The sequence below is a fragment of the Pararge aegeria genome, chromosome 4 (genome assembly GCF_905163445.1).
Source record: "Pararge aegeria chromosome 4, ilParAegt1.1, whole genome shotgun sequence".
NCBI classification, from domain to species: domain Eukaryota; kingdom Metazoa; phylum Arthropoda; class Insecta; order Lepidoptera; family Nymphalidae; genus Pararge; species Pararge aegeria.
This window is the reverse complement of record NC_053183.1, coordinates 19088090-19376447: the sequence shown is the minus strand read 5'-3', so window position 1 is coordinate 19376447 and position 288358 is coordinate 19088090. Positions and strand designations below refer to the sequence as shown.

The 288358-nt window shown below is 35.2% G+C and overlaps 1 protein-coding gene across 2 annotated transcripts; it reads right to left on the bottom strand.

Moving 5' to 3' along the window:
• Positions 1 to 75781: 75781 nt before the first annotated feature.
• On the bottom strand, positions 75782 to 237706 carry LOC120623449 (neuroligin-4, Y-linked-like). Of its 2 annotated transcripts, XM_039889482.1 has the most exons (11): positions 237493 to 237706; positions 109140 to 109832; positions 105927 to 106144; positions 104693 to 104842; positions 97298 to 97498; positions 94774 to 95266; positions 93006 to 93096; positions 87290 to 87484; positions 85288 to 85439; positions 83172 to 83290; positions 75782 to 76760 (listed from the first exon to the last, which is right to left on the bottom strand). In XM_039889482.1, the coding sequence occupies exons 2-11, from the start codon at positions 109751 to 109753 to the stop codon at positions 75805 to 75807; spliced, it is 3189 nt and encodes a 1062-aa protein (XP_039745416.1). In that variant the 5' UTR covers positions 109754 to 109832; positions 237493 to 237706; the 3' UTR covers positions 75782 to 75804. The 2 variants fall into 2 exon arrangements, with proteins under 2 accessions (XP_039745416.1, XP_039745417.1); XM_039889483.1 differs by lacking the exon at positions 237493 to 237706 and having other exon boundaries at positions 93012 to 93096; positions 109140 to 109672.
• Between the last annotated feature and the right edge of the window lie 50652 nt (positions 237707 to 288358).

Below are 288358 nucleotides of genomic sequence, written 5' to 3'. Positions count from 1 at the left end.
AGCGACCGGTTCACGCTGCAGTTTACCGATTCCGTTGCTCAATTTTTTTTATGTTAACCCACATAGTGTAAAATCATAATTTGTTCTTACTTAAAAAACTATGTAAACGCATAAGTATATGTGTGATTGTCGATATTACAAGTTATAAGTATACGAGTAGTATAATTTATTCGAATAAGTGTGAATAATGTGCTTGCGTTCGGAAGCAGCACGTTTATATAAGGTAAAAAATATGTCACGTTTATATTTGCGTAGGTTACAAGGTTAAGTCATAAGTTTAAGTTAATCTTTATTGACTCATTGTATATGTTTAAAAAGGTGTGTTAGCCTGAACAAAAAAAAATATTAGTTTACGTTAGCAATAAGAACTTATAATATCTATTGTTTAGCATTGGTTACATTTTATTGACAAAATAAAGAAATTTTCAAACAAACTATCTACTTATTAATTTGGATCAAAACGTAACCAGTGTAATCTGTTGTCTATAACTAGGCCATACCTTCCTGATAGTAATTATCCTCTTCAGTATTAATATACGTACCAATGTCAAGAGGGGATCAAAAGGTAAAGCCACCGGCGAAGTATGAAACATCGTCAGTATATTAATGAAGGAGCTAATGCCTCGTTCAAAAATTCATCGCCCTATTAACTATGAATAATGGAAATTTTACGCTTTTGATGGCGGAATCATGTGAATTTTGTAACTTTAACCCAAAACGTTATAATTATTAAGTTTGGGGCCTCTTTTTTTTTTTTTTTTTATTAACGATAGGCCAGCGTTTGACGACAATCATGCCCGTTAGAAAGCAATGATGAGGTCTAGGTTGGAAAACGCTTGCCTAGAAAAAGCCTATTCACTCTAGCCTTGAAGGTACTTAAATTATATGTGGCAGGAAACACAGTTACCGGGAGGGCGTTCCACATTTTAGCGGCACGTATCAGAAACGTGGATAAAAAACGTTTCGTGCGTGTTGATGGGATATCAACCACATAAGGATGCCACCGCTCTCGGTGTCTCGCTGTTCTGTGGTAGAACGGGGAAGGGGGAACAAGATTGTGAAGTTCCTGAGCACACTCACCGAAGTATATCCGGTAAAAAACCGATAAACAGGCAACATTGCGTCGGTGCTGGAGACTATCTGCGTTTCTTGCCCGTTTCTCCTCGGTAGAATCTGTCCCTGGACATCGCGTTGAGTCAGTGATTTTTTTTTTCATTTTTAGGAGTAGCGAGTTATTTGTGAAGTATAATATTATACATCCCCGGACAAGCTCTGTGCTATATTTACTTTTTCGGCCAAGCAGCATTGCTTTGTTTCGGTCTGATACGCGTGGTGGAGTAATTAAAGGCAAATGTAGCTTAAAACCTATACCTCAGGTTAATTGAAACTTGATATTTTATATATAGGATATGTTCCTTGCGTGGTCTGCGAAGTGTTGTAAATAATACTTTATTTTTTTGCTTAAATGATTAAGTACTTTAATCAGCCTAACGTTTAAAAATGCTTAAGTAGGCCTACTTTAATCATTCCATCAAAATAATTTAGATTTTCTTTTTTGATTTATCTGTCATTTAACAATTTACTTCCAAGTCTTAGAACCTGCCTCGGGCGAAAAAATGTGAAATGAGAACGAGTACAACTCTACAACAAATTGCAAAAAAAGTGAAAAATGCGAAGTCGTTTACAATTTTCAAACGCATACTATCTCAGTTGTAATACCGATTATAACTACACTATGGCAACTACTTCGCATTTCGCAACATACGGATATTGAAGTTTCTGAGGGTAGATTTTTAATACTTTATATATATACCTAATAATAGGTTTAATATGATTGCTAATCCAATAATATTAGATCAATATGATTTCTCTGTAAGTGAATAAGTAAAATTATTCTTTAAGAGAAATAAATGATTCTTTAACCTGAATTAATTGTCTCTAACCAGGCCACACCAGCCCGGTAAATATAAATAATAAATATGCTACGACAATACACACATCACCATCTAGCCCCGAAGTAAGCGTTAACTTGTGTTATGGGTACTAAGATGATTGATGAATATTTTTATGAATAATATACATAAATATTTAGAATATACAAATAAACACCCAGACACTGAAAAAATTCATGCTCATCACACAAACATTTTCCAGTTTAAGGAATCGAACCCACGGCCTTGTACTCAGAAAGCAGGGTCGCTGCCCACTGCGCCAGTCGGCCGACAAATATATAACCTAAAAATATATCCCGTTCAATATTAATTTACGTGCCTATTAGTATCAAGATAGGATCAAAGGGTGTATGAAACAGCGACGGTATAGCTAATGTGTGTTCAAAATTCAACGTCTTGTTAACTATGAATAATGGAATTTTCCGCTTTTGATGGCGAAATTATCTGCTGAAATCTAGAGTATTTAACCGAACACGTTATTATAATACAACGTGTAACCAAATTACGAAATACTGTTGAAGGATGCATAAGTGTATTTCATAAGGAATCATACTGTAGAAATATTAAATGAATAGAAGCGTATTTATATTTCCATACAAAACATTCTACGTATGTACTTTTAACAACCCTATTGAAGATAAAATACCGACTCGCGCGTAGTACCTACGCGACGCGACACATTCCTAATAAAGTGACAGGAGCCACATGATTTTAGTTTTGCATGTGATTTAGGGCTGTATCTGTTTTGTTTCAGTGAAAACTATGGCATTACTCAAAAACTATTAGCGTTTCGGTTTCACAGATATGTCTCAAAGGCGTTAAATAGTGTACCCCTAAAGCCTGTGATATTAATTCGGTTTTTATTCACACGTTGTATGAAATTCCATGACTTAATTATTGCCAACTCCCTAACGAGGCATAAAAAAGAATAGCAAGTACTTCCCAGGATGAACTCTGACACAAAAAGCCTCAGTACTAATAAAAACATTCTTCTTAACTTAATAGTGTGCAAATTCGACAGAGAACAAGAGAATGTACCAGAAATAATAAAATGCATAATTAAGGACGTAAATATATTGGCATCTTTAGATAGTATAAAATAAAGCCGCCCACGGTTTTAACGCTTAGATCTCTACGTAAAGTACGCAACCAATTTAAATGCAACAAATTGAGTAATTTAAGAGAACGGTGATTTGTGTGTAGTTAGCATGGATATTATAGAAAAATATGACAAGGAACAAACATATTTGTGTGCGCCAATTCAATCTAAACCTTACAACATTGATAATATTGATGTACTGTGGAACTGTATTATTAATTATTCTAAATTGCTCAACATTATTATGTACATTCCATCCGTGCAAAGCTAAGGCGGTTTGCTACTTTACATATAAAATAGTAAGTTAATTATTCATTATTTATTTATACTATTTATTTAGGCACCACTACAAGTAACAGAAAAGTTAACGACAGCAGCAGAATACAAATGGCAGCCTTATCGCTTAGTACCGATCTTTGCCAGGCAACCTCAAGATTAAGAAAACATGAGAAAAACAGAATGGCGCCTCCATTCTGTGTCTGTCTTCATTCAGTGCATAACTAAGAAAAAAAATACTAATAAATAATATAGATAATATAATAAAAATATAAAAAAAAATAGTAATAATATATATTATATCATAATAATATGAAGCGGTGATAGCGCAGTGGGTAGTGACTCGACTTCACTTTCGGGGGGCCGAGTTCGAATCCCAGCACGCACCTCTAACTTTTCTAAGTTATGTGAGTTTGAAGCAATTAAAATATCACTTGCTTCAATGGTGAAGGAAAACATCGTGAGGAAATCTGTATACCTGAGAGTTCTTCATAATGTTCTCAAAGGTGTGTGAGGTCCACCAATCCGCACTGGGCCAGCCTGGTGGACTACGGCCTTGACTCCTCCTCATTGTGGGAGGAGACCCGTGCGCTGTAGTGGGCTGGTAATGGGTTGATATGATGATTTTATATCATAAAAGAAATGCACACATCATAAAAAACATAAATAACAGTAAAAACTATTAAAAGGCGTCTTTATTGTGGTACACGTCATAGCGCCGAGTGGCGCAGTGGGCAGCGACCCTGCTTTCTGAGTCCAAGTCTGAGAGTGTTTTTGTGATGAACATGAATATTTTCAGTGTCTAGGTGTTTATATGTATATTATAAGTATGTATTTATGTATATCTATATATATATAAAAGAGAAAGTGTGTGGGTATGTTCCGTATAGGCTTCGAAACGGCTGGACTGATTTCAATGAAACTTTCAGGGAATCTCCGGAACGACCTGGCGAGTAATCCTATAAAGTTTGGTGATGATCGCAGCACTCCTATTTTTTAACTGTCAAATACAGCTTTTATTTACTATGATGATATTCTGTTGTTGGGTATACATGGGTGTAGATAATGATCTTCACCCGCTCGAGAAGAGAATAGAAGAGAATAAATACGGAGAGAAATGAATGATTTAATATATTATGAGACTTAAATTAAAAATTTAACGATTAAGTTTACTGTTTAAATAAAATAAAGCAAAATCTAGCCCGGCGTAGCGGGCTGGGTACGCTAGTTATTCATAAAATTATTTATCAGTTATCTTAGTACCCATAACACAAGCGACGCTTACTTTGGGGACTAGATGGCGATATGTGCATATTTTTTTATTTACTTATTACTATAGTGATTTTTAACAGCTTGTTAAGTTAGATTAAACAAAATTTAAATCAGTTGGTATCTAAGTTGTTGCTTGTCTATTTGTTTCAGAGAGCCGCAAACTGAGTTAGCACTGCCGCTCATGTTGCAAAGAGTGTACCCTCGGCTGCGATAACTTGGTTATTCGCCCGACGAATAATAAATGCAGCTCCGGAATGATAACGAAAATATGAAGTGCTAAGGACATTCAATAGAAGCGTAGACGAAAGTAAAAATAAGTAATTCCAATGAAATGTACAATTTTTCGTGTTAAAATATGTATTAATTTATAAATTATATACATTTTTTTTATTAGGATAAACTACAATGGTTTCAATAACATATGAAAACGATGATCATGCTTAAGTATATTTGTTGCAACAATCATCGCCCACAAAAAAATAAAAACTTTGTTTCAGAATCCAAGCAAAATAGAGGAATTATTATGTTACAAACAAGAAACAACACTTAACAAAACTAGGTCATAAAAGAAAGAAACATAGACTAAAGAAAACTACTATTATGCTATGAAAATATGTAATATATATTTAAATTGTGCCAGTAGGCTACTTTTATAACGCATTAAAACAATATTTTTTTTAAAACATCTAAAAGGGGTTGAAAGTTTGTATGAAAGTCAAAAGAAGTGTAATTTTTCGAGTTATATTCTTGCAACTTGATACTTTCGCTCTTGATTTAAAAAAAAAGAAAAACGTATTTCACAGGAAAAAAAAATTATTCCTAAAAGTTTTAAATCTATTTTTAAGAAATTCAAAGTTTTGAACAGATGTCTAACTGAAAAATTAACGCACCTAAATATATATCAACACGCCAAAATATATATCAATATTGGAGGGTATATTCTTTATGTTTATCTTTTTTACTTTCTTGTAACGCTGATTTTCATAAATAAATAGTTCTTCTAATTCCTACAATCTGTTAACGACAAGACACTCCAAGCAGGGACTTGAACCATAGAGCTGAAAATTTAATTTACGAACCGATACCAAAGTTCAGTTGATCGGAAACATCTAATTGTTCGAGCGTTCAGACTGAACTGAAAGCATACAAGGAACCTCAACTAATACAATCACGCTTATCGGGCGCCTCGCGGTCACGAACAAAGAACTTTGTTGCTCTCAATGTAAACTGCATCGCTAATGAAATTGAGCACAGCTGAATTAAGCTCGATAAGGATTATTTCTTTGTGAAAATTCCTCTTCTTGCATTTCTCTCTTTGACTTCTGAGTTTCGATACTGATATCGTTATCTATGACGGCCGAGTGGCGCAGTGGGCAGCGACCCTGCTTTCTGAGCCCAAGGCCGTGGGTTCGATTCCCACAACTGGAAAATGTTGGTGTGATGAACATGAATGTTTTTCAGTGTCTGGGTGTTTATCTGTATATTATAAGTATTTATGTGTATTATATTCATAAAAAAATATTCATCAGCTATCTCAGTACCCATAACACAAGCTACGCTTACTTTGGGGCTAGATGGCGATGTGTGTGTATTGTCGTTGTTTATTTATTATTTATGTCAATCTCCGTATGACGACCTTCGTGGTGCAGCGTTGAGCGTGATTTCAAGTTGGAGGTCCCGAGTTTGATTCCCCGTAGGGGCAATTTGGGAATTTATAATTTCTGAATTTTCTCTGGTCTGGTCTGGTAGAAGGCTACAGCCATAGCTAGTTACCATCCTACTTACAAAGCCGTGCCACTGAGCGATTTAGCGTTTCGGTACGATGTCGTGTTAGACCACTACCATCTAACACTTCATCATCACTTAACATCAGGTGATTTTGCAGTCAAGGGCTAACTTGTGGTGGAAAAAAAAATCTTATAATACAAAGATGAAAGAACAGAAACCGTGCATCGTGCCGGAACGCAAAATATCTTAGCGGAACGTGTTTGTCTGTAGGGTGGTAACTAGCCACAGCCGGAGCCTTCCACCAGATAAACTAAATTCTAATCAGTATATTTTGTGCAATGCTGAAGCACACACACAGACATAGACAAACGGATACAACTCCTTATTGCTTCAAGGTTTTGAAATGAAACAACAATGTAAAATGACTTCAGCTAGTTTTGCCAAAGTAATGGAGAGAAAAGTACTGCACGTGTATGTGACTAAACGAAATGAAAAGTCGTACAGTCTCTACAACTAGGTACAATGATTTTCACTTCCCTAACGTTATAACTTAGTGATATCCTTACATATTGCACAAGAGAAACTTTTAATGGCTTCCCATTATTTTCCCTTTAAGCAGTGGCGAAGTTTATAGAAGTTTTTTAATTTTAAACTCTACCGTACAGATAATAAAGCTGTAATTAAATTGCCAGGTTTGGCCCTGCAGCAATTAAATGTGAAAAGAGAAAACAGTTTGTAAGTAATTAAATCCGTTTTATGACATTACGTTATGTGGTTGCCGGAGTGGTAAAGAAAACTTTGTATAAAACAAAGTCTAAACATTATCATTAAAAAAAAACTGATTAAAATATCATACACTACACTACTAAAACTAAGTCGGAACAAACTAAGGACGGTAGTAAGCATTATAACAGGGCATTGTCAATTAAAAAAACTCCTTTTCATTTTAGGTGTAACCAACAGTCCTCTGTGCAGAGCATGCATGGAGGCAGATGAAATAGCGACACACGTAATGCTCCGATGTATAGGAGTAGCAGAGAACGCGAAGCATACTTTGGTGACCTGAGTGGCCTGCTAAGCTTCTTGAGTGAGCTCGGCTGGCTGGAGTTACCCAGCGCGGAGCCGTAACAGTGGCACTACGTACAACATAAGGTTCCGGCTCACCAAGTACGGAGACAAGTCAGGCAAAGAAGAAGAAGATCATTCACTATAACTATTGAAAGCGTATTTTCAAGTCATAATGACTAAGCTTAAGCTTCGTGAAAGCACAAATGGTTCCTCTTTAGTCCCACAACGATCATCATCATTTCGGGCAATTAATGTGCTACTAGTGGGACTTGTCCCATCTCTTACAGGAAAGAGTAAGACTTCTTCTTCTTACAGTGCCATCTCCTTTTGGAGACAACCATTAAGGATAGATATCCTTAATGGTTGACTTTGGATGCAACGGGCGGGTACTTTTCCCGAACCATTGGCGAGAAAATCCCATTCCATTCCAGCCACGATATTTTTCTTCAGCCAGCTTTCCCCTGAATAATGAGGTGAAGGAGATCATATTTATTGTTTCTCATAATATGACCAAAATAGTTTCACTTCAGCTTTTAAAAAGTTATAAGTATTTCTAGATCGTTGCCTAGCCTCTGCTATACTGTGGTGCTCCTTTCACGCTGTACCCATTAAATTCTCAGTATTCATCTATATACCCACATTTCGAGAGCTTCTATTGTGTTGCATAGGGCTTCTGTAAGTGCAGCTAAGGACTCCTTTACTCAATAGGATACTGAGATTGCGGTCGCAAAGTATCTTTTCCATTTTTCGGTAGGCTGCTCGGGCTTGTTCAATTCTGTAATTGATTTTAATGCTGTGATCCATTTTGTTAATGACCATTGTACCCAAATATTTTTTATTTTTATTCCATTACAAGGCAGCCAAGACTGCATCTCACCTGGTGGTAAGTCATGCTGCAGTATAAGATGGTAGCGGACTAACCTTTTACGGAGTATGGTAGTCATATCTCTAATCGGTGTCAACGCGACATTTGTATTGATTTACCCTGCCTAGACTAATGTTATTAATGATAATGGAAGATGCAGGTTCTGGTGATCTACTAGTGATCATTAAAGAGGGTGAACATCATGGAAACTTCCGGTCGATTCTACGAATTTTCAATCTTAACTAACCTAACAATTTCTGACCTTATACTTACCATGTTCATATAGCAAACTGATAAAGCTTTTTTCCTGTCGTGGGGAGGTGCAATGGTTATGTCAGACTCTTATCGAAACCCCGCGGTTTTTTAACTCGTCGCCTAGTGGCTGGGTCATGGGAAGATTTCGCATACCACCGTAACCCAGCTAACGGCGCCCACCGAGGCAGAACCTCCTCTGAGACTCGTCACTATCCCTAAACACCATCGAAGGCATGCAGGATTTGCCTTTCACTGACAGTGTATAGTTAATACATACTCGCATATAAAATTGAATGAATTGTTCATAAAATTATTATTATTCTAGCTGTTGCCCGCAACTTCGTCTGCGTTTGATTTTGTTTTTTGATGTGGCATTAAATTTAGTTGTAGATCTAATAAAAATTAAAGTTTTCAATATCGCTAAGCCTAAAATGAGGGGTTTGCTGCTGTCCGCTGAAGAGTTCTATCCTCTATCTCCAACTACAGTTTGGGCAAAATTAAACACATATTTTAACCTCTTTAGTACAAAAATAATTATTTAAATCGGTTATAATTTGTCGGAGTTATGGTGTAAAATCGTCAAATATTCATCCCCTCTCCCCAATTCTGGAACTTACCCAATAAAATCGTGGAGAGACTCTTAAAAACTCAAAGTTTAAACGTAAGCTTACAGAATAATTCTATTTTAGCATAAAGGACTACATAATCAATAAAAATGCTTGATTGTGAACCAGTTTTCTCTTGTAATATGTATCTAATAATTTTAAATGACAGTGTGAGGTGGTCATAACAAAAAAGAACAGCCGGCTAAGTTTTTTGTGGGATTCTTCTTAGACCAGGGCGCGTTTGTAACCCTCGTAGCTTTTGTTTTAAGTTTACGAATATGATTATCGCCATCATCTGACTACCATGTACACACTTCTCAAGTTACGTACGCAACATAAGTGCAATCTATGGGCTTGGTTAAAGATATTTTTGACTTTGACTTTAACTTTGACTTTAAACGGACTTATCTCCGACGGAAGAACTTGATAAAAAATCAACTTACAGCTGACCACTTAAAGTTGTATCGTATAATAAAGTGCTCTTGAGTATTCCTAACAAACATGTTGCAATAAACAAGACTCACTATCCATTAACTCTTTTTTAAAAGTAACTACAGATAAATATAAATGTTTTATAACCCTCGGTTACCTCTATATACACATTATAATATTTAAAGTCTGCACCTACTTGAATTCGACTAGAGATCCGTATAGAAATTAAAAATACATGTATGTTACCCAAGTTATATATCTTCCCTGTTACATTTTTAGTTCGATATTTAAACACCACCTACCTCTCGTCTTGAGCAGTGGTTTACGCTATTAGTTGCCTGGAAGAGATCGCTATGTAGCGATAAGGCCGCCTAATTGTGTAAACTAGTTTCTTTTTTTTATTTCTTTTTCCTGTATGTTTATGTGGTGTACAATATAAAGTATATTCATTTGTTCTTTTTTGCCTGTGTTTTTATGTGGTGTAAATATAAAGTGTATTCGTTCATTCATTCATTCGTTGCCCTAAATTACCCTTAGTTTAGCTAGCAAAGGCTTCAGGCTAGAAAATCTTCTTTTTCCAATAAACAGCCTCGTCTCATGGTATCATGTTCATGAAGCCGTTGGTTTGATTCCCGTGTAGGGCCAGAGAGAAAAGATGAAATTTATAGATAATATTTATAAAATTAAAATGCTATTTCCCCTTTTATCTAGATTTTTTTATAGTCAATTATTAATGGACCAAGCAGATAGCCCATCTGATGGTAAGTGGAAAACCGTCACTTGTAAACAGAGCAACAAAGGGTATGCAAGGAACACATTCCGCAAAGTGTTGCCCTGTGTACGTTAATTTGAGTCGTAGGTGTTTTTTTTTTTTTGATAAATATACTACGACAATACACACATCGCCATCTAGTCCCAAAGTAAGCTTAGCTTATGTTATGGGTACTAAGATAGCTGATGAATATTTTTACGAATATTATACACAAAAATACTTATATACTATACAGATAAACACCCAGACACTGAAAAACAATCATGTTCGACCGATTGGATTGGATGTGATTGGATGTGTGGTGAACTTGAATGTTTTTCAGTGTTCAGTGTTTATATGTATATTATAAGTATTTATGTATATTATTCATAAAAATATTCATCAGTCATCTTAGTACCCATAACACAAGCTACACTTACTTTGGGACTAGATAGCGATGTGTGTACTGTCGTAGTATATTTATTTTATTTATTTATGTTCATCACACAAACATTGTGGGAATCGAACCCACGGCCTAGGACTCAGAAAGCAGGGTCACTGCCCACTGCGCCTAGTCGGCCGTCAAAGCCGTGTTAAGCCTAATAGGTCTGTAATTATACCGGCACCCACGTCTCACAGACCGGAATACAGCATTGCGATGCTGCTTAGCGGCGGAAATAAACAGGGTGGTAGTACTCCCCCGGACGAGCTCTATCACAAACGCTACTACTAAATGTTGAAGGTGTTCTTTCTAATAGTGTAACAAAAAATGCAAGATGTTACTAGACGCTTGAGAAACGGTTGGCTTTGTGAAATCTATCGGTAAAGAATCGGTGAAAGCTCTTCACCTAATGCCTATTCACTCTTGATGTGAATAATCGGGGATAAACTTAATTATATCCCCTGACAGGGGTCATAAACTGTCTGAAAATGGTCGATTAATTTTGTTCACAAAAAAACCATACACGGAACCCATTCTTAAAGTTCGCTGTTCAACTTAACAGTTTTCATTCAATAACATCTGGTTTCGGACTTGCGTCCATTTGCAGATCGTTTTATGGTCCATTAAGTGAAAATATTATTCCAATATCTTCGGAGGAAAATGTTTTATTGCAGTCCCACAGCTGGGACTTGATGCAATTCGCTCTATATTTAAAAGAAAAATACCATTGGCTTATAATGAAACCTAAAATTAATGTATATAAATTGATTTTTTGATTACATAATAAGTTCAACAGATTTTAATTCTTTCTCTACAAGTTAGCTGTTATCTCACCTGGTGGTAAGTGATGAGTCAGTCTAAGATGGTAACAAGATTAATGGATTCGTACCGGAACGCCACGCACGTCTGTAGCGGTAGGGTAGCAACTAGGCACGGCGGAAGCCTAGTCAGATTCAGCGAGAACAAACAAAAAAAAATGCATATCAGTTATCTATGATGATAAATCAGATGCCTTCAATTTTAACTTCAAGAGATCGCCAAGTTGCCTTCATTCCGCAACGTTTTCAATGCTCTGGCATTCAATCGTTTCTTGTAGAACATCGGAAGTGTAACATAAAACATGGCCTATCCTGTACCATTTTCTGACCGAATTTAATCAAAGACAAATTTTCAAAACTCTTTAAAAAAAACGAATATTTTGGAAGCTTTCCATATAGTAATAAAATATAAACTGCTTCGCATTCCTCAAAAGAAAAAGGCGAACAAACATAAAAAAGTAAAACATTTCATAATACGAAACCAAGCTCAATAGAATTATTATGCACGAATTAATCCGAACAAATGGACTGTAATGTATTGAAAAATTTAATCTGTACGTGACAAAGGAACATTTTTATAAAAACTATCGGAGCGATTCAAAGTGTTATTTTCATGGGGTGGGATTTTTTTAGCGATTGAATTTTTTAACTTGCCGCACATTGGCACGTAAAAAATTGGTTCGAATGAGGGTTTTTTGTCAGGAGGGTCATGCGTGTAGAGATAATATTATTCTAGAGCAAAATTGGGTGCCGCAATCTGAAATGTTCCATTTTCGAAATAAATTGTGAAAAAATATGAAACTTTTTACAATGGAATGCGTGATTTTAATTCGGTGCGTGTCAAAATTTTTAAATTTGTTCTTGTGTGTAGCAGCCTAAATGACCTTTCTAGAAGCTTTTTTTTTTTCATTATGGCCTTAACATATTAACGGTTAGCTAGGCTCTCTGGTAGATTTTGGTATTTTAATACCTATAAATATTGACATTTCTCTCTTGACGACAGATATATCTAGTATAATATTGATCAAAAAACAAATTCGATTGATATACGGTCGTAAGAATCGAAAACATCCTATTGAAAATTTCTCTGAACTAATACCACACGAATCTGTTCAATTTACGACTACTATAGATCCCGCAGGGTAGAAGGAAAATTTATTCAGCCATAAAATTCCGGCTGAATTAAATGTCTCAGAGTGCTGATCATAAATTCAAGATATTTTCCGGGTGCCATATTGCAGTTCTAAAATCTTTAAAACTCTAGCTTTCCAAGTGTTTACAACCAATAATCTTTGTTAAAATTTTAGTTAAACTAGATTATTAGAAATCACCCGTAGGGATTCTTGCCGGCTTCGTCTCGGTTACAACAAACAGACATACTTGATACTTCAAACCTGCAAAGTAAGTCAACTTGAAATAAATAATGAACTTGAAATATGAATTTGAGCGAAATAACTAAAATCAGAAATATATTCTTTGAAATAAGTACATATAACATACACGTACATATAAGTACATGCATATAAGTATAAGTATAATATAAGTACATGCTTGAACCGTTTATAATTATCGCTCTTAAAAGTATGTCTTTAATGATATAAGGTCCATTTTTAGAGTAAAAAAAATAAACTGATAATAGAGCTTTTGTTCTCTTCCGATGATTCTTGAAACCCTCTGCATGGTAACCCCGCACCGCCCCGTTATCTTACAAAAAGGTGAACAGATGTCATAAAACCAGTCGCTGGCAGCCGCAGGAAACAAGCCGCCCAGGACCGTGGATTCTGGAACTCGCTAAAAAAGGGGCGAAGAAGTGAGTCGACATTCATCAAAACGATGGGCTGAATTAAAGGAGAATGCCGGATGTAGTATGGGATTTGGTTTCACATAGTACTTATAAGGTGCCTTCTTGGAATTTATCTCATTTTGAAGGGTTTAATAATTACATTTCATTACAAAAACATTAAAACTTCTAGTTCGCCGGATTTCAGAGTTACATGCAAATGAAGTTCGTGAATTAAGGTTATTTTTGACACATGCGATTATTGTACCTACCTATTGATGGAACTGTTCACAATATATTAGAACCACTAATCTATTTTATAAAAAAAAAAATTAACCGTAGAAGTTAAGGCTTGGGATTTGAGAGGTTTCTTTTTTAAAATAAAAATTTAATATTTGATACCAATTTAAATGAGGCACCAAACGAAACCGTGTTCAGGCATTTTCCTTTTATACATTGCCTGTTTACTTTTGTCTACTTTGTGTAGTTTTAAGCCAGTTTAAACATTATTTATTAGCATGCGGTTTAAGTAACTGAGCATTTTGTCTTCATAACGTATAAGCTATATAGTATAGGTTAAATAATTTTTTCTAAATGTAAAGCTGTTGGTGAACCAAATAAATGAAAAAAAAAATAACTAAACACCAGCTGAAATTGCAGTCCGGGGCTAACTTGTAGTAACCCCATGAAAACTCGAGCTATGCTACTAATATCCGTCAAACGATTGCAGTGACGTATCTTTATAGTCTGTGATGTCTCTGAAACTTTGTGAGCAATAGGTAAGTTTTAGAACTAGCACTTGAATTAACTCGTTTCACAAAGTACTCTAGTGACCCTTGACCCCTACTCGGTTTGCGGTTTTACAATCTTCGTGGAACTGTGCAACTTAACACGTTTTGATATAATTAAATTAAGAGGTCCATTATACGAGCATGATCTGAGAACGTGATTTTTAACATAGAATTCATGGAAAATTGCAATATCATTCATTCATTCATTCACCAAATGTACCTCGCAGATATTCTCTTAACCATATTATTTCATATTCATTTATATTTCAATAATGGACATTGTGAAGACATTTCAAACCCTTTCTTAGCTTATTATACTGTACTTGTACCCAGTGGCGTGCATAGAGGTATGCGGATGATATAAAATGAAGAAAATCTCCACTACGAGTTATAAACAACTTAAGGATAGGCATTGTAAGAGTTATGAAAAGCCTATGCTTTTAACCCTACTAATATTATAAATGTCAATGTAAGTTTGTTTGTTACGCTTTCACGCAAAAACTACTTAACCAATCCTCATGAAACTTTGTACACATAGTCTTGGAAGTGTTAGAGTATATAGGATACTTTTTATCCCGACATTAAGCTCGGTTCCTTTGGGAGAGGGGATGAAAGTGTCTGACGATTTTACACCATAACTCCGACAAATTATAACCGATTTAAATAATTATTTTTGCGGCGGACAGCAGCAAACCCCTCATTTAAGGCTTAGCGATACTGAATACTTTAATTTTTTTAGAACTAATACTAAATTGAATGCCACATCAAAAAACAAAATCAAACGCAGATTAAGTCGCGGGCAACAGCTAGTACTTAATTTATAAGTCGTACTGGAGATTTTCTTCATTTTGTATCACATGCACGCCTATACTAGTACCCGTAGTAGTAGTAGTTAGCCAGTTATTGGAAAGTATTAATAGAAGAGCTTCGAGAATATTAAATTTAGGAGTTATGGAGTTATGATCCTAAGCCAACATGGGTACCCGGCTCTTCCGGGTTGAGTTATTTAATATCGAAATATCCCAAGTAAATAATGGTTTCTCACCGAAATGCTCCTGAATATTTCGTCATTACCATAGTCATATGGATTTACTACCGTTATAACTAATTTATTGTTATAGTAAAGCGGTGATAGCCTGCTGGTTTCGGCATTGGCTTTACTTTCGTTAGGCCGAGTTCGAATCCAAGCACCTCTAACTTTTCTAACTAACTTGACTAACCCCTTCTCATTGTAGGAGGAGACCCGTGCTCTGTAGTGGGCTGGTAATGTTTTGATAAGATGATTTTTTTTTTATATAGGTACCAAACAGGTAATTAATATATATACAGGAATAACAAGTTTTGATCTGAGCCAATACCCAAAGTATGTGAACACAATTTGGAATTTTAAATCAATACTGTGATAAAAGTATGAATTAATAGTTAAAAAAATTAAAAACCGTAAAAGCACTTACATTATGAAGTGGTAAAGATAACAAGCTAGCTATGAAGCTAATTATATAAATCAAAATCAATGTCAAATACATATATTTTTTAAACAGACCTATAGACACTCATGACGTGTTTATTATGTGTGTATGTGTGCATAAAAAATGTGTGTTCTACCCTAGTGGGATAATGGGGCTAAATACATTCGTAAACTTAAAACTACAGCTACGAGGGTTTGAAACGTGTCTTAGTCTAAGAAGAAGCCCACAACAAACTTAGTCGGGTGTTGTTGGTTTGTTATAAGAGTAGGTTTCACGGCCTTTTTTAAGATCGACTAAAGGCCAATATTTCGTAGCAGGCATAATGAATGAATGAATACACTTTTATTGTACACCACAGAGAAAAATTACAGAGATACAAATAAAACAGCACAATAAGGTAGAACGTACAATTTGGCGGCCTTATCGCTAATAAGCGATCTCTTCCAGGCTACCAAAGGCTTACAAAAAAATGCTATACGAAATTAGTAGGTGGTACAACAAACATTAGTGAATTATTAGGATTTTGAACTAAATTAACATAAAATAAAAATATAACATAGTACATATTAAACATAACATATTAAAGATATGTACAAAAATATAAACAGGTACTTAGTGAGCGGTGATAGCGCATTGGGTAGGAGCTCGACTTCACTTTCGGGGGGCCGAGTTCGAATCCCAGCACGCACCTCTACTTTTTCTAAATTATGTGCGTTTTAAGTAAATAAAATATCGATTGCATCAACGTTGAAGGAAAACATCGTGAGGAAAAATCCATGCCTGAAAGTTCTACATAATGTTCTTAAAGGTGCGTGGAGTTCACCAATCCGCACTGGGCCGGCGTGGTGGACTACGGTCTGAATCCTTTCTCATTGTTGGAGGAGGCCACTGCTCTGTAGTGGACCGGCAATGGGTTGTTGCTGACGATGATGATGATGACTTATTAGTCAGAGCACGTGTATACAGAATCTTCGTAGCTATTTTTATTTTGACTTGCTTTAAAAATGTATATTTTAGGGCTAAAATTGTATGCATAAAATAATAAATAAATAAATAAATAAATATACTAGGACAGTACACACATCGCCATCTAGCCCCAAAGTAAGCGTAGCTTGTGTTATGGGTACTAAGACAACTGATGAATATTTTTATGAATAACATACATAAATACTTAAAATATACATATAAACACCCAGACACTGAAAATATACATGCTCATCACACAGACATTTTCCAGTAGTGGGAATCGAACCCACGGCCTGGGGCTCAGAAAGCAGGATCGCTGCAAACTGCGCCAATCGGCCGTGAAAAATATAACCCATGTTGTATTTTCTAAATAATTGAATTTTTTTTTTAAATCGTTTCTGCAGTTTCAGAGGATATCGATTACAAACAAAAAAACCTGTTTTAATACCAACGTTCATTAAATACATTAGATTTTCTGCCTTTAAGCACTCAGTTCTTGAGTTATGTGTCTTACTATAATAATATGTCAATTGTTCAAATATTTGGCTCGCTGCCAGTGTTTGCTCGTAAAACGATCTATCATCTTCCCGATGGAGCTAAAACCGGAAGACATTAGGTACTTGCATGACTTTGAAAAATATAATGCAATTTGCTAAAGTTCCTAAGTTTTTTTCCTGAAGTCTTTTGGAAATATTTAACCGGGGAATTTAACCCGTGTTTTCTATGTAACTTTTTATTGGAACGCCAAATAGCTAGGCGTTTTTATTAAATTATGTAGTAGTATTTTATGGATATTTTCTTTTGTAGTAGTAGTACAAATTTACCTCGTTTTTTTCGTTATGTGCGTTTTAAGCAATTAATTTATCACTTGGTTCAACGGTGAAGGAAAAGTGCGTGCCTGAGAGTTCAGAATAATGATCTCAAAGGGTGCGGTGTCCACTAGTCCGCGCTGGATCAGCGTGGTGGACTACGGCCTTAACCCCTTTTAATTGTAACCAGTAATAAATTCAAATTCAAATTCAAAATTCAAAATTTCTTTATTCATGTAGGCCTATCACAGGCACTTATGAAGCGTTCATACATAATTGTTTACATAATTGTAACGGGATGGTGATAACTTCGTTTGCCAACTTAAATCTAAAGCTACGAGGGTTCCAAACGCGCCCTGGTCTAAGAAGAGCTCACAACAAACTTAGCCTGGTAAATTTATTTTTTTGTTATCACCATCTTCCAGTAAATTTAAATTAAGCTATGAAGCTAGAGCAATTCACACCCAAGCTTTTTTATCGTTAATAAATAGGTTGATATTATGATGATGATGATACATACATCGTGTGCTAGCCTTACCACCTTGGTGGTGGCTAATCATAACCCAGAACACTCCTGATTGTCTTTCATGTACCTATAAGAGCCAACTGAAGCCGTAGATAACAGGAATGTGTAATAGCTTTAGCTATGTTCTCGCGGGTTTTTAAAACCAATTATTGACGGCCGGCGCAGTGGGCAGCGACCTTGCTTTCTGAGTCCAAGGTCGTGGGTTCGATTCCAACAACAAGAAAATGTTTGTGTGATGAACATGAATGTTTTTCAGTGTCTGGGTGTTTATCTGTATGTAAGTATTTATGTATATTATTCATAAAAATATTCGTCAGGTATCTTAGTACCCAAAACACAAGCTACGCTTACTTTGAGGCTAGTTTATTTATTTTTCTATCATTTTGTATCTTTTTTAATGCATTGTAGTCTTTGTTTATTTTACATTGAATTTGCATTAACTTTTCATTGCTTCAGCATCTCGTTTGTTAATCACAATCTTCTATTGCAGTACGTGAAAGTAAACACCGATAAAAGTTTGCTTTTGTAAACAAAATATTCAATATTCAGTCTTAGTTTTCAACATCGGAGTGAAGTGAATAAAAACAAACAAAAGGTAACATTTCTTTCCCCCTGAAAGACTCTGTTCTTGTTTAACAGGAATGCAAATGAAAATGAAATGAAATGTTGCATTTCTGCTACAATTTTTAACAATAGAAGGTTTTTACTGTTGACTGCGTTATTGCTTATTCAATGATATTTAATTTTATTTGTATTCTTTTGTAACTTACTATGTATTAGGCATTTTATTATTTGCACCTAAATGACCACAGTGAATACAACGGAGAACGGGCAGGAGCATTCTCTGTGCCACTGCTACCATTTAGTGCTGTCACCAACTGCTTTGAAGACATAACTCCTATATTCTCTCTTCTTGAGCTATGTTTTACTTCTTTGGTAGCCTGGAAGAGATCGCTATTTAAATTTTTTATTTATAATTTTTCTTCTTTCTGTATTCATTCATTCATTCATTCATTCATCCTTTATGCATGTTATATTATTGTATGCATGACATTATTTAATTGAATACATCCTTCATTATAGGTGGTATCACATGTAAAATAGCTGTAACTAGTCAACATAATACAATCAACTGTCAGGTTAATTTAATCATCAGAACAGAAAAGTCGGGCTGTTACATTACCACTGACATACCATCATAATAAAAATATAAACTGTTTTTTTATATAAATGTAGACAGTTAATATAGGCATTGTAAAACAAGTAGTCTAATCTGAACACAAGATTTAAGGATGTGTAAAACTAATCTTTGTGGCACTGTGGATATTGTCTTTAGCTGTACAGATCGCAACATTGTTATTCAGGTGGGAGTACTTATTTATGTATTATAATAAATTACATGTTTGTCAGGATCACCATCAGACCTCTCCGAGTCACTGCCCTGAGAGTCGTAATCATGCTGGCCTCCTTCCCGTAAATGTTTAGTAACCTTTAACAATTGCATCTTCTTAAATTTCTTTATCATCATAAACAACCAATAAGCAAGCCACTGCATAAAACGGGTCTGCTACCAAAACGAGAAGGGTTTTGTCCGTATTCTACCACACTGGCTAAGTGAAAATTGGTGGACTTCATACGTCTTTGAGAATATGGAGGGAGAACTATATGCCCTATAGGGCATGCATATTTCGTCACGATGTTTTTCATCATCGTTAAAGCAAATTATATATTACTGTACGTACCAGGTTAATAATGTTTTTGTCAGTTATATTTATTTTTATCTGAGTAAGCAATTGCAATATCCAAGTTGGCAAGTAAACAATTTATTTATTTCCTTCTTCGTTCTACTTTTCTCTCTCATCTTTCTTCTTTCTTCTTCATTTCACTTTCTTCTATCTTAGTTCTTATATCTTCTTTTTTTTCTTTCTTCTTTCTTCTGTTTCAATTCCTTTTTCTTCTTTCTTACTGATTGCTTAAGATTTGGACTGTATTGGACTGTTATAAGCACCACATATCTCGATCATCTTCTTCTTCTTACTATGCTTCTCCGATCCTAGACTAGTTTATTCTCTAGACTATTAAAGAGGTTTTCTTGAATAGTCCAGGCCTCGCATCCGTACAAACAATATAAGAAAGCAATATTTAATCTAGCAGCAGTCTTATCTTACTAATTCATGCACATATTTTCTTTCTAGATGCATGTTGATCCTGTAAGTATTTCAGTTAAGTACAAAATTTGTTTTATTTAAAACTGTTTTGTACGATATTCATTATTCATGCATGAGTATTCACCTTCAAATTCACTTTAAAAGTAAAAAGTTTCCCTGGTCCTTGCGTCCATTGCTTTTATAACAACCATGCTATCAAACTATTCTAAATCTGTATATTATGGTTACCTGTTTATTCTCTTTTAATAATATGGAAATTACCATTTTTGATGTACTACGTGAGTTCACAATACACACGTGAAGAAAAACATTACAAATATTTGGTTACAGAAATACGCATTTGTCTAGACTGACAAATGACTCTCTTGAGATTTGAATAAATAAACCATTTCTCTGGAGTCGAGACAAAATAAACAGAGAGTAAAAAATAAATATGAAGAGGGAAAACAAATTGTTTCACTTGTGACTTGTTTGTGAGAATGTTTTTTTTTTTTTATAACTTCGCGCGCTTCCATCGATTTCCTAAAGATTATTAAATGAAAAATTGGAGAATAGACTGACTAGTTTTTCTTTTTTTAAATATTAATAACTGATCGGCCCAAATTGATCAGGTTACCCATCAGCTTGATGGGTAACCTGATCAACTTGAAAATTTGCATTTAAATAAATCAACAACTTTGCAGGGTATACAAGGAACACTTCCTGCAACGTGCCGCCCGTATCCATCATCCTGAGGCGTGTTAAGCCTCATGAGCCTATAATTACACAACATTGTAACAATGGAATAAAAGCGTCGCGGTAGTACTTCGCCGGACGAGTACTGTCACTAAAATCTCAACTATTTCTAATGATCTCTATGGTGGATCATCAAACACGATACAACTATTTTACATATTTATCGGGCTTCTGGCGCAGTGGGCAGTGACCCTGCTTTCTGAGTCCAATGCCGTGGGTTCGATTCCCACAACTAGAAAAGGTGTGTGTGATGAGCATGAATGTTTTTCAGTGGGTGTTTATTTGTATATTATAAGTATGTGTATTATATTCATAAAAATATTCATTAGTTATCTTAGTAGGTACCCATAAAACAAGCTAAACTAACTTTGTGGCTAGATGGCGATGTGTGTATTGTCGTAGTATATTTATCTATTTATTATTTTTTATATTTTTTATTACACTACTAATAGTTCTACATATTTGATACATTGTGCTGTATTTATCGTGCTGTATCTTGTAAGAAATGATCACCCCCTAACCTTAGTTTCAACTTTGATTCATAGCTGTTTTACCGTAAGTTGACTGGGTACACATTATCTTACACTGACTACATTATTAAGTGGTAAACTGAGGTAATAGGAAGTCGTCAGTTGGCCAGTAACAAGATACTAAAGAGAAGTTAATCATTAGCAAAACTGCATTACGCTCTTGTTACATAAAATTTCATACTTGTATCTATCATATTAGAAGTTTAAATTAACTTACTATCATTTTTTATTGCAATTATAGGCAAGTTATTGAATAGTCGAGCGTTCCTAATTCAAATTATTATATTCATTTTAACTTCCGAACTTTAATAGATACATTTACATTAAAAGATCCAACATAAGTAAAAGTACTAACGTTAAAATTAGACAGCCATACAATAAAAGACTTTATTACTATAAGATATATAGGTATATATTAATTATTATCACTATCTATATATTTTATTGTAAGTTTGTTATATGTACATATTATATTTGTATATATAGGTTTATGCATGTTTATTTGCAACACAGTACAGTTAAATGCACCACCTACCTCTTCTTGAGCTGTTTTTAACGCCTTTGGTTGCCTGGAAGAGATCGCTATGTAGCGATAAGGCCGCCAAATTGTATACTTTTTGTTAAATTTTTACTTTTAATTTGTTATGTTTATGTGGTGTACAATAAAAGTGTATTCATTCATTCATTCATTCATATTATTTTTATTCTCTATCTTTTCTAAGTTATTAGTAGTAGTAGTTTCTAGTAGTAGTTTAGTAGTTAAAATTTCACTTGCTTCAACGGCGAAGGAAAATATCGGAATCCTGCATTCCTGAGAATTCTACTAATGTTCTCAAAGGTGTGTGGAGTCCACAAATCCGCACTGGTGGCCTTTAACCCCTTTTCATTGTGGGAGGAGACCCGTGCCCTGTAGTGGGCCAGTAATGAGTTGATGTGTTGATGATGCTGATGACGATGATATATCAACTAATATTAGCATATTCCGGTTAACGCATAACACAGTTACCCATACAATCCATTCCTATTGGTTTTGAACCGCTTATATTTACACAGGACACCCAACTCCATATCAAATCTGAAGATTCGCGCAAGTGGTTGTTGACTTAGGATCTGCGGCTGTGTTTGCAACTGAAATAATTAGGTACCTACTCGGGATTTCATATGTCCGTATTAATACCGACATCAAGCTGAGAACTGGTTTTCAATTCGGGTTTTAAGGTCCGTTAATAACCTGATATCGACTTTACAAAAGGTTCTCAAGTGTCTTTCAATTTATCACATAGTAGTCGTCATAAGTAGCAGAGGTGATAGCGTATTGGGTAAGAGCTCGGCTGCACTTTTGGGGGGCCGAGTTCGAATTCCAGCACGAACCTCTAACTTTTTTTTAAAGCGTTTCAAATAATTAAAAGTATCACTTGTTAAACGCGCTTATAGAAGTTTCAACTTCAAATAAATGACTTATCAGCAGTTGTATGCGGAGTAAGTCGCGAGCAACTGTTTATTTAAATATTAAAATAAAAAAATTACTCAATGGTAAAACTACAATAACCCCGATAAAACATAGCGTAAAATTATGAGGTCTGGCTGGCTAGCCGCCAGACAAAGCGCGATAGGCTGAGGGTACAATGGTTTCATTAGATTTTATGTTATACTTGTAATTAGTCCGATAAAGCGTTGATTTATGTTGAATTTAATTATAAAATAGTTAAATTTATTTCAAATATTATAATAATAATTACGTATTAATGGTAATTTGGTCGGAGTAATTGCAGAGCTTAATGTGACATAACTCGTTTGAGGAAGTCCAGCCATGTTTTTTCGCCGCCACCATTTCTCCGCAGAACAACGAGACGCCGTGAACAGTGGCATCCTTATGTGGTTGACATACATACAAGACGCACGAAGTGCTTTAAATCTACGTTTCTGATACGTACCGCTAAAGTTTGGAATGCTCTTACGGCTTCAGTGTTTCCCGATTCCTAAAACTTGAATGCCTTAAAGACAAGAGTGAATAGGCATTTTCTAGGCGCGTCCCAACTGTAACTGCAGTCCGCATCATTGCTTTACATAAGGCATGATAGTTGTGAAGCACAAGTCTATGTAGTATAAAAAAATATAAAAAGTATGTGTCAGCTCCGACGCACGACTGGAGTTTACTCCTTAAGTACGATTGTCTAAACATACGCAAAAAGAGTTTATTTAATTGAATAAAGATTAATACCATATGAAAGGGTAAATTAAACATCCTGTGCAATTTATTCACACACGGCGGAAGTGTAACTTCTCAAAAGTAGCCTACGAGAGATTGAGGTGGATGTAGAGTATCTGAACTATTAGGATAAATGTAATGTTTATTATTTAGTTTCCATGATAATTAGAATAGGTAAAAAAATTTATTATATTTTTTATCTCACTCTGTCCTATACATTTATGTGTTTGTTTCTTTATCTAGATATTATTCAGTTTCCTTGGTAACTTAAATAGGAAAAAAAAGTTAATTAAACGAAAGCGACGTTGCATGTTTGCGCACCACGGTTGCCGGGCATGCAACGTCGCAAAGCGAAAACGTAACGAGGTCATTCATTAGTAGATTTTACTCCTCACATTTTTCTAATACCGGGCGCCTTATATATGAAAATCGATTCTTAAGGAGTAAACTCCAATAAACTCAAAAAAAAAAATGTTTCTTTCTAAGTTATGTCCGTTTTAATTGAAATATCACTTGCTTCAATGGTGAAGGAAAACATCGTGATGTTCTCAAAGGTGTGTGGAGTCCACCTTGGTAGACTTCGGCCTTAACTCCTTCTCAGTGCCAGTACCTGGGCCATTGCTGTATGGTACATGTGCTTTCCACTCTGGCCTGCCAGAATCGTTTTATATAAAATACTAGCTTCTGCTCACGACTTCGTCAGCGTGGACATCAGAAATGGGTCTAAAGCTTCGCTTGTTTGACAATTTTTAATCCTACATTTGAAAGATCGGTATAGAAAGTACAGGCCCTTTTCCACAGCATAGGTGACTTGCATACCAAATTTCATAGCTGCTTGCCCGCGGCTTAGGTCATAAATAATTTTTAATTTTCCCCTCGGGAACCACGTAAGAAATCTGAATAAAAGGTAGCCTATGTTCTTTTTCATGTCAAAGGCTACAAGCATGCCAAATTCATCGAAATCCGTTCGGCCATTTTTGCGTGATTGAGTAACAAGCATCCACACTTTCACATTTATAATATAAATTTTCGTATATTATTATTTTGTATCGAAAATACCTTTACTACCTTGGTTTTTTACTAAGAACTTATGATCCCAGTCGGATAAAATAAATAATGTTTATTTCTATTTTATATAATTTTTAACACCTTAGCCTTAGATTAATGAGCTTGGGGCGGCACTTTGTAGGAGGTGTTTCTACGAAGTGTTGCTACGACGTGTTGCACTGTTTGTAGGCAATGCTTTTCACTTATCAGGTGTAACGGTTTGGGCAAAAGGTACAATCTCACTAAACTAGATTGACATATTTTTTTACTTTAAAGAGCAGCTTCAGCTTAAGTAGTATGTGTGTGTGTTTTTCCGCATATTATGTTTCACTTTAGACCTAGCTACGAGTATATGTGTTAACCTATAACTGACAGCATTTATTCAGCGCCAGCTAAATATTGGGTCACTATCAGCAGTGGCGTGCATAGAGGGTATGCACAGGGTATGCAGATGATAAAATGGAGAAAATTGAAAATTGAATAGATTTGTATACGTAAAAATTTATCACGCCTTTATGGCAAAACATGTTTGGATCATTTTTATTTTGACCTATTTACCATATATTATGTAACCCATGTTTAATGCAAATAAATGAAATTATTATTATTAATATTAATAATAATAATTAAATAATAATATTAATAATAATAAATAATCTTCAGTCCGAGTTATAATAAATTTAAGGATAAGAGTTATTAAAAGCCTACCATTAAGTATTTATAACTCGTACTGGAGATTTTCTTCATTTAATATCATCTGCTTACCCTATGCATATCCTCTATGCTCGCCACTGAGTATCAGTAGCATTTACGTTATTTGTATAATAAAGTATAAAGTAAAACTTTTAACTGACCTATTTTTTTATAATATGTCCTAAATCTTGCGAAGTTTCATTTGAATTCATTCAGTTGTTTCAGCGTGATACACGATTATGGTAGCCTCATCTGTCAAGCGATTTAGTGTTCCGGTGTGAGATCGTGTAGAAACCGACTAGGGGTATGACTACAGTACTCCCTAATAGGTTAGCCTGCACCATCTTAGGCTCATCACTTACCACCAGGTGAGAATCCAGTCCAGGGCTAACCTGTAGTGATAGACAAAACTGAAACATTTACAGTTTTCTTTTCACTTTTATTATAAGGTATAGATGAGAATAAATAGACATTTCAAAATTTTACATTTTTGTGTTGACCAAGAAGTTGACATTTACCTAATTTTACTATTAAAACTGAAACTAAATGGATTAATCTTAAATACAAATAAATTGCCTAATTGAATAGATTTGTATACTTAAAAATTTTGCACGCCTTTATGGCAAAACATGTTTGGATCAATTTTATTTTGTACCTATTTACCATATATTATGTAACCCATGTTTAATGCAAATAAATGAAATTATTATTATTAATATTGTTTTGAATTTTGAAAAAATAATGGTAGTGTACGGTGTGCCCTTAACTTAGTCACAACAAACCGGTCCGAGGCACCAGAGCGCCTTGCTTTCTCACGGCATTTAGAGATTTCTTCCGGCTCCAGATGCTGCAAACATATTGGAGGATAATTCAAATCACTGGCTATTGTCTTTGTTTGAATTGCTAAAACGAGAAAATCGGAAAATAATTCTTAAATTCTGAACGTAAAAGGGTAACTGAAAATTTTATGGGGAATAAAAAAAACCTAATAATAAAAAGAAGCGGTGATAGCGCAGTGGGTAGGAGCTCAGCTTTACTTTCAAGGGCCCGGGTTCGAATCCTAGCACTCACCTCTAACTTTTCTAAGTAATGTGCGTTTTAAGCTATTAAAATATCACTTGCTTCAACAGTGAAGGAAAACTTCGTGAGGAAACCTGTATAGCTGAGAGTTCTCCATAATGTTCTATAAGGTATGAGGAGTTTACCAATCCACAGGGCCAGCATGGTGGTGGGAACTACGGCCTTGACCCTTTCTCATTGTGGGAGAAGACCCGTGCCCTATAGTGGGCCAGTAATTAATTCATATGATGATAATGAAAAAAAACGAAGATTTTTAAGGTATTTGTTACAGGCGACTGAATAAAGAAAGTTTCCACAATTTCAAGTTTGGACAGCCAATGTTGAGTGTAGCAATTTACGTTACGTTCATTACTTTACAACTTTTTCTTATTTAGCTTACATCCCAAAATTATGTACAAAGGTATGCTTCTGTGAACAAATAAAATAGACAATTACTTAGGCTTTGAATATTTCTAAACTGTAAGACTTAGCTATTTAGCAAAATAGTTATTTTGTGCTTCAAACTAGCAGTTATAATTGAAGAAGAAGAATTTATCCGTATTATGTCAATTAATCCCGCTTTTTGCGGAGTACTTTTAAGCTTATTTAATTTAAATTATCTATGTATTTGTATCTTTACATTTTGGTATTTATGTATATTTATGAACACTCTTGGCACTATCCCGTTCTCTTGCTGTAAGTCCTATCTACAAAGGTTGCCTGTAAGAGATTGCTTGCAGCAATAAGGCCACCTTTGCGTGTCTACATTTTGTACTGTATACTCCTTACTGTTTCTTTTCCTGTATGTTTTACGTGCAATAAAGTGTTTCTTTTTATTCTTCTTCTTAATTTTCTTAATATATCATGGAACTCCGCAAAGTAACGCCTGCTTTTATCCGACTTTGTCCATAAAAAATTTATATTTTCACTTGACCATTTGTGTAGAAGTTGTATAAATATGAACAAAAATTCAACTTCCTACTTTAATAAAAAAGTTCAGTTGAATTCGATTCAGTCTTTCCTGCAGTATAAAGGTGGATAGATTGCTCTTTGGAAACTAACTATTCAGTTAGTAGTTACTAGTACCGACTACCGACGGGCGTAATATATTAAAACCGTTGTTTGGTTTATGCTTACATTAATAATTGAGGCTGAGGCAGTTAAATCCAAATCTGCATTGTGACACTTTATTTATAGTTTGTATAGAGTACTAGCGTGCGAGTAGCTGGCGATTTTGCTTTATTTTATTTAAACAATAAACTTTAAATTTAAGTCTCATAATATATTAAATCATTTATTTCTCTCCGTATTCATTCTCTTCTATTCTCTTCTCGAGTGGGTGAAGATCATTATCTACACCCATGTACACCAAACAATAGGATATCATCATAGAAAATAAAAGCTGTATTTGACAGTTTGACAGTTAAAAAATAGGAGTGCTCCGATCGTCACCTAACTTTACAGGATTACTCGCCAGGTAAATCCGGAGATTCCCTGAAAGTTTCATTGAAATCGGTCCAGCCGTTTCGGAGCCTATACGGAACAAACCCACACACTTTCTCTTTTATATATATAGATAGATGTAGGTTTTGATAGGGAATCGCCTAAGGCGAGTGAACCGCGTTAAGCTGTAATGGATTGAATTGACCTAATAATATTGAGGGCGTATCATTACTGGAGCCTTGACAAGCTTAAGACTCACTTAAGACGCTTACGTGCTACATTATTTTGAAACTGGTTCTACGTAAACATATTACTATCATCTGCAATCGTACTTGATGGTATTGGTAAGCGATGATCTTGTCATAACAATAATGTTATTGCCCGTCGCAGAGTTAATCAGCGGGCGTTGGAGATATCTACGCTAGGAGTATCTCTATGTGATCAAATCAGAAAGGAGGAGATCCGTAGTAGAACTAGAGTTACCGACCTAGCTCGGCGAGTCACGTGGCTGAAGTGGCATGGGCGGGGTACATAGCTCGTAGAACCGAAGGGCGTTGTAGCCCTAAGGTGCTGGAATGGTGATCGGTGGACAGACGACATCAAGCGAGTCGCGGGGAGCCGCTGCAAAATACTCATATCCGGCAGTAACCGGTACGGTTTGGTTGAAATGATAATGTTGATGATAAATTGACAGTTGTTCAGAATAAAAAAACTTCTATAATTTGCTCTACTTTCAGATAGAATTTTCTCCCGTTTACAAAGTGACCGTCCAACAATACAATGCTTGTACTTTAGCATTGTTGACAACAAAGCTGAGGAATAAAGTTTTAAGATATTCGTTTCCAGATTTTTTTAAGCTAGTTACCGAATAGTTAGGTAATATATTTTGTAATGCAATCAATATTTAGATTGGAATTATAATGAATGAAATAAATTATTGTAAGCAAATCCTTACTTTATAAAAGTACCTAATTCGATATCAATGAAACTTGTAATGACCTCACAACTGTAAGCGTACATGCGTTAGTAAAATTAACTTTGATAATATATTAAGTAATCATACTAATTATTAACATCATACATTTTCTTTTCTTTGCAATTTTACGTCGACTTCCTATTCTACCTATGTTTATTTTCTTCATTCAAAAAATTATCATCTTTTTTTTATTACACACATCGCTATCTAGCCCCAAAATAAGCGTAGCTTGTAATGGGTACTTAGATGACTGATGAATAATTTTATGAATAATACACATAAATGCTTATAATATACACATAAACACCCCGACACTGAAAAATTCATGTTCATTACACACACATTTTCCAGTTGTGGTTGCTCCCCCTGGCTGATACCTACGCTACGCCATAAACATGTTGCGACGTCACTACAAGATTCATTAATATAGAATTGCTTTAATAGTTCTATTTTGCTTTATATAATTCGTAATAAAACTTGTGTAAATAATTAATGTTTTCCAAATAGAGTAATAACAATATATTTTGTGAAATAACTTACCGGAAATAATATCGTAAAATATTATTATTGGTTCGTTTTGTTGTTGACATTTTAAACGGTACCTGAGCCGTATAAAAGTATAAGCATTACCTTCTCAAACATTCATTCTGTATCAAGTAGTTGTAGGGGGAAACTCTGCTCGATTATATGTCAAATGTAAAAAGTGAAAAATAGTATTATTCCAAGTCCTATTTCCACGTTCTTCAACACAAGAGATTTATGACTATGTAATATAAAGGGAGCTAAAAACCAAGCTCGGAGTAGTGCTTATCCTAAAAGCATCTATTAAGAGCGAGCGCTCCAAAGCGAGTAAAGGGTACATAGACTGGATTTAAGAGGTCGCTCTGAATGCTTAATGAAGAGGACATGAGGTCGAGTGATTTTAATTTCTACCTATAATATAAATAAATAAATAAATATACTACGACAATACACACACCGCCACCTAGCCCCAAAGTAAGTGTAGCTTATGTTATGGGTGCTACGATGACTGATGAATATTTTTTTTATTATAATGTAGATAAATACTTATAAAATACATATAAACAGCCAGACACTGAAAAACATTCCTGTTCATCACACAAACATTTTCCAGTACTGGGAATCGAACCCACGGCGTTTGACCCAAATTCAAATTCAAAATTCATTTATTTCAAGTAGGCCTAATATAAGCACTTTTGAAACGTCAAGTCTGTCTGTTTGTAGTGATTCTACCACCGGTTCGGAAGGCAGATTCTACCGAGAAGAAGCCGGCAAGAAACTCAGCAGTTGCTCTTTTCCAACATCAACAATTTACATTTTGTATTTTAACATTCATTTTTCTATCTTGTGAGAGCTGAAAGCGGAGCCGGATGCTTCCAAGCAACCTTGTCATTAAAAAATTCATCAATTGTATAGTAACCTCGCTCTAATAAATGTGTTTTAACAAATTCTTTAAACTTGTGCATTGGCAGGTCCAAAATCACCTTAGGAATCATATTATAAAAGCGTATACTCAATCCCACAAATGATCCCTGTACCTTACGCAGACGATATGCAGATGACACTAATTTATGACCATTTCTTGTAAGTCGACTGTTTATGTCCACTTTTTGTGTATAAAGACTAATATGTTGTCTTACAAATACTATATTGTTATAAATATATTGTGAAGCTACAGTAAGTATGCCTATTTCTTTAAACTTCTCACGGAGGGATTCGCGTGATTTAAGTTTATATATTGACCGTACAGCTCTTTTCTGCTATATAAATATAGTTTCGATATCAGCTGCTTTACCCCATAACAAGATTCCATAGGACATAACACTATGAAAGTACGCAAAATAAACTAGCCTAGCTATTTCAACGTCAGTAATCTGTCTAATTTTTCTGACTGCGTAGGCAGCCGAGCTTAGTTTACCCGCTAGTGAATCTATATGGGCACCCCACTGTAGCTTATTATCCAAGGTCACGCCCAGAAAAACTGTGGAAGTCTCTATCTTTAGTGATTCACCATTTATCATTATATTTTTATCAATTTTCTTTACATTTGGTAAGATAAATTCGACACACTTTGTTTTTTTTGCATTTAAAAGTAAGTTGTTAACTGTAAACCAGTGCGACACATGCGACATAACACGGTTTACTTCGTCAGAGTTATCTTTACTCCTATCAGTCTTAAAAATTAGAGATGTATCATCTGCAAACAATACAATGTCGCATGTTCCACTGACATGGTACGGTAGATCATTTATATACACTAAAAATAGAAAAGGACCCAAAATCGAGCCTTGTGGGACACCCATTGAGGTATTTGAACCCTGAGACTTTGCATCATTTATGCAAACTCTTTGGGTTCTATTGCTGAGATAAGAGGCAACCAAATTTAGTGCAACGTTTTGGATACCATAGTGGCTTAGCTTAAGAAGCAAGGTTTTATGATCAACACAATCGAAAGCTTTAGATAGATCACAAAAAACACCCATGGCGTTCTGTGAACATTCCCAGGCATCATAAACATGTTTTATAAGTTTAGCGCCTGCGTCCGTTGTGCTACGACCTTTAGTGAAGCCATACTGCTCAGGGTGTAGTAAGTTATTTACATTAAAATGATATAAGAGTTGATTTAATATAATTTTTTCAAATATCTTACTAAGAGCTGGTAAGATTGAGATAGGTCTGTAATTGTTTATATCATTTTTATTACCAGATTTAAATAGAGGAATGAGTTTACTATGTTTCATTAGGTTCGGGAAAGTACCTAAATCAACACATTCATTGAAAATTATGGCTAAAAGAGGAGCAATGACGTCAATAATTTGAGATATTACCTTTACCGACATTCCCCATATATCACCTGTTTTCTTTAATTTTAACAACTTGAAGTTTTTACTGATATCCGATGCATCTATATGTTTGAAATGAAATAAAACTTTGCACTCATTAATGTTGCCTCTTAATAAATTCTGAGCTGCAGTAGGTGAGGAATTTAGTGAATCTGTTAACAAAATAGGAACATTCTGAAAAAAGTTTTCAAAAGTACTAGCAACTTCTGTATCAGTAGTTACCATATTATTATTAATAATTAATTCAAAATTTCCGTCTCGAGATTTAGTTTTCCCAGATTCATTATTAACAATTTTCCAGGTTGTTTGTATTTTGTTTTCAGATTTTACTATCCGATCTTTAATGTATAGCGACTTAGCTTGTCTACAAACATTTTTAAATGTTTTGGAGTAACTTTTTACATATTCAAGGAAGGTTGGAGTCTGATTGTATTGTTTTTCATCATATAGCTCATACAACTTATCCCTGCTTTTGTAAATGCCTATTGTCGCCCAATCACTAAACCTCATTTTTTTATTAGAATCTATGTATTTAAAAGTAAATACTTTATTAAATGCACTTTCTATTTCATTGAAAAGCGTACGATAAAGATTGTCGGGATGACAGTTTTCAAAAAAGAGAGCAGGAATTTTGGCTGATATTTCACCTTCAAATCGCGTCAGTTTACTCTGAGTTATCGGCCTGTACTTAACAATATGTTTATTTCTATTTGTACCAACAACAGTAATTTGTTGGCCACAATGATCTGACCTTAAATTGTTTAATATCGATTTACCTAAGATATCACAGTTAAAAAAAATATTATCTAAACAAGATGCTGAAGTTGCTGTGATTCTAGTAGGTTCATCGAAAGCATTATTCAAATTAAAGCATTTAAATAAGTTTAACAACCTAGTCGTAGTAGTATTATGTAATAAGATATCAACATTGAAATCCCCGCATACTATTACATTTTTAGTAGACATACACAATCGCTTAAGGACATCTTCCATTACATCCTCGAATTGGTTGAAATCACCTGAGGGGGGATGGTACACACACACTATTATAAAACGCTCCAGCTCCACACAAGACAGTTCAATTATGCGCTCCACAGAAAGACTAACTATATCTTTTCGCTCTTTACATGTTATATTATTGCGTACAAAAATTAAGGATCCACCATGAATAGCAGTCTTTCTAAAGAACACACTTGACATTTTGAAGTTATTGATGTTAACTGCTATTTGTGCTCCAGTGAGCCAATGCTCAGTTATACACAATATGTGTATATTGAATTTTTCAACAAACAGTTCTATTTCTAATTCTTTGCCGGTGAAGCTCTGTATGTTTTGATGTACAATGTTCATATTACAGAGCTTCCCCGTTGTCTCACTGTCTAGTTTAAATAACTATTTGAATTAATTATAGTACTAGAACAAGTACTAGGGTCAATATTAGAAATATTGGTGGTACTTGAAGTACAATATGTAGAGGTGTCAATAGACTTAGTTACAATACTTGTAACAGTATCATTTAAGTTGTAAGCTAGTAAAGATGCCAAGTGATGCTTACTTTTCTTAGATAAAATTAAACTATCTCTAGACAATAGGGATGACATGGATTTATTGATGTCAAAATAAAAAACTGCGTCACTATGACGGCATGTCAGGTTATAAATTAATAAATTTAAATTATAAATATGTTCATTCTGCTTTGAACTAAATGTGCCACAGTAAGGAAAGGCACACATAACGAATTTACATTGAGTTTTACTATGTAAAGCTAGTAATTTATCAATGCATCTTATAATTTGATGCTTTTTGACATTCAAACTGTCTCCTATTAAGAGAACAACATTTTTATTTACATCTAAATAGTCACTATTCAAACTATTAATAAGATAATCGAAACTAGCCCCCGGTGAACATCTATTAGTTACTGAGTGATCAAGGTAATGGTTCATAATAGGTCCAAAACCTTTACCTAACATGTCGGAAAATATAATTGTCTGTTTTTCAGGCATACTTTTTAATAAAGGTGAAGGGTCTGGTATGACAGTTGAGCACTGCTCCAGGCATGTTTCTAATTGGTTGGAAGATACTGTATCACATAATTTTAGGTTAGTCATAGGTATCTCATGAGTACAGTTACATTTATTTGCTAAAGACTCAAAGCGAGCCATGTTGTAGGTACCTAGGGCTAACAACTCATCAGCTGCCAGAATTTGTTCATCAATCTGCCTTTGTGATAGCTCATATTTAATGGTTACAGTTTTAAGTGAGTCCTCCAATTGTTTAATTACATCATTGAGGCTTTGAATTTCACTTTCATAGTTTTCTCTACTTCTCTGAGAGGATAATGAAAGGGTGTTTAATTTATTTACTAAAACTGAGCGTTCCTTTCTTAATGCCAGGTTTTTTGTGCCAGCCCTTTGTTTTTTTATTAAAGTTTGAGTTTTTTTAATTATTTTACTTATTTTGATGTATTTTTTTATTTTGTTATGGCTATTTAAATAGGAACAGGAATGTTGCTGAGGCTTGGGGTTTTTAATACAAGGACTATCACAAGTCAGATCGATACACATTGGCATTGTTGAGGATGAAGCAACAAGTTCATCGTACAGATTATTTGTTGATAGTATTTCAGCACTGTGTAATTGTGATTGAAGGTCATTGATTGTTGAACATGCCCTACTTAATTCTCCCTCCAACATAGAAATTTTCCCTAGAGCTTCTTCATAGGTTGATATGCATTGTTCAAATGAGCTGACTGCCTTCTGGAGTTGGTCGCGTTCCTCTATGACCAGATTGTGTGCACTGTTTAACTCTGCTAGTTCACCTTTCAGTTGGGAGTTCTTGGCTATAATTGCTCTCAGTTCAACTTCACTGTCATCTTGTTCCCTCACCAAGTCAGCATTTACTTGTTTGAGTGACTTGAGTTCACGGAGGGCATTCTTTAGTTTCAATTGCTCTTCCAATGCAGCCGCTCTTCTGGTTAACATTGGAGGAGCCATTTTATAGAACTTGTCTCTATATCATAAGGTGTGCATGAGTAGATGCTGCAAATGTTGTCTGAGACAGTTTCAATAATTCTTTTTCTTCACTTCCACAAATCCGTCAAGTAAAGCAAGAATGATTTTGTCAGAGTGTATATAGGGACGTGTCTCGTGATCAACGAGAATGTACTGTGTAGGGAGTAATGTATTTAATAGCTAGCGGGATAATATAACGTGATAACAGAGAACGATAAAGAAAATAAAAGCAATACTCCCCAGTAAAATCCTTTGAACGTAAATCATACGTCGTTACAGACGTTGGATTTTGAATTCTCGCCGAACGAACCTCCTGTCACATGGATAGTTCGCTTTTTGTGCTCGCTGAGTTGATTACACTTTTTATGACTACTTATCTAATGAACAAACACTTATTTACAAATAATTTACACAGTTTTACGAATATTAAGACTAAAATTAAAACTTAAATTATAAATAAAATACGAGCAGCTGATTATACCCAGAAAGCAGGGTCGTTGCCCACTCCTTTTAATTAAAGTGATGAATGTGAATTAAAGAATAACTGATTTTTGTTGTACACCAAAGAAAAAAGAAGTTACAGAGATATACACATAAAGGAAGAGAATACGATTAGGTGGCCTTATCGCTACATAGCGAATTCTTCCAAAGACGCGAAAGCCGAAAACATAGAAAGGAGGTGGGAAAAAAAACAATACACAAATATATAAATATATATATTTATGTTATATATGTTTGTTGGCTGCGGATTGCGTTTTCTCTTATAAGGCAATCGTAGTAGACGTAATACGAAATTATCTTTGTCTATCCCCCACAGAGAATATGCTAAACAGTCATCATCATATCGATCCATTACCGGCCCACTATATTATGGCCTCCCACAATGAGAAAGAGTTAAGGTCGTAGTCCACCACGCTGGCACAGTGCGGATTGGTGGACTCCACATACCTTTACTCCACATACATTATATTGTAGAACTCTCATGTATGCAGGTTTCCTCACGATGTTTTCCTTCACTGTCAAAGCAAGTGACATTTTTAATTACTTAAAATGCACATAACTTAGGAAATTGCGTGCGTGCTGGGTTTCGAACTCAGACCCCCAAAAGTGAAGTCGAGTTCTTACAGTCACTAAACAGTCGTTCGCTGTTATTTATCTATCTACTCTAACTCATATTTAAGTATTAATGGTATGTTAAAGTATGCATTAGTATATTTATTTTTTATATTTATCAATAGTATTGTTGTATGTGTGTAGTCAGGTTTCTGTATTAGTATATAGTTATTCGTTTGTATGTTTTAAAAAATGTATGCCACCTTTTCATTTTGCTTCTTAGTTTTCCTAATCCTAATGTTGCCTGGCAGAGACAGCTACTTAGCGATAAGACCGCCTTTTGTATCCTACTTCATTATTGAACTGTTTGTTCTTTCTTTTTGGTTTTTCTGAATGATATGGTGAATGAATGAATGAATACACTTTTATTGTAAAAAATTTAACAGAAAGTATACAATTTGGCGGCCTTATCGCTACATAGCGATCTCTTCCAGGCAACCTAAGGCGTAAAACACAGCTCAAAAAGGGAGGTAGGTGGTGCATATAAATAAATATATATATTTGAATATATACAAATATAAATAAATAAATAAATATTATTACTAAAATGTAAAACTCAACAGAATTAGTGTCGGGGGATGGTACTTGTATCCCTTTCCTATCTCTTCTTCTTTAATATCTCTCCTCCTTCTCTGTAATAAATGTGTTGTTATAAGAGAGGAGAACTGTAACCAGCAGAAGTATGAGAACTTGTTAAGATACATTAATTATATTACGCCTGTCGTTATGACATCACTTTCACTAATTGAATAACCCGACAAAGGAATCCAAATACTAACAGAACAACAATCAATAGACGAGAATCCATCACAAAATATACGAACTGATTACCTTTGAGTCGAAAAACCTCAGGATCACGAGATCCAGCGACTTCTTTTTGGCGCAATATATTTTTTTACTCCACTTTTATCCGAGAATTGAGAGAGGTTTTCCGAAGTTTTCCAAGAATTAGACGAGGATTTTCAGCAACAATAGCCATAGACACTCTATTGTTATTTCGTCGGGTTTGGTGTAATTTAATCCTGTTTTGTGTTTTATTTTTGTTTTTCTTTTTATTTGTCTGTAAAGTTTAATAAATAAGAGCTAAGGGTTCTGAAATTTTAATTACTGTTAAATTCATTCACTTAATAAAATGTTAAATCATGACATTTCAATGGTATAACAGTACGTTATCACCTTCATTATCAACCTATTACCATCCCAATACATTGTACGGAACTCTCGGAATCTGAAGGGATCCAGTGTGGATTGGCAGTCTTCATACGCACAATGATTATGAACAATTCAACGAATCATTTGATTTCCACGAATAAAAAATAACCTCTGTTACTCTCCTTTCAACATACTGTATGCCAAAAAACAACTTGCTTAAAATGATTGCTTGCTTAGAGCGCGTAAGGACAAACAAAAAAACTTTCCCATTTATGATATTAGTCCTTACTATTTTAATATATATAAATTACGTCGCCTTGTTTGTCCTCGATAGACTCCTAAACTACTTAACCGATTTCAATCAAATAGGATAGCTTACATCCGCAATATTATTTTATTGTAAACTTTTTGTTAGTACATAATACAATGACGCTGTAACGGTTTAAATTGTATACATAGAAGATATATATTTTTTATATTGATGTAAAACTTCTAGGCGCGACTAAGGAGTAACTCTGATTTCTTTCTTATGGAAGTAACGCTTACGTCAGCGGTCTGTGTAGTTTTCGCTATTTAAAAATAATAATTTGGATTGGTCGTAAGTATATGTCATATACTCCTCGTGTCTTGACTTATACGCCAGCTACTGGCAAATATCATATGCAATTAGGATTATTTATTGTAAATAGCAAAGTGAATAAAAACTCATGAAAATTTCTTAATTTCTGCTTTACTTGTTTATTTATTACTTTTGTAATAAATAAATTATTATTAAATTTTCTGACGATTGCGACATGTTTGACATGTGCTGATCTAACCTTCAATTTTCTACTCTCAATAATCCTATTTAACAAAAGAAAATATTAATAAAATGTGAAAGTGATATTAATGAATTTTAGTCCCAGGAACATAAAATCTTTCATCAATATACAATGTAAAGGTTACACGCACACACTTTTTTCTTTATATTATTTTACATTCATAAAGATTTTTTGCTCCCACACTGTCATATCAAGAACCCTGATATTTTATTAGGATAGGAACTTGAACATTGTAATGTTTACTGAACGTCAGAGCAGTCATGAGCAGGTAAATGGTAAATGCTTCATTATAAAGCTATTGGATATTTGGTCAGTGCTTCGAGTTTATTACCGAAAGTTTATACACCGAAATTCGGATCTAGCTGAATATAATATTTCAATTGCACGATGATCCATCGTGTGTTCATTACAAATTCAGGGGAATCGCAAAACAACGCCAGCAAATATTTAATATTCTATTCATGCATCAACACAAAATGTTCACGGCGTACGTACTGACGTAAAATTAATTTGAATTCCACGTTATTAATGGGATTAAATACAAATGTAACTATGTTGTAAGTTATTTAACAACTCAATTATATTGCTGTTAGGAAACAATTATGTAATTTTGTTTGTACTTTGATTGAATAAGTACAACACTAATAACTGTATTATTACTCTTTATCTATACACAACATCAAGTTATTGATATAATCAAGAATAACAGAAACATGAAGACAGGAGTAAAATTTTAAAGGCGGCTTTATCGCTTGCTAGGCTACAAATTCTCGTTTTCACTAATGACAAACAAGGCATTACCTAAATAAGTGTCGCCTAATCCTCTTCCATCCATAAGTGATGATGCAGTCTAACATGATAACGGGCTAACCTGTTAGGGTAACCTGATACTTATACTCAAACTTATATTAAACTCAAACGACTAATCGGTTTCTACGCAACATCTTTGTCGGTAAAATACTAACAAGCGACAGCCAACGCCTCCCACCAGCCCAGAAGAGAGAACATTTACAAATTATAAATTCCTAAATAACCCCTGCCTGGGTTCGAGTCCAGGACCCCCCACTTAAAATTACAGTACTCACTGATACGCTAGAAAATAAAAGTATTTTTTAAATCGAGAAAAAAGCTTATCGAATTAATTTTTCAAATAAATAATGCGACACTTTTTAAAATTTCGAACATCTCAAAATTGTGTTGAGAGTTTCCTATAAAATACGTATTAATTTGTAAAATTTCCCGAAATATATCCGCTCAACTTAATTCGTAATTTATCAAGCGTTTCATAAATTTCTATAAAATCTGAGAAACCCATCTGATCAAGTGCCTCCTACTGCTAAACACTTTGTTATCTTGATTGAAACTTATTGTTATCCTGACTTTCCGTGGAAATTTCCGGGTATTAATTTCGAATCGAATCTTCGCACCATCGCTGTCATTGATTGATCGATGGCGCTGCAAAACACTTTCCAACGGAATACCGTAAATCCTCCGGGAAACATCCATTTAATATCAAACAATTGTACAACAAAGGTGTATTAAATGTTTAAGGGTCTTAAAATATAGTAGGTATTTCTATCGAATACTCTTTCTAGAACTTTGAATTAAATTTCAACAAAGTCGGAGATTTGCAAACTAGGATTTCTTTTTTTTTATTAAAGCGATTTTAATTTAGTAATTGAATGTAAAGCATCTCTGAAATTTACGTTATCGATCTTTTTTTTACCCGTGCATGCATTGAGGGTATGAACTAAGTAAGCAGATGATATACAATGAAGAAAATCTCCAGCACGAGTTATAAAAAACTTAAAGATCTTACCCTGAGAAAATGCCTTCCCTTAAGTTTTTATAACTCGTACTGGAGATTTCCTTGATTTTATATTATCAGCATACCCTGTGCATACCCTATATTCACGCCACTGGTAAGCAGTAATATTAAATCTATACCACTAATCGGTTTTTACCGGAACGCTCTTTGTCGGTAAGGTGCTAGAGTTTACGTTTTAGTTGGGTTCAGGTAAACAGTCATACTAGAGAATCGAATCCGTTTAAAACCCTTTACCTGTGGCCGCGTAGTGCGCGAGGTCCCTAAAGGTTGATGACCACGAAAGGGTTGAAAGCGTCAAACTGAAATAATCCTACCGGGAATAGAAACGGCACTCTTTGATCTGAAAGGGTTTCGTAATTCAAAGCGATAAAGTCGTATGGTTATGGCACGTTTAGAGGAGAGAAATTGAAAATTTTGGGTTGAAGTGACGCTTGATCCAAAGTATCATATTATCGTAAACTATAAGTACGGTGTAGTCTAACTGCTACGAAGTCGATCAATCATCGGCGTTTGTTAAGCCATAATGAGCTTCGTTAGGAAGATTTTTGTTTTACTACAACAAATTAGCAGATAAGTGACAATGCTGATTTTAGTAGAGATTTTTGTGACAGCTAGTCCGGGAAAGTAGTACTTCCTCGGACTAGCTGTCACAAAATCTCTACTGTGTACGTACTGCAAATGTAGGTAAAAGAAGTCGGGAAATTGTATCCGTAACTTCGGAATAAAGATTGGCTCTGAGGATCGGGGCGTGACGGGTTTGGATGTGAAGCGGATGTGGCCAGTGCCGGACCTGGTCGATGCTGGCGGCTGGCTGAATCTGTGACAGCACCATGCTTATTTTTTTTTAATTTCACTCAAAGTTAGCCTTCAAATATAAATTCAAAATTCATTTATTTCATGTAAGCCTAATTAATAAGCACTGAAAACGTCAAGTCAGTCTGTTTGTAGTGACTACCACCGGTTCGGAAGGCAGATTCCACTGAGAAGAGCCGGCAAGAAACTCAACAGATTGATCTTCTCCAACATCATTTTAAAGTTTAACAATCTTTAGAATTGTTCTGTTTTGTGAGAGATGAGAGCGGAGTGGCCTGCTTCCAAGCAGCCTTTTCGTTAAGGAATTCATCAATCGTGTAGTAACCATGATTTGTTAAATGTGTTTTAATATATTGTTTAAACTTAGGTAAAGGTAGATCTAATATTACCTTCGGTATCATGTTTTTAAAGCATATACCCATCCCCACAAAGGACTCTGTACTTTTCTCAGACGATATGCAGATATCACTAATTTATGTCCGTTTCTAGTTAGTCGACTGTTTATATAGACTTTTTGTTTATAATTACATATGTTTAGTTTAATAAAGATAATATTATTATATATATATTGCGATGCTACTGTAAGTATACCTATTTCTATAAATTTGGTAGGGATTCGCGTGATCTAAGTTTATATATCGGCTTCGCCTGCAATATCACCTACTGGTAAGAAATGTTGCAGTATGAGATGGTATCGGGCTAATTTATTAGGGGTATGGCATTTATACTTAGCGCATACTCCTTTTCAACAGTCGATTGGCGCAGTTTGCAGCGACCCTGCTTTCTGAATCCAAGGTCGTGGGTTCGATACCCACTACTGGAAAATGTTTATGTGATGAGCATGAATGTGATTCAGTTTCTGGGTGTTTATATGTATATTTTAAGTATTTATGTATTATATTAATAAAATATTCATCAGTCATCTTAGTACCCATAACAGAAGCTACGCTTACTTTGGGGCTAGATGGCGATGTGTGTATTGTCGTTGTAATCTTGCTACCGCAAATAACTTTATTGATCTATTTCGTCAAAGGCCGAAAGTTTTTAAAAGTGCTATTATTTCAGCTTGTAGGTGAATATAAAAAAAGAAAGTCGTTTTCGGATAGTGGAAGTCGATGAAGAAATACAATATCATTACAAATCGTATTTTTCTTAAAATGTTTAAAGCGAGATTGTATAGACAATTTTTAAGTCAAATCACGTATTTTGAGCTCTAATATCAGTGATGAAAGGCGGATCTGAGAACTGGCGATAAGCCAATGATACCGTGAACTTTAAAATAGTTGTAAGAGGTTTGGTCTTCACAGCTGTTAGACTGTTACGTCAGTTATGTTTTCAACTGCCTGGTTTGTCTAGTCGTTATCCACCTTATCATTGTTGATGGCACGACTCAAAAGAGCATTCTTAAAATCACTTAGGGCTTACATTTATTTAGCACAAGCGTACCCAGACCGCTTCGCCGGGCTAGATTTTGCTTTATTTAATTTAAACAATAAACTTACATCATTAAATTTTTAATTTAAGTCTCATAATATATTAAATCATTTATTTCTCTCCGTATTCATTCTGTTCTATTCTCTTCTCGAGCGAGTGAGGATCATTATCTACACCCATGTACACCCAACAAAAGAATATCATCATAGAAAATAAAAGCTGTATTTGAAAGTTTGACAGTTCAAAAATAGGAGTGCTCCGATCGTCACCAAACTTTACAGGATTACTCGCCAGGTCAATCCGGAGATTCCCTAAAAGTTTCATTGAAATCGGTCCAGCCGTTTCGGAGCCTATACGGAACATACCCACACACTTTCTCTTTTATATATATAGAAGATAGAAGATTTCAAAATGAATAAATCATATTGATTTATTCATTTTAGAGCAAGGTAACAAAAACTTAAACCACAGCTGTGAAAATAAAGTAATCTTAATGGAGTTTGTCTTATAGAAAGGCAGCCCTCACATAGTTGTGAGTGGTTTCTTCTAGATCTATTAATTTTGGTGAATGTAGAACAAGATAAGAAAGTTTTGAAAATTCGGAAAACTTACAAAAGTTATGCTCCAGGAAAATACCATTAGGAAACCAAACGAGAAACTTTGGGAACGTTCAGTGAATTTCAAGGTATTAAATTAATGGAAACATATTTAGTGGTGAAGCGGTGATAGCGCTATGGATTGAGTTTGACTTCACTTTCGGAGAGCCGAGTTTGAATCCCAGTACCTCTAACTTTTCTAAATTATGTGCGTTTTAAGTAATTAAAATATCACTTTCTTCAACGGTAAAGGAAAAAATCGTGAGGAAACCTGCCTGCTTGAGAGTTCAACACAATGTTTTCACAGGTGTCTGGAGTCCACCTATCCGCACTGGGCCAGCGTGGTGGACTACGGCCTTAACTTGGGTTAACATGATTATGAAAACCAACAACGCAGCTAGAGTTTAGTGGAAAAAGAAGCAAAAAGGCCATCAATTATATTGCCCTCCTTCCTGTAGTCGATTAAAATAAGCTATTTATACAGTATTTTAACGACCTGTCTGGCGCAACGGTGAGCACTATGAATTTAAGTAGACGGTCCGGGTTAGATTTCCAGCTGGGGGCAATGTGGGAATTTATAATTTCTGAATTTTCTCTGGTCTGGTCTGGTGGGAGCGGGGCCGCGGCTAGTTACCACGCTACTAACGTGTATGTGAACGTGCCGCTTAGCGTTTTAGTGTTCCGGTGCGTTCCGGCCTGAACTCCTTCTCCCTGTGGGAGGAGACCGTCTGTAGTGGGCCGGTTAATGTAATGGTGACGATGACGATATTTAGTGTCAATCACCGAGTTGTTTTACGTGCATGAAATCAGGTCAAAACAGTCATTATGAAAGTCTTTGACTAATTGTGAGATTTTACCCATACCAACTTTCATCTGTTATTCTACAAAATATACTCCGACCCAACATATCTTCATCGTCCTCGGCGCAGTGGGCAGCGATTCTGCTGTCGGAGTGCCGTGGGTCCGATTCCCACAACTGGAACATGTTTGTGTTATGAACACGAATGGTTTTCAGTGTCCCAGACACTGAAAAACTGTTTATCTACTGTGTGCTTATCTGTATATTTTAAGTATTTATGTAAACAAGCTACGCTTACTTTGGGGCTAGATGGCGATTTGTGTATTAACGTAGTATATTTATTTATTTATTATTACTGTGTCTGTGTCACGTCACTCACAGTGACTGAGTAAAGCTGACAATTTTTATCATTCTCTTAGTTAGCGACTTGGTTCCGGAGCAACTAAAAATTGTTGAACGAGTTGGAAGTTGGATAAAAAGAATAAAACTCTCATCCCAACAACAAAACATACTTTAAAAACGGCCCCGTTTCGTGAACCTATTTTCACGTCTTTTTCAGTTCACTCCGGAAAATTGGTAGATCCATACTATTTTGGCGGGAAAATATTGTAATGGCATCTGGAACGGTCGTTTCGAATTTACAGGCAAAGAAACAGGCAGCCTCGATAAATTAAGACCACTTTGTGCTATTATGAAAACTCGCAGTTGTTGCAATTTATATAGCTCTCATACTTTAATTTATAACCGTTATATCACTCGTGGTGGTGGAAGTCCGACCATTGTGTCTGTGAAGTACAGAGAGCTCTTACTTAGTTGGTTACAGCATTTTGTATGGACAAAAAATATGCGTACGTTCACTTTATTTTCAGTGCACCCACCGGTTTTATTGACCGTTGGACGAAAACAATTATTGACAGTTGGGTGAAAATATCTTGAAATTTTATTTCCAGCCTTAATGATGTAAGTGCACGGATAAACAGATATATTCCTGCATCCACCTGCTATGCCTTTAAAATTAAATAAATTACATTCGCTTTACCATCATCAACCCGTTCCCGGCCCAGGTTCCGTGTTTTCTCTCAGAATAAGAAGGGCTTAGGTCGTTATAGCCCGTATATTACGCTGGTCAAATGCGAGTTAGTAGACTTAATACGCCTTGAAGAATATTATTGTTAGAGGGTCAATAGATAGTCCGGAATTACTTACTAAGTTAGATTTATTTGTACCCTCGCGATTACCTAGGCATAAAAAGATTCTGCACGTACCCTTAACTAAATCTAAGAATAGATTTAATTACTTTATAATCCGTGTCTCTCGCCTTCTTAATTCTGTTTACAATGACCCCGAAATTGACTTATTTTATGGTAATATAAACAGTGTACGTCGCAACTTAGTAGATGCATGCATAGCTGTTGCATGCTAGGTAAACTTAACACTTTGTTATAGTTTGCTGCGTTATTGCTGGGTTCTATCAGGTACCCTTGTTTATATAAGACTTATCTGTGGAAACCTGTTATTAGTTTTAAGTCAACCAATTTATTAACTATTTAGTATCTACAACTGTTGGTTTTCCAATTAAAGAAAAAATTAAATAAAAAATAAAATTATGTTCAGTTCTTAGGCATGCAGGTTTCTACACGATGTTTTAAATAAAAGAGAATGAAGAAAAGAGGATAAACTTAAGAGAATAAAGTGGCTATCCCCTAGGCGGTCGCTTTAGAAAAAATCGGTCTAACTTTATTAGTTAAGTCATTTTATTGTATGTTCACTTTATTATAACACCAACATCGGATCGGAACGCTGAATTACTTGGCCATCTTTATAAATAATGTTGAAATTTATTCAGTGGAATATTAAAAATTTGGCCATGGCCAAAGGAATGGACATTATAAACGTTATAATTAAATTTGGAATACTAATAGAGTCATTATCGGACAACCAAGTTTTAGTCAACGTTACAATTTGGAATGAGCCCGCAGACTAGAAAGTGTACATTGTCAAATTTTATAGCTAACTTCAAGGTGTCAGTTTTTTGTGACGGTGCGCATTGTAAAAAAATACTCTTATAATGTTTCCCTAACGCGCCAAAAGAAGTATAACTTCAAAAAGCTACGTCTTGCTGTCGTAACTAGATCCGGTAAGTATGTATAATTTATGAAAATAATAAAATATAAAATAGGGTTTTACATTTCGCGCTGTTCCTGGAAGTGAAGTAGCCACATTTGCCACCAAACGACTTAACGAGCTCAGTATCTCAGCGTCGACAGCTCAAAGTGCTTGCCAAGGAAGCATTATTCTAATGCATGTACCATTACATGCGAGTACAGTGCAATCGTAGAAAATATTTTGATGCATAGCATAAAGGCCGTTTGGCTAATGTTTTTACTCTACGAGTACATATTGTCAAGTCTAATTCAAAACATTCTTTGTTTTTGTTAAATCGTAAAATGTTTATGTAAGAAAACATTTTTTCGAAGTTATACTTTGGCGCGTTAGAAAATAATGATGAGAGTAAATTTTAACACCGTCAAAAAAACCGACACCCTGAATTCAGCTATAGTGAAGTAAGGACATCTTTCTATGATTGCGTGAGAACTGACAACTGTATTCACGATGTGTACTTTTTTTAATTTAAATAAACTTTATTTAACTAGATAATGCGTTATTATAAAACTTTCAATACCTTCTTTTTATTGTTAGTTGAGTTTTTCTACAAACGTAGAATAAGGCGAGAGACTACATTTTTTATCTATTTACGCGAAAGAAGTATAACTTCTAACGCGTGTACATAAGTATACACACGTTTTTTATTTCCCTACATAAACGCTCTTGACCGTAATTTCACCTCAATTTCAATAAGCTCTTGACTGTTAAGTGCAGTCTAAGATAGGATCGGGCTAACGTGTTAGGCAGTTATATTAAACCTATACCCCAAATTGGTCTCTTCGATTCATAAAACCTAGCCAAGTAGGGTGGTAACAAGCCACAGCCGAATCCTCCCGCCTAAGCAGACCAGAGAAAATTCAGAAATTATAAATTCCCAAATTGACCCTGCTGCGGATCGAATCCGGGACCTCCTGATTAACAGCGCTCACCGCTGCGCCAAGGAGGTCGTCGTAAACTGCTGAATTACTTGCCTGTTTTCAGTTATTATCAAATATTCATTGTCCCTAAGTAATCAATATCCTCATATTGTAACTGAAATCCAAAATTTCAAAACATCCGTTCAAGATGTTAATATCAGACAATTCATTAAGAATTTTTTTACAGCACTTACTTTAATGTAAGAAAAAAAAGTACGTTATATTTTGATAGAAACCAAAGGTTGTCTGGAGGAGATCGCTTCAAGCGATAAGGCCGCCTTTGTGCGTGTTTTGAATTTCTTTCTATTTGTATGTGCAATAAAGACTTCCTTTTTCTTGATAGACAATACTGAACATATCTCTTACCAGTCCGACTCACACTTTACCTTATTTAGGATAAAGTAAGGTACCTACTTAATATAATAATTATTTATTTATCTGAATTTGTTTAACTTAATCTGAATTTAGACTAATCTTTAATTTCTTAAACAATTTATTTTTATGTAAAGTAACGTTTTGACGCGATGATTGAGTGTATGATTGCGTCGTGTGAGTTCGCGTCGCTTAGGTATATGTTTGCCTATGTATATTATATTAAAAATAATTAGATAGATTGAAGATTAATTGAATAAATTAGAATTAAATAGATTAAAATTAGATTAATTGAAGGCCCAAAATACAAGTTTTATAAATAGTTTCTGTCTGTTTTTGAGTCAGGTTATTTACCTCGTTCTTTCAAAGTCAATGTTATACCTAGTCGTATATTAAAACACACGTACCTTGATAGGCACTTTATATACATTTTTCTATAGCAGTAAGATGGTGGTGATAATTTACACAACAGTGCATGCACCCACAGCATTGCTATAAGTGTGTGTGTGTCTGTCTGTAAAACCATATTTCCGGAAACGATGAACCGATTTTGATTTCGTTTCTTTCGTTTGGAATTTGAATTGTTAGGGGTTTTTAACTATGTTTGATGAAAATCGGTTCAAGATGGCCGCCGCCACAAAATGGCGGGTTACGTATTTTTTGACAACTCCATCGATTTGGGTATCAAATGAAAGGACTTGACTAGTAGAATAATGAACCCATACTGAAAGTCGGTTATTTTTAATTTTTTTTTTTAAATTATTATTTTCTTTAGCCTTTATTTAATTCCACATTATACTTGTTTTCATCGTAGTAGTCGCATAAACGCTTCTTACTCTCTCGCTAATAAAATTGTTTGACGGCCAATTGGCGCAGTGGGCAGCGACCTTATTTTTCTGAGACCAAGGCCGCGAGTTCGATTCCCACAACTGGAAAATGTTTCTGTGATGAACATGAATGTTTTTCAGTGTCTTGATGTTTATCTCTATTTTATAAGTATTTATGCATAATATTCATAAAATTATTCATCAGTCATCTTAGTACCCATAACACAAGCTACGCTTACTTTGGGGCTAGATGGCGATGTGAGTGTTGTCCTAGTATATTTATTAATTTATTTATTTATAACTAGCTGTCCCGGCGAACTTCGTACCGCGCATCATATTTTTTTGATGAATGTTATTATTTTAATATTTATTATCCTATTCCGGTCTAAGAGGAATCAAAAAAATCAAATATCATAAAAATTGGTCCAGCCGTTCTTGAGTTATAAATGGTGTAACTGACTTTTTATGTCAACTCAGACGGGAACGCTGTCGAACGGGATAAACAGTATCCTATGTCCGTCTCCTGGCTCTAAGCTACCCACCTACAAATTTTCAGCCATATCGGTACAGCCGTTCTTGAGTTATAAGTAGTGTAACTAACACGACTTTCTTTTATATATATAGATGAGTACCGTTTGATTGAAGTGTCAGAATACGGTTTATATTTTACCAGAGAGATAAGTTTGATCTCCGAGAGTTATACAGCATTATCGTTATTATCATTTCAACGTCCACATAGAACAAAATTTCGACGGCCGACTGCTTTCTGATTCCAAGGCCGTGGGTTCGTTTGCCACAACTGGACAATGTTTGTGTGATCTACATGAATGTTTTTTAGTGTCTGGGTGTTTTTATGGATATTATTCATAAAAATATGTCTGTCATCTACTGGGTAGTGGGTACTACCCATAACACAAGCTACGCTTACTTTGTGGCTAGATGGCGAAGTGTGCATTGTCGTAATGTATTTATTTACTTAAAAACTTTCTTCATTGACCTCTGAGCATTTCTATTGGGCCCATAGTTAGCGATTATGTTTTAGAGCCCTAAGCCATTACTGGCAACACCCACTGTCTTCAGGCACTAAGAGTTTTTGGACAAAATATGTATAGGATAAGCGTGAAAGATTGATAACTAGATAACTCTGACAACTGTAATGTAATCTTCATCAATAGCTTGTAACAGTCCACTGCTGAAGTAAAGGCCTGTCTCAATGGGAGGGTTAGCCCATTATCACCTCGCTGGGCAGACGAGTTGGTGTAAGTAGGTACATAGTAGAAGTAAGCTGCTGTCCATTCTGCGTTATATTCCTTTTCCTTTATCTTACTACACCTGCGGGAATAGGAGAGGAATATAATCTGTATCATCAGCCTCATAACAATCCCATTAATAGCTTACTACAGGGCACGGGTATCCTCTCACAATGAGAAGGGGTTAAGGCTGTAGCCCACCACGCGGTCCCGGTGCGGATTGGTGGAAATTAAAAATTTCTTTATTCATGTAGGCCTATCACAGGTACTTATGAAGCGTTCATACATATATGTTTACATAATTGTAAGGGGATGGTGATAACTTCGTACGCCAACTTAAACCTAAAGCTACGAGGGTTCCAAACGCGCCCTGGTCTAAGAACAGCCCTCAACAAACTTAGCCGGGTAATTTTTTTTTTTTTGTTATCACCATCTCACAGTTTATTTATATTAAGCTATGAAGCTAGAGCATTTAACAACCGAGCTTTTTTATCGTTCAAGTAATCCTTAATATTATAATAGGATTTTTCTGTAAGCTTACGTTTTATATAAACTTTGAACTTATTGAGAGACATCTCGAAGATTTCATTTTGTAATTTGTTATGAAATAATATTATACAATTGCCCTTGAATGAATTAGCAATTTTGTGTAGCCTAGTAAACTGCACAACGATTTTATTTTTGCTCCTTATATTAATATTGTTACAGTCCATTTTCTTTTTAAATTTTGTTATATTTTTATGGACATAAATAAAATTTTCAAATATGTACTGACTATGCACGGTCATTATTTTAACTTCTTTAAATTTATCCCTTAATGACTATCTTGGGCCCATTTTTTTACACGCTTCATTTTGACTCCGCCCGCCTTTGAGAACATAATGGCGAACTCTTAGGTACACAGGTTTGATGTTATTTTAATTGTTTGAAACGCACATAAACTAAAAAAGTTAGAGGTGCGTGCTGGGATTCAAACTCGGTCCCCCGATTCCTACCCACTGGGCTATAACCGCATAATATATAATAATATATATTCTTAATAAATTATAACCGCATAATATATAATAATATATTATCCAACCATCCATCGTTAGACATACTTTTTTGTTTGCTATGAAAGAGGCCTCTTCATACAGGTATTTTTATACTTACATATATTATTTATTGTATAAGATACGATTGGAACTTTTTTTTCTATCGTCCCATTAGGTGTGTTGTCCGAGAGTGCAGTATAGAGTAGCCACATTAGATTCTCGTGAATTGTTTAACGAGAACCATACTTCCACGTCGACAGAGATCGACAGCTTAAAGTGCTCTCGAAAGGCCATTATTCTAATGTGAGTACATATACTACTACTGAAAGTTTAGTATTTTACCATTCTAGTACTTTGAAACGGTACGGTTACTATACTACAGTTTAGTAAGGTCTATAGCACTGTTTTGTTCGTTTACTTAATTGGTGTATAAGTTAGAAATATCGAAATTCTCGGATCTATCCCGCGTATGTACAAAAATGTATTGGTATATTTTGATTTTTGAAGATTATTAAAGTAAAAATATTTATTTATATTTGAGAAATGTATGACACATTTCTCAAATATAAATAAATATTTTTACTTAGGATATCCTCTTATGACATTGTATCGTTCTTTCTAAAAATATAACAAAGGATCCCAAATAATAATTTATTCTTAAAACAGTATTCCTTCGAACGATACTCCTGATTCAATATTGATAACATATATCCCTATTCTAATATTGTAAATTCTAAACTAAATTTTTTTAAATAAATATTCGTTTTATTCATATTTTCGCTTAATCCAAAATGATCCGTATTAGTAATGGACAAACAATGATAGTAAATATTAGAGGGTTTAGATTAAATTCAAGTGCATTCACTTGACGGCCAATTGGCGCAGTGAGCAGCGACCCTGCTTTCTGAGTCCAAGGCCGTGGGTTCGATTCCCACAACTGTATAATATTTGTGTGATGAACATATGAATGTTTTTCAGTGTCTGGGTGTTTATCTATATATTATAAGTATTTATGTATATTATTCATAAAAATTATTCATCAGTTATCTTAGTACCCATAACACAAGCTACGCTTACTTTGGGACTAGATGGCGATGTGTGTATTGTCGTAGTATATTTATTTATTTTTATTCGTTTATCAGAGTTCATCATATTATTATGCATGCCTTTGGATTGTTTAATTAACTGCTAAAATTATCACACCCAACCAAATCAAATTAAGTAATTTTAAATACCTAATCACTAGACAATTAAACCTGATAACTCCTAGTAATCAGGTCATAAAACTTTATTTCTTCCTTCCTTTCGTTAGCTCTTCCACTTTTAAGACTTTTGTGCTTTAAATAATTTGCCTGCTGACATTCGCAAAGGTCAATCCTTTCCCATATTTAAGAAGAAGAAGAAGAAGAAAAAGTCTTTATTGCACATACAAATATAAAATCATGTTAACAAAAAAAATAAAAAATAAAAACTATACATATGCACAAAGGCGGTCTTATCGCTTGAAGCGATCTCCTCCAGACAACCTTTGGTTGAAGAAACATATTAGAGAAAACGGGATAGTGCAATAATTAAATTGTGCTAATTATAAACATTACATACTAATACTACATATATATTGTAAAACATATATATTTATATATTTGTATATAAATATCAATATATAAATATCAATATATATATATATATATATCAAAATATAAACTTAAATACATATTACTATTTAAACATACACATAAAATACATAGATATTTTGCTACATACACAGGAAATAGTCTTTTAACCGTGATTTAAAGATGTTTAATGATTTGGACTGTCTTATATCCCTTGGCAGCTCATTCCATAAATTAACCACCTTTACCGTAAAAGAATTGCCATACGCCAATGAACGACTAGCAGGAACGTGTAACAAGCTGTCGTTATTAGCTCGCAGATTTAAGTGAACATTGCTACCAAGAAAGGTGGATCGCTCTTTCAAATATGGTGGAGTTTGCGGATAATATAAAATGGAGTAAAGGAGAGAAAGAGCGTGTAAGTTAGAAAGAGCGTGTAACTGTTGTCTGAAAGACGATCTGTCTTTGAGTGAAGTAATTTGAAAAAATATCGTTATTAATGTTTATTATTTATATTTTTCTTCTTTCATTATATAATTTAATATATAAGTCAAAGTCAAAGTCAAAGTCAAAAATATATTTATTCAAGTAGGCCCATACATAGGTGGCAATTTTGATGCGTACATAAGAATTACACGGTAGTGAGATGATGGCGATAACCACATTCGTAAAATTAAAACTAAAGTTACTAGGGTTCCAAACGCGTCCTAGTCTAAGAAGAAGCCCACAACAAACTTAGCCGGGTGTTTTTTTTTGTTATCACCATCTCACAATGTCATTTAAAATTATTAGAAGAGCAACCTGGTTAGAGCAATAATTTACACCCAAGCTTATTTATCGATTACGTAGTCCTTTATACTCTAATACTACTTTTCTATAAGCTTACGTTTAATACAAACTTTGAACGTTTTAAGAGACATCTCCAAATATATTTATATATATGTGTATTTTTTGTTTATTTATGTCTATTTATTTTCGAATATATATGTATATATAATTGCACTATATACTAGTACTTAGTACTAAATACAATAGCCTAGGACTGAAATGTAAAGTACGTCAATACATCCTATAGGATTTATGATTTGAATAAGACACATCGCGCACGGCGTATCTAAATAAAATCTGTTCATTTTATATTGCTATCTCTCTCTAATGTATGATTTTATCCCTACCAATCACGTGAGCCTATGAAACACGAACCATAGAGTATAGATTGTATAAGAAACCCATTGATTGATTTTATTGTTCGCGAGGAGTAAAAAGCGGAGTATTCAACGTTTTGGGCGCCCCTATAACCCTCGCCACAGTTAGAATTCTAGGTGTAAAACCCTCGCTACGTTCAGGAGTTACTCTTAAGTCCCTCATTTGCTTGGGATTTATCCCGGCGCCCGTAAATCTTTTCTCCCTTGTGTAACAATCTACTATTATTAAAAAGTTATTATAAAATGCATACAACTATTCCTCTATAACATTCAATGGTGCAATAGAAGCACTATGGAGGGGACCGAAAGTTTGAAACCGGATCCGAGCTGGAAGAACACTCATCCTCAAAGCAACAATTACTCGCAAGCGTTTCGGTTTTAGCAAAGGCAAATGCGACAGGATGTCACAGCTTTGTGCGGCATAGCCTCCATGTGTCCCTGTGAAGGAGCCATTACCTTGTCTGAGTTTCGAATAAGATTGAAGCGGGTAAACTAGAAATTTATTGAATTCATATACCTTTAATCGATTCTCTCTACTCATTAACTATGGAGTCAATAAGGCTTAGTGTCTCGGTGTGATAAACTCAGAGACACACCACCAAGCGTATAAACACTTATTTTTATTGTACTACGAGTTAGCCCTTGTTGACTTTACAATTAATAGTTGCCAAGCAATTATTATACGCATCAAAAGTGCCTATCTATGTGCCTATTTGAATAAAGAAATATTTGACTTTGACTTTAATTAGTGTTACTATAAAGACAAACGGATATAATTTCGTCAGCCCCACTGAAGTGTTTTGTCCCACTCAAAACTAAAGCTTGTAAAGTGTTTCATATCGAACACTGACTTTCGCCCATTATCATAATTCACAAGTTGCAACCAACAGTCTATAATGGTTTACCGAAAAGCAATCGACGGTAAAATTGCCGGAAAATCCGATAGAAAAAAGCTTTCAATGGCCTCCCCACAAATGCCGTCCGTTGCAATGAATGTTTTATTTTTAACTCTGGAAGATATCAGAACTTGTTTTGAATTTTATATAAACTTTGAAATTTTAGTCGTCAGATGTCAAATTTTATTCGTGATGATCATAAAAGACTTGTAGGATTGACTCTGGTTCACTGAAAATTGAATGAGACGCAACATACATATAAATATAAATAAATATATATAACGACAATACAATTTTAAAATTTTTATTCACAATTGATCCAAAATTCAAAATTCAAAAAAATTCAAAATTCAAATTCAAAATTCATTTATTTCAAGTAGGCTAATACAAGCACTTTTGAAACGTCAAGTTTGAAAATATTGGTAATAACTAATCCTAATTGATTATGATATTTTCCACTAGTTGGCGTATAAGTTAAGAAGTGTAAAGTATATGACATATACTTACGAGCATTCCAAATTATTAATTTTAAATAGCGGAAACTACACAGACATCTGACATAAGCGTTAAAGTTAAGTTAAAGAAGTTTTACTTCAAAAATAACTAAATTCCAGATCTAAAAAAGTGCTATCCGTTTTAACAAAGGGCATCGTGAAAACTATAATTAACAACAAAAACATTAACACACACACGCTGTAAAACAAACTGAAACTTTACCACAAACTATACCTATAACTCTTCGCGCAAACAAAAACTATACTCAACATAACACATACTTCACATGTTAGTTTATATTTTGTTTTCATTGTAAAGCAGTGATAGCTTAGTGGTCTTCTTTCCTTTTTAAAAGACCGAGTTCGACTCCCGGCACGCTTCCACCAATCCGCACATGGTCTGCGTACTAATAATTTATCTAAACTTCCTCAAATTTTAACAATCAATTTCATTTCCTATCTCAGTTCAATTCATTTCATGTTAAATCATATCAGTTTTAACGACCGATTGGCGCAGTAGGCAGCGACCCTGCTTTCTGAGTCCATGGCTGTGGGTTCGATTCCCACAACTGGAAAATGTTGATGGACACAGGGCAGCATGCTGGACGTGTTCCCTGCATAGCCTGCGAAGTTTTGCTCTGATTTATATGCGATGGTTTTCCTGTTACTATCTGATGAGCTACCTGCTTGGTTGTTCAATTATTAACATAAAAAAAACATTTCATCTCATTTAATTCGTGGCCTCTTACAACGTGACCTCTTACAACGCGGCCTCTTACTAACTTGTTGTTTCATGTTAAACAAATCCTATAAATCGGCCAGCCTTTTCCCTGCGAATAGATGTATATTAGCATTGCCATTACGTAATGTTTTCCAGATAGTGCCCTGGCTCAAGGCCAACGTCCGAGCAGACCTTTCTAAATTGGCACGATTTCTCGCTAAGCGAAGGGCGCAATAAAGTCTTCATAAAACAGCGTGGGAATTTTAGGCGGTCCATCACCAAAATGTGCCAGTATGAGCTTTATTAAGGGAACCTAAGTTATTTTTGCCTTTATTAGTAAAACTTGATTTGCAAAATTGCCATATGTACCTACTTATTTTATAAGTATTATCTAAAAACAAGATGGCGGTCGGATATTCGACCATCATCGTCATATCAACCGACAGACGTCCACTACTGGACATAGGTATTTTGTAGGGAGTTCCGAATGCCACGGCTTTGAGCCGCATAGATCCATAGGCTACCTGTGTCGCGTTTAATGTCGTCCGTCCACTTCGTTGGGGGTCGACCAGCTCGGCGCTTACCAGTACGGGGCTGCAATTCCAGCACCTTCCAACATCCATCCTTTCTTCTTCGAACTATAAATTCCCCGCCCATTGCAACTTCAGTTTCGCGACTGTCTGAGCAATGTCGGTAACTCTGGTTCTTCTAAGGATTTCCACATTTCTGATTTGATCACGATGAGATACTGCGAGCATAGCTCTCGCCATCACCCGCTGTGTTACTCTGGGCCCTCTTATGAGGCCCATAGTTAGCGACCACGTGTCTGAACCATAGGTCATCACTGAAAAAATAAAATGTAGACAGTGTAGCCCAGGCGAACCAAGGGTAAACTGTCATTTCGCCTTTTTATTCAAATTCAAATTCAAATTTATTTATTTCAAGTAGGCCTACTTTATAATCACTTTTGAAACGTCAAGTATGAATGTTTGTAGTGACTCAACCACCAGTTCGGAAAGCAGATTCTACCAAGAGCCGGCAAGAAACTCAGTAGTTGCTCTTTTCCAACATCAACATTTACAATCATTTTTCTATCTTGCGGGAGATGAGAGCGAGGCTGGCTGCTTCCAATCTACCTTGTCATTGAGAAATTCATCAAATGTATTGTAACCTCGCTGTACTAGATGCGTTTTTACACATTTTTTAAATGTATGCATTGGTAGGTCAAGAATTTCCTTAGGAATCATGTTGTAAAAGCGTATACTCAACCCCACAAAGGAGTTCTGCACCTTTCGCAGACGATATGCAGATATCACTAATTTATGTCCGTTTCTGGTAAGTCGATTGTTAATTTCAGCTTTTTGTTTATAAAGAGTAATATTTTGTCTCACAAAGACTATATTATTCTAGATATATTGCGAAGCTACTGTAAGAATACCTATTTGTTTAAATTTTTCACGAAGCGATTCGCGTGATCCAAGTTTATAAATTGATCGTACGGCTCTTTTCTGTAGTATAAATATACTTTCAATATCTGCAGTTTTTCCCCACAGCAAGATCCCATAGGACATAATACTGTGAAAGTATGCGAAATAAACAAGCCTAGCTGTTTCAACATCGGTAAGCTGTCTAATTTTCCTGATTGCATATGCAGCTGAGCTGAGTTTACTCGCTAGGCTTTCTATATGGGTACCCCACTGTAGCTTACAATCTAAGGTCACTCCTAGAAAAACAGTGGAGTTTTCTATTTTAAGTGTTTCTCCATTTATTATGATGTTTTTATCAATTTTTTTTACGTTAGGCAAAACAAACTCCAAACACTTGGTTTTTTTTGCATTTAAAAGTAAGTAATTAACAGTAAACCAGTCTGACACATGTGACAAAGCACATCACCAAAATTGAGCCTTGTGGGACACCCATTAAGGTAGATGATCCCTTAGACTTTATGTCTATTCAATTCGCATTTTAATCCGTTGCGTAGCTTCAAACATGCGTGTGGGTCATCTCCAAGCGGCCAATAGGCCGGTCGGGGGTACGAGCCTCGAGGCAACGCCTCCTTACCCGGGTCATATTCGCAGGGCAGCTATGCTGCCCTGGTAATTGTTGTTTTAGCCCCTGTCTAGGGGCTAGGGCCCGCCATCATTGGCTTTGGGCCTGTTGGTTTGTCTTGTCCGTGAAATGTCGGCGTCACTGTCAGCGTAGTCGTCGTCGGCGCGCGCGGGGATGTTATTAATTCCGATGGGCCTTGAGTCATCGATGTCACCATTTGTGCCTCCGCGTTGTCGCGCTGGCGGGGGTGATTGGAGGAGCTCTCGAGGTAGTGGACGCCCTGTTATAGGTCTGTCCAGCGCTGGGGCTATTCAAACATCGATGCATATTGTAGCGGTATCACATTACAGAACTAGATGGCGCAACAAAAATCCTGCATCGCGCTAGCGAAGTGTTCACAAAGAATGCCTATGTATACAACTTCCAAAATTGAATGTTAGGACCTCGGTCCCCGAGCATGATCACCCGCTCGGAGGAAGATCCTCCCATTGCTACGGTCGAGCGTATCACCATAGCTCCCGTACACATATAAACCGGGCGAGCGACTTTTATATTATGTAAAGAAAATACAAAGCGGTAATAGCCTAGTGGAAACGGTGATAGCCCAGTAGGTAGGAGTTCGACTTCACTTTCAAATCCCAGCACGCATCTCTCTCTTTTCTAAGTTATGTGCGTTTTAAGTAATTAAAATATCACTTGCTTCAACGGCGAAGGAAAACATCGTGAGGAAACCTGCATGCTTTAGAGATTCTCCATATTAATACTTTTCAAAGGTGTGTGGAGTCCACCAATCCGCACTTCCTCTTTTGTTGCATAATCTTTAAAAACACAAGTAAGACTAAATATTTTATATGCATTTAAAAACTTCAACTCGGCAGTTTCGGTGGTATAAGGAAACACTCGTTCTCCATTTGTTTCCTTTGATATCTTTAAAAATTCGCATTTTAATGTCATAAAGAATATCCGTACCGTTGATAGTACTCAACTGGCACGTGCGCTTGGTAGTTATGCCGAATTAAAATTGTATTTCGAATTTCTCTATACGTACAAGATTTTTTTTTGATAAGGCAGGTAAATGGATTTCTGAACGTATATGCCTTTGCATACCAAACTGAACCTAATTAATCAAAGTTTAAATATATCGCTTAATGCATATTTATGGTTAGAGCGTGTGGTGACGGCATATCAGAATATAGTTGGCACCGCCTCGTCTCGAGGCCGTACGAGGCGACTAATGGAATACAACGGAGAACGGGTAGCAGAGTACTCTGTGTACTACTATTTACTGCGATCACTAACCCATCTGCCCAGCACTGTGGTTATTACGGGTAAACCCTCCCATTTGGTGGACTGTTATAGGCTGAAGATGTTAGAAGAAGTTATACTTCTTTTGGCGCGTTAGGGAAAAATAATGAGATAAAATTTTTACGATGCGCGCGCGCAGACCGTCACAAAAAACCGACACCCTGAAGTTAGCTATAAGGTTTGACAGTGTACACTTTTAATTTTCAAAGTCTGCGGGCGCATTCGGGTGATTGAATTGATTCAATTGTACATAAATCTCGAATTTTAATGTTGGATGTCCGATAATAAATCTAATAGTATTCAAAATTAATTTTATTTAAATAAACTTTATTTAACTAACTGATATTGCGTTATAATAAAACTTATTATATACATTATTATACGGCAATAGATAAAATTTTTGAAAAGATTTTTATCCTGTTACGCCAAAGAAGTATAACTTCTTACACGTACACATAAGTACACACACGTTTTTTTTAACTAACATAAGTCATAAATAAACATACTATACATACATCGCCATCTAGCACCGAAGTAGCTGCTGAGTTAGCTAGTTGTTGAATTTTTTTATGAATATAATACCTAAAATACTTATAAAATACAGATAAACACCAAGACACTGAAAAACATCCGTGTTCATCACACAAACATTTTGCAGTTGTGGAAATCGAACCCACGGCCTTGGACACAGAAAGCAGCCAGCACTGCGCCAGCTGGCTGTCAAACTTCTAAGATGGTAGGGGGCTAACCTTTTATAGGTAAGGAAGTTAATGCTATATTGCAATTTGCGCGGAATGTGTTAGTCGGTGGGGTAGTAACTATCCCTTTCCGAATCCCACCAGACTAGACCATAGAAAATCCAAAAATTAAAAATAGTTACGTTATTGTAGTCTCACTTTACATTTGTTGCAAGGAACCCAAAAATAAATAAATATACTAAGACAATACACACATTGCCGTCTAGCCCTAAAGTAGCTGATGAATATTTTCATGAATATAATACACAAAGCTACTTATAATAAACAAACACCCAGACACTGAAAAACATTCATGTTCATCACACAAACATTTTGGAAATCGAACCCACGTTCTTGGACTCAGAAAGCAGGGTCACTCGCCAATCGGCTGTCAAACTCCTAAGATGGTAGTGGTCTTTTTGTAATATAGGTATGGAAGTTAGTGCTATATTTAGCGGAATGTCTTAGTCGTTAGGGTAGTAACTCGCCCTGGCCGAATCCTACCAGACTGGACCAGAGAAAATTCAGAAATGAAAAATAGTTTCGTTATGCAGCACTATTTATAAAAAACTTAAAGGTAGGTATTTTTAGAGATATAAATACATATTTTCTTTAATAATCGTGCTGTAGGATTTCTTCTTTTTTTATCATCTGCGTACCCTGTACATACCATGTATGCACGCCACTGTACGTTATTTTGGTCTCACTTTACATTTATTGCAAGGAACCCAAAAAATAAGGCAGAAAGCAAATCCGAGGCAGTTGTACATTTTCCACGAAACACCCTTATTGGATTATTCGCAACAGGATAATTTTTTAAACTGTAAGGAAGATTGGATTATTTCCTTCTCATCTTGCAGATTATGAAATTTTGCGTCGTTCTTTTTATTATCCCGTCTCCAAGACATCTGAAATGAATATCTCTTTCATGTCGTAGCCAGTTTATCCGTACATCTGTCTTTTGTCGCCCAATGCTCAAAATTCGACCATAATTAATATAAATATAAGTTTCCACATTATGAAAACGGCCACGGAGAATAAGATTAAAGTAATTTTAAAGTACACCATACAGACTCTCTTGCTTTTCGCGAAGTACAGCAAATTAAGCTTAATTTTTATTATAACATTACATCTAATATAGTATATAGAAAAATTTCGAACTACAAACATTGACTCATTTGTAACTTGGAAATTAAGCTAAATTGGCACGCGATTACATACGCACATAATAATATGTAGTAAAAATATAAGTCAGTTTAGAGATTCCGATGCGTGCGATTTGAGAACGGTAAAAGTTACGCCAAACAAAACATACGACTATTTTTTAAGGTTGACTCGAACGCGAACGAAATCGCGAGGGTCCGCTTGTTTATGTATATTAGTGTTTGCATTTACTTTTGAACTACATACATAAAAAAATTCTCGTAAGGTTCCTTTCATCATATTACCGGCCCACGGGCATGGCGTCACGATAGGCATGCGGCAAGCTTAAATCTTGCAATCCTAGCTGTCAAACGTCACTTTCGTATTTTTTTTACATGCAAGCCTGTTGTGAGATACGTAATCACCCTGCGGGTCTCCTCCCTCAATGAGAAGGGATTAGGCCGTAGTACACCACGCTGGCCTAGTGTGGATTGGTGGACTTTCCACGCTTTTGAGAACATTATGGAGAACTCTCAGGCGTGCGTCCTTACGAAGTTTTCTTTCACCGTTAAAACCATTGATATTTTAATTGCTTTATACGCACATAAGTTAGCAAAGTTAGCGGTGCGTGCAGAGGTTTGAACTCGGTTCCCCGAAAATGAAGCCAAAGTCCTTCCTAGCCTATCACCGCTTCAGAGTTCCTTTAAAACATTTAAAAATCTTAATCTTAGTTATCACACATTTTATATCTATATGATTTTAACAAATGGGTGGCCCAGTAGAGGATTGCAGGTGACATCCTTATGCGTTGTGGTGGGTTTGTATCTGGTGGTGGTGTCGCAAGTTTAAATTAAACGAAGTTAAAATTAGCACCACTGAGAACTTTTCCCACAAGATCCGTGAAAATGCTCAGTTGTCTTAGCTTTCTAACAAATTTAAACGCTATTTACAAACATAGAAGGCCTAGAATAGTCTGCATTCACCAATCACTGTCTTGCAAACTGGCTACTGGCATGTTGCATACATTAAGTTGATATATAATGTAGTGAAATATGGATTTGATTAACAGAGCAGTAAAGTTTAAATTCGCTTGGACGGAAGTAATTTCACGTTCTAGAAAACAAGTATGTCCGTTCTACGAGCCATGGTGCGGTTAGTGGACATACAGACATTTGCCATAAATTAGTCATTTTCATTAACAAAATACACCTTTATTTATTAAAGGCGTTTGAGTACTATCAATTTATTTCATATGTGACGATTTTTTTTTACGATTATTACTTAGGCATGCTACTTATGTGGCGTATAATATAAGACATGATAAACTTTATCCACCATACTCCCTAACCGGTTAGCCCGTTAGCTAAATAAATAAATATACTACTACAATACACACATCGCCATCTAGCCCCAAAGTAAGCCTAGCTTGTGTCATGGGTACTATGATGACTGAAGAATACTTCTATGAATAATATACATAAATAATTATAATTTACATATAAACACCCAGCCATTGAAAAACATTCATGTACATGACACAAACATTTTCTAGCTGTGGGAATCGAACCCACGGCGTTGGAAAATGTTTGTGTGATGAGCATGAATGTTTGTCAGTGTCTGGGTGTTTATATGTATATTGCTATTATTTATGTATATTATTCATAAAAATATTCATCAGTCATCTTAGTACCCATAACACAAGCTACGCTTACTTTGGGGCTAGATGGCGATGTGGGTATTGTCGCAGTATATTTATTTATTTATTATTTATTTTATTATTTGAAAATCACTACGATTATGGTCAACACGCGAATTATGATTGGAAATTTCAATTGATAATTGCTGGGATAAAGAAGTTTCTATGCGCTGTTTGGCGAAATTAAAAAAATAAATAGCAGCACTCAAATGTTTATGTGAATTCTGGTGTCTTTTTATAGCAACTTTTCGGCTTTTCGGCTTGTATGGTAGTACCGCCACTGTTGGTGCTATGTTACTATCAGTCTTAGCGTGATAATATATATAACTTATAGCCTTCCAAGATATTTAAGCTATCAAAAATTGAAAGAATTTTTTAAAATCGGACCAGTAGTTCCTGTGATCATCGCGTTCAAATAAACAAACAGCTCTTCAGCTTTAAGACAACATATTTAAAATATATTACAATATTTTTTTTGGTTTCGCAGCTTTATTCAGTGCGAGATGCGTGAACCCTCAAACACTTACAGCAGATAAGAATCTGCACCGCTACGTGGTTGAAATACCATCAACACGTACGAAGCGTTTTGCTTCTTCCTTTCTAATCCGCACCGCAAAGGCCTGGAATGCCCATCTTCCGTCTTCCCTGATAATCTGGGTACCTTCAAATCAAGAGTGAATAGGCATCTTCTAGGCAAGCGCGCTTCATCTTAGGCTGCATCATCACTTACCATCAGGTGTGATTGCAGTCAAGCACTTGTCTATATATTTAAAAAAAAAAAAAAAAAAAGATCTAGCGTGTAGTGTCCCCATCATAAGAATGAGTTGCTAACAGATGATGATCGAGTTAGACTGTGAGATGGTGAAAACCCGGCTAAGTTTGTTGTAGGCTCTTCTGGGACAGCTTTAGTTTTAAGTTAACGAATACAGTTATCACCATCACTAACATTAGTGTAACATGTTAATTGTATGAAAGCTTCATAAGTAATAAATAAATAATAATAAATAAATATACTACGACAATACACACATCGCCACCTAGCCCCAAAGTAAGCGTAGCTTGTGTTATGGGTACTAAGATGACTGATGAATATTTTTTTTATGAATTATAGATACATAAATACTTAGAAAATACATATAAGTGCCTGTAATAAGGTCTACATGAATAAAATGTTTTTGAATTTGAAACGGATTTGAGTCCTAATCGTGCAAAAAAATCTAGCTCAAGTTATATTTATTAATATTCTGTTTTCAATTCTCTCACCACAACCGGTAACATAGGTTATAGGTATGTGAATAACAATACTTTACTCAGTTCACCGGTTCTTTTAATTTTGAATGAGGATCCAGGCGGGCAAGTTTTGTGAAGCAAACTTTAAATCCTCGGTGAGCATTAGCGAAGAATGAATATTGCAGGAGGATAATAGATTTTTCCTGCATAAAAATGTATCTTTATTAAATAATAGTTCTGCTGCAGCTTCGCCCGCGTATATTGTATCCTTGCCTTCATATTATTAATGTTCTAAATGTGACATTGTATAAAGATGCGGTGCTAGCCCATTGGGTAGGACTTCGACTTCACTTTCCGGTGGCAGTGTTCAAATTCCAGCTCGCACCTCTAACTTTACTAAGTTATATGCGGTTTTAAGCCATTAAAAATATCACTTTCTTCAACGCTGAAGGAAAACATCGTGAGGAAACCTGCTTGCCAAAGAGGTCTCTATAAGGTTCTCAAAGGGGTGTGGAGTCCACCAATCCGCACTGCGCCAGCGTGGTGGACCTTAACCCCTTCTCATTGTAGTGGGCTGGTAATAAATTGAAATGATGATGATTTTGAAACGTGACATTTGCTGCCTCAAAGATGAATAACTGCCTTTCGCATATTCCACAGTTAAGTAAGTATAGTAATTTTATTGGAATAAAAAGCATCACATTTTTAAAATGACCCGATTGGCGCAGTGAGCAGTGACCCTGCTTGCGACCTGTGGGTTCGATTCCCAAAACTGGATAATGTTTGTCTGATGAACATGAATATTTTTTAATGTCTGGGTGTTAATAGTTAATAGTGTTGGGTATGTTATTCATAAAAACATTCGTCAGTCATCTTAGTACTCATAACACCAGCTACTTACTGGGGCTAGATGGCAATGTGGGTATTGTCGTAGCATTTTTATTTATAATTTATTAGCAGTCCCTCGCGAATATGTCCGCGTATAAGTCTACCTTAAAATATAGACATACTATACTAGTTGTTGCCCGCGAAGGCGTCTGCGTTTGATTTTGTTTTTTGATGTGGCATTTAATTTAGTTGTAGATCTAAACAAAATTGGAGTATTCAGCATCGCTAAGCCTTAAAAGGGTATATCCCCTCTACCAAAGGAACAGAGCTTAATTTCGGGATTCTAACACTTCCAAGAATATGTGTACAAAGTTTCATGAGGATCGGTTTAGTAGTTTCTGCGTGAAAGCGTAACAAACAAACTTACATTGGCATTTATAATATTAGTAGGGATAGGGATAGGGATTATGCTTTCGCGAAATTTTTTGATACATAACTTTATCGAAACTTTAACCGTTTACGCAGCGCACGCAGCGGAAACTTTCAAAAGGAAAAAAAGCATTCTCCATTGGTCCTATGCTCCTAGTGGTTTTAATGATATATAACTTATAGTATTTCTTGATAAAGCGGCAATACAACACTGAACACATTTTTCAAATCGGAACAGTAGTTCCTGAGATCATCGCGTTAAAAAAAACAGCTTTTCAGCCTTCAATATTTGTATAAGATTTATTACAATAAAAAAATAACGAGTTATAAATACTTAAGAGTAGGCTTTTAATAACTCTTACAATGTTTATCCTTAAGTTTTTTAATACTCTAACAGGAGATTTTCTTCATTTTATATCATCGGCATACCCTGTGCATACCCTCTATGCACGCCACTGGCATTACACGTGTCAGTGTTTCATCTGTCGGTTTATAATGCCGTGTTATCACGCTTACTACCGTCATTAGTTTGAGCCAATTTAGTTTTAGTAGATTGGTTGTTAGTCGTGTGTTGAATTCTGGCAAGGTCTCCTTTGCTCACATTCATTTGCTTTAGTCCATAGCTCTGAGTGTGTTGATTGCATATAGCTTAATAGAAAATGTAAAATTAAACTAAGCTCTCCATTGCGTGAGCTAACTTTTATGACTGAAGTATCCACGCGGCTCTATTGCTATTGAAAGTAAACTCTGATTAAAACCGCATGGAATACATACTAAAATATTATATAACATATATTTTATTGCACGCAAGGCTGCGTGTAATATATTTTTACCTCTACTTCCCTATTTATGTTATATTGATCATGTGTGAAATCATATTATCGCTTCAGAAATTATTGAATCACTGGGACAATGTTTTTTTATTTCTTCTACACAGATTAGCCAATGTCAGGTGTATATGTTTCATAAAAATATTATATCAGGAGGATGGATGAACTACGGCCTTATCATTCTGAGAGAAACTTTGTCACCTAGTACAAGGTTCTAACTGAAAATCTGTTCTGAATTCTCTGCACTGTAATGTACAGTACATTACAAATTTGCGCATGCACCACAATCATTCCGAGCTGACACCTTTTTCTAAGTTCAACACAAAACGTACGTGGTGTTGTTTGTTTTGAAATGTGTGGCTCAATGATAAATATTTTTTCTTCCAAACAAACAAACGAATAGGCACACACACATTTTTTTATATTAATAAAGATTGAAATTGCTCATTCCAGAAAAATAACAACGATTTGGATAGAATAGAATATTTTTGCGAGTTATAAAACGTTTACTATGAAATTTTATACGATGACTCATCACGTAACGATGCATAGTTAACACAAGTCAACAAGCATTACAAAGTTTAAGATAATTTAACCAAACCACAAAAACTCACAATCGCTACTTTAATCTATTTCTACTTATCTCTATTCCCATACTAAATCTCTCAAAGTTCGCCGAAAACCTTTCGAATGGAGTGAAGAAATAGAACATTCGGGAAGCGGAGATCGATTTTCGCGCTTTAACACTTGGATGTGTTAGCCTTTTTTTCTAACAGTTTTTCTTGTAGTTTTACTTACCTTCTCATCGGATGGTTTTACTAACCTTCTGTATAACGATTAAGGAAAAGTTTATATAATGAATTGCAATAATGAACACAATCACTTTACAGCGTCTTTAGTGTTAAGATTTTTGTGCGTTCTGTTATTACTAAACTTTTATTATATTTATATATAAAAAAAATTTAACCCCCGACTTTCTATAAAGTACATACATCATACAAAATTCCACTAGTAAATTCCTTACATTTTATACGCATATTCAGGAAGTTAAAAAAAAAAATAAACCGCCATTGCGTGGCGCGCGGTGGCTATCTTGGACAGATTTTCATCAAACGCAGTTAAGAACACTCCCAATGATTTCACCGTTGAAACAAAGAAACAAAATCGAAATTGGTTCATCCTTTCGGAAAATACACTGATACAAAGACGTTAAACTTATAACACCCCCTTTAAAAATCCCTTGATGTTTCAAAAGTTCTGTTAATCGATTGCTAGACAAAAGTCTTTGGTAGGAAGTTTCAAATACAACTGTCTTGTGCCGCTTGGGTCCAACGGCTACCTGCGACTTGTTTGATGTGATCTGTCCACTTTGTCGGGGGTCTACCAACACTGCGCTTGGTTCCTACCAACGGTGCGAGGTTTCTATTCCAGCACCTCGAGATCCCGATGCCCATATGTTCACCGAGCTATGTGTCCCACCACTCCACTTGCCGCTACCCGACTCCTTAATTCTGGTTCTTCTATGGATCTCCTGATTCCTCATTTGATCGCTTAAAGATACTTCGAGCATAGCTCTCTCCATCGCAACCAGACCAGCTATTGATATTGAATTAAAAACACACATAAGTGCGAAGATCAAACTCGGTTCTTTTGAACAGAAAGCCTTGCCCACTAAGCTATCACCACTTTATAATGGTACATGTAATATTATATAACCTTACATTATTCAAAAAAAATTCTAAATTCAATATTCATTTATTTCAAGTAGGCCTAATTAATAAGCACTTTTGAAACGTCGAGTCAGTCTGTTTGTAGTGACTCTACCACCGGTTCGGAATGCAGATTCCACTGAGAAGAGCCGGCAAGAAACTCAGAAGATTGCTCTTTTCCAACATCATTTTAAAGTTTAACAATCTTTAGAATTTTTCTGTTTTGTGAGAGATGAAAGCGGAGTGGCAGCTTTGTCGTTAAGGAATTCATCAATCGTGTAGTAACCACGATATGTTAAATGTGTTTTAATATATTGTTTAAACTTAGGTAAAGGTAGATTTAATATTACCTTCGGTATCATGTTATAAAAGCATATACCCATCCCCACAAAGGATTTCTGTACTTTTCTCAAATGATATGCAGATATCACTAATTTATGTCCTATTCTAGTTAGTCGACTGTTTATATCGACTATTTGTTTATAATTACTTATGTTTTGTTTAATAAAGATGATATTATTATAAATATATTGCGAGGCTACTGTAAGTATACCTATTTCTTTAAATTACATTCATCACATCAACCGATAGACGTCCACTGCTGGACATAGGTCTTTTGTAGGGAGTTCCAAGTTCCACGATTCTGAGCCGCTTGGATCCAGCGGCTACCTGCGACGCGCTTAATGTCGTCTGTCCACCTCGTTGGGGGTCGACCAACGCTGCGCTTACCAGAACGGGGCTGCCATTCCAGCATTTGGGCATTCCTTGGGACCCCAACGTCCATCCTTTCTCCGAACTATGTGCCCGGCCCATTGCCACTTAAGCTTCGCGACTCGTTGAGCTATGTCGGTAACTTTGGTTCTTCTACGAATCTCCACATTTCTGATTCGATCGCGTAGAGATACACGTTAAATTACATTACATTACATATAATACATTAGTATATGTATATGAATACATGAGATTTACTCAGCATTATCAAATAGACTCGCTAATTGGGAGGGTCGCTTCAAACGTTGGCCTTGAGCCAGGAAACTACTCAGTATTACGTAATGCAAAAACTAATATCACATCTACATCAAGACATCAGTATTCATGATCATATTTCAATCGTGGATATTCTGTTATTGACATCAGTCTTGTCACTAATCCCCGTCGTAATAAGTGGGGTCTTCGGTGAATCTGTGTGTCTTTATATGGCATCGTAGCTCCTAAACGAAAAGGTCATTTTTTTTGTATAACCTAAGGAACTATGTTAATCAAAACTATGGGCTTACGTTACTGAAGTTTCCATTTATAAAGACATTTTATTATGAAGTTTTTTTTAAAAATTTAATTCACACCAGTTGTTGTTTTTGTTTGTTCATGAATCCTGCGGGAACCGTAAATTTTCCCGGTATAAAAAGTCCATGTTTTAATCCAGAGCATTCTATCTCCATTTTAAAATTCAGTCAAATTGGCGCAGTAGTTTTTACATGTAACAAAGATCTATCCATCCATCTATCCATATAAACTTTCGTATTTATAATATTAGAAGGATATACAATTAATTATTGTTATTACCAAAAACTTTTGACTAAACTTATTAAGGTAAAAGTAATGCCCGCTTGGTATTAGTACAAAGAATGTTAGCTTTATTTCCCCACTGAACAGCGGGCCTGATTCTTTGCGCAAAAAAGCCAGTCTTCTATAACCAGATCAGGCGAACAACCGCGGTTTAATTTTTTTTACAGACATTATTATGTAAATAAACCTTTACAGCTATATTGGTGCATAGTTTGGTAAATTATGACAGATAAGTTCTATTACATCTGTAGCGCTCAATCGCTATTACAAGTTAGGTATTTGTTAGCTAAGTGAAGAGTTAACTTTTAGATATTTAAATTATACATTACATTGCATATATAAACTTAGGTTACCTTCACACTTATTCGGGTTATCAATCTTTAAACGCAAATTCATTTCATCTCAATCGCTCCGAAAGATCGACTTGATTTAAATAGTAAAAAGAACGGTTCTTACAAATCGTGACTAGAATATTAATGTTTGAAATGAGATAAAATTAATATATCGTTGTATTTTATTTTGCTGTACGATAGTTGGCACTCATCCTCAGCATCCTCAGCATATTGAAGTCCCACTCGTCTTCTTTTATAGAAGCATTAAGAATTTACAGTTTAGATCCACTAAAACGAGGGTTGGTGTGCTGTGTGCTGAGTGCGAGATTTTTCAACTATTCTCTGGTCCCTAAATAGCGCTCTTTCGACGCCATACAAATCATAGTAAACGCGATCGAATAGATGAAAAATCTCGCAATCAGCACACTGTTATACAATAACTGGTAAAGGTTTATAAGTAAGCTGGTATACAGTGGAAAATTTCACGTACAACAAGCGAAGCGCTTACGTGCGGAAACTGCCCAGAGAGAAGAAGAAGAAGAAGTAAGCTGGTCTAGCTGTGCTCAGAAACGTCAATTGGTTTGTTTTAGTTTTGTAAATTTTCCGCAATTAAATGATTTTTTTTAATGAATATATTTTGTTAAGGGTATACGTGATATGTATTATGTGCTTAGCTCATGGAACTTTGATTTTCCGAATTAACGTAATGGCGAGTACGTCTTTTGTATGATTTTTAAGGTAAATTGCCTATTAGCATGATTAATCCAGCGATAAAGTGGTAATAGATTCAATATTTACATGGCAAGTGCCTATACTATTATATATATTGCAATGTAATGGAAAAATAAATATACTAATCTAGAAATAATATATTGAATCGAATGTGCTGAACCGAATATGTGTAGAAGCACCCTCTTACTTCCATTACATTTACACAGATATGACCTCTATTGTAATAGACACAAAAGCTATAGTTACGTGAACAGGATATATCGAGCCAAGTTCCTTGTAAGCAAGGCGGGGCACTTGGGGTAACAATACTTTACCCAGTTCACCGGTTCTTTTAATTTCCAACAAGATACGCTGGGATGGAAAAGTTTCAGTCCCCGGTAAGCAGGTTTTAATGGGGGATGAATCTTTGTCCTTTTACGTTCTTGTAAAGTGGATTGAATAATAGTTTATGCAGAAAATAATATTGAAAGCTGAGTCTTTTACCATTCAGTACTTTGTATATTATTCAATAGCGGTTGGTAATAATTTTGTTGAAGTTTTAAATCTGATATATGAAGTTAGTGTGTGTTTCCATACTAACATTGATTTCTTATTCTCTTTCCTTTAAAGGTTTAATGGTGTTGTTCAAAAAACACTGACAGAGTTATTTTATTTAAAACTATGAATTGCCTGAGAATCTGTTTGCGTGCTTTAGTTTGCGTTGTTAAGTTTATATTCGTGGAAATTTTAATGAAAAAGGATTCAAAACACAGAATTTAGAACATACAGAAGCCGTGTACACAACTAATATTAAGCATCAAAAACCGCTCAGATTCAGAGACCACTCTATGACAACAGCAGTTTCATAGTATTATTATAACTTATTTTTATTCCACTACAAGTTAGCGCTTGACTGCAATCTCACCTGGTGATAAGAGACGATGCAATCTAAGACGGTTCTCCTAATCGGTTTCTACGCGAAATCGCACCGGAACACTAAGTCGCGGCACGTTTTCATCGGTGGTACTAGTCACGGCCAAAGCGATTAATTTTTAAAATTCCCCTGCCGGGAATCGAACCTTGGACCTCCTATTTCGTTTTACGACCGGTGTAGCTGTTGTTCCGATCATAGGTAACACAAATACAATCAAACACGCTTTCACATTTATAATATTGGTATATATTAGTATAGGGGTAAATAAGGATTTCTATTTTATTACAACGACTTATGTTCAGTTCTTCATGCATTTTTAAATTGCATGAAGTACTGAACATTTATATATATCGTTGGCAAAACGTGTATAGTCAGACTTTACACACTTCTAAGTATGTATACATGGTGAAAGACCAGTAAATAAGAATAGTAAAGCTTAACACGAATTTCACAAATCCACAAACAAAATTGTGTACCTACACCGTAATACCCTGTGTTTCCAGTATACCTTCTTAATACAGCACAATTATTTACTCTGTGACAGGCTCTCTATTTTCATAATGCGTGTCACATTACCCCAAAGCCCATATCATTCAAAATGCTGGCAATAACAAGAATACTGGCAAAATAATGTCGCGACCTTTGTGCTAAGGAATCCCACACGTCGCTATGATAAACTAAAGGCTTGCTATGAAGATATTATACAGATAATATACTTTAGTGATGTCAACAATGTTGATATCGATATTGTTTGCTGGTTTGCATAGAGGGGTTTATATGCAGGAGAACACAGTTTGAACATTGCTTCGAGCATAAATAAATCAAGCTACTTCTTAACATCTGTGTTATTTTGCGTTGACAGACGATTGACGCAGTGGGCAGCGACTGACTGCTTTCTGAGTCTAAGCCCGTGGGTTCGATTCCTACAACTGGAAAATGTTTGTGTAATGAACATGAATGTTTTTCAGTGTCTGAGTGTTTATCTGTATATTAAAAGTATTAATGAACATTATTCTTAAAAATATTGAACAGTCATCTTAGTACATATACCAACACAAGCTACGCTTACTTTGGGACTAGTTGGCGATGTGTATTGTCGTAGTATATTTATTTATGACATATCGTTTGCTAAGAGATACTGCGTATATCTGTAGCATTTCAATGTCATTTAATCGTAAAGAGACTATTGGCTATCACTATAATATGATAAGGTATTTAAATACTATATATAAGATTTTATGTGAAATTATTTCGTTAAAAATGTCTTATTACCCAAAATATATTTCCTAACATATCCATCCAGCTTAACATATAAAAAATACTTTCTTTTAATTTTTATATAGAACAGATTTGGAAAACTCGTAGCCTCAGCTTTAGATAATATAAAAAAGTTGCATGAACATTAAATCCGTCTGCAAATATTGTCTGAACCAACCAAAACGCATTTCTTAACATATTAAATAAAAAAGTTTTTTAAAACATTTTATAATCGTTATTTTACCAATGTGAAGACATAAAAAGAAAATACCTTCATGGATGGATAGTTAAATGAAAAGACACACATACAGGACGAAACAATAAAGATTCCGTATCGGAAGCTCAACAAAGCCCAAGTGTAAGTAAAATATAACATACATTGAACTAAAGGCTTCGAAAGCTTCATTTATTCCGAGCGAAAACATTCGCCATTGTGTATATGTAAATATATCGCTACTACAGTGTTTAGGTTATGGCAATAGTACAAGCTCACAAGCCCATAAATAGTTTTATCGCAAACATAAAAGCTGACGTCAATCGCAGTTTACGACTTCTATCGGTATCGATAAACTTGTGCTTACCTCGATGGTTTAGTTTGACATCACTTTGCCATATTGTGTATTCTCGCAACCGAACAAAGGGTATTTACCAGGAGCCCGCGACCTTAGTTATGTCGAGCCTAAAATGTGTGCACTGAGATGTTACAGAAGTAGGATATATTATCTACATTTGAAGACACAGCAGAACTTTTTCTGCTCCTTCGGGGAAGCGCTACTGCCATACTTATTTTTAACAGCAAGCAGAATTTCTTCGTTCCGTAGAGTCGCTACAAACAGACTGACTTGACGTTGATGTGCTTATAAACTAATAAATGAATTTTGAATTATTGTGCTCTGGTGTGAAGGGTTTGATTGTCGTGTAGTTTATTACCCACTTTTATTTCCAACCGATATTTAATACAATTTTAGAACACAAAATCTGCTATTGCGACGTAACTTTGATAGTAAGATAAGCTCCCTCCAAACTTTAATGTAGGTACAATGAGTACTTTAATTATGTAGTACACACTTTATATGTATCATATATTTCAAGTAATGAATTTTGTAGACAGAATTTTGCAATTTTGGGTTACCTTATTGCAACTCTCTTAAGTATTTCCATTCTTTTTAAAATAAAGTATAGCCTATGTTGTTTCGTGATAGCTTAGCTTTTATTTAGCGAAGAAATGGGTAAAATCTGTCTAGTACTTTCGGAGCCTATTGGATACAAAGAAACAAAAACAAATCTTTCCTCTTTATAATATTAGTATGATATAATTTTTTCTGACGAAACTCCTTTAAATGTGTAGTGGTCAACATTTCGTCCCTCTTTTTAGATCCAGTAGTGGGCCGGTAGTGGGCTTATAATATTGTGATGGTTCGAAATGTATTAATACTGCTGGTATATTCATTTTTTTTATTCGAAAAAAAAAACATTCTGACCTGCTTTTTAAATAAACTCTTTACATAGTTTTTGAATACGTGTGTAGAATTCCAAATTATTCACAGTTCTGTAAGTGGATGAAAATTTAATTACACGACTCCATTACATTCATGCGTACATAAACAGGTCAAGCTAATAAAAGCGTGTTAAAAAAGAGTCGATTTATTATGCTCGGGCTCTTGGTCGAGTATTTACGGCCATGTTTATCGTAGCCCGCGAGCATTTCAACCGGAACGTACGTCGCCCTGTCCCCGGTTATATCCTTGCGATCAAGTATGATTTTCACGATAATAATACTATATACTTTCCGTGACCCAAAACATTTTTTTTGGTTTTTAACATCGATCTTTAATAAACCAGGTGTTTATGAGTTATAGTAAGACTTACGCCACTATAGTTAAGACTCCTTCTCGGGGGCTGTTTTTCCCCGTTGTGTCTCGTTGACAGAACTACTAGAATTTAATTATGTCACAAGTTCAATTTATTCAGCACAATACATAATATTTCATTTATAATACAATATTTAAAAGAAATCTAATTATATAATGTAACGTATGAACACCCAGTTTGGGGGCAGCCATTTTTATTCACTTAAATAATTTTATGAATTTCAAAACATAAGTAACACCTCGTATAGTATGAAAACGATTTTATTGGGGATGGTTAAAATAAAATCAAATCATTTACGGAATAAAAGCATTGCTCTATGAGGTATTTTTTTTAATATTTTGTTTAATAAATTTAAATTTTCAGTGTTTATAAAAAATGTTCGGCATGTGTTTCTATTTTGAGTTATGTGCGTTTCGAGCAATGATATTTGACTTGATTTAGCTGTAAAGGTAAACATCGTGAGGAGACCTTCAGGCATATGCCTGAGATGTCTAACCACTGGGATTTAATTATGTCGCAAGTTATTCATGTCTTACTTTTTGAAGCTATGTGAGTTTCGAGCAATTAAATATGACTTGCTTTACCTGTGCAGGTAAACATTGTGAGGATATGCATGCCTGAGAGTACTCCATAATGTTCTCAAAGGCACAAGGCATGCTAACAAGGTGAGAGATCTACCAATTCGCACTTGACCAGCTTTGTGTAAAATGGAATAAACTCTTCGCATTCCAAAAGGAGACTATATTTATTAATATAGCATTTGTTATATGAAATATTTGACTTTGGACTTCGGCCGTGAACGGTTACTATCCTGCCGAGAAAGACGTGACGTCGATCAATTGTGCTTCCAGTGCGCTCATAATCATATCAACTCATTACCGGTCTACTACAGGGTACGGGACTCCTAGACTGCATCATCAATTTCAGGTGTATAACGTGTGGCTAGTAAATATATATATACTAGCTGTTTCCCGCGACTTCGTCTGCGTTTGATTTTGTTTTTTGATGTGGCAATCAATTTAGTTGAAGTTCTAAAATAATTTTAAAATTCAGTATAGCTAAGCCCAAACACATAAGGGGTTTGCTGCTGTCCGCTGAGAAGTTCTGTCCTCTATCGCCAAACACATTCATCAGATCTACACAAAGTTCGGGCAAAATTAAACACATATTATAGTACAAAAATAGTTATTAAAATCGGTTATAATTTGCCGGAGTTATGGTGTTAAATCGTGAAACATTTTCATCCCCTCTCCCAAAGGAACCGACCTTAATGTCGGGATAAAAAGTATCCTTTATTACTTCTAACACTTCCAAGAATATGTGTACAAAGTTTTATGAGGATCGGTTAAGTATTTTTTGCGTGAAAGCGCAACAAACAAACTTACATTGACATTTATAATATTAGTAGGGATAGGCAGGCAGAACAGAAAGTTTTAGAACAAAGAGTTCTTATAGAGGCCTATAAAAATGTGAAACTGCTCAAATATACCCAATAGCGTCCCTTAGATGTTTATATGACATGATGTCTTGTTATGACCTCTTGGACATAGTATTCTACGACCCGTTACTAAATAGGGGCCACATAATTTACTGTTGGGGAAGAAAGTTCTTAACCGTTATAGTTTTGTGCCTAATGTGTTTGTATGTCCAACATATTTTTTCATATTAGTATTAGATAAGTTACTTGTTTTCATCTTCCTCTGCTGCGATAAAAAAATATTTTTGTGAGCTTAACTTCTACGGGCAGTTTCCATTTCTCGGAAACTGACTTCATCGAACAAAGTGGCTTCATTTTTATTTCTTTTATTCTATAGAACTTTAGCTCGAGCTTAAGGCTAAGCGCGTAAGAATAAAACATACGTTTTAAGATTCGCACTTCGTTTATACTTATAAATTCACAAATGCGTGCAATTTTACACAAAAAACCAATACGTTAAAATAATGCTACACAAAAATCATTCGATTTTTTTATTATTTTATTAAACTAAAATATTTTAGCCCTTGACTGCAATCTCACCTAGTGTTAGGTAATGATGCAGTCTACGATGGTAGCGGGCTAACCTGTTATTTAACCTGCTATGGAAGTCACATTTAACTAATTAAATTTTAAGGGAGAAGTTTAAACTTCAAACTATATAAAGGACATTCTTCATTTGACAGTAGGCACCCTGCTTTCTGAGCCCAAGGCCGTAGGTTCGATTCCCATAACTGGAAAACTTAGGTAGAGGGCGGTGTGTCAATTGTCTTAGTATATTTATTATTATTTATTTTTTTATTCTAGTTAACCCTTTTTGAGAGCTTCGTTTTTAAATACTAAGGTGGGAATTAAAAATGCAAAAACGGTATATTTCATAATTTATTTAAAAACAGTATTTACTGCGACTGAGAGAATCAATAACGTCCATCTCTAAAAAAACATTCTCATACATTTATTTACACTTCATTAATTTAATACTTTAGAAAAGTCCTTATTAGTTTAAACGTCACACTCTCATTTCATCGATTGCTGCTTGCGGAAGACTAGAGGAGTGAAGAGATTTTCCCCTTCTCAGAGTTGCGTGAGGAGCTCTAGAAGTATCTTCCCTACCAGGAGAGTTAGCCGAACCATTTGGAGGATACTTCTGTCTCAAGTCCTGCATCGGCGGGGAATTACTAAATTGGTTCAAATTCTTGGGCAACGTTGCGTAACTTCCCACTTGGGGATAGCTAACATTTGGCAACCTGAAACTGCTATTCCGACTGCCCAATTTACTTGGCAACATCATATTATCTATACTCAGCGTGGGGCTCGGGGATTTTGGACCGTCTAACGGGCCCTTAAAGTTCAAATTCGAAATGCTAGCGTCCATCATTTTCTTTCTATTCTGCCGTTCGATGTCCACAACTAAGCTGGGGGCTATGTTCGGGTCGATATGATAATGGGAGTGTTTTCCTGATATTGTTTCAAAGTGTTTCTCGTTGAACCGTTGCTGTTTTCCTCGCGACCTCGACTTGTCTCTTTGGTAATACACCCCGGCGAATATGAGAACGTTTAATATAAGTAACGAGCATCCAATAGCGATCGTTACGCTGAGCGCTGTGGAATACGCCGCATAGCCTGCGGCCTCCAAATTGGCTAAAGTGTTATCGGTTGTATTGAGAGCCTGCAGGTCTCTGGTTGGTATGATAGTAGCGCAAGTCGCTAATATAGAATCGACTGTGGTTAAGGCTGTATCAGAGTAGGCGGTGCCGTTCCGCCTTATCGGATCGTTATCGGCGTTCCGCGCCAACGGATCCGGTCTGACGATACCTTCGTATAGATCTTGCTCGTTGTGATTTCTGAACAGGTTGTGGCGTGCGGCGACGTCTTCCATCCCCGCTCTGTGGAGTTCGGGCACGAGGCGTAACCAAACCGAGAGTTGATGTGCTCGGAAATGGTTCTTCATCCGTGGTTTCATGCCTGTTGAAGGAAAGAAAATCTTAATTATTATAATAAAATAATCTTTGTTAAACAAAACATAAGTAATATGTAAACAAAAAGTCGATATAAACAATCGACATAAATTAGTGATAACTGCATATCGTCTGAGAAATGTACATAAATCTTTTGTGGTTGTGGTATAACATGATACCGAAGGTAATATTAGATCTACCTTTACCTAAGTTTAAGCAATATATTAAAACACATTTATCAAATCGTGGTTACTACACGATTGATGAATTCCTTAACGACAGGCCTTGTCGTTAAGGTTGGAAGCAGGCCACTCTGTCACACTCTAATCTCTCACAAAACAGAAAAAGTCTTAAGATTGTTAAACTATAAAATGATGATGGAAAAGAGCAATCTGCCAAGTTTCTTGCCGGCTCTTCTCAGTGGAATCTGCTTGCCGAACAGGTGGTAGAGTCACTACAAACAGACTGACTCGACGTTTCAAAAGTGCTTATAAACTAGGCCTACTTGAAATAAATAAATAATAATAATAAATAAATATACTACGACAATACACATATCGCCACCTAGCCCCAAAGTAAGCGTAGCTTGTGTTATGGGTACTAAGATGACTGATGAATATTTTTATGAATAATATACATAAATACTTTAAAATATATATATAAACACCCAGACACTGAAAAACATTCATGCTCATCACACAAACATTTTCCAGTGAATGAAAATGAATTTTGAATTTTGTTTTTTTTTTTCAAATTTTATTCTTTACTACAATTAAATGAAGTTTTTTTGAAATGAAGTTTTTTAGCGCACGTTCATTAGAAATGTTTTAATGCTTTCCGAATCGGGAAAGTGAAATAGGTGTATTGTGGGATACTCGTATTTTAATATGAACTCGCTAGTTATGTTATGTTTATTCTAAGTTTATTTTTGGCGTCTCCTTAAGTGTCCTTACTAATATTATAAATGCGCAGTGTGTTTGTTTGTCCAACATTTACGCCCTAACTAAGCCAACAATTTACTTGAATTTTGGCATGGATTTAGTTGAAGGGACGGAGAGTAACATAGGCTCTTTATCCCAGGAAATGAAATGAAATTCCCACGGGATTTGTAAGAAGCCTTAATAAACGAGGACGCGAGCGGCAACTAGTTGGTTTATAAATATAGGGTGTTTGGAATCCTCGTAGCTTTGGTTTTGGTTGCTGGCCAATCTAACGCAGTGGTTAGTTTTGACAACCTCCTTGGCGCAACGGGGAGCGCTGTTGTTATCAGTGGGAGTTCCCGGGTTCGTTCCCTGCGGGGCAATTTAGATTTTTCTCCTGCCTACTCTTATGAGAGGCATCGGCCATGGCAAGTTACCAACCTACCAGCAAAGAAATGCCGCCGAGTGATTTAAGGGTGTCGCGTAGAAACCATAGCGGTATGGGTTAAATATAACTATCGTAGATCTAAAGGGTTAGCCTGCTACCATCTTAAGTGAGTTAATTTGTTTGGGTATGCTTTCACTTTTCGTCATTTTAAGATTTATGTGTTATTATCAAAAATTAAGCTTAATTTGCTATAATCCGCGAATATATTTGATTTAATCAGCAATGTAAGCAGTTAAATGTCATTCCAAATCATATTAATATCAGATCCAAAATCTTAAAAAAAAAACTGTTCGCGGAGTATAGCAAATTAAGCTTAATTTTCATAATATATAATTGATTTCTGCAAAGTAACGCCTGCTTCTATCCAATATTTATGTTTTATATTAATGTAAATGGTAAAAGCTTTGATAGCCCAGTGGGTAGGACTACAGGTTCATTTTCAGTGGCATCTGCTGGATCTGTCAATAACTACTTTAGAAACAATAAATTTGGGTATACTGTTCGAAATAATATGGAAATAAGAAATAATAATCATATAATAATGGTGCCATCTCCTGGTCATCATTTGAAGACTACCTGGCGCTGTGGTCTTATATGTTGGTGGTCAAGCGGGGGTAATTAGGGCATATATAACGTGTAAATGAAAACTTCACACGCTCTAAAGGTACATTATGTGCTGTTTTTGAGACTATCCTAATCAGTGAAACCGAAACGCTAATAGTTTTTGAATAAACCACTGCCATATTTTTTACTGAGAGAAACGAGATACATCCCTAACATCACATGCGAAATTAAAATCAAATAACTCCTGTGACTTTATTAGGTACGCCACGCGTAGTGTAGGTACTATGTACGTGTTGGCTTTTTGTTTTCAATAGGGTTGTCAAAAGTACTTACGATGTTTTGAATTCGTTTTCTGAAAATATAAACATGCTTCTTTTTATTTAATATTTTTACAGGGTGATTCCTTATGTAATATACTTATACACTCTTCAAAAGTATTTCATAATTCAGTTACATGCTGTATAATTATATATTCCAGATATAGAGTTACAGATTTTAGTTACTTATAGGAATTGGCACTCTCTTGGCATAAAGTAAGGCAGATATGGAGTTATTGAGTTTTGTTATAATTATTTTCCGAGGGGGAATTATAATTATTTAATGTAAATGGGATGATATAGGTACATAGATACTGGATACAAATACTTTCGTGTATTCTAAAGTACTTTATCAACCAAAGGGTTTATATATACTGTTTGGCGACTCTTTATCTGGATTTCACCTAACAAAGGAATATATTTAAGGGTGGGGTGTGATATTATAAAAAAGACAGTCAGCGTTTTGCCTCTGAAAATAAATTTACATTTTAATGGCGTGGCCTTACCGAAAAATAACTTTGCATACAAATTACGAGTATTACCGAGTAGCTACTGAGTGTCGGGATACGTTAGATATGCTAAGTAGTATCCAAAATTACACATGAAATTTGAAATATATAGAATACTAGGCGCGTTTGTTTTGATTCCGTGGCAATATCAACAAAACAAGTAACTCTGCATCTTTTTTTTTAGGCTATTAATTTTTAGGTATAAAACATAAAAGTATTGTGTTTTTATATAAAGAATAAGTAAAAACGTTTCCGTCAAATCATTTTAAATTTAATTAAAGATCAAACTTATTAAAAACGTAACAAACATACAGTTTTCATATTGTGTAGAAATAAATTTGGAAAAAGCAGGCGTTACGGAAATCCAAAGTATATTATGAAAATTAAGCTTAATTTGCTATACTCCGCGAACAGCAGAAGAATCTGTATGGTGTAATTTATAATTTCTTCAATCCTTATACTCCACACCAAACAGATCTTCGGCAATATATCCTCTACGCACGTTTCGCTCCAGAACCGGAGCATCCTCAGGAGATGTTGACTTTACAATGAATAATTGATAAGTACAACTTATACTTAACAATTATTCATTGTAAAGTTTTCATAATAGAAATAAATTGACTCCCTATGCTAATGACATAAGAGCAAAAGCTAGTACTATTTTACAAGTACTTCTTCTGAGACTACATCAGTAATTTCAGACCATCAGGTGAGAGGTTGTTATCTATAAAATGTATGTCTGTATCTGCGATAAGCCACGATTCTAAGTGAATTCGAAATTACTACAGCGTAGGATTCAATTATGAAATCAGTGGTTAAAAATTAGTTTTATGACATTCATATCGAAAACAATTTCACGTTAAATTTCTAATTTTGTAATTAATGTATTGTGAAATTAGGATTACATGTGAAATTGTTGAAGTTAATGTCATGAAACTAATTTTATGCCACTAATTTCTAAATGTTAATACGATTTTAAACGAGCCGTATTACCATGTCATTATTTTGATGGCTGATTGTCGCAGTGGGCAGCGACTCTGATTTCTGATTCCAAGGCTGTGGGTTCGATTCCCACAACTGGAGAAATGTTTGTGTGATGAACATAAATGTTTTTCAGTGTATCGGTGTTTATTTGTGTAGTGTTTATGTATATTATTAATAAAAATATTCATCAGTCATCTTAGTACCAACACCACAAGCTACGCTCTCATCTCCCGCAGATATAGAAAATTAAGAGTAACTACTCAGGTTTCTTGCCGGCTCTTCTCGGTAGAATCTGCTTTTAGAACCGATGGTAGAGTCACTACAAATATACATACTTGACGTTTCAAAAGTGCCTACAAAGTAGGCCTACTTGAAATTGATGAATTTTGAATTTTGCTTACTTTGGGGCTGGCGATGTGTATATTGACGTAGTATATTAATTCATTTTAAACGATAGCAAGCCCAATTAATATAAATTTAAAATGTGTGTGTCTCTCGACACATCTATCGACACGTCTCCTTCACTGTTTGTTCCTCAGGTTCCAAATTTTGAAAATACTGTCTTGTTTCTTTTATTCCACTTTCTTGACTCCAGTCTTACTTGGTGGTTAAAAATTATGCTGTGTAAGATGATAGCGGGCTAACCCATACCATTTATCAGTGTCTATGCAGCAGTTCAGAACGTTTGATCGCTTGGTGGCGGCAAGTAGAACGGTAGAGTGGTAACTACCACCTACTATTGGCTAGTTACCACCCTGATAGACAGACCAGAGAAAATTCTGAAATTATAGATTACCAATTGCTCCTAGCCAGGAAAAGAACCTAGGTCTTTGCACACTAGCTGATACCGATAACAACATACTGCGACAAGAATTTCGTCAAAATGTCGACAAAAAATAGGTTTTATTTTATTCCACAGAAAATGGGAAAATAATAAAGTCGCGCAGATAATGTCCACGGTAACTGTATCTAGGAAGGAATGTAAGACTGTGCAAAATAGTATTTCCCTCGCGTATGGCATATTTTTGTATCCTTCCAAGTGTACTGACCTATTTCCAACCCTACCGACAAAGCGGCAGCGTTAAGCGATTTAGCTTGTCAGTAATGGGTGGTACTCAACAGGAGCATTCAAACATTCGTGTTAGAGCATTCGTTATACGAACGTTTGTCACGCACTTTTGGAAACTGTACCTTGGCACAACTAGGTGATATGAACCATATTCATACTTCCTTAGTAATACGAACTCATATTATATTATAAACAGGAAGGTTTTTTTTGTCTATTTCCTTGTACCCGAAAGTTCGACACTTCTGGATCGATTTTAAGTATTTTTACAGTGAAATATATAGAAAACTGGCTGCGCCGCGCGATTTCATCCGCGTTATTTTCGATTCGATAGATAGTCCTAAGTTTGTCTTTGACTTAATTATGATAAAGATGTAATTATTTATCTTTATTTTATTTTTATGTAATAAGAATAGTTTTCTTCGGGTTACATTATTACAATTTTAAAAAACCACATTGAGACGACCAAGACTATATGAGGAAGCGAGTCGTAGTGTATTTATTTATTTATTATTCACTAACCGATTATTTTTAAGTACTTATACTTAAAAATAATGAATGAATGAGAATGAGAAGCACTAAAACGGACGGCTTATTGTGCTCTCCAAAGCATAAGGCTAAAACCCCGCGGATGGCCCAATGATGAAAGCCACCCTTCACAGAGCATGTTAAGAACAAGTCCTACAATTGCCGCCCTAGGTCCAACGACCTAAGGCGTAGGTGTTAAGGCACATGCACCTTCAGACTGGACCGCACAGCTACAGTACTGCTTGGCGGTAGATATAGGCTTGGCGGTTGTACTTACCGCACGAGCTGTCAGAAAAAGCTATATTACTTCTAAAAACTACTCTAAATTGGTCATCTATATAACTTTCGAATGAGGTCAAATTCGTACAACCAACTGAAGACCTAAAAATAACCCTTAAAGATTTTTGTCGAAAGAAAAATATTTCTAAGTTAGTGTGATCTGTCAAAGACCATTAGTAGATAGTCTGTTATCAATAAAATGCAGATCGACTCAGTCGTTGGCGCCGCGAACATTTGCACGATAAGGCACATCTTTTCTACCACGGAATAACCACAGTATAGCAATCTTACAGTGAATCAATATAACTCGCACTAAGATGGCCTTAGTTTTATATTTATTTCATTATCATCATCATTATATCCACCCATTACCGGCCCACCACAGGGTACGGGTCTTCTCCTACAGTAAGAGGGGGTTAAGATATTTATTTGATTAAGCTCAATTTCATCGCCTCTCGTCAAACTATAATAACCAAGAAAGTAAGTATGTATGAATTAAATCATCATTATTTCCTTTCTTTCGTATAAAACGAAGCAATACTAATCTTTTAATAAAAGAAAAAGCAAAAAAAAAAAAAAAACATGCAATTGTAACTCAAATCTCCAAACAAGATTGAAGTGTACATGCCATAGTACCTGTATTTAAGCAAAATGTCCACCTAAAAATCAAAATACAATGCTGAGCTAATAAATAAACAATAGTTAATGTGAACGTTCTACTGTATGATCACTGAACTATGACTCCGCAGAATAGTATTTTTCCAAGGCACGACATCTTTCTGTACCCTTTCAAGTGTACTGACCTATTTCGAGGTACTTCTGGTGCGTCGAGTCGTACTCCTCCCAGTTCACACCGCGGAACTTGTTCCTCTCCCTCGACGCCGGGAGGAAGGCCTCTTGACGCGCGTTATCGTTCGGGTTACTGTAGACAATTGATGGTTAATATTGTAGAATAATAACTAAATACACTACGATAATACACACATCGCCATCTAGCCCCAAAGTAAGCATAACTTTTTTTATGGGTACTAAGATAGCTGATGAATATTTTTATGAATATAATACTTAGAATATAGAGATAACACCCAGACACTTTAAAACGGCCGTGTTCATCACACTAACAATTTCCAGTTGTGGGAATCGAACCCACGACCTCGAGCTCAGAAAGAAGGCTCGCTGCCCACTGTGCCAACCGGCTGTCGAGAATAGGGTGTAATAAACTGCAGCATATCTGTTTGATTGTTAAACCATGCATAGCTTACATCACCAGAAATACATATCATTTCTATCGTATGCTTATAATTTTGTGTGCTAATTTTGTTATTTTACATATGTCTTATATTTATGCTTACGCGAAGCATAAATATAAAACATATCTAAAATAACAAAATTACTCGTACTCGTTTACCGTAAATCCTAATAACGGGTAATTTAAAAAAATATATATTTTATACGTATTTATTGTAAACTGGACAGACTCTTTAATTATTCCAGGTCAATTAGATTGAGATGTGTATGTTTGTAAAAACTTTAACCAAAAAAATTGGGTTAATAATTTGCGTATTTCTATTTCATTTGGTATGGAAATCTTCCGAAAACTTCCCATTAATTTTGCTTTACCCTGGTTGCCGATGATATTTTTTCATACATTTAATATTTAATCTTTGCTTCTTCTGATATTTCGATAGGTGCAGATAATTAATTTTATCATTCGTTGCAAAAACTAATATTCTGGGGTAATGCATACTATTACCCCAATATTAGATATTGGTTATTTTTTTGCCTGCAGAACAGGGCTGCTCGTGCAATATATAAAATATGTCAAAGAGTCTTCAAAAGATAAATTTAAAGAAGTTAAAATTATGACGGTGCACAATCAATACATAAAAATATAACTAAATTTAAATAGACAGTGGACTGTAACAATTTTAATATAATGCCTGCATAAGATTAGCAGTTATTTAAAGGTAATTGTATATCATTTTATAAAAAATTACCAGATGAAATCACTATTACTTCAATGTTTATATAAACCTAAGTTTATAGAAAAAAACGATTATATTACAAGAATGATAAAAAAGCTTGGTTATGATTTTCTCTAACTTCATAGCTAAATATTAATTCGACTGTGAGATGGTGATAGCAAAAAAACCCCGGCTAAGTTTGTTGCGGCCTCTTTTTAGACCAGGGCTTGTTTGGAATCCTCCTAGCTTTAGTTTGAAGTAAAATAATGGAGCTATCACAATCAACATAACAAATGCAAAACATAATAATGGTAACATATTATATTTATGGATAATGTCTACATGTGATAAAGTCTACATGAATAAAACATTTTTTAAAAAGAATGGATAATGTCTACGTGTGATAAAGTCTACATGAATAAAACATTTTTTAATTTGATTTTTTAAAACAAACTTTTGTTTTAAACTTTTTCATCAAATAATTCTCGATAATTATTTTGTACAAATCGGTTTATAAACGAGCGATCATCCTCGTGTTTGTATAATAACTTCAAAATACAGATACAAATATTATAATATTTGTAGCTATTGATTTCTAGTTATTTTTTTTTTGTATAATTTTCTACAGGACATGGACAATTGATATTTTATTTATTTTAATTTTTGTGCTAACAATTATACCAAATTAATCATCTATAATAATCATCAAGACCAAAAAATCCTGTACATATGTGTATATATGTATATTTGTGCTATTTTCACTTTGTAAAAGAATAATTTCTGCACCGAGAAAATATTCTTTTACAAAATGAAAATAGCACAAACACGTCAAATGTCACCAACGATATTTCGCTCTAAGCACAGATACTGAACCCGAGACATAAATTGGTGTCAAATATTGGGGACAAAGTTGGTTCAATAAATAGAAATGTCCTGGTAAAGATTGTTTACTCACCCGGTCTTCGCAAAGTTAGCCACCAAGAGCATTATGGACTCAGATAACGCCGTCTCGAACTTTGTGTAGTTTTCGGGAAAATGACCGAAACCTTCCACTATCGGTGCGCCGAATATGTATGGCAGTTCTTCACCGTGAACTGCTCCCATTCTCTTGAGAAACAGAAAGAACGAATTACAATCTTCATCTATACAATCAATCAAATCAAATCAAATTTGACGGCCGATTGGCGCAGTTTGCAGCGACCCTGCTTTCTGAGTGCAAGGCCGTGGGTTCGATTCCCACGACTGGAAAATGTTTGTGTGCAGGTACTTTGCGGAAATCCATGATAAATTATGAAAACTAAGCTTAATTTGCTATACAGAATCAGTATGGTGTAATTTATAATTCTTTCAATCCTTAGATTCCACACAAAACAGATCTTCGGAAATGTACCCGCTCGGAGCATCCTCAGCAGATGATGACTTTTCAATGAATAATTGTTGAGAACTTAAATTACGCTTAATTTTCGTAATTTAACATTTAAAGTGTAACTCTAACAGATTAACCTGTTACCATGACTGCACCATCATTTAAAACTATCTGAGAAAAACTATTAAATTCAGGATTTGCACTTTAACTCTGTTGTCCTCTTTGTCAGGCCCAAAATGCAAATTTGTGATTCGACCCATTAAACCATCTTGTTGGAGGTATCTCACTATCTCTTATCAATCTCCGGACATTGAGAAGATCTTTGCCATTTTCATTTCAGTTAAGGGCTGATTTACAATAGAAATAATAAAAAATCATAAACCTCAGCGAAATTCTTTACTTGACATATTTTAATTAAATTAAACCAAAAGGTGTAACTCCACGTCCAAACTGAGATTGTTATAACGAACGTGTGTATGGTTTATGTAAAAGTATATTACTTTTAGCAGCGCGTATCCGTTTTGCGACTAATTAGATTTTCAACTCACATGGCGTCACGCCATTCAAAGTTGCCACAATTTTAATGAAGTTTTAAATCAAAAACTTTTAATCCAGCAAAAATGTTGCACGCTATTTTTACGTATTTTTTATGTGATTGTCCGGAACATTTATACCCTCTAATATTATGATACTCATGTTATTATTGTAAATGCGAAAGTGCGTTTTTTTGTTTGTTCGTCCTTACTTAACTTAACTTGATTTTTGGCGTAAGAGAAACATAGGTTACATTTTTGCCAGAAACAAATTCTTCCCACGGGATTTGTAGAAAAACCGTAATAAACGCGGGCAATAACGAGAGCTAAAACGTAATAGTTTGTAATATAACGAAGAATTCATAACATTATGGGATTATATGAGACGAGCTATTAAAAGTTAACAGTCAATTACAGGATTTAACCGCACCTCAGAGCGGCACCGCGCAACTCTTAACGCCGGTTTGAAATCATAATTATCCTATAACTTGAAAATAAGTTCCCATTTTCAGGGTTTCACGTCTCATTATTAGGAAAATTAACTTTTATTAAAGTTTCAAAATTAAAACCTATATTTTGATTGTAATATAAACAAAATGTTATAAATTTTTTGTAATTATTTTGAGAAAAAAAATTATTATATAATTTATGTAAAAATTTATAGCCAAGTTCCAAATGAAGTATAGGAGTGGTTCTCGGCTTCACCGACAAAAGGATTGATATCTCATTGGGTGCCAAGTTCTGTAGATAATCCTTAAATGTACTTATAAGAATACAACACCTTCTAAAACTTTAAATTTAAATTACATGCTACAACGTTTACTATTCAAAAAAAAATAACTTGTTAAATTTGAACAGAAGAATTATTTATTAAAAGCAGATTATTTAGTATGAATTGAAGCTCAATATTTAACTTGGCTGCTTCGCCAGTTCCTTATTCTAGGCTGCTTCTAACTTGGCTGACACACTATCGTGTGTCTTTATCTTAAACCATAACCTATTGACAAACGAGACATTTTTTTATTGAAGCAATGTAAAAGATTATTGAATTCTATTACCTGCGGATAAAACCCATCTCTGGTCTGATAGTCAAACACGTAAAAGTATGTTTGAGTAGGTCTGCCGGGCCCCTCCTCATCATTTGTCGCAGGCCTCGGCCCTCCACTCAGCAAATCCCCGCTTTGCATCAGAGGGGCTACGTATTGAGCGTCGGATAGAGCGGAGACAGTCGCGTCCCTTGTATTTATTGGATTCTGTAATATAAAGACGGCCGTTGGCGCAGTGGGCAGCGACCATGCTTTCTGAGTCCAAAGCTGTGGGTTCGATTCCCACAACTGGAAAGTATTTGTGTGATGAACAAGAATGTTTTACAAACATATTTTAAGTATTTATTCATAAAAATATTCATCAGTCATCTTAGTACACATGACACAAGCTACGCTTACTTTTGGGCTAGATGGCGATTTGTGTACTGTCGTAATATATTTATTATTATTTAAGAATATTTTGAATAACAGACCTTTTTTGTATCGAAAATGTTGCACTTATGAAGCGTTCATACATATATTTTTACATAATTGTAAAGGGATGGTGATTACTTCTTTTGCCAGCTTAAACCTTAAGCTACGAGGATTCCAAACGCGCCCTGGTCTAAGAAGAGCCCACAACAAATTTAGCCGGGTAAGCTACGCTTACTTTTGGGCTAGATGGCGATTTGGGTACGGTCGTAATATATTTATTATAAATAAATTTCAATAAAACAAACTATCACCATCATCATATTAACCGATAGATATCCGCTGGATATATAATGTATTTTAATAGTGAGTTCCAAAATATAACATCAAATCAGACGCTTCATTTAATTCATTTGTAGTATTATTGAATGATAAAGGAAAATTTATTGCCATTGAGAATATAATGCGATGTCATTATGGTATAATATGATTGAAACCTTAAAAATCCCTCGCCAGTCTAGCAAATGGATGGTCTTTATTCACTACGGCTTAAGGACGGACCACGGTTCATTATTGGTTTAATTTCAATGCTGCTTTGATGAAGCACTCAAATTGTAACATCTCAATCATTATTTTGAATTTTATGTGTAACTAGCGGACTCCCGCGACTTTGTCAGCGTATGAGTCAATCGAGAACTAGAATATATCTAATGCTAACATCATAATCATCATGGGTAGCTATATACCTACTATTATTTACGTGGTATTTTCGTTGATACATACATCCATCCTCACAATCTTTCGCATTTATAATATTAGTAGGATGGTACGCATGCATTCGATCACTGTCCCATACGCGTTGCGACTGACAGTTGTTTATGAAGAGTTATGTTCTTTATCTCCGACAATATTTATCAGATCTTTATTAAAATAAGACCATACATGCTTGATAGTATACACTTTCAAATAAAAAAAGAATGATTAAAATCGGTGCAAATTTAACAGAGATATTAAGTAAAATTGATAAAAGTTTTCATCTCATTTCCCGGAGGAAACTTATTGTGTATCGGGATAAAAAATAGCCTATATATTGACCCGGAATATCAACTACTACTATACCAAGTTTTATTTGAATCCGTTCAGTAGTTTTCACGTGATGCCTGGACAGACAGACAGACAGACAGACAGACAGACAAAAATTAAATAAAAATCTGGTTTGGAGTCGGTATCGATTATAAAGCATCCCCCGGTCAAAATTTTCAAAATATATTAAATTTACAGAAATCTTTCAATTACAGTTTTATTATAAGTATAGATAGATTGCGCACTAAAATAAAACATTATTAGAATATAATAAATTCATAGTTTGCGATTCGCTATGTGATCTCAAAGGATTAGATCTGATTTTGAACTAAGATTTTCGTGGTTAATCAACATTTCTTAGATATAGTTCAACGGGTAAATACCACGATAATATTTTGGATTTGTCACGAAAGCGGATAGTCAGATTCTGCCCGTGACTACCAACTTGACATCTCGTACCTACGCAGTCCCGTCGTGACCACGGTCCATGCAGCTGGGTCGATATATCGACAAATCCAAAATATTATCGTGGTATGTATCCGTTGAACTATGTTTAAGAAAGATTAGATCTAAATTTTCTAATTTATTTATCTACAAGTTATCTCTTGGTGGTAAGTTATTACGTGGTATTTAATAGCGGGCTATTTTGTTCGTCGTATGGCGGTTTTATCAAATCCATAACCCTTATCGGTTTATACTCGCCCCTGAGCACGATTTTTTTATAATGTTAAAGATTGGTTAACGATAAAAAAAGCTTGGGTGTGAATTCAAAGCTTTATATTATTTTACTGTGAGATGGCGATAACAAAAAATTACCGGCATGTTTGGAACTCTTGTAGCTTCACCACTCACCACTCTTTACAATTATGTACATATATGTATGAACGCTTCATAAGTGAAAAGAAATTTTGAATTTGAATTTAAATCGCTTTGCGGTATATTTTTGTCAGTATTATGGTAACTATTCGCAGCCAAAGTAACTACAGATCAGACGACGTCAGGTAAAATTCAGAAGTTATAAATTCCAAAATGTTATAAAAGACCTGATTACGATTTCTGGGTCGGGCTGATAATTTTTAGGTGTGGATTATTTATTTTAATCTGTGTCCGACTGGCGGAGTAAATTTGGTGGTTTTCACCTCCGTGCCTTGGAGAGCACGTAAGTAGATAAGCACGTAAGTCACTTATTATTTTAGATAGAGTCTCCTTGGCATATAAATTGATTTACTTAACTGCCAGATCCACAATTACAGGTTAGACTGCTATGATCTTAGACTGAATCATTAAAAGAATATTGAAACGGTAAACAGAATATTGATTCCAGGAAAAAGTTTTGGAACATGAGTGGTTATGCATCATGAATCTGTAATACCTTATAGTCAACATGCATCAATTTTTAACTAATTTTGTATTTATATCGGATGAACTAAGACTGGTGTTTTTATTTATTTATTGGTACACCACATAATTCAGGAAAACAAAAAAAATAACAAAACCTTCAAGAATGTGGGAGGATACAAATGTCGGCCTTATCGCTAAGTCTAGCCTATCGGGTATAGGGTATACTACCCTTATTATCAGAAAAAACCAATTTCGCGTTTCCAATTACTCTTTCAACGCCGCACCGTATCTATTAAACCCATCTAAGCAAAACCGTTCTCGAGTAACTCCACGTCTAATAGCAATGCAGATAAATGTTGATAGCCATAATAAATAACGGCGGTTCAACACCTGACGCTTTGATAAAGATCTACTCCAATATAAACTTAGAAGTGATAACAAATTGGAGCGATTCTGTAGCGTGTCTGTTGAAAAAATTACCCACCGTGATAAATGTACTGCCTCGTAGAGGTATCGACATAGCTAATAACGCTGGAAGATGGAAAACCAATCGGGAAATCGATTATACAATAAATTTCAGTCAGTCGAAAGTGTTAACGTACATTTTCTTCTTTAATATTTATTTTTTACTCCAAATTTACAATTTAATTTGTATTTCTAGGTTTATATTTTGGTTTACTTTACATTATTTAATTTTAAGTTGACATTGTAATTTAATTTCATAATTTTTGACACCTTAATATTCTGACATTTTGTATAAATTGGAAAAATAATTTTATAATTAAGGTGTTATTATAATTTGCATGCCATAGAATGGCAGATTGTAGCACGTAACTTGTTATGTTTTAGTATAAGATCAAATTTGTTAACCTGCAATCACGCAAATAAAGATTTGAATTTGAATTTGAATTTGAAATTTAAAACGGTTTGGATTATATGTATTGTAAGCACGTTTCACTGATATTTCTAAGATGATTTTTATATTTTACTATTTTATCAAATAAATATTAAAATCTAATATATAGGTACCTTCTATCCAAGATTCAACATCATCACTCACGGATGACTTACGGATCCGAAACGAGGTCGCTTACTATGGGCTTATATAAGAAGGCTCAGAATCACTCGGCGAACTATGGAGAGAGCAATGTTGGGAATATCTCTAAGTGATTAAATCAGAAATGAGGAGATCCGTAGAAGAGCCAGAGTTACTGACATAGCTCAGCGAGTCGCAAAGCTGAAGTGGAAATGGGCGTGGCACATAGCTTGAAGAACCGATGGACGTTGGAGTTCCAAGGTGCTGGAATGGCGAACCCGCACGGGTAAACGCAGCGTTGGTCGGCCCGGCGGCCGAGGTGGACAGACATCAAAGGAGTCGCTGGGAGCCGCTGGAATCAAGCGGCCCAGGGCCGCGGATTTTGGAACTCCCTACAAAAGTCCAATACTGATACGGAAAATATAGTCACTTCAAATTAAAGGCACTAACTTTGCAGATCTTGCTTGCAAAATATACACAAAAACACGCAACACTCACAAGTATCAGTCAACATACACGCACGAACATGAGTGTTCGTGCGTGTATGTTGAGTGATACTCATACACAAACCCAAACAAACTGTCGCACACGTACGCATACACGAACACGTACATTATAAAATTGTAAATTGTATTGTTTTAGTTGTAATATTTGAATTTTTCTTTGTTTTAGTCTTTTTGTATTTAAGCAAATCCGGAGGTGGGCGTTAATAGCTGTAACACAGTTTTTAACTAACACAGTTGTTACCGTTCCTTAGATTACAAGAATCCGTTGTAAATGAGACACAATAAAGACAATTATTATTATTATTATTATAAAGAAATATATCCAGCAGTGGACTTCAATCGGTTGAAATGATGATGACGATGATAATCCAAGATTTTTAAAGCTTCATAATTATTTATTGTAAAATGTTTATAAGACGGATTCCAAAACAATCAAAAAATATTGACTTATTTGTACAATTGTTAAAATAGGTCAAATCGAAAAGTGAACATCACCCCTATCGGTCCGTACATAAAACTTTTTTTCGCTACACCAATTCAAAGGAAACTCGAACAATAATAATAAACAAGTTCTCTTCTCTCAAAAAGTTACCTTTAACGCTCGATGAAATGGATAAGTTTTTAGAAAAGTATCTGTAGCAACGTTTACCGCTAAAAAGGGGAAAATATGTTCTTGGAAGGATAGTTAAAGCTTTCAATGGAACAGAAAGATTACTAAACGATAAACGCAAATGTATGTAGTCGTTGATTTCTGAAGCTTTCTATCTTGAAAACAGACTAATAAATATAATTATAGTTTTAGTTGATTTTCAATTATTGAATACCTTTCTGCTATCACCCCCTTATCGCCATCAGTCTAAAAACATGTTTTGACGGCGTGCTACCTCAAACTGACTTCGGCACTTATCATCCAGTCACGCCCAGAATAAGGAATGACAAGGCGATCATAAACTCGGGGCATTTGTCTGTAGCTACTTTTATGGAGAACCCATAATGACGTAGCCAGACAAACTAAAATTTAAAGCAGTGTGATTTCATATACCTTGACGTCAAAAAAATAAGGATAATAATACAAAAACAAAAAATGAACGATATTAAAATAACCTCGTAGGAAGACCTCAGTTTGATTAACCAAGTGCTGATTAATTCGATGTCACTGCTGCCTAAACTATTTATTTCAAACAAGCTTTTTTATTAAATGGTTATCCCGCCATTTGGCAATCGTCGGAACCTCGTTCGTCCATTAATATTGGTACCACCAGTATAGTTGGCTGCAGTGTATATGCAAAATGGGTATACGTCACAATACGAAAGATACTATTTATTTAAAGTTACGTATAATTAAACAAACCTCTACCGTTCTTTCCCAGTCGGTGTACTCGTTGACAATGGTGTAAAATATTTCACTCAGGTGGTAAGCATAGGAATTCCTGACATACGTTCTGAAACAAATGCTCGTATTAATATTTTGTTCTTCTTTGCACACTGTTTTACAAAGTTGTTTTCAGGTGTTATGCATTTTTCACATATCACACCCGAATTTGTATGGTTTACAGGGTACAAACAATGGGTATAAACAATGTTGAGAGGTTTTGATAAATTAGATTATTTTAGATTTGTTGTATGTATCTCCGGGTAGTGCAAATAACTAGAAACTAAATGTGTAAATCGAATAAAAAGTAAAACAATATAATATAGCGTAGCGTAGCAATATAAACCATAACGTAATAACTTCACCAAATTATTTCTCAAGCTTAAAACATAAATACTGCACGTTATTTCGATCAGCAATTTTTATGTCACACGAAAGCACTATTTTCCCGAAATTATCTTACGAGCAATCTTCCCCTATTGTTTTATTATCCTCTAGGTTTACGAGATGCGATAAAATATGAATTATGAGAGTCACACTGCTTTCAACACGTCCCGCAAAAGAAATACAAGGAAAAGAAAAATATTGTCTAGCATCGATTGAGATCGGAGTGTTTGTACTTTATGACGAGCTAGCTTGATTTGAACTCACAGATTGGGTAGGGGTGGGGTATTTGCTAACTGATCTATATTGGATAGAAGCATGCGTTACTTCTCGGAATTACATGATAAATTTTATAAATGCATATAAAAATTTTCGGAACCGACAGGATTTAAACCTGCGACTCTCCGGCAATCGCGGCCTGAGCGTTTTCTCCAATTAAGCTAAGACACACTCATGTCTCATTTTATTATGTACCTTTGAAAAACAAGATCAAAACTGCAACGTTTCCTACTAGATGACGCTACAGTCGCTATAAGACTGATGTGAAAGGCATATACTAATTTCAGCATCGATGGATGATGGAGAGCCGTAGCTTAATTTTGCCAGCGATTGCCAGAGAGTCGCAGGTTCAAATCCTGTCGATTCTGAAAATTTTTATGCATTTTAAATTTATAAAATGTAGAATTCCTCCAAGTTTAGGTAAAAACACTAATAAAAATTATAAAAAAATACATGATATATTATGAAAATTAAGCTTAATTTGCTATACTCTGCGAAAAGCAGGAAAATGAGTGTGGTGTACTTTATAATTTCTTCAATCCTTATACTCCACACCACACAGTTCTTCGGCAATGTACCCTCTACGCACGTTTTGCTCCGAAACCGGAACATCCTCAGGAAATGTTGACTTTTCAATTAATAATTGTTAAGTCAAAACAATTAACAAATATTCAGTGTAAAGTCAACATCTCCTGAAGATGCTCCGGTTTTTTTATTGTATTAGTATGTAGAATTTTGTTATTATTTAGATATATTGAATATCCTTAGTAGTTATTATGAAGTATATTGTACCTTTATCTGACCTATACCACAATTAAATCATCTTACTCACATCCTGGGGTAGCTGGAAGAGATCTCTTATAGAGATAAGCTTTCCTTTGTACACATCATGTATCTTATGTTTACAATCACAATTCATGGTACGTAAATAATAATTAAATAAATACATAAATAGAAATCCTACGGACCGTTTCTTTATTAGTTCCACACACTGATATAATATTACGTGGGTCAACACCATCAAAATTTTCTAAAGATTATCTAAACATTCACTTTTATTAAAATTTTAACCATATCAACTAACCTTAGCATCCGATCTCTTTTCTCCGGTTCAATTCCATTCTGGACATCTTGCGCCGAGAACTTCCAAAGAGCTTCACAAGTAACAACGCCAAACATTAGATCGTATTTATTTTGGAACAACCGTCTCCCGCTATCGCTTCTTTTTATATGGAAGTTATTTTGGTTCATATTATTCAAAGGTCCAAAGCTAGGAAAGTCTGAGCTAGAGTGTATCGTTAGGAAGTCTTTGGCGAAATCTGTTTTTATTACAACACCGTCTACGGATGGTCCGAAGGCGGTTAGAAAGTTTGGTGGGGATATGTCAATTGATAATAGCTCGTCTATGGTCGCGTCCCTCAGACAGTCTACTATGACTTCGTGGTCTTTCGCTAGGTCTTCTGGTATGGAACAGTTCATGTGCTTCGCTAGTTTTAAAGAGTAGTATACTGGGTCATCAACTATAGCCCATGAACTTAGTGCTGATCCTGACAAAAGTATCGCCCGATGAAACAGACCTGCAAGATTGAAATTTAGATAAAAAAATAATAATTGAAGAATATAATTGTAATGTTTATGCTTAATTCAAGGTGAATGCCTGTAATGCATAGAACCAAATCAAAGTCGTTATTATTATTATTAAATTAATTATTGCACACACAAAAACAAAATACAAAAAGAAACACAATATATAAAAAAAACTTGTTTAGGTGTGCAAAGGCAGTCTTATCGCTAAAGCCATCTCTCCCAGACAACCTTTGGCGAAAGTAGTTGTAATAAGAACGGGTTGGTGTGGCAATAAAAAATTATAACGAATTAAAAATATTGCAAACCACATGTTATAAATTCTAATGTTACACATATAATTCTTATATGTAAAAATATTGTTCATTCATATAATAATACTAATAAACTACATACTATAACGTTGTTTTTTTTGGAAAACAGTAAAATGCTAGTCAGTATCAAAATCATAATTTTTGTGTCTCCTTTAGAACTTGAGCCGTTTAGGATTGTTGGAAAATGAGCTGGCGGCTTTGAATAAAAAAATAATTGATTTTAAAGTATTTTTATCGCGAAAGTTGAAAGAAGAAAGTTCTTTAATTTATGCTTGCGGCAGAAATAATTTGATAGCTGGATTCATATCAGATTATTGAAATATAGTTGTGGAATACCAGGCACCCAAATCATGGCGTTGAAATTTGTTTCGGATAGAAGTATTAATGCAATCCACTCATTTATTTATTTCAAGTTGGCCTAGTTTATAAGCACATCTGAAACGTCAAGTCAGTCGGTTTGTCGTGACTCTACCACTGGTTCAGAATGCAGATCTTACCGAGGAGAGCCTGCAAGAAACTCAGCAGATTGCACTTTGTCAACATAACTTCTTTAAATTGGGCAGGAAGGGATTCGCAAAAAAGCTATAATCTTTTCGGCGAATGAACTAAAAATAGGTATATCCTATTAACTCTTACGAAACTACACACGGAAAAACAAACTTATATACATAAAAAACAAAGATTCCATATTCAATGTAATTACGTCACTTAATTACGTAGATGGAGTAGAGCTACTCTTCCACGTTCGGTAAATGTATTATTCTTGTTCAAACGTAATGTATAAGGTTAATTAAGTCGCGTTAATTGCGATGCAGTAATTAGTTTGTAAATAAGATTAGAATCTCATACATGAATATTAATACGTGGATTTGATTGAATTTAGGCGTCAAGACGTCATGTCAACTGAGTTTAATTTATGACAAATGTACTAACGATGAAATTTAATGTAATAATTTTAGGATTAACAACGTCACTGCGTCAACTTTGAGGGTCATAGATAGAATTGTGTAAACAAATTTCTCCTCTAAACTTTCTCATATAAATATGTTTAACACAGTTGCTTGTAATCTATTAATACTTATTTGTTAGGGTCGGTGTTACTCTTTAACTTTTTTGGTCTGGTGGGAGGCTTTGGCCGTGGCTAGTTACCTCCCTGCCGACAAAGATGTGCCGCTAAGCGATTTAGTGTTCTGGTGCGATGTCGGTGCGAAGTCTACCATACTAGGGTAGCCCGCCTCCATCTTAGACTGCATCATCACTTACCACCAGGTGAGATTGCAGTCAAGGGCTTACTTGTAGCGGAATAAAAAATAAGGTTCTATCTGCTATCAAGGTTCTTAACAAGGCACTAGTCTAAGAAAAACCCTGAACAATCTGAATCCAGTATAATTGTTGTAATTACCATTCACTCTACTACACTAACAGAGTCTCATGCAACGAACACTTATCTCATAAGAGCAAACAAAAGTCAAGTTTTTTTTATAAGCTTAAGTTTTTTAAAAACTTAACTTTTTTGTTAATTTGCTATCTAAGATGTTCTTTGTCAGTTTAGTATAATAAAAAAACATTACAGACTCATAAAAATCTGTGATAGGAATGATTGAATAAATACCTTTTGATTCGATTTGAATCCCATATTTGATACATTGTAAGGTACTGGGGAGAGACTGTAGTTTTGGGCGAAGGGACAAATGAGAAGGAGGAGTTTACCTGGCATAACTGTTGGCGATATCATCAGGAAGTTGATACAAGCAGCACCAGACCCATGGCCCATTAGTGTGATGTTGGTGGGGTCACCTCCGAATAAGGCAACGTTTTGTTGCACCCAATGCAGCGCTGCTATCTGGTCCATTAATCCGTAGTTCGCAACCCTGGCTTTTAGGTGTGGCGATGGATTCGCGTTGAGGAAACCTGCAAGTTTTTTAAATTAATATTTTAATGTAGGGTTCTGCATTGCGATCTTATTTGCTACTGTGGTTTTACACGAAATTCTAAGTCCGATGCCCGGAGTTTGGTATGTGGCGGTGGTTAACATTCGTGCCTCGAAAAGTACGTTAAGCTGTCGGTTCTGCGCTTTATCTCTTTCCGGTCGTGTCGGAGCTGCCTTTTCATTGGACGATGAAAGTGAGGGGATAGATAATGAAAAGTCTTTGTGTACACACTTGTGCACTTAACTAATATCTCTCGTGTAGTTGGAGAGTCCCACTGTAGATTATCCCTTGTTGCTGAAATCGATCAGGGAGATTGTTGTATTTTTGTTGGTATGTCTACATAGATTTGCCTTTCAATGTTTGGGGAGTTCCCACACATTATATATTAATGTCGAGATATCAAAAAAGATTTTCGTGGTTAATTTATCAAATAAAACATTTATTAAATAAAGTTCAACGGGTTCATACCACGATTATATTTTCATTTCGCTACCCCCTTTCGTGTTTCGAGAACACTAAAGCGGGTAGTCAGATTCTTCCCGTGACATCAAACTTGACTTCTCGTACCTCCGCAGTCTTGTCGTGACCACGATCCATACAACATGGTCTAAGTATCGACAAATCCTAAAATATTATCGTGGTATGATGTACCCGTCGAACTATATTTAAGAAAAGCAAATAAGATATATAAAAGAATCAATCCACCATCAAGCCCTGAAGAATAACAACAAATAAACTTAGTTTTTCTTCATAATTAAATTATAACACCGATTCTAAATTATTATCTCTGAAAAAATTGCAATTGTTCGAAAAGAAACCTTGTATGAAAATTAAAAAATTAAAAAAAACGTTTTGGAAGGTGGTTAAAAATAAATTGCTGATTCTACTTATTCGATACGCATGGTCCGTCGATATATTATGAAGTTTGGTTTGGGTGGCGTTAGGGTAAATTATGAGGTTAGGGCGCCGAATTTTTCACTTGCCAATACTGGCGTTGAAATTCGATTTGGTATTCGGACCGAGTACGCGTTGAGAGGAAATATTACTTGGGCTACTTTATTATGTATAGGATTCGGATATTAAATAAGATAAAGAAACACCATTGTGCATTATTCTACAAGTAATATACAACATATTATTTAGAATTGGAATTACGAAAAACAGTTCAAGAAGATAGAAAGGAGTATATTTCAGCCTGTAAAAATATTAATATATATTTATTTTTCCAAACAAACTAATTCCAAACATTTTCAGTGTTTACTTATGACAACCCTATTTAAGACAAAATACTGATACGCGCATAGTACCTACGCTACGCGACGCGTACCTAATAAAGTGACTAGGGTCACTTGATTTTACTTTTGTATGTGGTGTTAGGGCTGTCTAATTTCTTTAAGTATAAACTATGGCAATAGTTTACTCAAAAACTATTAGCGTTCTGGTTTCTCAGATAACTCTCAGAGACAGTATTTAATGTACTTCTATAGCCTCTGAACAGTGGCGTGCACTTCATGCATGCACAAAAGCACTGCATACCCTAAAATTGAAAAATTGAAGCCCGTATAAGAGGAGGATGTTTTCCATTTTATGCAATTTTCCTGCTGTATGCATACCCTGCCGAGAAACTCAGTGCACGCCACTGCCTCTGAAGTATTATTTCGGTTTTCATTTACACGTTGTATGTCTGAGCGGGGAAAGAAGACCGAGTTTGATCTCTAGCTCGCACCTGTTTCTTTTCGGAGCTAAGAGCATGTGCGTTTTAATTTAACAAATTAATGTCACTGCGCTATATCAGTGAAAATTTTGGGGTCAAAAGAAATGGTAACCAGTCGACGTGACACCAGGGACCAGTCGTACCTGAGCCGCAAGCAGAAGAAGCCGTTCTTCTTCTGAAGGAAAACATATTAAAGAATCCTGCTTGTCTAAAGAGTTCTCAATAGTGTTATCAAAAGCGTGTGAAGTGAACTCAAGCCTAAACCCTTCTCTTGCGTGATAAATTAACTTTCATATTTCATAAAATAATAATATTGTGACATAATAGTGTTTTTTAATAATAAATATACAACGACAATACACACATCACCATCTAGCCCCAAAGTAAGCGTAGCTTGTGTTATGGGTACTAAGATAGCTGTTGAATATCTTTATGAATATAATACATATAAATACTTATAATATACAGATAAATACCCAGACACTGAAAAACAATCATGTTCATCACACAAACATTTTCCAGTTGTGGGAATCGAACCCATGGCCTTGTACTCAGAAAGCAGGGTCGCTGCCCACTGCGCCAGTCGGCCGTCAAGTGTCGAATTAATGTTTGATTTGTTTTTTTTTAAATTCCGAATTCGATAGTTTGTAGTTCTTCTTTACGCGTGGCATTCACTGAGTGAATGAAGTACGTAATTATTTGCATTATATTTTACCGGAAATGAATATGAAACTTTACGGGCGTGCCAAAATTATCATCTTAAATTAGACAAAGTGTAGTTTACCCGGGGGCTACTTATCCGGGGTGTGCATATCCAGAAAAAACGCGGTATGTAATTTTTTTTTATGACTAGTGGGAGGCTTTGGTCGTAGCTAGATACCACCCTACCGACAAAGAGGTGCCGCTAAGCTATTTAGAGTTCCGGTATGTCGTGTAGAAACCGATTAGGGGTATGGGCTAAATATACAGATGAGCCCGCTACCATCTCAGACTGCATCACCACTTAACACCAGGTGAGAGTGCAGTCAATTATTATGTTTGATTCAAATCAATAGTGTGTGATAGCTTGCGGCCTTCAATTGAAATATTCCTCGCCTCGACAGTAATGTACTATTACACTGTGAGACCGATTCGTTCGATCAATAAAGAAAATCCGTTCTTGAAAGATAAGTTGAGACTAGTATCAAGTTATCTCTCTAGCTTACCAACAAAGCAAAACGTAACAAAAGCTGACGAATCGGTCTCTCGAGCAAGCGAGTTGAAAACCGCCAATCCACCCCAACTCGATTTCTAAATCTCCCCCGATTTATTGATTGAATCACAAGCAACATTGGATTCACTTGCAATACGGCGCAATAGCCATCTCATTTCATGGATAGGAGCCGAGTAAAATACATTTTAGTTGAGCCGTACGCCTATTGATATTAAAAACATAGATATTACAAAAAACATATTTTGAATAACTTATTGGTCAAATTATTTTTGACACACATTTTACTATACCGGCTATACTCTAAGAAACGTCTCGTTAACGTTGAGAATGCTATTTCGCCATAAAACATAATATGTATAATATAGATATAATACTATATATACTATAAATTGATCAACAATATTTGGAACAATATTAAAATAAATTCGTTGAAAATTTAAAAAGAGAAATGTACGAAAAATCTTCTGCAGATTCAAACGCACGCGTCAATTAAGCAAATATAGTATAAATATAGTTTTTCGCAAAACATGACATAATTTCTAGAGAGGCTATGATTTTTTTCTTGTTGAATATAAGCTCCGAGAGGTCGGTGATGTCGTATTTAATTTAAGAAAACCAAACTGATTTCGATGCGGACTTTCCCATACCCCGTTATCTATTTATACATTTATCCCATATATATTTAGGTAAAACATCTTATTCTATTAGGGCTTATTTACTATAAAAGTTTAAACATAAATGAATTGTTTGTAAAAAAATAACCAATTTTTAGGTTCATCCTACTTTCATTTATTGTGATATAAATATAACGATGATAAATAAAAAAGGTACTAGGACTTGGCAAACATTTTGTCTCCCGGCGAAATGAGTTCAGAGCTTCAAATTATGCTGTAAATTTTAATGGCACTTTTATTATGAGCAGCTGTGTATCTTTGGCCGTGTGTATCATTACTTAAATCGTATGCCTTATCAATGTGGATATATTTGCCTTCCAATTTCACCCCTATTTGCATTTATAATGTGCGCTCGGATAACTTGTTCAGATGCTTCAAAGGCTCCTTTTCAAAATTGGAATTCAATATAAAAACGGGAATGAATAATAAATTGTGAAGAGTTCAATGGAAGAAAAAAAAATGCATTCTTGAAGAATGAATAACAGTTTAAATTGCTGAGCACAGAATTCAGAACATACGGAGCCCTCACTCAGCCGATATTGCATTGCATTGTGTCCAAAAACAGTGAAAACGCAACGCGCACGTCTCACACACACGCGGAATTTTACTAGCTCATAAACTTTTCCTATTCTCCCCATTGTATAGTAAACGTTTAGAACTTAAGAGGTAAAAAAAAATACTGTTTATAATAAATTGTTTATATGAAAGAAAGTGACTAACTGCGTATTCGAGAAACACTCCTAAAGTGGAGTGGTTTTTGATGCTACCATATTAGTCGTGTACAAGGTTACTGTATGTTCTTGAATCTGTGTTGCTGAACTATTTAATAATTCTGCATTTTTTTATTAACAATAAAAATGAAATATTGCAGTAGGGTCTTACGTTTCCTGGATAAATTAAAGAGTTTATTTTGAGCTAAAATATTGGAAATAGCCCTGGGATCAAACTGCGTCAAGCGTCATTTTTCTAATTGACTTTTTGATGTACAAAACCTTCAGAAAGTTTTCATGAACTCACCAAAAGCAGGTGTAAAACATTTTTTTTTCATCTTCTAACGTAATTTTTGAGTTTTTTCATAACCTTTAGGGCTTCCTTAAATGATAAGATTAACGATGGATATCCACACAGATGGACAAACTCACAGTCAGAAAGCTTGCCAATCGTTTCTCTGGTTAAAAAAGTTGTTTTCGAAAATACATCACAACCGTGTGTCGGGTTCAAAAGGTTTATTCAAACTTTTAATGCCAGTTTTGGCTTGAGGCCATATTTAAAAAGCTAAACAACTGTTCAGACTCAGATCAGCTACAGATAGACTGTTAGATAAACGGAATGACGAAAAAACTAACAGTGAAGTTTAACCCAGTCTAGAAGGGTTTTAACAATTCAAGACAACCAAGACACCAAGTCAACAACGTTTGCTATCGTACTTTGGGCACATAATGCGGTGGGAAATGATAACCTGAAACAATTATAGTTACGAGCAACACAGAAGGCAAAAGACCTAGAGGCCGGTGCCAAACGAGATGGGTGGACCAGTTAAAAAAATCAAATTCGTGCCGCTTCTATCAAATCGCCAAAATCCAACAAAAGCCTATTAATATTAGTATGTTGCATGTATCCCTTTTGATCATTGTTTTTTGTTATATTATTTTATTTTAATTAAACATTTTTAATTATCCAGTGAACGGTGGTTAATTTTAAGTTTTGGAGGTGGGCGTGACCACTGTTACGCAGTTTCATACTTTTACAGTGATCATCGTTTCATTCAATAGCGGTTAAGTTATGTTATTGTTCACAAATAATTTGTTCACAAGATGGATTGGTATACTGTATACCAAATAATAGTTAAGATCTCGATCGACGATCTTGAGTGATGAAGGAACGACCAGAGAGAGAGAGAGAAGTAACACATCACTTAACTTTACTCAGAGACATCACTTCAGTCATTCAAATACGCCGTTAGAAAATAATACCTAGCCTTTCCCAATAAGTTTAAAACACGTCCCAGTGGGACTAATGAGAATGTACGTTTGCCAGAAAATTATCTTAATTACACCAATTGGGAATACTTTATTCCGGGCTACGACTTTATTTCGCTCTCCGAGACAAATTCAGTCATTTATTTAATGGAGCTTGACACTTGAAATAATTTAATAATACAGTTATTACCGCTCAGAGTAATGAGCGGTGGAAATGCGATTAGCAAAATTAAATGGACTTTTTGGATGAAGAATATTCTCCTCGATAAATTTTGTTTGTACCGATCACACTGACAGCTTTTATCTTTTCCGTGCCTCAATGTTTCAACCTCGTTAACTAAATAGTTCGATATTTAAAAAATTAAACGAGCTATAAAGAAAAGAAGCATTATTTTAATAAACTCACGTTCAAAAATACAAATAATTTTCTTATCATTTCATTATTTTTTTTTTTAAACCCTTTCCGTTTAACTCAATACCTACCCAAACCCTTGTGATGACCTCCCTGGCGTAACGGTGAGCATTGCGAATTTAAGTAGGAGGTCCCAGGTTTGCAGTGGTGTGCAATTATGTGCAAAACTTAAGGATAGGCATTTTAAGAGTTATAAAAAGCCTACCCTTGCGATTTTGTAACTCGTACTGGAGATTTTCTTCAGTTTATATGATTTGCATACCCTGCGCAAACCCTCTATGCACGCCAGTGCGGGTTCGATTCCCAACAGGGGCAATTTGGGAATTAGTTATTTCTGAATTTTCTCTGGTCTGGTGGGAGGCTTTGGCCGTGGTTAGTTAACACCCTACCGACAAAGACGTGCCGCTAAGCGATTGAATGTTTAAATACGATGTCGTGTAGAAATCGTCGGGGGTGTAAGGTGATTAATATAATTGCCCAAACAAGTTGCCATCCTTTACTCCATCCTCAGTCACCCCAACTTTTAGTGGAATAGAAGAAAAACTCACAACTAGGTGCATAATGTTCTTTATTATAGTAATTATTGACAGACCATGCTAATGACCCACTTGATGTTTTGTGGTAAACCATTGCCTACAAACAGGGCAACACTTCACAGGGAAAGCAAGGAGCACGTCTTGCAACATGCCGCTGTGTCCGTCAATTTAAGGCTTAGGTATTAAGTAAGCCTCATGTAACTGTAATTATACCGACAACTACTCCTTACAGAGCGGAATACAGCATTGCAATAAATAAATAAATAAATATACTACGACAATTCACTCATTGTCATCCAGCCCCAAAGTAAGCGTAGCTTGTTATGGGTACTAAGATAGCTGTTGAATATTTTTATGAATATAATACACATAAATACTTATAATATACAGATAAACACCCAGACACTGAAAAACAATCATGTTAATCACTCAAACATTTTCCAGTTGTGGGAATCGAACCCACGGCTTAGATCTCAAAAAGAAGAGTCGCTGCCCACTGCGCCAGTCGGCTGTCCATAATGCAGCTTAGCAGCAGAAATAAACATGGCGATAGTACTTCACCGGACAAACTCTGTCGCAGAAAGCTCTACTAATAAAATTAATTAATAAAATAATAGAGAAGAATTGAATGGAGAATTTTACTAACCCAGAACTCCAAGTCTGTAGTTGAGCGTAACAACAATGAGGTCGGTATAGCTGGCCAACACGGCGCCATCGTACGGGTTTCCTGAACTCAGCGAGTAACTGTCACCATGTATGTACACCAACACTGGCAGTGCTAATTTTGTTTCATCCACTGAAACGAATATAATGTTTAATCACCATCATCATCATATCAACCCATTACCGGCCCATAACAGGGCACGGGTCTCCTCCCACAATGAGAAGGGGTAAAGGCCGTAGTTCACCACGCTGGCCCAGTGCGGATTGGTGGACTACACACACCTTTGAGAACATTATGGAGAACTCAGGTATGCAGGTTTCCTCACGATGTTTCTGTTTATAGTAAACAATTCCAATCCCAGCACGTATCACTAAGTTTTCTAAGTTATGTGCGTTTTAATAAATTAAAATATCATTTGCTTCAACGGTGTAGCAAAACACAGACGACCAAATCCTCCATGTCAACCCGTTTGACGTCATGAATTACATCATCAATATTGCTGACGTGCTCGTGTCATAATCGAGCAGGGTCCGACGAACACAAAGCTCAATATACCTATCTGTCAGTTCACTTCAATGATTTGATATATTATTAATTTTGATGCAATAAGCTCCAAGAAGAATAAATTATAATACGATTAGTTTTGTGGGATTAAAGAAAATTCATTCTTATTATTCAACCGGAAAAGTCGTTTTAAAGTGGTTCTTTATAACTTGGCAATAAGAAATCTTGGTGATAATTAATTTAACTGGGTAATAATTAATTCAATGAGTTGTTTCCCGATTACGAAAGCCTTAATCAATAAGATGATTCCAAATTCTTAGAAATTTGGTTATAAGTTTAACTTGGTATTAAAATCAATTTCGTAGAACTATAATATAGTATTCACGATTCAATTACATATTGTAATAGAATAACGGATGTATTTAACCACGATAATTATCGGAATGTGTTAGCGGTGCAAGACTTTATTAAATTAATCTATACAATAGAACGTGTGTATTAGTAAATAATATAGCGATTTCTATATTAATAAACTCAGACTGGTGATATCTGTTGAAGTGTGACCAAGTAATGCACTACGAAATAGTATGCTTTATGTTACCCTTAGAAAAGTGTTCAAAGCACAATTTTAATTTAGTTTAGTGATGTATACACGTACAACAAAATTGGCACCATTGTTCAACCTTGTTAAATCCATTGTAAAGTAACTTACTTTGCAAAGGCGCAAAAATATTTAAGTAAAGACAATCTTCGCTTTGATTCTTAAGGTAAGGCATCAGTCTTTTTAAGTAATCTAATCTGCCTTTAGGCATTTTTTCTAAGAGAATTTGCTCGTTGTCCAAATCCAATAATTTCTGAGGACAAGACGGCCCCGGCAGATCTGAGACTCGCACACCATCCCAAGGCGAGGGAGTTCGTGTTGGACTGAATCTAAAACAATCACACATTATTATTTTTAATCCAAATGTTAACCTAATTAATGAAGGAATTAATAAATATATGCTTTATTAATATGATTGAGCATTCATTGAATGCTGATAATATATTCACAAAGATGTACATACAATAACACTGTACAATTGTAATAACTCCTACTTAATTTCACCAACAAAACCGGTTAAATTACACAAAGAGAACTGAAAAGTGTTAAGACAATAGCACACATAAATAAAATTGTTTAATAAACGTATGACTACTTTAAACGGCTTTAGTGAAAGAACAATTTATCTCTTTGAATCTAAAACAATCACATTTTTTGATATATTATATCTGATAATATTTTCACAAAAATGTAGATGCAATAACACGGTTTAGTTGTAATTCAGTCGGAGGCATTTCTCCAACAAAACCGGTTAAATTACACGAAAGGAACTGAAAAGTAGTACACATTTATAATGCACAAAGTTAACACTGTAAAATTATTGAATTTAAGTAAGACTACTTTAAACAGCATTTGTGGAAGGACCATAATTAGTCTTTCTCTCTATTGAATGAATAAATGAATGAATAAATATATTGTGATTGATTGACTGAATGCTGATGCTAATATATTCACAAAAATGTAAATACAATAACACGATACAATTAAAGTTGAGCCGTAGGCATTTCAGCAACAGTGTTGCATGAATATTATAGAACCTGTTAAATTACACAAAAATAGCCGAAAAGTGCTAATTCAGAAGACCATAAATAAAACTTAATGAAAAGGTGCATCCACACCCCAGTTACTTTTTGTTGAGCAACGATTCAAAACGTTAGTGGGTAACATCCGATAACAGCTTTTTGTTGCTGTTTAAGTTGGTATATGTTGCCGTATTAAGACCGTGACATACCATGCTCTAAATCGGAGTCAATTTCAGTATGCAAATTTAATTTCTTATTTTATAATTTCATTGATTTCAAGGAAAGAGAGAGAGAGAGTTCTCTTCTCTTTCTGATAAACATTTAGTCAGAAATATGGCCAAGCACAAATATTTTTTTTTTGCTTTTTATAACTACACATACAGAAGTTGCCTTAACGTGGTATTTAAGAAAAAAAATCGCTAGCGGAAGTTTGTTGTTAGTAGTATTTTTTTTTAAATTTATGATATTGATGGTATGAAAACGGTAAACAGCATTAAACAAAAAGCAACAAGTGGTCAAGATGTTACGTGTTGTAATCCTGTTGCATTATTGTGCTCTACAAAAATAACTACGGTGTGTATGCACCATTATTGCGCCAGCAAAAATTGCTCTTTTTAAAACTCAACTTTATGAAATTTAACATAATTTATCAGGATTTTATCTTTCGCGTTATATAATTTAAAAATTGTATGGAACTTAGTTTCTAGTCGATAAATTGGATTTAACGCGTTTAAATTCACGCAATTGCAGAAATCAGAATTAAGAGTACCAACTTCTCTTTTTTTCTTTTGCAACAGCTAAATAGAATATATAATAGAATATATAATAGAATATATAATAGAATATATAATAGTTGCATAATTTAAAAACTTGAGTAAAAAATTGAGCGTTTTTTTTTTTTTATTCTTACATACATACATACATACATACATTCTTATATTAATAAAGTAACGTAATGCATTGCAAATGTAAATATAAACATCATACTAAAGGAAATGTTTTAAAACGGAGTACATATTACATGTACCATGCACTGTATGCCATTTAGAAATGTTCCTATTACTCTTTTTTAATTGCTGTTTATAACAATTTGTTAGCGACGTCAATATATTTCTATTCCCTTCCTTTCTTAGATAAAATTTGGCTGCTTTTTCAATTGTATTCCCTTTTTTCAGCTAACTCATCTGGCTGGTGAATGTAGCCATTAGTTTATTCTGATACTACAAAATTATCAATTTTGCTTAAAATGTCTCAAAAGTCTAAAGACATTATTATTAATATTAAAAGCAAACGATTCGAAGGACTGGGCAGAATTAAAAAAATACCTAACTTATACATATTATATTTTTTTTAATATTAGCTTGATAAAGAATTAATAAATGACCGAAGAGCAAACAAACACATTGCATAATTAAGTTCAATTAGTTTAATAACTGTATATTTAAGATGCATTCTTGTGTTAACTCCACATAACTTATCGGTAAAAAGGCAAGAATGAGAAGTATATGCAGTTATTATCCATTAAAATGCTATAATATCATCAATAATGAGTAATTTAGCAGTTTTATTTTTGTGCCTGGGGGCTCGACCTGAGAGCTCGAGCGCCCCCCAAAGAAAAGCCCCGGTCCCCAAGGTTCACATTTCTACTCCAGAGAGTAGAGTAGACCGTGGACTTCGTTGCGGTGGTTTGGAAGACGTTTTAGATTTTATTTAGTTTTACTTTGGTACATTGGTTATTTTTATTCATGAATAAAACTTTTGATTTTTATATAAAAAAAATCATCTATTTTTAATTTGACATCTCATTAATTTTACTACTTTACATCAAAGGGTATTATAATATATCTAGATACACTCCATTATGTGTAGATTTCTTTCGGCCATTGTTATTTAATTGCTACGCTAGAGGTATCTCTTCAAACCCTCTATTAATATGTGATCTTGAAAAACAAGTATCTAATTTTATTGCAACCATTCCAAACGTATCATATTTATTTTCAAATAAGTAATAGTAATTTCGAGTTTATTGGTTATTCTCTGCCAGTTATAGGTACTCTATAAAACATCTCCTTTGAATTTATAACATTTACGAGTATGTATCTACACTTGTGAACATAAAATGAGGACCTACGCCTTTGTGCGTGCCATCAAAGCTACAAACTCACAGAAATGTTAGCCATTTTTTATGGGAAATAAATTTTTCCCATAAAAATGGCTAACAGTTCTTTTAAATCTTTCGGTTAAGGTTAGTAAAGAGGTTTGTGTACAACAGAAGTGGCACCAATAATATTAATTGTCTCACCTGTTTGATCCAACTGGTGGCGTAGCATACGGAACACCTAAAAAAACCTCGAGTGGACTCAAATATCTGTGCTCGTCCATCGCCAAAACTATCCCCTGTAATTTCCCATATTTAGTCTGTACTATCCTACTACTTATCCTAAACTTAACATTGGACTTGGGGATTGGGTTCGAGGGATTCAAATAATATCTCTTATAGTCACCATAGTCACTGTAACCATTCCTCTCGGGATTGTAAAAGTTTGCACTGTGAGGGAACTCCTCATTGTAATAAGGATTTTTATCAAAATTGACATTTGTATATTTTTCACCGGAATTAATACCATCGTGCTCATCGTAGTCTTCGTGCGGTGAGTCTTTTTGTACACTATTGATATTAATTTTGTTTATTTTACTATTAACACTAGTTTTATCACTGTGATGGTTCATGTTTGTTGTGTTAGAATTAGCTGATTTTAGTGATAGAAAAAATATAAAGATAAACGAATATAAATTAAAACGTGGAAGTTTGTTAGTATATGATTTGTTTATTCCATTTTTATTATTGTGTTCATCATTTTGACGCATCGCCTCTTTTTTAGTACGCGCTTTATGAAACTGTCTGACCGGAAACATATTTCGTCATGTTATCATTTTAGTTTTGGATTTATCACTATACTCGTCCATTCCAGGCTTCAAATGTTGTGTGTTGGATCTGAAACAAAGATAAGCGGTATTAAATTTTGTTATTTTAAGTTTAGAAAATTTTATAAAACTGAATTTATGACCAATGTCTTATCTATATTCTATGTTGATATTATAAGGATTTATTGGTTTGTTTGTGATCGATAAACTCTGGAACTACTAAACCGATTTTAATGATTCCTTCACTGTTACAAAGCTATTTTATCCTTTATCTATATTTCCAAAAATATTAATATTGGTTAACTTGAAGGCTCAGAGTTACTTAGGGGGTGATGGAGAAAGCTATGCTACGAGGTTCTCTACGTGGTCAGAAATGAGGAGATCCGATTTTAGTAAAGTTTATTTTCGGTAAATTCGATTTTGTATACTTTAAAGAGCCGTTAAAAATTAAACATAGTATGTATTAAAACCGTCACTCGCAATCAACAGTCGTCCAAACAAAACTTTTGTTTTAAGTTTATAAATACAAATGTACAAGGTACAAACTCAAGTTATTATCTGTACGCTCCACTCCCGTTTTACACGTAAAGTAAAGCAACGAATTATACAAAATACCATGAGCAAAGAGTCACGTTCTGAGTTCTTGGTTTCTAAATAAACAGTCAGAAAGTCGAAATCGCCTTCAGAACGTGACCTGCGACCCGCGAGTACGAGAAAATTAAGCATGACGAACTGAAAGGTCGCGTAAAGCCCTTCGCACACCTATCGCCTCGACAACAACTACACTCAAATAAGAGAATGGAAAAGTGAGCTTTATGTCGTGGTGCATAAGTACAGAAGCTGTGAAAACATTTAACGAAGAGTTGCCCATTCGTTACACCCTAGCCTGCTTACACACAGTATTAGAATAGCTTTTTGTGACGGTGCTCGTGAGGAGAATTCTTACCGTTATGCTTTTCTATGACGTCAAGCAACATTAATGTGTGCAGGTCAGAAAAGCGCGGTCGCGAGTTGTTACAGTAATTTTATAAAGTGGGGAAATAATTAAACTTTTGATAACGATAACTTGATATGCCCCAGAAAATTGATAAGCATTTAAAAAATATATGTGCTGGTAATTCTCTTTTATTTAATAAATAGTTTTCAAGAAATAATAAAAATTATTTTTATTTCACAGCTTGTTCATGTTCATTACATTTTGCCGGTGGTTATTTTGATATAACGTACTCCATACACTTCAACGATGCAAAGATACCTCCCGGTGTCTTAGTCGTTATCACAGTGTAATAATTACAGGTACATGAGACTCAGCACCTTTACCTCAGGTTGAAGGATATAGCGACACTTTATAAGACTTATCAAAATTAAGCTTAATTTGCTATACTCTGCGAAAAGCAGGAGAATCTGTGTGGTGTAATTTATAATTTCTTCAATCCTTATACTCCACACCAAACAGATCTTCGGCAATATACCCTCTACTAAGCTTAATTTTGATAATATATCATGGATTTCCGCAAAGTAACGCTTGCTTCTATCCAATTTATATGACTTATTCTTTGAATTCTCTGTAGATTGTCGCTCGCTTATAGACAGCGATTAAAGATTTACAATTATTGAAATTCAAGGCAAAATTACGTGACTGGTTAATTGAAAAATGCTATTACTCGGTAAAAGAGTTCTTGAATGATAAAATATAATTTATTTAATTACAAAATTAATTAATATGTTATTTTTAATTGACTTTCCATGTTTTAAATTTATTATTCCATACAGTAAATGACATTTTTATTATATTCGACATATTTTGATGATTGGTTAGTTATTAAATAGTGTTCAATGAAGAATTAGTAGTGAATTTGTGTAAATTAAGATTTGCATGTCATAGATTTTGACTAAACATGTATTCATACAATGTTTTATGCAAATAAAAGAATTGAATTGAATTGATAGCTTTCCACATATCATTTTGTGGGACACCTACTTGGTCCGTTGGTAACGCGTTGTCAACTCGTTAACGACGCGTTACAGCCTCGTCTACGTGTTGTTAAAGTTGGAGTTGGACTAGTTGAAACGGTGTTAAAATACAGCAACTTATTTTATATAATCAAAAACCAGAAAATCATGTTTGCTATAGAAAAGAAGCCGTAATTATAACATTTCTATCGCCAGAAGTAGCTGTCTACTTGAAATGCTTGCCAGTCGCGGAGATTCAAAGAATTAATGAAAAAAATATTTTTATTTACGTAATCAAAACCTTATTTTACAACGGTACAGTACTTAACTTTTTATTACATACTTAATACAGAAATTGTTGCTTAAGAACCCACTAAGGGCGGTTGTAAAGGGATAACGGCGGAGTTGTGCAAACGCGATTTATTAAAGGAGACTTTTTTACATTATCATTTTTTCGTTTATTGGTGGGAGTTAATTATTTATTAATTTGCATAATATGCTACTGATTTTTAAAGTTGTTAGAAGAAAATCAAGACAATACTTATTGCTCTCGAGGTCCTGAATCGATCTCCGAGTCGGGCAAATAAATAGCATTTGGTTTTTTTAAAAGGAATTTTAGCTTCTTAGGACGAAGATCGGAAATTTGGGATTGATTGCCTCGGAGAGCACGTTGAGGGCAGGCGTGCACTTCATACAGTCGTAAAACTACTGATTATCTTAATTTCTTGATGTTATATCTTTTCTTATAGTAGGAGGTTTTTTCAATTTGATGCCATCTTCCTGCTTTATGCCTACCCTGGTCTTTATGACCAGGGTAGGCATACTGGTGGTTAAGGAGTCAGATCTGACCGGATCTTCCTTCCTATCGGATTATAAGAGTGAGGGAATGGAGAGTGCATATGAGTTTGCGCACACACTTTTGGAATATAATATCTCCCGCATAGTTAGAGAAATTCCTCTGGAGAAGGACTAACGTGACCAAAAGCGATCATGGATGCAAAGAATACGAACCGATCTAGCGCTTGTTTGTTCAGTAATGAGCTTAGCTTAGAATAACACTATGAAGAGAGCAATTCTCGGAGTACGTCTACGTGATAAAATTACTGAAGAGAAGATCCGTAGTTAAACCAGAGCTATCTACATAGTTGAGACGAGTTGCGAAGCTATAGTTGTAATGGGAGGGGAACTAATTGCATAGACGTTCGTGGTCGATATCGTTGCGGTTAGTATGGTATGGTCAACAAACATAATGAAAATTTAGCTTCATTTGCTATAGTTTGAGCAAAGCAAGAAAATCTGTATGGTGAATTTATAACTTCTTCAATGCTTATACTTCACACCAAACAGATCTTCGGCAATTTATCCTCTACGCACGTTTCGCTCCGAAACTGTAGCATGCTCAGGAGAGGTTGATCTTACAATTAATAATTTCTTCGTTTTTGTTGACTTAACAACTTTTTTGTTGTCGACTCAACAACTACTAATCCAGAAATTATAAATTACACCATACAGACGCTCCTGCTTATCGCGAAGTATTGCAAATTAAGCTTATTTTCATAATATATCATGGATGTCCGCAAGGTAACGACCGCTTATTCCAATATTTTCAATAAATATAATGTAGGTTGCGAAATAATGATGAAAATAATAAAAACGGTGATAGCCTAGTGGTTAACAGTTCGGCCTCTTTTTGGTGCGACGGAGTTCAATCCCCGGCATGCGAATCTAACTTTTCACAGTTATGTTATTTTTTTCATTCCACTACAAGTTAGCCATTGACTCACCTCGTGAAAATGGCTGATGCAGTCTAAAATGGTAACGGTATACCGTTACCATTATGGTATGGCAGTTATAATAAACCCATACCCCTTATCGTAGGTAAGTCGCGTAGAGGTAGCTCTTTGACTCACCTCGTGAAAATGGCTGATGCAGTCTAAAATGGTAACGGTATACCGTTACCATTATGGTATGGCAGTTATAATAAACCCATACCCCTTATCGTAGGTAAGTCGCGTAGAGGTAGCTCTTTATCGGTAGGATGGTAACAAGCCACCGTTGAAGCCTCCCACCAGACCAGACAGAGAAAATTAAGAAATCAAATAATCAAAATTGCCCCAGCCAGGTATTGAACTCGGGATTTTCACACATAAGACCACAGCGCTTACCACTGTGCCAAAGAGGTCGCCAAGTATGTGCACTTTTAATTTAAGCAATTTAAAATATCACTTGCTTCAACGGTGAAGGAAAACATCGTGAGGAAACCTGCATGCCTGAGATTTCTCCATAATGTTCTCAAGGTTGTGTGGAGTCCGCCAATCTGCACTAGGCACTCACAGTGCACGGGTCTCCTACCCGTGCACTGTAGTAGGCCGGTAATAAGTTAATTAAGTCCAATTTAATTCGAATCATAATATTATGTATACAATACAAAACTAATTTACCTTAGTACTTCAATTATACGCGAAATTCAATTAATATAGTAAATGACAACGAGTAGTGAATTAAAGACTAAAATTATTGCACTCTATGATAACAAGGTTAAACCATTTAAATTATTATAATGTTCTGAAACTCACTCTCATTAAAATTAGATTCTAAATATATCGTATATCTACCAGAGCTAATTAGGCTTTAGATTATCGCATAAATAATTGAAGGTTTTAATTATTCCAATACTCAATATCCAGGCTTATATTGAGATCTCTGTTACATAAACACGATATAAATGTATATGATACTAAACCAGCAAAAAATATATTGGATAGAAGCTAACGCTAAAAGCTAGATATTTTATGAAAATTATACTTAATTTGCTATACTCTGCGACAAGCAGGCAGCATTTCTCAGGAGATGTTGACTTTACAATGAATAATTGTTAAGTCAACGGATGCTACGGTTTCGGAGCGATACGTGCCTAGAGGTTACATTGCCGAAGATCTGTTTGGTTTGGAGTATACAAAGTTTTGCTTTAAAAAATTATATCGCTATTATCTACTGAACTTTCAAAAATCTAATGTGGCACTATCTTACAATAGTATAAGACTAACTACTAAAAACTAAAAATTATTATCTGAGTAACATACTTTTCCATTACTACTTAAACAAAAATGAATTTTCATCTTCTTTCCATAATGAAGTTTACTTTTTTTTATAAAGTTTATATATATTTTTTTTTATTGTTGTATATTGTTTTATATGTGATTTCAGAACTGGACTTCCCTCAACTAAATAGGTACTGACAGAATACCAGCGTTGTGGGTACATTAGTATCCGGAACATTAAGCTGAGTCAGAACCTTTTTATTGCCACGACACATCATAGACTTAAGCTATTAATAATTAAGTACAAAATTTTTTAAGTGACTCCGTATGTAAGTCTGTTTGTGTTGTTCTGGTAAATAAACAAATTCTATTCTATTTTATTCTATTAAAGCGGTGAAAGCATAGTGTGTGAGACTTCAACCTCCCTTTCGGGGGACCAAGTTCGATCTCTGACTTTTAACTTAACGGATTTATGTGCGTCTTAAGCAATTAAATATGACATGTCTTAACGGCGAAGGAACTCATCGTGAGGCAACCTGCATTCCTAAGTATAGCTGTGTAGTCCCAATCCACACAAGGGCAGGGCTTAAACCTTTCTAATTCTAGAAGAGATCCTAGGTAATCTATACTAATATAATAGGAACAGGAAAGATTTGTTTGTTTGTTTATACTGAATAGGCTCCGAAACGATTGGACTAATTTTAACCATTTTACCAAAAGAAAGCTAAATTATTATCAGGAAGTACATAGGCCTCAATCTATTTAAAAACTTTATTTATTAGCTGTTCAAGGGAAAACAACAGTACTATTACACATAAATAGTAATGTCGTATTTTTATATAACATGAACCAATGAAGTTCCCACAACTTAGTTATACCAAACCAACCAAACGATAATATTAACCACAATAGCTTAGGAATTAAGTACCAAGCGAAATTATACAACAAAATGAAAAAACAAAAATAATAAAATGGCCAAAAATAAAAAAATATATATACTACGATAATACACACATCGCCATCTAGCCCCAAAATAAGCGTAGCTTGTGTTATGGGTCCTAAGATGACTGGTGAATAATTTTATGAATAATATATATAAATAATTATAAAATACAGATAAACACCCGGACACTTAAATACATTCATGTTCATCACAGAAACATTTTCCTGCTGTGCGAATCTAACACACTGCCTTGGACTCAGAAAGCAGCGCCAATCGACCGTCAATATAACATTGCTTTATGATATTTAGTTATCGCAGCTAGTGGTTTCTGTGGATAAATCAAAGGTTGTCTAAAAAAATGAATAGATCAAAACTACGTTACGATCTTTAGTTAACGCGAGATACAGCTAGTGGTTGATAAAGAGAAATAAAAGTTTCTATAAAAACAAAATAAGTTACTTTTTATGGAGAAAAACGCATGATTGCACCGTAAAACTCGCATTGGGTGTTAATATAACGCTCGCGTGTATAAGCTCTTAATCTGAACCGGTTTCATGATACACGTGTGCACGTTAATTTGCTATAGCATCGGAATTATCCGTGGAATCCAATTAGTGCCGTAGATGACAAGCGATAGTCAATAATTACACTTGGAATTTATTTGCACCTCGCTATAATAACCGGGAATGCTGACAATTCAGTCTGAGGGTGAAATATACAACACATGTAAGAGGGTCGTTGGATAAACCACTAGGCTTTGGTCACTTAAGTTAAAGTCAAAGTCAAAGCCGGGTGTTTTTTTACGTTATCACCATCTTACATTGACATTTAAAATTATTAGAAGAACAACCTGGTTAGAGCAATAATTCACACCCAAGCTTTTTTATCGATTACGTAGTCCTTTATACAAAAACGGGACTTTTCTATAAGCTTTCGTTTGATACAAAATTTAACTTTTTAAGAAACTTCTCCAAGATGACAATGGGTAGTTTATTGTACAATTAGTTTTAGTATGAATTTGTATGCGCCGTCAACCTAATGAACGTCGTTTGAATTGCATGCATACATTTGTTACGTGTTATCAGAAATTTGGTATCAGTTTTGAATTTTAGGTACGCGCGTATTAGTACGACTTTTTTGCATCCAGGGTGTCAGCACAAGGGCAGCTGTCAATTCAGACTAAAATATACAACATGAAAGAGTTTTTTTACAAGCATACACAATTTTAAAAAGTGCTTTAAAAAGAAAAACAAACGCGGACGAAGTCGCAAGCAACAGCTAGTATTTTACCACACTTGTATTTGCTACGTGTACGTGTATATATTAAATAAACAAAAAAATAATAATTGTATCGTTATCATCATCATCATATCAACCGGCCCGCTACATGGCACGGTTCTCCTCCCACAGTGAGAAGCGGTAAAGGCCGTAGTCCACCACGCTGGCCCAATGAAGATCGGTGGACTCCACACGTTTTTGAGACTATTATGTATAACTCTCAGGCACGCAGGTTTCCTCACGATGTTTTCGTTCACCGTTGAAGCAAGTGATATTTTCATTACTTAAAACGTACATAACTTAGAAAAGTTAGAAGTGCGAGCTTCTACCGACTGGGATAACACCGCTAAAAATATAAATAGAGATTAATGCTCGGGCTATTTTAATAGAAACTGTGCCCATTTTAGTTATTTACTGTTAAGAGTTCATGCCATTTAAATGTCACGTCAGAGAGTTCGTGTACACAATAGGAATGAATCGATAAACGTCGCGCGTCTGTTTAGAGTAGAGACCTGCCTATCTGTACTAATGTATTGGTAAATAGCAAGTCTGTTTTAAGCAATGATTTCCACAGCAGCGCCTGCTGTTATTTTAAATCGGTTCCGGGTTATATCCCCGGCAGGGTTTCGAAATTTATAATTTCAGAATATTCTCTAGTCTGGTTTGTTGGGAGGCTAGTATAATCCAAACAAATTTTTAACTACCAATCCTTGGGATAACCTGAATATTATTTAACAGGCTTTCGGCCTTTTTTTTTATTTACTGCAAGGCCGCTGCCTTGCCTGTAAGGTGCCTATTCACTCTTGATTTAAAGGTACTTATTGTAGGTAAATGATAGGGCATTCCAGATCCTAGCGGTGCGGATCAGAAACGAAGATGCGAAGCGCTTCGTACGCGTCCGCGGTATATCGACCACGTAGGGATACAGATCCTTACGGTGCTTCGCGATTCGATGGTAAAAAGGCGAGGGGGGAACTAGATCAAACAGTTCTTGAGCACGCTCTCCGAAATATATCCTATAGAATACCGAAAGGCAGGCCATCTCACCGTTGCTAGTTACCACTCTACCGACAGAGATGTGCCGCCAATCCAGTAAGCATTCAAATAAGGGCATGGTAGTACGTACCGGATCCAATCGGTTTCTACGCGACATCGTACCGAACGTGCGAGAGAATAGCAAGTCATCTGTGGAGGCATCTAAATTTGCGACCTACTTGTGACCAATCAAAACAGATACAAGGTCAAACTGGCGCGACGTGTCTTTTGTTTAGTCTACGCAAAAGAAAGGTATAATCTCAGCAAAAAAATAACTTACTCCTCGTCGAGCAATAATAACTGAAACACAATTACGAAAAACCAATAAAACATAATTTACTGCTAATAAAACCCTTTTCCAGTTCATCCTATCCTACTATATAATATTATAAATGTGAAAGTGTGGATGTTTGTTACTCAATCACGCAAAAACGGCTCAACAGATTTGGATGAAATTAGACATGCATTTAGCCTTGTACATAGAAAAGAACATAGGCTACAATTTATCACGATTCCTTAAGTTACTTCCTCCCAAGGGAAAATTTAAAAATAGTTTATGAGCTAAGCCGCGGGCAGACAACTTTGTAATTTGGTATGCCTATGCTATGGAAAAGAAAATTCTATACCGATCTCTCAAATAGTTCCCGTGGTAAGATTTAAAATTGTAACGAGCGAAGCTTTAGACCCAATTCTGAAGTCGCTAGCAGAAGCTAGAATGAAATCTTTTATTTTACACGCTGTTTTCATTAATTGGCAAAATTGATTTCCTCGTGTAAAACAAATTTACCTACAACCACTTTTAAATGTCAATTGAATGAAATGCAAAACTAGGTTTTACGTTTTATAATTACTGACACGAAGGTTAGCGATAATAATTTAAATTGACTATACCCGTCGGATTAAACTTCATATTAAACTCATGCTTTATAGAAGCCAATTGAATCGACAATTTTCGTTCTTATTTCCAGTGTGGAAGTAATAAAGCTCGATCGATGCGGGATTAGGTCTCGCGTCGACCATTGGTCACACGGGATTCAAATAATAACAGAAACTCTTGGGGTAAAATTATCGGATAACAAAATTCTTATTTACCCAGTAGGCTCATATAAAATTCATCCTTTATAAACATCAGCCGAATCAGCAATTCCCAATTGACTATCTGGACGAGTCCCGCATCCATGTGGAGTTCGCTTCGAGTATCGGAATGGAATTAAATTTATTTGCGTCGAGTTAATTTATTTAAGTCCACCTTCCTGCATCGCTGTCCGCCAATCCGCATTGGAAACGTTTGACGGGGATATTATGCGCTAAATCGCTCACCCCTGAGTTTTCTCACTGATGAGAGTGATGAGAGGTCTGGGACATTAATCGAGTGAGAATGAAGATGAGTATATTTATATTACTTACACACATATCTATATATTAATATTTATTTCAAATTCATTTTCATTCATTCATTTTGGATCCACGAAACATTATGAGGTAAAAATACTTGCCTTGTCTGTACCGAAATGGTTTTCATATTATGGACTTTGAAGCGGTGATAGCCCAGTGGGTAGGACTTCGACTTCACTTTCGGGAAAGCGAGTTTGAATCCCAGCACGCACCTCTAACGTTTCTAAGTTATGTGCGTTCCATTAAAATATCACTTGTTTGTGTAGGAAAACATCGAGAGGAAACTTACATACCTGAGGGTTCTCCATAATGTTCTCAAAAGTGTGAAGTCCACCAATCTGCACTGCACTGCACTTCTCATTATGGGAGAAAACCCTTACCCTGTAGTGGGCCGAGCAAGGGTCTCCTCCCATAACGAGTTGATATGTTGATGATAATGATGAGTGTAGACTTGTTAACAAATAATTATCAGATATATTTTTCAAAGCGAAAACAAATGCGTCTGTATTACTTTGTATATACAGCCTAACGAAACATACGACAATATTTTAAGTTAAAAAAAAATTGACAAAAAAGAACTGACTTTGTTATACAACTAAAAAACAAGTTATATATTATTTTTAAGTCGTTGTCTAGTGGAAAATATTACTATGTATTGATTATATACTTTGTTTTACTTTTTATGTAGTAGCAAGGAAAGTACCAGTAATTGCTAGTTACCAATTGCTGGTATATAGTAATATTAAACTCGAAGCGCAACTAGTGCAATACTTATTATACTTCGATTCGTCCGAAAGGATTAGCAAATAATACTTGTAGTACCGCCTGTGGATCGCCAGTCACGCACTTTATTTGAGGGTATGAAAAATAAAAAATATTAAAAATGCACCCTCCACTCAGCGAGGTGGGAGATCTATACACTCTCATCATTCGCTTTTTAGTGCTCGCCACGACCGCACGTCGTGTCTTCCCACATTGTTAACGTGCATTAATTTGAAATTAGTATTTAAACATAATGCCTAAACGTAAAAATGAAGACAATTACGAAAAAATATTCAAAAAGATTAAAAAGTAAAGGAAGAAATTGCGCCGGCGCCATCGAAGCCAATCTTCAAGTTCTTCAGAATCACTGGATATACAAGGTTAGCTATTTACATTAAAGATACACGTGTCTGGGTTTGCGTACTTCTCTTTGGAGCTGTACTACCCGATATGTTAGTTTTGCGAACTGTACTTTGGTCTGTTTCTTAACTAATAAATAGACATAATATGCTGATCTATTACACGCTATTATTTCAATGTACGTATGAAGATATACATACAAATCTGGTTTATTTAATGCGTGATAAGTTTTTCAGTTGGGAAACGGTGATATTTACCAAATTGGGTTTGCGTACTTCTCTCTGGAGCTGTACTACCCGATATGTTAGTTTTGCGAACTGTACTTTGGTCTGTTTCTTAACTAATAAATAGAAATAATATGCTGATCTATTACACGCTATTATTTCAATGTACGTATGAAGATATACATACAAATCTGGTTATTTAATGCGTGATAAGTTGGTAGACGGTGATATTTACCAAATTGGGTGTGCGTACTTCTCTTGGGAGTTGTACTACCCTATAAATAGTTTTGCGAACAGTACTTTGGTTCTGTTTCTTAACCAGTAAGCAAAATCTGTGGATTTTAGAACAAGAACATGAGGCTTGTAATGAATCTGCTGAAAAAGATATTACGGATATGCTTTATGGAGCAGCCGTTTCAAGGCAAGGTTGTAAGGTTGCAAATGTAGATTGTACAGAACCCATGGCTTCTACATCCACCACCTTAACGACAGCAGAACAACTTATGTCTGTAGCAAATGCCAATCAGTTATCTGATGTTACTTGTGCGGACTTGACAGTGAGATTCTCGACATATTAGGCGAAGATCCTACCGTGTCTAAAACATACGGGACTGAAATTCACAAAGATTTGGCAGTAAGGCTGGAACATGTCACCACGCACGGGCTGACTCCTTAGTCTACTCCGCAAGGAGTTAAATGCAAACTTGTTAACGCACCGGCGTTGAATGCAAAGATTAAAGTGGCTCTTTCTGATGTGAATATGAAACGCGATAAAAATATCGATGTTAGGCAAAAGCAAATAGCTACGGCTATATCAAGCTTAGGCCAGGTAATAAATAAGTTGATTCTCAGAAAAATACAGATCCCGAATTAACCAAGCCGTTGATGGACACAGGGCGTACTTAATGCGATTTGCAGTATAACGATTCGATACTTACACCAAACCTGATAAATTGTTATTTGGACAAAACTTATCAGAAACAATAAAGACTGCTAAAGCAATTACTAGATCTGATGCTGACTTGAAAGCCACAAACAAATACTGAAACGTCGCCAACTGCTAAAGTGACAACTAAATATTTGAACTGGAAGGGTCCCTTCGGAACTCGGAAACAGGCAACTCATCCGGAGTCGAAGGGGCCACATGCGAACAATCTGCAGTCCAGCTCATCGAAACACTCGCGGCAACAGCAGATGCACAGCCGCTGTTAGATGGGTAATATATACAAGCAGATTGTCTTTATTGTATGCACAGTGGTTATTAATCATTAATGACTCTTCGATTTTATCCTGTATTGGAGGTTATAAAATCTTGTTTATTTGCCCAGTGAATCAGATGTCAGCCTACGGATGGTCAGTTTCTGTCTAGCATTTTTTTGCTACCTAAGCCAAATGGTAAATTTAGTTTCATTTTAAACTTAAAGAATTTAAACAAATTCATTAAAACTGAGCATTTTAAAATAGAAGATTTGTACAGTACTTAAATTAATATCAAAAGATTGTTTCATGACAAAGATAGATTTAAAAGACGCTTATTATTTTATAAATATCCATTAGCTTTTCAGAAAGTATTTGAGATTCCAATTCGAACAACAACCATACGAATTTAATGTACTACCAATTGGTTTAAGTACGCCGCCATACATATTCACTCAGGTGATGAAACCAATCGTTCGCATATTACGAACGGGCGGACTAATATCAACTAATTATTCAGATAACTTTTGGTTGATGGGGCAATCGTACGAAGCATGTTTGTGTAACACAACACAAACTAAGAAATTAATAACTTCTCTGGGATTTATAATAAATAAGGAAAAACGCACCGTTAGAACTTGCTCCCCAAGCAGAACTTGCATATTATTAGGCTTTGTGTAAGATTCAGAAAATTTTCAAAAAAAAAAAATTGTAAAAAATAAATCGTGTAAGAATTGAAATTCAGTAGTTTCTTACACTCAGAAGGTGCAAAATACGGGATATTGCGCAATTCATTGGATTAGATTAGTTAATTGCCCTGTCATAGAATACAGCTGGTTGTATACGGAGCTTTTTTGAACGTATTAAATATTTAAATTTAAAGTCAGATTACAACTACGATAAACTTATGAACTTATACAGTCCGGTTTGAATTGGTGGTATAATGCATTATTAACACCATTCAGTACTATTACATGATCTGGAAATTTTCTCAGACGCCTCAACAGCAGCATGCGGCAAGGAAAGGCAAGTTGGGTTCAGGAACAATTACGGGATATTAATTATTTGGAAATTCAGGCTGCATTTATTGGTTTAAAAGTATTTTGCCCAAAAATTTAAACATTGTCAACTTCTACTTCGTGTCGATATTACGACGGCTATTTATTATATCAACCGAATGGGAGAAATCCAATTTGCTCACCTCACAGATATTACCAAGCAATTGTGGCAATGGTGTGAATTTCGTAATTTTTATGTTATTGCTTGTTATACTAAGTCATCACATAACAAGACGGCAGACGCTGAGTGTGCATCCCGATATAGAATGGGAATTAGCTGATTGGTCTTACCAGGAATTAATTTTAACTTTTGGTAAGCCTCAAGTAGACTTGTTTGCCAGTCGCATAAATACTAAATGTGGTAATTATGGCAATCAATGCTTTTACTTTTTCTTGGGCTAATCACTATTTTTATGCTTTTTCCCCCCATTCTCTATTATCTTAAAAATTTTAAGAAAGATTATTTCTGATAAAGCTAGAGGCATTGTTGTTATATCTCTATGGCCCACGCAACCGTGACACCCTCTTTATAAAAGTCTTTTGTTATCTGACCTTATCACATTCAGTGCCTATAAATACCTAATTCTATGTTCTCATTCTAGCAATCGCAAAATGCATACCAAGTTTACCTTGGTTGCAAGAATCTTATGCGGACCGGCGGATGTTCCACCGTCACCAGTTACTCTTATGATATCTTCCTTATCAGATAATTCTTTGAAGCCGTACGATGTTTACCTAAAGCGCTGGTTTATCTTTTGTAAAGAAAATAATTATGATTTGCACAGTGCATCGATCCCACATATTATGTATTTTTTTAAATATTCTTTATGAGGAAGGATACCAATACGGATCCTTAAATTCATTTAGGTCTGCCATAACCCTTTTAAGGGGCCAAAGTCTTGGAGATCATGATAGAATAAAACGACTTTTTTTAGGGAGTGTTTCGTTTACGAACACTCTTACCAAAGTATTCCATATCATGGGACACCTCTGTAGTCATTAATCACTTAAGTCAATAATACCCTAATGAAACACTAACTCTCGATAAAATTTTTAAAAAACTTGTTACTCTTGTTGCTTTATTAACTGCACACAGAGTACAGACCCTGTCAAAAATTTATTTTAAGAATATTGAAATATTTTCTGCAAAAATAACGATTAAAATTACATCTCGAAATGGTTCCTTACAACCAAACTTAGTCTAACCATTTTTTTTGAGTCACGGCCCGAAATATGTCCGGTTGTCATATTTATAGGGTCTTGCCCTATAAATATGACAAGTCAAATTCGAAAAAATTACTCCCACTTCATTACTTTTAGAAGACCATATAAGCCTGTAGGTTCTCAGACCTTGAGTCAAGGATACAAGAAACCTTACATGATAGTGGGATCGATATTAATGTATTAACAGCTCATAGTACCAGGCAACTGCCACATCTGCGGCAAGTAGCTTAGGTATAAACCTGGATCAGATCAGAAGAACGGCTTGATGTAGTGGTTCTTTCAATACATTCTATCAGTTCTATAAAAGAACCATAAGTAATGTTAGCAATTAAGATGATTCTTTTGCAAGAGCAATTGCTGATGGAAATAACGATCAGAATAATTAAAACGTTAACTTTCAATTAAAATCAATAATGGAATTTGTAATTATAAAGTAAAGCATTATAAATATTATTTCACTTAAATCTCTAAAAGTCTACAAGTATTATTTGCTAATCCTTTCGGACGAATCGAAGTATAATTAATGATTAAACGAACTTACCTGTACGTGAAGTTCTATCATAATTATACGAAGGATTCGTCCGAAAGGATTAGCAACCCTCCCTCCCTGTGCTTTATAGGTGGCCCCGATATGGCGTGAAATATATATATGCTCTAAACTATATGATGAGAGTGTATAGATCTCCCACCTCGCTGAGTGGAGGGTGCATTTTTAATATTTTTTATTTTTCATACCCTCAAATAAAGTGCGTGACTGGCGATCCACAGGCGGTACTACAAGTATTATTTGCTAATCCTTTCGGACGAATCCTTCGTATAATTATGATAGAACTTCACGTACAGGTAAGTTCGTTTAATCATTAATTATAGTGTAGTTCCAGTGGCCATCCGTGGTCTAAATCATAAATTTTCTTGACCAAATGGTGCTTTTAGATAGCAAATTCTCAAGTTACTTTAAACAATACCTAAGTCGCTTTAGGTGTCGCTCTAATATCTGAAAATTTCCCACAATTTCTCCAGGATCCCATCAACAGATCTTGACCTGATAAAAATGAGACAACATTGGAAGTATACCGTCTCAAACAACAAAAAATATTTTTCAAATCGGTTTATAAATGACAGACTTAAAAACCTAAAACAAAATAAAGAACCTCTTCCTTCTATAAAAAAAAAAACGTGTTTATACTTATGTATACGCGTCAGAACTTATACTTCTTTGGCGTAACAAGATAAAAATCTTTTCCAAAATTTTATCTTTCGCGACAATCTACGTTTGTAGAAAAAACGACACTAATAATAGAAACAAGGTATTTAAAACATTTAAAGTAATAGTATAACGCATTGTCTAGTTAAATAAAGTTTATTTAAATATCACAAAAAAGTTGGACATAGAAAACGTAATTAAATTTGGAATACTAATAGAATCAAACCTTACAGGTAACAGGGTGTCGATTTTTGTGACGATGTGCGCGTGCATCGCAAAAATTATCTCATCTTTCTCTCATTATCTCATCATTTTTCCCTAACGCGCCAAAATAAGTATAACTTCGAAATTGACTAAAAAGTAACTAGATAGCCTGTTTATGCTTAGGTTAATAAATGTACTTTAATAATTAATCTAATCCAAGATTTTAAGATTCAATCATAAAGTTAGTAAAGCCAACCTTATCTGTAGAGTAGGAATAAAATCCAGAATCACTTATTACAAAGTCCAGAAGGGTCGTAATATTTTTACTAAAAAAAAAGGTGTACGACCTTCGAACGCACCAAGTAAATCAACGCTAACAAAGGAACCTCTGTACCACAATGTGTAGATTGCCAACAAAGCTCTCTACAAGGTTGAATTTATAGCAATATATCCCACATCAATGGTTATAATATGATGTTACAGAAACCAAATAGTGCGTAATTATAATAGTGATTGAGAATTGCTTTTAACGACTGAGAAGCTAAGATAATAATATCGAATAACGGTCGGTACTAAATACTGAATATTATATCAGATTACGTACAAGTTGTACAGAAAATGAACGAGAGTTTAAGATATTGTTCTAAATAAACACCGATCTTTACCTACTAATATTATTAATGCAAAAGTTTGTCTGTTATTTGCTTGTTTGTTTGCATTTTTTATCCTATTAATATTATAAATGCGAAAATGTGAGGATGGGAGGATGTTTGTTACTCTTTTACGCTTAAACTACTGAACGAATTTTAATTAAATTTGGAATGGAGATAGATTATAACCTGGATTAAGACAAAAGCTGGTTTTTATCCCGGAAAAATTTACAAGCCATGCAGGATTCATGAAAAACAAAAAAATCGCGTACGAAGCTGCGCGCAACAGCTGGTATGGTAATAATTGATGTACAAAGCAGATAGTCAACCTGTTAAGTCGATAAATGGAAATCCAGAGCATACTAATCAGGAAGCAACACTTTGTAAGGCACGGAAGGAATAGGTATATACGTTCTACCAAGTCCCGCACTGTGTCCGTCAACCTAAGGTGCAGATCAATATACTCATCATATAAATCTATTGCCGGCCAAATACAGGGCACGGGTCATGCTAGTCCAATGCAGATAAGTGGATTCCACACGCCTTCGAGAACATTATGTAGAAGTCCCAAGCATGCAGGTTGCCTCACGATGTTTTCTTTCAGTGGTTTCGGCATAAAAATGTAAAGCATGATCATAACTATCAACACATTACTATATTGGGAATCGTTCCCCTCTCAGAATGAGAAGAACTTAGCAGAGGTAGACTTGAGAACGTTATAAAGGTCTCTAAGGCATGTACGAGTAGGTTTACTCGCGATGTTTTTCCTTCACTTCTAAAGCAAGTGACATCTTTAATCTGCTCAAAATAAAAACGCACATAACCCCGAATAAAGTGAAACTTAAAATCAGATCTACTCAAAGAGCAATTGAAAGAAGCATCCTAAAAATTTGAAAAATACACAAAGTACGAAGTGACAGAATAAGACAAAAACAAAAGTAGCTCTAAAGCTTAAGTGGCAATGGGCCGGCCATATATCACGTTACGCAGATAAAAGGTGGACAATACAAACCACACGGTGGAAAGGACCCGATGGTAAAAGGGATGTTGGCAGACTAAGCAAACGGTGGGCTGATGACATCAAACGAGCTGCAGGGAATGATTGGATGACGCAAGGCAAGGAAAGAGAAACATGGAAAAGGTCGGGGGAGGCCTTTACCCGGGAAGGGGCTCATATTTCCTAAGATAAACATAATAAAAATTACTTACTAACCAAACTACCAATGTAGATTTGACGGCCGACTGGCGCAGTGGGCAGCGACCCTGCTTTCTGAGTCCAAGGCCGTGGGTTCGATTCCCACAACTGGAAAATATTTATGTGATGAACATAAATGTTTTTCAGTGTCTGGGTGTTTATTTGTATATTATAAGTATTTATGTATATTATTCATAGAAATATTCATCAGTCATCTTAGTACCCATAACACAAGCTACGCTTACTTTGGGGCTACATGGCGATGTGTGTATTGTCGTATATATTTATTTAATTTATTTAGATTTAAGGATATAATTGTATACTAACTCAATAACAACATTTGTAAGTAATGTAAGAGATGTGAGAATAAAAAGTTTTTTATTTATTTATAACCATGAAAGGATGGCCGAAGCTCTAACTACTAAGCTATCACCGTATCGATACATACAATATCATCACATCATCATCACCTCAACCAATTGACGTCCACTGTTGGCCATAGGTCTTTTGTAGGGAGTTCCACAATATACGGTCCTGGGCCGCTTGCCTCCAGCGGCTCCCAGCTACTCGCCTGATGTGATCTGTCCACCTCGTTCGGGGCCGACCTACGCTGCGTTTACCGGTGCAGGGTCGCCATTCACGCCAAGCACGTTAAGACCCCAACGTTCATCGGTTCTCCGAGCTGTGTGCCCCGCCCATTGCCCCTTCAGCTTCGCGACTCGCAGAACTATGTCGGTAACTCTAGTTCTTCTACGGATCTCCTCATTTCTGATTTGATCGATCACTAAGAGATACTCCTAGCATAGCTATCTCCATCGCCCGCTGTGTGACTGAGCTTTCTTATGAGGCCCAAATACAATATATTCCTACCTAACTGTTTAGCTATCTTAATTTGACCGAGGACTATCTTAACAAACTTGAGCGTCTTCAAAATCTAGCTATTCGGTTCATATTTGGATTACGCAAATATGACCATGTATCTGAATTTCGTCAGAAGCTTAAGTGGCTCCCTATTCGCCGTCGCCGGGATCTTCATGCACTTTCACTTCTGTACTGTGTGTTATTTAATCCGAACACTCCTTCTTATCTTAAGGAGAAGTTTAAATTTCTTGGAGTGCAGTCTGAGCTTAGATCGAGTCGTGCACTGACTTTGAGCATGCCGTTCCACAAAACGAAGTTTTATAAGCATTCGTTCACTGTCAAAGCTACTCAATTGTGGAATGCACTCATAAATGCCCATTGAACATAAGACAGTCGAAGTCATTGGGCATATTTAAAAATGCTGTTAAGGCTCATTATCTCGCTCAGTAAAGACGACTATTATTATTTATTTATCTACTCAAACTCATATTTAAGTATTTATGGTATATTAAGATATGTATTAGTATATTTATTTTTTATATTTATCAATAGTATTTTTTTTTATTTGTGTAGTCTGGTTTATGTATTAGTATGTAGATATTCGTATGTATGTACTAAATAGTGTACCCCACCTATTTGTTTTCTTTTTAGTTTTCCTAATCCTGAGGTTGCCTGGCAGAGATCACTACTTAGCGATAAGGCCGCCTTTTGTATCCTGCTTCATTTTTCATGTGATTGTTCTTTTTTTGTCTCGTTTTTCTGAGTGGTGTATAAATAAAGAGTATAAATAAATAAATAAAATACTTCCCTTGAATAACTAACTCGAAATAGACAGACCACGCCGGATACCGAGTGTAACTCACTTGTCAACGTTTTCACCAAAAAAGTGAAATAAAACAACTGATATTCATAAAACATAGCAAAATTTATGTCCTGTACAAAAAATAGGATTTTTTTGCGGCGGATTCAATCTGCAACGTCAATCATGTCAAATGAGTCGTAAAACTTTACGAGAGGGATGTTTCAGATGAAAACTATTCAGCCGTGATTCCTGATATTGTTATCAGACGTCAAAAAATGGAGGCATTCATCCCTCATATATATTCCATCTCAATACAATTTGAATCAATTCATTACAAGCATTCCATAAATTTGAAACATCGTGAGGAAACCTGCATGCCTGAGAGTTCTACATAATGTTCTCAAAGGTGTGTGGAGTCCACGCACTGTGCCAGCGTGGTGGACTACGGCCTTAGCCCCTTCTTATTGTAGGAGGAGGAGATCCGTGTTCTGTAGTGGGCCGCTAAAAATCTCACTAGGCGTCTCTGATTTATACATTACTAGATGTTGCCCGCGACTTCGACTGCGTTTGTTTTTGTTTTTTAAAGACATGTGGCACTTGTTTTAGGTGTAATTCTACGCACTTTATGATGACCTTAATTTCGGGATAAAAAGCATTCTATATTATTTCTAATATCTTCAGAAATATGTGGGCAAAGTTTCATGATGATCGGTTTAGTAGTTTTTGCGTGAAAGCGTAACAAACAAACTTACATTCACATTTATAATATTAGTAGGGTAGAGATAGGGATAGGGATAGGAATAGCGATCGAAGCGTATAAAATCTAGAATCTTCAGATCAAATACTAAAGTTTGTATAGCCGTCTTTATTCACAGGGAAAAGATATATAAGGATAGCAGTACTAACTTCAATCTGTGTGATCTGAAGATATCGATTAGATTTATTATTAATTGCGGCAGTTATCTTTTTCTCTTAACCCTCGCTTGCTTTATTATATATGATACTACCTAACCTGGTGACGACGTTCTGCCCGTTAGAGCAGAAATTCATCACAAAAGCTTGATGCAGATATTTAGGAGGAGTTGGGAGACCAACACACGACGGCATAGTTATTTTATTCTTGTTATTTAGTTATTGTATTGACATCTGCATATCGTCTGCGATATATATGATTCCTAAGGAAATTTTGGACCTACCAATGTAGGTCCAAAATTATAAAAGTTTAAAGAATATGTTAAAACACATTTATTACAGCGAGGTTATTATACAATTGATGAATTTTTAATGACAAGGTTGCTTGGAAGCATCCGGCTCCGCTTTCATCTCTCACAAGATATAAAAATGAATGTTAAAATGTAAAATGTAAATTTTTTATGACGGAAAAGAGCAACTGCTGAGTTTCTTGCCGGCTTCTTCTCGGTAGAATCTGCCTTCCGAACCGGTGGTAGAGTCACTACAAACAGACAGACTTGACGTTTCAAAAGTGCTTATAGGCCTACTTGAAATAAATGAATTTAGAATTTTATTTATAGATTTCGATCTATGTACTATCTGTGAAATACGATAAAGAGAAAAAGAGATGATTTATGTATATACCACGTGTGAATGAAAACCGAAATAATACTTAACTGGCTTTAGAGGTTCTTCATGTATTGACTCTAAGACTTCTGTGATACCAAAACGCTAATAGAGTAAATCGCTGCCATAGTTTATACTGAAAGAAATTAGATACAGCCCTAACATCACATGCAAAATTACAATCATGTGACTATTGCCACTTTATTAGGTAAGCGTCGCTCAGCGTAGCTACTATGCGCGTATCGGTCTTTTATCTCCAATAGGGTTGTCATAAATAAACACAATATTTTGAATTCGTTTGTATGGAAAAATTAATATGCGCACTTCTTTTGATTTAATATTTTTACAGGGTGATTCCGAAATATGCTTATACTTACTTCAACAATATTTCGTAATTCGGTTATACATTGTATATAGATAGATTTTGTATTTGGTACTTATTTATTGTATTCTGTATTTTTTATACAGACTGCAATCAAAGTAACAAACATACATTATATTACAGGTCATGAAAATATTAAGCATAAATTAACTGCGTGCGTAATATTCAGTTGATTTAATGGCTTTATGGATGAATCCCTGAGAGAGTTCACAAATATTGCGGGAATTAAACTCTAGTATCATCAGATATTAATGTGTTTTATATGTCAATGTTTGCGGTAATCAGCGCCGAGTTTATAGCTCTATGCTTAACTATCTATTGCCTCTGGATTTGTCTCTGCGGTTTCAAACAAAATACTGCCAGCCTAAATATTGTGATTTTTTTTTTACATAGTATTAAACGAAGTGGCTTAATTAACCACGCAACATATTTTAATGCAGTTTCCATCATTTCACATTCACATATCATCATTATCATCATCACATCAACCGATAGACGTCCACTGCTGGACATAGGTCTTTGTAGGGAGTTCCAAATTCCACGGTCCTGTGCCGCTTGGATCCAGCGGCTACCTGCGACGCGCTTAATGTCGTCTGTCCACCTGGTTGGGGGTCGACCAACGCTGCGCCAGCACCAGCACCTTGGGACCCCAACATCCATCCTTTCTCCGAACTATGTGCATTCACATAAAGTTTTTATTAAATAAAAAAAGGCCTAATTAAAGTAAAAAAAAAAAATTTAAACCAGGACAACGGAAAATAAATAGAACTGAACCTATCTGCTAGCGATCCGCCGTCATTTTGTTTTTAAACACCGCGGCGCACTATAATAGTATATGTATGGGTACAGGATATATAGACGAACAAAAAATTACTGTAACATAGTACTCCAAAGTGTCACGTCACCGAGATATTTGGAGTTAAAGATGGAGATATGAGGATTATATATAACAAAAAGCAACTAGTCAAGTCAAGTAACTTCAAGCGTCATATTGTATCTAAACAGCTACTGTTAATTGAAACAGGGTAGGTAGATTACATACTAATACGGGCACCAGAACATTTCTGCTATAATTAATTATTTATCCTAAAGTTACTTAAACTAAAGTGCAAACGAATTCAGTCGAAATGCCGCTGTCACCTCGTGTTGGTCGCATGTTTCTTAGTTTACAAACATTTTTATTACAAAGTACTTGTAACAAATAACAATAACAGTAAAAACAATTTTACTGCATCGCTAGTTCCCATGTTCGAACCCGGCACCTCCCACTTCCACCGCTGCGACAGGGAGGTCGTCAAAATCATACTTTATAAAAAGTTTGTAAGTTGGCCGCTTAAATAAGTGGGTCAAAAATAAATTTTAATAAATTTAAATTAAGAATAGTGTTAAAAATTTCAATAAATATAAATTAATAGTAGTGTGAATAAAAAAAAAAGTATTGTAAAAGCGTGGGGTGCATGGTGTCAATAGTTATAAATATTTTATTGACAGATATGAGTAGAGAGATTATTATTTTGATAATATCTTAAAAAGCACCCCACGCTTTTTTTTTAAATATTTTTTTTTAATTTATTCCCACTATTATTAATTTATATTTATTGAAATTTTTAACACTATTCTTAATTTAAATTTTTAAAAAAATATTTTTTATTTTTTAGTTCGGTTTTCTATAAAAAGCGTGTTTTTTAGTTTTTTTAAAACTATTATTTATTTTCTTTTTGGTTTGTTTTATTTTAAACTGTTATTTGATCTAATCTACTATCAATTCCGTGATAACTTATTTAAAACAGCCCATTAAAAAGCAACAGCTAACGCCCTCTACCATCTAGTAGCTTAATGTTTTCTGTGGAATTTGTTAGGTACGCGAACGCCATCTGTTGGAAACGCCATAGTAATTGTAATTAATAGTTCGAAAAAACTAAAAAATCTTATTTTTTATATTGAAAATTGGAATAATCTTCTCAGATTAGTGTATTGTGATCGGTCCTCGATATGTCTACAAAGTTTGAATCAAATCTGATCGTTCAAAGTGGGTTACAAACATACATACAAGTGAAGCTAATAAAAAGCTAATAATAAAAAGGCATATTATGCCAACTCTACAAAACGTGGGATGAGGACAGAACGATGATCATGATGTTTATAAATACGGGTGATAAAGTCCAGATTCGTGCTTCAATATAACGTCTTAAACAACATACATAAGTAATTTTAGTTCCCGGCAGCAAAACTGTAGTTGGCTAAGTATACAGACGTCTGAGTTACCAACTTGCAAGTAACAAAAGTTACAGAAACAGAACCAATTGTTTCCAGCTTAAACTTTGACATTGTAGTATTTATTCGAGAATGGAACCAGAAATAGATATTCTCTTAGTTTTATTATGAAAACTAGCTGTCCCCGCGAACTTCGTACCGCAGATATTTTTTTTTTATGAATGTTATGTTTTAATACTTATTATTCTATTCCGGTCTTAGAGGAATTCAAAAAATCAAATAGCATAAGAATTGGTCCAGCTGTTCTTGAGTTATAAATGGTGTAACTAACATAAATTTCTTTTATATAGATAGATAATAGTAACTTTGGTTCGGAAAATTCCATATTTTTAAGTAGCATAATATTTTATTATGAGAGTGACAAGACTGGATTTGATTTTAAAATGTTGCACACTAAAACGCGACCTAAAGCGCTACGTAGCTATTCCGTGTAATTTCCATTTTCTGCTTTTCTATCTAGTTTGTAATTGCTTGGACAGAATATTAAATAATCTTAATCATTTGTTATCCATACATATTCATTGGAATTTTACTGTAAAGCAGCCAATCATTTAGTCAGACAAAAGGTCAAGTATAACACAGTTTTTTTTTTACTGTAGGTGTAAGACTCCTTTTTGACGACAGATTTTCGCAGTGGGCAGCGACTGAATCCAAGGCCGTGGTTTCGATTTCCACAACTGGAAAATGTTTGTGTGATGAACATTAATGTTTTTAAGTGTCTGGGTGTTTATCTGTATATTATAAGTATTTATGTATATTATTCATGAAAATATTCATCAGTCATCTTAGTACCCATATAACAAAATACGTTTACTCTGGGGCTAGATGGCGATGTGTGTATTTTCGTAGCATATTTATTTATTATTATTGTTTATTAATTTTATTGTGACTATCCTTACCCCGAAGCGGTGATAGCGCATTGGGTAGGAGCTTGACTTCACTATCTGGGGGCAGAGTTCGAATCCCAGCACGCAGCTCTAACTTTTTTAAGTTATGTGCGTTTTAAGTAATTAAAATATCACTTGCATGTGATCCTTAACAATATTATAAATGTGAATGTGTGTTTGTTTGTTTGTCCTTAACGCCCTAACTAAGCAACCAATTAACTTGATACTTAGCACAGATATCGTTGAAAGGACGGAGAGTAGCATAGGCTATTTTGTATCCCTGGAAAATAAACGGTTTTTGTGAAAAACCTTAATAAAGGCGAATGAAGGACGCGGGCAACAGCTTATAGATTATAATTATTAATGGCTTTATATACTGTCGACTCACTCACTCACTCACTGAACAGCACTCTGCACCTTAAGCAAATCCACCAACAAAGCTGTTATTGTAATTTTAGTTCCCGGCTTCAATACTCGAGTTCGCTAAGTACACAGGCGTATAACTTACCAACTAGCAAGTTACCAAAGCAACAGAGACATAACCGATTGTTCCCAACTGAAACTTTGACACTCCAATGGAAATAAATATGCTTCCTAGTTTCGTATTAAACCCCTTCTTATGCTACAAGTCTATACTATAAAGAGGAAAGATTTGTTTGTTTGTACCCAATAGTCTCCGAAAGTATTGCACCGATTTTAACCATTGCTGCGTTAAAATACATCTTAGCAATCAAAAATATCCAAAGGATATTTAAAATCCAAAAATTTATTTAAAAAAAATTGATAATGATCCTTTAGGAAATTGCAATAATGTAACCTAAAGTAATAAAAAACCTCAATAAATAATAAATAAAACTACGACAATACACACATCGCCATCTAGTTCCAAAGTAAGCGTAGCTTGTGTTATGGATACTAAGATAACTGATTTTTATGTTTTATGAATAATAAACATAAATATTTATAATATATAGATAAACACCCATACACTGAAAACATTTATGTTCATCACACTAACATTACCGTCAAACATTACCTACAAAATATTGTTACCTGCAAAATGTCGCAGGACGTGTTCCTTGCATGCCCTGTGAAGTGTTGTTCTGTTTATAGGCGATGGTCACTAACCATCAGGTGGGCCATCGGCTAGGTTCGACAATTATGATTATAAAAAGGGGGCTACAAGTCTGTATGGGAAAAATATTACATATTACTAATTATACGCAATTGAAGTATCGGGCAACCACTAGTTTGATTCTTTTGGGGGCACTTTGTTGTGGCTGAAGCCAGACCAGCCAGAACGCATGTTCAGAAGTGGGATGCTAAAAGGAGAATCATAAAGTTACTATTAACAAAGTGTACACTTATATAACGGCACGGAAAATATATCGACAACATGACAATAACACCCATTTTATGGTTCTTAAGATTACCCGTCCTTAAGAGCGAATCCCGAGCAAACATTTCCAGCCGACCGCTCCTATTATAATGTAAACCTAGATTAAATCGAAATTAGTTTTGTATTGGATACTCGTAGATAAGTCCTTGAATATAAATGGCGACCTTTGCCCGAGGCTTAGTATCCTTGGGCCTCGGATACCGCAATAGGGATTCGATCGATCAGATTTCATCGACTAATTTACTAAGCTTGTACGAGTGATTATTACCCCCAGCGTATTAGTGTAATAGTGCTTGGTTTACAGCGTTTGCCTCGTTAGTCTTCTGGTTAGCAAGATCGACTGCAGACCACAAAGTACTGGCTTCGACTACAGAGGAACAGCATTGGGTTTTTCCATTAAGATATTCTTAGTAGTCAGGTTCAGGTTAAAGAATCATTTATTTCTCTTAAAGAATAATGTACATATTCACTTACAGAGAAATCATATTGAACTTATATTATTTGATTAGCAATCATATTAAACTTATTATTAAGGTATACATATGAATTATTAATGATCTACCCTCAGAAACTTCGATAACCGTATGTTGCGAAATGCGAAGTCGTTATCATAGTGTAGTCATAAGCGGTATTACGACATTACAACTGAGATAGTAGATTTTTTAGTTTGCGTTTGAAAATTGTAAATGAATACGCATTTTTCACTTCCGTGGGTAATTTATTGTAGAGTTGTACTCCTTCAAATTTAGTAGCAGGAGTTTCAAAATTGGCGGTGTTACACCCCCGTGCCTCGGATAGACTCGTTAACTGTTTCTAATCTTCTTCAGCCTTCCCGTTGGCCTATGACAGTGAAGGAATAAATAATACACCTGTGTTTGTGCACACACTTGTGCACTATATCTTCTTGATTGACTACCGTGGCCGAATTCTGCCAGGGAATCTATTTGTCAACATTGCTTGGCACAGGTCTCCTGTCATGAAGAGAGTTATTCAGAGCTAAGACCACCCTGCTCTAATGGATGGGCTCTAGCGCTTTTTTTAAAGTAATAATAGACAGATGGTAGGTGGAAAATCATCGAGAGTAAACAGAGCTACCCTCCGCAAGGCATCCAAAGAAAACATTCAACAAAATACCGCTCTTTTTCCATCAACCTGAAACGTCGGTGCTAGGACTCATGTGCCTGCAGTGGCGCGCATTGGGTTTCTTACCAGGGTATGCATATACTAGGAAAATCGCATAAAACGGCACAAATTCTCCTCCCATTCGAGTTATATATCAATGTTAGGTTATGCAGTACTTTTGTGCATGTATGGAGTGCACGCCACTGTGTGCCTGTAATTACACCGGTAACCACGCTCCAGACCAGCGAAAATTCAGAAATCATAACTTCTTAAATAATTCTGCTGGAGATCATATCCGGGACTTACCAGTTATAAGACCACAGCGCAACTTCCTCACGTGTTAGATTATTTTCAGTTAGTCCCAAGATTGGTAGTTACAAATCCGTTTATAAATTGGACTATTCTAAGCGTAGTTTCCTGGACTAGCCCTTGAATATAAATTACCTGCGCCCCCGGTCGAGCAGATCTGACCTTTCGACACCGGAATAACTATTCGATCTATCAAATCATTTTCTATTTGTTTGAATTAGTTGTGTCAGTATAATAAACGAAATGGTTGTGGTCTACCTTTTATCCCGATTCCTTAAGTAGTTCCCGAGAGTAAATTAAAAATTAAAGCCGCGGGCAGACAGCTTTGAAATTTGGTATGCATGTAACCTTATGCTATGGAAAAAGGACATGTACTTTCTACTCTTAAACAGTTCCCGGGGCAGGCTTAAAAATAAAGTCCACACAGACGAAGTCGCGGGGGAGCTAGATAAAAATAAAAATGAGAAAGGGTGTTTATTTATTTGTTTGTCCATTCGTTAACATTGCATGATTAAATTCTTTTACCAATCTAGACCTAAGGCACAAAGAAAATTTTCAGGGACTGACAAATGTAACTGACTTTTATTCCATTAATACAGTTTAAGACTGATTAGATTTACCTATCAACTCTTGCCTCGTATTACTTGCCACATAACAAAAGTGCCTTACTCTTGTTATGTGGCAAGAAATACGAACGCCGGAAGGGCGTTCCACACATTAGCGGTTGGTGTCGGAAACGTGGATAAAAAGTGGTTTGAGAGGGTCGATTATATGCCAACCACATAAGGATGCCACTGATTATAGCGTCACGTTATTCTATGATGAACGAGTTATTGATCGCGCTAGAAGTTTATTATTAGAAAGATAGATAGATAAATTCTTTATTGCACACAATTATGGGATAAAAAAAAAAAAAAAGAAAAATAAAAATGCGTAAAGGCGGTCTTATCGCTTTAAGCGATCTCCTCCAGAAAACCCTTAATGAAAGAAGAAAGTGATTATAGAAACGGGATAGTGCAATTATTATTTATAATGCAACTAGCTGTGGCCCGCGACTTCGTCTGCGTTTGATTTTGTTTTTAAAGTATTCAGTATCGCTAAGCCTAAAAATGAGTATAGTAGTATATATATATATATTTATAACATGTGACTGTCAATTAATTATAGACAAATAATTTGCAATAAAATAAAATTGCAACTATAATTAAAGATCTAAGCTATCCTATCTCTTAAGTTGGACAAGACTGCTCACGGTGTGCCGATTTAATTTAAAATCGGTTAAGTAGTTTAGGCGTCCATCGCGGACAAACATCGTGACAGGAGATTTATATATATTAAGATTATAATATGAAATTATATTTTTTATTATTATTTGATTAGAACTAATAAAATGGGGTTATTTGATCATATTTTAGTATCATCATTAGTATAGTTCAACGGGTACATACCACGATAATATTTTGGATTTTTCGAAATTTCGACCCAGTTGCATGGATCGTGTTCACGACGGGACTGCGTAGGCAAGAGATGTCATTTCTTGACATCCCTTGCCTATGCAGTCCACCGTGGTATGTACCCACTGAACTATACTTAAGAAATGTGGATTAACCACGAAAATCTTGGTTTAAAATCTTTAATCATCATCAGTGTATTGGTAAATAAAGCGATGAGCAAGCGACATAATTACAGCCGCAAATATGCCAGTTGAACAAATCGGCTCAATCTTATAATTACTATATGATAAGAAATATTATTGATGTTATAGAAAGATTGTTAGCGAATTTCAATACGATATTATATAAATTGACTACCTACACGTCTTATATATTACGTGTGTTTTAGTACAATGCATACTAATTCAATAAATGCGAAAATGTTGCTGTTTCTTAGTAACCTTTGTTTGACTTTACCTTTGAACCGATCTTGATGATATTAGACATACATGTTACAATGTATGTGCTATAAGATTCCACCCTACCTAGTCGTAGGATAATATTTCTTCCGGAAAAACATCTGGTACATGTAATTCCAGGATTAAAAAATGCATTTGTTTACCGTGCATGGCTTGACCCCTTAACTTATTTAAGTGAACGCTATATGATTAATTGTATTGATGATGATTTAATTTGAAAAATAGGGTTTCAAAGGGCCCACATTTTTGAAAACCCCTAAATAAGCGTGGAATAACTTATTTTGGGGTTTTTAAAAATTCCACAGTAACTCTTCTGTTATTTTATATATCCCATAGTGTTCACTAGAATAAGTTAATAAGTAAGCTATGCCAGGCTCGGCAACTTTTAAGTGGGTATTTACTTAAAATACCGGTGTGATGTAAAACAAACTTTAGTTTACATTCCGAAGAGAGCCGATATAACTGTTTAATACTTATGGCGTTAAGGTAGTGAACTAATGAGAGTTTGCGATAGCGATGCGCCCAATCAATTGAATAATGCTTTTGGATTATCTTAATATGAATAGGGTTCATCAATTATTACTTGGTAATAAAAAAAAAGTCCCGTTTTTGAGCTATTGCATCTTATGAAAGATAACATGTTGCTCACATATTATTTAACACACAGTTTGTATAATACGACTTAACAGTGTCACTACAAAGGAAATTGAATTGGATAACATATAAACTAGTTATAAGTTACTTCATCAGGCTTCGGCAACTTAGTTACTGTTACAAAGGCGTCCGTCCAATTGTTTCCAGTTTCAACTTTGGCATTGGGGCATTCATCCACGATATGAGAGAATGAGATACGTCCCAAACGTTGATGTGAAAATTGAAGATACTCAGTTGATAACAGATATATATTTTAGCTCTTTTATTGCACCCACATCTACTCTGAAACAGATCTTTACCGTCTCACCTATAACCTCGCAGCCAACCGCAAGCAAACGTAAGTCAATTCGCCTACAGCTAGGCTCTGTGACGTTAGGTCAACGGATCTCCTTCCAAGCAGTTTGACGTGAATGTTAAGTTTGACGTGAATGTTAAGGGTTGCTACCCTAGGTTAGGGGTAGAGAATGTCTGTCTGTCATACTGCTGTATGTGTGGGGACGTCGAGAGATAATCGCGATAACTACAGCCAAAAAGTGCGAGGACTGCAAGTTGTCCACGCGCTCTTTCAGTAGCCTTATTACGAGAGTTCGCAAATCTAACTCTGTATTGTCAAAGAAAAACGGACCTAATGTCACGCAATTTAGAGTTGCAAATCATGTACTTCTGATTTTTGTTTTACAAAGCCGCTGTAAAAAACATGAGCAAAAAATATCGTGTGCGATAATATTCTAGCGTCACATTACAAGTTATAAGATTTGAGTTAATTTTGGTATATGGTTTAACAGGTTGACACTATCATAATGTATACGACCATTCTCTATCTATAGTTACTTATTAGAAACTTAATCCTACAGGTTTTTTTATATGCTTTAACGGTGAAACATTCATGCCTAAGAGTTCTCCATGATGTTCCCAAAGGCATGTGAAGTCTAACTATCAAAACTTGGCCAATAATGCGGCGTATCCCGACCATCTCATTCTGAGAGAAAACCTGTGCCCTGCAGTGGGTTTGTAACTGGTTGATTATGATGATAATCAATTATTTTGGTACCCACACAATTGTGTATCTTGGCCTTAATACATCAATGGACCCGACTTATCTTTAGAGCTAGCCTTTGATACCGCATTCTTTTCATTTCTCTGTGAAACTGAATTTGATTTGTAATACTGTACTTCAAAGTCGATATTTCTTTGACGATAGAATTTATTCGCATCACGTACGGCGAAAGATTGCGTACCGTGACGGGAATGTCTGCAATTTGATAAAATTCTCCCATCCGATGAACAGAACTATAGTTTTATATTTTATGTCGCTACGCGTTTATTATTGTACGTTTATAGTAATTAGTTTTAGTACTTTGAACAAAGACAGATAGACTTTTCTACCCTTATATTCGTGAAATATGCAAAGCTTGCTGGTTTCTACTGCACTAGCGACCCGCCCCCTCTTCGCACGCGTATAAATAAGAAAATAAGAATTAAGTTACTGCCTTTGATTATCTTAATATATATAAATCTCCTGTCACGATGTTTGTCCGCGATGGACTCCTAAACTACTTAACCGATTTTAAATTAAATTGGCACACTGTGAGTAGTCTGGTCCAACTTAAGAGATAGGATAACTTAGATCTTTAATTATAGTCGTAATTTTATTTTATTGCAAATTATTTGTCTATAATTAATTGACAGTCACATGTTATATATATATATATATATATGTATACTACTATACTCATTTAAGGCTTAGCGATACTGAATACTTTAAAAACAAAATCAAACGCAGACGAAGTCGCGGGCAACAGCTAGTGCTATATATATATATCTATATCGGCCGACTGGCGCAGTGGGCAGCGACCCTGCTTTCTGAGTCCAATGGGTTCGATTCCCACAACTGGAAAATGTTTGTGTGATGAACATGAATAGTTTTCAGTGTCTGGGTGTTTATCTATATATTATCATAAAAGTATTCATCAGTCATCTTAGTACCCATCACTCAAACTACGCTTACTTTGGGGCTAGATGGCGATGTGTGTATTGTCTGAGTTTATTTATTTATTCATTTATATCAATCATTGTTTGCAGCTGAAATAGGCGATTTAGCGTTTAAGTGCGATGCCGCGTCGAAACTGATTAAGAGTATGGGCTTTATATTAGTAGTACTTATCATATCAACCCATTACCGATCTAATACAGGGCACGGGTCTCCTCACACAATGAGAAGGGTAGATTGGTGAACTTTACACGTTTTTGAGAACATTATTGAGAACTTTCAGGCATGCGGGTTTCCTCACGATGTTTTCCTTCACCGTTGAAGCAAGCTATACATATTTTGACAAAGTTAGAGGTGCGTTCTGGTGCGAGATGTCCTCACCACTGGGCTATCACCTCCCACTGTTAGAATTAGAGCTTTTTGTGACAGAGCTCGTCCGGAGAAGTCCTACCATTTGCTTATTTGTGCCGCTAAGCAGAAATTCTGTATTCAAGTCTAAAAGGCGTGGTTAAAGGGGTTTTTAGAGGTTGTTCCTCGAAGCCCTTTGTTTGTGTTCAATTAGGTTAGGTTAGGTTAGGAAATAAGGATTTGTCTGTCTATTTTTATATTTTACACGCTACCATCCATCTTAAACCTCATTACCAAATTGCGATCAGGAACTCACTTTGCGGTGGAATGGTTCCCGATGTTATTACAGGCATTAGGAGGCTAGGCTAGGCTTAAGGAGTTAAATAAATAAATATACAACGACAATACACACATCGCCATCTAGCCCCAAAGTAAGCGTAGCTTGTGTTATGGGTGCTAAGATGTCAGATGAATAATTTCATGAATAATATACATAAATACTTATAAAATACAGATAAACACCAAGACACTTTAAAGCATTCATATTCATCACAGAAACATTTTCCAGTAGTTGGAATCGAACCCACGGCCATGGACTCAGAAAGCAAGGTCGCTGCCCACTGCGCCAATCTGCGCCACGCGGAATTGACTTGCGGTGGAATGAAAATAAAAATGGAATACCAAAATTTTAATTTAATGTACCCTTCGAAAGTTGGTCTATAAGAAGCTTTATGTCATTACATAATGTTGCTCATCAACCAAAATGGTAAACAAAACAGAACGATTTTCACATCTGGATAAATTCACGACAGTAATGGCATGATATTACAAAGCAATTTGGTCCAGTCCGGTTATTATTGTAGCGGATATTTCTGCTTTATTATCACAACTACATCAGCAAAATTAAGCATTGAATTTACATCGATTGAGTTGCTATTGAATTAAGCTTTTCGTTTTGTACTAGCATATTGCGAGTAATACGTATTTGTTTTTAGGATCCCGTACTTTGAGACTGCCAGTGGGATCCTACTGCCAAACCACCACTGAATATCGGGTTTGTACGTCCAGCATGTGGTTAAAGGCGTTTATTTTTCTCAAAATAAATTACAATTTCACTCAATGAGAATATTTACGACTTATTTTATGTAGGTAATATTAAAACTACAAACAACGGCACGTAGAAAACAATCAGACATTATATAATTAACTTGAGGGTAAAATTATAAATAAATACTTCATACTGTCATACATTTCAGATTTTGACCGCACTCAGATTTTGTCAATTACAAAGGTTAAGTTTTTTCTTAAAAATATTGAAATTTTGTTCTATTTTAATGTCGTTAGGTAATTTATTATACATTAATGCTCCTTCAAAGCTTATGTTTTTCTTACCGTAATTTGTTCGTGGTTTGTTTAAGCAAATGTTAGCTAATGCAACTAAAGCACTACGAAGTTGTGATCCATGCTCCTTTTTAGTTATAAAGTTTAATTGTGAATGAATGTTTCTGGATTTAATTTTTTTTATAAGAATACATGTATATTTGTTATAGTTGTTGTATGTTCATTATTTTAATTTCGGTATAAATTTTTTGTGGTGTCACCTTTTTGTTGGTGTTAGAAATTTATAGTTGTAAAGAATTTTGATAATTTTATTTTTGAATGACTTGTATGTCTACAAGTCATTTTAAGTTAGTTTATGCAGCACTGCCCCATTCTTCTATAAGATAATCAAGGTGAGGTTTAACTAGAGAGTAGTAAATGTTTAATCGAACGTTTCGGGGAAGACATCGGACGATGCCATAGAGAGATCCTAAAAGAGAAGATAGAGTTGATTTTACGTTATTTATATGTGATTTCCAACATGGGCAAGAGCAGCTATGGACAGACAGTCCTGGCTACTCATGGAGGAGGCTTTCACCGCCAAATGCGGTCTTTACAACAAATATTAAATCTAACATAGTTTTAAGAAAAAATACTAATTTAAACATTTGTTGTATTTACAATTTAATAATGTAAATTTAGAATCCATATAAAATAATATGTAAACCGTTGTAAGGAATAATAAAGCTATTATTATTATTATTATTATATGTGATTTCCATGTTAATTGACAGTCTAGTATCAGCCCTAGTTACTTTCCATCGGTGGATTCTTTGAGCTGGATATTATTTATAGTAAGTGGAATATGTATTGGAATAATTTTATTTTTCGCTTTAAAAATTATATAGCTTGTTTTTGATATATTAACAGTGAGCAAATTACTTTGAAACCATCCTCATCCTCAACCACCAATCACCATCATCATTATAATCATCATGTCTCAACAGTAGAAAGTCTGTTGAGAGATGATAACTTTATAGGTAGAAACTTAAAACTTTAACAGCGTCTGTATTTTAATCGCCACTTTATCAACCCTAGTTAGTATAGTAGTATAAAGAAGTAGTGTAATAAAAAACCAACATGGCGAATTTCAAAATGGCCGCCATATAAGTGTAGGTACGAACGGATATAATGAATGAAATTAAATAGTTACTCTACAATTTAGATACATTAAACGCGTCTCCTGTTCTTTATACGGAATAATTTAAAAATACATACTGTTTTATCTTTAACGATGGTCTAATGTACCTGGTTTTTTGCGAGTTTGACTTGCACTTTAACTTTTTTTTATTTAAACACTAAGATTAAGAAGGCGTTTACAGTTAACCTTTAACTTTAATTTTTACTGTCAGATTTTAATTTAGTTTATATACTTTTTTTAATAATTTTTCCTGATTACAATTAGCTAAAAATGTGAAAAATACATAGAAATGGCTTAAAGGATTCTAATTTAGAAAAAAGCTTTAGTATGCCCAAATAGGTAGGTTTTCTACGAAATTACGTGCCACAATAAAAATGTCGTTGAACAAATGTACTCGAAGTTAGTTTTTTTATAACACCACAATTTAGCTCTTGACCAATCAATTTTAGGTTATAAGTGACAACGCAGTCTGAGATGGTATTGGATTAACCTAATGGGGCATAGCAATTATAATGGGTTTCTATGCGGCATCGTACTGGCACGCCATGTAGCTTGGCGGCAGGGTGGTAACCACGTACGGTGAGAGCTCGTAAATTTTGGATAAACAATGCAATCCACTTCCACTGTCATAACAAGGTCTCATCATCCTCAGGATACTAACGGTCATCACTAAATTAGCAAGAAGCACAACTTGGCTATTCTATGTTACTTTTTATTGTTCCCAAGGAACAATAATTCTCCCATTTCTCCATACAAGAGCATTATCATGCTACTTTCGTCATAATTTATAACTGTCTAAATAGCTGGGAAATTCATATAATTACTAATTCTGGCGCGCTGCCATATCCGCGCTGGTACGACGCCAAGTGCTGTATTGCTGACATCAAGTAACATGATTAACATTGTGAACACTTCCTTGGATAGTAGAGATTGTCTACTAAGTATTCTAAGAACCTCGATAGTGTTGCGTAGTAAGTTGTGTCTAACGTAGCGTTATTCTTTGCTGTAACCTGTTATATGTATTACTGATATCAGGTAACATGATTACTGTTCGTGCGATCTAAATAATGGGTACAAGAGAATTATTGAGAGATAAATTTAAACATGTTAAGATAATGATAGTTTTTAGCCAATACATATTTGAAAATTTAATGTATGTTCACAAAAATATAACTTAATTAAAGAGGAAATATGACTGCAGTGCAATATACTTACATAAATTTGACGGGCGACTGGCGCAGTGGGCAGCGACCCTGCTTTCTGAGTCCTAGGCCGTGGGTTCGATTCCCACAACTGGAAAATGTTTGTGTGATGAACATGATTGTTTTTCAGTGTCTGGATATTTATCTGTATATTATAAGTATTTATATGTATTATATTCATAAAAATATTCAACAGCTATCTTAGTACCCATAATACAAGCTACGCTTGCTTTGGTTGATGGTTATGTGTGTATTGTCGTAGTATATTTATTATTATTATTATTAAAATAATTTATTCATTTAAAGGAAATTGTATACAATTTTACAATAACCTACCAGTTGATATCTTGGAGATGTCTCTGAAAAGTTTAATGTTTATGTTAAACGTAAGCTTATAGAAAAATCCTATTATAGTATTAAGAACTTCGAGGTGGCTACTGCTTTTGAAATCTTTTTTACTAACATTCCTATCTCCACCACTAAATCATTGAACTCTTCACCAGATATTGCTCTCTCTCTATTGAAGAATAACGTGCCAGAGTGTAAAAACGCTTTTAAATTCAGCCATGTTAGTAGCTCTGACGTTATTAAAGCCTAAATTTAATAATTTAATTATTAAATAATAAAAAAACAAATGACTTGTGGGGCATTTCCGTTGAAGTTCTCAAATCACTAATTGATATCGTTGCACCCGATTTAGCATTAATATTTAATAACTGTATAGATTGTGGTGTGTTTCCTGACTTAATGAAACATAGTAAAATAGTTCCTTTGTTTAAATCGGGTAGTACTTCTTTACACTTTCAGTAAAATTTTTGAAAAACTTATTTTAAATCAGTTACTTTCCTATTTTCATAAGTATGATTTACTCCACGTTAAACAATTTGGTTTTACACGGGGTCGCTCAACTATCGACGCTGGTGTTGAGCTAATACATAATATATTTGAAGCTTGGGAGGAGTCACATGATGCACTTGGTGTGTTCTGTGATTTGTCTAAGGCGTTCGATTGTGTTGTACATGAAACGTTAGTCAGAAAACTACACCACTATGGAATTCAGGGTGTAGCTCTCGACTTGATTAGTTACTACTTGCGTGATAGGGTGCAAATGGTAGTCGTTACTGGAAAGCGGTCTAATGGGTCATTTGTAAAAATTGGTGTTCCACAGGGTTCTGTATTAGGACCTTTTCTATTCCTTATTTACATTAATGACCTGTCTTACCTTGTTAAGGATAATCACGGGATAGTATTGTTTGCTGATGATACATCACTTATGTTCAAAATTAAGAGACGTGAATTAGCTTTAGACGATGTAAACAACTATCTCGCTAAAGTAGTACAATGGTTTGAAGCTAATAATTTGGTTTTAAATGAAAATAAAACTAAGTGCATAAAATTCACATTACCAAATGTTAAACATGTAAAAACCACTATACTACTTAATAATGAGGAATTGAATCCGGTGGATACAACAGTATTTCTAGGAATAACGTTAGATGCTAAACTTCAATGGGGCCCTCATGTAAATAATTTATCGAACAGGCTTAGTTCTGCTGCCTATGCAGTAAAGAAGATACGCCACCTGACAGACATAGAAACTGCTAGGCAAGTCTATTTTAGTTACTTTCACAGCATTATGTCATATGGAATTTTACTATGGGGTAATGCTGCTGATATTGGCACTATTTTCGTGCTGCAGAAGAAGGCTGTTCGTGCGATCTATAAAATGGGTCCGAGAGAGTCATTAAAAGATAAATTTAAAGATGTTAAAGTAATGACACTCTATAGCCAATACATATTTGAAAATTTAATGTATGTTCACAAAAATATATCAAAATTTAAAAGAAAATGTGACTGCAATAATTTGAACGTTAGAAGCGAAAATAAACTTGCAGTGCAGTACACTAGACTACACCAAATAAGCAATTCATTTAAAGGAAATTGTATACAATTTTTACAATAAATTACCGGTTGATATCTTGGGGATGTCACTAAAGAAGTTCAAAGTTTGTATTAAGCGAAAGCTTATAGATAAGTCCTATTATAGTATAAAGGATTACGTAAACGATAAAAAAGCTTGGGTGTAAACAATTGCTCTAACCAGGTTGCTTCTTAAATATTTTCTAATGACAATGTGAGATGGTGATAACAAAAAGAACACCCGGCTAAGTTTGTTGTGGGCTTCTTCTTAGACCAGGGCGCGATTGGAACCCTCGTAGCTTTAGTTTTAAGTTTACGATTGTAGTTATCGCCATCACTACTCACTGCTATGTACACATTTTGTATATAATAACGCATCAAAAGTGCCATCTATGTGCCTATTTGAATAAAGAAATATTTGACTTTGACTTTGACTTTGGACTACGTCAACGATAAAAATGCTTGGGTGTAAATTATTGCACTAACCAGATTGCTTGTTTAATAGTTTTACATGACAATGTGAGATGGTGATAACAAAAAAATAAAAAACAACCGGCTAAGTTTGTTGTGGGCTTCTTCTTAGACCAGGGCGCGTTTGGAACCCTCGTAGCTTTAGTTTAAGTTGACAAATTTAGTTATAGCCATCAACTCACTATTATGTCATATTTTACATGTGATAATAATTTATTTATTTATTTTTATTTGGTAACTATGATCCATCTACACTATTATATACAATGTAGTGTAATGTACGCGTCAAAAGTGCCATCAATGTGCCTATTTAGTTAACAGAAATATTTGACTTTGACTTTGGCTGTTGATTATTCTGTTCTTTACAGTTCACCTACACTGGACAACTGGCACTCCAGTTACCTTACAAAAATTTAATTCGATTCTCCATTTCTCTTTTGGTTTGAAAATAATTTATTCCATCCTTTTCATTCGGTAAAAAGAAATTATAGGTGGCAAAATTTTGCGTAGTATCAATAATTTAATTTCCATTGATTCAGGCAAAGGCATTTGCATAAAGTTTTCAGCAAAAAATCCCGTCTGATCACGAAATTCCAATTTCTTTTAATGGAATATTACATTTGAGATTAGTTTTAACGGGAAAATGCAGATATTGTGCTTCTTTTGTGAAAAAACTGGCCAAATTCTTAGAAGACTCTCACACTTAGGGTTTTATTCATTAGACACCCACAACACCTTTTTGTTAAATGTATCTACATGTTTTCGGAGCGAAACGTGCGTAGAGGGTACATTGCCTGTTCTGTTTGGTGTAAAGTATAAAGATTGGAGAAATTATAAATATTATGCAGATTCTCCTGCTTTTCGCGGAGTATATTAAATTTAGCTTAATTTTCATAATATATCCTGGATTTCCGCAAAGTAACGCCTGCTATATTCAAAAATTTCCTTGTACAACTCCGAGGGATTGCAAACCTAACCATCAGTAATTTATTCCAACTTAATACCTCCAGAAGTTCCAGAGCAAAAAGGTCAGTTCCTTTTTTTATCTACGTTACCAAGGCTCTTATTTTTTAAAACATCATAACCGTAACACAAATCTTTGGCATAGTTTGTGATGTAAAAGTTTCCATTATAATTATTATGAAAATCAATTGCAATTGGACTTTCTAATATCTATAATTGTTTCTTTTTTCTCACTGGAACCTACTTTCCAAACCGGTGGTAGAAACAGACATACTTGAAGTTTCAAAATTGCCTAAGTAGGTAGGCTTCTTAAAATAAATGAATTTTGATTTTTGAAATAAATAAATAAATAAATATACTACGACAATACACGCATCGCCATCTAGCCCCAAAGTAAGCGAAGCTTGTGCTATGGATACTGAAATGACTGATGAATATTTTTTATGAATAACATACATAAATACTTATATGTTCATCACACAATCATTTTCCAGTTTTGGGAATCGAACATTTTTGGTGCTTTTAGTGTTATGCTTTATCAAGTCTTTACATTTTTGTTGCATGTCGTTAGTGCCGGTCGCGGTAGTGTAGTCGTTCCTTATTTCTTCAAAGCAATTTTTGATATTTTCCTGTTTTATCGGCGTAAGAACTGTTATATTTTGACCAAACGACTTTCTGTTCTTTTTCACGTTCATTATAAAACTGTAACTTGCTCTGAGTAATCTGTGATCCGTAGAGTATGTTATCTCTAAAACTTGCAAATTCGATATAGCTTTCAAATTTTTTGTAAATATAAAGTCTATTTCATTACGTGTTTTTCCGTCTGGAGACGGCCAAGTCCAACGTCTATTAGCTTTCTTCATAAAAAAGGTGTTTGTTATGTAAATCTGATTCTGTAAGCATTATTGTATCAGCATTTTGCCCCTATCATTTCTAGTACCATACCCGTACATTTGAGAAAATTATGTAGAACTCTCAGGCATGCAGGTTTTCTCACGATGATTCCCTTCACCGTCGAAGCAAGTGATGTTTTTAATTACTTAAAACGCACGTTACTTATAAAAGTTCGAGATGTGTGCTGGGATTCAAACTCGGCCCCCCGAAAGTATGAGCTCCTAACCACTTTTAACCGCTTTTAAAAGTATTACAATAGAGAAATATAAATTTTATTTAGGTGAAGATACGAGTTCAGCTAGTTTCCAATATTTCAAAGTCAGACGGAAATAAACTAAACAAGTTTTCGAGAAACGCAGGAATATAGTTCGCTTGTTCTATGACTACGTCAAATGTTTGCGCTGCAATATCGAACATTCTGCTCGCATAAGTTTCCAGTTCACAGGATAGTTTACAGCGCGATTCGATTCTGGTTTGGATCACTGTGATCGATAAAACTTTTATTTATCTTTGACTAACTACTAGAATAGGGTTTTTGATTTGAATTTTATTGTAATTATTTAAATACTCACAGGTTCTGCTGAGTCATGAGCATAGGGAAAATCCTAAGAATACGTGGGCAAAATATACTTCAGAAAATGCACACTGAGGAGTTGGTCGGATTAAGAAATATATTTGTATTACTAATTGCATAATTACCAATAATGCTTGCCTGAAAAATTGACGAAAAGTAATGTAAAGACAAAGTTCTGTATGTACAATTAAGTATTAAAAATGGGTGATATATTTTGAATTATTAAAGAGTAAGTTCAAATTTTTTAACCAAAAATTCAAAGTAGGTCTTTTGGACTGATTAAATACATAATAGGCGACAATAATGCGCTAATGAAGTTTATTTTTAATTTAGCGGTCTCAGTTGTATCTCTACCATCAAAAGCCTATAACTGCCCACTGCTGAAATAAAGGCCTCTGCCAACATGAGGGTTTGCCCCTAATCACCACGTTGGTCAGACAAATTTGTGATAGCAGTAAATGTCATAAAAGCACTGAAAAGGTAAAAAGGTGAATAACATATTCTGATCTGCCATCACGACACAGCTCAACATATTGTGGCAATAATCATCAAAGCCACCTCTCTTTAATGACGGGTGGAAGCCTATGCCTTGCAATTGGATATTAATAGGCTGATGGTATGAAGTGGTGGTATACCAGTGGGTAGGACTTCAGCTTCACTTTCGGGGGCCAGAGTTCGAATTCCAGCTGTAACTTTTCTGAGTTATGTGCGTTTAAATTTATTAAAATATCACTTGCTTCAACGGTGACGGAAAATATCGTGAGGAAACCTGCATACCTGAGAATCCTCCATAATGTTCTTAAAGGCGTGTGAAGTCCACCAATCCGCACTGGGCCAGCGTGGTGGACTGCGACCTGTACTCTTTTCACTGTGGGAAGAGAACCCGTGCCCGGGCATGGCTTTCATGATGATGATAATGATGGTACGAAGCATTGTGATAAAAAATCATCATCAGCATACAATGTCAATCTTGGTGTTCCTATTGCCATACTTGTTATGGCAAACAAGCAGTATATACAAATTTTGCTTGAAAAAGCTGTAACGGATCCCAAAAAGGATGGGAATTAGATTACAGAATAGAAACGTAACAATTCGGGGGCTCAGTAGAAAGTCTTCCAATATTATACGAACGGTATCGCCCGGAATAAAGAAAGTCAGGCGTTTTTAGGGACATGACTGTTCCATTTACATATATTTACGCTTATTTTTAGGGAACCAGGGAAGGGTAAATAAAATGGACGCGTTTACTTGACTGTTTTTATGGATGACAGGTTTTGCGTTTTAGATCTTAGGATTTTTGGACATGGGCATTATTTAACACGGCTGGACTAAACGCCACAAATCACCACGCTTGGCAGACTGTTTGGTGATCGTATTAGATCACACGTTCTCCGTTATATTGTCGTTTATAATATGGTTAGGACTTCGGAACGCACCTCTAACTTTTCAATGTTATGTGCGTTTTAAGCCATTAAATGTCACTTGTTTTAACATGAATACATATAACACGGCTGGAATGAAGGACTGTTCCAACAAGAAGGTTTGAATATAATCACCACGCTTGGCAGACTGTTTGGTGATCGCATTAGATCACCCGTTCTCCGTTATATTGTTGTTTATAATATGGTTAGGACTTCGGAACGCACCTCTAACTTTTCAATTTTATGTGCGTTTTAAGACATTAAATGTCACTTGTTTTAACATCAAAACATATAACACGGCTGGGATAAAGGCCTGTTCCAACAAGAAGGTTTGACTATAATCACCACGCTTGGCAGACTGGTTGGTGATCGCATTAGAGCACCCGTTCCCCGTTATATAGTCGTTTATAATATGGTTAGGACTTCGGAATGCACCTCTAACTTTTCAATGTTATGTGCGTTTTAAGAGACTTTAGGCAGACTGGTTGGCGATCGCAGTAGATGGTGGTACCACTAGCAGACGAGCACCCGCTCTCCGTTACATTTCCGTTTATTATATGAACATTGTAGCGGTGATAGTCTAATGGTTAGGACTTCGGACCGCACCTCTAACTTTTCAATTTTATGTGCGTTTTAAATTAAATGTCACTTGATTTAACGGTGAAGAAAAACATCGTGAGGAAACCCGCATGCCTCAGAGTTCCCCATAATGTTCTCAAAGGCACGTGAAGTCGAAGTCTAGCCTAAGCCCTTATCATTGCAAAAGGGGGCCTGTGCCCAGTGAGCCGCTAATGGGTTAATATGATGAAATTGATATGAACATAACTTTTTATAACTGCAGTTTTTTTTTTTTTTTGCTTTATTGGTTCTGCGTGCTCGGCGATTGAACCATTTTATTTTGTATGAATATACGGCTCCCAGATTTTCCATACACTTCTCGCGGTTTCACGCGATTTCGCCAGCGTCCAACTACTGATAAGTTTCCCTAGCTAACTTTGATCTGCTATTCATCCGCATCCGACGAAATGAAAGACTATCTCGTAGTTTCACCACTAAGCATGTTTGACTTGGGAGCCCGATTCCAAGATTTCTAGAGACTTAGATAGCAGTATTTTGAGTCCTTTAGCAAAGCATAATATACCTCTATATTTTTATGGACGACATTATGAAAATTAAGCTTAATTTGCTATAATCCTCGAAAAGCAGGAGAATCTGTATGGTGTAATTTATATATTTTTTTAATCGCTATTCTCCACAACTAACAGGACTTCGGCAATGTACCCTCTCACACGTTTCGCTCCGAAATCAGAGCATCATCAGGAGTTGTTGCAGTTTACAATGAATATAGTTTATAGTTAATAATGATAGAAAAAATTATAAATTACACCATACTGATTCTCCTACTTTTGACGGAGTATAGTAAATTAAGCTTCGTTTTCATATCATAGCATTCCGCAAGTAACGTCTGCTTCTGTCTGCATATGCCTGATTATGTCACAACGCTAGTAATTTTTTTTATCAATAATAATAGAATGTCTCATCTTAAATTGTTTTTTTCTTTGATTTTAGACCATTTAATACTACATGGGAAAGAAAACATAACTAAAGATTCCAGCTCGCATAAAAGAGTCATCATAAAATAATAACGTACTAAATATCGCTTAAGTGAAGTCATTATGTCGTTAAATTTATATAAAAATTTATAAGATGCTTAGCAGTTGGTTGGTACTTGTAAGGAAAATAGCGACTTTGGTATAAAATGCAAATTTCACGAGTGAATACTCTCGTGTTATTAAAACATTTGCGTGCTTCTTGGTTAGCAAGATCTAAGTTGCGAAAATTTACCACCTATATGAATTTTAAATTACTATTAACTATTTCAAAGCATAAATAAAATGAAATCAAATAAGGAACTATCCAATAGGATTTTAGGTTTTACTTTGAAAGAAGAGCAAATAAAACGTTACGTATTGTTTTAAGAAGATAGAAACATCCAAAGCTTCAAAAGCTTCAATGTTTTTTTTATACATAAAAAATATATTGTAAAGAAATCCTAGTTTGCGGACACAAGATCATTTTCAAAAATCTCGTATTTATTTGCTTTTTCGTTCTAACCAAAGTTAAATATATAAAACTTACTCTTTTTAAATATTTCTCAAGATCTGAGGCAAAATATTTTAAATACAAAAAACAATAATCGTCATCACAATGTAGTCACATTCTATACGTATATGAATAAATGATAGGAAGAGACCTAAAGCAGAGCCAAAAAAAAAATTAAAATTAAAAATTTATTTATATCAAGAAGGTACATAGGCATTTATGAAACGTCAAGTGATTATATCTGTAGTGACTCTACCACTGGTTTGGAAGGTTTCTCATTCGCTCTTCTGGTAGATTCTAACGAGAAGAGCTAATGAGAGACTCCTTTTCAACATCATTTTACGGTTTACAATCTTTACTATCATGTAAGAGATGAAAACGGAGCGGCATGATTCCAAGTACCTTGTCGTTAAGAAATTCATCAATCGTATAGTCACCACGATTCATATGTGTTTTAACACATTGTTTACACTTATGCATTGGTTGGTCATAAATTAGCTTAGGAATCATATTATAAAACCATGTACTCAATCCTTCAAATTCTCTTCTAAACTTGCACTGTACAGTCACTTACATGATAGGCTTTTTTGCTAACAGGTTCAAGTAAAGAATGATTCAATTATATTAAACTATTTTCAACGTACTGTGAAAAACCGAAACAGGAAAATACAAGAATGTACAATACCAGACGGAAATAGCGGGGGAAATTTATTATTTAGTCAAACAGCAGAAAACTCTCAGGCGATATATTTCCCTTGTATTGAATCGGGTTCTACGGAATTGTAAAAAGCAACCGTTGTTTTGAAGCATTGAATACAAAATGGCGGCCTTAGGCATTGGAGGCATGGTCGAGCAAGGAAAAAAGGGTCCTTTTTCTCGTTTATCTTTGCAGTTCTGCTGTCTGCATTACATCATAAAAATGATGTATTGCAGACAGAAAAAAATTCAACTTTCAGTTTCAGCAAACTTTAAAAATCTGCTATATATTTGTTTGGTCGAAATTATATTTTTTCTATTCCAAATATCAATCCGGAAAAATAATTCATAAAAGACAGTCATAGCAAAAAATAACTTAGTACAGAAACTTAGTAAAAAATATATATTGAACCTACTTAAACGTATCTGCACTTTAACATTTCATAAAATAACTTCAATAAGAAAACAACATGAAACAACTTGGTGAAGAAATAAATGTCTATATATACATGAACGGTGAAGTAAAACATCGCAAGGAAATCTGCATATCTCTAAATAAATAAGAGTTCTCGATAATGTTGTCAAAGGTGTGTGAAGTCCACCAATCCCCTACTCATTGTGGTAGGAGACACGTGTCTTGTAGTGGGCCGGTGATGGGTTGATAAAGAAAGATTTATTTATTAAAAGCAGGTAAGCCTACTTTTCAAGTACTTTTGAAACGTCAAGTCTGTTTTTGTAGTGACCTAACCATCGTTCCGGAACGAAAAAACCGCATCGGTGGAAATATAAACACATTTTAATGATTGATGTCAACGTACCGCCCGTACAAATATGTTGGTGCACACGACCACACGTTTTCCGGCAGGGTCGGTTGATAGGATTCCGTACTTAGACACCTTTATAGATTCTTATGGTTCCAACTGAGAGTCGTTCAATTTCCATGCAAATGCAGAATTTGTATCCATAACTATAGAAGCATTGGATTCGTTTTCCTTTTGTCCGCGCTCCTTTTATTGTTCCCCGCACCATCGTGGCATTTTGTTGTTTCCAACTTTAATGGGAATTCTTGTGTGACTTTTAACTTTTGATTATTTGGGAATATAGTTTCATTTTTTTTTCATTATCATGCAATTTTATAGCACTTGCTTTTATTGGTAAGGGAAATCATAGATAGCAAACATGCATGCCTGAGAATTCTCCGTAGTATTCTCAAGGCTTTTTTTTAATTTCTCGTGGGGATTCTTACTGACTAAAACCCCACGGTGTTTCAACTCGTCGCCTAGTGACTGAATCATGGGAACGCTTTCGCACACAGCCGAAACCCAGACAGGGGCGCCTACTGGCTGTCAACTCGAGATTTACAAAGGCCTGTGTCAACAACTAACGCGCACGTGGGTGGTGACTATTGACTATTGTTTCAAAAATAATTCTATGGAGACTGCTATGTTTCAGTTCTAGATATATATCTAGCACTCACCAGTTGCTGCGTGTAAAAGGTATTTATTTATTAATCTTAGGTAGCTACATATACAAGTAAAGTAAAGTAAATATAATTATGATACAACCAAATGTATGTAATGGTGCAATTTAAAATATACTTTCACTGATTCAGGTAAAAACCTGTATTACAACATTAGATTCTTCACGCTACTACAATGTAGGTTTGTCGTCAATCGGGCCATCTTCAAATTGAAGTTCGGAGGTCAGCCGGTGGAAAACCTTACGGAAATGTGACATTTTCCATATCGAATAGTTATGTCCGGTCCACACTCTTATATCATGTAACACTTTCTTCCTCTGTCTCCCAGGTGCTTTTTTCCCAGTAATTTTTTCTTCAAGGATCAACCTTGGGAACTCGTACAGGGAACCTCAGAGAGGTCTCTGTTGGTGACCGAAAAACGCAACCTGCGTTTGTATGACGTTTCTCATCAGTCTTCGTTGGCATTTTTTCTTTTGTAATACTTGAGCGTTAGAGATGAATTGTATTCATAAAATTTTTCGTAATAACCACATCTCAAATGCTTGCAACAATGTGGGCTGGCGGAAATTAACAATTACTATGATGATTCTCCTGTAGGAGACTTGTGTCAAATCAAATTAAAAGCATTTGACTCAAGGTTTTGACACAAGCTGACTTTGTGTAAGGCACTAAACTTTAAATGTTTCGTCACTTCTGAGGTGGCCTCTGAAAAGAAGGTGGCGACACCAACGAACTGTCTGATATTAGAGTCATGCTATGGACGTGTTGTAGACACATAGTACGCAAAGATAGACCTATGTTTGCGAAGCCAACAAATAGTCATATTTAAGGGCTCTTAAAGGTTTATTTTTCAGACTTCTGCCGATTCAATATATCAAAGAATTATTTGACGAACGGAAAAAGCATATTGTCTTTTAAGAAAGACAAAGGAAATAAGGCAGAAAGCGTAACGGGGCGAATGGGATATTTATTCATCGTTAGGTCCCTAAAGTAGCCATCCCTGGCAAATGGGACGGTACGGTCCGGGGATGGGACCATCGATATATGCAGCTCAAGATATTTATGGCGAAGACTCATGTGAAACTGAATATAAAAGTGTTAAATTTAGAGTAAAATATGAATAAAAATTGAATTTTTTGTAAATATACCTATTAGAAATACGTAACGAACCTGTTCTGTGTAAATGAATTTGCTAGTTATTCAGAAGAGCATAATAAATTAACATGGTTTCATGTACCTTTTAGTAACTATTTATGGCATTTCAGATAACCATCTTGATTGACAAGCGACGAGTTGTGGCTATCAGTTTTTGGTAATAAACTCCAGTACAAAACTTATAATCAAGGAACGTAACGTTAGAATTTTAATGTCCTAATTGGCACATACCTCGTCTCCATGGGAAGGATAACACGTTTTTATTTAATATAGTTGTAAACTGCAACAGCGTTTGTTTTTTAAAAAAAACCCAAAAAAACTGTTATTATCCAGGGGCTGAAAAGGTAAGTATGTCTATTTCCAGGAAGACAAAGATCTTCGTGAAAATTTTGTTAAGATCTGTTCAATGGTTGAGTAGAACTAAGTAAGTTTTGCTACCGACAATAAATAAATAAACAGCAACCAACTAATGTTTATTACTTGTTGAATGCATTTGCATTTTTTGTGAGGAACACGAAATTTGCTTGCTCTGTATCTTTAGTTATTTATATCAGTGGATAAAACTGCGAAGTCAGTGATAGAATTGAAAGTGATGCCGGCCTCTGTTATCTATCACAGTCCGGGAAATTTGGAAAAAGACATGTGGAATTTTATTAAATCTAGCCGTCCTGGCATTTTCAGTAACGTTATCGACAAAGATGGTGGCAATTACATATTAACAAAAATGTAGTCGTGTAACATATATTGCAATTTTGAAATTAAATAAGAAGCCCTGTTTTCAAAATGGATTGCTGAAACTCTGGCTCGGAATATAAATAAGGGCTTTTCACTAATTCACAAAGAAGCAAGTATCTACAAAAGCTATACGAATTCATCCCTTCTTTATCAGTGGTTAATATTGTGACAATTCCATTAAAATTAAAAGGTAAAATAGAATACCAACTAATTTTAAAGAGATTTCATCTCTTGTTTCAAAGGTTTCTCAATGAAATATGGACCTTTGGACAGTCAACAATGTTTCCTACTAGATGACGCTACAGTCGCTATAAGACTGATATAAAAAGGCATATACTAATTTCGGTATCGGCGGAAGGCGAGCCGTAGCTCAGAGGCTCAGCGCTAAGGCCGCGATTGTCAATAAAATCCTGTCGGTTATTAAATTTTTAATTTAAGTCTCATAATATATTAAATCATTTATTTCTCTTCTATTCTCTTCTCAAGCGGGTGAAGATCATTATCTACACCCATGTACACCCAACAATAGAATATCATCACAGTAAAAAAAAGCTGTATTTGACAGTTCAGTGCTCCGATCGTCACCAAACTCTACAGGATTACTCGCCAGGTCAATCCGGAGATTCCCTGACAGTTTCATTGAAATCGGTCCAGCCATTTCGGAGCCTATACGGATCCCATACACTTTCTCTTTTATATATATAGATAGATTAAAAAATTCAAATCGATTTATATCTGCAAAAATAAAATATTTTTTGGATATAGTACGAGTAGATCCTTCCGAACATCATATTATACAACTATTGATCCCAGGGAGAAGATGTTTTTAAGTGTCATGAGTGCTGTAATAGCCCATCGTCCTAATAAATCCTTTCCAGTAAGGTTTGTAGATTGCACCAAATGGATAAAGAACAATAATTCTCGTCGGCGTACAATTAAAAAGTTTCAGTAGTTCTAGATACTTCGTCCGTACGAAGAGCGTGCAATTTTCGCAAGGTGAACGTTAAAAATTGAATTAAGCGCAGTCGAAATTTCGTGTTTGCATAACCTAATTGCAATTAACTCGCGAATTGACGTCAAAATGAGAAAGTGCAAGGTATCAGGGGCTTAACCCAATTTTGACGGTACATCGACAGTCTTTAAAAAGGTAATGTATAAATTAAAAATTAAAACAAAACTCCTGAGTCCTGACTTTTAAAATAGTATACATTATTCCTCTAGTCAAGCCTTTATATTTGATACCCATATTAAGGGAGTAATGCTTAACAAGAAAGTTATGGATTCGTGCCTTATTCCATGCCTGACATATGCATGTCAAACATGGAAATTTACAAAAATAAAACAAAAAACAATATAAATATATGGCAAAGAGGATTGGAACGGAGAATGTTAAACAATAAAAAGCTACGTAAGATAAGACACACAAAAATAAGATTAGAGACGAAAGTAATAGATGCACTAAGCTAAGCAAAAAAACTAAAAAGGCAATAGGCGGGTCACGTGGCGCGCATCACAGATCTCAGGTGGACCAAAACAGTAACCACATGGAGAGGCCCACCAGGCAAGCGCTACAGAGGCAGACCGTGCACTCGATGGGATGATGTTAAGAAAATCAAATAGCTCAGGAAAGAGATAGATGGCAAGCCTTGGAAGATGCCTTCACCGGATATATCTTCCTGATAAATAATAATTATACATAAAGTAATCTTAGTTAGAATAATAGACTAAGCAATATAGTTGTAGTTGTATAAGTTGAGATCAGGAAATTTATTGGGCTTAAATAAAATAAGGGTGTTGTGATAAAAAACGTTGTGATAAAAAACGTTGTGATAAAAATTATGTTGCGGCGGCCATCTTGGAACGATTTTAATCAAACAGTGATAAACGAGTAAGACACCCGGGATCTTTGCATCGTTCGAGTCCATGTAGGACTCGGTGCATCGATAATGCAGTCGTATTTATATCAAAATACCCACCAACTCAATGTCATGAATATTGGTTGTTAATCAAATATTATTTTGGTGGTTTCTTGAAAATTATTTATTAACTATTTAATAAAATATCTTACAAATATGAATTTATAGTTATCAAAAGTTTAATTATTTACCCACTTTATAAATTTACTGTAACATTAGCTAAGAACACTCCCGACTAATTCACCTTTCAAACAAAAAAAAACAAATCAAAATTAGTTTATCCGTTTATCAGACCTACACACTCCCACACAGACATGCCAAACTTACAACACCCCGTCGTTTTTGCGTCGTGGGTTAAAATAACAAGATACTTTATAGCGCGAGAAAACCGGAATTCCAAGGCAAAGTCGCCAGCAGAAACTAGCTGTTAGCATTAATGAGAAAATACTTCGAGAATTATTAGCGCAGTTGACTTAATCTTTGGAAGCAAGCTCAGCTGCTGGGAATTAAGCTAGTAAATCAGAAAACTTTGAAAAGCACAATATAACGTTGAAACAGCATTCGCGCTATAATAAATATTTCTTGGGTTAACTGTTTATCTGCAATGTACAATTCAATGATATTATCGCTTGAAATAAAGAGTATAGGTTAGTATTTTAACAATCTGCTGACTTTCTTGCCGGATATTTCTATTTGCCGGAATCTTCTTCCAAACCGGTGGTAAAGTCACTACGAATGGGTTGATGTGACGATGATGGCAGTTATATTAAACCCATACCCTTATCGGTTTCAACGTGACATCGTACCGGAACGCTTAATCGCTTTGCGGCATGTCTTTGTCGGTAGGGTGGTAACTAGCCACGGCTGAAGCCTCAAAACCAATTAGGGGCATGGGTTTAATATGACTCCAATACCCCTAACATGTTAGACCAGTAACATCTTAGACTGCATCATAACTTACAATCAGGTGAGATTGCAGTCAAGGAATAAAAAAAACGATTCAGAACCAAATATAACGACCACATCTTTTTTCATATGCCGCTATCAAATAAAAAAAACATCGTTTGTTGGGCAGTAAACATCGTTCAGTAAAGAAAGAAAAAACATGGGAAATACAATATTTCGCGTTATTTTCCCGTCAAATTTTCTATCGGCAAATATTTTGTCGCTCGGCTGGTATCGCAAGTAAATTGGAGCGCAAAGTTTGAAACGCCACTGAATTTTTCATTTGAGCAAAAATTTCAAAGTGAGATATAGTAGAAAAAAGTTTTCACCATTTTATTTTTAAAGCGAACCCCTTTTTAGTACCTATATCTTTGGAGGAAAGAAATATTTTAGTTAACGAGCGACCACAGAATCTAAATACTGTATTTTATTTCAATAATCATTTTCATTATAAAAATTTCATTGCCAAAGTACAGGGCACAAGACTCCTCCCACAAAAAGAAGGGGTTAAGGCCGTAGTCCACCACGCTGGCCCAGTGCGACCTGATGGACTTCACACACTTTTGAAAACATTATGGAGTACTCTCAGGCATGCATGTTTCCTCACGTAATATTTTAATTTCTTAAAACGCACATAATTTACAAAATTTAGAGGTTCTTGCCGGGATTCGAATTAGCACCCATCAAAGTGAAGTCCAAGTCCTACCTACTGGGTCTATCTAATGTTATTTTTAAAATAACATTAGATAATATAAGAGAAGTAGGTTCAGTTCAAGGAAGGTCATTACGTCGCGCTATCGTTTTGTTCATTTTAAACTTATATACTATATCTTTACCCGTCCGAACTGAAGTGTTGTAATGTCACTTCGTTATAATTTAGCTTTCTTTTGGTAAAGAAATGGTTTAAATCGCTCTAGCACTTTCGGAGCCAATACGGTACACACAAACAAACAACTTTTTTTATCAGGTGCTCAGCTGGCACGCCCTTATTCACCTGGATCCTTGCATGCACTTATTACCTCTTAAGTTATGTGTGGGTTTGCTTACCGATCTAAGACCGAATAAGAAATTTACCAATTAATTTCTGGAATAATTTTCGGAGCCCTACTCAGAAATTAAACATTTATTATTCATAACTACTAAAATACTTTCTCCTAAATTACAACCTTGATTATTCGAAGAAACGGGCAATTTCACTGTAATTAGACCTTGCCTCGAAAAAGGTTGTAACAATCTAAATAGGCTGTGTTTACGAGGGCACGCTAAAACAAGGGTAAAAAGTTTTAGAGATAAATCCAGGTCAACATTAATTCATCGGAACAGAAAAAATTATATCTAAATTTCCAAAAAGTAATTAAATAATTTTGAATTTTATGCAAGGTATAAATTCTGTTTGTGGCTTAAAACAACTGAAAAACACCGCTGGAAATAATACTAAATATTCTTATCTAAAAATCGAACAACCTTTTACTCGTACTACGAGTATTTATCACTTTACTAGTAATAACCGGTCAACATAAACGTATAAAAATAGCATGTTTTGAGCACGAATAACTCTTGGCAATAATATTTAAATATAAGGGAATTTCTACAAATTATAAAACATAGTAAATGCATGGAAGACTATCAAAAAAAATTACCGTTATATATTTCTACTGCTGCTTATGTGTATGTATTTTTTTTAAAGTAATAATTGAGGGACCAATCAGATGGTCTACACTATGGTAAATGGAAAACCATCGTCTTAAAACATAGTAACAGCATGCTAGGAACACTTCCTGCAACTCGCAACCCTGTGTCCATCAACCTTAGGCGTAGTCTCATGTGCAGTAATTACACTGACAACCACGCCTCTTATGCGGATTTGACAACTTTTGAAGCTACTGATATTGTGTCGCTGACAATTTTTTCCAGCATGTACAAGATGTGACCCATCGACTAATCTGAAGCCGACAACAATGATGCTTTGACATGTAGACTCTTTAACCAGTTCTCCTTCCCACCAGAAATTAAACCAGTATATAATTTTTGCATTGAAAGTGATTGCAGTAATATCGAATACGTTTACCTGAGTCTCACTCAGTGGGCGACAGAGAGAGCTTGAATAGTGTCTCTACATGATCAAATCAGAAATGAAGAGATTCGTAGAAGAACTAGAGTTACCGACATAGCTCAGCGAGTCGCGAAGCTAAAGTGCAAAGGGGCGGTGCACATAGCACGAGGAACCGATGGACGTTGGGGTCTTAAGGTGCTTGAACGGTGACCCCGTATAGGTAAACGCAGGTTTTCCTCCAACAATTAGGACATACGACATCAAGTGGGTCGCTCAGAGCCACTGGAAACAAGGGGTCCGTGAACGTGGATTTTGGAACTCCCTACAAAATATCCACAGCAATGATATTCTTTTTCCGTTCAGGTAATTATACTGTCATTGATTTGGAATTGAGTTTTTGGCTGCCAGTGACACTTTTGTTAGTAAATTGTAAAATCCAAATTATTTATGCAACTTGGGAAACGCTCTTGTGAAGTCGGCGCGAGCACACGGGCAATAAATGAAATTCAACCGCAAGTGGCAACCACTCGATAGTGAAAGAATGAAACAGGAATAGTTTCTTCTCTGTTTCCTACACTCTGAATGCGTGTGCGATGGGTTAAAGCGTAGCAAGAATACTAGATGGTCAAATTAAATCTCCTCGACGAAGTCAAGATAACAAGTAAAAACACATTTTAAATTACTTCAAAGGCCCATAATAACGACGATATGGTTTAAACAACGGACGACAGAATTTTTACAAAATCCGGATTTTATTTTTTTCCGTAATATAAATTAAAAATACGCAGAAACTCATACGTTTTTTTTTAAAGTCAATTAAGAAGGGATAGGAAGGCCATGTACTCAATTATTTTTAACGGCGCAGCTCGTCTCCCGACGTTGCATCGCGACGGGAAAATGTATTTACAAATGTTCAAAGCGTCCACGCTTTTTGCGCCGGGCTACATTGCGGAACGAATTGCTGCCCAACTGTGTACATGCTCACTGCGATACTGAGGGTATGTCTAGTCTGTATGTGTTTTCTTCTTTCATGTTAAAATTATATTTATGTTTATGTATGTCTATTTATTTTCGAATATATATATGTATATATAATTGCACGATTCCGCTCTCTTCTTTAGCTTTTTCTTCAGTTTTCTGTAACCACCATTATGTGGACTTCAGTTACCAATGTATTGTGTATAAGTGTTCAAAGTGATCCCACTTTTCACACCACGCTAAACAGTTGGACGATTATTTACTGACTGTAAATCATACAGGTAAAGGCTAGTCAAGGTTCCGTGAGCCCCAAAACGGCGACCCCAAAGTATCGACGATGTTTGCGCCGATGGAATAAAATTTTACCATAATATTATTTGGTACATTCAAAGATATCAGGGGTTTTCGGCTCACGCTAATTGCACATACGATAGTGACTTTGAATATCTTCTGCGAAAAATGCAGAAGTAATTCGTGATATTGAGTATAATATGCTTTTATACTATGAATCCCAGGGTAATTTTTGTTTTAAAACACATTTAATAAATCGTGTTTACTATACGATTGGTGAATTTCCTAACGATAATGCCCTCATTAATTTAATATAATTTGAATTTATAGTTATCAAATGTTAAATTATTTACCCTCTTTATAAAATTACTAAAACAAAATAATAAATGATCATAAGCAATAGTCCGTTAAGAAAACGCAAAATGAACTGAAGACGATATTTTACACGATTATTATTTCGATGGGCTATATTAGGACCTTGATACTGCGATATTGCTGTAATAAAAGTGTTGTAAAATTTTATAGTTCATATAAAAGTCGTATTAGAATAAAGCCATGAAGTTTTTGTTTAATTGGCACATTTGGGGGAGTAATTGACCATTCTTAAGATTCGAACTGCTCTAGGGGGTAATAAAGGGTGGAGATTGGTGCATATTGATCAACTGAAGTAGCAGAGCCAAACGAGATTAATATTATTACAGATTTCAGAAGTGGCTACGTGAGTAGACTATCGTACGCTGATACTCATAAGAGGTATAGATTACCACATTACTCTTAAATTGGTGACTCATTACAGTAAATTAGAACAAGCGATTTGTTTACTCTGCAGGTTACCGATTCGTTGCTCAATTTTTTCTGATGTCCACCCACATATTGCAGAATAAAAAATAGTTTTTACTTAAAAACTATGTAGCTACGTATAAGTTATAAGTATAGTATAATTTATTTGAATAAGTGTGAATAATGTGCTTGCCTTCGAAAGAAGCACGTTTATAAAAGGTAAAAAGTGTTACGTTTAATTTTGCGTAGGTGATAAGGTTAAGTCTTAGTTATTGTATTTTTATTAACTCGTTGTATATGTTAACAAACGTGTGTTAGCCTGAACCATAAAAAAAAAATTTAATTAGAACTTGTTATACGAGTATCTATTGTTTAACATTTGTTACTTTTTATACATAAAATAGAGACATTTTTAAACAACAGTAATGTAACTGTACATTATTGTGCTCCATGTCTCTCTCGCTTATCTAAATTTAGTTTTTGCCCAACTGAGTTTTGTCTAAAAGCCTAACAGGATTCGGTTGTGCGTTAAGAATCGCCGCTTTTAGGTATAATATAGACGTAAATTTATCTTATGTACATTGATTCCATCCTATGAAATCCAAAAAGACAGTTCGCTTTCCAATAGCCTATAGTAGCCGTCTGGTATCGCGGCTAGGGTAGTTTACATACAAATGTTTATTTTACTCGCATCTCTAGTGTGTCCTCTAAATCGGTATACTAAATGCTTATTGGACTATTGGGCGTTGGTATAGTCCAGAAATGGTTGGAGTTGGGAAATAGTCGATATTGGAAACTCGTTTTAATAACAGAATTCATAAGTGGCTACGTGAATTTGAATTATTATTAAATGTCTTGCCTGTAAAGTAATTCTTTTAATAAATTATAGGTAGAGTTTTAATAACAGAATTCATAATTGGCTACGTGACTATGAATTATTATCAAATATCTTGCCTGTAAAGTAATTCTTTTAATAAATTATAGGTAGAGAGTTGATTAAGCAAAGAAAAAAATCATATTTCAGAACTCGTGTTGGAGAAATATATAATCCAACTAATATTATAAATGAATGGGACATGAAAAAGAACATAGACTACCTTTTATTCCAGGAAATAAGAGAGTTCCCGCGGGTATAGAAACCTTAATCCACGCGATTGAAGTCGCGGGTAAGAGCTAGTATTTAAATTATTATAAGGAGATTATAATGTCGATTTCCGTAACACCATTAAAGATTGGTGAAGTGGTGTATTTTATAATACGCGCTAAATTAAGAATCTCTAATGTGAGTCAGTAGCTTTTTGTGACAGAGCTAATCCGGGGAAGTTTTACCGCCAAGCTTGTTTCTGCCGATGCCGATATAATTGCAGGCACATTAGGTTTAACACCTAATCGATGGTTTTTCAGTCACAATTGGCCAAACGGCTTTGACTGTCAATTACTACTTTAAAAAATCTTTATTATTATTTCTTATCTCCCACTACAGGGCACGGGTCTCCTCCCACAATGAGAAGGGGTTAGATACGTAGTCCACCACGTTGGCCCAGTGCGGAGTGGTGGACTCCACACACCTTTGAAAACATAACGTTAAACTCTCAGGCATGCAGGTTTCCTCACGATGCTTTCCATTGCCATTAAAGCAAGTAATGTTTTAATTACTTAAATTACACCTAAAAAGGCTGGAATTCAAACTCCGAAAGTGAAGTCCAGCTCCTGCCCACTGGGCTATCACCGCTCACAACACATGGTTATAAAAATTGTTTGTAACAGATTTGATCGTGAAACGTGTTTATAACAAATTGTTTGTATAATTTTATGGTGGCTAGTCCGAAGCAGAATTATGGTTGCACTAAATTTGAGATAGGATACCTTAATGCACACTTGGAGCCATTTCGCAAGTTGTCCTAAACATTTAAGACCCGACTCAAAATCTAGTTTTGATAGCTTTGGCTGATTATTCCGCGATATATCCCAGCGAGTTTGGCCACTGCTGCACACTAAATTGGGTATTAATGTTTGTATTCACGAATCTTGCATGAAGTATATCAAACCATTAGTGGTTTCCTGCGACTTGCGACTGCAATTTCTGACGGAAAATTTTCTATGAATTTCTAAAAAACTATATTGTTTAATGCTGACTGCAAAGTTCGATGAACTTTACGTTGATAATGGATATATAAAATCCTTTTGTGTGTTTTTCTGTCAAAGTTTTTTTTTTTCAATTTTACTACATGTTAGCCCTTGACTGCATTCAAACCTGGTGGTACGTGATGATGCAGTCTAAGATGGTAGCGGGCAAACCTGTTAGGGCGTATGGCTAATCGGTTTCTACGTGACATCGCACCGGAACGTCTGCCGTGGGAGTGCCGTAGCCTGGTGGGAGACCAGACCAGATAACATTCAGAAATTTTAAATTCCCAAATTGAATCCGGGAATCGAAACCGTGACCTCCAACTTAAAACCACAGCGCCCACGCTGTGCCAGAGAGGTCAGGATTTTAAGAACCGTAAAAAACCCCTACTCGTCGCGAGTAACATATAAAAATAAATAAAAATAAAAAATAAAATTCTACTACCATAATTATCATTTTTTGTTGAGATTAATATTAATGTTAGTATTACATATTGTTACTATACAACATTATTTATTAATTTATTTATTCCTTCATTTTAATTCACAGCTTATTTATAAACATTAAACACAAATACAATACTTAAAAGAATGCACTAACTTATAGCATGTACACTAACAAATTTAAATTACTTAAAAATAATATGTAAATAGTTGTAGTAGTTAGATATCTGTGATTTAAGTTTTTCCGTTAGGTACGGTTACGGTAGAAGTCGCCTCTTTGGCGTAGGCCTCCCCCAGCTCTCTCCATGTCTTTCTTTCCTTTACCTTCCTCAACCATAGTGGGCCATTGACCTGCACGAGTACGTCCGCCCAGCGTCTCTTTGGTCTTCCTCTTTTTCTTTTCCCATTCTGTCACTATATTTGTCCACTTATTATCATTCATTCTGCAGATGTGACCAGCCCATTTGAATTTTTGCAGTCTTATTTGCTGATTAGTACCGAGTAACATATAGTTATCGGTAATTGTGTTCCGGAATCGTACCTAAGCAATTATGATAATTGATGAGGTTATGGCCTTAATGAGACGTAATCAATTTAATCCGTTGCTTAGACAATGTTGATCCACGACTGGATACTCAACGGATCTAAGTAATGACGTGCATTTCATATATATGCAAAAATGCACTGCCTACCCTTAAAATTTCATATAACTCGAATAGAAAGAGAATTTTTCCATTTGATGCCATTTTCCAGCTTTACGCCTACCCTGTTCAATAATCTTGTGCACGCTACTGGATCCAAGACTGGATGCACAAATTAGTACACGACTGGTGGTAAGACTGGGTTCACTGTGAGTTCACGACTGGATGCAAAACTTTTAAGGCTAGAATTTGGCTTTTATCTTATGTAACTACTGTGCATGGGAGACTACGTTAATCTTTCTATGAACATGTGATAAGTCATGAAAATTAAGCTTAATTTGCTATACTCCGAAAAAGCAGGAGAATCTGTGTAGTGTAATTTATAATTTCTTCAATTCTTATACTCTACACCAAACAGATCTTCGGCAATGTCCCTCCAGGCACGTTTCTTTACAATGAATAATTGTTAAGCTTCAGCAAAAATTTTTTTTTTGCTTGCAACAAAAATTCATTGTAATTACGTGTGGTGTAATTCAGATTCCCTAATTTAGATAAGGTTACACAACCCAGATCCTCCTGCTTTTCGCGGAGAATTAAGCTTAATTTTTCATAATATAGCATGGATTTCCGCAAAGTAACTCCTCCTTCTATCCAAAATGTGATAAGTCCACCAATCTGCATAGGAGATGCGAGGAGGGTATACACTCTACATCCATGTAGCAGGTCGACATTGCCCAACAGTAGGACTTTCATAGACCGAGGATGTTGAGGATGGTAAAACATTAGGTAAACTAAATTAAATTCTGTTCAAAATAAAGCACCTCTCACATAGTCTTGGTAATTCGTTTCGCTGTGCAACTAACTGGAAAAGCGAGAGATTTTAAACACTGGTAAACACAATTTCCCACTGCATCGTCTGATAAATCGTGCCAGTTTACTACATCATATATGAGACTAGTACTATTCAGCTACTCTCCAATTTTAATTAAATCTAGACTTCTAGTTATACATTATAATTTATTTATTTAATCTTGTTGGATTACTGCCTAAATCTTATGCATATTTGACGGCCGATTGGCGCAGTTTGCAGCGACTCTGCTTTCTGAGTCCAAGGCGGTGGGTTCGATTCCCACGACTTGAAAATGTTTGTGTGATGAGCATGAATGTTTTTCAGTGTCTGGGTGTTTATATGTATATTCTATGTATTTATAGATATATAGATAGATGCGATGTACGCATCGCCATCTAGCCCCAAAGTAAGCGTAGCTTGTGTTATGGCTACTGAGACGACTGATGAATATTTTTATGAATAATATATATAAATAGAGACAAACAACCACACACTGATAAACATCTTCTATTTGTAGGAATCGAACCTACGACCATGTATATTATATTGTAAGTATTTATGTAAATTATTCATAAAATTATTCTTCAGTTATTTAGGAGCCCTAATACAAGCTGCACTTACTTTGGGGCTAGATGGCGATTTGTGTATTGTAGTAGTTAATATAAAATTTATTTATTTTTATATAGAACAACTACAATAACGGCATACCGTATAGAGGAAAAAAATACTTGAACATAATTGAAAGCGTAATTTGAAATATACAGCTCGTAAAAAAATTCATTTGCAAGCTACACGCTTCTTTTTTAAGACAACGAAACCCGTAAAATAAAATGAATTTCCAAGTAAAAATATTTTATTCCGTGTTATTTTGAGAATTTAATTAATGTTGAGGGTAGGAGAATTTATGATCAGAAATTATTCACATTGTTTCTTCATCGGCTTTTCAGTGTACTGTAAGAGGCTTTGGATAAAGCGCAGGATTTTTTTTTTTATTTTTTTTTACTACAAGTTAGACCTTGTGACGATGCAGCCTAAGATGGTAGCGGGCTAACCAGTTAGGGAGTATGATAGTCATACCCCATAATCGGTTTCTACGCGACATCGTCTAACGTCGTCGCACGTCTTTGTCGGTAGGGTGGTAACTAGCCACGGCCAAAGCCTCCCACTTTGAAATTATAAATCCCCAAATTGCCTCGAACCCGGGACCTCTTTTTTAAATTGACAGGGCTCCGTTGCGCCAGGGCGGGGTGTTATAAAATTTAAGGGAAAAACAGTAAAGGAAAGATTGGTCCTCAATTATTAAATGTTTTGTATAGATATAATTGACGGACCAAATGGCCAACTGGATTGTAAAAACAGATGACTATAAAGAGGCCAAAGAACACGTTATTTGACATACCCTGCCCTGTGACTGTCATTCTGAGGCGTCGGTTTCAAGTCTCATGTACCTGTAACTACACTGGCCCTTACTTATTATTATTTAAATTCAAATTCAAAATTAATTTATTTCAAGTAGGCCTAATTGATAAGCACTTATGAAACGTCAAATCTGTTTGTAGTGACTCTACCACCGGTTCGGAAGGCAGATTCCACTGAGAAGAGCCGGCAAGAAACTCAGCAGATTGCTCTTTTCCAACATCATTTTAAAGTTTAACAATCTTTGAAATTTTTCTGTTTTGTTATTTATGTAGCATAAATTGTGAATGTGAACATTTATGAAGTGTACATAGGAACGCTTATCTCTATAAGACATCTCCTCCAGCTACCCCAGGATGTGAGTAACATGATTTTGTTGTGGTATAGGTCAAATAAAGGTACAATATACAAAATTATAACTACTAAAAATATGCAATATATCTAAATTTTAACAAGATTCTTCATACAAATACAGAATAATATTTGAAGACATTATATTACATACAAAATACATATCCCTCCACGCCGGAACACAGCAATGAAATGAAAAAAACTTTATTGTACACCTAAAATAATGAAATTATTGGGCGGCCTTATCGCTAAAAACTGATCTCTACCCGGCAACCAGCAAAGCTGCTTAGTGGCAGTAATAAACGTGGATGAGCTCTGTCACAAAAAGCTGTACTTACAACTAAGAAATTAACTCGTACTAAACAAGGATTCAACATGGATGGAACATGGATTTTGATAAAGAGGTAAACTGCCGAATCCAACTTGGATAAGCAGCGTTCGGGCAACTTCGAAACATATTTTCTTCCAAAATCCCTCAGTGCCTGAAGACCAAAGTCTTCGACCAGTGCGTGTTGCCAGTGATGACTTACGGATCGGAAACTTCTTATGGGTCTCATAAGAAGGCTGAAAGTAGCTCAGCGGGTGATGGAGAGAGCAATGTTGGGTATCTCTACGTGATCGAATCAGGAATGAGTAGAAGAACCAGAGTTACCGACATAGCTCAGTGAGTCGTACAGCTGAAGTGGAAATTGGCGGAGCACAGAGCTCGGAGAACCGATGGACGTTAAGGTTCCAAGGTGCTGGAATGGCGACCCCGCACAGGTAAACGCAGTATTGGTGGGCCCCCAACGAGTTGGTCAGACGACATCAAACGAGTCGCTGGGAGCCGCTGAAAACAAGCGGCCCAGAACCGTGGATTTTGGAACTCCCTACAAAAGACCTATGTCCAGCAGTGGACTTAGATCGGTTGAAGTGAGTATATGATGATGAAACATGGATTAAGATAGTAGCAGTTGTTCATAAAAGCTATAATTGAGGTAAACTCCATAACATCATTACGGTTGCACTGAATTTGAGATAGGATATCTTACTGCACACTTGGGGCCATTTCGCAAATTGCCCCAAACATTCAAGTCTCGACCCAAAATGTTGTTTTGATAGCTTTGCTTGATTATTCAGCGATATATCTTTGCGAGCTTTGCCACTAGCGCTCCCATTTTCTAGGTATTAATGGTTATATTCAAGTCTTGCGGGCTGGATGCAGTATGAATCATATAAACAATCGAAACAGTCAAAAATTAGTTATATCGTCATAGGAAAGTACAGAAAACCTTTGTGGAGTACTCATGGTACAGAAGGTAAAATTAGATTAACCAGTACATAAGTTTAAAAAATGTCCAGAAACATATTTAATACATCGTGGCTATACTATTGATGAATTTCCTAATGGCAAATGTGCGTGTAAGCAAACCGTAAAATGATTTTGGAAAAGAGTAACAGAGATTTTTGCGGCTTCTTCTTGGTAGAATCTGCCTTCCGTACCGGTGGTAGAGTTACTACAAACAGACACACTTGACGTTTCAAAAGTGCTAATATTAGGTCTAAAAGTAATGAATTTAATTATTTTTTTCTGAATACCTAACCAGCTAAATGTGCCAATTATTTATTTATTTTATAACATATTTTCAGCGTTTTATTGCCCGACTAGAAGACAGAGGTTACAAGCTTAAATCCATTACACTGGTTTGGTACGAGTTGGTGGGCTTTAATAAAATAATTACCAAATGCTCATAGCATACAATTCAAATGTGAGACTGCACGGTATACCGTGCTATATAGTAATTTAATAAATAATAAATAAATATTCTACAACAATACATACATCGCTATCTAGTCCCAAAGTAAACGTCGCTTGTGTCGTGTGTACTAAGATAACTATTGAACATTTTTTGAATAATATACATAAAACCCAGAAACTGACAAACATTTATAGATAAAGTAAAAAATATCATTATTCAAGTAGGCCCGAAGATGGCATTTATGATGCGTACATTACATGAGAAATGTGTACACTATAGTGTACAGTATAATATCACACAAATATTTTCCAGTTCTGGGAATCGAACTCACAGCCTTGGACTCAAAAAGCAGAGTCGCTGCCTACTGCGCCAATCAGCAATCAATCAGTCAGTCAATCAAATTTAGTCTGAGTGGCAAAAACGAATACGTTGAGGCATAACATTCAAGTATTTATGGTATTATATATCTATACTCCAAACTTCGGCTCACAATGTTCGCGTGTAGTAGACGCGTACGTATATTGCGTAAATCTCCAGAGAAATTGAATTATCTGTGCACAGAAAAGGGTTAACGGGTTGAGTTATATCATAATGTATGTTGATTTATGTTAATATGTATCTTACAAAGATACCGATAAGTTTGCCATGGCCTGTGAAAATGGTAATAAAGGTCTCTGACGGAGAGAGCTAGCCTGTACACATACCTGTGTGCGGCTAGTTGTGGACGTCCATTGATCGAGATAATAATGTTGTCCGATATGGTATAAAGCCTTAGTATCTAAATAAAGTTAAGAATCCCAATTTTTTATTAAGAATACATTTCAGACGTTACGAAAACAACGGAATTCGAAACCACAACTCTCTAGCTATCAAAGCCAGAGTGCATTGACAATTCAAATCGGATAGCTGTCATTGGCATATTGACATGACGTTAATGTTGTCTGAAATTCATATCTGCTAACGAAGTTTGAGGCTTTGGTTTGAAGGTTTGAAAGGAAATAAAAAAAACTAAAATGTATCAATTAAATTATGGATTCTTCGGCAATCTCATTCGTTTCATTCATTCATTCAAACGTAAATAGGACCTAATTAGCTTAGGATTACTGTGAGCTTAGGACCAGAGACGTTAAAAAATAAAATACGATAGTTTCCAGGCCATCAACTCGTATGAAAAAAAGGTTCACGTGAAATATACGAGTATTTTCGGATCACTGATCTCACAATGAAATACAAATAGACATTTCATTTTCCAGTTGCCAATATCGACCATCTGCTCTATCGCGCGTAGCGTGTTGTAGTTTACATACAAATATTTTTTTTTAGTTACGCCTTTGCGTATCCTTGTTATTGATATGTATGTTCCAAATACTCGTTAATATATTATAAATTAATAAGCATTTCAAATTGTGGAGTTCAAAACGAAATTAATGCTCGTTTCAAAGGAATTTAACCCATTACATTTTATGATATGGTATTAAACTTTACTAATAAAATTAACACTTCCAGTTCTAAAAACACTCGGCTCAAGCAGCAGTCCCCACGAGACATGTTCAACTAATAAAAAAAACAACCAGTTAGTTATCTGTATGGATATTGAGTAATTATTAGTGTGAAGAAATTATTAAACTTATTCAGAGATCGAGTTTCTATACTATTACTATAAATATTAAATCAATAATATGAAATACGATAGTTTCCAAGCCATCAACTCGTTTAAAAAAGGCCACTTGAAATATATTTCCGGTACTCTGATTTGACGATGAAATACAAATAGACAGTTCATTTTCTAGTTAGCAAAATGGGTTTTATTTTATTTTTTCAGCAGCTTACATACAAACGTTTGTAATACTTTTTATGTATTTTAAATATACACGCACAGTAAATCTAGCAGTAGCATGTTTAATTCAAAATGACAAGCGCTTTAATAATAATAATAATAATTGTCTTTATTGTGTCTCATTTACAATGGATTCTTATAATCTAAGGAACGGTAACAACTGTGTTAGTTAGAAACTGTGTTACAGCTATTAACGCCCACCTCCGGGTTTGCTTAAAAACAAAAAGACTAAAACAAAGAAAAATTAAAATATTTGCTTTGCTTTGATTGATAGATTTATGGGTTGGCAGGATTTATCATAAGTAAAGGCAAAAGAAAATTTCGTGCCTTCTTACCTGAGAGTTTTCCATAATGTTGAGAATAAGCATGTTGAGCAGCAGGAATCTGAAATGTAGTAATCTACACTTGGCCAGAGTGGTAGTCTACCTGTGTTGTGTACCAAATAAAAAAAAAATGAAAAACCTAAAAGGTGACTTCCGTGCTCTCTAGTTGATCGGAGATGGATTGATATTGATAATGATAGCATTTAAAAGCGTGTATTTAACACGCTTTTTCCTAACTTCAGACTGGCTGGTTTCAAAAATAAAACTTTCAATGTATTAAATACCTTTATTCTATAGTAAGTGTCGTTTTTTTATTTTGTTACGCCAAAGAAGTATAACTTCTAAATCGTGTACATAAGTACACACGCGTTATTTTTACGAACATAAAACTATACCGTAATAGCAAGAACTATTTATTAAGAAATCAAGCTTGTTTTTATTTACAAGCTCAAGTTGAACCGAGAACAACTTTTTGGAAAGTGGAGTAAGAGCGCTCCTAAAAGATTCATAATAAGGAAATTCGTGCAGGAAACCAGAGTCACCGATATAGGCCAAATCCGTCCTTTCAACAAATAGAAGGAATTTACTGGCTTTATTTACTCCGACGAGAAACATCTACGTATTTCCTCTACGACTCTATTGTTTGTTTATTGTGTATGCGAAATACTAGGCTAGGCTTTCAAAGACCTGCCTGGCGCAGCGGTGTGTTCAGCGGTTGTGAGATGGTCCCAAGTTTAATTCCCTATAGGAGAAATTTGGGATTTTATCATTCTGAATTTTGTTTGGTGAGAGGCTTTATCATGGCTAGTTACCACCCTACCAACAAAGACGTGTCTCCAAGCGTTCCAGCTCTACGTCACTTGGAAACCGATTTCTGGTATGAGCTTAATATAACTGACATAACCCCTGAAAGCTCCGACCTAACCATCTAGAGCCGTTAAAACTTATCTGCAGTATATTTTGAACAAGGCAAAAAGAGCAGTTGTATAAGTTTGGCTGCCTTGTCCGTCTGTCTGTAATCGTAGTGTTTAAACAAAATGTGTTTGTTGTTTCATAAGAAGAGCCCAATCCTATGGTTTTCTCGCATTGCGTCAGTCACAAGGAGGCCCCTAAGTGCTTTACATTTTTTTACTGATACCATATTATCTGAGGCAATTTATTGCAACCACAGGTATATGGGATACATCAAAATCAATGCTATGTCATATGCTATACAAAAAGTATTAGGCTAAGTGCAAAGCAGAAGTATGTTAAATTTTGACCCACAATTATTCAATACAAGTTGTTGCCCGCGAATTTATGTATTTTTTTAATCCAGGGGAGGCGAACCTCTTCCCAGGATAAAATGTACCCTATATTTATCATTAAAATGTATGCTATTGGCTAAGTTCACTTTCTTTTCACTACACGTTAGCCTTTAACTAAAATCTAATCTGGTGGTAACCGACATGCAGTCTAAGATGGTAACAGGCAAACCTGTTAGGGAGTATGGTAGTCATACCCCTAATCGGTTTCTACGCGAAATCTCACTGTAACACTAAATAGCTTAGCACGTCTTTGTCGGTTCATTTCAAGCTTCTGATATCTAAGTTCGAGTTGCCTCTCTGAATTCGCTTGCTTATCAAAAATATTACAGATATTCCAATTCTCCAAACTCGGTCACCAATCGAGTTACTAATTGCTACTCAGCTTAACCCACGTAATTGACTGATTTACGCTATCGCAACTAGGCCATATCACGCTCCAACGCTATGCTGTTTTACAGTTCCGTACGATACTGTATAGAACGAACTTCAGGTACGGATCAATACGACCTGCCAATGCTCTTCCAGATTACCGCGGCCCATTTTATAAATGGAACACGCTAATCTGCAGACTATAGTCTCCATCTAGACAGCGGAAATTGTCTATTGCCTTTTTTTACACGCTTTATAGTAGCTTCTTCTGTGTGTATGTTTGTAACTGACTCATTTGGATCTGATTTTGACCCTCTTTAAACCGTCTGCTTTCGTTTAAACTTTATAGATATATCGAGAACTGATGACAATACACTTATTTGATAAGATTATTAAATTTTTCAATTTGCAAAATAGGATTTTTGGTCATTTATATAATTTTCATCTATGGGCGATAAGGCAGGAATGATGTTAATTTTAATTTTCAAGCTGGTTAACCGATTAATTTTGCTATAGTAAAAATAGTAGTTTAAGAAAAACTAAAAATCGCGCTTTTATAAATAAACTAAACTTAAAGGTAGAAATTAGTTTCGTTTTTTATACCAAGCGTATTTATTAGTTTTTTTGAACTATTAATTTATTTATTCAGTGACCCATCTGAATTATGAGATATACTTTCTTACTCGTTGTAACTTTGCACACCAAATTCACCTCGATGTAAAATCAAAACTTCATTCAAATTCACTTCTCAATTCGTTCACTCAAGACCTGACTCAACGTAACCAGTGCAATAAACTTTCAATAAGAGCTAGGCTAATGCAACTAGACGGCTAACGCTCTAACGCTAAGTTATTTTACAGTTCCGTACGCTATTGTATGAAAAGAACTTCAGGTATGGATCTATACAACCTGCCACTGTTCTTTAAATTACCGCAGCCTATTTTATAAATAGAACATGTAGTCTACATAATTCGTCTAGCGGTACAATAAGCAGCGGAAATTTTGAAGTTGTATTTTTAAACAGTGACTAACCATCTGTATTATGAGATCCTTCTAGTATGTGTCTTCCCACCTCAAATTCCCCTGCACGAAAATCAAATCTTCATTCAAATTCACTTCCCAATTCGTTCACTCAAGACTTGACTCAATGTAACCAGTGAAATAAACTTTCAATAAGAGTTCAAGATCGCAACTAGGCCGTTCACGCTCTGTCTTTAACTGATTTAACGTTCCGCACGATATTGTATAGAACGAAGTTCAGGTATGAATCAATACAATCTGCTCTTCCAGATTACTGCGGCCCGTTTTATAAATGGAACACACTAATCTACAGTCTATAAATGAACCAATCTAGTATTACTATATTTAACTATGAGCGGAATCTTTTTTTTTTTGTCTTTGGTAATACGATTATGAGATATGTAGGCTACAAGCGTTCAAGTATGCCATCCAATTTGCATGAGACTTGAGACTTGATAAAATGAACTCAGCAGTGTGTGCAGATTTATACGACAAGTTAACTTGTTGCTTCAATAATTCTCCTTCAAATTCTACAAACTAGATAGTTTTCAAAGATCCTGCACTCTTGAACTTGTGTATCAGTACAAAGTATGTGCGGTATACTGAAGCATTAGTAAGGAATCTAGATCTAAAGAACTTACGTTGTTAAAATAAACTTTTGGGGCATTAATCTGCCTCTTTTAACTATGACTGAGTAAAGTCTATAATTGTTTAAAATATCTCAGCTTCAATAATTTTATTGTCAGATTTTATAATGTTTTTCTTAATGTATCTGTAGCTTCATAAAATATCAAACTAATCTTTGCTATGTCGTAGTCTTTAAATCTTTACAAGTTAAAAGCACTCTTGGTACTGAACATGTCTCCTATCGAAGATCCTTTATAAACTTAGTTGAACTAACCTCGCTTACTAACAACTAAGAACACTTAGTTCTGGAACGTGTCCATTTTGTTTACGTTATACTTGAACGTTTGTAGCCTGCATTAGCGCTTGCTTGCAATTTTACCGTGTAATTTATTAAAGTTCTTCTTCTCACCTAGATGAGTTATCACCGCCTTCATCACCATCATCATAATACTTATCATCATAATCCCTATCATCATCATTATCATTTTAATCATCATCACCGTCAGTCTCTTAACGTCGTAATGACGGGCAAAGTCCCGTTCTGGAATGGAAAAACACGTTGAATTTATAACCTCACCTCATTAATCTTAATTTGCTGTACTCACATATATTACATGGAACACATAGAGGAATCTACTTAGTAAAATAACATCAACTTAGGTGACATTCTGTATACTTAAAATATGAAACGACTAGCCTAGGTAACTTCAGAAAACCGATTCAAGTGAGCATAAGTATAATGAGAAAATATCTTGTTGCATTAGACACCACGAGAAATACATTCACATTAAATCTATATATAGAAAGCATTATAACAAAAACCAATAACTTAAATAGTAGGTATACTTTAACGAAACCACCTCCACATAAGTGAAACAAAGTATTGTCTATAAAAAAAAAGTAACACCAATCGGAATCTTGTAACAAAGCGCTTTGTAAAGCAATGGTGAAAAAGGAGAATTGTATGGTCTTATTTATAATGTCTTCAATCCTCATACCTCATACTCCACTTCGGCAATGTAGGGTACATACTACGTTTCGCTCCGAAACCGGAGTATCCTCAGGAGATGTTGTTTTTACAATGAATAATTTTTAAGATCTTAACAACTATTCACTGTAAAGTATATATAATAGGGTACATTGCTGAAGATCTGTTAATAGCAAAATAAAGAGCAAATTAAGCTTTATTTTCATAACCTCATCTCTTTTGAAAGAAGGTTGAAAAGAAAATTCAGCCTGCATATTATTATTAAAGTAAATATAAATATTTAAACCAGTGTTCACTGTGGCACATAATATTCAATAAGTTCCACATTGTGTAACCGGAATTCACAAATAAAGTTATGTGAAATGTAAAATTATGAGTGCGTTTTATAATAATTGCGAAGCCAGTTGTTAATAAAATTAATTGTTTAACCATTTGTGTATAAATAATCCGTGCTTTTATTTTTAATTGCTTGAATGTCATTTACTTTAACGATGAAGGAAAATATCGTGAGGAAACCTGCATGCCTGTGTTTTATATAATGTGAAATCCATCGATCCGCACGTGGCCAGGGTGATGGACTAATGCCTGAACTGTGGTGGGCCGTGACGATGATGATGACGAAGCCTTTTTTTTAAATTAAAATCGTGGTTGTACCTAGATACACTTTGAAGAATTATCAATTTTATGAATATAAATAATCCCTACTAATATTATAATTTAAAAATGTCAATGTAAGTTTGTTTGTTACGCTTTCACGCAAAAACTACTTGACCGATCCTCATGAAACTTTGTACACAAAGTCTTGGAAGTGGTAGAAGTAATGTAGAATAATTTTTATCCCGACATTAAGCTCGGTTCCTTTGGGAGAGGGGATGAGTGTTTGACGATTTAACACCATAACTCCGACAAATTATAACCGATTTAAATAATTTTTTTTTTACTATAGAGGTTATAATATGTATTTAATTTTGCCCAAACTGTGGTTGGATATAGAGGACAGACCTCCTCAGCGGACAGCAGCAAACCCCTCATTTAAGACTTAGCGATACTGAATACTTAAATTTTTTTTTGATCTACAACTAAATTTAATCGCCACATCAAAAAACAAAATCAAACGCAGACGAAGTCGCGGGCAACAGCTAGTATTGATATAAAAGGCATTAGTAATTTTGGAATAAACGGCAAGCTATTCGTGGCGAAGTTGGTTAAAGCAGACCGTGATTGCCAGAGAGTGACAGGTTGAAATCCAGTCGTTTCCGAAAATTTTTATATGCCTTTTTAATTTATAAAGTGATTATTTTTAATGCGATGAAGATTTTATTACGCATTAAGAAATAAATAACTTACTTGTTTCCCTGTATACTGAAGTCAGCGGTTAATTGGACAACTGATTATATTGTATATTAAGTATTTATCAACCATTGAACTCTCATACAATCTTCAAACACTTATTTCAATCTTTTAGGGGTAGATTTTAATCACACGGTTGTAAGGACCAGATGGTAAGAGAGATTAACACAAGCTACGCTTACTTTAGGATGGCGATGTGTGTATTGTCGTAGTATATTTATTTATTTATTTAATGGTTACATATTATATGTATGGCCGCTTGATAAGTCCCTGTGATAAGGTCGGCAAGAATAAAAAAAAAAAAATTTTTAAACTGAACATTGCAAATTAAGCTTAATTCGGCAAAGAAACGCCCACCTGCTTCTACCGAATGGCTAGATTTTAGTAAAAACCATCCGGATGCCTTCATCGCAAACAAAGCAAACATTCTAAATTTAAATGTCTCAATTTAAATGTTATTAGAGTTATCTAATTTCTTTTAACCCTCATTTGAGATGGAGCGTAGGGCGTTGACGATAAGATGTAGTATGATAGCCCGCAAGTTTGCACGGTGTACAACGGAAGTGAAGCATACACTTTTCGGAGCATATTGTCAAACATTTTATACATGTAGCTTGTGGGTGTCATATACACATAGGGGCTATAACGACCTAAGTATAAAGTACAATAATGGCTTCCGAGTACTGACGAGGTGACTGCGCTTCTGCTGTGCATCAAAAATGTTTTAGGAGAATCACGTTGGTACCTTTTACGCAATCATGAGAAAAATGTCAGCATCAAGGATGCGCGGAAGCTTTAGCAGTATTTTAAATATACAAAGCAATGAACCCTACGAACATACGCCAGGCAAAATCGCTTGATATGTTTAAAAATGCAGTTGAAGCTTATTATCTTGCGCAATAAGACGACTGGTTCTTATTTTTATCTCATCTATTCATTAATATAGCTTTTCGCTTTCTCTAATATGTTTCTTCAACCAAAGGTTTTCTGGAGGAGATCGCTTCAAGCGATAAGGATGCCTTTGGGCATATGTATATTATCGTTTTTTGTTAACTTGGTTTTATATTTGTGTGTGCAATAAAGACTTTTTCTTCTTCTTCTAATATAGCTTTTCATAATATATATTAGTTTATTATTTTTATATTTATTTTATGTTTTTATTTATGTATATTTGTTTATGTATTCAGATGTACTCTTAGTTATTTGAATGTAGGTTTATAATAATTTTACACCACCTATTTGTTCTCGCTCTTGTTGTCTCCTAATCCTAAGGTTGCCTGGCAGAGATCGCTTTTAAGCGATAAGGCCGCCTTTTGTATTCTACTCCAGTTTTTTGTGTTTCTCTCTATTCGTCCTTTATTTTCCTAACTGTGTAGTAGTGTACAAATAAACAGGAGTTTATGGAGCACTAGGTTGGTACACACTCGTACACCAAGTGTTCAAGAGGGTGTTTACCCTAATTAGGATTAAAATTTTGTGTGTTAAAATCTTTTTATATCTATTATGTTTGTTATATATTTGTATATATTATGTATATTTTATATTTATATATTACGTATATTTATTTAAATTATATATGTATTTGTATCTTTATGTATCAGTATTTATGTATCAATACACTTGGCACTATTCCGTTCTCTTGCTGTAAATCCTATCTACAAAGGTTGCCTGTAAGAGATTGCAGCAATAAGGCCGCCTTTGCTTTACTGTTTCTTTTCCTGTATGTGTTACACGTGCAATAAAGTGTTTCTTCTTCTTGGGAGACATTTTAGGCCAATTTTAGTAATAAAATAGTTACTAAGATAATTGTTACAAGCTAAGGAATTTTGTACAAAATAAATGTATTATTAACCGTTTTACGTGCATAAATAAAAGGAAGTGAAACAAATACACTTAGAACATAAGTATGGTAAGAACACAATACTACGTACGAAAATAAACTTCCACACAAAAGAAGTCTATTGGCAAACCTTACGAGAATGTATCTGAATAATTAAGGTCAGCCATCAGGGCAAACCTCTTGGGTAGGGGCCGCAATGTTTGGGGCAATTTATGAAATGGCCCCCAGGGTGCACTACGTTACCCAAACATCCAACATTCATTGCACTCGGAACGGTAAAAGGCATTTTAGAGTGATATCCTTAATTAAGTTAAATGATTTATACCTATTTCTTTGAAAGATTTTAGGGTAAACTTTCACAAAGTTTACATGTAATGAAAAAGTTTACTGTACCTGTAATACCCCTGATTCAGGGGTTATTACAGAATAACCCCTGAATCTTTATTCTACAGACCGGAACACAGCATTGAAATGCAGCTTGGCGGAAGAAATAGGCATGGTGGTAGTAGATTCTTCTCTAAGAACCTACTACCACCATAACCACCTGTCACTATAACCCCGTTTTGAGTTAGGAAATTGACATTCTCCAATTTAAGCCGTCTTTGGTCTCAGTTATTGTCACAAACATGTGATAATTTTATCGTAAAGGCCCGCCAACTAACATTTGAGCAGAGTGATGGGTTTAAACTCTAAATCGCTGTCGGATATTGAAAGGTTAAGGGTAAATGAAAAAGCGAACCTGTACAGGATCACTAACGTGTCTATGTGACTATCTCAACCCATCGTAGCGTGCTCACATTTTATACGAATAACCTACTTACCATCAGGTGAGATCTCAGTCAATCGTAATTATTAAAAAAAAAAAAAACAGCCAAGTGCAACTTAGAGCCGGCGCTGTAAGTACCTGAAACAAGACATGTAAGTATTAATTATTATTATTAATAAAAAAGATAAGAAATATATAAATTTGTTAGATTAAAAAAAAACGGTTATGTGTGTGTTGTGTGTTGACGTGAAATAGTTTTTTTTATAATGACTTATGAATTACTATAAACCTTAATAATTTAAAACGTTTTGCTTTTAATCGTAAAGTTTTTTTTTACGTTTTTTTAACTTATAATTGACTGATAAACAGAGCAATACTTCGCAGGTAATGAAAAGAACACAGAAATAAGAACATACAGAACCCTCATTTAGCCATTATTGCATGGTGTCCGAAAACAGTGAAAACGCCCCGCGCACATCTCACTTCACACTCGCGAAACCTTGCTACTTTTCCCCTTTTCTTCAATGTTTGGTAAACGTTAGAACATTAGAGTTAAAATAATTACTGACAACTGCTACATGGAATGAAGAGACTAGCCGCCTGTTCGAGAAACACTACCAAAGTGGAGTGGTTTTTGATGCTTCAATGTTAGTCTCGTACACGGTTTTTGAATGTTCTCGATTCTGTGGCAAGGAATATGTTTAAAATAATTACTGTCAACTGCTATTTGGAATAAATTTACAGCCTGTTCGAGAAACTCTACTAAAGTGGAGTGGTTCTTGGTGCTTCAATATTAGTCGTTTACACGGTTTCTGGATATTCTTAATTCTGTGGCAAGGAATATGTACTGCAACGTGGCCGCCCTGTGGCCATCAACCTAAGGTGTAGATCATAAGCCTCATGTCTCTGTATTTGCACCGGCAACCACACTTTTATGCTGCTTAGCGGCAGAAATAAGCAGAAATGGCAATAATACTACTCCGGACGAGCTGTGTCCCAAAAAGCTGTTCAAAACACATTTAAGGGATGTATTTGAATCTTAAACATTTGTAAAAATGTGGCTACATTAAAATTCTAGAATGTAAATACAAGTATCCTAGTTTCGCGATTCTTGAAATAAACTTCAGCATGAACAGATAAAACTATTTTCAGCCAGAACGCGGCTAAAAGCTTAAAACATCACTGAATTTTTCAGCCGAATAAAAATTTTCAAGCGTTTCAAATGTGAGAAAAACTCGTTTATGGCTTTTAATCGCTTAAAGCGAAAAGGCTTTTACGTTTTTTCCTTCCTCCCAACTGAGGAATTTAATGTTTAGTTTAAAAATAGAACGACTTTGAATATAGTTATTTTATAAGTAATGTGTGTTTTATAACTATGAGCCTCTAAGAAAAGTTCAAAGCGGGTGATTCTTTAAAATATAAGCCTAGTAGTTAGGACTAGCTATAAACAAAGAAACTTAATCATTATAACGCCATTAATTTACTATTAGTCAAATCTTTTGTGGAGAGGGTCCGCATATAAATAAAATATAAATAAATAAATATACATCGCCATCTATCCCCAAAGTAAGCGTAGCTTGTGTTATGGGCACTAAGATAACAGAATATTTTTATGAATAAAATACATAAATACTTACAATATACAGTAAACATTTTCCAGTAGTGGGAATCGAATCGCCGGCCTTGGACTTAGAAAGCAGGGTCGCTGCCCACTGCGCCAATCGGCCCTCAAATTAATACATTTGGAAGATATGCTGGTTGTTATTATATTTATTCTACCGTACAGATATTCCGGCTTTTCGTGGAGTATAGTGAATTAGGTTTTTTGTGCACTGTCTGAAATATAATTCCGTAAAGAAACGCCTGTTTCTATCCAATATTTAAAAACAGTAATTCTTAGCAAGTCGGAAATTTTAATTTAAGTGGAAGTTGATCGATAGATATTGATGCAGCACAAAAACAAGAATAGTCGAGATGCCAACGCTAGCAATGGGCATTAATTTGAGACACAAATGCCAAAGCAAGATTGTCCGAGGCTAGATGGAAATGGGCTACGGAATACCCGCACACACACACAGCTAGACATCGCCATGTTTGATCAAGAATCACGTGTTTTGATTCCACGTAGATCATACCTAGAAGGCATTAAGTTTTTCTGCAACAATTTCTTACAAAATTCTCAGGAACAAATTTTAGCCACAAAATATAAATTAAGAAAATTTCCCGAGAGAGAATTTGGAGGGAGAAATTCCCGTCCGTCCTTGTTATTGTCACTTACGCAATTATTATGATAAAAAACGTGAAATTTAGATCGGTGTGCATAGTTTTACTACGTATTATTTAATACTTAGAAAGTTCGACTTCACTCAATCTCAGCACACACCTCTAACTGTTATAAGTTATGTGCACTTTTAGCAAGTTAATTGTTCCTGGCTTCAACGGTGAAGGAAACCTGCATGCATGAGAGTTCTCCATAATGTTTTTAAAGGTTTGAAGAGTCCGCATTCTGGAAGGGGACGCGTGCCCTGTGGGTGACCGGTGATGGGCTAATATGATGATGATGAATTCTTAGTTAATGGACGGCAGTAGATATTTTTAAGTGTTTCTATGTATCTATATTAATACAAACAAATTGACGTGTTTATCTCACAAAAACTTGAAAAGGGCTTACCAGTTTGATCTTTCTGTTTGATATAATAATATAGTAGTGATTTAAGTGAAACAAAATTAGTTAAAACCCAAAGAAAAATCGTAGAAAAACTTTAATATATAACTTTAGATTACTTTCAATAGTTCGTTCTTAAGGACGGCACGAAGTTCGCAGGGTCATCCAGTTCCAAAATATTTCTTGTCAGTCCCAAATAGTTTATTGAAAGGCTATAAATGCGAGATTTATAGAGATTGTATGAAACAGTGCTGGATTTTACGAGGAGCTGTCGAGCTGTAATTCGTCCTGACAAACGAACACAGTTCGGCACTTCGGAGTGCCACGCTTTATAGCGGCCCTGGGAAACTTTTATACACGTAAATATTTTAATATGTCTATTTCCATGCCTATTGTCGCGCTATTTTTGGGAAAGATTTATAAACAAGTGCGGTGGTTCCGAACCGGTGGTAGAGTCACTACAAACAGACTGACTGTACGTTTCAAAAGTGCTTATAAACTGGGCGTACTTGAAATAAATGAATTTTGAATACTTCCTATGATTTGAATAACCATCCGAACTTACCAGGCAATTTGAATAACCAGGCAATCTTTATTGCTTTCAACGTTGCTAGACACAGTAAATAGACACTCCAACAAAAATACAGTAACAAAAAATAACAATACCAAGTGGCCGCAAATTCTGCTTTGTGCTGAGAACAGCAACAATGCCCAGCGCTGATTGTCAGTTTTTTCCATCAATGTGGACACTCAGTCACGCTTGGCCGTTGCGATATTTTGAAATATATATATATATATATTTGATATAGCCTTTAAACGATTTATATTTCAAAACCTATTCGAAGTGAAATGTCTAATGTACAAGCCGATATATATAGATATATATAGGTTTTTAAATAAAAAACGTTTAAAGGCTGTGTAAACGTTTAAGGGGTGTAAGGGGGAGGCTAGTACCAGTCAGCCTCCCAAAATGCCAACCTCACCTGCACGTGGTGCACCCTGCCGTCTAACCGACGAGGCTCTGGCGACCGACAAGTGGCGGTATAACTACTTCAAATTGGCTAGACTGAATAAATGGCACAGACCGGTGTCGGGCAGCAGCGACGCCGGTGCGATCAGTCTAGCCCTGCGATGACCAACCCGCCTGCCCAGCGTGGTCATTACCGGGCAAATCTTTGTATGAATGGAGAAAAGAAAGCCACAGCCCCTAGTCCCCGGCAGCCCCGCTATTCCTGGCTCTGGCAGCGGTTATGGTAACGGCGGGGCAAGGGGTGTCAAGAATCTCCGGAAGAGATTCCGCTGCCAAACCCGACGACTGGACCTGGCAACGTATAACGCACGCACGTTGAGGACCGATGAGAAGTTAGTCGAGCTGGAAGAAGCAGTGAGCAAGTTGCGCTGGAGTATCATGGGTTTATCTGAAATCCGTAGAGAGGGGGAGGATACGATAATCCTAAAATCCGGCAACTTGTTCTACTACCGGGAGGGCGAACAACAGTCCCAAGGTGGTGTCGGATTCATCGTCCACAAATCCCTTGTCAACAACATTGTTCGAGTCGAAAGCGTGTCGAGCAGGGTAGCGTACCTTGTACTCAGAATAACCAAACGGTATTCCCTGAAGGTTATACAGGTCTACGCACCCACAACTGCGCACTCCGACGAGGAAGTAGAGGCATTGTATGAGGATATTTCGAAAGCCATACATGCCTCGAAAACCTACTACAGTGTTGTGATGGGGGATTTCAACGCGAGGCTGGGCAAGCGAAGCGGTGCAGAGCTGAGAGTGGGGCAATTTGGATATGGGCAACGGAACGAACGGGGCCAAATGCTGGCCGACTTTATGGAGAAGGAGGGCCTCTTTATGATGAACTCCTTTTTCGAAAAGCGGCCGCACAGGAAATGGACCTGGCTGAGCCCCGATGGTTCGACGAGAAATGAGATCGACTTTATCATGTCGACCAAACGGCATATATTCAATGATGTCTCTGTGATCAACAGGGTGAAAACCGGGAGCGATCACCGTATGGTAAGAGGCACATTGAATATAAATGTAAAGCTGGAAAGGGTCAGACTGGTAAAGTCTACGCTCCGGCCTACTCGTGCTCATATCCAAAACCCCGAGAGCTTTCAACTGGAGCTGCAAAACCGGTTTGATTGCCTGGACTGCGATTCTGTGAACGATCTTAACAACAGGCTTGTGGAAACTGTCCATACGGTTGGGTCCAAGTTCTTTAAGACCCACCGTAAACATAGAACCAAAAAGTTCTCAGCCCATACACTCGGGCTTATGGAGAAGAGACAAGAAATGAGACTACAGTCTTCAAAAGATGCGTCTGAATATCGGCGTATTAATAGACAGATCTCGAAGTTGCAGACGAAAGACTTGCGACACTTTAACACTGAGAAAATTAAAGTCGCCATTGAGCGCAACAAAGGCTCGAAAGTGTTCGCAAGAGATCTGTCTATCGGACAGAGCCTGTTGACTCGCCTGAAGACTGACAATGGTAGTCTCATATCTTCTAAACCAGAGATCCTGAGTGAGGTTGAGAAATTCTATGGACAGTTATACACCTCAACACAAAAGCCTGTTGAAAGTTTGGCTAAAGACCCTAGAGCCAAATTGACCCGACACTTCACTGAAGATATCCCGGACGTCAGCCTTTACGAGATTAGTATGGCTCTCAAACAACTTAAGAACAACAAGGCACCGGGTGATGACGGAATCACAGCAGAACTCCTGAAAGCGGGTGGAAAACCGATACTTAAAGTCCTTCAGCGGTTGTTCAATTCCGTCATTCATCAAGGCACAACGCCAGAGGCATGGCACAGGAGCGTGGTTGTTCTGTTCTTCAAAAAAGGTGATAATACCTTGCTGAAGAACTACAGACCTATCTCGCTGTTGAGCCATGTCTACAAGTTGTTCTCAAGAGTCATTACGAATCGTCTCGCGAATAGGTTCGACGACTTCCAGCCTCCTGAACAAGCCGGTTTCCGAAAGGGCTTCAGTACCATAGACCACATACATACGCTGCGGCAGGTTATACAGAAGACTCAAGAGTATAACCGGCCACTTTGCTTAGCGTTTGTGGACTATGAGAAAGCCTTTGATTCGGTGGAAACCTGGGCTGTGTTAAGGTCACTGCAGAGATGCCGAATTGACTACCGGTACATCGAAGTTTTGAAGTGTTTGTACAAAAACGCCACTATGTCAGTCCGTATACAGGACCAGACTACGAAACCGATCCAACTGCAGCGAGGAGTGCGACAGGGAGATGTTATCTCCCCGAAGCTGTTTACCGCTGCGTTGGAGGACGTTTTTAAGCTTCTGGATTGGAACGGGCTTGGCATCAACATTAACGGCGAGTACATCACTCAACTTCGGTTTGCCGACGATGTAGTCATAATGGCAGAGACTCTGGAAGACCTTAATGCGATGCTCAATGACCTCAGCAGAGTTTCTCAACAGGTGGGCCTTCGTATGAACATGAGCAAGACGAAAATTATGTCTAACGCTCATGTTGCGCTCCACCCAATAATTGTTGGGAACTCTGCACTCGAAATTGTAGACGAGTATATATACCTAGGACACACGATCCAGTTAGGTAGGTCCAATTTCGAGAAAGAGGTAAACCGCCGAATCCAACTCGGATGGGCAGCGTTCGGGAAACTTCGTGACATCTTCTCGTCCAAAATCCCCCAGTGCCTGAAGACTAAAGTCTTCGAACAGTGCGTGTTGCCAGTGATGACTTACGGATCAGAGACATGGTCGCTAACTATGGGCCTCATAAGAAGGCTCAGAGTCACTCAGCGGGCGATGGAGAGAGCTATGTTAGGAGTATCTCTACGTGATCAAATCAGAAATGAGGAGATCCGTAGAAGAACTAGAGTTACCGACATAGCTCAGCGAGTTGCGAAGCTGAAGTGGCAATGGGCGGGGCACATAGCTCGGAGAACCGATGGACGTTGGGGTCTTAAGGTGCTGGAATGGCGACCCCGCACCGGTAAACGCAGCGTAGGTCGGCCCCAAACGAGGTGGACAGATGACATCAGGCGAGTAGCTGGGAGCCGTTGGAGGCAAGCGGCCCAGGACCGTGCATTGTGGAACTCCCTACAAAAGACCTATGTCCAGCAGTGGACGTCAATTGGTTGAGATGATGATGATGATGAAAGGCTGTACATATATATATATCTTGACAGCCACATACAAAATTATCCACTGTGATATTACAATGGTTATTCCCACAATCATAAACTTTAAAAGAAATCAAGCAAGTTTGTTGAAAATTTTATTTAAAACGCGTGCGCACTGTTAATAACAAAAAAAAGCAACAATATGTGTTATTATTCACGGATACGGATATAAGCCGTGATAGCCTAGTAAGTGGGACTTTTAATTTTTCTGAGTTATGTGCGTTTTAAGAATTAAATATCATATGCGGTAAAGGAAAACATCTTAAGGAAACCTGCATCTATGAGAGTTCTATATTATGTTTTCAAAGACGTGTGAAGTTCACAAATCCGTAGGTGTACGTACAGTTTAGTTGACCTACTCATTCTGAGAGGAGTTCATGACCGATAGTAGGCCGGTAATAAGTTTATAGTCATGGAGATGATAATACTGAAAACTCCCTCTGGCCACTAAGCCATTGGTTAGCGTGTTCAGTTACGGATCACGATGTTTTGAGTTCGAATTCCGGGTCAAGTATATAAAATGATAATTCTTAAGCAGAAAAAACACATTATTCTGGTTAGGAAATTTAATTTTGATCATTATTCACCAAAGTTAATTCCAAATCACTATCGTAATGCATCGAAATGCAATGAAAGTACACGTAAATGATGATATTGTTAGGCTACATTATATACACAAATCCAATAGATCCCGCCGCAACAACAGGTTGTAGAACAATTGGATTTAATGAACAGTGAACCGCACTTTCAGATGTATACCTACAGGTCGAGACCGCAATACTGCAATCACTATAATTTACATAATATTATAATACCATATATCGTTAGCATATTATTAAAATGTTCAACCGCCATTTTCGGGGGGGCCGAGTTTGGTCTCCGGCGTGCACTCCTAAAGTCTCGAATTAAATGTAGACAATTAAAATCACTCACTTTAATAGTAAAGGAAAAATATCTTTATATAGAACTTATAACAAAAAAAAAATTGACGGCCGATTGGCGCAGTTTGCAGCGACCCTGCTTTCTGAGCCCAAGGCCGTGGGTTCGATTCCCACAACTGGAAAATGTTTGTGTGATGAGCGTGAATATTTTTCAGTGTCTGGGTGTTTATATGTATATTCTAAGTATTTATGTATATTATTCATAAAAATATTCATCAGTCGTCTTAGTACCCATAACACAAGCTAAGCTTACTTTGGGGCTAGATGACGATGTGTGTATTGTCATAGTATATTTATTTATTATTATTTATTTAACAAACCTGGAAGTTCTAAAAGACGCGCGAAGTCTACTAATCCGTACTTATTTTTTTTATTCCACTACAAGTAATTCGTTTACTGCAATCTCAACCGTAGGTAAGTGATGCAGTCTGAGATGGTAGCGGACTACTTAATCGCTACACCGGAACACTAAATCGCTTAGCGGCACGTCTTTGTCGGCAGAGGGGTAACTAGCCACGGTCGAAGCCTCCCACCAGACACAAAGCCTCACACTTTGACAGCATGTCGGACTACAACCTAAACGCTTCTCGTTCTGAGAGGAAACCCGTTCGCGGCCGCTACTGGTTTGATAGTGAGGATGATACTATATACAGATCACAATGGATCGAATCTTCAGCAATAGCCGGGATTGGGGGTGTCAACCCTCGTGCCTCGGAGAGTATAAGCGGCGCGGTGCGGAGGTGGCATCGATTCAATCAATTGCGGTTGATTCAATTTAAAAAAAAAGTCAATTCAGTTCTTAATTTGATCAGCTGTTTCCTGCACCTGCTATTGCAAACGCAGATATTGATGTTTTATTTAACATTGTTGTATTTTGTGCTTTAACTTCAAGTATTGAATAGTTACTTTGCGAAATTCAATGACATATAAATCTATATCTATATTTATAATAAAACTGTAACTTTAAGATTTCTGTACATTTAATATATTTTGAAAATTTTGACCGGGGGATGCTTTATAATTGATACTGAGTCCAAAACAGATTTTTATTTTATTGTTGTATGTCTGTCCGTCCGGGCATCACGTGAACACTTCTGAACGGATTGAAATAAAATTTGGTATAGTGGTAGCTTATATCCCGGGTCAACATATAGGATACTTTTCATCCTGATAAACATTAAGTTTCCTCCGGGAAATGGAATGGAATGAAATTTACTTGATATCTCCGTTAAATTTGCACCGATTTTATAATCCTTTTTTTATTTGACAGTGTGTACTACCAAGCATGTATTGTCTAATTTTTATGAAGATTTGATTAATATTATCTGGATCAAGTACATAATTCTTCACTGCTTCTTATGGATTGATAATTACAATTATGGCTATATAACAACACGCTACGACCAATAGCTACTATGATTAAAGAGAAATGTTGCAAAAACTGCAAAAAATATCCTTTTTGAGAGATTCTGATGCGTGCGATGCGTGAACGGTAAACTTTACGCCAAACGACGGAAGTATCGTATAGAATATCGGAATCGTCGGAATTATTGTTTTTAAAGGTCCGCTAGTATGTTATTATGACTAAAACACCGGGAGGTATCTATGCATCGTTCGAATCCAAGTAGGACTGAAGTGTATTGATAATGCAGTTATTTTGAATATTGCTCCAGGTCTTATAGATCAAAGAGGCTGTAGAGGTTCGAAAACCGATCGAACTCTTTGTATAAAACGAATGGATTGGCCTGTCGAGAGGTATTTCTATAGCTTTAAGAATTTTTATATTTTATACACGTTTCTGATTCGTACCGCTAGGATGTGGAACTCCCTCTCGGCAACTGTTTTTCCTGCCACATTTTTTTTTAAATAAATATATTACGACAATACACACATCGCCATCTAGCCCCAAAGTAAGCGTAGCTTGTGTTATGGATACTAAGATGACTGTTGAATATTTTTATAAATAATATACATAATTACTTAGAATATACATATAAACACCCAGATACTGAAAAAAATTCATGCTCATCACACGAACATTTTCCAGTTGTGGGAATCAAACCCACGGCCTTGGACTCAGAAAGCAGGATCGCTGCAAACTGCGCCAATCGGCCGTCTGAATTGAGACATTGAATTAAAATACCTTCAAGGCAAGAGTGAATAGGCTTTTTCTAGGCAAACGTGGTTCAACCTAGACCTATAAATGATTGCTTTTGAACAGGCATGTCTCTCGGCAAGCACTGTCGTATCGTTAATAAAAAAATTGGTTGCCTGTAAAGTCGGTATACGGGCGAAAGTTTTACGTGACAACGACTTTGAGTGGTAAAATAATTTTAATGTGAATATTCATTCGTATAGTAGGAAGAAGGATGAAATAATAGTAACAATTTAAAACATTTATCTATACAAAGAATTATATTTAAAACATTAATTTATACAAAGAATCTCGCACTGAATTTCATATTAACAAAATTTTATTTTTACCTTTACACATACATACGTATTTATATACAAATATACATACAATAACTTGCAATACATTTGCGTACAATGAAACAGCGTTTACTACAAAGGGACGCGTGCCTTTCACTTTTTATGTCTGTCTCTCTCGCTCTTAGGCGGGCTAACCATGCCCGAGTGGAAGGGACGCGTGCCTCTCACTCGCTCTCATTGTGAGCGCATAACGTGAGCGGAGCGTAACGCAGTTTCTTGAAGTGTCACCCGGTAAACCAATTTATAAGACGTTGTCACGTCAAAAACAAGACTATGTAGCACATTAAGAATATTGTTTAATTATTTTGTACAGTAAATTTACCTCAATAAATAGATGTGAATATTAGTTTAATTACTTTTTTAATTTCTAATAATCCCTATCCCTACTAATATTATAAATGTGAATGTAAGTTTGTTTGTTGCGCTTTCACGCAAAAACTACTTAACCTATCCTCGTGAAACTTTGTACACATATTCTTGGAAGTGTTAGAAGTAGTATAGGATACTTTTGATCCCGACATTAAGCTTGGTTCCTTTGGGAGAGGGGATGAAAGTGTTTGAGGTTTTTACACCATAACTCCGAAAAATTATGACCGATTTAAATAATTATTTTTGTACTATAGAGGTTATAATATGTTTTTAATCCTGCCCAATTTTTGGGTAGATCTGATGAATGTGTTTGGAGTTAGAGGATAGAACTCCTCTGCGGACAGAAGCAAACCCCTCATTTAAGGCTTAGCGATACTGAATACTTTAAATTTTTTTTGAGCTAAAACTAAATTGAATGCCACATCAAAATCAAACGCAGACGAAGTCGCGGGCAACAGCTAGTAATTCAATAAATGTATGACGAGTACATAAAATACCAATAAATTGAATAATTATAATAATGAATTTTACTGTCGATAATTTAAACTCCAAAATAATTAAGTTAAATTACCTGACAGATCGCTCCTGTTCAACATCACGTCAAAGTTCTTAACGGAGTTGGATCGTCTGTTCGAAGCAAACACCGTTACTTATTATATGTACTTAGGCGCAATACATCTCGTGATTCAATTTGCTTAATCCCACAATTTGATAAGGGATGGCTTACTAGCTAAACTGTTAAATGGTCTGCAAAGGTCAACGCTGGGGCCGGTTGAATTTAGGTCAGCTTAACACGGTGGATTGGTCAGATGTGGCTTAAATTATAATATGGGTTTTTAAGGGGTGACTGCACATTAACTGCCTCTTGGTCAAGTGGTTAGCTTGTTTGACTTCGGATCGCGAGGAGATAAGTTATATTGAGAGTTTCTCCTTTAGTTAATTATCTCCTGACGATTATGTCTGTGGCATTGTAGCGCCCCAACTGATTGAAATGGTAACAAATTTCAAATCCAAGATGGCTACCACCACAAAATGGCGAAGTACATTTCACAACTCCCTCAGTCATCGTCAAATCAACCTTCTGAGGTCCGCTGCTGGACAAACTCGTAGGTCTTGTCTAGTATGGAGTTTTAAATACCACGATCTCTCTACCAGCGGCACAAGACCATGCTGCGGCTCCCTCAAGGGTGTACACTGCCTTGACTAGTAGAATAATGACTATATTGAAAGTCAAGAGATTTTTTTTAATTTTTTTTTTTTCATAAACCTCGTTGATTTTATAAATATAATTCGACATTTTCAATTACACACACATAATATTTGGATACAATTTAATATTAAATCGATACTTTTTAAAATCCGACTTCATAACACACAATTGTAAAATTACGTAGTTTAGAACTTTTGTTTTCCCCAGCTAAAAAGTATTGCGTAATAAGACAGAACGCAGACGGCATCAAGATATCGTTGGACACAAGCGGCACAGTAACGTAGCATGTGAAAATCCCTAAAACGTGTCCTTCAGTGGACGTCCATCGTCTTAGATGATTATGGTAAAATAATCTGACCAAGTGCGTCAACTACGGTTTACTTAGCGACCAGTAGAATAGCTATTCTATACTACGGAACCAAAAGAAAAAGACAAAAATTTGTTGGGAATTAGGTTTTAGTTTTAAATAATTCTCAGTACCAGCCTGGAAGGCAGCTAATAAATTGGCGGTGTTGTTATTACTAACTTGTGATATTAGGCGTTGAAGCCCACCAATTCGTCGTTCGTCGGCCCCCAAATCGCGGGACCCGCTGGAAACAAGTGGCCCAGGACTGTGGATTTTGGAACTACAAAATACCTATGTCCAGCAGTGGGCTTCAATCGGTTGAGATGATGATGATAATGAAACCCACCAGTGGGACGTTTATAGGCTGAAAATGCTTATTAACAGCCTCGTTGGTCTAGTGTTTAGCTTGTTTAATCATGGCCGTATACAGGATTTTTGATAATTTTTCTGATGCTGATCACAAACGCTATTACTAGGCCACCTTCATCTAAACACTGAGCATTTTAATAAATTTGATACAAAACACCAGGTGTTTACCTTCTCGTCCAATATTCGTATAGAAAAGCCAATTTTCCCGCCCAAAGGTTACCTTATGAAAAACAAATAAGCTTCATCTTAAGGCGGCGTCTCGCTTCATATTATTTTCTCTGGATAACATTTTAGAGTGATATTATGTAAGTGTTCCTAAATTGCTTTTGTATTGAGAGCAACACCTGCTAAGTTCAAAGTGCTTATAAAATTTCTATTTTATTCTCGGTACGCCTTACGTTGGTTTTGAGAACGGATGACAAAGGAAGGCTTTGCGTGCTTATAAAGATAATTGCACACCGCCGTAAGTGATGAGAGTTTTATTCATTAGTGAAGTGAAGCAACTAACGTCCAAACGTCACGTGGCTTAACGGAAGATCAGCGCTGGGTCTTAAAAGACACAGCAAACATGCTGAGAGAGGACCATTTTGGGATCACACCGTACCTATAAGTTTTATTTTAATTTTATTTATTTATATGTTTTTTTTATTTCTAGTGTTTGTATACCCAAATACAAGCACTTTTCTTTCTTTCTTTTTTGTTTGATGCAGGATATGTTTACTAGGTGGCGTCAGAAATTGGATTGAACTGACAGGGTGTATGATGGAAATTTCTTAATATATTGCTATCTCATCTTACTTAATATTATAAATGTGAAAGTTTGTATTGACGTTTAATATTTATTTATTTATTTGCATCCATGCCTTAACATAGTCATGACGCCCTGTCAGGGCTTAGCAGTAAGAAAAAGTTTAACCCTTATTATTACAAACACACGATTCCTTCATCAAAAGGGCTTCCTTCCGCAACGAGGTGACCGGAGCCCTGTAAAGGGCCGGGCCGTTTCTACCTCACAGGTATTACATGATGAGGTAAAAATACTTTAAAAAATTGCGGGCACGAGATTGTTTTAACACTAAACACATCAAACTGCTGCATTTATATCTTAATTTCAAGATAGTTATTATTATTATTTTTTTTATTTTGCCTTAAGTTTTTAGCTAATTTAACGTCCTATCGTAAAAAGTGGTAGTCGACGTTCTGTGTCATGCAGTATATAAGAAAATCCCTACTAATATTATAAATGTGAATGTAAGTTTGTTTGTTACGCTTTCACGCAAATACTACTTAACCGATTTTCATAAAACTTTGTACACATATTCTTGGAACTGTTAGAAGTAAAATAGGGCACTTTGTATCCCGACATTAGGATCGGTTTGATCGGTCCTTTGGGAGAGGGGATGAGTGTTTGACGATTTTACACCATAACTCCGTTAAATTATAACCAATTTAAGAGGCTTATTTTGTGTTTAATTATGCCCAAACTGTGGTTTATGCCCAAACTATCTCCAATAGAGGACAGAACTCCTCAGCAGACAGCAGCAAACCCCTCATTTAAGGCTTAGCGATACCGAATATTTTAATTTTTTTTAGATCTACATCTTATTTAATGCCACATCAAAAAACAAAATCAAACGCAGACGAAGTCGCGGGCAACAGCTAGTTTATAATATTAGTTGAGTTTTTTGTGACGGAGCTGGTCTAGGGGAATACTACTGCCATGCTTATTTCTGACACCAAGCATAATTTCTGAGTAATGGTGTGAAAGGTGTAACGGTGTAATTACACGCACATGAGGTTTAACACCTACGCCTTATGATGATCAACATAACACAGTAAGACGTATTCCTTGGATGCCCTGCGAAGTGTAGGTCGGTTTGTAGGCGATGGTTTCCTAGGGAGTTATCACCTAAATAGACGGCTCTCTTCCAGCGCTTCTTCTTCTTACTTTTTTTACTTTGCCCGTCCGGGCATCACGTGAAAGCAACTGAACGTATTTTAATAAAATTTGGTATAGTGGTAGCTGATATTCTGGGTCAACATTTAGGATACTTTTTATCGCGATAAACAATAAGTTTCCTCCGAGAAATGGGATGAAATTTTTCATCAATTTTACTTCATAGCTCCGTTAAATTTGAATCGATTTTAATAATTCTCTTTTTATTTGATGTTTCAATCAAGTCAAGTATGTTTTGTCTAATTTTAATGAAGATCTGATAAATATTGTCGGAGATAAAAGACATAAGCGAATAATATAGTTTGGAAATAAAACTGGACCTGGCGGCGCTGCAGTTATTTTTTTTACTGATATTAAAACCTGTAATAACCGATTTGGTGCAGACGAAGTTGCGCGGGTCAGCTAGTAATATAATATAGTCCTTAGCATTTAGAATTTATAAGAATTTTAAACGTAATTATTATCTTATATTCAATACTCCAATTTCATTCAGATTATAAATAATATCATGAACATTATAATTTCTTATTGCCATCTGTAAAATTTAATTTGGCTAATAATTGGAGTGAGGCACAATTGAGAATTATGTTACTGGGGCTGGGTTTTTAGTAATAATAAACGCTCCGTTTGGCAAAGAAAAGTTTCAAAATTAAAACCTGATTATTGTTTTTTTTATAAAATAGCCATTGCCAACGGCTTTGTCTGCTTAAAACTTTTAATTATTTATGATCCCCGCTATAAATTAGCCACGTTAATTGAAGATTTTCGTTAACTTATAATTTAATGAATGAGGAATGTATTCATTTTTTAGTTGGGTGAATAGATGACCTAGAGAAATCTTGAAAATATAATCAGTTGTACATTTATCATTTTCTCAGTTGAAATACCGGTAGGTATACCGGGCCGGTGACATCGTTGTTTTCAGAAATCCAGCTCCACGTTAAATATAACATTATAATAAAATTTTGTTAAATACCGAAAGTAGCGATACTAACCAGGTCCATTTGTGTTTTCAAACCATACAAGTAAGTATTTTCCTATGTGCTGTAGGCGTATACTTTGTATGATATAAAGAATGATATATGTATATTTTTTTAATTTGGTAACTTCTTCTTGTGTACAACCTAACCCTAAAGTCTATGTGTTTTTTTCCCATTCCTTTGTTGGGTTGCCTGGCAGAGATCGCTTTTAAGGCCGCCCTTTGTACCTGTGTGTTTTATGTAGTGTTTTTTTTTGTTTATAATTTCATTCTATTAGGTGTACAATAAAGTGTATTTTCATTAATTTAGTATGCCAATAACAAGCTTTGGTTTCATAGATCACGTGGTATAATCTACTCACGGCTTCGCACGCTTTAAGTTAAGTTTCAATACAAATTTCCAACCACTATTTTCGGGGATACATTGCGAAGAATCACTTAATAGTATATATAAATTTTCAAGTTTATATAAATATATGTTACTTTAATTTATTATTATTATAGTTGTGGATTTATTTAGTTAGTTTTTTTTTAAACTAAGCTTAAAATGTGGTCAGTGGATGGCTACGTATTTCCGTGGTGTTACCTGGTACTAGGTGCCAACTGAAAATCAGCGCTGTATGCTCCCACTGGCGCATGCAGCACAATGCTGAGCTGGCACCTTTTTTCTAGGTTGTGCCACACAAACATATGTGGTGTTGTGAATATTGTAATGTGTGGCGCAATGTAAAAAATAAATGTTTCTTTCTTTCCTTCTTTCTTTCATAGCGGAGCAATATGTATGCTAAATTTCAATGACCAATGTGTCCTGTGAACCAAGCTTTGCATTAATAGATCAGTCAGTGAGTAAGTCACCCATTTTTGTATTCTTTAAAAAATTATAGATGTACACCGATAAACACATCGCGGTTGGAACAAAAAGTGGTTTGTCAAACACGAAAATCCCAAATGAAATATTCCAAGCCTCCACTTTTATCATATCTGGCGGCGCACAAATCATTCCGACGTTATTAAATCAAAAAATACTCGTAATAAAGCCTCCATGTTCAGACATTACGCACTTTTGTTTTGTTTAACGAAAAATATGGGACTTTAAAAGTACCTTATATTTTTTTACCCGGTAATTATGTCTTCATGACAAATTTGGTACGCTATCGCGCGGCTCATAGTTAGTTAAATACATTTTTTGGATAAAATAATATGTTTCTTTTTTAATTAAAAAATCACAAGGCGAACTATATTGTCACTAACATTAACAGACTACTAAAGCGGGGTTGGCGCGATGCGATACAGATATTATCATCTGATTGGCACTTTAAACATATGCAGGCTTTTGCAAATGGGGCTTTAATAGAATATAACGAAAATAAACTTCTTAATTTCAGAGTTAGCCTGCATCCTGGAGACGGAATTTCAACGATTTTTATCTATTAGGAAAGTACTGAAAATCCATTCCATCATTTACCGATTAGAATTGTTATTTATGTAAATATTGACAGCATGATAAGCAAGAGGCTTAAAACATACCTTTCTGGTAAGCTGCCTTGTATTCAATGCATATTACGACGATTATATTAACACTTAGAAGCGTTATACCTTTCGTCATAAAGAGTATACAATCAAAGCTATATACTATCTGTAATCGGTAGATGCATTTCGGAAAGTAGAAGTCAGTCAGTCAGTTTTGGTAGAGTTAATTATTTTTATTCCAATGACATCTCATTATATATTGCTAGCGTTATTTAACATGTTAACATTATTTACGTTTATGATATTATTTTAGCTAATTAAATAATCTATATATGAGAGATGGCGATTTATTTTTAAATTTATCTAATTGTAAAAAAAACCTATTTAAATCAGATTTACAATATAATTTAGACAATAATTATTTAATATAGATTCATTAAATAGTTACAACAATAATTAAGTAATTTATATAAATTGTATGTCTGTTTCCTCTTTGGTCTATATGCCGAGAAAAAAAAACAATAAAAAGAAGAAAAAGATGTCGTCAATTATGGATTGGGACGCATACGCTCAACGTACTTGGAATGGGTATAATTTTAGAAGTGTTAAGTTCTAAACGAAGAGTGATAATTAAAATAATATTGTAGAATAACGAATAAGGAAATAAAAGTTGTGGAAATTTTAAGAACGTTATTTTGAACTATCGGTGATTTGCCAACAATATGCGTTAAATTGATGAATGGGCATAAAGTGAAAATTGACACTAATAAACCACAAGATAACACAGCTAATATACTCGGTATCAAAAGTGACAGGTAAATAACTGGCACGTTGGTAGCACAGCTCCTTGGCAACGCGAATTCGAAATGAAATATTCGCGTGTACGCTTATCGCGCGTCTCTTGCCTCGCAAATCATTTCTACGTTATTAAATCATGAAGCACAACAAAATGTAGCGTTGAAGATACCGTTTACTTGTCACTAGATAAAGTCAAAGTTCAACAATACATATATCTTAATTCAAAAAGACTTATAAAAGGTAAGTTAGACGCGTTTATTAACCTGCATTGAAACATGAAGTAACATGATATTGTTGTCTATTTTATATACCAACCTATCTACAAAAAGTAATAGGGAGTAGTAATATAAAGCTGAAAAGTTTATTTGGTAGAACGCGCGAATCTCTGAAAGTACCAACTGTTTCGAATTGGAAAAATATTTTTGACTACTGCCTTCTGTATCCGACCCTTGATCCAACAACCGCGAAAGCTTCTTAAGATCTCGATCGAAGCTTTTCGCGAGAAGACCATTGACTGAAACGACGATCGGAACAATAACGGTCGACTTAACATTCCACATGGCGGTAATCTCGTGAGCAAGGTCCAAGTATTTAGATACTTTTTCCTTTTCAGCTTTCACCAGATTATCGTCATGTGGAATAGTAATGTCAACAATTATTAAGTATAACGCAATTGTCACTTTTTTTTAATTCTAAACAAAATCCACCAAAGCCTATTACTTAGTCGCGGTATAAGGTTGACTTAGTCGCGGATGCAGTCGCGAGAAAACGCTAGTCTTAAAAATGAAGCTAATAGGGTCACAAACGTGCCCTGGTATAATAAGAAGACCACTACGAAAATATTTGGGTATTTTCTTTGGTAATACCGTTTTTTTATTACACTTGCTTTATCCTTGAGCTAACTAAATGTTAGCTAGGTCAAGGATGCAGACTAGTCTAGATGATGTCGGTCTAACCTGTTTTACCAGTTATAACCCTTACCACGCTGTCACTTTAAACTATAAATAAATAAATAAATAAATATACTACGACAATACACACATCGCCATCTAGCCCCAAAGTAAGCGTAGCTTGTGTAACGGGTCATAACATGACTGATTAATATTTTTACGTCTTATATACATAAATACTTAGGATATACATATAAACACCCAGACACTGAATAACATTCATGATCACCACACAAACATTTTCCAGTAGTGGGAATCCAACCCACAGCCTTGGGCTCTGAAAGCAGGGTCGCTGCAAACTGCGCCAATCGGCCGTCAAACTATATTAAAACAACTCAGTCAACCTAGTATACCATACCCAAACATTTCAATAATATAATATGACTTATCTATACGCTAAACTTCAATATAAATATTTAAAAGAGCGATTCAACTTTCTTGGTAGCAATGTTCAGTGCTATTTGAGGGCTAAGGATGACAACAGGTTGCATGTTCCTGCCAGTCACTCGCATGCGTATGGAAATTCTTTTACAGTCAAGGTGGTTATACTCTGGAATGGATAGCCAAGAGACATAAGACAGTCTAAATCATTAAGCATCTTCAAAAGTCGTTTAAAAGAATATTATTTATCTACGGAGTCATAAACTAATATATTTGCTCTGTATGTATTTGTGTATATTTATATTTATGCATATATATATTTATATATGTATATATATATATGTTTATATGTGTATGTATTTATTTCTGTATTATTTGTATTTGAATTAGCTGTTTATGTATTATTGTTATATATAGTAGATGTAGTTTATGTTATTTATTTTTAAAATTGCACTATCCCGTTTCCATACTCCTGTTCTTCTTTCATTAAGGGTTGTCTGGAGGAGATCGCTTAAAGCGATAAGACCGCCTTTGCGCATTGTTATTCGTCTTATATTTATGTTTTCAATTTATATTATAAATTGTGTGCAATAAAGAATTTATCTATCTATCTATCTATCTATCTATAAACTTTCTGAGATGTATCCGACATTATCAGAATTTACCTAACTTTATTTTTGCGAGTTCTGTTGGCAACTAGAGTGATTGTTATGAAGTGTTTTGCATGGTTATAAGCGGTAGTAGCTCGACTTCACATTCGGGAGACCGAGTTGGAATCCCAGCACGCACCTCTTACTTTTCTAAGCTAAGTGCGTTTTAAGTAATTAAAATATCATTTCAACGGTGAAGGAAAACATCGTGAGAAAATATTGAAGCCTGAGAGTCCTACATAATGTTCTCAAACGTGTGTGGAGTCCACCAATCCGCAGTGGGCCAGGTATGCGTATATTGCATGGTTACCACATTCCAACATATATAAAGAAATAACTGCCTTTTTAGTCTAGCGGTCTTCATTTTGTTTCTTTTTGTTTGAGTAGTCGGGAGTGTTCTAAGCTATATTTGATGAAAATCGTTCCCTGATGGCCGCCGCCACAAAATCGCGGAACTCTCTCAATGCAGTTAACAAATAAAAGGGCTTGAGTAGAAGAATATACATTTATATACAATCACAAATTTCCACAAGTATGCAATTATGTACCTGGCTTAGGTTCTATGTTAAGGAACTTCGGGTGGTACTCTGGATAATAAGAATTATGTTTTTACTAAAAGCATCAGTGAGTGGTTAACACATTTACGTGGCATAACTTAGGCGTTACCTTCATAATAACTTTACTTTGTATTGCAAATATGGAGGTTATTTCAATAATGCATACAATATTGTTGGATGGTTGGATAATGCATACGAAATGGTGAGCTGTTGACTTTACAATTAATAATTGTCAACATCTCCTGAGGATGCTCCGGTTTCGAAGCGAAACGTGCGTAGAGGGTACATTGGCGAAGATCTGTTTGGTGTGGAGTATGAGGATTGAAGAAATTATGAATTACACCGTACAGATTCTCCTGCTTTTCGCTGAGTTTCGCAAATTAAGCTTAATTTAACTTAATCATAAGATGCAATATTGTTTTTTCTATCATTAAGAATAATATTCAAAAACGGTTGAATTGAATTTGATACGATTTTTGGTATCACATTTGACTGAGATACTGAAATTATATGCTATTATCATTTGCAATAAATAAAATAAAAGGAATCGTAAAGAGAATCCGTAAAAATACTTTAGCATTTCAAGTGGAAGCAGGCAAAACAATTAAACGGACCTATTGGAATTGTTTTGTTGAAAATAATTTATTCGAGTCGTTCACGGAAATACTCCTTATTTCGCTTTTTGTGACACTCGTTCATTTGTCAAATCTCAATAGGAGAAGGAAATAATAAAGCAAGGCATTATAATGTGAATAATGACAATCATTAGGCGAATATCGTCGGAATTTTATTGTTGTTCATCGTTCACTCAATTAGTCCATATCTATAATGTTCGGCAGTAAAAAATGCAGTGATTTTTTTATAACCAGATTGATAACACACGACTGTATCACCGAAAAAGTAAACGACTGTGTGATACTGGATAATAATATTTACATTACACTACCTTCATCATATCGACCGACTATCGGCCCACTACAGGGCACGAGTCTCCTCCCGCAAAGAGAATGGGTTAAGCCCGTAGTCCACCACGCTGGCCCAGTGCAGATTGGTGGACCTTAGAGAACATTATGTAGAACTCTCAGGCATGCAGGTTTTCTCACGATGTTTCCTTCATCGAAGCAAGTGATGTTTTTAATTACTTAAAACGCACATAACTTAGAAAAGATAAAGGTGCGTGCTGGGATTCGAACTCGGTCCCCCGAAAGTACCTACTGCGTTATCACCGCTTCACACTACGATTTTATAACACTACTTTACATAGTCTCAATACAGTGTGATTCAACGATATCTCTAATAGTTATAAGTGTCATAATGCATTGCTCGAATATCTTCTGATTTAATAAATAAATTAAACCCATAGCATTCGGGCTCCAAAAAAATTCTTCTTTCTTTTGGTAAAAAATAACACAAATTTTGCCGTTAGGATTGTATAGTGCTAGCTATAGAGTCAGCTATAGAGTCTGGAAATCGGCGTTACCCATAGATAAATACAATAGGAATTATTATAATTCCTATATAAAATCTTCGGAAAAAATTACAAATATTACTTAAGAGTCGTAGTTATAAATTAGGAATGTGTCGGATAATGTAGACTCTATAGCTGACTTCAGGCATAACGGCAAAACTTGAGTTTTTTTACCACTAGTAGAATTTTGGGGACTCTATAGAAATATTTCTAATTTTTAGCACAGATTTTTGACCAATAGTAAACTTTTAAATACATTTAAATTCTACACACAAGGGGGTAAAAAGAGAGAGAAATTTTGTATCAAAGTCTGTCATTGTTATGTCCTTAAAACTTGATAATTAGGATTCTTATTAATAAATAAGACACTAGTTTTTGAAAATAATATTCCCCAACGGGAATAAGGAATGAAAGTTTGTATGAATTATTTTAATTTTTGAAGTTTTAACCATAGATTTTCACTTTTGGCGTTACCGTTTGCTTGCTGGTGAGTGGCATGGGCATCGCAGGAAAATTTCTTAATCGCAAAGGATATGAGAAATTCTAAGCATAAGAAAGTTCTGGCCTCCGCTGGCAAAATAATATAATTCCTCATAATTATCTCATCAAAAGTTATAAGCCCAACAATAGGAAGGAAATTTCATTTGCGACAATTCTTCAATTAACCCCGTCGACGCAATCTCCCGCTTTTGTGTAGTGGCCATTGTATCCGTCCGTAACTTCGTTATGTTAAAACTTTTTCACGTCTTTTGTTAAATATTCCGTAGTTGCTAGTTAGACAATTACTGTAGTATGTATTAAGAGACTAAGCATTAAATTCTTTTAAAAGTACCAGTTATTACCGTTTTTAGTAATAAATTATTTTAAATACTCGTAAAACAGCATAATGGTCTTCGCACACCATATCCACTCAACGTTATCTTGACTCGCGTAATAGTAATAGCGCTTCGGCTATGTTTACGGATGCTCGTTGGGATGATTTTTACGCGATCATCCGCAAACGTGCCGCGTCTATGATGAGCAGCACCGACACTTTCCTCAGTACATTCGCAAGAAACTCGCTTCATCACATCGCACGCTTTCTATAAGCTATATAAATAAATAAATAAATATACTACGACAATACACACATCACAATCTAGCCCAAAAGTAAGCGTAGCTTGTGGTATGGGTACTAAGATTACTGATGAATATTTTTATGAATATATACATAAATACTTACAGTATAAACACCCAGACACTGAAAAACATTCATGTTCATTACACAAAAAGTTTCCAGTTGTGGGAATCGAACTCAGAAAGCAGGGTCGCCGCCCTCTGCGCCAATCGGCCAATATACATGTTTAGATAACATTTTCACTTCTATCTGCAGTCCCCAAAGTGTGCCCCGCATTATTTTATTTAACCATGGAAACAGTTAAATAATAAGTAGTAGTAATTCCTCAGGCGAGCTCTGAAAATTTCTACTACTACTAATAACATCAAGTGTTGTTATACAGGTTTTCGGAAATACGAGAATTTATAACATCTGACATTTAAAGGAGATCAAACTGTTACAATAATAAAAAGCATCCAGTTAGTATTTATTCAAATAATTCCTCAAAAGTTATGCGGAGAATTCGAAATGAAGACGTGTCAGAAGCAGCGTGCAGAGTGAATCCTCATTTTAATACTATTAACGAATTTGTATAACGTGCAGAAGCGACGATAGCCTAGTGGGTGGGGACACTAATTTCGAGTTTTTGTGCGTTTTAAGTATTAAATCTCGCTTGCTTTAAGAACTCTTAGGCATGCAAGTTTCCTCACCATGTTTTCCTTCACCGTAGAATCAAGTGATATTTTAGTTATTAAAAAGGACATAACTTAGTAAAAGCCATCCGAAAATGAAGTCGTTTCCTACCCATTGCGCTATCATAGCTTTCCTCGCTTCCGCTTATGTTTGTATCGTCATAGTATATTTATTATTATAATAATTGACGTAGCGTAACAAATATACAAAAAAAACACAGTCGAATTGAATCCTCCTTTTTTTTTTAAGTCAGTTAAAAATAAATTTGCTATGCCTAGTGTAGGTGTCTAAACTATACTTTCCGCACAATTATTCATTTTGACGACAAAAACAAACAAAATTACCCCTAGCTTAAGCTCGTGATAAGTGGTCCTCCCAAAGTTGACAGTTTAAAGGCCTTTAACAGGGATTATGCGAGATTTATTATTTTTTGCGGTCGCCAGGTGCGTCTGACGCCGGTTGTAGTCTGCCGCTTCAGTTCTCTGACCTATTTTTGAAGGTTTCGTACCTTATGACCCCAATGGCGTTGGAGCAACGAGGTGGGTTAAAACCCTTTTTTACATGTTCTTTATTACCTTCACCTGTATGTTTGTTTGTATGTTATATGTAAAGGAGTCGGTTAATCCTTTGGACTAGATTTTGACCCTCTGCAAACGGTCGAAATTTGCTTATTACTTTGTGGATTTATCAAAGACAATCAATATTTATTATTGTATATATATATCTTATTTTATTTATCTCTTTTAATAATTTATTATATTAGTTATTAGTAGTATGTACTTTAGTGTGTAAATTTATGTATTGTTTATTGTAATTGCGATTTCCCGTCTCTCATGTATTATTGTGTACTATCGTTAAGGTTACCTCGCAGAGATCACTTTTAGTGATAAGGTCGCCTTTTGCTTTTAATTTTTTTTTTAAGTATATTTTTAATTTCTAATTTACTATGCAATAAAGATGTTTAAATAAATAAAGACCGATGGCAATTCACTATTTTGATAAAATTATAAACTTTTTGATAAGATTCAGCAATGAAAATATCAGTGGCTTCAACGGTGAAGGAAAACACTGTAAGGAAACCTGCATGCCTGACAGTTCTCCATAATGTTTTCAAAGGTGTGCGAAGTTCACCAATTCGCACTGGGCTAGCATAGACTACGACCTTAACCCCTTCTCATTGTGGGAAACCCGTTATATAAATTAACAAAATTCTTATTTTGAAAATTGAAAAATGGAATCATGATCGTATAAATAATAGGGTTATATGATCATCCCAGAGGTTTTCTCTCAGAGTGAGAAAGGTTTAGGGTGTAGTCCACCATGCTGGCCAGATGTGGATTGGGTTTTTTTTTATTAACAATAGGCCAGCGTTTGACGACAATCATGCCCATAAGAAAGCAATGATGAGGTCTAGGTGGGAGCACGCTTGCCTAGAAAAAGCCTATTCACTCTAGCCTTGAAGGTACTAAATTATACGTGGCGATACGTATCAGAAACGTGAATAAAAAACGTTTCATGCGTGTTGATGGAATATCAACCACATAAGGATGCCTCGCAGTTCTGTGGTACCAAATTTAAAATTTAATTTAAAAAAGCACGACTCCAAAAAGTTGGAATTGCGTGTCAGATGAACTCGCTCCCCCGAAAGGCAAGCCGAAGCCTTAATCACTGAGACCTCAAAATGAAATTCCCATTTCTGCGTTACCAGAAATCCTTTGAAGAATATCTTATCAAGTTACCACGGACCTTAGGCCAAAATAATAATATACAGACGTACACTTTATGATTATGAACATCTAATAAGCGCGTTATGAGGATATAATATGATAAGTATATTATGTATCTATTATATGTCTACATCCGCAATGATAAAGGGAAAACAATTCCGTCTGCGTAATTAGATTGGCGAATGTACAGATAATATGCCCTTTTATCTGCATCTAAATAGTTATAGTGGCAATAAAGACAATCTTAACTATTACAGTTAATAAAAAATCAATATGGCTGTAGAACGGATTGCTTTTTTTTAAAGTAATAATGCCGGTGATAGCCCAGTGGTAGGACTCCAGCTTCACTTTCAGGGGGCCGAGTTAGATTCCCAGTACCTCTAACTTTAAGTTATGTGAGTTTTAAGCAATTAAAAATATAATTTGCTCAACGGTGAAGGAAAACATCGTGTGGAAACCTCCATGCCTGAGAGTTCTCTCCATACTGTTCTCAAAGATATGTGATGAAATACTCTTGTGATAGTAGGTACAAACCAAATTGTTTTTGGTCCAATTCGAACCACCAAAACCACCAATGTCAGATTAAGTCTACTAAAATGAAAATTGTTTCACCACTGTTATAAATGAATAAATTTGACTCATTCGAAACTTATTAATGCAGTACAAAAATAGCAAAAAAAAAAAACAAGTTCGAGAACACGATGAAAAGTAATACGAACACAAAATTTTGCGTAACTTTTCTCATGCAATTTAGTGCCTGAGGAAAATATGGACACATCTGGTAAAAGGGCCGGCCTAGTAAATAACGGCCATGAAATTACATTATTTGGTTCCACATATAAAAATATTGTATAAATAATACAGGGTAAGATTTAAGAGCGGTCAGTGAGGGGTAAACTGAAATTTTTATTACAATGTAAGATAACAAATTACACCCGGCTGAGTTTATTATTTATTTATTTATTTTTATTTGATAACAATGACCCATCTTCACTAGTATATAACAGAACAATTAAGAAATAAACTAAATAATAAAAAATACATCAGATTGTAATATTAAACATACAAAAAGTTACAAATTAGAATTTCTGCCTCCAGGCAGGCCTACATGGAATTTAATATAAAGCTTGTAAATTGGAAAGTTGTATCTATTTTTTAAAGCTTTCAGAATGCCGTTACTGCTTTGCCACGTTCTTTTCATCAAAGATGCTATTCGTTTTCTTCTCATGGCAAAAAAGTCATCAGTATGAACTCGCGAACATTTTGATACACTACAATAACGTGGTAAGCCCTAAAGCATTCTGAAACCATTATTTTACTTAGCGTTTATAGGACGTTTAGCGATGCTTGTATATAGCTGGTCCACAAGGATCCCGTGTAAAAGGTTTGACAAAAGGCTTTGAACTTAATTTTGCTTCATGGATACAACAGGCAAACCTGTGGCAGGCAAAGCGCACCGCAAAAGCCCTACGCTCTCGTTCTATGTCTGCATCATCATATTATGCGGGCTCCGTTCGAATCAACGTTATTTTTAAATTCCCTTCAGTTTGGCCTAAAGTAAATTCTTAATGAAACAGTACTTGCAAATCATTAAGCTTGTATTACAGTAATAAAACAAGCACAATATGAATGAAAAATCTCTAGCAACATTCTTCTCCTTCCTCCCATTATTAAAAGCAAAACACGCTTCGTTATATCAATTTAAGAAAAGTAAATATGCCATAACTCTTTGTAAACACGACGTATTTCATTATTCGTATAAAAAATGCGTTTGTTACGTAAGAACACGTAAATTTTTGCCGAACTCCAGCTTTTGTTCGGCAAGCAAAATGACGCATTACGGTGGCCTACCACGGTGCGTGGTATCGCGAACCATCACGCGATTTGAAATTACGATATCCAGTTGCATCGTATACGTTCTGAATTATCATAATACGATTCTGAAGTAACTAGCGCGTTCGTCTAGTGGAAAGCATGTTCAATAACGGATCACGAGGTCCGTTTGGTTTGAATGATGTGGTTGCCGGTGTAATTACAGATAAATAAGACTAAAACCTACGCCTAAGGTTGATGGACATAGGGCGGCCCTTTTAAAATCGTGTTCTTAGCACGAAGCGTTGGTTTGTTTATAGACTGTTGGTTTACCACATACTACACATCTGCTTTTTTTTAGTTATTTCCATATTTATAAAAGAAAGCAGATGATTTTGACGGCCGAATTGCGTGGTGGGCAGCTGATTACTTTCTGAGTCGAAAGCCGTGGGTTCGATTCCCAAAACTGCAAAATGTTTATGAACATGAATGTTTTGTAGTGTCTGGGTGTTTATCTATATATTATAAATATTCATGTATATTATTCATAAAAATATTCATCAGTCAACTGATTACCCATAACACAAACACTTACTTTGGGGCTTGATGGCGATGTGTGTATTGTCGTAGTATATTTATTTATTTTATTTGTTTGTACATAACCTAAACATAGTCTGCCAAACTATTATACAGTTTCGCGGCAGTAGCTCTCGTGGACGTTTACACATTATTAATTTACTTAATTATATATATATATATTACGGTAAAACTTAATCTTAATATTGTTTATTATTATTATGGCTATAAGAACTAAGCTATAGTTCTTCAATCGTTGCTTTAAAAATATCCTAAACCCGCCTCCAGCAATCCGTGCATAGCTAACAACGGTTATGTTTTAAAATATTCCAATAATTTTACCCTGTTATATATGTTACCCTAGTACTTCTCCGGATAAAAATAAGCCTTTCTCCAGGATGCAAGTAAACAATATGTAACCAGTGCAATAGTTGCGCCGAACATAGGTAACAATTATCCAATTCATCAACCTCATATAAATAAACAAACAAACAAAAAACAGACACTTTCGCATAACGTTAGTATTAATGAAGGAAAAAAGAACATTAGTATGTATCAAAACATTACAAAAAAGAGCACGGACGATTCAAGATGGCGTTTATTTGTTTTTCATAAGACGTAGAAAATTGGTCTCCTAAACAAATATTTTGGGCTTACAGTACACACACCTGCCTCTTGGTTCTTGGCTTTTGCAAACCATTTATGAAATATCGAAATGAGGCTATATATAAGTTTTACGTAAGAATCCATACTTTTTGACATCAAAGTCCTTTTCCCTTGGTACAGGATTAGCTAGCCTGCGATCGAGGACCATTAAAGTAAAATGGACCTTATTATTAATGGGTTAAAGCTTAATTGTGTCCACAGCTTGGACTTTTGACAGAAAATATGTAAAAAAAAATTAGAAGTAAAAATTTTTAAAACGAGTAACGTTAGGTCACTTTTACTCGGACGATACGGACTTTAATATTCGAAGGGAATGAGTAACCCCTTCATTGGTAGAGGTCTTTAGTCCAGCAGTGGACTGTTATAGACTTTTGATGATCACAAAGAAGTGCCGAAAAGCGATTTAGTATGACGATACAATGTCGCGTAGAAAGCGATAAGGGGTTTTGTTTGCATATAATTGGCATAATACGTTTTATTTTACCTGGCAGAGATTTATCTCGCGATAAGGCCGCCTTTTGTAGTCCACTTTTATTTTCATTTTCATGTTTATGTTTCTTTTGTAGTCTACTTCTATTTTCATATTTCTTTCTGTTCTGTTGTTTCTTGTAGCTTTTACTTATTGTGGTATATAGTGATAGCCCTAATAGGTTAACCAGCTTCCATCTAAGACTACATGCAGTTTGTTCTCTTTTTTAGTTTCTTAATTCTATGGTTGCCTGGCAGAGATCGCTACTAAGCGATACGGCCGCCTTTTATATTCTGCTTCTATTTTTATAATTCCTTTTTCTTGTATAATTCTTTTACTTCATGTGGTGTACAAAATAAGAGTAAAAATAATGATAAGACTGTACCAGTAACTGCTAGATTAGATTAAAGTCAAGAGCAATCTAGTGGAAAAAAATTACAAAAAACGTGTGTGTACTCATGTACAGGCGTTAGAAGTTATACTTCTTTGGCGTAACAAGATAAGATTTTTTTAATCTTTTGCAGAAAAAACGACACTAACAAAAAAAAAAGTGAAAGTATTGTTATAACGCATTAACTAGTTAAATAAAGTTAAATTATTTATTATATTAAATTTGGAATAGGTACTTATAGACTCATTATCGGACAACCAAGTTTCACTCAACATTAAAATTTGAGATTTTTGTACAATCGAATTAATTAAATCACCGCAATGTGCCAACGGACCAAGCTAATTTCAGGGTGTCGGTTTTTTGTGACGGTGTGCGCGCGCATCGTAAATATTTCAAAACTTTTCCTGACGCGCCAAAAGAAGTTTAACTTCAAAAATAAATAGTTAAAAGTCTACCAACCCATATCGCGGCAACCTCATGGGTCTATACACTAAAAACTTCTCTTCTATGGAGTGAAGGGGTACCCAGCAATAAGTTAAGTAATTAGTTGACTAAAAATAAAGATAAAAATATAATAAATTCTTTTTTGTAATTTGATAGAACAGTAATACGACCCGTAAGAATCGAATGACGTCAGCAGTATCCGATCGCTAAATAAAAACGGTTGCTGCCACCGTTCAGCGTTGCAAAATGCATCGCAATATTTAAAATGAGAACAAAACAAAAACTAAAAGAAGCGACGCTTATTTGTTTTTCATAAGACGCTTGTGCCAAGGAAATTGGTTCTGTGGTGCAAATGTTTTTGCTATCGAAATACACCTGACACAGTTCTTGAACCAAATAAGCTGATTCTGGAGTTTCAGGAGGAAACTTGCAATGATAAGTAAGCTTATAGAATAGTCCTATTATAGTATAAAGGACTACATAATCGATAAAAAGCTTGGGTGGGAATTATTGCTCTAATCAGGTTGTTCTACTAATAATTTAAAAATGACAATGTGAGATGGTGCTCACAAAAAAAAAACACCCGGCTAATAGTGTTGTGGGCTTCATCTTAGATCAGAATGCGTTTAGAACCCTCGTCGCTTTAGTTTTAAGATGACTGATGAATATTTTAATAAAAAATCGACATAAATACTTATAATATACAGATAAACACCCAGACACTGAATAAACTTCATGTTCATCACCTAAACATTCACCAGTTGTGGGAATCGAACCCACGGCCTTGGACTCAGAAAACAGCCAATCGGCAAGCCTAAATGTATTTATATTTCAATTTAAACCACTTTATTACGCAATATTCAATTAATGCTTTTAATGCTGCATTCCACAGAGGTGTTCATACCACAATTATTTGGAGAAATGTTTGTCTTTGATCGTGTTTAATCGGATTATTCAAATTTAATACAAATGACGTCTAATGAGTCCCGTTAAGGGAAATGGAAACGGCCGTATTAATTCTATTTATAGTCCAAGAGCCAGCAAACATTATTAATAGAATGATGAATGAGACAAAATTATATGCTGATATTTTTTTTAAGACACCAGATTAAGAAGAGTTTTAGAGAAGTTTAAATGTAGTTATGAATAAGCCTATTAAAGTCAATGAATGAGTTTTAATAAGTAGAAGTTTTAATATTTCTACAAAGTTATTCAATATAATTGAAAATTATACAAATAAAGTTTTTCAAGCTTAACTTTATTTTGTATGAGTTGGTGACTAAAGTTATCCAAAATAATCCTTCTATCCTACTAATATAATAAATGTGAAAGTGTGGATCTTTGTTACTCAATCACGCAAAAACAGCAGAACGGATTTAAATAAAATTTGGCATGCATGTAGACCTTTTATCCCGATTCCATAAGTAGTTCCTGAAGGAAAATTAAAAATTGTTAACGAGAGAAGCTGTAGACCGAATTCTGAAGTCCACGCAGACGAAGTCGCGGGCAGAAGCTAGCATATAACAAACAGTAACATATTCAGGTATTGATACAATACTTAAGAGGTTCATCTTTTATCAGTTCATTTTCATCTAGCCTAATCTCCCACTAATATAATAATGCCGTCAGCTAGACGCTGGTCTATTTCCTCCAAAGAATAGAGGGTTGCGACGTAGACTCTCCGCGCCAAACCAATAGGGTAAAGCTCCCCAAAATTATCCCGTGAGCTCTTTGAGTACAAACATATTTGAATCGCTGACGCGTCCGCGTACATTATTTATGCGTTTCATTCGAAATAACTTTGGTACTTCACTTATTACAAATGGTAAGGTAAATTAAATTAAAACTTTACGACGCGATGTCATGTTATAATTGCTGAAAATTTTGTTTATTGTATTTACGTCTATCTAAGAGAAGTCTGTACTTTGTTAAAAACGAAAATTGAATTCAAAAGGTTATTCAAACAAGACATAAACAAATTTATCAAAATAAATCTTACTGCCAATTTATAAAATTTGAGAGGCTATTTAGAATTCTGTGTAGATCTATTTCGACTTTTGGCTAACTCGAAATTTTATTACCTCATAAGCTCTTTATTTAATATAATAATTCTAATCATATCTCAGTTTTTGCAATAACTAATAGCACTATAAAACGAGAATCAGAATATAAAACGGAAACAAAAATACACTTCAGTAATGTACGGGTTTTTTTTTTAATGCGTAATCATTTTTTCATTAGGCTGAAGTTAGATTACAAGTAGGAGTAAGAGTTTAAAAACCATAATCTAAGCAATGCTCTTTATTACTTTTTGGTTATGACCCGCTACTCTAGGCCTAGATTTAAAATAATTCGCAAAAATTATATATTAAATTTGACTCATCGGCTCTTCGACTACTTATATGCGGAAACAGTTAGGTTTCCCTGAATGAATAATGTATAGTATACGCTAGATTAATCAAGATCAGTTCTGTGTTTGAGCCAACCAACAAACAAATAAATATCGCTTATTCTACAATCTAAGTATAAAAAGAGTATGACATAAAATAAATGATAATAAATATACTACGACAATAGACTTATCGGCATCTAGTCCCAAAGTAAGCGTTAAGCGGTTGTGATATGGGTAATATATCTGATGAATATTTTTATGAATAATATACATAAATATTTATAACATACATCTGTATATTATAAATATTTATGTATATTATTCATGTACATAAATAAATATATATATGTATGTATATAATTCGTATATCTATACTGGAAACCATTCAGGTTCATCACACTAACATTTTCCAGTTGTTGGAATCGAACCCACAGCCTTGTACTCAGAAAGTTGGGTCGCTGCCCATTGCGCTTTTTGGCCGTCATGATCTTGAAAATAAAATAATATATTTTGGATTCTCAAATAAATCTTTCCGGTGGATATTGTATTAAATCTACTTGAAAAAAAAATGAAATTCGTTGTGAAAAGATCGCAGCGCAAAAAAAAAAACAAAAAAATTTGAAGTTAGCACGCCGGCGGAAAAGTGTGTCAAAAAGGTCATGACCCAAACAAAGTTCTTTCACTTTCACGTGTTTTCAGCTTCAGTTCGACATTGTGAGAAAAATGTATTTCTCTACATTGTCAAGTGTTTGACCTTTTACTTACATCGCAATTAAACTTCAGGATACCGATTTCTTTACTGTACACATTAGCATCTTTACCATTTCAATTATTTTTAAAGAGTAAGGTTGTTTTATTTTTTATTTAATTACAAGTTAGCCCTAAACTGTAATCTCACCGGGTGGTAAGTGCTGATGTAGTCTAAGACAGTAGCGGGCTAACCTGTTAGGGAGTGTGGTAGCCATACACCTCATCGGTTTCTACGCGACATCGCACTGGAACACTAAATCGCTTAGCGGCACGTCTTTGTCGGTAGCACGGTGACTAGCCAACGCCAAAGCCCAGACCAGACCAGAGAAAATTCAGAAATTATAAATTCAAAGAAAATAGTGTGCAAAAGGTGCAAAGGCAGCCTTATCAATTAAAGTGATAATTTTCAGGCACCCTAAGCGTAGAAAGCTAGTAGTTAAGATATAAAATAAACCGTAACAAACATTAATAAATAAATATACATAACTAAATTTAAATAAAAAATACACAAATATTACATACCCCTAAATATTAAAATACATAATATATAATATAAACATATGTTATAATAAACTAACTAGCAAATAAAGTAAGTTTATTGTTCATTGTGTATTATGAAATTTCGCAAAGTATCCTTCTATCAAATTATAAACGTATCAATAGGTCTCCCGCCCTGTTGAAAATCAGTTAAAAAAGGGTTATTTTTTTATTTCAACCCTTTGTAGCGACTAGGAATGAGAAAAGAAAAATTTCATTTCTAAATGTCGAAACGAAATGAAACACCTGGTTTAGTATCGGCGATTTTATTAAAATGCGGCAGATTTTCTTTCTATGTCCCTTTATTTCCGGGGCTTGGAGCCTTTCCGAGAAATGCGACCGTCTTTTAGGCTCTTAACGCTATTTGGAAAATAAGGTTGGATTATTTCTGAATATTGATGCGAGCTCAATGCTTTTGGACATGACGACATGTTTAAGAAAATTCAAACTTTATAATGTTAAAACAGAACCCATATACGTGAAGAAATTTCTAGTGCAACATCAAAACGACGGCGGCGTCAGAAGTAGGAGGTCCCGGTTTCTATTCCGGGCAGGGGCATTTGGGAATTTATTATTATCTAATACCATTGGAATAATCAATTTTAGGTGTATACAGAATTATCGTTATTATCTCTGGTCAAATTATAAAAAATATAATCTAAAATAATTAGTATTAAACTAAGAACTATTACAAATTAATAATGTAAATATGAATAAGCTATTATGACAGATTGATAAGTAATATTAAATATATATTTGGCTATATAAGAAGAGGAGGCAATATATAAAATTTAGGAATTTAATATGTATAGATTATATACTTCGTACACCTTTTTATACATATAGAAGCAAGGAAAGTACCAGTAGTTTCTACAATTTACTTGGCACCGATTTAAAAATGTTGTAGTAATCTGTAGTTCCGGTGGCCATCCGTGGTCTTTGTCATCAGTTTTACTTGAACAAATGGTGGTTCAATGCTCAAGTTACTTTATAAAAATACCAATTTCGCTATTGGTGACCCGATGATATTTAAAGAGTTCCCGCAATTTTTCCAGGATTCCTTCAACAGATCATGACCTGATGAAAATGGGACAACATGGGAAGTATACCGAGTCAAACAAATAAATAATTTTTCCAATAGGTTTATTAACGAAAAAAAAACCAAACGAATTGAGAACCTACTTCTTTTTTGTAAGTTGGTTAAAAATACACCACAATATTGTGGTATCAACCGGTGTCGCACAACTTGGGGATTTTTGGGTCAGGTCATAACGGAAATATTAGGCGCCTGGGGCTAATACAATTTGAAACGCGTATTAAAGTTTTGGGTTTAATAATAACAGTTAAACTAGTTTCGTTTTAGTTTATTATTCATATTATAGTACTATTTAAAGTTTTTGGATTGGTGGCTTATGAGACCATAATTAAAAATTTTAATTTATATTATTTTTTTATTATCAGTAAAAACATAGGTAGATAAAGGTTGCTAGCTTTTCTGTAACTAATATTCCTGCCGGATAACAGTTATTTTATTTTAGTTGGCTAAAATAAAATATTATTGATTTAACGACTATTAGTAATATACTACCACGGGACTATTTGTAAAAAGTTAAATTAATTACAAACTACATAAACAAATGTTAATTGCCAGGTTCTTCTATTTCTTGATATTCTTCCATAATTTAATTTTCCTTCCGAATCGGAGGTAGACTAATTTCAAACAGACAGACTTATATTTACTTAGACCATATTAGACTATCATAAATAGTGTAATTTTTTTGGCACATGTGATATAGCAATCGCTCTCTAACGTCCAAGTACAATATAGAGAACGAAAGTAATCTGAAAATAATTTTATATAGTGAACATTATTCTACTAGTAAAGACCTTTCATTTGAAGAATGTGTTTAAGGCCACACACACACACCCACGCACACCCACACACACATACAAACCCACATACACACATACACAGACAAACACACGCACATACACACACACATATACACACACAGGCACGGCTAACTTATATCCCGTCGTTTACGCGTCGGGGGTTAAGAATAAACTAAAATAGCCATAGAGGGTCATAACGGCCCCAGGTTGCAGGGTACGGGTTAAAGTACGTTTTACGAGCTGAGAAAGGGTTGCGGTGTAAAACCTTTTAAAGAAAGTAGGTCAGTTTCCACTATGACATAGCAATAGCTGTGTTCCGCTTAATCTCCATAATGCGTGATATACCATGCTTTTACGCGTAAGGCCTAAAATGCAAATAGAGGATTTTTAAGAAATGCTTTCAGGAAATTTCCACATATGCATATACCGTATATTTGTGTTAGTCATTCTTTTATTTTAAATGAGCCAAATTTATAAGCACTTTTGAAGTTTGTCTGTCTGTAGTTTCTCTACCAAGTATTGAATAGTATTTTAGCGAGTTATAAATGAATGAATGAGTATACTTTTAAGGCACACCACAAAAAGTACATAAAAGAAAAGTATAAAAAGACAACGTATACCATTTGGCGGCCTTATCGCTTCATAGTGAGTTCTTCCAGGCAACCAATGGCAAATACAGAAAATAGTTAGGTGGTGCATATACCAGTTATAATCATCAAAGTCAAGGTCGAAAATTATTTATTTATTTAAATGGATCTCTAGTGTCCCCGCACACGGGCCACTGGCCATAACCGCAAGAGGCAGCCATTGGCATTTTGCCGTAGTTTTCATGCATTTATGGACGGTTGCCCCACACGGTTGACGCAGGTGGCCACGACGCTTCAACCGATGTCTGCCCCCTTGAGTAGGACCTCCGGGCGGGATACGGGGATTCTGTCGCCCTTCGTAGATAAGTTCTCGAGTTGAAAGGCATACCCCGTGTTACGCCTTCGATGTTGTTAAAGGGTTATTGATGTCTTCTCAGAGGAGTGTCTTCCTCGGAAGGTGCAGCTGGCTGGGTTGCGGTTGTATGCGAAAGCGTTACCATGACCCAGTCACCAGGCGACGAGTTGGAACACCGTGGGGTTTTAGTCGGTAAGATTCTGGCATAATCACTGCATCTCCCCTTGGTATAGTGGTATCAAAGAGGATTTACCCACAAGAAAAAAAAAAAGATGGCTGCGACACGTGCAGTGCAGTTTAATTGCTCTGTGGCCCGTTTTTGGTGTCACTTAGAATACGAAAAAAACAGAATTCTAAATTTCCAAATTTCCCGTGCTGCAAATCGAATCCGAGACTTAATCCTCTTACTCCACTTTTAAGGCACATCGCTTACTATGCGCTAGATAAAACAAATACTTTCAGCATAATTATTTGTCTATATAAACACTCAAGTGAAGTTAAAATAAAAGCTTGAAACAAACTTCACCTGTGAAAAATTATTCGCGAATATCGAACAGGACCTCTTCAGTGCTGTGCATACATTCCCCGCGATACTATTAGCATAAAATACGCTTGCTTTTAAAAATAGGTATTCCGAAGCCTTTAACACTGAACAAGTGAACAAAGGAGGTGTCGATCGCCTTGTAATAAAAGCGGAATTAGGTAATCTCTTACATACTCGTATGAAAATCACGCTAAAATGGTTTTTTGTTGGTACATTTGAATGAAAATTGATGGTTTTTTTTATTTTTTTTTATTCCACTACAAGTTAGCCCTTGACTGCCATCACCTGGTGGTAAGTGATAATGCAATCTGAGATGGCAGCGGGCTAACCTGTTAGGGAGTATGGTCATAGAGTCATAATCGGTTTCTACGCGAAATCGCACCGGAGCACTAAATCGCTTAGCGGCACGTCTAGTCGGTAGGGTGGTAACTAGCGACCGCCAATGCCTCCCACCATACCAAACCGGAGTTTTAAAACTGAAATAATAAACGAATATGCTACGACAAAACAAACATGTAAGCAACAATGTAAGCATAGCTTGTGTTATGGGTACTAAGACAGCTGATGAATATTTTTATGAATATAATATACTTAAGATAAATACCCAGACACTAAAAAACATTCATGTTTATGACACAAACATTTTCCAGTTAGGGGAAAAGAAACCCACGGCCTTGGACTCGGAAAGCAGGGTCGTTGCCCACTGTCCCATTCGGCTGTCAAAAGTTTGTTGGAAGTTTGTTGGCTGTTTTGAAACAGCCTTATATCGTAAATGCGAACGTGCATCTGTTTGTTTGATTGACACCTATGCTCGGCTGAAACAATGCAACAATCTCGATAAAAAAAAATATTATCAATAACGTTCACTATGAAGACAGCACATACGGTACTTAGAAAACCGAGAAAACTAACAGTACTCAAGGATTTTATTTTATGCTTGTCCATGTCATTTAATATTGGACTTCAGCACGGAACCGTTCTTTTTCAGTTCTAATTCATTATTTTTAATAAGTGCCAACTTTGTTATATCCCAAAATCAGATAATATTAAAAAAAAATCCGAATTACGATAAAATTTTATTATAAAAAGTGTACACAAATACTAAAAGGCACACAGAAAGCCTACTCAATTTTAATAAAAACATTTCTCACGAATAATATTCTTTATTAAAATATCTGAAGTGCTAAATTGCTTTACCATTGTCGTCTGACGAAATTAATTTGTTAAATGGAGAGGGAACTCCAATTTTTTTCCTGGTACTCTGAAGTTGGCTTCTCTAATTCAAACTGGCTTTTGGTATATTTCCAAGGAGCGTCGTTAATAATACAGAACACAAATTCTTGATAAATTTCAATGATATAAAGCGATTTTATAAATATTTACTATATATCTGTACTATTCATCATTCTATTTTGTGTGGAAACATAGCAGTCATTGAGAAATTCATCAATTAAATAATAGTTTTGATGATTTAGATATGTGTTTAAAAGTTATTGTTTCCATACTTTTGAATACTAAATTCAACGGTTTATTTCTTTATATGATTAAGGTTGAACGAACATATAATTCGTAATCATCGATTTTAATAATTATATATATTTAAATAGTGATATTTTGCTAAAATCTCTATAGTTTTTTGTCACATAAGAACACTGTTTTGGTTGGTGAGCTTCGAATATAATGTTAAAGTAAATCAATGCCATGGTAAGTGATTTAAAGGTTTTACTTACGTAAACGTTGTTTTAACGTTTTGGGGCGTTGCCGAAAAGTTATCTATAGTCACGTTTAGATTTGCTCAGATACTCAAGTGGCTATTACGTACTTTTCGTAGCTTGTACGTCAAAATTAAAGAAATATTTAATCCGTTGTCCTATAATTGATCCATTGAACAATCACTGATGCTTCCTGGTTTGCACGCAACGACAAGGTTCATGACTATCTCGAACTTTCAACGGTTTTTGTGGAGATCTGCAGGTTCTGCAAAAACCAAAGAACGTCTAGCCAAACACCCCAACCGTCTTGTCTCCCATCATATTACAGTATAACGACTGATTACAGATATTTAAATTAAAAAAAAAAATCTTTGGCTTTACTACGGTGATATTCAATTTATAATAATTTATATATCACTAAGAGCTACACTTTAATAGCATGCGGGCAAAGATATTATTTATAATAACAACTTCCGGTATAATTTTACAGAATATTATTTCTCAGAATAAGAACAGCAAACAACGTTAAGTATTATTTTAAGAAAGGGCTCCAGAAATTTCATCATGAATTTCGTTTAGTTAAAGAATGTTCTATTTTATTTAGTTAATATTAAACACGAATTCTGCTTTCAGTAACAAAAAATATTGTATTGTTTACACCTACCGACTTTTTTTATTTGTAAGCAAGAAAAACAAAGCAATTTAGCTTTGTTTACATAATACTTAAACCATTCCCTTTGCCGAACCGCTCAATGTTAATCATAAATTAGCAATCATACAGTAGGATTGTTAATGTACTTCCGCAGAAATATAGGATAGACTATATGAGCAAGTAGTTGCTATCAGCTACGCCACAGTAACTGAAGAAATGTAAACGTAGTCTTGGACAACCGGATGGCGCAGTGAGCAGCGACCCTGCTTTTAGCGTCCAAAGCCGTGGGTTCGATTCCCACAACATAAAAAATGTTTGTGTAATGAACATGAATGTTTTGAAGTGCCCAGACACTTCAAAACATTCATGTTCATTACACATTCATGTGCATCTGTATAAGTATTCACGTGTATTATATTCATGCAAATATTCAGCGGCTTTCCTAATACCCCATAACACACGCTTACTTTGGTGCTAGATGGCAATGTATTGTCGTAGTTTATGTATTTATTTATCGTTAACTCATCCGATAAAAGTTACATCTAAAAAATACTTAAGATATTTTATCTGAGTTTCGAAATGCTTGTATATCGAAACGCCTTTGATGGAGTCTGTCCACCTTATAGCGCAATATGCTATCTTAGCTTATGTTTACGACCGAAGAATGAATTCAAATTTCAAGTTGTTACGGCTAACAGTTCCTACAACTGCAATAACAGTTACTAAGTCATAGTGTACGTCCAGTTTATGCCATGCAATATATTATATCCTGCTGACATCAAAATCATTATCATCATATTATCAACCCATTACCGGAACTATACAGGATATTAGTGTCCTCTCAGAATAAGAAGGGTTTTGGCCGTAGTCCACCACGCTGTCCAAGTGGAGAATTGTCGAGTAGACTTTACATGCCTACGAGAACATTATGGAGAATTTTAATGTACGCAGGATTCCTCAGGAAGTTTTACTACACTGTTAAAGCACATATTCAATTGATTAAAATTTGCATAACTTAGAAGTTCTAATCGCTGTACGGTTCAACTGTACTGTCAGTATACTGTGATGTTGATACGAATAAAACATCTGCTCCAAATAATTAGAAACATGCTGGCGCGTCGATTTTACGCGTCGCTCGTTTTTAATTAAAAGTAAAGTAAACTCGGAGCTCGATTGCCTGTTAGGATGTTATTGACTTCGTAATCCCTTGTAGATAGTGTTTGCGTATGGTTCAGAACAAATAGAATTGCGCGTATAGATTTTTACGGATATACAAATAGGTATGTCATTCAATCAAAAGGAATAACAACTTCTTTATCTTTATTTATATACTCTTAATTCTGCTGTATGTTTATGTCACTGAACTCCTCCTAAACGGCTGGACCGATTTGAATGTTTTTTTTTGTGTGTTTGGGTGGCACTTGGATGGTTCATATTCACAAATCAGCCCGACAGATGGTGCTGCACTTGGTATCTAAGTTATTTATCTATACTGCAACTTAACGACTGACTGATTTGAAAAATTATTTCAGTGTTGGATGGATGGGCTATCCATAGAATAATGCTATAGCGGTTATAGTTATAACGGTTAAAGTTTCGACGTATGAAAAATTGTCCCCTTTAAAAGTTCTAAAAAAACCCTGGACAGCATAGGTCTATCTTTTAAGGTTGACTTTTACGCGGACAAAGTTGCGAGGGCCCTCTAGTTCAAATATAAATATCTCAGATATAAAGCGTTCATACATATTTGCTTAGCGATATAGTTAACAAGCAAATAAATAAACAGTCACGCTTTCGTATGTATAATATTAGCGAGGATAAGAATGTGCAGCTTAAACTGATCTTGGCAGACTTTGGACATGTATCGTTGGCTTGACTAGCGATTCAGATACTGTCATCATCATCATATCAAAGCATAACTGGCCTACTACAGGGCACGGGTCTCCTCCCACTACGAGAAGGGGTCAAGGTAGAGTTTATTTTTAACCCCCGACACAAAAACGACGGGGTGTTGTAAGTATGTGTGTGTGTGTGTAAGTGTGTGTGTTTGTATGTTTGTGTGGGTGGGTGTGTCTTTGACATCGTAGTTTGTTGAAAAAACCGTTACACTACAGCCTAATGGATCTCATAGCTCATTGCTTATATGCACATATGTAAATTCACATTACAGCGTGGTAGGTCGGACCTCCTAATCCTCAAGAATGATTAAAAGAGGTCTACACCCTCAAATAAGTTATAGCATTACATTTAAACTTGCACTTACTGAAGGATTATAAAGAACTCTCTTGCGCAGTGTGGAGTTCATAAACTTCCTAAATTGTGGAACCATCTATCAGACCAGACCAGAGAAAATTCTTAAATTATAAACAATTTCTGAATTTTCTCTGATCTGGTCTGGTGAGAGGCTTCGGCCGTGGCTATTTATCATCCTACCTACAAAGAAGTGCCATTAAGCGATTTAAATTTTCGTTACGATGTACAAAACGAATAACCGCTTTCTTTTAACAGGTTGTAGTCAAAGCATAGCTTGCAGTGGAATAAAAAAAATAATAAAATGTTTAAAGTACGTTTTTAAATTAGTAATATAATATAGTTATTTAGCTCCGTAAAGTAAGTGTAGTACTTAAACAGTAAAAGCAAACATGTTTCAACTAACATCGCCGTGAAAACATTTCATTAAGCTTAGAAATTTAAATTTTAATCCAGCAAAGAGGATTCCGTGCTTGCGTCAGTCCGACTTAAATGTTACCTGTACACAAAATGCAATATAAGCTGGAACTTGGAATTTTTGATTAACAAGTATGACTCTTTGTTTATGTTGACATTAACATTTAGAAATTGCTGCAGCAAGCAAAATTATTTCGAAAGATAATATTTAAGTTAGGTTCTTTAGCAAAAGAGTATCTTCACTTCTCAGTCATCATACCAGCTCATTACACGGCACTGATCTCCTCCCACAGTGAAAAGCGGTTTAAGTGGGGGATTCTGTAGTCTACCACGCTGGCCGAGTGTGGATTGGTGGACTCCACACACCTTTGAGAACATTATCGAGAATTCTCAGGCATGCAGATTTCCTCACGATGTTTTCCGTCACTGTTGAACCAAGTGATGTTTTAATTACTTACAATGCTCATAACTTAGAAAATTTTTGGTTGCGTGCTGGGCTTCGAACTCGGACCCCCGAAAGTAAAGTCGAGCTCCCACCCACTGCGCTATCACCAGTATTTTCTATCTTGTGAGAGATGAAAGCGAAGCCGGATGCTTCCAAGCAACCTTGTCATTAAGAAATTCAGCAATTGTATAGTAACCTCGCTGTATGTTTTAACAATTTGTTATATATATGTTTTAACACATTCTATAGACTTATGCATTAATAGGTCCAAAATTACCTTAGGAATCATATTATAAAAGCGTATACAATCCTACAAATAACTTCTGTACCTTACGCAGACGATAAGCAGATGGTAATTTTTTGTAAGTCGATTGTTTATATCCACTTTTTATTTATAAGGATTAAAATTTTGTATTACAAGTACCATACTATTATAAATATATTGTGAAGCTACAGTAAGTATATTACTTAAGTTTTTGCTATGTAAATCTATTTTCGATATCAGCAGCTTTGCCCCATAATAAGATCTCGCAGGACATCACACTATGAATGTACGCAAAATAATAATGATCCATGTCCTTGCATCCCATTAAATTTTCAGTAAAATCATTTTCAGTAAATACATTTCTCGAAAGTAGAATAAATAAATATACTACGACAATACACACACCGCCATCTAGCCCCAAAGTAAGCGTAGCTTGTGTTATGGGTACTAAGACGACTGATGAATATTTTTTTTATGAATAATATACATAGATACAAGAATATACATTTAAACACCCAGACACTGAAAAACATTCATGCTCATCACACAAACATTTTCCAGTTGTGGGAATCGAACCCACGGCCCTGGACTCAGAAAGCAGGGTTGCTGCAAACTGCGCCAATTGGCCGTCAAGTAGAAGTGTTTTTATCCACTTTTTGTTTGTAAAGATTAATAGTTTGTCTTACAAATACTGTATTATTTTAAATATATTGTGAAGCTACAGTAAGCTATACATATAAAATAGTGATATCAAAGTGATTACGAAGAAGAAACGGACATTTTATTTATTGATTGTACTGACCTGACTTGTCCGAGGTAGAAGTCGACAAAATTGAACCTCGAAAAAGATCATGTGTAAAGTTAATCTTCAAATTACGTAAGCTGGACCATTTGGCTGAATGTACAGCTCGATTGGAATCGCTCCCAAACAGATTGAGCTGTAATTTGTATATGCTACTAAACTTAAAATAAAAAGAAAACGAAAAAGATCTTTTGCTTTTTAATTCTATTAAAAAGCCACAAATTTATTATGTTACTGCTAATGTAAATGCTACTCTCAATTATTCCTATCATGTCTTATATTTTTTTTTTTTACAAAAAAGAACCGACTCTTTCTACAAGATTTTTAATTCAGTGCCAAGGAAAATGAGGAAAGATACTATGTATCGATCATACATACTACTAGATAATACATTTTATTATATATAGGATACTTCGTATTCCTTTTTATATGTAGCTAGGAAAGTACCAGTAATTTCATGAATTTAAAACGATCATACGAGACATTTTATCCCTGGAATAGGGTTCCTGCGTGATTATTAAAAACCCAAAAGAAACGCGAATGAAGTAGCGGGCAACAACCCGTTCGAAATAAAAAAAAGTCTCCGACCCCTATATCGAAGGTAACCTGTCGTTTGTACAAAAGGAAAACTGTTTTAAAAAAATATAGTAGCAACTTGCGCCGGCGAAGAACGGCTTACCTGTGTTTGCTTTGGGCAGCGGGGCTTGAGCTAACTCTTACGAAAATAAATAAGAATCCCGATTGAAACTAGTGGTGTTATACTCTTGCAAATAGTCACGTGATTTCAGCTATTTATACATTCCAACGTGGTCGCTTACTATGGACCTCATAAGAAGGCTCAGAGTAACATTGGCGTACACACAGGGTAAGCGCTAAGCGAGGAGTTTATATAGAACGGGCAAAATCCCCAGTGCGAGTTAAAAAAGCTTAAGAGTAGAGTATTTTTATAACACGTGCAATAGCTACTAAAGTTTTTTATGACCCATTTTGGAGATTTTTTTATTTATATAATATGCCTGCTTAGTGCATACCATGTGCATAAAAATGAGAAGATCCGTAGAAGAACTAGAGTTGCTACATAGCTCAGTGAGTCGCGAACCTGAAATGGCAATGGGCGGAGCACATAGCTTGGAGACACTATGGACGTTGGGGTCCCAAAGGAACTGGAATGGTGATTCCGCAGAATATGTGTAGTATTTATTGCTTTTTTGTTGCTTAAAAAGTCCGTTTCATCATCATCATGATCATATCGACCCATTACCAGCCCACTACAGGGCACGGGTATCCTCCCACAATGAGAAGGGGTTAAGTCTGTAGACCACCATGCTTGTCCCGTAATGATTGGTGGACTCCACAAACCTTGAGTACATTATGTAGAACTCTCAGGCATGCAGGTTTTCTCATGATGTTTTCCTTCACCGTCAAAGCAAGTGATATTCTGTTCTTATTAAAACGCACATAACTTAGTTAGGTAGAGATGCGTGCTGGGATTCGAACTCGGCACGCCGAAAGTGAAATCGCAGTCCTACCCACTGCGCTATCACCGCTTTAGAAAGATTTTTACTAAATCATAATTGGGATCACTTTGAAGATAATGTACTTAACTAAAAAAGAACGTCAATTTTTTTTTATAATTGGCGGAGTGATCGAGTCAGAAATCTAATATACAAAATTCTCGTAATATATAACATACAGTGGAATTGAGAACTTTCTCCTTTTTTTACTTAAGATTAAAATAACTTAAATTAAACTAAAATATCTTTACAGAGCAACTTCCATACTTTTACATTTTATTATATCTAATATATGAGATAAGGTCTTATTGAAGACACAGGTAAAAGTTCTTGAATGAAAAATCCCCAGTTAGTATAATCTTGTGACAAAACTTTCCAGCTCCATTCATTACTGTTCACCATATAAAACACAAAACTTGGCTATTTAGTGTTAAAGTTTTAATGAATTTGGTTCGAAATTAAAATAGTCCACAAGTTAAAATACTTTATCGTTTGACGTTCGAGCCGTAATTGTTCACCATTAGGGCGTAACAGAGACTTTAGTGTTTAAGTTTTAACGACTGGGGACTTCAAAGAAGGAAGTAAGCGAATAAGGGGCACGATGTAACTGGGGTAAGTAGTTACGGGGCTAATTACATTGACATGACATTTTCACTGGAAACTAATGTACTGCTGCGATTTCGAAGCAAACCATTACACCAGTACTTGGATATTTTAAATAAAGATAAAATGTAGATTAGCATGATTTTTTCCCTTGATAAAAAACAATTGTTTGGGAAGCTTGGGCCGTGCCTAGTTAACACCTTGGCAACAAAGACGTGACGCTAAGCGAATTTACGTTAGCGTAGCGCGAATAAAGAATATTTGAATTCCTTGTCACATAAACCCTGTGTGGTTTGAGACAAGGTAAGTTACTTGTAGTTAATTGTTTTAATCTTAGTTGATGAATAGAAAAAGGGAGGGGAATTAGCCAAGAGTCTTAAATGTAAAATCTACTATATAATCGCATATTATATTCCCATTATTCTCTCACTTGCCAACTTAACCAAGACTTCAAAATATAATATCAAATCTTGGCGCATCTTATTTGCACGAGCAAACTACCTATGTTACGCGAAGCGCCTTTGTTAAGGAAACTCCGTGCATGCGGGATAAGTTTTATTTCACTAGCGAGAGCACGATCTGGGGCTGGCTCTATTTATCTACTGAATAAAATAGAAGGGTGTGATAGGCAGTTGTTGGTAGGTAGTGCAATTTTAAGGAAATTTATGTCGATATCTGAATAAGGATTTGGCAGTAAATTCGACTGATAAAAACAACATACTAAATTCATATATTTAAATATAAAGGCATGTATATTTAAATTAAATGCTGCTAAATAAGAATGTGATTCTTTGAATAAATAAAAGAGATGTTTTTTTTTAAAAGCATATGTCATTTTGGTTTATTTGTGGAATTTTGAACTCTACGGCATATCCAGCGATGGACTTTTTGACAAAATAAAACCAACTTTGCCAAACAACTAAAAAGCGCGAAGTAAATATTTTCAATAACATATTTTAAGGCTGTGCCAAGTTAAATGTAAAATAACTTAGTTCATAGTACGCAACAAGGAAAGTACCTTGTAATTTCATACTGCCCCTAAACTTTACAAGGCATTGCTTTTCTATAATATTTGAAGAGTTCCCTCAATTACTCGAAGATTCCTCTTATTAATAAATGTTAAACGACTAAGACACCGGGAGGTATCTTTGCATCGTTCGAGTCCATGTAGGACTGAGATGCATCGATAATGCAGTCGTATTTATATCAAAATACCCACCAACTCAATGTCATGATTATCAAAAGTTTAATTATTTACCCACTTTATAAATTCACTTTAAAATAAATCTTCACAAAATTTAAATGGGACCACAGCTTCTGAAGTTGTTAGTACGTTAGTACGGAACAAAAAAGAATCATCAAAATCGAGTGACAAAAATTAAAAAAAGCGAAAAAAAAATATTTCGCCGAATTGAGAACCTCCTCCTTTTTTAATCCGCTTGAAAACTATCAACCCATTACCGGCCAACTACAGAGCACGGGTCTCCTCTTAGAATGAGGAGGGTTTAATCTTTTACCCTGGCCAAGTGCAGATTGTTAGAATTCAGACACCTTTGAGAACTGAGAACGTTGTGGAAAAAACTCTTGCAGGTTTCCTCACGATGTTTTCCGTCAACGACAAAGCAACTGATATTTTCAATTCCATAATTTAAAAACGCAAATAACTCCGAAAAATAAGAGGGTGCGTGCCGGGAATCGAACTCGGTCACCCAATCTAACCAATCACTAATGCTTATTACTACTCGGTTTACATGATAATTTACTGTCTACGACTTACGACTGTGCCGATTTCAGAAACAAAAATTACGAGTACTTTGCCTACAGCAACATTTGTAAAGTTATGGTGTAGTTGAGAACAAAAGCATCATCATCGGGTATCCTCCCACAATACAATGAGAAGGGGTTAAGGCCATAGTCCACCACGCTGCCCCAGTGCGAATTGGTAGCCTCCACCTTTTGAGAAAATTATGGAGAACTCTCAGGCATGCAGGTTTCCTCACGATATTTTCCTTCACCGTTGAAGCTAGTGATATTTTAATTGGTTAAAACGCTCATAACATTGAAAAATTAGAGGTGCGTGCTGGGATTCGAACTCGGCCGTCCGAAAGTGAAGTCGAAGTCCTGCCCACTGGGCTATCACCGCTTCTAAAACTATTGTACCCATTCATTAATAACAACTTAGTGCAGATATATACATAAGTATCAAAGTTACAAGAGAGCGCTGTGGAAGTTTGTTATCAGCATATATATCATTAGGTCTTTTCAATCCTGAAGATATCTCTCAATAAATTCAAAGTTTATATATAACGTAAGCTTATAGAAAAATTATATGATATTATTAAGAATAACGTGTATGATTACAAAGCTTGGATATTAATTGTTCTAACTTAATAGCTAAATATTAATTTGACTGTGAGATGGTGATAAAAAAAATCCTGGCGTAGTTTGTTGTGGGCTCTTCTTAGACCAGGGCGCGTTTGGAACCCCCCCTCGCTTTAGTTTTAAATTAACGAATGTAGTTATCACCCTCACCTAACATTAGTGGTAACATGTTAGATGTATGAACGCTTCAGAAGTGCCTTTGATAAGGTCTACATGAATAAAACATTTTTGAATTTCAATTTGATTAAATTTTTAATTTTATATCTTGTTAAAATTAACTAAGATACTTTAATTACTCTTATGAAGACTTTCCCATCTTTCTTGCGACATCGGGATAACATCAGCTTGCTGCTTCATATTATTTTTCAAGAGTAAACATATTTGGCAGCCCTGCACTAACTTGGCTAACTTAAACCCCCGGAGTCGGTAAGTTTCATAAACTAGAAGTGTTATGACAGAAGTTTTACTTTGTCTGTATCTGTAAATATCTTCATAGCATAACGTGATTGGCAAAATGGTTTATGTCGCCCAATCATGAGATTCGATTGTATGTATTATTATAGATTCGTTTGTTTAAACGTTTGTATGGTGTATAAAATTCATTGACGGACCAAATCGATGGCCCACTTAATTGTTAGTAGAAAACTATCAACTTGAAATAAAGAAAGAAAAGGTACAATAGGTGGCCTTATCGCTTAAAAGCGATCTCTACCAGGCAATCTACCAAAGTACATGAAGTTAGAACGGTTTGTGTACATCCTACACAAAATAATATTTCAATAATAAACATAAATTACTTAAATATATAAGTAATAAAATATACTTACTTCACAAAGATAATATAAAAAATATAATAGTTCTAACCACTTTGTTTGAAGTCGTCAAATGACTCCACCAAAAAAAAAACACGCAAATCCAAATTTCCGCCTAGAAAACACAAAGGGTTTTAATACAGGGCGTGACATTTGGCCTATTTTCCCTTATTACCATCCTCTTTTAAGGTTATGGGCACAACTAAGAGATTCAGAAGGGATCACCCGTAACTACTAGATGTTTTGATGTTTGATTTATTTCCAACAATTTGGAATCTCTTTGCGCTGCCCTTTCTATATTTGTGTTTGGGAGGGTTTTCTTTATTTACGTAAGTAATCTATTTATATTGTTTTAGATGTGAATTTTTTATCAGTTAATATAAATCGAACAAAGATATGTTTATTTCTATTTTAACATTGAATAGATGTTACGCTTTTAGCATTATTGGTTGAATATTGATATGAATATTTTCCGGTCAGGGATAAAATTATGTTTTAAGTTTAAAATACAGCAGCTAAATATAGTGATGGTTGCAGAGAGGTGAAACCTTTAATAATCCCGTAACACTCATCATGAGTTGTATACGAGTTTAATATCAAAGGCGTTTGCGCAGGTAAATTGCTCTTTGAGGCACGGTGCTGGAAACCCCCATGTTTCTAACTTTGACTACTGATATTGAAGACTAGAATAAATAAACAATATTAGTCTTACCAGAACGTGTAAAAACAAACATGTTAAGCCACGAGAGTACCTACTGCCTACTGTTGATGTTATGTAACCACGAACCAAAAAGTTGAGGGTTAATTTCAGTTTAGCGTGTGTTCATACTAACTGAGTAATTTTTTCATGTTGTTCTTAGTTCGGCGACAATTTGTTTTTACTAACTTATACGTGTTTACGTGTTGCCAGCGATGACTTTTGGCCCCGAAACCGAGAATGAGATCCGTAGAAAACCAGTCTTACTGAGTTAGCCCAACGTGTCGCGACGCTAAGGTGGCAATCGGCTGGGTTCGTAGCTATGGACGTTGGGGTCCAATGGTGGAATGGTGTCTTCACACCAATCTTAAGTTATCGTTAACAATTTTTAATCTTACCACGGGAATTATTTGAGAAATCGGTATAGAAAGTATATGTCCTTTTACATAGCATAGGTGACATGCATAATTGCAACAATGCAAATTTCAATGCTGTCTACCCGCGGTTTAGCTCGTAAACAATTTTAATTTTCCCTCGGGAACTACTTAAGGAACCGGGATAAAATATATAGATATATATATATATATATGTTAAATTAATAATTAATATATATATGTTCTTTTCCATATCAAAGGCTACAGGCATGCCAAATTCCATTCAAATCCGATCAGCCGTTTTTGCGTGATTAAGTAACAAACATCCACAATTTCACATTTATAATATTAGTAGGAATAGTAGAAATTAGTAGCATTATTTCAACTGGGCAAAGCTTATAAGCACATTTGAAATATCGAGTCTGTTTGTTTGTAGTTAACTCTATCATCGGTTCGGAAGGCAGATTCTAGCGAGAAGAAGCTCAGCAGTTCGAGGTGGTGACAAATTAATTGTGGTATAGCTTTCTTCTTAGACCTGGATGCGTCTGCAACTCCCGTATCTATAGTTTTAAGTTAACAAATATAGTTATAATTGTTAAAAGTATTATCTATAGGCCTGTTTGAATAGGGAGATTAAAGTAACGCGGGAAATTTATGCGAAAAAATTCATGGGCAACCAATTACGAATATAAATGGGAAAGAGGTTTTTTACAAACCTTTCGTCGTGTAATGAAAAATAAATGAAGCTTCGAGATAACGGATATTGTTAAGGCGTATCAAGGAAATGGAAAAACAGTAACTCTGTTTCATTTCAACTACATAATTACTTTGTTACGTTACTGATATGTAGCCACTGCTAACTGTATTGTTGGTTTAATGGTAAGTCAGAAAACATTTCACGAGGTCCAGAGTTTGATTCCTAGTTCAAACCAAAATTATTTAAGCAAGCGTAATTTAAAAGAGGTTGAAATTATTATAATGTAAAGGAGCTTTCATGATGAAGAGATGACTTCCGGATCTGAAACGTGGTCGCTTACAATGGGCCTAGAAGAAGGCTAGAGTCATCCCGCAAGCGTTGGAGAAAGCTATGCTACGAGTATCTCTACATATCAAATCAGAAATGAGGAGATTCGTAGACGAAATAGAGTTACCGATATAGCTTAGCGAGTTGGGCACCTGAAATGGCAATGGCAAAATTTGGGGAGGTTGAAACTTATCGATGGGTAGTTATAATATCTCAAATCGTGTAACCAAAGGGAATCTTATGTTATGCTAAGTTGAACTTTTGTAGTGTACGGATACCTACTGACTATGCGCTAATATTACAGAATGCACAACATCTTTTAATAATCTCCCGTGTCGTCGTGCTACGTCTTGTAATAATTTCGAAAGTATTAAAAGATTCATGTAAACATTTTCGTCGAGTAACGTCCTATCAATTGAGGTCTTACATCCTAACATTGTCAGCTATTTTCACAAGCGTTATTCAATTAGATCCCGTATTCAAGTCAAAATAGTTCTGCAGTGCAGTTGTCATACTGTATTTTAACTGACAGCACCTCTCACATGTCAGATATGACAAACCACTGCGTAACCATTCCAACGTTATACCTACCACGTTTATTAACAATATTGCTAGGCATACCAATGAGACTTGAAGATTTAATCTAGTGGGAGGCTTCGGTCATAGCTAGTTACCATTCTACTGACAAAGACTCGCCGCTAATAGATTTAGCGTTGCGGTACTAATCGAGTACATAACCAAACAGGGGTATGGGTGTAAGACAACTACCAATCTCCCTAACAGGTTATCCCACTACTTTATTAGTTTAACGCAACTCAATTTTACCCGGTGGTAACTCTTACCACCGGGTAAAATTGAGTTCAAGGGTTCCCTCGTAGTGGATTAAAAAAATTAGTGCAATAACGCCTTCTAATTATATATTTTTTATTTAGTTATTGCGCTTTGAAACACACATGAAAAAGAGAAAAATATATCTATAAATTCAGTTTTGTGCCAAGGTACTCTCATTGCAATCTCTTATAGACAACCCTTATAAAAGTAAATGTAATATAATAACTATTTTTTTTTTTCCGATTGAAAGGGCAAATTTGGCCTAAAAGATACCTATTCACTCTTGTTTTAAAGATATATATATTGTGATAATAAGGAAAAACAGAACTCCGAAAGGCGTTCCAACCCCAAACCATGCGTCTAAGTAAAGAAAATGCAAATCGCTAGTTCAACAGAAGACTTCACGTGGTTGAGATGATACGGGTAAAAACATCAAAAAAAACTTGGAAAATAATATAGCATTGGCTTGCTTTATGCAAGTGTATAACCCTGTAACGTTCATGACAATTAAAACTTGAGGTACAGACAAAAGTGGTTTAACAATGGACCTTCCCCCCCCTTATACCGCGATGCGTTGGATGAATAAAAGATTCACCCCATGTACCGTATTGTTAGATGGAACACAATATCACAATGCGCACTACACTACAAGATAATGGGAAGCAAACACTGTACCGACGTGTTCTAGGTTCCAAGTGGCGATATTGTTGAAGGGGGGAAATCATTTGTAAGCCACTTGTATACAATTTAGGTTATTAGCGCTGCAAGTGTACAAGGTGATACAGATTAAGACACGACGTCAGACATCTTTGCATCGTCTGAGTTTGTCACAAGACCGAAGTTTATCGAAGATGTACTATTATTTACAATACCCACTTTCACACAAATAATGTCAAGAACATTGGTTGTAAATCAAATACAATTTTAATTATTCCATGAAAACTCCGCACACCTTTGAGAACATTATCGAGAACTAACGATGTTTTCCTTCACATCTGAAGCAAGTGATTTAATTACTTAAAACGTATATTACTTAGAAAAGTTAGAGGTACGTGCTGGGATTCAAACTCGGCACCGGAAAGTGCTCCTACCCACTGGGCTATCACCGCTTCAGATACCTTGTAATGAAATAAAAAAAAAACTTTCTAAAGGACCATTTGGACCAAACTGATTGTACCTTGATGCCATCACAATATACTCCACAGTACAAGATAATGGAAAGCAAACACTAAAGATACGTGTTCTAGGTCCCAAGTGGCGATATTGTTGAAAGGGGAACCATTTGTACGCCATTCGTATACCATTAGGGCGATAATAGAGCTATTAAATCCCTTTTTTACCTAGAATAATGGGTTTAGGAGTGTATTTTTATTTTGTATGCATAGGGGTGGTAAAGGGATATTTAATATTGTTCCTGTGTGATGTTTTAAAAACGAGACATTTCGGCCCATCCTTATAATAACAGCTATTGAAAGTCAAGAAGAAGGACTGCCACACAGCTGTACGACGGTGCGGAGCGAAGCGGCGATAACCCACCCAGTCGAAGCGGTGATATCTCAGTAGGTAACACTTCGACTTCACTTTCGGGGTACGAGTTCGAATCCCAGCACGCACCTCTAACTTTTCTAAGTAATGTGCGTTTTAATAACTAAAATATCACTTGCTTCAATGGTGAACGAAAACATTGTGAGGATACCTGCAAGAGTTCTTTAATGTTCTCATAAGCGTGTGGCGTCTACCAATCCGCACTGGACCAACGTGGACTACTACCTTAACCCCTTCTTATTATAGGGGGGAGACCAGTGGCCTGTAGTGGGCCACTGGGCCAAATTTAAATGGAAAATTGATGATGATAAGGACTGTCTGACTGCCTGATATATAGGTGGCTAAGCTAGTTTTTACCCTTCCAAAAAAGATGGGACTCCCGGTAAGCTATTAAGCTTTCCCATCACATACCATGAACCTGTACACCACTGAAGCAACAATAGGAGCTGAAGATCTCTCATGAAAAAGTAGTTATTCTAATACACGATGGTGCTCAAAGATAATTTGACCTTGCGACTGCGATTTGCTGTATAATATTGAAATCGTGGATTTTAAAAACAATCCAAACAAAAACTTTAAGCAAGAGCGTGCCGTTACATTTAACAATACAGGCTCGTTACATCGAAGATGTCAAATCTAACGATTAATACAAATCATATTAGACAGTGGCAATTTCATTAAATCATAAATTGAAATTTGTAAAATTCATCGATAGCACATTCAAAGTCAGGTACTTTGAATGTGCTATCGATGGAAATTTAGTATTTACCTTGTAGCACTTGATTTAAATATAAAATTAAAATTAATTTAATAAATGACATTTACAATTTATTATTATCTAATAATATATTCTTTTTTATTTGCCACCATGGAAATAATGACATGACTATAAATTTTATGTATATTTACATAACCCAAACATAAAAATAAAAGTAAAGATAAAAAGTATCTATCTATTATTATATCGAATAGATTTCTACTAGTTCATCTGAGGACGCTTTCTCAGAAACTTAATTTTGTAACAATTTAAAGATAACCAGATAATAAACTCACTAATTATGCTATCTAACTTTGATTCAGTATATATTCAAAGAGATTTTTTATCTCTGAAAAGCTCGCGATCTATTTTCATTCATAGCAAAAATTAAAATTCATCGTTCAACTAACCCCAGTTTCAGCAAATTTAAAAGTCACCTAATTAAAACGTTCAAAAGGCACTTACATGCCTACGCTGGATAAAAGCTTAGCAAAACGACAGCTTTATCAAAAGCTTAAGTGCAATTTAATTAAAAAAAAACCATTAAAGTTAACCGTAAACTTAAAGGCTTAAAATATGTGCACCTACCTTTGAAGTAACATTTGGTTATACTCAACCACTTCGTACGTAAAAACATAACGTAGGCGTCACATTTAAATAAATCTTCTTCAAAACACAAAATTTGAAGTCACCAAACACTACACAATTCACAGAAATTCTCGTTCATAAACGTCTTAAAATTTTTATGAAACGAATATTTTTAAATTTGTGTTAAGATTTTCAACACGTTTCTCACGACCGCTCTCGCCCGCGATCAGACGGCAACTGAAGTCTGAAATGTGATACGTTATACGAACCTAATTTCACGGGGCGGGAACTGGTGACTCGATTGCAGCCTTCAAACTTGATACGTTTAATGGAGGGTAGATGGCGCTGCTTACGCTCTTAGCGAGAAGCTGATTAGATAATAACCAAAGATTTATTAGATTCAGGCCTGAGTTACTTAATAAGAGTTATTGTACTTTCTTAAGAATGTTATATTATAAAAACTGAGCGATGCGATATAAATAATACTTGAAATATTTTTAATATAAATTGTTTGTGGTATTTAAATTGTATCTATTTCAAATATGTTTACTTGAATGTAGTTAAATATCATAAAATTAAAAACATTCAGAACCCTCATTCAGAAATTATTGCATGCAGTGCATCGTGTCAAAAAAGAGTCAGTCAGAAAAGGCCCCGCGCACATCTCACTTCACAACCCGCAGGATGATCTAGCATCATTTACATTCACTCACAAACATTTCCCATTTTCTCAATTTTATGATAAATCCTTAGAAAATTAAAGGTAAATTAATTACTGTCAACTGCTAAATGGAATTAAGTGACTGACCTGTTCGAGAAACACTACTAAAGTGGTTTTTTTATTAGCCGTGTACGCAGTTTCTGAATGTTCTTAATTCTGTGCTAAGACTCAATACTTAAGATTAAATCCTCAATCGCATTGAATAAAATAACTTTTATTTATTTATCTACTCTAACTCATATTTATAAGTAACGTTTTAACCGTGAGAAAAAAATTAAAGTTACTCACATATATACGATTTTCAAAAAATCCTTAACCTTTTGAGCTATTCCCGTTTCGTGTATGTTTAAGTATATGTATTTTTTTATTGGTAGGTTAAAGTATGTATAAGTATATTTATTTTTATATTTATCAATAGTTTTGTTATATTTGTGTAGTCTGGTTTATGTAATAGCATGTAGTTGTTCATATGTATGTTATTAACAGTGTACCCTACCCTTTTCGTTTTTCTTTTTAGTTTTCTTAATCCTAAGGTTGGCAGACATCACTACTTAGCGATAAGGCCGTCTTTAGTATCCTACAACATACTGTTTGTGTGTTAACTGTTTGTTATTTTTTTTCTATTTCTGAATGATGTACTCCACAAATAAAGAGTATAAATATATAAATAAAAATCTTGATTTAAAAAAAATATGAATGCCAGTTGTTGTACTGTTTGTTAGTTTTTAACTAATTATCACGTAGGTCATATAGCCCGTCATTTTTAGTATGTAAAGACCCAAAACTTAATTGTTGTAACAGATCAGATGCGACCTTAACCATATGTAATAATAATGTGCATGAAATTAGAACTATAAATATTACAATTAAATAACTAGTTATAATTTTTATTGTTTTTTTTGTAGCTGCTAACTTTAATCTCTATAGTGACGTAGTTTCACATGTAACTGTTGAACTGAACTGACAGTAATATTCAAACATTAACTCTAATCGGTTTTTCCGCGGCATCACTTTGTCGGTGTAAGTAGCCAAAGCCGAAGCCTCTCTCCAGACCAAACCAGAGTAAAAACAGAATTTATAAATACCGAAATTGCAGGGAATCGCACTCAGCAACTTCCAATTAGAAGTCTCACCGAAAGATAAGCTGGGGTTTGCATCAAACTGAATAGATGTTTTTTCAATCGTAAATACGTTTATTATTTTAGTTGACTTAAAAAGAAGAGCGGGGTTCGTAGGTTGAATTTTTGTTTGCTCCCTCAGCACTCTGACATTTATAAACCGATATACTTTCAAATTGGTTCCATAAAACTTCTTAAAATTCAGTTTAGTAGTACGGTTGTGTGACATACCTGTTAAAAATATGTCATCTAATCAAACGAAATTGCGTGTTAGTGTTACAAACTACCTACGTTCACTGCGCCAGAAAGGTAAACAAAAACTCTTAGTAAGTGTAGTAATAGTATACAGAATTCACTGTCGTACTTTACTAATAACTGTTTTACACAAAGTCATGTTTCTAACTCGCTCCAACGATATTCTAATCCAATGTTATTTTATTCGTACAAATGCGACTGCATCGTAACGGGAATCGTAGACAGTATTGATATTGTAGCAGCGTAGCAGAAACCGTAGACGTCAACGTAGCTTTGTAGCGTAAACTGTATACAGTATCGGGTTCCGCTTTCTTAGAGCTTGATCACACTAGGCCAAGACTGCGAAATTTTTCATTTTACTTTCTTAATATAATTTTCAGTTGCTTGGTAAAATATAACTATAATATAATTATTTAGTATTTTTTTTACGTTTTATCCGTGAGAAAAAATTAAAGTTACTCACATACTCGTATATACAATTTTCAAGAAATAGATTTTTTCAAAAAAATACTTAACCTTTTGAGCAATTCTGAAGTCTTTTTTTTATTAATTTGATAAAACTACCTTGGTATTTGATATGGTACAGTGCAGTGAGCAGCGACTTTGCTTCCTGAGCCCCACAACTTGAAAATGTTTGTGTGATGAACTCAAATGTTTTCAGTGTTTGGGTGTTTATCTGTATATTATAGGTATTTATGTATATTAAATTCATAAAAATAATCTTCAGCTATCTTACCCATAACACAAGTTACGCTTACTTTGGGGCTAGATGGTGATGTGCGTAATGTCCTAGTGTATTTATTTATTTAGTTTGTCACTGAAAAAAGTATTCTGCTATTTGAAGCTGAAGTTAAAAAAATACAGCAAAAAGTGGAGAAATCTCGAAAATCTTACCGTGCTGTTTAGTCGAACCACTCCTCGGCGTAAGAGCTCCGTCAGATGGAACTTATTTTTATTATAAAGACTACTTCATAAATTCCTACGTGTTGTGATGAGTTTAGATCGATTGGATCTACTAGTTAAGTTCCCATTGTGTTTATAGTCGCCTGTTGACTGGGTGACGGGAATTCTATACCTTTCAACTAGAAAACAAGAGCGTCGCTTAAAGTTAGTAAGTTTAATATGACAAATCCTATAAACATTTAATAAAAATCAATAGCTTCAATAAGTCCCTTAAATAATAATTATTTATTAAATTTTTTTTTTATACTATGACAATACAAACATCACCATCTAGCCCCTAGCTTGTGTTATGGGTCCTAAGATGACTGATGAATATTTTTATGAATAGGATACATAACTACTTATAATATACATATAAACACCCAGACACTGATAAACATTCATGTTCATCACACAAACATTTTCCAGTCGTATGTGTGTTACGTCTTTTATTGCACACCACAAAAGGTACATAAAAAAAGGAAAGTAGTATAACAAACCAACGTATACAATTTGGCTGCCTTATCGCAGCCTGCGATTTCTTCCGAGCGAATAATTATTTACCGAGAATAATGTAAAAAAGTAGTATGTAGTATGTAGTATGTAGATAGCTTATTTTTATGAATTTAATATACATAAGTACTTATAATATACAGATAAACACCCAGACACTGAAAACATTTAAGTTCATCACATAAACATTTTCCAGTTGTGGGGCTCAGAAAGCAAAGTCGCCGCTCACTGCACTTTACCATATCAAATACCAAGGTAGTTTTAACAAATTAATAAAAAAGAGAATTAAGAATAGCTCAAAAAGTTAAGTATTGTTTAAAAATCTATTTCTTGAAAATTGCTTAAATGTGAACATTTTTTTTTTTTGCGGTTAAAATCAGTATTATTATGAGCTTATATTTTCCACCGAGAAGCTTTTATGCAATGGAACACATCCGGTCTTAGGGACGTGGTTATCATTATCATAACAGACACTAAAGCATAATATTACCTACGCCTCATTTGGATGGGCACGCGGCATATATCAAGACGTGTTCCTTGCGATGTGTTGCTCTGTTAAGGTGACGTTTTTATTTAATGTAGGCTTGGTCCGTCGATTATTAATATAAAAAAACTTTACGGAAGAATAGCCCGCTAAACCCATCAATCTGCATTGGAGCAACGTGGTGGGTTATGTTCTAAAACTGTATCTCCTTTGAGAGGCACGTTCCCAGCTGTGTGACGTGAATATGCTGGAACTATCTACATTGAATAATGAATACTGTCCCATGTATGTATTGAAGCGTAAAAACAATTATATAGAGGTTTCACGTGTTAAAACAATATGTACTAACTTCTAGCTTTTCTTACGTTCGACTGGAAGTATGGCGTTGGCGGGTCGGAAATGTCCTTCATCATTTCATCAATCATTTTTCCATTTTTAGTGTTCCGTACCCCAAAAAACAGAAAACGGATCGTCTTTATAACACAGTTCCTGAAGCTCTCATCACTCTCAGGTTATTATTAACTAGACTTTGTCTACGTGTGTGTATACCTTAAAAGATAGGTATTTGATGTGCCGGTCTTTTTTTGGAACTCCTTAAAAGACAGTATTCCGTGATACGTCTTTTTTGCGTAAGTTTAACATAACGATAAAATATTAAAACAAACAACCACATTGTTAAATAGCCCAACATTTTTCATCGATAAATTGCCATTTATGTTTTTGCTAGGGATAGAATTTAATCATACTAATATACGATGAAGCAGTGATGGCGCATTGGGTAGCAGCTCGACTTCATTTTCCGGGGCCCGAGTTCGAATCCCACCTCTAACTTTTCTAAGTTATGTGCGTTTTAAGTAATTAAAATATCACTCCCTTCAACTTGCATGCCTGAGAGTTCGACATAATGTTCTCAAAGGTTTATGGAGTCCACCAAACCGCAGTGGGCCAGCGCGGTGGACTACGGCCTTAACCCCTCCTCATTGTGGGAGGAAACCTATGCTCTGTAGTGGGCTAGTAATAGGTTGATGTGATGAATATAAGATATTTGATTCTTTCTATTCTTTAGTCTTGATCCTTAATGACACAGTTCCTATCACTCTCAGGTTATTACTAACCAGCGCTATCCCGCGACTTCGCGTGTGACTCAACCTTAAAATACTTTATTTAGAACCTTAAAAGAGAAACCGTTCCATTATATATATATATATATATATATATACATCATTTTTTCAAATTTAATAACACAATATTCAAACAAATATATATAATATCACATTATTAAACAGCCCAACATTCTTCGTCGACAAATGGCCAATTCGTACATATTCATAGTTTTGATAGAATTTAATCACACTAATATAAAATATTTTCTAACAATGTAAAGTAAAAAAGTAATCATAAATGAAAAGGTCATTTAAAGGCTTTGTCATGCAAATAACTTTGTAAAAAAAAAACTCCCAAGCCTTAGTCATGAGGTAAAAGCAAACCGTTATGTATACATGAAAAATTAATTATTGTAACGGTATTAGCATATTCATGGCATGATGTGTAGATGAATAGATTAAAATTGTCGATTAAATCGTCGATCAGTGTTATCAAAGATCGTTACAGGGGAAATTACGGTAGGTATTATGAATATTTGAAGGTTCAGGTTGAGAAGTAAACATTGTCGATATGTCTTTTTAGCCACATCTTTGCATTTAAAATTAAAAAAAAAAATAATAATATAATATTCTTTTGCTATGCTTCTTAATTTTTATTAATAGTTATAATACATCAATAATATTAATTATTTTGTTTTTTATATAAAATTATTTAAAAGATTGACAAGTAGATTGTTCACCATTATCAACCCATTACCAGCCCGAATTATGCCGTAGTCCACTACGCAGGCTAATTGCGGATTGGTGGGCTTTACACGCCTTTGTAACAATCCCCAAAAAGTGCGAGATGCAAGCCGGAGATCGAACGCGGTCCCCATGAAACGAGGCTGAATCTGTCACCTCTAAGATAATTTGCCGCTTTTATGAATATATAACATCATCATCTTATAAACCTACCTTACAAAAACTACTATCACCAAAGGTTGTCTGGGAGAGATCGCTTTAGCGATAAGACCGCCTTTGCACACCTCAACTAGTTTTTTATTATTTTTTATTTGTAAATGTGTTTCTTTGTATTTTGTTTTTGTGTGTGCAATAAAGAATTTAATAATAATAATAATAATAACCTAATATATTACCCGCCGACTACAGGACACTGGTTGCGGACAATGCAGGTTTCCTCAGGATGTTTTCCTTCACCGTTGAAGCAAGTAATATTCTAATTACTTAAAACGCACATAACTTTAAAAAGTTAGAGGTGCGTTCTGGGATTCAAACTCGACCCCTGAAAGTGAAGTCGAGCTCCTACATGTATAACCACAATTTTTTTGACTGATCTGTGGATGGATATATTTGTATAGCCGTGAAGTGATATAGTTCAGTGTTTTTTCCAGCAAAGCAAAGCTTTCCCACGGGATTAAAAAATCTGCAATCCACATGAACTGTTATCCTAAAACAAGCTTTTAACCGTACTCTCCGTTATAGTAAAATCTCCATGGAGGTTTTGTGATCTCAAATTGCTTATCGATTTTCCTGTACACAGAAATTAAGACACAATCAAAATAAACTACCTACTCTAGTATACATACATTTATACCGGTATTACATATAAGTTTTTTTTGTAACATACTTTATGCGCAATCCGCTTTCCATCTTTTTATCGGCTTCGCACGCTCAGTTTGCATTTAAAAGATCACTTTTAGTGATAAGGCCGCCTTTGCACCTTAGCACTAAGTACTATTACTGTTTTCCTTGTGATTTTCCTATTTTGTTGTGTTGCAATAAAGTTTTTCTATTCTTTTCCATTCTACCTACTTTTATATTAAAAACGTGAAGTTTGTGATAATGTATATATGTTTGTTAAACGTCAGATTAGACTGAAATAGAAATAGAAATAGATTATACCCTGGAATTACATTGGCAATAAATAAATAATCTAAAAAATAAATAAATAAATATACTACGACAATACACACATCGCCACCTAGCCCCAAAGTAAGCGTAGCTTGTGTTATTGGTAATAAGATGACTGATGAATATTTTTATGAATTATATATACATAAATACTTTGAAAGTACATATAAACACCCAGACACTGAAAAACACTTTATGCTCATCACACAAACATTTTCCAGTTGTGGGAATCGAACCCACGGCCTTGAAATCCGAAAGCAGGGTCGCTGCCCACTGCGCCAGTCGGCCGTCAAACAATGTGTGCGGAGAAAAATAAAAACCATTGCATTTTATATAAGTAAACGACTTGATTATATAGCTTCAGCTCTACTTTATAGTTCTTTTGATAATGAGATACTAAATATCGTATCACATAATATGTATAAGCATCAACACCTTGACGTTCTCAAATTAATTTAAATTAAGTTTACTCCATTCCAATAGCTGAAGAAGTTTTTTTGTTATGATTTTTTTTCGGAAATTTTAAACTTTAAATGGCTCTCCTGTAAAGTTGCAAAAATGTCGCTTAAAGCAAATAGCCTTTCACCCCTCGATATATTCATACGTGAATTGTAAAAAAAAAAACAGGAATAGGTATAAATAAGCGAGTAAGCGAAGATACATTTTAATGATGGCCGATTGGCGTAGTTGGCAGTGAACCTGCTGTCTGTGTCCACGACCGGGTTTGGTTTTCCTCAACAGGCAAATATTTGTTTGTTAAAAATGAATGTTTTCCAGTGTCTGGGTGTTTATGTTGCTCTTTATATCTGTATCTATTTAGTTTATATTCATTTACTATTAAATATTAAAATTAACAACGTAGTAGTATTTTATTCCTACAGGTTTTTTTTCTTCTAATTAAACACCTTAGGTAATCGTCGCAGATAGATATCGAGGATAAACTTTTGCGGGTTTTTGGTGCTATTATAACCATTTTCATGTAATTGTTTTATTTCATATACAAATTAAAAAAAAAGAAAACTATACATTATATGTATTTACGTATATTATTAGTGAACTATTCCATTGAACAGTTATCTTAGTATCCATAACACAAGCTACGCTTACTTTGGGGCTAGATGCTGAATAGTGTATTGTCGTAATAATATATTCCTTCAGACAAAAGCAAAGGTAAAATCCAACTAAACTAAGTAATTGAAATAAAACTAGGAAAATTGAGTATAAAGAAACATCCCCCGTACTATTGTTACATGAAAGTTGAAGAACAAAAGAGAGAGAGAATGGGGCGCAAATTAATGAGGATTTTAACAAAGAAACAACTGATTCAATGAGCCCACTTAGAGCTGCATTACATTTGCAAAGAATCACAGTACAACCATAACTTAGCAATCGTACAGTAAATGAAATGAAATGAAATTAAAATACACTTTATTGTACACCTAACAGAAATTAAATTATAAACAAAAACAACACAATAAAACACAGGTACAATAGGCGGCCTTATCGCTAAAAAGCGCCAGTACAGAAACAGGTAAGATTTCACGATCGCAGAGTTATATTCGATTATGGAAACTGTTATCAATATACTAAATGAGGACACAAATCTTACAGAAAAAGAGTATTTTTTTGCTCTTCACTTATGATTAGTTATATATTTATTTCAAGCAGTGATGGCCTAGTGGGCAGGATTTTGACTTCACTTTTGTGGGGGCGAGTTCGAATCCCAGAACACACCTGTAACTTTTTTAATTTATGTGAGTTTTAAGCAATTAAAATATCACTTGCATTCCAAAAAGTTTATGAAACGGTTGAAGTTTTTAAACTCCTGTTACCTGTAATTAATATAGGTTGTTGAACTATCATAATCATCCACAGCCCAGACTGCTCAACAAAGGCCTTTCCAAGAGCGAACATAGTTCTCCGCCTTTCTCATCCAGCCCCTTCCAGCCAACTGTTCAAGGTCTGTATACCCAGAGGGCTCGTCCCAAACTGCGCTTACCGATTCGCGGTCTCCACTCCAGAACGCGTCTGCCACAACGGCCATCAGTTCCAACAGTATCGGTGTTGAACTGTATGATTGCTAAATTGTATTATAGTTGAGGAAAAGACTAAAACACTCCAATCCCTTACAAAGTCCAGCGATAAATAAGTGAAGTTAGCCGGACGGAGCCGAAAAGAAAGCACCAGGCTTTGAAAAGATTTTTAACTTCACTTGAAACTATTAGTCTCATTTCCTGTCTCTCATAAACCAACTAGGCTTGGTAATTTTGATTTTTCTGATATATATTATATTTAAATACACAGTTATATTAATGAACTTGATAGGTAGGTAGGTCCGTAGCTGTTAATTTTTTCACGATATTCGAAAAAAATCGAAACTTACGCGGGTGAAACCGCGGTATAAAGCATACTTTGTAGGTAATGAGTATACAAACATTTTCCTTGTAGATGTACATAATGCCATATGGTCCACGGCCCATTGGCGCCGTGTGCAGCGACCCTGCTTTCGGAGTGCAAGGCCGTGGGTTCTATTCACAAAAATGTTTGTGTGATGATTATGAAAGTTTTTCAGTGTCTGGGTGTTGTGTTGTCTGTATCTTTATATAATAAGTATTTATATATATTATTTATAGGAAATATTCATCAGTCATCTTAGTACCATTGACGTAAACTACGCTTACTTTGGGGCTGAATGGATGTGTTATGGGTACTAAGATGACTGATGAATATTTTTATAAATAATATACATAAATACTTATAATATACATATAAACACCCAGACACTGAGAAACATTCATGTTCATCATACAAACATTTTCCAGTTGTGGGAATCGAACCCACGGCCCCAGGACACCCACTCAGTAAGCAGGAACGCTGCCCACTGCGCCACTCGCCCGTCTAACTCGGTTTCTTTAGGACCAAACAAGACTTGTTTTCGTTAATGTCTTCTGAAACATTCCAGATTCTTCCAATTAACAAGCGATACAATGAAGGATAGACGTAACTATTTCAACAGTTTGCGAGAATTCGGCAATGGATATAAGCCAGACTGTAAAGCCGGGTCCAGATAGTTTAGTTAGAAAGTTAAGTTTAGGAGTAGTCAAGTTTTTGGTGACAGAGCCCACCCGGGGAAATACCGCCATGCTTATTCTGCTGCCAAGCAGGATTATAGTATGTTAGTCTATTCGATAGAAGTAGGCGTTACTTTGCGAAAATCCAATGAATAATTATTAAGTCAAGTCAGATGTAGACTTAACAATTATTCATTGTAAAGTCAACATCTCCTGAGGATGCTCAGGTTTCGGAGCGAAACGTTCGTAGAGAGTACACTGCCAAAGATCTGTTTTGTGTGGAGTACAAGGATTAAAGAAATTATAAATAACACCATACAGATACTCCTGCTTACGTGGAGTACAGCAAATTAAGCTTAATTTTCATTATATGTCTGTTTGTCTGTCAGTGTGATGGTGTGGTGCAGGCGTAATTACAGACACATGAGGCTTAATAGCCATTAGGTTAAACACAGGGCGGTACTTTGTAGCATTTGTTGCTTGCATGTCCCGCTGTATATAGGTTATTATTTGCCGCTATAGATCAGGTCATCTGCTAGGTCCTTTTCTTATAGCTTCAAAAAATCATTTGCTGATTCTGATCATCGTATGATAAGCATATATAGCTGACGGGTGGCGATGGAAAGTTATGTGGGACAGTGAAGTCAAAGTCTAAGTCAAAAATATTCTTATTCAAGTAGGCCCATAGATGGCACTTATGTTGCGTACATTACGTGAGAAATGTGTACAAGGAAGTGAAATGGTGGTGATAACCATATTCGTTAAATTATAACTTAAGCTACGGGGGTTCCACACGCGGCCTCATCAAAGAAGTCGACAACAAATTTAGCCGGTTGTTCTTTTTTGCTATCACCATCCTACATTGTTATTTAAAATTTTAGTAATTTTATTTAAAGTTAGAGCCATAATTCATACCCAAGCTTTCTTATCGATTACGTAGTCCGTTATACTATAAATAATAAGACTTTTCTATAAGCTAAAGTATGATGATACAACAGATACGATAATATGAAACGACCATTTTAAATGCCACAAAAATGGGCAATGTCATAGTCGATAAAACGAAGTGAACTCAAAAATGAGATAGGATGCTTGATTTGATACGGAAAATGATTACATGTGATAAATATCTGGACCCGACTTAACGCTTTCATTCATTAACCACTGATCTTTGTATCTTTCTGCAGACAGAAACGTGGGTTCACGCCATTCTATTTAACAAAATACACCCCCGCTGCTGGTATCAATTTTCCCGCAAAAGTATCTGAAGATATTCACTCAAAGGAAACTATTTTCATCATAAAAGGTCCTTTTAAATTTATTTACCCCTCTTATAACCGTAATACCTCACTAGCGATATGTCGCTCGACAGTTTTGCTTTCGCGTATTTTCTATGAAAAATGTTGAAAATGCAGTAAGTCCCGTACATAAAATGTTGTGAGTTTTCCTGAGAGACATTTATTTAATTGGATGCGATTGTCGTGATGCAAAGCCTCGTTGTTTTTTTATAGTAATAACTAGATGTGCCCTGCGGCTTCGCTCGCGTAATTTTGGGAGGCAGCGTACTGCTACATAGTCTACACCTATAGTCATATATGAGAATTTTTGTTTTTTTCATTTCGTAATGTTGCATTTCGATATATATGTAATGGTTAAAGATGAGACTGTGGGAGGCGACAGGTTAAAATATAGACTATTGGAACAAAAAGTCCTTAGTTTGATCTAGCACTAATAATAATAATCCCCCTTATAATAATCCATCAATCCGGGAACCTATTTTCACACAATATCCGAAGCCTGTCGTGTTTGGGAGCGGACTGAAAAATGTTTCCCCGAAATAATCTTGGATCAGCGAGTTTTCAGCGCCGTAAATCAAAGTTCAACAATAAGATAGAAGTCTCCCTTTGGGATAAAGCTGAGCTGTCGTGGAATTTACGAGATGTAATACTTGCGCCCAAGCGATAAGACAGTAGTGGGAACAACGGCTGGTCGTGTACTGGAGTTCTGGTAACGAATCGTTTAGCACACGTATTAAAGTTGGGCCAGATTGCTTGTATGCAAAGTGTATATTTACTAAGGAAATTGTGCTATCACGGAGTCGCAGACTTTTGGATTGAAATTAGTCATAGACCGTAATTTTTCAAGTTAAATCGGCGATTTGCAATTCTCCGTCTCTCATTGCCTTATTCCGTTTATTTAGGTAGCCTTAAAGGATCACACACACACAAGGTCACCGTTTGAACATACTGTTTACCTATATTTTGCAATAAAGATGTTTAAATAAAGAAATTAAATTAAATGGAAATTAAAATATAAAAAATATTTTTTTATCATTTTATTTTTATACTATACTGTTGCCCGCGACTTCGTCTGCGTTTGATTTTGTTTTTTCATGTAGCATTAAATTTAGTTGTAGATCTAAAAAAAAATTAAAGTATTCAGTATCGGTAAGCCTTAAATGAGGGGCTTGCTGCTGTCTGCTGAGGAGTTCTGTCCGCTATCTCCAACCACAGTTTGGTCAAAATTAAACTCATATTATAACCTCTATAGTACAAAAATAATTATTTAAATCGGTTATAATTGGTCGGAGTTATGGTGTAAATTCGTCAAACACTCATCCCCTCTCCCAAAAGAACCGAGCTTAATGTCGGGATAAAGAGTATTCTATATTACTTCTAACGCTTCCAAAAATATGTGTACAATGTTTCATGAGGATCGGTTAAGTCATTTTTGCGTGAAAGCGTAACAAACAAATTTACATTCACATTTATAATATTAGAAGGAATAGGCATTCGTTCCAACCCCAAAGGAGTTAATAGGCCATGAAAATGTATTTGTAGTTACACGCTATAATGCAGTTTATGTAATTTTTTTGAATTTGTATTATTTTCTGCTTATACATTCGATTCTGGAGGGCTTATTAACTCAAAGTTACCACCAAGAGTCAAGCAACAGGTGGAAGTTGCGATGACTCGTATTTTAATTTAACCATTACCAAAAGTCATACATATGCAGACGAACTGGCGGAAAACCGCTACGGCACAAATTCCTCGCTTCAGCCCACAAAATGTACCAAACTAACACCATTTCAAAAAATAACAAAGCAATGCAAAATAATAATTCTTGTGGCTCTAAAAATAAACCTAAAGCAAAATGCAGCGTCAGCTTTGCTTTATCAGCGCAAAATGTATATTATAGACGTTTCTGACAGGTGCTGGATGCGCGAATATAGAAAAATGTGAAATTATTTCAGACTGAAAATATAATCCTCCACGAGTTCTGCTAAGCAAGCTTCGGAGTGAAATATTATATTTCTGCAAGTTCAGAAGTAAGATTGTAGCCTGAAGTCATGATGGACTTACCTGTTATGAGTGTGGCTGTTATATACCCCTAAATATTCCCCTAATTGGTAGTTCTTGGCCGAGTAAAGCTATAGCTCCCATTTACAGTGCATTATATAAAATTCATAATTCGTTTAAAGGAAGTTACATCCAATAAACTACCCATTGACGTCTTGGAGATGTCTCCTAAAAAGTTCAAAGTTTGTATTAAACGTAAGTTTATAGAAAAGTCCTATTATAGTGTAAAATACTACACAATCGTGCTCTTCTAATAATTTTAAAAAACAATGTGAGATAGTGATAACACACAACAAAACACCAACACACACAAAAAAAAACACCCGGCTAATTTTGTGGTGTGCTTCTTTATAGATGCGTTTTGAACCTCCTCGTAGCTTTAGTTTTAAGTTTACGAATATGTTTATCGCCATTATCTCACTACCGTGGTATCGTGGTACCTTCTAAGGTAATGTACGCATCAAAAATGCCACATATGAGCCTACACAGATATTTTTGACTTTGATTTTGAATTTTGACTTTAGATATTTTTAAATCATACTTTTTCTTCTCTTTAAATATCACGTGCTTCAACGGAGGAAAAGAAAAAGGAAAACATCGTGGGGAAACCTGCATGCCTGAGAGTTCTCCATAATTTTCTCAAAGTTGGGTAGAGTTCACCAATCTGGGCCAGCGTGCTGAACTTCAGCCTGAAAACCTTCTCTAGTGATGATGATTCAAGAAATACATATGTAGATATTGACTGCTAGTTCACTTGGTGGTAAATGATGATGCCGTCTAAGATTTTAGCATGGTAACCCCTTTGGAGAATAGTACCCCAATCGGTGCATACGCGGCATCGTAACATAATACTAAATAACTCAGCAGGACATCTTTGTCGGTGGGGTGGTAACTAGCCACGGCCGAAGCCTCTCACCAGACCAGACCAAATTCGGACATAATAAATTCCCAAGTCCCCCCGGGGATCAAATTCAAAACCTCCACTTATGAGACATAAGCAAGAGAGAAGTTTTTTTGTATTGCACGTATGGGCAAATAGAGTAACTACCTGGCAAGGTCCGACAAACAAAAGGAAAAGAGGTAGACCGAAAGAAAGATGGGTTGACGAAATAATAAGAAAAGCCGATGAATATTGGTTAATTAAAGCAAAGGACAGACAGTCGTGGGGAAAAATGGAGGAGGCCTTCACCCGTATAGGGGTCTATAGTGAAACTTGATTTTATTATTTATTACTAAGAATTTAATATATATATATATATAGATATCATTTTTATGCATGCACATATTATAATGTATTAATAATTGATAAAAATGTATTATGGAAATAAAGAGGCTTTAATAATAATAATAATAGTGATGTTACGGAAGCCTATCGTGTTTAAACACACAATACTCCGCAGGGAATGCGGGGGATACGTACCGTAAAAGGTCGCCTTTTGTCCATCAATCTGAAGAGTAGGCCTAGTAGGGTAGTAGTTAAGTCTCATGTGCCTTCACATTTCAGACCGGAACTCAGTACTGCTACTTTGCGGCAGAAATAACTATGACAGCAGTACCTATTGTGGTAGGTCGTCAAATTTAGATATAACTAGCGTTTGTTTTTGGAGTTTACTCCTTAAGAATCGATTTTCATATATAAGGCGCCCGGTATGAGAAAAATGTGAGAAGTAAAATCTACTAATGAATAACCTCGTTACGTTTTCGCTTTGCGACGTTGCATGCCCGGCAACTGTGATGCGCAAACATGCAACGTCGCTTTCGTTTAATTAACTTATTTTTCCTATTCAAGTTATCAAGGAAACCGAATAATATCTAGATAAAGAAACAAACACATAAATGTATAGGACAGAGTGATATAGAAAACATAATACATTTTTTTACCTATTCTAGTTACCATGGAAACTAAATAATAAACATTACATTTATCCTAATAGTTCAGATACTCCACATCCACCTCAATCTCTCGTAGGCTACTTTTAAGAATTTACACTTCCGCCGTGTGTGATAAATTGCATAGGATTTTTAATATACCCTTTCATATGGTATTAATCTTTATTCAGTTAAATAAACTCTTTTTGCGTATGTTTAGACAATCGTACTTAAGGAGTAAACTCCAGTCGTGCGTCGGAGCTGACACACACTTTTATTGTTTTTAAAGCTAGTGTAAGTAATGCTCTTGTACAAAAACCGAGTGTAGTGTTTAGTTACAGTCGTTATATTTAAACTCGCGATAACTTCTACATTTGATGGCCGATTGGAATAAATAAAACAGTGTTTCCTATTTATACATACCCTTGATGATGCAACTATTTATTTGAATGAGAATTGATACTAATACTAATGTGGCCAACTTCTACCGATTTAATAAATGTAAGAACACAGAATCTGCTATTGCGACTTGCCTGATATATTCCCGACTAGTTAGATATATTCCCTCCCTCGCGGACTTTGACGTAGGTAATAATGATCACTTTAATTATATAGTACATTATTTTGTTGTATCAGCAATAGTTCTCTCAGTGCATCCCAAATAATGAATTTTATAGGAAAAAATTTACTACTTTGGGTTACATTATTGCAATAATCGCAAGGATCGCCATTTTTTTTTTAATTTATTAAAGCTTATTAAAAATTAAATTGACGGCCGAGTGGCGCAGTGGGCTGCGACCCTGCTTTCTGAGTCCAAGGTCGTGGGTTCGATTCCCACAACTGGAAAATGTTTTTGTGATGAACATGAATGTTTTTCAGTGTCTGGGTGTATATCTGTATATTATAAGTATTTATGAGTATTATATTCAGAAAAAATATTTATCAGCTATCTCAGTACCCATAACACAAGCTATGCTTACTTTGGGGCTAGATGGCGATGTGTGTATTGTCGTAATATATTTATTTTATTTAATTATTACTTCGTGATTGTTATGCTTATGGTGGAAAATTGGTTAAAATCGGTGGAGTACTTTCCTCGCCTAATGAGTCATCACTCATCACTTCAACCGATTCAAATCTACTGGACATAGGTCTTTTAAGGGAGTTCCAAAACCCACGGTCCTGGTACGATTGTTTCCAAGCTTGTTTCACTGGAAACAAGCCTATTGAGTAAAAATAAACAGATAAACGACCAATAAATTTGACGGCCGACTGGCGCAGTGGGCAGCGACCCTGCTTTCTGAGTCCATGGCCGTGGGTTCGATTCCCACAACTGAAACATTTTTGTGTGATGAACATAAATGTTTTTCAGTGTCTGGGTGTTTATTTGTATATTATAAATATTTATGTATGTTATTCAAAAAAATATTCATCAGTCATCTTAGTACCTATAACACAAGCTACGCTTACTTTGGGGCTAGATGGCGATGTGTGTAAAAATCAAAGAAGCAAAAATCTTTTCCCTTTATATCTATATATAATCTAATCTTATCTACTCTACAGAACAACACAGTCGACAATACTTAAGCACGCTATCTGTTATTCAGCCATAACTCATAGGAGATACGTTGTTACACCCCGCAAACACTAGAATCTTCTACTTACCCTCAAACTTAACACCTATTTATTTGTCATTAGAAAAACAGCTTTAAAGTTATTGAATAAGGTTTTTTTTCTATTGGATATTGCTAAATGTATGCTACATTTAGTATTAATATTTCATCTTTGAACGGTTTTCAATCTTAGAACGAGGTGCTAAAGTATACTTTCGTTTGTATATAGTCATGCATTACAGAGTCTAATTGGCATTTTGCTATTAAGAAGTGATCCGCAAACCATTAACCTGAATTTTGTGTTTGTATTTTCGCACTAGTCTATTTTTGGCTTCAACGCCTGCCAATTAGTTAGCTACGCTAAACCTCGTTAGTTAACAAGAGTGCTTTTAAAGTCCGTGATTCGATACCCGACTGGTGCAATTTGTTACATTATAACTGCCGAAAACTTCGTCTGCGTAAGGAATTCTTTCTACGTATATCCAGTGAGATTAACATTTTATATTAAATATCTGGAAATTTCTTCCAGATTCAGGACTTTCGTAAAAACTTATTTCAACACTCAAACTTTGCGTTGCAAAACCCTATTTCACACGTTTCTTTCGGGTGTCAATTTACCTTTAACAAAAATGTGAAATACATGTTTTTCGAAATTCATCAGATTTTTTCAGATTCCAAACACGAATTGATATAAAATAGTTGGATTTAAATTTTAATTGAAATTAATTAAATTGTAATTTTTAATTGTAGATTTTAATTAATTATTGTTTTTTTTTTCTCTTTATTTATTTATTTTTAAAATCGGTCTTATATTTATTTTGTGTTTATTTTTAAAATCGGTCCTATATTTATATTTATTTTGTGTTAAATTTTGTATATAGGTCCCCGACCTGAAATTAAATGATTTTATTTTATTTTATTTATTTATTTTGTGTTAATTTTTCATCAGCTACAGTTTTGTCGAGATTTCCTTTTTTTTTTTTCGATCTTTAATTAATAATTAGATGGGCAAAACCTACAATCTACTGTTCGTTTGTCGGCATCGGGTTCAATTCCATGCAGGGGCAACTTGGCAATTTATATTTTCTTAATTTTCTCTGGTCGGATCTGGTGGGGCTGTTAGACCGTGCCTATTACCACCCTAGTGACAAACTTATTAAACACCTGATTTTAAAAATAAATAAAAGAAAAGCCATTGCTTTTTAATGTTCAGAACATATTGTATCAATTATTGAAAAAAGAAACGGTGGAATAAAAATAAGTTATGGTTTTCTTCGAGTTTGTATAAACTTTATCATAAATATAGAGGAATTATTTAAAATTATGATAAAATTATTTTCAATCTTTAGTATTTTCTGTTGTGTAATGTTCATTAAAGATTTTATCTATTTATCTATCTATTGTATATGGTAGCGAAAGTATGAAAGCATTTTTTAAATCAACTTCTAATGTTATTTACATTGAGTAAAAAATAAACGAAGCTCCTTGAGCTAATCTAGGTAAATGACAACAACGACAGTGGGTGAGCGGAAATTCCTGAAATGCAATTTATCTGTGCGCCATAAACCGCTCACGAAAGCCTGATAGGATTTAAAAGCTGCTTACATTTTAACTTAATACATTGTTTATTTTTACGTTATATAAATGAATCACTGTATTCTGGCTGCCGACTGGCGCAGTAAGCACCGTCGTCGCGGGCAGAAGCTAGTTATTCATTAAAAACGCATATATACATAAAAACACCTAGGCAATATAAAGCATTCATATTCATCACATAATTATTTTCCAGTTGAGGGAATCGAACCCACGGCCTTGGTCTCAGAAAGCAGGATCGCTGCCCACTGCGACAGTCGGTCGCCAGAATACAGTTGTTCATCCATCCTGTTCCCACGGTTGTCATACGAAGCAACCCGTCTGCCCATCGTGGTATTTATAGACAACTCTCCAGTCGGGGGCGGTCCAGCGTTGGATAGGTGTTTGTTATAGCCAATACATATTTGAAAATTTAATGTAATATGTTCACAAAAATGTATCTAAATTTAAGAGAAAATGTGACTGCAATAAATTGAACATTAGAAGCAAAAATAAACTTGCAGTGCAATATACTAGACTACATAAAATAAGTAATTCATTTTAAAGAAATTGTATACAATTTTACAATAAATTACCAGTTGATATATGTCTCTGAAAAAGTTCAAAGTTTGTATTAAACGTAAGCTTATAGAAAAGTCCTATTAAGGACTACGTCAACGATAAAAATGCTTGGGTGTAAATTATTGCGCTAACCAGGTTTCTTCTTTAATTAGTTTTTAAAGGACAATGTGAGATGGCGATAAAAAAAATAACAACCAGATAAGTTTTAGTTGATCAATTTATTTATCGCCATCAACTCACTTCTATGTCATATTTTACATGTAATATACGCATCTATGTGCCTATTTGAATAAAGAAATATTTTACTTTGATTTTGATTATAGGTGAATAAGGATTAAATAATATCTCTATCCTACAATGGCACATCAAATTAAGCTAATCATAGTATAATAAAACCAAATCCCTAGTTAATTCTGTTACATTTTGGTGTACGGTTGCCTTAAAATGTCTGGATGGATCACGTTTCGAGATTTACTGCGAGCAATCAGTTAGATTAGCTCGCTGATAAATAGAGCTGTTGAATTCTCGATGCACCCTACAGTTTCAATTATAAACACCGTTCCTCGAATTATTCACCGAATTCATAGAAGGGTTATGATTTTAGCGTCCTCGTGGATGGTGGAGTTTATGGTTTCTCGACCTAATGTAATATATTCTCAGGCTAATATAACAAACCGGGAAACATATTTTTAAAAATACACAGCGTGTGAATGAAAATTTAAATAATACTTCACAGACATTTTCATTGACATTAAAATCATGTGACTCCTGACATTTAATTAAGTACGCGTCGAGAAGCGTAGCTAATTTGCGCGCGTCGGTCTTTTATCTTCAATAGGGTTGTCAAAAATAAACACTTAAAATGTTTTGAATTCGTTTGTATGGAAAAATAAAAATACTTCTTTCAATTTAATATTTTGCCAGAGTGATTCTTTATGAACTATACTTTTGCATCTTTCAATATTATTTCGTAATTCTTTTACACGTTGTATATGAGTGTGTTTTGCAAATGGGAGCTTGTTTGCGCTGCTTGACTTACCCCAACACTTCATTCTTTATAGTTATAACTGACATATTAAGCAGGTGGCCGGCCAAGTTTAAAGCCATCGTTTATATAAGTCCTACAAAGAGTCGCCGTTTGTGATGCCATGCCTTGTGTTTCTGGAATCAAGCTAGCAACTACACTTTTCAAGCCCTAGCCCAGGCAAAGCTGCGAAACACAGTATTCGTTAAAACCCATCAACCTGCTTTGGAGCAGATTGGTGGGCCTGTGCTCTATGCTCTTTAACCCGTTTTTGTAAGTGAAAAGAGGCCTGTGCCGTACTGTCAGCCATTAAAAGACAGAGGATGTTGATTATGTACAGAATATAAGAAAAAAAAAGGATTACTTTAAAATATATAAATTAGATATTTTAAAACCCACGATTTTCAATATAGTTCACATTTGATTTGATGCGTATATTGAGGGAGTTTTAAAAAAATATTTAATCCGCCATTTTGTGGTGGCGGCCATTTTGAAGCAATTTTCATCAAACCTACTCGTAGCTAAGAACACTGCAGACTAATGCACTTTTAAAATGGTTCATCCGTTCGAGAAATACAATGCCACAGACATACACACACACAAACACACATAAACTTATAACACCCCGTCGTTTTAGCAACAAGGGTTAAAAAAAGAATAAAAGAATCTACAGATTCATGGAAAGTAACCCGTATAAACGCTATCCCGTTTTGCTCTGCGGTTGTTTAACAACGCACAAATAAATTACACTTCGCGATTTATTGTGACCAGTCGTTTAGATTATACCTCGCGGCTCAATATAATTGTTTACAGCAATACGTAGGACCTGCCTATAACATGTTTATTTTGAACTAGTTAGCCCCGGCTTATATATTTGAAAATATTTATTAAATATAAACATCTACTTTTAGCTACTTATGCCCGTTTTCACTAACGACGAAGAAGGCAATAATTTCGTAAGTAACGAATAGGAAATACCTCCATCAAATTTTCAGCAGTAGTTCTTCTTTTTCTTTCTCCTGGGCTTGTCTCCGTACTTGGTCGGCTGGAACCTTCCATTGTACGTTAACACGTACATCTATCATTTCTGGAAGAATTTTCAAAATCGGTTCAGTAGATCCAGAGATTACCCCGTACAACCTCACAAGCTTTACGTCTTTATAATATTAGTATAGATGATTATTTATTTATATATATATAATTATTGCTTACTAAAGAGATAAAACAATTCAATATAACAATATTTTTGTTCATGCTCACGAAATTTTGCAAAGTGGATTTAGGTTTTTTTTAATCCCGCTTATATTATAATCACGTAAGACAGTTCATCCTGCTCTATGAAAAAATTCAAACGAATAAAAAAAAACATTGTATGAATTTATTGTATATATGGAGGGTAGAGGTAAGGAGAGTCATCTGTGTATATGAAAAAGTGTCGTCAAAATGTATTAAATTAGGATGGCGCCACATTTGCATCAGGGTAACTCTTAAAAGAAGCGCCAAATATAAATATTGTTAGAGTAGGCTTGAAAAATAAACAAGGAAGTATGGAGATACAAGGAAGTAAGGTTATATTTACCACAATATTTTATACAACGTAAGTTGTTGAAATTCTCAATAATTAACTACTTTAGTCGATAATGACATTACATTTTTTAACTCGGCATACTTCAATTCATCTACGATTGCTACATTCATACCATACCCTGTGCATCCACCAGCGCCATTGTGGAGAATTTTTGAACTGTTATTTAGCGCAACAACTGGACACTTTTTCAACTTTTCTCCCATATAAGATGACTCTCCTTACCTCTACCCTCCATAATTGTATAGTAATAGGTGTAGCAACTGAATATAAATTTTCGAGTACCATTTCACGTAAAGCCTCAAAGCTACAAATTCATTTAAAAGTACCCCGCACAAATTCCATCAATAGTCAGCGTTGGTTTTACAGTGCTGAGTATTTACAATTTTACACTAATATATCTTGGGCTTACCTTAGAAGCGGTGATAGCCCAGTGGTTAGGACTTCAACTTCACTTTCGGAGGAGCCAGTTCGAATCCCTCTATTTTCTATAAGTTATGTGCATTTTAAGCAATTCAAACATCACTTTCTTCAACGGTGCAGGAAATCATCGTACAAACATCGTACATACTCTACATAATGTTTTCAAAGGTGTGTGAAGTCCACAATCCGCACTGGGTGTGGTGGACTACGGCCCTAACCCCTTCTCAATGTGGGAGGAGACCCGTGCGCTGTAGTGGGCCGACAATGGGTTGCTGACTCGCGCAACTTCTTCTGCATCAAATCGGTTATTATCGGTTTTAATATCTTAACAAAACCAAGAACCTTATTGTAGCGCCATCTACCGGGTCCAATTTTATTTCCAAACTATATAATACGCAGGGCTTATTTATTTATACTTATTATTAGGGCCTTATCCAGGGCCGGGCGGCCCTGGATAAGGATATGGATTAATATTATGATACGAATGTCACCATCTTTAGAGTGTACCCGTGTTTTGATTGATAAATTATAACAAAAAGCGATTATTGTGTCTTAACAGTTGTAGCACTGTAGAAGCTGTTGGCTTTTTCTGGATAAAAAAAGCCTATTAGCTATTTCAGACTATATTGTATATCTCTGCCAAATTTCAGCCAAATCGGTTCATTCGTTGTGGCGTTAAAGCGTAACAAACATCCATCCATCCATACATCCATTTTCACAAACTTTCGCATTTATAATATTAGTAGGATGGCACGCATTCAATCGTTGTCCCATATGCCTTGCGACTTGTTGTCTGTGATGAGTTACTTCCTCCAACAATATTTATTAGATCTTCATTAAAATTAGACAATACAAGCTTGATAGTATACAATTTAAATAAAAAAAAAGAATCATTAAAATCGGTTCAAATTTAACGGAGCTATGAAGTCGAATTGATAAAAAATTTCATCCCACTTCCCGGATGAAAGTTATTGTTTATCGGGATATAAAGAATCCCAAATTTTGTTTAAATCTGTCTTCACGTGATGCCCGGATAGACAGACAGACAGGTAAAAATTCGGTCCCCGGTAAAAAATTTCAAAATATAATAAATGTACAGAAATCTTCCAGTTACAGTTTTATTATAAGTATAGATGTAATAAAAATTTTTCAGCAATTTTAACTGTGTTGATATAGGATTATTAACAAACCCGTACAGAATATAACTTTACTCGGATAAAAACTACCCTTAATCTAACTCCGGCTCTCAATTACCACAGAATAAAATAACTTTATGATATTAGGCGACATGCTGCGTGAAAAAAGGTCAAACCAAAAGAATTAAGAACATTCAGAAACCGTGTACACGTCAAGTGTTTGTCGAACAGGCGGTTAGTCGCATCACTCAATTTAGCAGTTGAAATAAATCATTCCACCTCTAATTTTTTTAATGTTTACCATAAAATGTGAATAGTGGAAAAGTTTGTGAGCAAGCAACATTCCGCGGTTGAGAAGTCAGACACGTGCGCGGGGCTTTTTTAACTGTTTTGTGACACAATGTACTTCATGCAATAATGGCTAAATGAGAGTTCTGTATGTTTTTTAATTCTATGCCAAGGAGCAGTTCAAGCAACTATGGTTTATACAAAGTATCGACGAATAAAGAATAAATAAATTAAATAAATAAATAAACTACGACAATACACACATCGCCATCTAGCCCCAAAGTAAGCGTAGCTTGTTATGGGTACTAAGATAACTGATGAATATTTTTATGAATATAAAACACATAAATACCTATAATATACAGATTAACACGCACAGTGTCTACTGAAAAACAATTATGTTCATCACACACACATTTTCCACTTGTGGGAATCAAACCCACGGCCTTAGACTCAGAAAGCAGGGTCACTGCCCACTATGCCAGTCGGCCGTCAAAGAATGTTAATATTGAGTACTGTTCCATGTAAATAAAGCTCCAAGGCAACAAATTCATTTAAAAGTAACCCGCGCAAATCCTATCACGTTTCGGTCAGCGGTTGTTTTGCACTGCACAGATAAATTACGCTTCGGGATTTATTGCGACCGGCCGTTTAGATTAGCTCGCGGCTAAATACAATTGTTTACATTATTTAGTATAGTCATAGTCAAAACCTGTTATGAATAAAAAAATATAGATTTCAGAGATACAGTTATATTTTGGTGCGTTTCTTGCAAGAGTTCGGATGTTTGATAGAAGCAGGCATTACTTTGTGGGAATCCATGACATATTATAAAATATAAGCTTAATTTACTATACTCTGCGAAAAGCAGGAGAATCTGTACGATGTAATTTATAATTTCTTCAATTCTTATACTCCACTACAAAAAGATCTTCGGCAATGCACCCTCTACGCACGTTTCGCTTCGACATCCGGAGCATCCTCAGAAGAGACTTTACAATGAATAATTGTTAAGTCAACATATCCTGAGGCTTATAATATGAATGTTATTAGTTTTAAGTGCTCTTATAAGTGAACAGGAACTTCTTTGGATAAAGTCTTTAATCGGTTATTATTATCGGTTCGTTCGATCAGGAATGGAATTTAGAAGTAATGTCTGATACTAGAAACTAGACAAGTCAACAAACGAAGTGTCCTGCATACACAGACTGGCTTTGTTGTTGGCGGTTAAGACGGTGTTGTTCCAAGTTCAAAATCTTTGTCGCCGGCACGTAGGAAATTACCGAGCAACTGACCACGTTGGTTTATATCGGAAAGTTGCAGACATGCTAGCGAGAGCTGGCTGGATCACTACGCACTCGAAAAAGTTTCTGAAGTGAAAACTTCTTGTGGCGCCCCACACACAGATTTTTCCGCAGTTAGTAAGTTAGGCTAAACCGTCACGTTCGGAGGTGAAAGGCTTGATCGGGTGAACTCGGGACTGCCGAGTGTACCCGATTGAGAAATACACTCTTGCTGCTCATCGCTGTTGTGGCGCTATGTTAGTATATTCAATTCATACCAAATTGGAAGTTCAAAAATTCTTTATTCATGTAGGCCTATCACAGGCACTTATGAAGTGTTCATACATGTATTGTTTGCATAATTGTAAGGGGATGCTGATAACTTTGTTCGCCAACTTAAACCTAAAGCTACGAGGGTTCCAAACGTGCCCTGGTCAAAAAAGAGCTCTTAACAAACTTAGCTGTGTATTTTTTTGTTATCACCATCTTACAGTAAATTTATATGAAGCTATCAAGTTAGAAGAATCACACCAAGCTTTATATTCGTTTTAGTAATCCTTAACATTATAAAAGGATTTTTCTGGAAGCTTACGCTATATAAACTTTGAATTTATTGAGAGATATCTCAAAGATAATTTGTTATGAAATAATAAACAAATGCCCTTGAATGAATTAAAAATTTTATGTAGCCTAGTAAACTGCACAACGAGTTTAGTTTTTCAAATTTTGTTATATTTTATGGATATAAATTAAATTTTACATATATTAACTATGCACCGTCATTATTTACCTTACACATAAATGTCTTTGTTTATTTAATAGTTATTATTTAGTTTAGATATGCTACTAAGGACCCAGTCTACATGCTGTAGTATGGACCTCGCTTTAAAATAAAGTGTCGACCGGTTTGATCTAAGCTTCTTTAACCTTCAATTCGCAGCTCGTAACAATCTCGCATCTACGGATAAAATCTTGTACGGGAAAACTGTATGTATTCAATTGTATTAAATTTATCGTTCATTGTACAATACATTTCATTGCTTTATTTGAAAGAGCTGATTCTGATCACAGATATTAATATAGCGTGATAGTGTATCGTATAGTGATTAACTCTCAGATTAATGAACCCCGCTGGTTGTGACAAAGTGGATGTACGAGCACATAGGATATTGTGGATGACACTAATGGGAACGAGGTCGGGCGAATATTCCTGACATAATTTGATGAGCACAGCTTTACGAATCAGTGAAACTAGACGCAAACATGACGAAACCCCATACTTGAATCCTTAATATATTGTCGTAATGGTACCATACTGTAAACTCCGTCATAAAAGAATATATATACATATAAAGCTATATCTGCTATATCTGTCTCATAATATACGGAACAGAATTTAAACCCCGGCTAAGTTTGTTGTGGGCTCTTAGACCACGTCGCGTTTGGATCCCTTGTAGATTCATTTTTAAATTAACTCCCAACTATGATAATAATATTTGTATGAACGCTTCATAATGAATTGAATTTTATTTTTACAAGTAGTAACAAATTGTATTGTTCTAAATCCCACGGGAACGATTATTATAAAAACCATTAAGATCTGAACAGAAGCAACGAACAAACATACACACCGTATTATAGTTTTAGTACTTTAGTATTTTACAGAGAGGAATAATCAGTATGTTATATATTTATATACAATCTTTGAAAAAAAATATTAATCATTTTTTTATTAGTGTTTTTACCTACACTTGAAGGAATTATCTAGTTTAATTGGTGAAAGGCAGTGCCCGAGAGTCGCAGGTTCAAATCCTGTCGGTTCCGAAAATTTTTATTTGCATTTTAAATTTATAAAATTGATAAATCTGGCTAAAATTGATAAATCTGGGCTATCTCAATCTGGGAATAACTCTATTTAAATTGGAAAAGTATTTGGTCGAACACACTGACACACTCACTTCTCAAGTCATACTTTCTCTGCTCTGTCAAGGGTAATAAGTCAATTCACTTAAACGAGAAGCGTAATTGTTACTTTTAATTGGATCCCAGAGCTTTGTCCAGTAAATGTGATGGCTTACACAGATAAAGACTGAGACTTTAATCTCTTTGTTTAGGGTATTAACTTCACAGTTATTATACTGTTGAATAAATTCGGTGTCTCTTACACAGATGAAAACTAAATTAATTAAAATTAACTTTTAATTTTCGAATATATTAAAAAATACTGATGTTTCATTTACCACTTAAAATATTAAACTAATGCTTATATGTACTGCACTAACAATACCTTTATTACATGGTAAAGACATTTTTAAGACACAGAAAAAAAAAATAACTAAGTTACTCTATGCCAAAAATCTTATTTATCTGTTACTTAGTTAGTGCGCAAACAAATAACCAACACACACATAAACAAACACACTTTCCCTTTTATAATTGTAGTTAGGATAAATGTTTAAGAAATTTTTAAGACAAACAAAAATAAATTAAGTTACTTTATGCCAAAAATATAATTGTTTTGTTGCTGAGTTAGGGCGTAATCAAAGGACCAACAAATAAATAAACAAGAACACTTTCGCTTTTATAATATTAATTAGAATAATTGGTAAAGAAATTTTTAAGACACAGAACCAAAAAAAATTGTAACTCTATGCCCAAAATTAAATTGATTCCTTGCTTACTTAGGGCATAAACCAAGAACCAACCAACAAGTAAACAAAAACACTTTCGCTTTTATAATTAGGATAAGTTAGGATGGTAAAATGGTAAAGAAACTTTTTTAGACACGGGCATAAAAAACCTTAAAACTATCGAATGAATAAACCGATTAAATATAAAGGATGCGCATTTCTGCTTTTTTTTCAAATAAATGCCAATTCATTGAGCAAGAACTTTTTACAGATTTAAAAATGACGACGAAATATTAGTTAGGATAATATTAATAAGACACAGACACAAAACAAACTTTAAAACTATCGATATATGAATAAACCGATTTTGTATGAAGGATTCGCATTTCAGTTTTTTTTTTTAAATAAAAGCCAATTCACTGAGCAAGAACCTTTTACAGATTTAAAAAGGACGTGGGGATGTTCGATGTGATGCGAATTGCGATGTTCTGCGATAGGTATGCTGAGTTCTTTGTATGCATATTAGTGATAGCTGATTTACTTCTGAAAATCTCCTCATCTCCTTTTATTCCTTTGAAAATAATGTTTCCAAACCTTGTAAAAAGACGCTTATAAGCTTTGAAATAAAGCTTCAGTTTAAAGATCCGAAGAGTTATTTATTTATTATTATATAACGTGTTCAGGAATTACGAAATAATATTGAAGAATGAATAAGTATATTTAACTAGCTGTACCCTGCCACGCTTCGCTATGGCACATTGTCATTGAATGGTTGAGAAAATTGACAAAAACAATCCTTGATGCGTATTATATATCATGCTAAAATTTCAGCTCGATCGGTGCAGCTTTTTGAGTTTTTGAAGCGTACGAAAACCAACCTAACATTTTTATATATATAGATAAGGAATCATCCTGTACAAATATTAAATCATAAGAAGCATTTATTTTTCCATACAAATGAATTCAAAACATTGTAAGTGTTATTTTATGACAACCTTATTGAAGATAATAGACCAACACGCGCATATTACCTACTACGCGACGCGTACCTCATTTAGTAACAGAAGTCACTTTATTTTAATTCTGCATATGACCTGAGGCAGTGCTTTACTCAAAAACTATTTAGTTTTCGGTTTCACAGATAAGTCTCAGAGATAGTTCATAATGCACTAAAGCCTATGAAGTATTATTTCGGTTTTCATTTACACGTTGTATTACAAACTAGAGAGAGATTACAGAGTCCCAGAGAGTTATTACAGTTTCCCAGATAAAGCCCTCAGTCTTCTATCACACATAAATAAACCAACAAAATTATAAAATATAGCTTAAAATAACAATTAAAATAGACAAAGTAATTTCTGTATATTTACGTTCGTACTTATGTGTAAAAGGGTTGAAGAAAAGAACAGGGCAGGACGGTTAATCGCCTGGTGGTACGTCTTTAAAGGTAGGGTGATTCTAGCCTAGACCAAAGCCTCCCAAAAGTCGATTATATAAGCTAAACTAAATCCAAAAAACAGACGACGCAAAACGGCCCGCTATTGTTGTAAAAACCGGTTCAATAGGACACTTTTAAAATTGCAGTAAAGTTGCTCTTGACAATGTAAAAAGACCAATCGGAACTGTTCGAACAGTATTCGACTCACTAGTTACCAATGAATAAAAGTTTTAATTAACGCTACGGGTTAGTGGCACAATTTGCTGGACGAAACTAAACATTTGTTTATAGGTGACCCATAAGTTGATTTCACTTATTGTTTGCATCCTAAAGACCTCCTACCTCCTCCCTCCGACCATCTTAAATCCTAGGGGGAAGCATGCTAGCCCTACAAAACGCGTTTGTATCCCTACTTCTTTATTTTTAAGTTGACAAATAGAGTTATACGCTTCACTACAACATTTTTCAACTCAAAAATGGGGGGGGAGGGGGCTCTATTACTCATTCGAAATTTCTAGCTCTTTTTTGTAGTAGAATAAAAATTTTAGAATAACATATATTATTATTAATAACATACATATACTATTAACAATTATTGATTGAAAAGTCAACATATCCTGAGAAAGCTTAGACCGCATCATTGCTTTAGATCAGACATGATAGTTGTCAAGCCCAAGTTTAAAAACTCCACACCCTTTGTCAAAATTCGAAATTCATTTATATAGAGAAGACCTTCTCTATAAGCATTTTCGAAACGTCAAGTCTGTCTGTTCGCTTTGAAGGCAGATATTATCGAGCAGAAGCTGGCAAGAAACACAGCATTTACTCCGTGCTACCATCATTTTAAAATTTTACAATCATTCTTCTATCTTGTGAGAGTTCAAAGCCGAGTAGGTTGCTTGTCATTACATACACTTTTATATTGTAACAAATATTTTGATATATAGCTTTTTATCTAGTTCGTTATATGCAGGTGGTAGAGTCACTACAAACAGACAGGCTTGACGTTTCAAAAGTGCTTATATTAGGCCTACTTGAAATAAATGAATTAAGAATTTAGAATTTTTTGAATTTATTACTAGTTGTTAGCCGCAATTTCGTTCGCGTGGAATTTTTAAAGGACATTCCTATGTTATTTTTCGATTTCTAAACCACCACAGCACATTAAAAAACATGTTGATCTCTCGTGTTGAGAAAAACAAGAACAAATCTATCAAAAAGAAATCGCATATGTTTCCGGGATAAAAAGAAGCCTTTGTGCTATTACAGACTATGCAAACTAACTATCTATCAGTGGAAATAATACCCAAATAATATATGTGTAGGTAATAATAAACGGGGGTAAACTTCTCCTATTCCATGTTTTCGTGCTTTAATTAATTCCTTGTCGGGGGATGTAATAGGGGGATATTATTTTTGTCTACTGCCTGTGGCATAAACACGTATCAAGCATAAATAAAAACTTTTGAATTTATTAGAGAAGTACGAGTATAGAAACTTCAAGCATTTTTTAAGATGCCTAGTGCTAGAAACGTGGCGGATTAATAACACCTACCCCTTGAGTGTCAGTTAAACTATTATGAATCCACGGAACCGAATGAATTTAAAATGGCCGCAAAATTGTACATTTCCAATTTTCATCGCAAAAATACCGATTGGGAACAATTGGTAATAGTAATCAAGTCTGGGTTGAATGAATAAAAGTTTTAATTAACGACGCGGAAAAAATAGTTTAGTTCCGTTCGGTTATTTAAAGCGCTATTGACTTTATCTGATGCTCCAGATTAAGTTCAGTAGTGACAAACGTCGCAAATCATCATCATCATCGAAGGCCGACTGGCGCAGTGGGCAGCGACCCTGCTTTCTGAGTCCTAGGCCGTGGGTTCGATTCCCACAACTGGAAAATGTTTGTGTGATGAACATGATTGTTTTTCAGTGCTGAATATTTATCTGTATTTTATAAGTATTTATATGTATTTATATTCATAAAAAAATATTCAACAGCTATCTTAGTACCCATAACACAAGCTACGCTTACTTTGGGGCTAGATGGTGATGTGTGTATTGTCGTAGCATATTTATTTATATATTTATTTATTTATTTATCATCATCATCGGCGATGGGCATGCAGGTTTCCTCAGGATATTTTCCATCACCGTTTAAAGCAAGTGATATTTGAATTGCTTAAAATTAAAACGCGCATAACTCCGAAAAGTTAGTGGTGCGTGCCAGGGCTCGAACTCGGTCTCCACGAAAGGAAAGCCGAAGCATTACCCATTAAGCTATCACCGAGGAAAAAAAAGGCCCACAACAAAATATTGATCATACTCGTAGAATAACAACTTATAAAAAAAAATTATAACTTAGTTCCGGTAAGTGACGATGCAGTTAGAATGGTAACGAGCTAACCTGTTAGTGGTATAAATGTTAAATTAAATGTTTTGGAAGCCAGATCATACTCGAATACTAAATCGTTTAACAGAGCATGTTTGTTTGTACGGTGGTAACTAGCCAAATTGAACTTGGGATCTCCCACTTAAAGACCAAATTGCTTACCTAAAATCCTAGGTAATCGAACCATTTGGAACTAAGCCATATAAACCATTTAAGGAGTAATTGTTACTGATTGTAACAGGCGTTGGCGGCAAAAACAGGTTCGTACGAAATGCAAACACAAAATTGAGGTTAATGGCCTGTGGATCACGTCTTAATAGCAAAACGCCAATTAGCATCAGTAATGCATCATCGCTTACAAATAAAAATAAACTTTACCTTCAAAATCATAACGACCACAATTGCCTGCCACTCAAACATTTCACACTAAATGTCACATCGATTGAAACGCTGCTAAAGTAAATGAAACTTTATCGCTTGGTTATAAGGTTGCAAATTGCTTGGATAGGAATAAGGTGTAAATTAGTAAAGTGCTACGCCGTAGAAATCTAGCGTTTGTACCAGTTGAACAATGAATAGCTTGTATTTGACGGTGTATGGATATTGCAGATAGCCTCCTTAAGTGCTATTATACGAATGTGAAGAGCTGTTCTAGTTAGATTGTTTAAGGTGTTGCACATGATATGAAGCGTTATATGAGTTGGGTACACAATGGATTGAATCATTAATACAAATCTGTGTAGACTGCCACGACGATTCTATTATTAAGTGATATTATTTAGCACAACGGATAACTCTAGCAGATCAAAATACGTACCAGAATTTTTTGAAGTTATCCCCATAAGTGTACAGTTAGAAGGCTGGCTTTTTTGTAAATATGATCCCGTCAAAATATAATAAAAAAATAGTAAAAATTTGGAGCAAACTTCCATATTATGAGAAAAATGTGTGGTTGTTGACTTCACTAAAAAGTTTCAATAACCGTTTGAGCCGTATTTAAGAAATTTGATATAGTTAAATAAATAAAATTTCATGTGTTTATGTCAAATAGATTTTGAGTTATTAAGATAGCAAATGTGGCTATAAATTGCAATATAACTCGAATCGTTTGTTATTAGAAGTTGATTTTTAATTTCGAGCTTAGGACACAATTATATAATCAAATAATTAAATTTGACAAATATTATATTATAGACATGAAAAGATACCCATACAAATTAAAACGTACAGGCGTTTTAATTTTTATGGTTATGGTAAAAAAGGTAAAAAATAAAAATGAAAAGTATTAGATCACCTAATAAAATAAAAATAGCAAGGTTAGAGATTTATAACAAAGGCACTATATTATGAGCTAGAATTCAATAATATTTCATTCCAAGCATCGTTAAAAATTTATATTACTAATGCCCGTTTTTATTAAAAACAAAGAAGGCAATGCCTACGTAAGTAACGCCTAATCAAAGAAGATTCCTAGGCATACATTCACCTTTCGCCAATCGATTTTAACAGGCAACTCAATTAACAGAACTTGGCTATTGTTTTTCCACAACGTGTGGGATTTTGTGATTGTATTATCATATTTTTCATTTTGTGACGAGTGAAGGTTATTGATTTTTTTTTTTCATCTGTCAAGTGTTAGTTTACGAGTCCTCTAAACTCGAATCAGTCGAATCGTTGTCGTAACTATAGATGGCGCCTAACGTCGTTAGCAATGACATTTGAATTCGTGAAAGGTTTTTTTTCCAGGAATCATTTAGGCATCCGGTAAGGCGATTCCTACGTTTAGTGAGTAGTACGAGTTAGTCTTAGTTTTTTCTCAAGAAATTATTGATTATGTATAAACCTATTTACAATTAAATTGCGCTCCTAGGTACTTATGATTCTTACATAATACTATTTTATTATCTTAAGGTGTTGGAATGGCGACCCCGCACCGGTAAACGCAGTGTTGGACAGCCTCGAACGAGGTGGACAGATGCCATCAGGCGAGTCGCTGGGAGCCGCTGGAGTCAAGCGGTCCAGGACCGTGGATTGTGGAACTCCCTACAAAACACCCATGTCCAGTAGTGGACGTCAATAGGTTAAAACTATGATGATGATGACTATTTTATTTGTTTTTTTTTTCAATATTTAGTAAGCGATTGATCACACCTGATGCGAAGAGATAATACAGCTGTTAATAAGTAAGTGGAATGGATTTAACATGGAGAGAGTAGGCCATCCTAATAAACACATATCCCTTGAACTCTGTGCGGCATTGTGCAAGAATTTGAAATAAATTATTAAATCTTGGTAATAATAGTAATACTCACTGTTCTTTTACATATTAAAATGATTTAAATAAATAAATATGTACTACTTACAGTTTCAAAACTATTAAATTCCAGCAAAGTCTCAGCTGTAACTATGGCAAAACTTATTGTATTAAATTATCTTAATGACGCAAACCGTCCCAACTGCTGCAATTTTGCTAAGCCTTGCAAAACAAGCACTCTGGTACTGTGGAAATTTCTAATAAAGTTATGCGCACTTTTATTGTTTTATTTACGAAAATAAAATTAATTAAATAAGATAATGTTTCTTTTTCATTTTGCTAATCTAGCACTCAATCGAAAGTCTATAATATTGTGAGAGTTTTATGTGATTAAAAGGTTATATCCCAGTGGTTAAAGATCCGGCTTTCCTTTCGTGGAGACCGAGTTCGAGCCCCAGCACGCACCGCTGACTTTTTGGAGTTATGTGCGTTTTTAATATAAGTGATTTCAGTATCACTTGCTTTAAACGGCAAAGGAAAACATCTTGAGATAACCTGCATGCCTGAGAGTTCTCCATAATTGTCTAAACAGTGTGTGAAGTCTACAAATCCGTTAACCCTTCCGAAATCCGTATACCCGTGCCCTGTAGTAGGCCCGTAATGGGTTGTTATGATGATGATGTGTTTCAAAGTCAGGAAAATTAAAATTTAAAAGTCCATAATCTGATCAAACAGTGGTTGGAATTGTATGAAACGCCTATGTTCTTGAAGTTAGTTTTATAAAATACTAGCGTACCCAGCCCGCTTCGCCGGGCTAGATTTTGCTTTATTTTATTTAAACAATAAACTTACATCATTAAATTTTTAATTTAAGTCTCATAATATAATAAATCATTTATTTCTCTTCTATTCTCTTCTCGAGCGGGTGAAGATCATTATCTACACCCATGTACACCCAACAATAGAATATCATCATAGTAAATAAAAGCTGTATTTGATAGTTTGACAGTTCAAAAATAGCAGTGCTCCGATCGTCAACAAACTTTACAGGATTACTTGCCAGGTCCATCCGGAGATTCCCTGAAAGTTTCATTGAAATCGGTCCAGCCGTTTCGGAGCCTATACGGAACATACCCACACACTTTCTCTTTTATATATAAAGAAGATAGACTAAAGGTCTCTAGAAAACGTTACAGTTTTTTTCAACAACCCTCATGGGTTTAGAATAAGGCATTGAAGTGCTCCCCATTTTAGCTTAGTAATTGTATTACGAAGAGAAATATTTATTTAGAAATTTAACATGCATATAAAAAAATTCGGAACCGACAAGTTTTGAACCTGCGACTCTCTGGCAATCACGGTCTGAGCGCTTTAACCAATTAAGCTACGGCTTTTTTACCGTCGATGCCGATATTGGTATATGCTTTTTACATCAGTCTTTGACGACTAGTAGGAAACATTGCAGTTTCGATCTACTTTTTCAAAGCTCCATATTACAATGAGACACGTCTGACATGACAACTAGAGATGACATTGGCATTGTTTTTTTATGATTTTATAATTTTTATTAGTGTTTGATAATGCCTCGAAGTGTAAGTAAAAACACTTTTTAGAATTATGAAATTATATTATGTATGTTATCAAAAAATCAATTAAATAAAATAAATGAATATACTGCGACAATACACACATCGCCATCTAGCCCCAAAGTAAGCGTAGCTTGTGTTATGGGTACTAAGATGACTGATGAATATTTTTATGAATAATATACATAAATAATAGCAATATACATATTAACACCCAGACACTGAAAAACATTCATGCTCATCACACGAACATTTTCCAGTAGTGGGAATCGAACCCACGTTCTTGGACTCGGAAAGGGTCGCTGCAAACTGCGCCAATCGGCCGTCTAAAATTGATTTCTAAGGTTATAATCAAATTGTATACGGAAGAAATCGGGGGCAAAAGCCAGTGATTTATAAAGCAGAGAATCAACGGTTCTTTCGAGATACCAGTAGAGTACTTTTAAAGAGTAGTCTGACTTTAGTTTTTAACTTTATCTTCATTATTTATGAACGCAAAAGCACTGGAAGTGCAGCACAGAATTTCAGAAAGTTTTAAGCCAGAGCCAGGCTTTATTACAGATGACACGGAAATTATGTGGGGGCCACAGTTTAAGCCTTTGAGCCGCGGTGGACACACGAGATTAATGCTTGCCCACACGTTATATGTGGAGCGTGATATTTTCTTATTTTGGTGGATCGTGTGCTCTTTCTGCGGATATAATAAGCGTTAAACTGAAACTGGCGCTGAAATGTAGTGAATTCAGAATTCAGTTCATTCAAGTACGTTGTAAGCAGTTTTGAAACATTTATTTATTTAGGAAAACCAACCGCTAATACATTTTTTCTTGTCCAAGTTTTTACGTTGTGAGCTAACTGAATTTTCAGCTTATTACTGGTTTTCACAACGTTTACAAATAATTTCAAAATTAATTACATTTTAGGTATATATAACTGCATTACAAAATAAATGTTTTAAAATATTTTACTAATTAATAAGGTTATAATGTTAAAAATATAAATAGAATTAAAATTAAAATTAAATTAAAAAAAAAATTTAACATCAATGTCCATGTTTAAGCTTATTTAATTTTGAATATTTTATAACATAAGTATTTATTTTATTTTTATCTTGAAATGTTAGATAAAACAATTAAAAGCGTCAATAATTTTACGCCAGTGTATTTATTATGAAATAAGTCTATTTCTTTTTGTTTTTTTACGTAATCGTTAAACACAAACGTAGCATAACATCAAAGTCATATCAAATTCAAATATTTCTTTATTCAAATAGGCACATAGATGGCACTTTTGATGTGCACATTACATGTAAAATATGACATAGAACTGAGTTGATGACCGTCACTAAATACATAAACTTACGAACTAAAAATACGAGGGTTCCAAACGCTCCCTGGTCTAACATAAAGCCCACAACAAACTTAGCCGGTTGTTTTTTTATTGTTATCACCATCTCACATTGTCATTTAACTATTTGCAACTTGGTTAGAGCAATTATTTACTCCTCCCACAATCAGAAGGGGTTAAGGCCGTCACGCTGGTCCAGTGCGGATTGGTGGATTCCATATACCTTTAAGAACTTATATAGAACTCTCAAGCATGCAGGTTTCCTCGCAATGCTTTCCTTCACCATGAAAGCAAGTTATATTTTTAATTACTTAAAACGCACATAACTTGGATTCGAACTCGGCCCCTCTAAAATGAAGGCGAGCTCCTATCCACTGCGCTATCACCACTTCTAGACAACCGCTTCAAGCTTTTTATCGTTGACGTAATCATTAATAATATTATAATAGGAGGCAAAGCAATAGTTTAAAATTAATATAAACCTTCTCTTTAGCCTTGTAGTCCTAGCATGGTTTTCGGATTGTCTTATGACGGCCGACTGGCGCAGTGGGCAGCGACCCTGAGTCCAAGGCCGTGGGTTCGATTCCCACGACTGGAAAATATTTGTGTGGTGAGCATAAGTCTTTTTCAGTGTCTGGGTGTTTATATGTATTTTCTAAGTATTTATATACCTATATATAATTTATAAAAATATTCATCAGTCATCTTAGTACCCATAACACAAGCTACGCTTTCTTTGGGGCTGCGTGGCGATGTGTGTATTGTCGTAGTACATTTATTATACTATTTATTTATTAATATTATTATAAATGGTAGATCCTGGCATAGAAGGTAATCCCGCTATCATATCTGACTGAATCATAAACTGCCGCTTGTGATCGCAGTCGAGAGATTTGTAGTAGAAACCACACACAATGTAACAAATGCTTGAGAGTGGGCTCGAAAAAACAAAAACCAAGTTTTGTTTGTTTTCCGCTGGGAACTGAATTTTCGAAATATCATGCCACTCAGCATAACAACGAGTTATTCAGTTGAACTCTGAATCCATAGGGAATGTACAATCGAAACATTGGACGGGATAAAAAAAAACAACCTCGTACTTCCCAGCGTCTATGGTATCTAGAGAGGTATGATTGTAAATCGAATGAAACCGTTGTATCCACAAGAGAAATACCAGAATACCGGGTATGGTTTGAAATTACTATCTCAAATATCACTTGATTTTATGTTAAACTAGAAGTACCAGCTGATTCTTTTATGTTCCACTGCAAGTTACACTATAAAGCGATAAGGCCGCCTCTTGTATTCTTGTCTTCTTTATGTTTCTGTTTTTATTATATTTTTGTATATGTTAATGCTGGATCCAAGCGGCTTAGAACCGTGGAGCTTGGAACTCCCTACAAAAGACCTATGTCCAGCAGTGGACGTCTATCGGTTGATGCGACATTAATGTTGTGGTAAACAATGAAGAGTTTAATAAATAGATAAGTTAGCCCTTGACTGTAATATCACCTGCTTGTAAATTATGATGCATTCTAATGAGCTAACCCTTTATGGCTATAGCAGTTGTATCTCCATTGGTTTTCACGCGATATCTTATGAACGCTATATCACTTTTACCAGTTGGCCAAAGCCTCCAACTAGAACAATGATTTGACTGCGTGTATCATTCACATGTAGGTATTTTCAATATTCAATCTATCTGTAAAAGGTTGCTACGTTGCTACGTTGTTCTTGTCAAAATAATTCCATACAAATTTTAATAATCGCTACGAAGCGTCAGGCCGCCTTTTGCTTCTGTCTGTGTTACTTTTTATTCTTCTTCTGTATTTTTTTGTGTGCAAATAAAGAGTATAAACAAAAATAAATATAAACTTTGCTTTAAGTCTTCAGTTTGCAGTTGAATAGGTATATTATTTCCTTGCAACTTTTTCGGAGGTAATAGTGAGTGCTGTATATAATATGAGGTACATGTACATATTTTTTATATATCATAAATAGATTTCTCAGTGCAAGCCATGTAATTATATTATTTATTTTAATTTATTAAGTAAAAGAACAAAAAAATATAGAACAATCTTACTACATTGTTGCTTGCTACGAGTATTAAAATGAACAATTGCTATGACTTAATAATTATAATTTTAAAGTAATAATCTCTGGAGGACTTCCGGTGTCGGAGTTTTAAATATCTGTGGAATGGAGATTGAATAGACTTTAAATTGCGTCATACATATTTTCCTAGTTTTCACGGATTAAAGAAAATAGTATACTTTATGTCGGTTAATAACCCATTCTTATTGTGGGATGAAAATCGTGCTCTGTAGTGATGAAAATAAGCTTCATGTTAATGATAGTGATTTTGGAGAGTCATTCAGCGGAGAGAGCTATGTTAGGAGTATTTTACGTGATCAAATCATGAATGAGGACATCCTTTGAAGAACTAGAGTTAGAAACATAACTCAGCAAGTCGCAAAGCTGAACATAATATAGTGACATAAATTAGTGACATCTGCATACCGTCTGCGAAAGGTGCAGAAGTTATTTGTGGGACTGAGTATACGCTTTTATAATATGATTCCTAAGGTAATTTTGGACCTACCAAAGCATTAGTTTAAAGAATGTGTTAAACCACATTTATTACAGCGAGGTTATTATACAATTGATGAATTTCTTAATGACAAGGTTCCTTAGAAGCATCCGGCTCCGCTTTCATCTCTCACAAGATAGAAAAATGAATTTTAAATTGTAAAATGTAAATTGTTAATGTTGGATAAGAGCAACTGCTGAGTTTCTTGCCGGCTTCTTCTCGGTAGAATCTGCCTTCCGAACCGGTGGTAGAGTCACTACACACAGACAGACTTGACGTTTCAAAAGTGCTTATATTAGGCCTACTTGTAATAAATGAATTTTGAATTTTGATTTTTTTTGAATTTTGAATTTTGAAGTGGCAATGAGTGGTATTCATAACTCAGAGAACCGATGGATGTTCGGGTCCTTAGGTGCTGGAATGTCAACCCTGCACTGGTAAACGCAGCGTAGTTCGGCCCCCTACGAGGTTGACAGACGATATCAAGCGAGTGACTGGGAGCCGTTGGAAACAAGCGGCCCAAGACCGTGTATTCTGGAACAACAAAATAAATATTCAACTGTGAACACGTCCAGCAGTGGACACAAATCGAATGAATTGATGATTTTTGATAGAGGCTGAACTAAACTAAAATAAAACTCCGATTTCAGTCAGTAAAAATTGGTCTATCTAGGTCGCTCTGTATAACAAACTTTAGGTCATTAATAAGGGCCGAAGGGTGGTACGTAATGGATTAGTAAAAGGTTTTCCGAAAGTAAAAAGGCATTTGCTTAGCCTATTAGGTTACCCAGCTTACAGTCGAGGAATTTAAAGTTTTTCGTGATACTTTACCATTTTTTTTATGCATAGTTTTGTTATTTAAGTTAAAATTCACAAAGGATTGTCTTTTCAGTGATTTATATAGTATGGACTAAATAAAGAAGTAATAGACATCTTCTTTTCTAAACAGCCGGTTGACTCAGTGGACAGCGACCTTGCTTTCTGCATCTAAGGCGTGGATTCGATTCCCACAACACATGTTTGTGTGATGAACATGAATGTTTTTTAAATATCTGGGTGCTTATCGGTATATTATCAGTATTTATATTATAGTATAGTATAGTATAATGTATATAGTATATGTATATTAATCAGATGTCTTAGTACCCATAACACAAGCTACACTCACTTGTCACGTGTGAATTGTCGTAGTATATGCATATTATTTATTTATATTCTTTACCGATTTTTTGCTGACATTCTGCTGTCACCATCAAATTTTATTAAATGATTGCAATGTCTCGCATCCGCAATGAATTTTTATACATTCACAGCCGTTTTTATCTATTCGCTCTCTAGTTTTCTTTTCTAGTTTAGTCAATACTAATTATTGCGCGCGACTTTTGTTTTTGTTTATAAAGCATACTTTAAGTTGTGTTTTCTTGTTAAAATAATCAGGTGAAAAATTTTAAAACAATTTTTTTCATTTTGTGTATCTCTATAAAGAACTATTATGTTAAACTGTATTCATTACAATTTAAAGTTTGCGATAACTTCTACATTAAAGATATGTTTTTTATGATAAAATAAGTATTTTACTGCTATATTAATACCCGTGATGATAAAACTATTTAAGATTTAAGCATACTGCAAAGTCAAAGTCAAAAATATCTTTATTCAAGTAGGTCTATAGGTGGCACTTTTGATGCGTACATGAAAATTACGGGGTAGTGAGATGATGGCGATAACCACATTCGTAAACTTAAAACTAAAGCTACGAGGGTTCCAAACGCGTCCTGGTCTAAGAAGAAGCCCACAACAAACTGCAATTTTAAAGTAACCCACTCTTGTTTCTGCCGGCGATGTAATCAAATTTTAAAACAAAAAAGCTGCTATTGTGACTTAGTTATTAGCTTAGCTAGCTAGCTTAGCTAGTAATAATGAGTAATTTAATTATACCCTACATATTTTTTTACAATAGTTAACGCGGGGTCTGAATAACTCAAGTAATTAATTTATAGGCAAAATTTTGCTACTTTGGGTTACATTATTGCAATTTTCTTAAAGTCCTCCAATTATTTTGAGAATAAATAGTAGAAAGATTATTTTGTGTTGATTTAGATTTCTTTTGGCAAAGACATGGTTTCAATAGATTTGAGTCTATTCGGTACAAACAAACAAATAAAGAAACAAAAAAATGTCTGACTTCGTCGGCGTATGACTCCGTCTCGGTCGTACATCTTTTTAGGGTAACTTTAACCAGTTACGCATCGCGCGCATCTGAAGCATTTTGCATTCCTATTGGTCGCGTGATGTTATATAGCCTATAGCACACACTAGGTAGCCTTTGACTGCAATCTCACCTTGTTGTTAGTTATAAGCCATACCACTAATCGGTTTATACGAGACATCGTACCGGAACTCTAAATCGCTTAGTGTGATATAGATTGAGCGAAAGGTGTAAGTTCATAAAGGGTTCAGAATTTCATGGAATTGCAAGAACGAGGAAGTCCAAAATGCCTTTTGAACTTTGGAGTTATCGTTAACTTTAAAAGACAACTCTACTGCTAAATGATTGCATCTAGGAATAGCCATAAGCAATGTGGATTTAGCAGATGACAAATTGCTGAAATTTAATATGGAATGCGGTACCGTCTCGTATTTTATTCTTGGAAAAAACTTTTTCCCATCTGTACCCTGGCTTAAGTTTTAAAAAGTTTCACGTACGTGAATACTGAATAGGCTTGCAGCTAAAACGTTGAAGGCTTTTTTATCTTTTACTTGCCTCAAGAGGCCCGAGAGAAGACATTTATAACATTTCACCTTTTTGCATAAATTAAAGGTTATACAAAAAATTAACTTTATGCAAAAAAAGCTAACATTTCATCCGATAAGTTAAAGTAAACATAATCTTATACGGCGTATCTTTAATTTAGGCGAACAAACTCATACACCATCAACTCATTACCGGCCCACTACAGGGTACGGGTCCTCTCACACAATACGAAGAGGTTAAGTCCGTCATCCACCACATTGACCCAGTTCGGGTTGGTAGATTCCACGCACTTTTGGGAACATCATCGAGAAATCTCAGACATGCTGGTTTCTTAATGATGTTTTTCTTCACCGTTGAAGCAAGTGATATTTTAATTACTTTCAACGTTAGCCTTGGGTAATAGGATTTGAACTCGGCCCCACAAAACTGAAGTCGAAGTCCTACCCACGAGGGTAACCACTTCATCACACATAAATGACCTCGGATATTACAGTTTAACTAAAATTGTTGCAGAAAATACCTTGGAAAATGTCTATGCAGTTTAAAATAAGAGCACGTTAATCTTCTAGAAAAGAGACACTAATTTAGTAAGGGCTTTAGTATCGAATTTTTACGAGCCATTTACAGTATTAGTGCTCAACTCCATATTAGGTAGGCATTTGGTTATTTACATAAGTTTTATGGAATTTGGATAGCATATAGCTATGTCTGATGTAGAAAGACAATAAAAAAAATATACTTCTATAAAAAAGTTTTTAGTTGTATAAAAAAGTACCGACTTTGTTATACAACTAAAAAGTAAGGAATAAACATTTTCTACAATATTTTTAATTCCGGGCTCAGTAAAATGTATAAAGTAAAAGAAGAAGAAGAAACACAGCAAAGGCGGCCTTATTGCTGCAAGCAATATCTTACAGGCAGACTTTGTAGATAGGACTTACAGTAGGGGAAAGGGATAGTGCGAAGAGTGTTAATAATAAATACATAAATACCAAAATGTAAAGATACAAATACATAGATAATTTAAATAAATATACCTAATATTTAATTTATAACAAACATAATATATAGAAGTAGATTTTAATACATAATTAAAAAATAAATATATAAAGAGATTCTTTATATTTTGACGCAACCAGTGTAATACTTATTATTGTGTAGTTCCTGTAGCCATTTGTGGTCTTCATCATCAGGTTTACTTAACCAAATGGTACTTTTCGATAGCAAATGCTCAAGTTACTTTTAAAATACTATATCATTTGAAGAGTTCCCTCAACCTCTTCAACAGATCTTGACCTGATAAAAATGTAACTACGTGGGAAGTATACCGTCTCAAACGAAAAAAAATGAAAATTCGGTTTAGAAATGACAGAGTTCGGAGCTACAAGAAAAATACAGCCGAAATGGGAACCTCCTCGTTTTTTGGAAGTTAGTTAAAAATATCATATTATTATTGGCTTTTCGTATGAATAAACACAACTATTACGTACAGAAGTAAAACTTTAACATAGTACTTACAAAATTATATAAAGAAGGTTATAACATGTTATGGAAAGCTTCGATAAAACCAAAGTTAGGTAAGTTAGGCTATATGACGAAGGAATACAATTAAATTTTTTCAAATGCTCTTCAAAATTGACTTCAACAGTTAGTGCAATTGATAATTGATTTTATTTTTTGCTTATAGTACTTAACCACCTAGGCAAAACATACCTAATTGAGATGAAACCATTCCATGTTAGTAAATCGTACCCTCCCTCGAACTTGCTGTATATAATCTTCTTTCTTATCAATAAGAATGGTGTACGATCTCTTCTTCTTCTTTGAGTCCTTCAGCACCTGGTGATGCATATGGCCGAGACTACTTTTTTCCATCCAGATCCATCCCGAGCTGCCGACTTAATCGTGGTCCAAGAAAAGTTAGAAGCCTTCATTTTCGCTTCCAGAGACCGCTTTCATGTTGCCTATGGCCTTCCACGCCTTCGTTTGCATCCCCCAGGCTGCCATTGAAATGTTCTTGTTGGACACTGCATGTTCGGCGTACAACGTGACCTATCCAGTTCCACTTTCTACGCTGTATTTGGTCAAGGATAGGGTTTTTCTTAGCAAGAGCCCAGAGATCTAGATTACTACGACAATACACACATCGCCATCTAGTCCAAAAGTAAGCGTAGCTTGTGTTATGGGTACTGGGATAACCGATGAATATTTTTTATGAATAATAAACTTTAATACTTAGAATATATAGATAAACACCCAGACACTAAAAAAAATTCATGTTCATCACACAAATATTGTCCAGTTGTGGGAATCGAACCCACGGCCTTGGACTTAGAAAGCAGGGTCACTGCCCACTGCACCAATAAGCTGTCAAAAAAAGAAAGATACCAAAATGTACAGCAGGCAATCGACCAGTTTGGCAGAGTGCTTCCAAGTTTCGCAGCCATATAGTAGTAGTAGTAAATGGTGTACAATAAAAGTGTGTTAATTAATTCTAGAAAAATTCCACGAATAGAAAAAAGTGCTGCCCTTTTTAAAAATACCCACAAAATGATGACCTTCCGACGGCCTCAAAGTACAAGTAATTTAATATTCGCTCTCAGTCCACAAAGGATGTAATACAGTAACAATAAAGCCCCATTTTTCGGCGCGAAAATGAAATACAGAGAGTCCTAACAAGAGGAGCGGACAAAAGCGTTGTGCTCTTGAAAACGCCTCCTTTGTTATTTACGTCCTCTATTTGGTAAGAAAGTGACACGCACTTGTTTGTCACGCTTGGGAAATATTGAAGTGAAGTTTTTATTTTTTATTTATTTTACTTGCATCCGTGCCTTAACATAGTCATGAGGCTCTGTCAGGGCGTAGCAATAAGAAACAGTATGACCCTTATAATTATTACATATACACGACATCTGTCTTAGGTTTCTTATTAGTAGACATATGTATATATGTCATAATAATAAGTCACTATCAGGCAGGAATGAGGAATCTCAGAAGTCAGAAAGTATTACGACTGAGCGGGCGGGCCAATGAATCAATTTCATAGAAATGGTATTATTTCCTCTGAGTGTATTTTTAACTCCAATTCGCTGTTATTTCTGCCTACTAAATATTAGTACCATTATCATTGTAGCAACCTATTACCGGCTCACTACAGGGCGCGGGTCTCCTTCCACAATGAGAAGGATTGAGGCCGTAGTCCACCACGCGGGACTACGGCCTCACTCCCTAAATATTAGTGTATTGTTTTATTCATTTCATTGCATTTCTGGCTATAGGTAAACTTACTTAGACTTTTATGGATGTTTGTAAATCTCGTGGAAACCATTAATTTTCCCGGGATACAAATCTAAAATCCTATGCCAGTCTCTGTGATACTAAGCTATCATTATGTAAAGGTCTGTTTAGTTAGTAATTAATAAGTATATTTCGTTATCTAGGAAGTTTTAATTGTGTTTTTCCAGAATAAAATGTTTTAAATATTCGTTTCTAGATTGCAAGCTTTCTTAATGCAAAAAAATTTAATAGAGATCCGATAGCTCGTAACAGAACAGCTGGTAACGAACAAATAAATAAACAGTAACACACTTATTCTTTTCAACTATTAGTATAAAATATAAAAGAGGTGTATGGATTAATTTATTTCAATCCCAGCTAAAGACAAACGAACATAATAAAAATTATGAAAATTAAAAATTAAAATTAAAATCAGAATCCATATGTCCTTTCGATCCCTATTCAGTATCGAGCTTTAGAGGACAGATGGAAAGAAAAACGGACGAATTAGTGGATTCACTGACACGTAGATGGACGAGCAGATTAGTGTACTGACGGATGGAAAGATTAATTTATTACAAAAACTAAACTTTCCGCGAGCTTTCATACTTACTTTGAAAATAAGCCATCAAAAAATCACGCCGTGATCCTATTATATGAACACGAGTCTCGTTTTTGCAAGGAATGGGCTTTATTGCTGCAAAATTAAGTTCTAAAAGAAATAAGTTATTCAAAAAGTGGCTCAGGACATTTTTTTCCTTTCCTGATATCTTTTTAACTTATAACGCATTCAGAGGGTTGTTCTTTGACTAGGTGTAGGTATATATTGTGATGTATATTAATAGGTGAAATATTAAAGTTTCCTAATCACTGGCCTCCTCTAAGAACGATATTGGCATAATACAAATAATTAAAAAATTTGCCAACACATTTTTCATAATTCGCTCCTTGGCGCAACGGTGAGTGCTAAGGTTTTAAGTGGGAGGTCCCAGCTTCGATACCCGGCATGGCAATTTAAAAAGTCTTCGTCTGCTCGAAGGTTTCAGCTGTTTACGTGGCTAGTGACGTTTTTGCGTTCTTTAGAACACAAAAGAGAAATAAAATTCAGATGACTTTTGAGAGCTATCAAATCTTTTGTTGGTTGCTAAAGAAATGTTTGTCAAAATATTTTTTACTACGATTACGATTTGAATAACAAATGATATCAAGTCTTGTTTTGAGATAAGTCGTTGTAAAACGTATGACTATGACTATGACTGTAACTATAAAAGCCTTTATATTACTACTGTCTCCAAAGTACTTTTAACAATATTAACATAAACCAAAATAAGAACATTTCAAATATCACTCTAAACGTTTAGCAACTAGGTTTTTTAAATATAATTCAGTTCGAAATAACTCTATTAGCACTTGCAAATGAAAATTAAATTCTACTGTCCTAAGAAAAGGGTTCAAAATTGAATGCACTAATACAGTGCTATCATAAAGATTTGCAAGTATGATATAATGAACTTTATTGCTGAGTACATAGGATCTGGTTAGTTGCAACCTAAAATGGACATCAGAGGCGGCTAGGGTTGCGTCTCTTTAAGAAATTACTTCAATTCTATATTTTATTTTTATTATTTTTTACTATAGCCTTGTGTTAAGCATATATGAATCTTTAAGGGTTGATCTAAATTAATAATTTTAACATTAGTTTAAAGTACCATAGAATTTGCTACATCTTTATCGAACCCAAATTTTAATGTTCCGAAGATGTTAAATCGCTTCCGTTGCAAAAATCTAGCTTAGTTAAACCCCTGGTTCTACCAATTATATTATGTTCGATAAGAATCATAAATAATATTAACAAAATATGACATTTTTCAACATATTAGTATGTTAAATGTATAGATTTATTTTAATTAGTTAGATATCGATTTAAGTATTGGTTTTTCCAAGAAAAAAATCTATTATATCACATCACGAATTTCGTAATAGATGGAAAAACGTTGGACGCCTGGCAAATGTAAAATCTAATACATTTACAATACATGCGAAGTATGAAGCTTTAATTTCGTGTTTGAGCAGTTAAGGCATGATACAAGTTAAACTAAATGCAATTAAGTGCTTTAACTTTACTTAGCTTAAGAGTCATTTGGCAGCCCTAGAGGTGGCACAATTTTACCGCCCAGTAAGCAAAATTGGATCTTTCACGATTAAATTTAGAATTTATTTTAGATTGGATGTAACTCGAAGGTGTTTGTAGATTCAGGCCAATGTACCGGGTCACTAATTGTCGTATACGTTAAGGCTTTAGGACATTTGGGGCGGAAACGTGAAGTATGGAGACACTAATGTATGGTAGGTAATTTGTTCTATCTACAGCAGGGATGGCAAATCTTTTAAGAATGATGTGCCAATTTGAATAAATGATTATTTTGCAAAATATTTTTCCTATTAATATTGCACGGATTAAGTTACGGAGATAGGAGCCTTCAAAGAAAAAGAAAGCAAAATCTCTTCAGCTTCACCTTATAAGTCGGAGTGATTTCTCCGGCAGGAGCAATTTGTGAATGTATAGTTTCTGAATTTTCATTTATCTGGTCAGGTTGGAGGCTTTGACCGTGACTAGTGATATAGCGTACCGGTACGATGCCACGTAGACACAGATTTTGGGTCACTGTCACACCCCTAACAGTGAGATTATAGTATATAGCCAACTTATTTATTATTATTTAAAGTATTTATTTGTACTCCACTACATAGTAGAGGAAAGCACAAAGACCTCGTAGATACCAAAAGGCGGCTTTCAATTTCAATTTCAATTTATTAAGAACAATACCTGTGTTACATATAATATAATACACTGTTTAATATAAATCTAATTGTATAATGTAACGCATGTACACCCAGTTTGGGTGCAGCTTTATTTTTTAAATAAATCATTTCGGGCAGTTACCTTGGCCAACGAATTAGTTTGGCCATCCAGAGGGGCAATGCTGCCAGCATCTTAGGAACTGTGCCTCGCTGCGGTGGTTTCGAGGACGTTTTAGATTTTATCATTTTATAAATTTTAAAAACTTAAGTAAGAGCCTTATCTTAGAAGTGATCTCGACAGGCAACCTTAGGACAACATGACCGAGAACAACTTGTGGTGTATAAAAAACTATATAAATAAAAATAGATTTATAAGTATTTATTTTTTCATCACCATCATCAAATCAACCGATAGACTTCCACTGCTGGACATAGGTCTTCTGTAGGGCGTTCCAAATTCCACGGTTTTATGCCGTGCCACTAAAATTATACTATGAAATTATGTTAAGTTCTTAACAATTATTCATTGTAAAGTCAACCTAACATGAGGATGCTCCGATTTCGGAGCGAAAGGTAGATTGCCGAAGATCTGTTTGGTGTGAAGTATAAAGATTTAAGAAATTAAAAATTCCACCATACAGATTCTCCTCCTGTTCGCGGAGTGTAGCAAATTAAGCTTTATTTTCATAATACAAGTACTTATTTCTTTTTTTGTAACTAAAATTGAATGCGCCAAAAGGTTCACTCCTGTTGAGTGACCCGCGAAAATCCACTTTTTAATCCAATTAAATTAGAAATACCTGAGATCTCAATAATCTCAGACGAATTAAAAAAGGTCCACTTAAAAAGGTCAGGTTCACTTCAAGTCGTAATTTTATAATTACAGTAAAAAAGTGGATAAAGTCGAGTGCCTCTTAATTTCTGTGATTATATCCGTTTGCCGAACTTGGGCACTTATTTAATTTAGTCGCCATTATTTTGCACATTAAGATTATAATACCTTCATTATTTCTAAGATCGGTGATAGCCTAATTGTTAGTATTACAGCCTCCCTTTTGGTAGGTGTGTTTAAAAACGATTGGCAGAAGTAAAAATATATGCACGATAAACCGCTAACTACACACACTAACCTCACAATGTAAACCAAGAATTATTATTACGTACCAATAATACATAGTATAACCAATTCTACGTGACGGAGCAAAAGGGACGGGGTGACGGAATTATAAGACACGTGTGAAGAACAAAGTTGTATTTAGAGTTCACTTAGAACTACTTGTCAGTTGAGAACAGTGTCCCTGGCTAACGTCCCACGCAGTGGAAGCAATAGCTGGAAGCACGTCCTGTAGGCTCCACTAGCAAGGTTCCTAACTACAGCGTCCGGCAAGAGATGATTTACGGATCCGAAACGAGGTGGCTTACTATGGGCCTCATAAGAAGGCTCAGATTCACTCAAAGGGCGATTGAGAGAGCTATGCTAGGAGTATCTCTACGTGATCAAATCAGATGTGTGTAATGTCGTAGTATATTTATTTATCTATTTTATTTCAGCTTCGCGCAAAGCAGGGCGCGTAGCTCGGAGAACCGATGGACGTTCTTAGCGAGCTGGTATCGCGACCCTGCACTGATAACCGCAGAGTAGGTCAGCCGCTGGACAGATGACATCAGGCGAGTCGCAGGAAGCCGCTGTGGAACTCCCTACAAAAGACCTCTTTGCAGCAGTAGACGTCAATTGGTAGAATTGATTATAATAAATAAATAAATATACTACGACAATGCACACGTAAGTAAGCGTAGCTTGTGTAATGGTGAATATTTTTATGAATAATATACATAAATACTTATAATATACAGATAAACACCCAGACACTGAAAAACATTCATGTTCATCACACTTACATTTTACAGTCGTGGGAATCGAACCCACGGCCTTGGACACAGAAAGCAGGGTCGCTACCCACTGCGCCACTCGGCCGTCAAATATTAATGATGATATACCATGATGATGATGGTGAAAATCTTTCATACCAACAGTGTAGAGTTAAAAATAAATAAATAGCTCTTTTGCTACTGACTAACCAAGATTAACACTCCATAACAGAAAAGCGGCCATAAAATAAAATTCTATTCGTATGGAACAGTGTTGGCGAAGAATTAATCTTGCATTTCTCGGCTTAGCGGCTTTAAACTCTGGCTTTGCGACATAATTTACGTGTCATCCGTAATAAAGCCAAGCTAGGTTCGGCTCAGCAAACTTAAAATGCTTAAAATATTGCTTTGTCCGAAAATTATAAAGACCTGCCACACTTTCTATAAACAAAGAAGTGTTTATGCCATCGAATTCGTTTAATAAAATTGTTCTTTCTTCGCATGGTTTTGACGCAGCGTTGACCGCTGTGGATTTATGTAGAATAATTTGTTTCTAGGCTTGTTATGTGGGAGGCTTTGGTCGTGGCTAGTTACCAGCATACTGAGAAAGACATAGAGACTAAGCGATATGAATTCGTGTAGATACAGATTAGGGATATGGGTTTATTATATCGGCCTTACCCTTATCAGGTTAGCCAGTTACCATCAGCTCATGAGATTGCAGTCAAGGGCTAACTTGTGTATCATTATCATCATAATTTTAACCCATTGCCGGCACGGGCACTCTTTCCAAGATGACAATGGTTTGGAAGGTAGTCCATCACGCTGGCCCAGTGCAGATTGGTGGGCTAAACACACCTTTGAGAATATTATGCAGAAGTCTCAGGCTTGCCGGTTTCCTCATGATACTTTCTCTCATTGTTAAAACAAGTGATATTTTGATATAGCTCACAAAAGATACATGTTAGACCAATAGGCTATCAGCGCTTCGAGTGTACTTGTAGAGTAATAATTTTTTTTTAAATGAAAATGATAGATTCTTGAAATCGGTTTACAAAGACACCTTTGT

What these genes read in the sequence shown, in the direction of transcription:
- LOC120623449 (XM_039889482.1), bottom strand. Translation starts at nt 109,753, where the DNA reads ATGTTTCCGGTCAGACAGTTTCATAAAGCGCGTACTAAAAAAGAGGCG. An exon ending in TATTTTTGCGCCTTTGCAAA is followed by an intron (nt 104,843 to 105,926) that starts GTAAGTTACTTT and finishes TATTCGTTTCAG; the next exon opens with TGGATGAAACAAAATTAGCA. An exon ending in GAGATGGGTTTTATCCGCAG is followed by an intron (nt 85,440 to 87,289) that starts GTAATAGAATTC and finishes CTGTTTCTCAAG; the next exon opens with AGAATGGGAGCAGTTCACGG.